The sequence below is a fragment of the Alligator mississippiensis genome, chromosome 3, assembly GCF_030867095.1.
Source record: "Alligator mississippiensis isolate rAllMis1 chromosome 3, rAllMis1, whole genome shotgun sequence".
Taxonomy (NCBI): Eukaryota; Metazoa; Chordata; order Crocodylia; family Alligatoridae; genus Alligator; species Alligator mississippiensis.
Window position 1 is genome coordinate 133,968,488 of NC_081826.1, and position 288,358 is coordinate 134,256,845.

The 288,358-nt window shown below is 42.5% G+C and overlaps 2 long non-coding RNA genes across 2 annotated transcripts; both read right to left on the reverse strand.

Annotated features, from left to right (window-relative positions):
- Positions 1-9,952: 9,952 nt before the first annotated feature.
- LOC109284047 (uncharacterized) lies at positions 9,953-143,363 on the reverse strand. Its single transcript, XR_009460871.1, has 4 exons — positions 143,277-143,363; positions 28,029-28,123; positions 18,513-18,579; positions 9,953-14,367 (listed from the first exon to the last, which is right to left on the reverse strand). It is a non-coding gene; the product is annotated as an uncharacterized LOC109284047 (long non-coding RNA).
- Positions 143,364-257,966: 114,603 nt separating this feature from the next.
- Positions 257,967-260,935, reverse strand: LOC109284031 (uncharacterized). The gene is made up of 3 exons (XR_002091340.2): positions 260,532-260,935; positions 259,044-259,228; positions 257,967-258,270 (listed from the first exon to the last, which is right to left on the reverse strand). It is a non-coding gene; the product is annotated as an uncharacterized LOC109284031 (long non-coding RNA).
- Positions 260,936-288,358: the final 27,423 nt, after the last annotated feature.

Below are 288,358 nucleotides of genomic sequence, written 5' to 3' on the forward strand. Positions count from 1 at the left end.
ACTAAGGAAATACAGACTAGATGAAAGTACTGTAAAGCAGCTACATAACTGGTTGGATCATCAAGCTCAATGAATAGTTATCAATGGCTCCATATCTAGTTGGCAGGAGATACCTAGTAGGGTTCTGCAGGGGTCTGGTATTGTTTAACATTTTCATGAATGGTTTGGAGCATGAAATTGAATGCACACTTAGCAAGTTTGCTGATTAAACCAGGTTGAGTGGAGTTGCAGGCACTCTGGAGGGTAAGACTAGAATCCAGAATAACCTAGACTACCTGGAGAAATTATTTACAAACAAGCTGATGAAATTCAACAAGGCCAATTTCAAAGTCATGAGCTTGGGATGGAATAATTGCATACACAAATGCAGATGGGAATGGCCCTGATGGTTTACACCCAAGGGTACTCGTGACCGTGACCACAAGCTGATCACCTTCACCATCCGCTGTAAAGTTGGCAAGTCAATCAGTAATACAAAAGTCTTTGACTTCAGGAAATCTGACTTTGACAAGCTAAGGAGGCTTGTCAGTGAGGCCCTAAAGGGCCACAACCTAAAGGGGAGGGGAGTTCAGGACGAGTGGTTGCTCCTCAAGGGAGCAATCCTGGATGCACAAGCAAAATCTATCCCGTCTTGAAGGAAAGGCAGCAAAAGGGCACAGCAGCCCTCTTGGCTCTCCAGGGAACTAGCGGACCTCCTGCATCTTAAAAGGAAGACCTACAAAGGATGGAGGACTGGAACCACCACCAAGGAGGAATAGTCTGCTCTGGTCTGGACTTGCAGAGAGAAAACCAGGAAAGCCAAGGCTGTGATGGAACTCCAGCTAGCTACAAATAACAAGAACAATAAAAAGTCCTTTCGTAGATATGTGGGGAGCTGGAGGAAAAGCAAGGGCAACATTGGACCCCTGCTAAACCAGATGGGACAACTGACAACTGATGCCCATGAAAAAGCAAACTTGCTAAATGAATACTTTGCGTCAGTTTTTCACCAGTGTCATGGGACGCCCCTGCCCACTGTGGGTCAGGGAGGCCCGGGTGAGAGAGATTCCTTACCCTACATCGAAGCTGACCTCATGAAGGAACACCTTGACAGGCTGGATACCTTCAAGTCAGCCGGCCCTGATGGTTTACACCCAAGGGTACTCAAGGAGCTGGCTAGCATCTAAGTCAGCCCCTGGCACGGATCTTTGAGAACTCCTGGTGCTCTAGTGAAGTATCCCAAGACTGGAAGAAGGCCAATGTGGTACTTATCTTCAAAAAAGGGAGGAAAGTAGATTCGGCAAACTACAGTCCCATCAGCCTGACCTCTATCCTGGGGAAGGTCTTGGAAAAGATTATGAAAGAGGCCATCCTTAACAGACTAGCTGACAGCAATATCCTGAGGGATACCCAGCATGGGTTTGTTGTGGGTAGGTCTTGCTTGACCAATCTCATTTCATTTTACTGTAGCAAAACCCCCAGTTTTTCTTTTTGTTTTTCTTTTAAAATGCATTCCCTCCCCTTCCCCAACCATTTCTGATGTTTTCTATCTATTCCCTATAGATAAGTATAAGTGAGATAAGACATAGAATAAGCTTCAGCATTTTATTTTGGTAGCAAGTTGTATTTGTTTGTTTTTTCTCCTTCTCTATATTGTATAATTATTATGTTTATATTGATTTTTACTGTTCTATATTACTGTTTTACTGGTACTATATGATTTAGGCCTACATATGTAAGTCAGCATAAGTCATGTCAAGTTTCCATTTTGTTTGTCAAGTCTCCATGCTGTCCACAGGCCCGGTTGTGTAACCCATGACTCACACCTACCTCTCCTATGTAACTTGGTTCCTGAATGAATGGGGATGAATGAGGGTGCTTGAGAGACAATGGCAATAGGTCTAAAAATAGCTCCCTCTGAATGACCAAACCATCAACACCAATACCTGGACCAACGACCCAGCCCTTGGAACCACCCTCAGCATTCAAGAAACAAAAGATGAGACAACCCATCATTGTGCCAAGGCTGCACATGCTCAGTAAGAACACCTGGAGCCCTCTGGGACAGGGCTGACATTGCTTGGACAGGCCCTCCCCATAGGAGATTAGAGGTAGTCTGCCCCATAAAAGGGGTAACGAAGACTGACTCCTTGGGATGCCCTCTCCATCTGGACCAGCACCATGCCACACCACCTATCCACCCAGAGGCCCTGCCGGCGACCCCCCTCTGGACAACACCTACTGGACAAGGACCCCTTTCCAGCCTGGATAGGTAGCTATCACCCCCCACCCCCTCTTCAACCAAGGACTTGGACTCTGCTTCTCTTCCCCACCTAGACTTCAACCCTTCTCCTGAGTCTCTTTCTCCTGCTGTCATTGTGCATGCTTGTGTGTGTGGGAACCAATAACTTCATGGGGTTGTGTAGTGTGTTGTCTGTTTAATAAACCTGTTATTTTGAAACCCCGAGCTGGGTTTTTGTCTGTTTCCTGACTGTTTCCTCCTTGCCACCACTTATCTGCTCCCTGAGTCTCTAAGCTGTCAGCCTGTTTCCAGCCCCAAGCTCCATCTCTCTCTCTCTCTCTCTCTTTCCTAGCTGTCTCCTCTTTGTCACCACTTATCTGCCCCCCACAATATCTCAGCTGTCTGCCTCAGTTTCCAACCCCAATCTACCTTAAGTAACCCCAAGCTTCAGTTCCTCAGCCTGCTTCTCTCTAGTCCACCGGTTCTGATCTCGTTCTAGCAACTTTCATTCCCTACACTTTAACTCTCTCTCACCTTAATCTTCCCCCAAGTATCCCAGGTACCCCAAGCACACACATATATATCATGCCATCCAAGTTAGGAACTTACCTATGTGTAAGTGGGTTGTATGTGTGTGAACTGGTGAGTGTGTGTGTATTTATGTGTATGTGTATATATGTATATATATATACACACACACACACACACACACTCACCAGATATATATCTATCATGGCATTGTGTATATGATATATGAATTAGTGATCTATGTATGTGTACTAAGTGTGCAGGTACGGACAATTGATTTGTCTAACTTTTGAGGTGTATAGTGTATGTGCTTGAATTGGTGTTAGGTATGCATGTGCCTAGACTAGTTTGGATGTGTATGTGCCTGAGTTGGTAGTGTGTGTGTGTGTGTGTGTGTGTGTGTGTGTATGCATCCAGTTGATTTGTGTGTTTGTATATGTGCAATTGTGTCACACCCTCCTGTCTAACAGCACAATATTGAGATCCTGAGATTTGGCCTGACCCCACAGGGCAACATTACAACCAGGTGACCTATCACCCGGACAAGGGGGAAGAGATTGATGTCGTATATCTTGACTTTAAAAAAGCCTTCAAGCTGGTATCCCATGATCACCTCTTGGCAAAACTGGCTAACTGTGGCCTCAACCTCACCATGATCCACTGGCTGGGGAACTGGCTCCACGGTAGGACCCAGAGGGTGGTGGTTGATGGAAGTCAATCATCGTTGTGCATGGTGACTAGTGGGGGTCCCTCACTGCTGTGTCCTAGGGCCTATATTTTTTAATATCTTCATCAGTGATGTAGACATTGGTGTCAGAAGTGGACTGGCCAAGTTCTCTGATGACACCAAACTCTGGGGTAAAGCATCCACACCTAAGGACAGGAAGGTGATCCAGGCACATCTTGACAGGCTCATGAAAAGGGTGGATGAGAACCTGATGGTGTTTAACACCGAAAAATGCAAGGTTCTCCACCTTGGGAAAAAAAACCTGCAGCATGCTTATAGGCTTGGCAGTGCTAAGCTGGTTAGCACTACAGATGAAAGGGACTTGGGGGTCATAATTGACCACAAGATGAACATGGGCCTTCAATGTGATGCTGCGGCTAGTAACGCAAGCAAAACGCTGGCTTGCATCCATACATGCTTCTCAAGCAAATCCTGGGACGTCATTCTCCCATTGTACTTGGCCTTGGTGAGGCCGCAGCTGGAGTACTGAATCCAGTTTTGGGCTCCAGAATTCAAAAAGGATGTGGAGAAGCTTGAGAGAGTGCAGAGGAGAGCCACATGCATGATCACAGGTTAGGAAAACAGACCTTATGATGAGAGGCTGAGAGCCATGGGACTCTTCAGCCTGGAAAAGCGCAGGCTTAGGGGTCATCTGGTGGCAACCTATAAGTTTATCCGGGGTTTTCACCAGGATCTGGGGGAACGTTTGTTCACCAGAGTGCCCCAAGGGATGACTAGATTGAATGATCACAAACTCTACCAAGACCGATTCAAGCTAGACATAAGGAAGAACTTCTTTACTGTCCGAGCCCCCAAGATTTGGAGTAGACTGCTTCTAGAGGTGGTTTAAGCACCCAGTTTGAACACCTTCAAGACACATTTGGATGTTTATCTTGCTGAGATCCTATGATCCCTGCTGACTTCCTGCCCCTGGGGCAGGGGGCTGGACTCAATGATCCTTCAGGGCCCTTCTAGCCTGAATGTCTATGAACTCTATGAAATCTATGAGTGGCTAGGTTTAAGTATTGCAGAGAGAGACCTACAGCAGACCCACCACAGTAGACCATAAGCTGAATGTGAGCCAACAGTATGCAAAAATGTCAACAATATACTGGATTTTAGTAACAGGAATGTCACTTGCAGATCAAGCGAAGTGATTCTTCTACTCGTTCAGTACTGATGAAGCCTTACCTGGAATACAGAATCCAATTTTGGGCTCCATGCTTCAAGAAGGATATGTACAGATTGGAAAGAGTCCATCAGAGAGCAACAAAAATAATTGGAGGGAAGCATGATGTATGAGGAAAGCTTGAAAGAACTAGGGCTATTTAGTCTGCAGAAAAGAAGCCTGGTGTGGGCAGGGGTGGTGGGAATCTAATAACAGTCTTCAGATACATGAAAGATGATCATAAAAAGGATGGAGATAGACTATTCTCTGTGGCCACAGAGAACAAGACTAGGAGCAATTGCCTCAGGCTGCAGCAAAAGAAATTTAGGTTGGAGATTAGGAGGAACTTTCTGACTATGAAAGCGGGTAAACATTGGAAAAGGCTACCTAGACAAGTTGTGGAATCTTTATCCCTGGAAGTTTTCAGGAGCAGGCTAGACAAACAGTTTCTTGGGATGATTTAGTCAGCAATAATTCTACCTGGAGCCAGGGGCTGGAGTAGATGACTTTATGAAGTCCCTTTCCAGCTTTGCTTTCCTATGATCTTATGACCACATGAACTACAATGACAACAAAGCATATACAAATAGTATGGCTAAACACCAAAAGGGAAAAAGTCTAAGTAACGTACTGTGAAATAAGAAAAGTCGCAAGGAAATTTAAGGAAATCTTGTTTCTGTTGGATAGGACCATGAAGATAAAAATTACCATAAAGAACAATCCAACACTGGGAAGATATGAACTATAGGTATTTTCTGTTACTAATTTGTATCATTCTCTGATGCTAATAAAGAATAATTAAAGGTTCCCACAATCTTCAAACTTTTGAAATGGAGAAACAAAGAGCCCACACAAGAGATCTAAGCACTCAGAATTATGAAAGGAAGGGCGGGATGGGAGTATCACACAAGCCTTTAGAAAGTAGCTCAGCGTGACTTGACTGGAATTGTGCTCACTGAGTGAAGGAACTGTATTACCTGCTTTTTATATCCTAATTGTGCTTTTGCTTCATTAGAAAAATACCATTTTCAAAAGTTAGAGTTGAAATTAATGGGAACGCTCCCACTGACTTGGTGATGCCAGGAATTCACCTTGAGTTAACTAGATGCAAATTGTGATATCGTCAGTATATATGTTGAAATTTGCTGACTTCTATACTTTTTGCTAATTTAAGATTAAATAATTGGGTTTTTGGAATTGGTTGTAATCAAGGGACTGGTTTTCTGTAGGTGTGATGGACTTTGGGTTTTATTGTGATATTTCTGTGTTAACTGTGTTCATGTTATACTATTTTGAGACTTACTTTATCTTATTAGCCTGTGCACAGAGAATGAAGGTTTAAGTGCCAGGGCAGCTAGTGCAGGAGAAGAGAGAGTCCTTTAGCATCACCAGAGACTTGAATGACTTTGTTGACATATCAACAGAAGTGAAAAACCCAACAGCCAAGAGTTTCCCAGAAAAGATAAAAATGACAATGGGAGACCAGACTGGAAAAAAGCAGCATGGCAGCTCCTGGCAAGAATATTTTTTCCATGCCAAATCACAAATATGTGTCTTCATCATTTTCAGATATTGTATAGGACTCAATATTCCATGGTTGTGGTCAATAGCAGCTTATTTTTATAATGTAAAATTCTAGCAGGGACAGGCAGATTTAATTTTTAAACACACTGGAGAACTGACTCTTCCACCAGGAATTCCTTCCAATAGCAGGTATTGTCATTACTTAAATGATAAAAGATTCACCTATTCTTGTTTTGGCAAGAAAAAGAAAGGAAGGAAAACAATTGGAAATTATTCCTTTTCTCTTCCCTCCAAAGGGAGTGATACATGAACATACAAAGCAGAGGAAATAAGAGGCTCTGTCTTCTCCTCCTCACTCAGATGAATAGTTCATTCATCTCAGTGCATTTATTTATGTCTATAAAGGCCACTTGTAGGAAAAAAATGGCTTGTCGGATGGTTCCAAAAGAAAGAAATCTAGTACATAACAAGAATGAAAGAAGCCCATATTCCCCTTGTAATAGTTGGAATTAGGAGCAAGGTAGCAGACTAATCAAGTACACTTTTCACCAGTTTTCATCTTAGAGATAAATTCACACCTCTATTACAGTAACATCAATCTGTCAAATACTCTAGAGACTCTGAATCCTTGACCTGACAGGAGGATTAGGGCAAGGATAATGTGCAAGAATGCTGCTAATGAAGGGCAGGGTCCAGGAGATGAGTTTCTTCACTGATAGAAAACAATGGTCTTATCTTGCAATTAGCTTTACATTAATTTAGAAATCCACATCCAGTCAGGATTCAGTCCTCTTTTTGTTAAGGTGGGCCTTTAATGGTAATTATATAGGAAATCTGTTGCTGTGCACACTCTTTCTTCAAACTTAGGTACACCTAGAGGAGGTAGCTTTTGGCAGAGCACAGTACGGGGGCAGAACTTCTTTGGCAGGTCATCACAGGTTGATCACAATGTCAATAAATCACCCTGATTGTAAAGGGGGCTTTGGGCATTAAGTCATCATAATGGAGCCACATATAGCACTTATGCTTGTTTCTCAAATTGAGCAATATCCCCAGCTTGTTGCCTACACCATCAAAAGAAGTGAACCCTTTCTAGAGTTTGAAGACTGCCTGGGGGACCATAGGTGACATGTGCCTCCTGAGGCTGGGGGGGCACCGCGACCACCCACAGGTGGCAAAGTGGGCATCAGCAGCAAAGGCAGGCTGAGTGGGGACTGTCTGCAGGCAGCTGCAGCAGTGTCAGTGGTGGTTGTGGGGGAGGCATGGCCAATTGCCAACTGGGGGGTTGAGGCCCCCCCCCCCCACCCCCCAGACATATACTGAGCCTGGAAATGCCAGAAGCACTTCTCGGGCAGGGAGGCACCAGTGCTCTGCCTGCCCCCCCCCCCCCCCGCCCATTGCCTAAGTCAAGACAACTTGCTCTCAGGGGGCAGTTAGAGAGTCAACCTCCTCCCAACCCCAACACACACAGCCCTGGTATTTGCCTTGTGAATTCAGGCCTTCCAAGTGGTATCAGGACAGCTCTAGGAAGGGTCTGGAGCTCAAAGGAGGTCAAGGGAGGGAATGCAGCAGACCATTGTGGACTTAACTGCTCAACAGTTAGGTGATAGGAAGCTGGCTGTGGGGTAGGACCCAGAGAGTTCTAATGAATGGATGTATGTCATCCTGGTGAGAAGTGGCCAGTGGTGTTCCTCAGGGTCCGTGCTTGGTCCAGTGCTTTTCAACATTTTTATATGAGATTTGAATGTGGGGGTGAAGAGCTCACTGGGCAAGTTCATGGATGACACCAAGTTATAGAGGAGCTTCTTCACAGTCACTGCGTCCAGACTGGAATAAACTCCTTCCAGAGGTGGTGCAATCACCTACTCTGGAAATCTTCAAGAGCACACTGCTTGGTCACCTCTCAGGGGTCACCTGACCCCAGTTGTCTTTCCTGCCTAGTGCAGCAGGGCTGGACCCAATGATCTTGCAAGGTCCCTTCCAGCCCCTTACAGTCTATGATTCCCATTGATGATCACTGGGACAAAGGCTGGAAACAAAGCCCTGGAGTTCAAGCTTCTCCACCTGCCTTGCTGGGGACCCATGGAGGAGCAGATCCCTGCCACAGGACCCTGGTCCTGATGCAGGGGTGCACTATAATCACAGGGGGATAAGCATCTGCTGGCCCTAGTCTCAGAGTGCAAGAAAGGACCTACGTGTTGCCAAGAGTCACAAGGTCACTGTCCCTGCAGGGTGAGACTAAAACCTATGGCACATAGGCAAGGAGGTCTGGGTCCCTTGAAGGAGTGCAAAAAAACTCATGACTCTGGGTGAAGGGGTACCTCTCAAACCATCCACACCCCCGCCTGAAAGCCTATAGCTGTCTCAGGGGGACAGTGAGTCAGGGATCACTCACTTGTCCACCTTCTACATGGAGAAGTCCCTGGTTTTCACTCCTGACCCTGGGACTGAGCATTCTGGGTTGAAAACCCCTCCTCCCCCAGGTTCTTGCTGAGGGTGCTGCCCCACCATCAATCCTCTCACCCCACAACCCCCATTCTCAATCTTATATGCCCTTCCAAGTTATTTTGCCCTTTTCTTCCCTTCCACTTTCCTGGTTTTTGTCAATGGACAGAGGGACCAATTTCTGACACAGTGAATGTTCAACTGGTTTTATTAAACTTATTTATGTTGTGGCAACTGCAAACATGTAAAGTGAGACCATTCTCTTCCTCATGCCTCATTCTTCTCACAAGGAAAATATCCCACCAGTCAGGGTTCTTGGTGACCCCAATTGCTTCATGGAGCCTGAGGAATCTGAGGCAGGAGCCGCATGGTAGACAGGTCCTTTCCTGATGTGGAGGTTCAGCCCCTTGGGTATTCTACCCCCCAAAACCTTCAGGCCTTACTCATTCGGGGAATGCCCCGAGGTCCCATGGGTTGAGAGGTAATCAGCCAGGGGGTTCCCAAATTTGGACTCCCTGTTGGTTCAGCTATCTGGAGTACACTTGTTGAGGTCAGAGGGCATTGTTGCTGGCCCTCGACCAATTTGAATGATGTATCCTTGGTGCACTGTGCCTGGTAAGCACACTATGTCTCCTCTGCCCAGGCTTTGTGAAATACCCCTTCCCCAGTCTCCAGATGTTGTGGAAGATGTGGCTGGCAGTGACGAGGTGTGGCAGATTCTCCTTCTGGGAGAATGGGCCCCCAGTGATGAGGGGTGGGACAAGAATGCTCAAAATTGATGCTGGGTGGTGGGGGGAGGAGTCCAGGGGTGTAGCAACTGTTCTCTATCATCTGGGGGAGGGTGGAGTTCTGGATGATGCTTGCATTGTGGGCACTACCCCACCCTAGCTGGCAAAGATGTGGGTGAAGAGGCCCTAGTGGTCAAAACTATAACAGTATAATTTAAGCAGGAGTACAAAAGTCACCCCGGCCCCTTACTCTTGCTTAATAGCGGTTTCTTTCAGCAGTGTCCTGTTTATTTCAGAGAGATTTCTAGAAGAAATAAAATGCTATCTCAGCACAATGTACAGAAGCTGGTTAAAAGTAAGAAACAAAAAATAGTCTGAAAAAAAGTAAAATTTGGGGGGTATTTTCCCCTCATTTTTAAAAAAATGATTAAAAATATAACAATTTAGAGGTGCAAAACTTTTGAAATGAAATCTTTTTCTAAATCTTAGTAAATATGGATGTTTTCAAAATTACAAATCCTTCTATTATCAGTCTTAAACAGGGAAATTTTCTTTAAAATTCTTCTGTTTTATTTTGAATTTCCAATTTCAAAGGACCAGTACTAGTGTTCAGAACGCAGCTGTTACTATATCAAGATGTTTATGAAGAGATTTCCTTTCAACTGAAGTATATCACTGAATAACACTCATGTTTGTTAAGTGCTGTACAAATACTATGTAATGCTTCATGCAAAAAATATATATATATATTTACAGAATCTGGGCAAACAGGACTGAAGTGAAAAACATTTTTTTTCAAACTGTGAAAAGGGATTGTTCTGCATAGCACAGGCCAATTCAAATGTGAGAAAAGAGTCCAAGAAGTTTTGAGAACTGAGTCATTTACTGATATAAATTTAAGCAACGTTGTTAAGACAGTAGAGTTGCATTCTCTTAAACCACTGCCGAATGGTTATCTACCACTAAACAAATATTTTCATAACTGGAATTTAATAACCCTTAAAGTTTTAAGAAGATGCTGGTAAATGGTATCGGATTAGCGAGACATTTTCAGAATAACTAGAAGCAGTACTAGTTTATCCACACCATTTTAAATTTTTCTTTACCTTGGGCCCATGGAGGTTTCATATTCTGTGGCCTACAACTTCATTCATTCTTGAGCATTTGTATTTGAGATTGCAAACATAGACATCTAATGCTGAGCCTCATGGAAGTTTCTATGATGTATCGTTTCTCAGTGTATCAATGATACTAGAACCACAAACCAATTTCAGAGAAGCTTAAAAATAAACTCTGGGGAACTTTACTTCTTGTAATTATCACCCTGAGTTGGTCAAAAACATGTAACCTAGCAGTGGAAGAGTCTACTCTACAGATGGTGGGCAAGTAGATGGGTGGGCAAGTAGGGCATGAACCCTGGGCGGTGTCTAAAGGGCACTACAATGGCTCTAAGGGGGCACTTCACCCTTCTATCCCCTGTCCTTCCCCCTCCGTGCCCTACACTTTCTCTGAAGCTGCTCTGGCCGTGGTAGCATGGAGGGCACTACTGTAGCAGTGGCACAAGGTCAAGTTTGCTACTGCAGAGGAAGATGTCAGATCTTTTTATTTATTTATTTTTTGCTGCCAAAAATTGATGTTTAAATGGCTTCTCAACACATGTGTCTGCAGCAAAAAGAGGAAGTGACATTCCCGTCCCCTCTCCCTACAGTAACAAATTTCTGGCCACTTCTGCCAAGGGTGCAGTACTGACCAGTTATGCCTCTGAAACTCTTATTAATTCTCTAGTACTTTACTGTATTTATAGAATAAAGTGAAGGGGCCAGATGTATTCTCTCTGGTGAGGTTACTGGGAGCTTTGCTAGAGATTTGTTTGAGGGCAGGATCAAACCCTATAATCTATGCAACCCTATTGAGATCAACACCTTGTGAGCGGTGAAGAAATCAAGTAGAGTTGTATGTTGTAACGTGTCAGCTATGACCTCATATCTGTGTCATGGTAATGTAGTTTGAAGCCAGTGTTCAAATCTATAATTTTGCATAGATTTCCGATTTCTATTCTCCGCTGTAATGGAGTGTGTGTGTGAGCTATCTTTGAGTATTGTACATTAGGATATAGGCTTACCTTTTCCATGTGGAAAGCTTCTGCATGGAATTGCAAACCATTTTTAAATATATGCAGTCAATCTTTGACTCTTCTTTTAAATTTTTTTCTTTTGTGCTCAACAGATTGTCCAGCCAGACTGGGGAGAACAGCAACGCTGCTGTCTCTTAGGTCACCTCGCTGTGAAGTAGTAACATAGCAAATGGCTAATGTATGCATACATGTGGGGACTGTTTTAACCCACGCTTCAAACCACAGCCATCAATTCATTGGTTTAAAAAAAAACAAAACAAAAAATAATAGCTCTTTTCTTGTCCAGCTGCAGCAGGCAAGAGCCGGAACATATGCCTATTTGAAAGAAGGGGTGGAGTAAGAGAACCCTCCCCAGAGCAACAAAACAAAGAAGACCCAATCTTCTTGGCAGAGCATGGAATGACTTAAATGCTCTATTGTATTAAATATGAATGAGTTGCCATTGTAGGACACAGTGTGGGGGGGGGATCCTCCGTGTCGTCGATTAGCCACATGATTAACCAGATTACATGGGGAAACGACTAAGGTAAATAAGGCAAGCCTTCTGTCACTTCCTCCCTGGGGCCTGCAGAACAAGGTGCCTAGGATCCTGCACTATTGTCTTGAACTGAAAGGAAAGGGCAGGGAGGGGCGGGAGGGAGTCATAAATTCTGTCGTTGCTGATAATAAGCATCTGAAAGGAAACAGTGTAAAAGTATCTTTCTGGTCAACTTATGTAACAGAATTATTGATCCTTGTTACCACACAGCCCTGAACCAAATTTCTTTGACTAAAGATGATTTCATACCCTCTCTTGCATTACAGACACAGACTACAGCAAACCAGTGAATTCTGGTCATTAAGAATAGGTACACACATTTGACTTCTGTAAATCTGCTTGCCCATTTTCTCTGCTACTGTCTCTGTGGATTTTTCCCTTCTCCATGATCTTATCCCTGTGGACAAATTTACTTCCCCAGTGAACTGGTTTATGGGTACACCAAACTTACAGTATCTTATCTTTGGAGGAAAGATCTGAAAAAGGATGATCATCTGGGAAAGCCTGGTGTAGCTCAACAGTCATAACAAGGAGAGATGCCTCTTCTTAGATCTCTGCCAGGGAAAGCAACAGCAGCTGGGATCTCGAATAAACATTAATATACGTTCAATATAGTTGAAAGGTGAAAATCTCAGATTTAAGAATGAAAACTCTAACACAATCTTAACACATTTAAGACTAAAACCTGGTAACAAACAAAAGAGAAATTCTGACATTTTTATTTTCTTTAATTTTTTGTAGTCATTTCCAAGAGGACTGTATCAAAAGCAATTGATATGTGTGTGTTCATTCTATAAAATATATTGAATATGCTAACATCATAGATTGTAATTTCTCTTTTAAAATGTCTATTCTTAGTTCCTCATCCTGCTCAGATTCATTTGTGTGTTTAATTTGATGTATTGTGAGTCATCCCATTGATAGCTTATGTGGTAGCAACTTGTGCTGTATAAGTCTTTGTGGGGTTGCAGCTTTATGTTGTAAACTCTTTGTGGTAGCAGCTGTCTTTTACTCTGCATCTAGAATGTCTAAAATAATGGTTCCCAATGCAGATGGGGAGCAATGTCTACATTTATCAAGGTATTTTGTTTCCTGAATTCGTATTAGGTACCTATGGGCATTTTCTAAATCATGTAACTACCTAATTCTCTTTGAAATCCACAATGTAATTTTGAACCAAAAAATAGAAATATGTTATTCTGAACATGTAAAAAAGTTTTTGCCTTTTTTGTTTTTTTTCCAATTTTTTAATTCCTTCCAAAAATTGTTACCAAATTTGTATGAATTTTCAAATATTACCCAAGCCATTGTTACTTCTGGATTCATTATGTATGAATATTCATAACTGTTTTAATTCATAGAAAAGCTTCAAAAACTTGGATATGTCTCATATTTGTCCCAGAGTATAATGGCTATTGCCCACTATTCTCCATAGTGGCTGTAACTCACTGGGTGTGACTACACAAGACACTTTACTGCACATTAGACTAATCTAATGCATAGTAAAGTGCTAGTGCCTACACGTGTAGGGGCCTTACTGTGCAGTAAACTAGGCTAATGAGCCATTTGCTAGTACCAACAAAAATAGGTGTAAATTAATGACATATTAGCTACTGAGCAGTAGTGAATGTGTAGATGTTGACTAGGAGCAAATTACTCCTGGTCAGCTTAGCTGGCAGGTTTCCACAAGGGGTGGGGAGAGATGTCTCAGCTCAGCAGGATGCTCTCTGCCAGCCACATGGGGATCAGGACCTTCCTGATCCCCACATGGCTGGGAGAGTTATTCCCACCTAGGCAGAGAGGCTCCCTGCCAGCCAGGTGGGGATCAGGAGGGGTAGACATGCAGCTGGCAGGCAGTATGGTAGATAGCATCCCCACTGAGGGAGACAGTTCTCCAGGCCATGTGGGGATAGGGAGCATCCTCTGTGCCCCTTGCCAGCCCTAGGATTGGTACCCGGGGGAGCTTGGAGCTCCCCCTGGCTGCTGCAGGAGGACAGAACAGGGCAGGAGCAGCCCTGGACTAAACTGCTCCTATCAGGTGCTATTTGCTTCTGATGGGTACATGTATGCCAGAACTTTTAACGAGCCTGAATTTTCTGAAAAGAATATGCAGGCACTTTAATTGCACAGGTAGATGAGCCCACTGCTTCCCATGCAATCAATATCTGCTAACCAATCAGAGACTAAGACATATGCCACAAATATCCAATCATAGCCACCTAGTGTGGTCATTTGACAGGTGAAGTCACCAAGTTCTGAAATGGTCTTCTTTTTCAACAGCCATATGTCATCTGATCTACAGCAAAAGATGATGAACATTCCCTCTCTCACCAGCCATGGCTTCTTGGGACTTCCTAGAAAAAAAAAGAGGGGAGGGTAGTATGTCTCTTGTCAAAGCTACCACCACTTACGGCATGTGTACTGTGTTCCTTGTCAAGCACTGTGTATATGAGATGACTATGCACTTAATCCTTGTTCTTCCCTCTATCAGAAACAAAGTAGGAGCCACTCTTGGCCCTGCTTCATTTGTGGGATGGGATGTGTGTGACGGCAGCACTGCATGCCTACTCTCAACTTGAGAGGAAGGCAAGGTTGGGTACTACTCTGCTCTTGCAGGCTTGCAGACTTGTGCATATGTGCAAATGAGCCTGTGTGTGGGTACTTCTATTGGCTATCTCTCTGCATGCTAGGAGAAGGGGACAAAAGTTCCTTGTGGTGCTCACGAACACATTTGGTGAGTCATTGCAGAGGAGGGAAGTTCTGTTAGAGGCTTTTTATATTGATTTGTTAGCTGCTAAAAGGCTGCTGAGGACAAGTATGTTGATTTGCTGGTTGAGAGGGAAGGTTGAATTGATCTGATGTCACAGTGGTAAATTTTGTACACGAGGGGTAAGTATTTCTGATGGAAAAAGAGCTTATTGAGTTATTGGCTAACTGAGGGGAAGAATTGATTGGAAGAGGGGGTAAGGATTTGATTAACTGCAAGAATACGTTGCTTTTCAAAATGTCTAGTACATTTTGAATATGTACTTCTTCCCCATGTGGCTCTCCTTTATGAAATAAGTAGGGAATGTGACTTGGTCCATTGTTGGCTCTCTCCTTGGAACCTCATTCTGCATTTCCTTGTACTTCTGAAAATAGTGAGGCCTGCTATCATGTGTGACTTTTTAATATTCCTTTTGTAAGCATTGATGGAAACATTCTCAGTTTAGTGTTTCTAAAGGGTTTGTTTGTTTGTTTGTTTATTTTCCCCTGAAGTTGTGATTTGTTCCATAGTTTAGTGAGTTTGCTGGTATGAGTTCCCTGTCATTCCCTTATGGTACCTAGGGCCAGATTGTTTAACCAAGTTAGATACCTAACTCCCTTTGTAGTCACAGAATTAGGTGTTTCCTTGCTCATTTAAGTGTTCTTGTCAAACCCAGTAGACACCTAATGACTTTTGTAAATCTGACCAGTGCATGGAACAGTGGCTGTCTTTTTGCTTTGTATTGGTTCAGTGCCCAACACAACATGGTCCTTGCTTAGGACTTGGGTTTCTAAGTGCTAAAACAATAAAAATACATTTTAATGATAAATGAGTTTAGTTGTATAAATATTGAATAACGATTATTTACTAAAGAAATGTTTAATTTCCATTGGGTTTCTATATAAGGTTTATATAAAAAAGAGGGACAGAAATATTGTTTTTTCCATTTTACAAATGAGTCACAGAAAAGCTGAAATAATTGGTCTCAAGGATCTGAGAACTGTAACTCATTAGGGTATGGACAAGTAAAGTACAGCAAGTCAAAAAGCTGGGAGGAACTTACCACAGAACAGCTGATACATGATAACTATCTGCATGCCCACTACTACCTTGCAGCAAGGGAAAGATAAGGGTGAGATTACACATTGCAGTTAGCATGTACTAACTCTAAGGAACATTAAAACTGTGCTAAACTTAGCACATTCTGTGAGCAGTTGCACATTAAGGGTTAATACCCTCTCATGCACTGCTCAGACCTGCTGCAAGAGGGTTGGTGAGTAGGATCATGGGTAGGAGCTACAAGTCTTCTCCATGCCTGCCCCACTTGCTGGCTCTCTAGCTGCTGTATAGGCTGGAGGAAGGGCCTGCCCATGCTGCTTAGCAGGGGGGAGGGGACATGGTGAGTAGGGTGGGGGGGGTGAGTAGATGCTTGGCAGAGGAGGGGCCAAGGGAGGCAGCTTGAGCCTGATCTAGGTGCATGGGGAACTGCCAGCTGGACAGCTGGACTGGACAGCTCCCTGCCCCATCCCTGCCATTCCCCTTTCCCAATGGGGAGCTTCTGGACAACTATGGGACCTAGTGGAGATAGCAAGGGGGCAGCATGGATTTAATCTGGGGTGTGGGGAGCTGCTGGTCCTACCCACCCCCTCCCATGGCAGCCCAGCAGCTCTCTACCCATCCACTTCCTCCTATTCCACCCTCTAATCCTACCTCCCTCTCCCTTACCAATGTCTTCCTCCCCTTTGAATCCCACTTCACCCTTTTCCCCTCCCACTCACCTGATGCCTGGCTCTACCTAGCTGTCAGCCCAGAATTGTAGAGTCCTAGATGATAGCTAGTCCACCTGGGAGCAGTGCCTCCTGGGGTAATGGGGGACTGCAAATTGGTGGTCAAATCTAACTTCAGTTGAACAGCAAAAAGTTAACTTAAATGGATCTGTGTAGCACATTCCAAAGATAACCCTCGTCCAAAGTGGCATAATCTTAAAATGCCTACAGGGCACTTAGCATGTATTAATGAGCTTCAATGTATGATTGCTTGCATTTTAAGCGCTCTTAATATAGGCTAATCATAACCTGTAATCTCATTCTAAGATGTGGGGGTCTTCATCTGGGTTTTCTTGAGAGGCAAACTACTGTACTACATTTGGCATGCTATAAGTGGGCATTTAGATAGTTCCCATATAGCAGCTGTTACATAGAAAGTCTTCTCCTTCTTTTAACTTGCTGTAATTTATTTGTTTGTCCATGTCTCTACAATGTCCTGCAGAATGCTTCTTCCCCTTGCCTGGGAAGTTGTTTTTCACTGGGGCTACCAAGGAAGCTTACCCAGTGAAATTTCTGTTTGTTGTAGGGCAGCAAGAAACAAGTCCCCAAAGGTCACTGCAGTTATTGGAGTCCAGTGTTCGAATGTTACAATAATCTCCCTGCTCCAGTGACATTACCTTAGGAAATATGACTAAACTAAATGTTACAGACTGCTTTGATTTGAGAAGAAGTATTGCTGTTCTTTTCCTTCCCCTAAACCTCTCCAGTACAGGAAGATAAAATGGGGATGACTTTACAGCAGGGATATTGGACCTGGTGCTGTCTGTAGCTGCACTGCCAAACTTTGGAAAGAAAATAAATGGTGAGTAGTTTTCAACTGCTGTAGAAATAAAGACTTTATTTCTCAAATAATAAGCCAGAAATATTTCTAGCCATTAACTACCTATAAAAAATAAGCCAGCCTACTTCACACAGGAAATTATTCAGAAAAAGGCCTCAAATAATTTACACTTTAAAAAAAAAATCCTCTTTTTAAAAGTATTAAGCCAATTGGAGCAACTTAGCTCAAATGCACCCATCCCAGACAATCCAGCTTCCACCAATATGTTACTGATCTGGCACCACTGAAGGAAAAAGGTATTTCAGGGATATTTGTGTAGCTGGGAAAGATTTTAAAATTTAAATTCTTAATGGGAAACTTATGAACACACTAGAGCTGAGCAAATATTTCATAATGAATAATTTATATGACAATAACAATAATAATACTATTAGGCTGCTGTAATTCATGCTGTGGCTAACAAAGATCAGTTCATATTATTAGGAAGGCGGAACCATCTTTTTGACAGCTCCTTGTTACTCCACTGCTTCCTTAAAAGAGAGCTGGTTCATTAAAAAAAGAAAAAAAAAAATCTGGCCCAATACATAGAAACCTAATTGTTTTGGTAAAATTTCATGGCAGCCAGGATTTTTCATTAAAAAATAGCCAAATAGAAATAATTTTCTCCTTATGAAGTTATAAGATGTTCACTGTGCAAAGTATCACTTTAGAAAGTTTCTTCCAAAAGATGGTTTGCCAGCTCACAGTTGGTTCCAAAAAAAAATTTGTATTGTACATTTGTCAGGGATGCTCTAAGGGGTACGGAAGCTGACAGATTACAAGCAGGAGTTGACAGCTTCACTCCAGTTACAGTTGATTAAAGACTGCAGAGGCCTGAGGGCCCAAATCTTTAAAAGAGGGCCACTAAAAATTCACCAAAGCACTTGCAGCCTGCATATTTTACATAAGCTGGAACTGAGAACTCTAAGGACTGAACTAGGTAATCAGCCACGTATGCACTCCTGGAAGTGTTTAATATAAGAAACAAATGATGCTTGCAAAACACAGCTGAAAACCACCAAGGAAAATCTTAGGTACGTGTTTGAATGGAAATGACAAGGCAATAGGTACAGTGATACAGTAGTAACAAATCACTTCAGGCCTTACTTTGTATCGTGATAATGTGGCCCAGTGTTGTTTTGTCATTTCTTCACAGTTCACAATTCAATTGATCCTATGAATGATAAAGCAATATGTTTCTGAATGGGTGTAGCACAGCAGAAAAACTAACTGAAGTAACACACACAGGATTTTTCTGCACTGTATAACTTGTAAACATAAGCAGGCTATAAAATAAAGATCGTATACATGGTAACCGTTGTCATCAGCATGCAAACGCCTAAATACAAAAAGAGTCACTGACAAAATACTGAACAGGTCAAAACTGGACAAACCCTGCAAAGAGAATATACCCAGAGCCAAGTCAGTGTACAGGAGAGTAGCATGTCATCATCATCAGGAGCAGGCTCTTGAAACTTGGGAAAATATCAGCAGTCACTGAATTCTTCAGTTTAAAAACAGCAATATGCTACCCTGTTGGCTAAGCCTTCTCCTGCAGATGTGTGCCTGAAGGTGTAGTAAGGTAAATTGTCCAATTATGTACAATAGGGCTATTTTTTTAAATAAGGATACTTCTGTGTATACTGTCTGCAGAACACTGCTTGAATAAGGGCTCCAGAACAGAGCATTATGATGACCTTAAAGCAGCATGTAGTCAATGCTATAACATTACTTGTTAGAAGAAATAATTCTGGCCGAGACTTTCAGGTGTGCCTGGTGACATAGGATACTTCCATTTTTAAGAGTCCAACTTGGAAGAGCCTGCTTAGGAGAGTGGGTGAGCAACACTTCTGAAGTTGCACTCAAGACAGGCACTCAAAATCACTTGGCAATCATAAGATTCTTGATCCCTTGCATTTTTAAGCAAGTAACTGAACATTTGCTTTGGACTGTTTCTCCAGAAACTCCTTGTCCAGTGGCTCGCAATGGGGGTGCCACAAGAACCAGCTTCACCCTATGGCAGTAGCAATGGTGACTGAAGTGACTATGCTGTGGTACCCTCTTAGCCTGTCTGCTACCCACCCTTTTGCCTGTTCCCTGCCCTTCCCAACCCTTTAGCACTCACCACATGCTTCATGTGCAACTTGGTGCCTCATCCCTGCTGGCTAGGTGGCCCTGGATTCTGTTCGTTAAGGACCAAGACTCAAAGTTTAGGAGATTGCCCTAGGGTAACTAAGGGAGGAACTTAATCCAGTGGTTCCCAGTCCCCTGTGACCTGGAGTCCCCATGTGTGGGGAGTCCACTGCTGTGCTTAGTGAACATGCCCTGGGCTAGACAGAACTAAGGAAGCACTCCCCCCCAGCATCCTGAATGGGTGAATATAATATGATTAGAATGATATAATCAAATAATAATATATTAATTAATATATAATTACAACGTGTATATTCAAATATTCACCATATGTTAATATTAGGTAATTTTAATGGTGTGCCATTGAAAAGTTTTGGAGGGGTGCCTTGAGTCTAAAAAGGTTGAGAATTACTGTTTTTCCTGTAGAAAATATGTGCGCACCCCTTTTTCTTATAGAGAAGTTCCCCATTTATAACACTCAAATGTACACAACTACACATCATGTGCTACCATGTCCACACTGAAAGTATATGTCAGAAAGTCTTACAATTGCTGAAGGTGATCATTTCATAGATAGCTAAAGTACCTTGAACTTGATCTCACATGCTAGGAGAGCTTATAATTGTGGAAATGTATTTCTCTAAATTCTCTCCCAGGTTGATTTTATGTGGTATGGAACTGTCTCACTACCATGAACAAAATGAGAATATCTAAGTATACATGCACATACCACCACACAAACAACTATAATAAAATACCACAATTATTTTTTTTTTAATTACTGAAATCATTAAAGAATTTTTCTTTTGTTGTTCTAAACAGGAGCTTTCCATTAACCAACACAACTGCTTTTCACTTCCCTTACCTAAATTTCAATCTTGGTTTATTAACACCAGAGGCTTGATTCTTTAAAATGCTGATTAAAAAAATCATGTGGTCTTTGGAATATTTTGACTATGTACTAATACTTAAAAATATATAATAAATTGTGACTGTGCCTTGAAAACAAGAGCAAGATACTGTATGTTAAAGGAAAGACGTTTGTGTTTGTTATGGCTTTTTATCAAGTAATGGAAAGCTAATGGTTTAAAGTTCCAAAATGAAAGCTTTGTTCAAAAGGCAGTTTCTTTGTATAATTAATCTTAAGTAATGCTTTTGCTATGTATTTTCATTTACCAAACTGGAAAGAAGAATTTAAAATGTAATCCACTTCTAGAGGAACATGCATAAGATATGTTATTAAAGAAAAGAAATTTAAAAGTGTCTTTTGCTCCCTGTGATGTGAAGATGCTTGTAATCCAATTCGCACAAACTTTCCAACAGGACCTTTTCATTAGTTTCATCCTTTAGATGGTTTTTAAAAAAACATCATTCAGTCTTAATTTTTTTAAACTGTACAAGTCAAGGAATTTGCTGATTTTTCCCCCTTGTGAGCAACAAGAGTCTCTTTGGACTAGTACTCTGTCTGGATATGTGTTTAAGTATGTAAATAGATGGAAATGTCTGCATATTATTATATATGCACTTCCAAGAGATCCCCCTTCCTGGGATAGTATCTTCAACATTCAGCTTAACTAAGTATATACTGGAATCATTACACTCTGCCTCAGGATTTCAGCTTTTCTTAAAATAGTCAATAAAAATGAATAATAAGAGGGTAACAGATACATTTGGCATCACTGAACTGATTTCTCTTTTTACATAAAATAATGCTTGAAATTCATCCAGCAGAAAATTTTATGGATGTAGTAGACATACCGGCATTTTGAGTAAACTCGGAACTTAAAAAAAAAAGAAATGGAATGATTTAGGGAGTGAGTTTAGGAGAGGCAAATGTGTTTAGTTTGCATCATTTATTTCAAAATATGCATTCCCTTTTTAAAACCCCCAGAAATTCCAATGCTGAATACATGCCAATATTCCAGTTTAAACAGGGTGTTTAACGGTGGCTCAGCACCTGTTTTCTTATCTACCTACTATCTACTAGTCTTGCTTGCTTGTAATCTAGATTTATGTTAAGTCTACCCTTTCCCTTCATCTACAAGGTCCTGGGACATTCAGGTAGCCAATCTGCCCTTAAATATGTCTCTTAGGAAATGGTGCTAATTAGAATTGGAATTTACAGCCTTCCATTTTATTGACTTGTCCTACTTTCTTCGATAATTAACTAATGAGTAAAGTAATGAGCTATGTTAGTCAGTCATGCTGTTCAATTAAACAGCAAATCAATTATTGAAAATAGTTTCGGACAGCTCTTATGTCGTCATGATATGTGTATGTGTGTGCGTGGGTGCATATTTAATATAAATGCAATTATGCAGTAGGTGTTACAATGTCAGTCTTTGTAAAGTACATCATTTATGAAGTCCTTTCTGATGGCAGCAAGAAGTGGTTCAGCAGCTTCCCTGAATGCACATAGTTTGTCCACACTGCTCTTTTTCTTAATAATTCTTGAGTGTTTGGCCTCCTTGGAGTGCATGCCAGATATTCCTACAAAGGAGGCTCAGATACCACCTTAAAAATAAAGGAAATGGAGGTGGGATTGATGTATTCACATGTCATTAGACTTGTTCCAGTTGTACGTGTTCTCTCTCTCTCTAAAAATGGTCCTTGAGCTCATTTGTATGACTACAGATGACCACTAGAGAGCAACAGACAAATATTACCATATTTACTTGCATATCACATATACCTTTCCCTACAAAAATTAGCCAACGAAAATTGGGGTTCATGTCTGTGCAGAAGCTGATTTCTGTGCCAGAATAGAAGCATAGAGATGCTGAAACAGCTGCTGGAGGCTATACTCCCCTCTGGCCACATGCAGCAGGGGTGGAGTTTACTCTTCAGTTTTACTTGCTCCCATGGCTGCTCAGGGTTTACTTCTCCCACAACCACTGCCAAATTGGCAGAAGATTTTGGCTGAGGAGCCATGACTCTGAAACAATAATTTTTATTTTATTTTGCCTTCCCAAAACAAGGTGAATGTCTTATTTGAAATTATGCAATATGTGAAAAATATGGTAATCTTAAAAGCTCTCTCTGTATCCTTCCCACAGCGTATTTCAAGGTCAGCAACGAGCAAAACAAACATGTTAAGAATTTTCTTCCACAAGGTCTTTTAATGCTCTCCCTCATTAGCTTTTTTTCCTTTCAACAGTCCTCTTGTATATGGCACTACTGTCATACTGGAGGTCTCCAGTATCCTCTCAATTTATATTAGTCAAGCTATGAAGAGGTATGGGGTTCAATGTGAGAGGATACACTCCATATGAACTCCTGTGAAGCCCTTGGCAGCTCATGCTCCCCAAAATAGCTATTTTGGACCTGACTCCTCTTCCAGGAACACAGCTGTTTTAGCTCAGAGAGGGTGGAGAGGTGGTATTGGTGGTGCAAACACAAAGATATTTCCCTCAGGATATGAAAGAAATGCATTATTTCAATGGTTCCCAAACTCTGACAGATTGCATATTACCAATTTAAAATAATACAGCCTTAGTACCACCGGCAAATTTTTCATATACATAGGTAACAGACTATGTATTAAAATGGAGGCAGGGGCAGGGGCAGGGATGAATGGGGCCCTGAGGCAAGTTGTGGGAAAGCTGGAGTCCTGGGCTTCTCCTCCAGGGACACCGCGGGGGGAGGAGGGGGGAGGGGGGCTTCTGCCACTACGCACAGGCCAGGGGATGCATGGGGGGCACATGCCCCCCAGATTTGTACATGGGGTGGAGGCAGGCATGTGCACTGGCCTCTGCACCCTATTGATATTGCCTCAGGAGCGACGCACAATGCCAGGTGCCTCCTGCACGCTGGCTGAGCTGTGTCACATGCCTGCCTGGTGGTGGAAGGCACATGTCGTTGCACGTAGCTCCCGAGGCAACAGCAGCAGGGTGCAGAGCCCAGTGTGAAGCAGGCACTCCACCTCCACCCTGTGTACAAATCTGGGGGGCACATGTCCTCCGTGACTCCCCTGGGGTATGTACAGTGGTAGGAGCCCACCCGCACCCCTGGACAAGCCACCCAGGGCTCTGACCATCCCACAACCTGCCCTGGGGCCCCATTCACCCCAGCCCCTGTCCCTCCCTCTGCCCTACTCGCTCCCTCACTGTGGGGGCCTTGATCTGCCTTTCTGTCCCTTCTCTCCCCCACACCCCTTCCCTCTCACACACTTACCTGCTGGGCGCTGCTCCACACACAGCTGGGCTGCATTCCTGGCAACCTGCAGCAGGCTGCAAGTGGGTGTTTGTGTCTGCATGCCCCCTCCTCCCCAGCCTTCTACTGCCTGTGCACATACCACTCACAGGTTGTCTGTGTACCACTGGAGGTATGCATACCACAGTTTGGGAACCGCTACACTATTTTATTAATTCCTTAATATGTAAAGTGAAGCTTTGCTTATGGATTATCAGGGGCACTTTCAGCTACAGCTTTCAGTCTAGGACATAGAAAATTACATCAACTTTTGATAACTCACCTGCTACTTTGTATAAATTACACTTTAATTGAAGTTCTACAGTCTTCCTGCCTCTTTGCTCCCCTTTGCTTCCTACCATTTATGTTGTCTGATGGTTACATGTGCAGTGATGTATATTTTGAATTTCTCTATTGCAATCCAAGACCGGAGAAGGAGGTTTCTGGCTTCTTTTTCTTTTTCTCTTTTGTTGGTGAGTGCTAAAGGAATTTGCTTTGGATTGAATTGATGCTTTTATAAGGTTCCTTTTCCAAACTCTGTTGAACAGTTACCAGATCAAGGCCAGTCTCTACTTGCCTATTTTTTATTCTGATAATGAGATTAAAGGTGAGATTTTACTTACCTATCAGAAAAGATTACTTTATGTTAGCTGGGCTAGAATCAGGAGCTTGTGGACCTTTACAAAAGACCTGGGCTGCTTACAGATGTAAGAAAAAGTCCCGGTGCTTTACCATAAACTCTGCCTGCCCCTGTGCTGAGCCCCATGCATGACCAGAAGAGGCACTATGATAACTGAACCTAGCTCACCCAATGTCTGTATAGATTGGGTGATTTAGTGGGGCTTTAGTAGGGCTTTTTTGGCACTTTTATCTAATAGCTGATTGAATCAGCTATTAGATAAAAGTGCCAAAAAGCCCTGCTGAAGCACCCAATCTATAGACGCTGCAGACCTGGGTCAAACTAATGTGCTTCTTCGGTATTTCCCCCCCACATCTGTCAGCACCCCTCATGCCTTGAGCAATATATGAGTGCAGAGAATAAAATGGGAGAACCAATGAGAGAAGGCATGTCAGGCAAATTTTGGGGAGTTGAAGCAGGGGATATCAGACCCAAGGCAGACCAAAGTAACAATGGGAAGATAAAATTAAAAATGATTTGGAAAAAGATAGGTGAAGATGTGGCAAGGTGGAAGGAGATTGAGCAAGATAGGAGGAAATGAACAGCTGTAGTTTAGTGGTTATAGGTCTCTGGTGCCTGAGAGACCAGAGAGAGCTTGGTTCAATTTTTTGTACAGAGCTACAGGTAGGGTTGTGAGGAGTGGTGTTGTAGGGAACATTTTCACAGTTTCAGAGAAAAAAAAGTTTGAAAGGTGGAAAAGGTATGAGATTGAAAATTAAAATTTCATTAAATTTTTTAGGCCAGTGTCTTGAAACTAAAGTAAGGCAAATACATCTGGGACCATAATTATCTTCTGTGCCACAGCTCTAGCTCAGTGGACTCCTGGTCCATGGCTGCAACATGTGAGTGCTATAGCAGTATGCATAATAATAACATATAGGAGCCTAAATGAAAGTGGCCTAATGGACAGAGAAGCAGGGTGCACTCAGGGGAAAAAACAAAACAAAAAAGACCCCTTATCAAGGTGCATAAATATAGAATTAAGCATATAAATTTAGGCACCGGAGTTTGAAAATATTGGCTTTAACCATTCAATCGAAACAAGATCTGTAAAAGAAACAACAAACCAAAACAAATCAAAGACAGTTTGAAAAAGGCAACGTAAAGTTTTCATTTCTAAACAGTTTCAATTCACTGTTTGTGCTCATTGCTGAGAATATTCAAGGAACACAAACATTCCCATATGAATTAGATTATAATTTACATATGAATTACATTAGAAACATGAGCTACACTAAAGAGATAATTAGTGCTGTCCTGGTTATGTGAAGGCAAACAAAATTAAGTTAGAACATTTTCAAAGCTAAGTTTTGCTTTGCCTTCTCAACTAAGCTGGTTTAATCAGTGATAATACCCGAAATAAATCTCCTAAATATAAAACAATCATACTGTGAGAAATGCCATTAGTAAGTCCTCTGTCTTTATAAATCATATGGTCAAATAGGACTACAATGTGATAGATACTATGCTATATGTGTTTTGCTTCTGCTGAATGCCAGTGATTGAAGGTGGTAGTTCCTGATATTTACAGGGAACAGATGTACTGTAGATCAGTGTCAAAATGCTGTTCCAGTGATGATCAACAGGGAGCCTCTGAGGACCTGTGTATTGTGGGCTGTTGGTGTTTTCTTGGTGGTGGTGGTGGTTTTAAACCTTTTAAATGAAGGAAAAAGACACAACTGTCACAGGAAAATGCCAGCGCTTATATAGAAAGAGAATGGAGTGGGGAGAGATCAAAAGGGAGAGAGAGATTAAAATACCAAACGGAAGCAGTCTACCTGTACGGCAGTGCCTCAGCTCCTAAACAGAGCTCCGGTTTATGAGTGCCTAGCCTAATGAGCTAAACTCTGGTGACCATAAAACTGAAATATAATTATGACATTAAAGATGCCTATATTTGAACTTAATTATTAATTAATTTAATGAGAGAATAGGAGGTTGTAAAATTGCTAATTAAACGGCTCTGTAAAACTGCAGACGGCAGAGGATTTACCAAATGATGAATCCCACAACAGTATTTGGGCTATATCAATATTCTATTAATATACAGTATGCCAGAGGTACTGGCTAGTATGCTACTCACAGTTAAGCCGATGTGACAGGCATACAGAGTGAAAGAAAATGAAGGACATAAAATTCCAAATGACAGCAACCTTGAAGACGTTCTCAGCCCCCACCTCCTTGGCAGTTATTGAAATCAGTTAAATAAACTCAGAAATTCAGGAGAAAAATCAATCTTACCATTGCAAATGTGAATAAATTGGCTTGAAGCGAATGACCCATCTAGGGTCTTATGCATTGTGATGTTGTGTAGATCTGTGTTCGCGTGCAGGAATGGTCAGAGCTACTCTGAACTTCGGTGCAATTGGAAGGGAGGGAGTGTGTATGTGTGTTGCATGTACATGAAAAAGATGCTGAGCAGGAAAAAATAACTGTCCCTTTCTGGTTGGTGAAATTAAACTGAAATGAACCTTCAGGGGCTCAGTTGGAACCTATGGGGAACAATTTTAGAGATTCCGACACTGCATTATGAACATATGAGGAATTTCATTGTAGCAGATGATGGCAGGGCCATTTTTGATGACACTCCTTAAAGAAAAGAGGGAAGCAGCATGAGAAGATGTTTTTCCTTCACTGTTTAACCTAATTCATATCTGATTGTCAAAAGATTTTTTGTAGCAATGTTGCACCCAGAATGTAGCTGAACATTATTGATGACAGAGATTTAAAAGAATGGGTATTGCTATATACAGTACTTTTATTTTGCATATGGGAAATATTAAAATAGGAAATGGGAAACAGTGCTATGTGATACGTTCTTAGGAAGATAACTCTAAGTACAGTACATGAAATGCTTTTAAACAGTTTTGTGAACCCTAAGAACTGTTGCTTTTGCACATCCCTTATGGCATAGCATTTTCTATATGACTTAATTTTTTATTTAAGAAAAGCATCCTGATCTAGAAGAAGAGAAGTGATTTGACAAGAAGTCTCAGAAGCAAGATATCAAGAAAATATAGATTACATCTCCTACTTCAAATGAAATAAATCTTATTAAAACAATAACATTTCTGTTCCCCACTTCTGCAGTGTGGATGGATGGTCTTTGTGTTAAAACAGATGTTGCAGAATTCAGGAAATCGAAGCTGAAATCCCGGTTCACTGAAGTTAATGGAAGTTTTCCTATTAACTTGAATGGGGCCAGCATTTCAGCACTGAGTTCTGCTTCCAGTTCTGCAGTAGACTTTCTGTGGGACATGGGCGAATTACTTAATTTATCTGTGTCTCTATTTCTGGTTTATAGAAAAATGGGATTTATACTTTCCTATCAATTACTATTGATGTTTGAGAACCTTAGGTAGAAAGTTCTGTGAAAGTATGAATTACTATTGTAATCTGTTTTCATGGTTGGGTAGAATTTTCAGAAGCACCTAAGTAACTTAGGGAAATAAATGTATTGACAACCTGCTTTATTTATTGGTTCAGGACAATGTTTTCAAAAGTGACTAGGGATTTTTGATTTCTGCCTTCTACAAACGCAATTTGGGGCACATTAAAGGCAATGTTTTTCATGTGTTGGGTACTCAGCACTAGATGAAAATCAAGTTCCTTTCACATACCTCAAGTGAGACACTCTTTCCATCACTGGTTACTAGGATCCCAGAGTAGTTGGCTTGGTCTAAGAACCTGAAGAGGACTTGTCACTTGTGCAAACCTTCACCAAAAATTAGAAACGACTTCAATCAATTTCTGTATCAGAGCATGCACAATTAATATATCATTAATATATCAATAGATAATATCTATTATTATTACATCATGCCCTGAAGATTAATGGGTTAAAGCCCCCAGACTATGCACCTTACTAAAAATAAAAGCAGGCAACTATTGAGAGCCCAGTGAGAGAGAAAAACAGTCAAGAACTCTGAGGACTTCACATTTGGCCAAAGTTGCATTGACACAGCCTTTCACATAATGGTCTCCAAAAAAATATAAAAGTTTGAAACGGCTAGTGCCTTGTCACCAAAAGTTAGCTTATTGAGGATATAATGATTGCTTTTTTAATAACTGCTGGCTATTAAATGTGGTATGAAATAAAAAAATGAACACCGTATCTTTCCTTTTAGATTTAACTGACCATGAGGGGATGAGTTCAGTCATAACATACTCTGAAGCTTACCAGCACTTTCATAAGTTCAGTGTGCAACATCTGTTTGCACTCAAGGCAAGAAAATAATTTTTAAAATCTCATTTTTGATCTTACATTACAGTTGTCAGAAAAGTTGCCAGTCTAATCTGAATATGATCTGTGTACTTAAGTGGATAAGGAAATTCCCTAGAAACTATGGGTGAAAGTTAAACCATCTCCCAGAACTAAATTATATAGAATGGACATCCATTAGGAATCTTTATATCTGGATTTTCACAATTACATTCTGATCTCAAATAAAGGGATGGAATAATAATTAACTGCTCTTACTTGTATGATGCTATTGAGTTGAGTCCCCATTATGCTAAGTGTATACAAACATGTAAGGTAGATTGATTTTGTCAGAGTTTTTACATTACTGATTTTAATTAGCAAGCATTGTTTAAAAACACCTTTTATTAATCTAGCTTTGACTTTGTACATATTAATTTTTATTACAGACAGTTACATTTTTTTAGTTGGTATCCAGTAAGTTGTTTTGTTGAAGATAGCCTTCACTAGAAAGTTAGTTATTACTTTTGCTACCCAGGCAGTTACACTGTACTCATATATTTGCTTCTAAAATTATATGGCTCAATACAAACATTTATAGTTTCCTTGTTTTTTTTTTTACATTTTTATGTTAGAAACTGATGAATGCTGCATTTCTCTTTTACTTTGATTATTAATTTTTCCTATGAAATGTATACAGTTTTAATTGATCTGATCTGAAATAAGAATTCAATTAAAAATATGTTCTTCAAGATTTTAGAACTAATAAATTTTTCCTTTCATGTTGAGTCAGACCATGCCAATTTGTTGAATGGTGGAGGGAGATAAAAGTTTGAAGAACTTAAGTATATATTTTGGCTTGTTTGATAGAAAGAAAAGGTAGTAGGGGCAGTGAAGCATAAGGCACTATTGGCGAAAGTTCAATTCTGATAAGTTTACAAATATAGACCTTTGTGAAGATAAGGCACCAACAATATATTTATTACGATGAAACCACGGAATTTTGATCAGTGTTTTATGTTTCTTTTTTTTTGCAGGGGGCGGGGGCAGGAGAGGGAGGGAGAGTTTTGGAGACTTTCAACAGCAATGACCCCAAATGAGGCAGAGTATAAATTCTATGGCCATGTCCAGATGAGCAGGGGTGTGCAGTTTGTGGCACCATAAACCTCTTTGTGGTGCCACCAACCAGACATGGGGAATGTTAAAACCTGCCCCGCAGTGTACATTTGCAGTACAGGGCCAAAATTTGCTACCAGGAAATCCCAGTAGCAAAAAAAAAAAAAGCACCAGGAAAAAATGTGGCATGGTGCATGTGGCAGAAGCATGTGCCTGAAGACATGGAGGCTTAGTCCTCTTAGGAGATGCTCTGGCTGCCATCTGGAGTGTCTCTGCTCCTTCAGTTGTGCCCCAGCTCCTCCAGCATGCCAGGAGCCAGGAGGAGCCAGACACAGGCAGTTCTCCCAAAGCAGGACAATATGTCCCTCCACAAAACACATGTACAGGGGCATGTGCTGTGGCAAAAAAGTAGCAGCACAAACTTGTGCCAATACTATTTTCGCTGCTGCAGGTGCATGTCCCTACACATCTGGACGTGGCCTATGGGTTCATCTGGTAGATTTTCTTTTTCTTTTTTCCCCCCCCCATAAAGATAATATGGACATCTTATGGAAGCTATTACATTTATCAGAGAATCAAGAAGTGATTTTCCTTGCTCATGGACAATCAACATCATGACAAATTCCACAGTTAACCATAACCACAAGATGCAAAAGAAATGAAACTACTATTCTGCAAAATAGCTATACTAGCTTTTCCAACACTAATAGAAATGTGTATGTGTGTGATAGAGAGAGGGAGAGAGGGAGTATGAGTATGTGTGTACACACACCCACCCACCCACACACACACACACACCAGCCAGAACTGTGGAGTATGACAATGCCTTTTCTTATAATTCTTTTCTGACCACAGGCAGGTTTTTTTTAAGCAGACTACAAGTCCCCATGGAAGAAAGAGGAAGAAAACAACACTGTGTTCTGTCACCCAAAGAAATCTCAGTCTTACATTTTACTTTGCATTTTACAGGCTCATTTTCATCATGATGGTGAGCCCATGTTGCTTGTTTATGAAGATTCCACTATTGGCTTGTGAACTTTTCCAACACTAAGAAAATTACAGTAAGCCCTCTTCCAAATACAGTGTATGTAGGACAGCAAATGGATTTCAGTTGCTTAAGCAAACTGCCATGACCTTTCTGGATATTTGCTGCAGGGAACATTGCAGAGTCATTCAGAATGATGTCACAGAGGAAGGTTTAAGTCTGGTATCCCTTCATGCTTGGCATGTGCCTGAAAAATCGAACTGGATGCTTTTCTTTTGTTCCAAATCAAAAATCAGGCAGGCATCATAAATAAGAGTGAATCAGTCTTTCTGCTCCCAAATCCAAATGTGTTAATCTTTTCCTTATTCTGTCAGCTTTGATTTAATTTGAAAGACAAGGAAGATAAGAAAACAACCTAACTGAGGTTGACTGTATTTTACTGCAAGCTACAGTACAAAGGTCTAACGCAGTGGTCTCCAACCTTTTTAAGGTGAAGATCACTTTTTGAAGGAAAGGGCAACCCAGAATCTACTGCCCCCCCCCAGCCCTGCCCACCCGCCCCCCTGGCCAGCAAGTTAGTAGGGAGGGAGCAGAGGTGGATTAAGGTGTACTGGGGCTCTAGGCAAGAACAAAATTGGAGGTCCCTCCCCCCATGGGAGCTGGGCTGCAGGGGGGAAGAGCGGCCCCTTCCCCTCCTAGTGCTGGCGAAGGAGGCTGGGTGGACACCACTGGGCTGGGGGGCACATGCCCTCCACTTCTCCCAGCTCCTGTCCCCACTATGGCTAAATGTGCACACACACATGCACACATATAGGCACACACAAACACAGGCGTGTGCACTCTACTCTCACTCTCTGTACATGGACACAAACACAGAGACAGCCACACACACACACACATACACTTTCCCTTCACAGGACTTTCCCCCTCCCCCACTCTCGACCACACAGAGGCAGCCCTCCCCCCCCCGCCCCCGCTGTGAGCCATGCACGGCTCAGTCTTGCCCCCCGCCTGGCCCCCATTACACTGACCTGCAGGGAGCTGCTGTCCGGCTGTCCCCTGCAGCCATGCAGGTGCAGAGAGCTGGGCTGGGCTGAAAGTGCCATGCTGTGTCTCTGTGGGCAGGTGGCAGCACTGAGAGGAGTGGCTACAGGGGGATAAGATAAATTTTGGAGGGCTATAGCCCTCAAGGTCCTCCCAGTGCCACCACCTGTAAAGGTGCAGTGCAATGCGATGCTCCTGGTCTGGTCTGGCCCCAACTACCCCCCCACTAGGTGGGTCATGGCTGTCCCAGCCTGGCTTGGCCCCCTCGCCCCAGACGTGGTGCCACCCGGCCCACCCCCCTTCCCCAGGTGCAGCACGGCATGGCTCTCCCAGCCTGACCCCAGCCCTGCCCCAGCTCCCCCAGACCCATTGGTGGAAGAGGGGTCCTGCTTCCAGCTCCCAGGAAAGCAAATGTGGAAGCAGCCACAGTTTTAAGCTTGGCACCAAAAATGGGCGCAAAGTTTAAAACTGTGGCTTTCACTTCCCTGCTGATGAGGATCCTGGGGCCTGCCTGTTCATTAATCTGACTATGGGGGTGGGGGCAGATCAAGGCTCCTGTGGTGAGGGAGGGAGTGGGGCAGGGGCAGGGGCAGGGGTAAGTGGAGACCCAGTTGGGCCAGGGGAAGGTCAGAGCCTGGGCAGCTTGTCCAGGTGTGCAGGGGGGCTTCTACCACTGCACACACCCTGGCAGAGGCCCAGGGAGCTGGAACAGTGGCCAGGAACCTTTTTGCAGCAGCAGTCTGGGATGACCTGACTTAGGTCTGAGGCAGGACAATGCTAGGACCTAGCTCCTGGGACTGCCAGCACCTCTGCTGTTTCTTCCTGCCACCCAGCTACTGCATGGTTGAAGCTCCCCACCACCTGGCTGCAGTGCAGCACTGGCAAAGCCCAGTCACAAAAGCCCTCCGCTACCACAACAGTTCTGGAGCCTTCAGGATTCACAGGACATATCCAGTGGCTCCATAGCCAGATCTGGGCTCATCAGCCATAGATTGTTGTCTCTTCTTCTTGAGAGCTGCTTCACAGAATTGTTCTATAGTTCTAGTTAGCTTGCCCTGACAAACACGTTTGGTCAGAGGAGTGCTGAAAAACTATTCCAAATATGATTCCTTGTCATAGATTTATTCTTATGCTTAAAGCTATTTTTAATACTGTGCTGGATCAAGGCTTCTGTGCATCTTAGTGTTGAACTCCATCTTCATTCCTCTCTTTTTTGGTTTGGAAAGTTACACCTCTTTTATTTTTGGTGAAGAGCACTTAGTTTGAAGCAATGGATTACAGAGAAAACCATAGTCACTTGTGACAAAATACATGAAGGAGAAAAAAACCCTAATTAAATAATAATGGAAGAACAACATAAAACCAATATAGAAAAATGTCAGTCTTCTCTAACGGACTTGATAATAAGAAAGTCCCCTACCTGTATGTGCCTGATTAATACTTACCTAGCCAAATATCCACATATCCAGTCCCAGAGTGTCGAACTCCACCAACCTCCAAGGTCAGGTCTAGACAACGGAGCTCCTTATGGACCAGATAGGGATGATGCTTCAGTAACAGGATGAGTGAGGGTGGTGATGGGGCAAGCCACATCAAGGGATTAATGCAGCTGCTGCTCATTCTGCTGCCACTGAAGCATATCCCCAGTGGGGCTGCATGCCCTGGATTTTGGTGGTGGCTCCTGCCTCCTGCTCGCCCTGAAATCCTGGCCCCTCCATGGGCCAGATGGCATGGCTCCACAGGCCATATCTTTGAAACCATTGATTTAGTCCAAATAAATAAAGAAAGGCTGAAAAATGGGCCTTGTAATCTCCTACCTTTTCAGCAGATGTTTACGAAAATGAGGATGAAAGAACGAAGTCAAAGGACAAGGGGTTAGTGACTAAATGCTTTTAAAGCAGCAAGCTTCTTGAGATATGGGTGTGATTAAACTTAGCAATTACCCTTTAAGAATAAAGGATTCTATATGGGGTGAGGAAATCCTATTTAATATACCCTTTTTTACTCCCAGGTGCAATTGTTTGGAAAGTGAATAGAATACCAGGAAAGGTTGAGGTAGACCCATAAGAGATTTCTGGTGTCTGGGATGTGGTAGAACTCTCTGTGTAATGTGTTTTGCAGATGTTTAAGAAGTGTTATCACCTGAGAGAGAGAGAGTTCTTGGTCTAGAAGAAAGAAAGAAAACATAAACATATTTAACACTTTCCAGTTTCCAAGGGTAGTGGAAACATAAATGAAATGGAAAGTCCCTTCATGTATGGTGCATCAGGTAGAAAGTAGCAACGTAATTGGTTAAACTATTAATCATCTAACTAATGAGCTCAGTGAAAACCAGTTCTAGTTTACCTGTTATCATTCAGCATGGGGTGTGACACAGTCCGCGAGAGAAGGTGGGGAAGAGAAGCCGTGCGGTGCCCCAGCAGGAACTGGAAGGTTGCAGGACAGAAGGGAGGAGCAAGGAGGAGGGGTGACTAGTACTTATAGCTAGGCTTCATGGACCCCAGTGCAGGTGCTTTCAGTCTCCCTGCTACCTGCCACTAGCAGCCTGGGCTCTGGGCAGGCCCCTGCCACCTGCCATGGAGCCCAAGCTGCTTGTGACAGTCAGCGGGAAGGCTGCAAGTGGCTGCACCGTGCGTTCTGCAGAGCCTAGCCATAGGTACTAGTCACTCCTCCCACTCCCCCTGCTATGCTGTCCACAAGGGCAGGGTTTCCTGTCATTCCCCCCTTCCCTCCCCCGCACTCCTAGTGCGGCTGCAGCTGGCTCCAGGAAGCCATGTGACAGTGGCTGCAGCAGGCTGGTTAAGCGTCTCACTCGCTGCTACCACCCACAGCTTCCAGGCTGTACTGCCTACCTAGTGGGGCCTGTCAATGCCTTGGACCCTGGCTCCCTGTGCTGCTCTGGGTGGGTGGGTACAGCCTCTCCTCTGTGGCAGGGTGGGGCAGAGCAAGCAGGCCCAGGGCTCAGCCCTCTTCTCCCCTCCCTGCCATGTCTGATTTTGCAGAGTCAGAGGCTGGACCCCAGCACTGCAGCACCCATCTCCATCCCTTCACCTGGCTGAATGCAGCACCCTATGTTGTTGCAGCTGCCACTGCTGGCAGTGCCCATGCACACCCCCAAACAGGCCTGCAGCAGGGGCATGGTGGAGGTAAGGGGGTATGGGGCAATTTCCCAAGGCCTGCAGCTTAGCCCCACGGTACATTCTGCTTGTCCATGCCTGGGCCCAGCCCTGGGCTCAGAGAGCACTCATCTGCCTGCCCAGTTTGTTGTGAGGGCACAGCACTAGAGAGTTGGGGTCCTGGGGAGCCACTGAGTCTCTGCCATGCATTGTGGACGGGGGGCTGGAAGCACCCTGCTGGTGCTGGGCTATGGAGGGGCACACCACAGGCTGAGCCACAGGAGCCAACCAGGACAGGGTGTGCCATACTGATTAATTGTTTAACCATTGTAAATATAACAGGTTAAACAGATTTTTTTTCCAGTTGGTATTTACATCCCTGGTAGAAAGGGTTAAGTAACAGTTTGGTCTTCACATTAATAAAAGTAAGTTTCCATCTGGTACTAGTTTTCTTCTTGTTTATAAAAGCCTTAGTTTGAATGAAGAAGGAAAAGGAGCTATAGCCATTCCCTAGGGCAAATGGAAAACAGCAGAATGCTAGTAGGCAGATCTTCCATTTTGGCTGAATCTGTATGATTCCATTTGTGGACAGAGGTAGTAATCACTAGAGATGTTCCCTAACATGTACATGATCAAGGCTACTTATTGACTGTCTCAATGCCCATTTCGGTCACAAACACCCTTCAAATCCACCTCTTCTCTTAGATCCATCCTATTCCTTTTGCTGCATCCTGTTACAGTAATGCAATCTACCCCCAATATGGCCAAATAACATGGAGATACATGACATCAGATGGTTGACCTTTGATCCAGTCTAACCATTGTTGATGATTTGGTGTATAAAATCATCTCCCTGAAAGGCTGGAAAATCTCTTAATCCCATATGCTGTATGCATGGCCAGATCTAGGATTTTGAAAAGCAGAGTGTGGATGCTGTGGTGCATCATGACATATAACAGAACATATTTTTATCCAGTTAAAAAAACACTAAAAGTTTTACTGATATGGTAGGAGGGTTAAGGATATATTATTCAGTTTAAGAGAGAAGCAAAAACAAAGTATATCTTTATTGGAATATGCATTAATTTGCTATGTGATATATAATGTATAAAACAATGCAACAAACTAGGCAAAAATAATCAAAAGGTGTCTTTTTCATTAGTCCTGTAGTCATTAGGATTAAATATACATCTCTTTTTCAGATTCATAAAAAAATCTACCCTTCTTGAGCATCTTGACAGTACATCTGATGATTCGCTGAAAGTTATTTTCATACCTGAGTTAATGTTCTTTACCTAGATTTAAAAACAGTATGCAGGGCTGTGAAATAGGAGTTACATTACCAGGCATAGCTAACAGACTGAAGAATTACAGAAGCTTGATTAGTGGAACATCAAGTCTATTAAAAAGGAAAGAAGGTTGTAGAGTTTTAAAGGAATCTGGTAGATAATAATGAGCCATGAAGACAAGTTATTTCCTCCCTGCTGTCTGAACAGAAATGCTGCTGTCATTTCCAGGTAGTTGTTGGTTTTAAACTTTGAGTGGACCACAAATCAAAGTCAGGGGCGGGGGGGGGGGGGGTGGTATGTACCATTGTACCCTGCCCTTGCTTTACCCCTGGCTTTATGTGAAATTAGAAACACCACATGCAGTAAACAGTTGGACAGTATAAATCCTTTATGTTCTGTTGCTCAAAGCATTTAAATTAAACTTTTGAAAATAAGTCTATTTCCTATCATCATATCCCCTAATTGCAAGACTTATTTTTTCATGCTTTCTTACCAGGAGGTCAAACTTTGAAATGTAATTCATGCACAAAACATGAAAGATAGTAATGGGTCAATTTAACATCCTTCATGCTGCAATCAAGGGGAAGGAAAGCTACATATGTACGTATGATGGGCAAATATAATTCCTATAATTCTAGGAAAGCATATACAGATTCTGCAGTTGCATATACATAAATGTGAACTCGTTGAAGTTCTGAATTTACAGAGGGCAGAGTTTGACCCTCAAAATGAGGAAATATCAAATAAGATCAATTTTATATCTGTGTCTTGTCTTATTAAAGCCACCACCATAAGCAGTTTGAAAACAGAAAGCTTGGTTGTCTTTTGCACTAATAACCGTCTCCAAAGTTGTAGTGATGGAAATTGGTTTGACAGTGGTGTAAATGAGAGTTACATTGCCAGAATGCTACACAGAGAATGTTGTGTAAATTCAAACCTGGCCCTGGATTCTCTCCTTGGGAATTGATAAATATACCAGTGTTTGCTGTGTTTGTCTCCCAAACAAAAATGAGCCAGTAATTTAATATTATGCTTTGTTTTAATAACAGATGCAGTTTTTACTTCAAAACAGAGAACAATAACATATCCATGTTTCTTTTGAATAAAAAGGTGTTTTCATTTTTTAAAAAGTACGCTCAGATTACAGCCAGAGAGGAAAAGAATAAAGTTATGTCCCGCCCTCCCTTATTTGATGTATTGTTGTTGTTGTTGGGTTTCTTTTTTTTCCCTTCCTGACACAGAAATGCGTTCGAGAGGCGGGTGCATCACAGTTGTGTGTTAAATTGCAAACAAAACCAATCTCCCTCCCTCTCCCTCTCCCTTTCTTGTTGTCTTGCCTTTTTTTTTTACTTAAACATAGATTCTAGGTTAATGAATCATTCTTCTAAAAGACTGCTGTGCCTACCAGATTATACTGTAAAATCTGTCATTCTGTTTATGCTTAAAGTACATGATTAAAGCAGTGGTCATGCTGGGGGAAATGATTCTCACACACAACAAGAAAGGATCAATCCATGTCTGCTGAACCTAGGCTGATTTAGTAGTGGCTGATGTTTTGGTGTGCTGCCAGACCCCTAAGAAATATGTGTGAGCTTTGAAACTCGGTAGCCATTCTTGCACTGAGCACAGCAAGGGTCTACCACTGGCTTTCTCAAACCCTAATACACCTTTTAAAGTTGCAGCAATGTCACTGTCTGCAGATTACAGAGAGAGCCTCTCAGAAGTAAAATCCTCCTTTCTAATGTAAAATGTGAGGGCTAATGTGGTTAGCTCTAAGCTGGCACCCTTAAATGCATATGGGGCTAAAATTCTAGTCATATTTTGGAAGTGACTTCTTAATCATATTTAGCCTAATTCTTAACTGCAATGATTGATGTGATAATTGATGTGATTAATTGCAGGAAGGGCCATAGTGTAAATAAGAATCAAGCCCACTATCTGTTTACTGCTGTCTGTCCCTACTTGACATATTAGCTAGATGGGAGTTGGTTAATCCAGAAAAGGCACTTGGGCATGTAATATCAACCAGATGTTACATTTAAGGCATGTCTACACTTGGAAATTTACTAAAATATCTACTCTGGGCATTATTGTTAATAATGTTTCTGGTTATTTTCGGGTTGTTCTCATTATTTGGGTACAAGCCCTCATGAGGACTCTTTTTGAGAATAAATGTGTCTTTTTTCCCTGATCTTAACCCACTATATGGTATGCTGGCTGAGGAGTGAATGAGTTGTGCTGAAATCCATTGCCACCTGGAACTGAGTGCCAGGTCATTCAGTCAGAAGCAGCCAGATACGATGCTGGCCGTGTCTTTTCTTTTTGTGCCATTAAAAACTGGCATGCCTTAACCCTGCTATTCTGATGGTGTAAGCTCAGGTGGATCTGTGACCATAACTAGGATGGGGCAACCAGGTGCCGACTTGGGGCAGGCAGCGAAGAAATAAATGGCTGTTGACATAGCAGCAGAGCGCCAATCAGAAGTCACCGCTGTCACTATGTGTGGTAGCTACCCCAGGAGCCTGGCCAGACCATTATGCCTCTGTTTGTGACTATCAGTTATGCAGAATCAGAGTGGGTAGTCATTTGGATAAGCATTTGCATGCTTGAACATTTGCTTGAACTGAACATAAACTTTCAGGGTGAAAGTTATTTGCACTGAATGTATGGTGGAAACCTTCCTTTAAAACTCACACTAAACCAAACTGAAATTGTTCCAAAAAGTTGTGTTAGTTTTTAATGTATTGCTTACTTCCTTGTCTAGCTCATGATCAGGGTGTGAAGAACCACAAAACTATATACAAGTCTCTTGGCATGGTCTTTCCAGACTAGTAGAAAACAGGAAGTATTGGTAATCTCCTGTAAGAACCTGTTCTGATGGAAATAGCGACCATTTTCCAGACCACACTGTTTTGGACAAGTTAATGGCACTTTTGTAGAATCATATGAAATTTTATTTGAGTAAGGAATTCAGAGGTTCATCCATTCTTGAAATGCAGTAACAAACATCAATATTCTGTTAACCATTTAGTCCTCTACAGCATTATGTACAATTTACTAGTATGTATGCATGAGTTGGCAAATGCCCATTACCTTCAGCTATATTAAATCTAAGAGGAAAGACTTCACTCACTTTCATGTGCTGTAACCATGGCACTGTGTAGTTAGAGAAAATGCTGAGTAAATATGGATAAAAAGCTATTCTATTATGTTTATTCTATATAATTTTATATCAGTGGGTCATGGATTACTAGCCAGGCAAGATTAAACCTTCTTTATTTACCTAATCTATAAGCAGAGGGCATAACAAATGAACAATATACCCTATGTCCTCTTTCTCAAAAGAATTGCTATCAACTGCATGCATAATGTTGTAATATGCTAGCTCTAGAAAGAACTATAATATCAATCAAACTAATCATCTTATTTATGGAAGCATTACAGTTATAAAATAAAGGCTTTTAATATAACAGGAATTCAGGAATATGGACTATTCTTAGCTGTGCTTACTCTCAATCAGTCCTCATTTATATTTCAATTTCTCCAAACCTTTTCCAGTGTTTATTTTTGTTAATGTTTTTGTGTCCTTTGTATCAAGCAGTATGGTACAGCATCCCATCAAGTGCACTGCAAAAGCACTAAAGAGCCATCCTAAGTATATTAATTGACCATAAAAATAAATAAGCTATATGAGAGTGCATTTCTATAGTCTTGAGTGTTAGTACTAGCAGCTGGAGCATGAGGCACTACGAATGTGTGCGCCAACTTTGAGAGTCATGCATGAGAGAGCTCTCTGTAGTATTTTTTCCTGAGATATTCTTTAGCTTTTTTGGCCTTATGCCAATCATAAGTTTGATAGTAGAAACTTCTCTTTGGTGAAGATCCTGTCACTTCCTCTTCCCTGAAGTAAATATACCTTTTGTAGAGAAACAGAAGTGCAGCACATGGGTCCATTTACGAGGATCTGAAAGCAATCAGGTCACGCAAGAGATATATCTTTCACAGTTGGGACTTTGCAAGTACAATACAGAAAAAACAACAGACATAAAAAATAAAGCCCCCTCTCTTTCTAACATTACATTCACACTGATGTATTTTCTGAAAGCCGCCCAAGTATAACTATTTATTTTAACTAAAGTAATCAAGATTAATGTCAGCAGTTATGACACACGCTGTTTGCTAAAGAACACATAGAACAATTGCTCAAGGCAAGCTTCATTAAGAAATCAGATAAAATTAGTAAAACTGATTATATTTCAAAACTCAGCAGCAGCAGCTCAAATTGCCATTCAGGAGTCTCCAATTAACACAATTGGTCTTGTTCACAATCAGCTTTTGTAATCTCATTAGCCTATTATATTTTAATCATTGGACAAACTGCACAACAAAACTTCTCTTTATTTTTGCACGGACTGCAGATAGCAAAAAGCGAACGTGCAACATACAGTTTTACAGGGAACAATGTCAACTCCTCAGAGCTTTAGGAGTTATCCTGGTTACAAATTATTACCATACTTTCTGTCAGTGCTATGGAACGCTGACAGCAGGCATCTAATTTGGCATTAATTGACAGGGGACTAATTGTATAACTGACATTGCTAGTGGAAATTTACAAAGTATGAGGTAGAAATATTACAAAGTATCAGAAAAAAGACAGAGAACTCTGTCTGTGGATACTTGCATGTAAGCACTTTGCCTCCTTGGAGAGCTGGCTTGTTTCATAAATATGTTTTGGAAATATTGGACCTTGTAAAAACACAAAGTCTTTTTGTCCTTTAGGTGCTGGCAGTCCACAAATATCTGCAATACAAGTGTTTCATTGATATTGGGTATGGCCCGCTGCAATGAGATTATGTTCTATTGATGGGAACTGGGCTGTAACATTGCCATCTACAGAAGCAATAGGTTGCCCTATTTTCTAGCTGAAAACACTATGTATATTATGAACTGCCTCTATCTTGCACACCAGGGATGTCTCTGTAGCTAAAGCCATAATAGGATTTTCCTAAATGATTCAGAAATACAAATATTCTGACTGAGCACCTTTCTGGGCTTCCCTTATTTACCAGCAAGCTTTGATACAGTATTTTGCTCCCATCTTTTAAAAGACATTTTCAATTTCCCATTTCCCTTATGAGCTCTTCCTGGAAAAGGTGTCAATAACCACTAATTGCATTCTGCTTGGCCAGTCTGCAAATCAAAACAGCAGAGGCAGCGAGCCAAAATGCATTCAAATCCCTTTACTTGGTTGCAGCATTCTCAACTGGAAAGATGCAAGTAGTCCAGTAGTCAAACCACTGTCTTCTGGGAAATTCAGAATTCCTTCTACAATCTCCAAAGATGCCTATGAAGATAGCACTTGCTTTCAGACTTAGTTCATGAAGAGGCATTGTTAAGGGTAATACAATGGTATTTCTTTTAGATTCAATCCAGGGAACTTTTTTTCTTTTGATAATACTGTGTGAAATTTTAAAAAGCCTACTAATTTAATTATTTTCTACTCTCGGTTCTGTTTGCAGGACTATTTTTTTAGGCATGCTGGTAAGAGAACACACCATTTCTGCTGCGCTGGTTGCCTAAACAGAAGACTTCTGTTCATGGGGATTTTGCAACCCTAGAGGCAGCAGAACAGGAAAAATACATGATGGGATTAATTTATCTGGGAGTAGATTGTGGTTATCTTGAAGTTATTAGCTATTCCAAAAGATAATAGATTCTGTTTGCAACTTCAGCCTATATAATTTGTTCATGAGCAATTTGTTGTGAGTATTTGATACTGCTGTTCAACCTCCTGTGATTTGATTAGATAAAATGGATACAGTTGGTATCCTGCTCTCTTGATTGGATGAACTAGATTTTTGTGAGGAATACTTACAAGTATGGATTTAAAAATGCCCTAATGAAGAGTCTCCCGCATTTACTTAAAGTCTACCATTTTTCAAAAATTCCTGCTAATGAATTAATTTAATAAAACATTCATAGAAAGTGAATTCAAGCCAATTTACTCTGAATGGCAAACTTACTGGCTATTTTCAGAACTTTTTGCTTGCCTTTGTATTGGCATGCTTGCTCCAGCAAATACTGCAAGGATGTGGACAATTCAGGTGCTTAGGTAGGGTAGCTGTGCCCAACAGTGATCTGTTATTAAATAGTTATTATAAAAAAGGAGAAGGAGGTTATATTGGCTGTTCCTCTTGTAATCAGAATAGTAGTCATAATTGGCCTAGCTTTATGGATACCAAGCCCTCCTACCTCCCATGATGCTTCTGCTGTCATTTCATAAAAATAGGGTCCATTCTTCAATTGCTTTTTGTTTAATCTAAAGTTACCCAACTGGTTTTGTTAAACAAAAGACACCCTGATAATTTCAGCTGGTCTTACTTGCAGAAGTAAACTGAATAGTATTTAACATATCAGGTTTTTTAAATTAGTCTTCATTCATTTGTCTTAGTCTGCTGATCTTCAAAAAAATACAGGGTGGCAACAGAAAGTCCAGTGATGCGTTATTCATTCATAGACAAGAAAACAGATGCAGGGGAAAAAACAAATGATTCATCCCTGCTGGAAATAATGGACATAACGTAGTCATATATCATTTATAGGTAAAGCATAAACGGCATTCTTCCTTCATTAAAACCTGGTTTAAAAAAATATCTCCGTGATTATGTTGCCACTGTACAGAAGAATAACCTGAAGTGCATGAATATATTTCTTTTACTGTTATCTCAGCTTTTGCCCAGTTTCACCACGCTTTCCACAGCAATTCCATGCAATGTGGGGGTGTATGAAAGTGCATTCATGAGACAATATCAGTCAGCTTTGTAGAGTTTGGCATTGCTAAGCTACCATTCCACATACTCTGTGTTATGTATTATCCCTTGATTTCAGAAGTCATTTTGTGAGGATTTCTGCTTTCCTGTAAATATTTGTTACAAGAAGAGTTGAGAAGAGCTTATCCGTGGTATCAAATTATGCTGTGCTATGTAGATATTGCAGAATATCCACCAAGCCATTAAGCTGATGATGCTTAATACTGTAAGTCACAGTTTATGACAGCTGCTACTTATTGGTGTATTTTGTCCATTACATTTATTCTGCATGAATTTTAAGGTAACAGCATCAGTAGTAAAACAGGATAGCACACCTGATTCAAAATCTACTGAAGTCAAGGAGAGTCATAAAACTGGTTTCAATGGGCTTTGGCTCAGGTCCCATTCAGGCAACTAGAGTCAATTCACTCAGGAGCTCGTAGGGCACAGACAGAAGAGCAGCTCCCCCTTGCAAATCGTACTGTTTTGCAGGAAGCACTCTCAGTTGCAACGATTCCCTGGACCCAACAGAAGTTTGCTGTTGGGTCCAGGAGTTAGGGATTCCAGCTACTTGCTGTGAACCTATAGCCCAGTCTCTGTAGCAAAGCCACTCTTCCCTCCTAGCCCGGATGCTGTTTTAAGAATTGGGGGTGGAAAGGGAACAGAGGGAACTTGTTCTTGGAGTTCCCCAGCTGGCACAGGAGGGTAGGCTGGGTGGATTGGGGCCTGTCCACCTTGCGGGGGGCCTCCAATCCAGCCACCCCGCCCTTCAGCACCAGCTGGAAAAACCCCCTAGACCAAACTTCCTCTACTCCCTTTCCTACTGCCTGTTCTGAAAACAGTGACAGGCTGGGAGGTTTGCAAATACAAGTTACAGAACACGCTCCATTGTGAAGCATATTCATCTGAACCCTCATACAATAAGGGTTCAAATTTTTGTGGGTTTGGGCCCTTTTAAAGTGACCTCAGCCATGTACTTCTGTTTGGTCATGGCTGTAGACTTCTTTCTGGGGCCAGATCAGGTGAACATTGCCACTTCTGTCTGCACCCATAGGATCTAGTTCCTCACTAGCATCCTTATGGAAACAAAGTTATTAGGCCTTCCTGTTTCTGTAGCAGCCTACAAAGTAGGCAAGACATAAACAGATGGTAAACTTAAGAAATGGTACAGTCCCTCTACTCCCCTTCTGTGTAATGATCCAGTTGGGAAGGATTATATCAGGGGTGTCACCGTATGGCCCATGGAGTCATGTCAATTGGCCTGTGGGGCTCCCAGAGGAGACAGGGATTTGGCTGTCACCATCTCTTACCCTGCCACTGCCATTATGTCAGGATCCAGCCCATGAAGAGCCCTGCAGTTTGGATCTGTCTCAGGGCTATGTGAACCTGACACCTCTTAAATATTATCATCCTAAGGCAGTTTGCATCCATAAATTCACCTTGAGTTGGTGAATTTATGCCAGGAGGTCAGGGGTAAAAGGTATTATCTGTTTGCTTTTTTTCATAATAAAATATCTGTGGTGATTTCTCAAGAAGAGTGCCATTTTTTCTCTCAACCAGTGATTTAGGAGAGTATAACAGGGAATGAATGGCTTCTTTTTTAATAATGAAGTTGATCTATTTGTTAATTTGGAAACCAATTCTTCAATCTGCTGATTTGTTTTTAGTTTTATTAATATATCAAGTGCCTTGCTAGATCAGCCATCCATCTTCAAAATCTGTGAACACAATTAGTATACTGCAGATGGTCAAATTGGCTCATAAGAGTATTTCCAAGCCCCGTTGGAATAATATTTCCACTCGCAGGGCAAAATTTTTCCCTCACATATGCATACTTACCCAGCTGAAAGGCAAAGGTGGAATATGGCAGGCAAGACAGCGATGCATAGCATATTATCTTGTACTCAATGAGAATCTCCTACTGTTGTCAAGCAGTGTGTGTTGCCCTCTGCATCCACCATGTTTTCCCTACCAGTTTAGGCACACAGTGACTCCAAAAAACCATAAATCAAAACAAATTAAAATAATGCGCCTCGAATTTTTCACTAGAGTCCTTCTGTTCAGCATCAGAAGTTCCTCGTTAGTCTTTCAATCTGATACCAACTTGCTCAGTGGCTCAGATAGCAGTAGCAGATGGGTGCAGGAGCTATATTTTTGAATGGCCGTGCCCCTCTGCGCTCTTGCTATCTGTCTGCATTCTCACATTTTGCTTTGTGAAATTACACAGCATGTATCCCCCAAAACAAGGGATTGGTAGCCCTGTAACCATGGGATTAAAAAAATACCTCACAATCCCAGGATCCTGGTTTCTGTGATTTGAGGTTGCATTCCCTAGTTAAGCGCCATCAATATCAATACTTAATGGTATTCTCTGAGCTCAGCCAGTAAAAAAAATAGGGTTGTTATCTATCAAAGCACATTTTAGTTTTTGACAAGTAAAAAGCAGCATGGGGAATGCAGTAAGTCTGAAATGAAAGCCTAAAAGAAAACTCATATAACATCTGGTGTCATTTATCCCCTGTTGGCCTTTCATAGTATGATATGATGAGCTTGTTCTGATTTAAGATCAGATGATTTGGTTTGAAAGAGTGGAGTGGGGGATGCAGCCAGTCTGGCAGCAAATTGGGATACAAAATCTGCTCAAATAATTGGAAACACGACAGATTTTCCTTAACTGATGCCAGTGGCATCTTAGTTTATCCATCTCTCTCAGCTGAATTTGTTAAGTGCATTATCTTATTGGTTTTAAAGTTTTCATCTCACTTATTTGCAGGGGAAAATGTGAGCAAATCAGTCATGATGGATTGCCTAATTTTCTGGGCTGAATAAACCAGTTTTATAAGACTGTTGATTCCTGGGTTATTAGTTAATAGAAACATTTATCAATTTCTTTATAGAAAAAAAAATCTTTAACCAATGATTGCATTTTTAAAACTTTCATTAATGTTTCCACATAAAGCCCAGTGATTGGACATGAATATGATAATCATAGAGTTAGGGGATGGCTTGAAACAGAAAACTTTTCTTCTTCATCATCTTCCTTCTTTTTCTTTTTTTTTCTTTTTTTTTTGTACAAATGTAAAAACTGGTCAAAATAAAAGGACATCATTAGATTAGTAATTATACTGAGTAGGCTTTGATCAAGAGAAGGGGAAGGGGAAGAGGAAGATCATTTCCTAACTAGTGAACGTAGTGTCTGTTTCTATTACTAATTTACTTTACAAAAATGGGGCCTGATTTAGAAGGTTGAACAGTACATGTCCCTCTCTAGTCAGAGAGGCATGTAAGCACCTCCTTAGCATTAAATTTGGCTTCAGTGTGACCTAAGCACATGCTTAAAGTCATGTAATATTGAATTAGTCACTTATGATTCTTTAGTTCTGGATAAATGGATGACCCATTTGGTGGTGTGTAATATAGATTCTTAACATTTCAACTTTGATAATACAGATTTAAGAGTAAGTCATTTATGTTATGCTTTAAAAAATGAATTGACCCCCTTGAGGAAGAGAGAACACAACAGGCACATTTACACGTGCCATTAATACGTAGCAATAAACTCTGGAGTTTATTGTTCCAGGGAAGCTCCTATTACATATGTGCCCAAAGCACAGCAGACTGAGCTGAGTTAGAGCAGCCCCAGGGGTCCGTCTACCATCCCAGGGCTGCTCTGACCAGGCTCAGTGTGCTGCATGGGGGCTGGCTGTCAGCCCCTGCACTGAAGCACCCTCATGCCCCAGTCAGTTGGGTCATTGTCTACATGTGCGCTGCTGTGCACCAGAAAATCTTCAGCAGGGTACATTCGTTTCCTGCACCCTGAGAGGGGTGCACGTGTAGACACTGAGATGTTTACTACCGAGCTAATTAAGCAGCTCCACAGTAACATCTTGCATAGATGCACCCAACATGTTGGATCTGATCTAATCAATGCCCACTGTTAATGTAACTGGATCCCTCATTCACTTTAAGGCCCCTGAAAGTAGACTGAGCAACATAATAGGCCTTGATGTAATTGAGAGTTATGTCCACTGCTCCTTTATTTTTTAATTGAGCCCAATAATCATTGGAGATGGTGTTAAATTCAAACCAAGAACAGGCTGCATATTGGCCGAAGAATAATTACCTCAAAATCCAAAAAACATTGACATGTCCATGTTAATATTTTTTCCTCCTACTTTTTCTTTCTCTGTCTCTCTTATAGGCTTTAGATATTTGTGTTAAGCCCTGGTTCCAGGAGTGCAGAAGACACTTCCTTCAGAATAAGAATGAGGGGAGTTAAAAAACTTTTATGCAAGTAGACTTTGCTGTGAAATGTTATCTTTTGTTAGTTCAAAGGTTTCCGAAGATATAAATTCTTCACAACTGCCCTGAGGTACTGAGAATGTAAATTGAATACTTTACAATTTGTAGACTGTTCCTGCAGTAATGTGTATCTCCTCTGTGAGTGAGTGTTTGGGGATTTTTCAATTACTGTAGTCTGAAAACTCTCTAAGATTCTTTAGGGCAGAAAAGGCTTCTTCTTAAAGTTGAGTCACTGATGTTCAAATTAGCTGCCAAAAGCACAGTAATGATCTGTGTTCCAGATTTTACTAAACAGGAAAAAAATTGGCCCATTTCACTAGGGAAAAAGAGGGGAAAAAAAACCTTTCACCAACACTAAGTATTCAAGGGTTAGGCGCTTTGCCAGGGTCAAGAGTGAGATGAATTGTTGACAATACATACACCTTGTACAATAGGTCAGGGTCATTATTAAGGGATTCAAGAGAACTTCTTTACATTTCCAATGCTGTACCATATGTGTGGCCTCCAGGCTCTTGGTGTTGTTTAATAGCTTTTGAGAAGCCATAAGTTAAATGATAAATTGGTTGAATATGCCTTTAAACTCAGTACATTTCAAAATTGCATGCGCACTGCACATTTTTCTATTCACTGCGACCAATTGCAGTTTACAAGGCATAGTGCAAATGGTCAGAAATATCCACATTGTGTCAAATGATTATGATTAAGAATGGTTACCATAGTCTACTCTTGCTACAGCTTATCGTTGCTAAGGTCAACAGCCAAAAATATTCAATAACTATTGAATTTCTAATAAGTAGGAGATTCCAGTAATACTCATAATGTGTGTGTGTGCATGTACATGCACAGTGCAGTTAAAAACATTGAAATAATAGAAAAATTAGAAAAAAAATGTTAAGGCTAAATAAATTGGTTAAAATTGGTTAACAGTATTATCTTCAGTGACCAGCAATATGGTTAACCATATTATTTATTTCAGCCCAATTCAAAATGCTGCTTGATACAAGTCAACTAATCTGTGAGAACTTTTAATCTGTCTGTTAGTTGCAGCACATGATATGGCAGATGACTGATTTGTTCATGAATGAGTTGATATGAATCATTTGAAATACTCTAAGCTATTTCTGCATATGCTGTTTCTCTAAAATGCTCTGGTACTTTTACTCACACTTTCTCTTAATTCAAGAAAAGGGCAGATTCAATGAAATTATAAGGCAAAAAATTAAAAACCTCTAACCTACAGAACTTGTTATTAGAAGATATTGTTGAGACTCAAAATTTAATGAAAAATTAATTGAGCTATGTAGATGGTGGTTAATAAGAATATCCATGAGTACATTAGCTGTGATTATAAAAGAATTTGTATCCCTATAAACTTTTAGACAGGATCCAAACTAAAATTTTCCTCTAATGGTGTCATAACTGTTCTTTTCAGTGAAAGTGTAGTGAGGACACTTCCAGAGAGAGGATAAAGTGATAAATGGAAATTTTATTTCTCCCTGATTTGAGCAGTGGGAAACGGGTGTTGCCAGTCAAAATGGCAATTGTTTTTGCCAGTGTTTTAGATCAGAAATGGATTAGTAAAACCTACCACTTGTATGGAAATTAATTTGAAATTTATCTTAATTGTTTAGGACTCCATGGGTGTGTTTACACACGCTGTTAATTTGAAGCAATGAACTCGGGCGCATATTGCGCTGGAGTTTATTGGTCCTAGGTGCACCATTTGAATGTGTCCCCTGGGACCACAGCATGTTGAGCCAGGTCGGAGAAGCCCCAGCTGGCAGGGGACCTGGGGGAATCAGCCTGCCAGCCTGGGGCTGCTCTGACCCAGCTCAAAATGCTGCAGAGGGATTGCCTGTGGCACAAGGGTGCTCCAGTGAGGGGCTACCCAGCAGGCAGCCCCTACACTGAAGCACCCTCATGCCTTAGTCAGCCACGTCAGTGGCTACATGTGGGTTGCTGTGCATGAAAAAATTCTGCAGCTGAATACTTGTATTTACAAGTACTAACCTGCTGCAGAGTTTATTAGTTTTCCTGCAGCCTAATAGGGCTGCATGTGTAGATATCAAGACGTTTACTGAGGAGCTAATTAGGCAACTCCGCAGTAAACGTCTCAGGTAGACACCCCCCCATAGAAAGCTTTCAGTTTATTTGACTTTCAATTTCTGGTCTCAGAACTAAGACTGACCATCCATAGGGATGATTTCATTTGCTTGAACATTATCTTGAAAATTACCTTGTTTAGTTGCCAGATTAGTTGCCCTCTCTGCTCTCCAAACTTTACTATATATTTGTTCTGAGCATTCTAGTTCGTTCATGTTTCCTCTTCTCTCTCTCTCTCTTTCTGTTCCCAAACCCCTTCACCTATGGCCAAACATTTTATGTTATTGAATGCAATTTACATGTAGTGCCTATGGGTAAATCCAGAGGGGATGCAGTGGTTCAGACCCCTGGCGGGGCCTGACTCCCTGTCCAGCCCATCTGGAGCAGGGCAGGAGTGGCTCTGGAGCTCCCTCACTCTGAGGACTGCTGGGGACAGTGGCAGTGGAGAGCAGAACAAGAAGGAACAGGAAAAGAGAGGACGGAAGGGAAGTTGCTGCTGGGCACAGAGGAAAGGGAGGAGAACCTGAGAGCAAGGTGATGGGGGATTTTTACCTGATTTGGGGACTTAAAAGTCCCTGGTTGCTACTCCTGCAGTGTAGTTTACCCATCCCAATGGGTGGGAGAAGCTGGGAGTGGAGGTACTGCCACCCTTGCAATGCCAGTCACTGCTCCCCCTCCCACCTTTACAAAATTCTGCAGCCATCCATGGTAGTGCTGCTGATACCATAGCAGTGCCCGAAGTATTTCACTGCCTGCTTACTTTTAGTGTGCACTATTATTTGCTTTGCCATTTACCATTTGTGCAATTTTCCAGTTGGCTAGAAAGACTTTAGAGGCTGCTTAAGTCATTCAGATGCCAACTATCAGTTTCAAAACAAAATATGTAGTCTGCTATTTTCCAGTTAATTTGTACCTTCATGTAGAGGAGCCTCAGAGCCTAAAATGTGCAAATTCAGTTTGCTGTTGTGTGTGCATCTTTACTCAGGCAATTGCCTCTGTTCTCCCCCTACTGCATGGACCTCTCCAATGGACCATTCTATTTCTGGGTGACTGCAGCTCCACCCAGGGGCATAATTATAGCATATGGTTCTTATGGACCCTTTCTCTCTCAGTTGAATTTCAAGTGCTCAACGCAGCATTAGGGAGATCAGACTCTCGAGGAATGGATGCATAATAAAAGTAAACGTTAATGCAAAGAAACATTGGAAACATTGCAGTTTCTGACCCTCACATAAAGATTTAAAATATTCTTGCTACTATATCCCTTTTGGTGACTTTCTCATTGGTCATGATTCAGTGGCCCCTCTGCAAATTAATTTGCATAATAATTCTCAATTCACAAAGCAGTCCTAAAACAAGGAAATAAGAATACCTACAAGTAGGCTGGCCAGGGCATTACATCCTGGGCAAGGAAGGAAAGATGGCATTGAAAATGGTACTATGCATGCACAAAATAGAAAGTTTCCAATGTCAATTCCTCTGTAAAATAACAGATTTGGCCACATATCCTTCTCTGATTTAGCCACAGAAATTATGAAGGTTAAACTGAGAGACCAGGCCAGATTATCCAGTTTCAGTATAATCCTTTTCAAATGCACAATCTCAAATTTTTGTTCACATTTACCAGCCAGATTACTGAAGTGCTGACTTGTCCTGTTTCCTGAATGTGTCAGTATTTCTGCCTGCTACTTCCTTGCCTGCAAAAATGACATAAGCAGTCATCAGTCCTGTTCCCTGGCAACCATCCCATTTCTTGGCTCCAGTTCCAGCTGAAAGCCAGTTCTAGTTGCCCTGCGCATTTTCAGTGTATCAAACAGACATAGGCTCAACTTAATCTTGTTAGCACAATGAGGCAGTTTTCAAACATTGCAGCAAATCAAATGATCCCTAAGGACTGCAAGTGAGCATGGCATGGGGTGAGGGAACAGGGTAAGGATAACCATCAAAGGTAGGATTAAAGTGGAATCAGGTTTTTACCTGACTGCTGTCAGCGAGCTCCTTGTTAGGCACTCTCTCTGCTTCTTCCTCTGCTCCATGCCACCTCCCTTTTTCCCCCACTGCCCGCCCGTTTCTGCTTCTGCACAGCGCTCAGAGTGAAGTCAGCAATGGGCAATGACAGTGAAAGAGCTCATCTATCTGTGAGGAAAGAAGCCGCTTTGATGGTTCCCCAGTGGATGTAATTGTGCTCATTACTGCCCATTTACATTTCATCACTCGATTATCACAAATGCCTCATTACTGTTGATAAGGGTTTGCTGTTGAACTACTTGCTAACTATTCATTCCTGAGCTTCACTGTCATCAGGCGTGCCCATTGGAGAGATGTGAAGGGGGGGAGAGAACAGAGAAGAAAGGATGGGGAGGAGGTGAAAAAGGTCTTCTATCAGATTTGATTAAAGGCTGTGATTTAAATCGATATTTAATAAAGTGGCTGCTGCCACATAAGGCGTGCAATTCCCCATGCAGGCAGAATCATGAATCCGAGGCCCTCACAGCCTGCTACATAACTCAATTGGGTTTTGTGCACCGGTCTGGCACCTGTGTCCCTGAGCACAGCGCCTCTGAGGTAATAGGTTTATGAGCCGATGAACAGAGCTGATAGGTTCTAAATGGATTAACTAGGTGTCTGCAGCCTAGTGATGAATACATCAGGCAAAAAAAAAATGCCTGCATAAGCAGAGAGTGATAGGATGTGTTGACAGACACTGTGCATGTTATGAGCCCCACAGGGTGAAACACTGCTCAGCTCCTGTCAGTCAAGCACTCTCAGAATAATGGGTGAAGATATCAGGCAGTGAGGCTTAACAAGCCTGCAGGTGCCAGGTAACAGAGGCCTGCTGCTGCCACTTCTGCTGTGAAAGGCGATAGTGGGGCTTCACTCACACCAACAGCTATGGCAAGCATGGGAATTCATATATAAGATATGCAGCTTCCATTTGTGAGCCCAACTTTGTCTATAGGACATATACATGGTCAATCTGATTTGCATCAACTTTTTGCTTCATGTTTTATGATTTGTGTTACAGCAGTGCCTAGAGCCCTCACCTGCGAAGTAGTCACACTGTGCAAGGGTCTGTATACACGCTTAACGAGAGGCAGTCTCTAAATGGACAAGATGGACAGAGAATGAGAATGAGAGGAACAAAGTTGTTTCATTTCCCCATTACAGAGATGGAGCATTGAAGAAGAGAGTGATGAAATATCTTGCCTGAGATCTCTCTCTCTCTCTCTCTCTCTCTCTCTCTCTCTATCTCTCTCACACACACACATGCACATGTACATGCACACACATATACACAGAAAAAAAAGCAGAAAATTGAACCCAGGCCTAGTACTTTGACCATAAGACTGTCCTTCCTCTTATGGATGGGACATGAAGTCTTGTATAACAGTATGATTGATGCACAAAATATGTGGTAAGTGAAAAATGAAATCAGGCCTCCTTTCATGATGACTCTGCTTATTAACATGGAACTGCAAACTGCACAGTACATTGATGATTCTTAATCTCTCCTGTGGTGTTATTGGCAAGATAACAATGAAAGCTCCTGTACGATGTGTGTATCTTTTGAAAAATTACAAGCATTGGTGTATACAGATATATCAAACTACATAGGCATTTGGATCTATCTTATAGATAGATAGGAATTAATTGAAATGTGTGTATAGCCCCTGGCAGACATTACCTTTACAACATGATTGATAATTTAATCACATCTTAAGTAGTAACCCAACCAGATAGTCATTAGGGCTGTGCGAAGCTTTGGTCCTTAATTTGATTTAGAGGAGATTCGGCCTGATTCAGTGGCCGAATCTCCAAATCCGAATCAAATCAGAGGACCCTTTAATCTCTTTGAATCAAATTGGAACCCTCTGAATCGATTCAGAGAGATTCGGAAAGATTCAGCGATTTGGACATAGACACAGCTTTAAATGTTTTTTCTACATACCTCTAGGTAGGAGGCAGCTCATGAGTGCTACAATGCTGGGGCACATGGAGCGACCCACAGAAGCGGGGGGGGGGGTGTCCTTAGCGCACTCAGCAGCAGACCCAGAAGTGGCCCAGAAGCACTTCTGGTCCATCCACTTCTGGGTTTGCTGGTGAGTGTGCAGAGCCCCTTCCCTGTACCCCGCAACTTGGCAATTGATGTTTCCTGGGTTTGAGGGCGGGGCACCCAGGATCCCCCCGTGGCTGATCACTGAGCCAGGGAGGTACGGGGGGTGGGGGCTGCATGCTCCCCGGAAGTACTTCTGGTCCACTTCTGGTTTCGCCGCCAAGCACGTGGAGGGTCCCCCCACACTCCTGTGGGACACTCCATCTGGCCCAGAATCACAGTAGTCACAAGCCACGCTGGTACCTACAGGTATGTAGAAAAAACATTTAAAGCTGTGTCTATGTCTGAATTGCTGATTTTCTGAATCAGCATTGAATCTTCAGATTCAGATTTGGCTGAATCAAATTAGGGACAGTCATTGGAATCAACTAATCGAATCACTCTCCCTGATTTGGGCCAAATCCAAATCAAATAGGGCCCACTTAGCACACCCCTAATGGTCAAGTATTTCATGGCATGATAAAATAGGGAATAAGTCACAAAGTTATTACACAAAACATGAGTAATAACTTTGTGGCTGGTTCCCATTGCACATTAAAATGAACATGTGACCAAGCTGATGAGGGCTCCCAGCTTCAGGAGCACATCAGAGCCTTTGATTCTTATATGCTCCTGAAGCTGGGAATGCCAGTTATCTGACTGGCTTGCTACTTGCCTGGTACAGGGAACCTGGGATCATATGGCATGACTGAATAGAATCTGATCCATGATCCCACAATTGGGCTTCGTGCCATGCATGTGAAACATGGCAGGGGGCGTGATTGTTGGAATCGTGGATCAGATCCCACTGTGCCTTTAACTGAGTGTCTGCCAGGGGCCTCAGATAGGGTGTTCCACAGAAAAGAAAAAACAAGTTTCTATTGAAAAATTGTTTAAAAGAAAATCTTCAGCCAATATGTGTATGTATGTGTGTCTGTGCACATGTTTGTACATGCAGGCATCCATATGTATAATATATGATACCAAGAGCTTATACTTGGAATATGCAGATCCCCTCCTCTGAAAAATCAGGCCCCTTTATGGAGTCTCTTTGTGCTCCCTAAAACTTGAGAAACTCAAAACCACTAGAGCTAGCTACAGACAGTCCAAAAGTTCGAGGCTGAATTGATTCAGTCTTTGCAGGTTAGTTTATAAACTGCACAAATTAAATTGAAACAGAAGTGAACAGACATTTACCTTGGATTCAGGAAATACAGCCACATGCCTGCAGTGGCTCAAACCAGAAGCTGGGGGGCACAAGAGCACAGGTCTCTGGCTGTGTGTTCACTTCCTGTTCCTGCTGCCCCCAAGGTCTCTGGGATTTGCAGTTCAAAATTACAGCAGCAGGACTCTACCGGGTTGCTCATCACTTCCTCTTCCTGGTCCTAGGTGCTTCTGGGATTTGTACTCCATAGTTGCAACCAGCAGTACGTTTGAGCAGGGGAAGGGGTATTTAATCTCTCTCCCTGGCCCCAGACCCCAGCCGGGGTTTGCTTGAGCGGGGGAGGGCAGTCCCCCTCACCCCTCTGTAGACTGGGCTGCATCCCCAGCTGGGCTTTCCTTCCTTCCCCCTCCCCCACCCCACTTGTCAGCCAGCCCTCACTGCTCCAGCTTTGGAGCAGAGAGGTGGGGTCAGCTGTGCTCTCTGGAACAGACAGTATGGCCCAGGGATGCAAAGCATGCTGGGATGCTAGGGGAGTGTGATTTAACTTGAACCAGGAAGGAGTGTGGGACAGAAGTTTCATAAACCAATTTTACCAAATCAATTATTAAGTCTGATACTACATTCTGTCCCTAGCTAGTTGTTTCTCAATATTCTGTCCAAATTTCTTTAATCATCTTCTGCCTAACACTCCAGTCCCAAAAAGGAACACACTTCAACAGCAAAGGTATTATCTTGTTTCTACAAATCAACTCTTGCAACAGATGGATCCATTATTAGACTGTGGCATTAAATGAGTTAACATTCTATATCAATCATTCAACAATGTTGGTTTAAGTCCCATCCCTATACACATCCATGGTAGAATGCTTTAGGAAGAATCAAAGAATGAAACGGTTTTTTTTTTTTCAAAATAGGCCTATATGTTCAGAGAAAGACAAAATGCTAAGGTTAAAATGAAATTATAATTAATCAGCAGTATGCTGTCAGACAGTGGTTGCCTCTGCTGGGATATGCAAGATGGTGCAAACAAGTCCTACTCTCTTTACTCAGTCACCTACATGATGAAAATCATAACCCTTGCCATAAAGTCCAAGATTATGAGGATACTATCCTCCAGCATTCTAGGCTGGTTGGTGAAATTCAGTCAGCAGAAAATCATGTATTCTGTATCTCACCCTCAGAAGCAATAGCTCTTTCCTCCATCATGTCTATCCCACTCTGGTCTGCACCACCACTACACCTGGATATTCTTGTCCTGAGTGTGCCAATGCTGGTGTGTGGTGAGCTGCTTTGGGTATGTCATTCTATCTTCAACATGTCTGAAGGAAGTAGTGGGGGATACCCTCTGAGCAGCTTTACCACCTCATTTCCAGCATTGGCACATACAGAGTGGAAGTAGGTTAGGTGGTGGATTGCATGGAAGCTGTGCTGCTTTGAGTGCTGTGGGAGCAGTAGAGACATACCCAAAAGCATCCCCTTGGCAACTCTTGAAGGACATGTATGTACCTATATTCTCTGCCATCAAAACACTTAGAATCATAGAATCATAGAAAATAAGGACTGGAAGGGACCTCAGGAGGTCATCTAGTCCAACCCCCTGCTCAAAGCAGGACCATCCCAGCCAAAGCTTTGTCTAGCCAGGTCTTGAAAACCTTCAAGGATGAAGATTCCACCACCTCTCTGGGCAACCTGTTCCAGTGTTTTACTACCCTCCTAGTGAGAAAATTCTTCCTAATATCTAACCTAAACTTCCCTTGCTGCAACTTGAGACCATTGCTCCTTGTTCTGTCATCTGCCACTATTGAGAACAGCCTAGCTCCATCCTCTTTTGAACCCCTCTTCAGGTGGTTGAAGGCTGCTATTAAATCCCCTCTCGGTCTTCTCTTCTCTAAACTAAATACAGGAAACCCTCATGGATTTGGCATTCATGGTTTCAAATATTCGCGAATGCTGAACCCACATTTTAAATACACTTTATACACTTACAGGAGCTCCTTGGGAGCTCTGCACTTGCTGCTGCTGGGCTCTTGCTGCTGTTGCTGCACTCCTACCATCACCACCAGATCCATGTCCCCCCCCAGCTGCCACAGGCACTGCGTTCATGAACACAGTGCCTTATTTGTGGATTTCGCCATTTGTGGGGCATACGAGAACATATCCCCTGTGAATGGCGAGGGTCACCTTTAATCCCAGTTCCCTCTTCTAGGTTTCTATTCCCTAGCTAAGCCATACCCTATGTCTGTGACTATTAAAAGGGCAATAGAATCCTCAACTGTATTGATGTAGCAGATACCTACATTAATAGACTCCAGTTAGTAATAGCTGAAGGCTGTGTTAGCTATTAATGGCCTTTGGGGAGTTCATTTTTATTGAACTCCCTGAAAACTCACCTGTTTGAAAAAAAATGGAATTTCCATTTCATCTGCCATTTTGTTGTCATTGAAAGTGAAACTAAACTTTGAAATATTGAAGATTTTAGAAAGTGAAATGAAATCTATTTGGAAATATGTGCAATAGTCTTGTGATACATCATAACGCCCTTGCTGCAAAAAAAAAAACAAAAAAAAAAACCAAAAAAAAACCCACCACCATTGGTACATCACATCACTACATCAGAGTAGTGAGTAATGTGTCCCATTGGGGAAATAACAGCACGAAATACCTATAAGTACTACTACAGTGAAACTCAGAAAGACATGGAGAGTAAATCTGACTTTAAAAAGACACCTTTTATTTAGAATTTTCTCATAGAAAATTCCTTTACAATTGGATATTTATGGAAAATTTCCATTAATGAAAACTTCCTTTGCTCTGTTCTGAAAAATTTTACCCCTCTGTTGTTCTGTTTTGCTGCTAGTCCACTTTATGCATGTGTAGATAGTGACGTCAGGAGTAGTTTACTCTGGCTCAAATTGTGCTGAAGTTTATTCAGTCTCATTAATTGCATGTGTAGACATGCCCAGTATGACCTTGCCCTGTGTTCTTACAGGGATAAATGTTGCCAACAATTAAGACATTAATTCCTCTGTGTATGACGTGAATTTCTATACTGCAGTTCAGATCACAACTGTATAGACTGTATATATTCAAAATATTCAGCATCAAAAAAAGGAAAAGGAAGCCTCACAGACTTGGGTAATTAGGAGATACTGAGGTAAAACCATAATGACCTGGTTTTTTTTTTTTTTAAAAAAAAGCCCTTTTGAGCTAAAGGAGCTCTCAGGAGTATTTATTAAAAGAGCTTTGTTGAGTTAAAGCAGGGTTGATTTTTTTTGAATCCCAAGTTTAAAAATATAATTATATTTTAATCACTCCATGCCATTTTTAAAAATGAGATTTCTGCTGTGGCCATCTAGCCTGAAGCAAAAACAGATGAGCCTTTTTGATGTAAATGCTACTTTATAGATAGGCCAACATACATTGCCTACTCATTCACCCTTTTTGGAGTCCATCTCACCTCCATGACTCACCTGGAGCCCCCTGCCTCTGAAGAAAGCATATGCTTAAACCCAGATCTTTTACCCAATAGCTGCAATTTTCAACTTAAATTTCCCAAATATGTATCTTTTTTATCTCATGGGCAATGTTGAAAATAGGCAGGAAAAAAAACTGTTAATGTTTTCATATAACAGTGATTCATTCCATAAAATATTTAAAACACCAGATTTCACCTCTTTTGAAAACTTTTTGAGGTAGCAGCCTCCAGACATCAGAGCATGGGCTTTTGTGTGCCCATCTGTGTAACAGAAAGTATATGCCTCGAGCCCTTGGTAAAGCAATGACCCTGAAATAGAGTGGGATCAACTTAGGAAGCTGACAAGACAGCTCTCGGATACTTTTTTTAAGCTACTACAAGTTCATCAGGGCTCAAATTCTATTTTTCCAGGTTCTCTTAAGGGGCTGAACTTTGGCCTGCAATAAATGAAGATACAAACTGACATGCAATATTGTAATATATACATGCAATATTGTACTCCTTAAACCTTCAGTTGTACTATAACCTCCTCTTACTTGCTACTAAACAAGCAGAAGGATCAGTCCCTGGTCACAGTCCATGGATAGATGATCCCAAAAACTCAACACTGTAGAGTTCCACTAGATGTACAAGCCAACACTAGTCTCCTTTACTCATCTCAGCTCTCAAGAAGAATTACTGTCATCATTCTCTTTAGGTCCTGTACATGTTCAGTTGTGCATGTGTGTTGAGGAAAATAAATGTTCCATGTGCCTCCTTTTACCCTTGAGCATTTGTCAGGACAAGATAGAATTTAGGCTTTGAAGACTGTTGGTGTTGTTGTTAAATATGCTGAGCTCTCATAATTCTTATTGAAGGCAGTTAAGTTGTGAATTTTCAGCTCCTCTGACAAATTGCTATGTGGTCCAAGTTACTAGATATTCACTGGTACTTTAGTGGAGAACATTTTAAAGATTCAGTTCAAAGAAGGATTTTGAAATGGAAAAGATAATTAAACCGGAACATGTATGAGATAAACACTCCTTATAGTCTAAAGAAGCTAATGCTTTTGGAGGCAAAGGAGCTTACAAGGTTGGAAGTTTGTAACCCATTGAGCAATTGTTTGCATCAACTATGCATTCATGCAAGTAAGGCAAATGGTTAGTATAAATATTTGGTACCTACTTGGTAATATTCATAAAATATATTTACTTATTTAGATTTTTTCCCAAATCTGCATATCTAAACTATAAGCACATGTGCAATCAAATACATCTAAATGTTACAAACAGAAATAGACCAATAGCGGGGGGAAATAGAATTTGCCCTTGAGTTAATTGAGCCACCCATGGAGATTCTCCATACACATGTGGACTATCTATTGTCAGGTCCATAGAACCCTATGTTTTTGCCATGACACATTAAAGCACCAGTTTTTAACTAAAAGGAGGTAATTTCAGATTTTTTGTGAAGACTTTTCAACACTTAATAACCTAATGCCTGTTTTTAATGGAATATTTTTAATCAAATAGTCTTCCAGTTGCGGAAGGCAAGATTTTTGGTCTCATTTCCTTAACTGATCTCATTGGGTTTATGCCAATAGAGCAGGGGTGGATAATTATTTCAGCTGGAGGGCCGCTTAATGAGTTTTGTTGAGCTGTCGAGGGCCACAAAGGTAGCCCTGCTCCTTGATGGGTGGCCCACCACTTGGCCGCCATCTTGGGACCAGAAGTCCTTCCCCTAACCCTTGACCTATGCTACTGGAAGTCCCTCCCCTTGCCCCAGAAGTACTCCTTTTGGGGGGGACTGCCATCTTGAAACTGGAAAAAAATCAAATCATATATTAAAAAAAACTCAAACATCTACTATAACTTATTTTAATTTTATTTTAAAATATATTTTCATCATGATTTATCTGTGTTTGCATAGTATATCAAGAGGCAATTGCATAATAGCTCAAAATATAGTCTTAATCTTGTATATTGTGTGTAGGGGAGTAAGGGGGTGTATGTGGGGGTTTGTGGTTGGGGAGTGGGGGGGTGTGATGGGGGGTGGGTGTGGAGATGTGTAGGTGTGGGGTGGGGGTAAAGTAGCCATCATACAGGACAGTCTGGTTGTCCTCTGTCCTCTATTGATATGACACTGGAAGCCTTTTTCTCTTGAAGAGAAAAATAGAAGACATAAAGTCACTGGGTTTCGCATCAATAGAGGACAGAGTAGCAGAAAACCGGAATGTACTCTATGATGGCCCTCTATGTGGGGGCTGTGGGAGGGTGTGGGTGTGTTTTGAGGGTAATGTGTGTGTGTTTGTGTGTGTGTGTGTGTGTGTGCAGGTGGTCCTCAGTGTCCCAAGGGCGTGTGAGTCCCTGGATCTGCATGTGGTGGTAGTGAGGAGGGCCAGCCCCATTTGGTCCCCCTCCCCCTGTGCTCCCACCCCAGTCTCTGGCTGCAGGTGGTGGTAGCGTACAGGGCCAGCTCCACCCAGCCCAGTAGCACTCCTACTTAAGTCCCTGGCTGCTCATGGTGGCGGGATGCAGGGCCAGCTCCACCAGGCCTCATAGCCTGCAGCTCCCAACCTAGTCCTTGGCTGCAGGTGGCAGCAATGTGTGGGACCAGCCCTACCCAGCCCTTTAACACACAGCTCCTGCCCAAGTCCCTGCCTTCCATGGCAGCAGGGTGCAGGGACAGCCCCACCTGGCCCCATAGTACACAGCTCCCACTCTTCCACCCCAGTCCCCACCCGCACGTGGTGGCAGCATGTGGGGCCAGCCCAACCCAGTCCCATAGTGCACATCTGTGCTCCTGCAGCCTGTGGGGACAGCCTAGCCTGGCCCCATAGAGCATGGCTTGTCATGCTCCCACCTTCTTTCCCCCAATGGGAGTCCTGTCCTCAGCCCGGTGGGGCCCTTACCTGAATTTCTACTCTCACCAGCAAGGAGGGCTGGAAACAGGCACAGGGTGGCCAGGCATAGGCCTCTATCAGGCAGAGGCTTCTTGTCGCTGGTGCCCCCTAGCTCAGTGCTAGGGGCGGGTCAGGCCAGGCTGGGGTGATGGGGTTGGTTGTTTAGCAACAAGAGCTGAACCTCCTGCCTGGAGGCGCCAACTTAAAGAGGGGCAGCTGATGGCCAGGGCTTACAGAAGGGACCCCGCAGGCCAGATGGAATTTCGTGGTGGGCCAGATTTGGCTCACGGGCTGTATTTTGCCTGCCTCTGCAATAAAGTTACTGAAGATATGCCCAGTTACACCAGATAAGAAGAATCACACCCCCCTGGCCCTGGTTTTTAAAAGGAAAGTATGTATGCATAAAAGCAAACTTCCTTTATTTTTGCCCTTTGGCACCAAATCTCTGTTGATATGACTCAAAGTAGTTAATATATATGTACTGAACTAGATGAACTTCTATACAATAATACAATTTAATATATGGGCTAAATGTGATATATGGGTATATAAAATCATATAATACCTGAAATAAACTGGATCACATATATACATACTTGTGCCTTTAATTATGGGAAACTGAGTGAAATGAACTAGTGTTGGCAAGTCAGTCAACTGACCAGTCAAATATTGTCAGTTGACCAGTCAATTAACTGCATATTTTTTGAAAGTCAAAGATTATAGCAATTTTACAAAAAGACTACTGTTTTTTTGTAGTTTTCTTGACAGCAATATGATTTTTTATTGTTTTTCTTAATGGAATGCATTTCTTAATGGACACATTTTTAATGGAAAATTTGTGCTTTTTCTGTGTATTATTTGGACCTATTGGCAATTTCTTTTTTTTATGATTTTTGACTGATATTTGACTGGTCAGTTGACTGAACTTTATTTGACTGGTCAAATACTCAATCCTACAATGAACTCTAAACTACTCAATAACAGTTCGTGAAGGCTGTCTGCCTTCTTGCATAATAGAAGCCAGTCCTTTTGGTACAAGACAATATGAATTCTATGTATTATTGCTGGGAAGTTCTGCATAGCCATGTTAGGCAGAATACTGATAACCCTGAAATCCAAGATAGCCTGGGATAGGTCAACCTATGAATACATTTGATGGGGGGATAATGAAAAACTGACATTAATAAAGAACTAGATGCATTCAAAGAGAGGAGAGGAGTAGTATGAAATGAGTCTATGCTGTGCATTACCATTTTATTAAAGTTAGCCAGGACAGGTAGGACTTTACAGAGTGTTTTCTTGCTCACTTTTACTCTGGGTAAAAGTGACTCATGACTTATCTTTGAATGCAATGCAATAAATAAAAGTTTGTCAGTTGCTTGCTAACTTTTTCCTTGCAGAGGTTGCATTTTTGGGAAGGACTGTATTAGCTAAAGCTAACAAAAAAAGTCATCAATGTTACATTTGCAAGATTCAAATTGAGCTAGATGCAATAGAATTAATCTAGTACAGCGGTTCCCAAACTCAGACAGATTGTGCGCCACCAGTTTAAAATGATACAACCTTAAGTACCACCTGCAAATTTTTGTTATATAAAGTAATTATAATAAATCTGTTAAGACGTACCACTGACATGTTGTCTGTGTACCACTGGTGGCATACATATCACAGATTGGGAACCGTTGATCTAGTACATGAAAATACCATTTATTTTACTCACAGTTACATTTTCATCATCTTATGAAGAGCCTTGTGCTACACAGTGGGTGCATTTACCTGAGACGCTTTACTCAAGATTAGAGCAAATTACTGCACAGTAAACATCACCGGCTACATGTGCACATACTTACTGCATAGAAATTTGCTCTAATCATGCGTAAATGTGCTACCTATAAATACAAGTAGCAAATTTACATGTGATTAGTTACTGTACTGTACAGCATGTGTAGACAGCCAACTGGGAGCAAACTTGCTGCCAGCTACCTGACAACCAGAGGCAGGAGCTTACTCCCTGTCCCTGGGAACTGCCTGCTGCTGGGGTGGGCTCCAGTGGTGAAGCCCAAGTGGGGACAATGTCCTTATGCTCTGGCAGCACAGTGCTTCCTGCCCCTGCTCTCCAATTGTAATCAGAGAGCAGGGGATGGAAAAAAGCTCCCTAACCTGTTCCTAACCCCTGCTCTGTGATTGCAATCACCCCACGATCGCGAAGCAGGAGCTAGGAACATTCCTGTTCAGGGGCAGGTCCCAGCCCCCTGCCCCAATCTGCCAGCGGGGCAGCTGGGAATCCTTGCCCAATGTGGGGCTCGCTGCTAGCTGCTCCACCAGCAGACCAGGGCAGGGGGCTGGGACCTGCTCCTCCCTCCCCTTCAGCTCTTTCCAAGACCCCTACCTCTGAATAAGGAGCCAAGGCCAGGAGCTCCCTGCTGCTGGGGCAGGGGGATATTGTCCCCACCTGGGGTCCAGTGGCAGGGCCCACCCCAGCAGCAGGCAGTTCCTCAGGGCAGGGAGCAATCTCCCAGCCCACAGCCTCATGCTCCCTGCCAGCCTCTGAGCTATCACCCAAGGGGAGCCTAGAGCTCCCCCTTGCTGCTGTAGGGAACCAGTGCAGGGCTGGAGGGGGCAGAAGCAGACTGCCGCTAGGAGCGGGAAATCTGCTCCCGCATCCCCGCACGTGTAGATGCCTGTCCAGCATCTAGAGTAAACCCACCCCACAGCACCCTAGAGTAAACACACCCCACAGTATTTGCATGTGTAGACACACCCAGATTAATTTATGGGCTGCAATGGGAGTTTTAACCTGAGTAAGGTGTTCCACATAGATGATGTTGTGGGTATCTATGGCTACAACAGGTGTCACATTTATCTGGAGAGAAACCATTTTATTCTGAGACAATGTGAACTTGATTAGACATCTGTGTCTGTTGTCCTGGGAAAAAGCCTAAAAAGGTTTGCAGGAAAAGAAATGCTAAAAGTTTGTCCCAGGACATTGTGAAAGTGCAGCTGAAGCATTGTTCTGGGATCTCATCATTGCATCAATGGCAGGAAAGTGGCTCTGGATTCAGTTGCTCACTAAACCCTGATTGGAAGGGTTATATATATATATATATATATATGCACCAATCCCAGGACAGTTCTGTTCCTGGATAAACACAGACACAGCTTGCCCTGGGTCAAATACAATGTCTGTTCTAGCCTATGGTACACAGAGATTGAGGTAGTATGGGAAGACCTTTAACCACTGTTACTTCCTTTCCAATATGTTTGAGGTGCAACGTGCTATAACATGCTGAAGAGGTAACAGTAAGGGTTTTTTTCTTCTGTTAATGCCATACAGTTTCTCTACTGAACAGTAGTTCAAGATGTATAGAGAAATTACATCAGATTTATTTACAGGGACCCATTTATGTTGAACTAGCAGTTTTCTATAGTGTCAGCAATTCTCTATTGCATTTATTTGCTACTATGACATTAGGCAAGAGTACAGTCCTATTAAACCTGTACATTACATTTCATAAAATTGTAAAGCTTTTCCATTGCACAGAATAAAAAGAAATATGAATTCTTCACTGCTGAAAAGTCCTGATACAGCATTTGAGAGAAATTGTCCAGTCACTGACAAAGTAAGAACTTTTATTTTTTCCCCACATTTTTTTACCTGAATGTCCTTTAATACTTTTGTTCTCCTTAAGATATTACTAGATTCTCTACTCTCCACTTTCCATTCACCTGGAGGATAGGGAAGTTCCTGGGATCCTGATTAATAAGAAAATGAGGACCAACGTTTGTCTTAGATATAATTTGCTTTAGAAACATTTGGCAATTTCTTTCCATGTTGTTCTCTGGCATTTCAAAAACTAAGAAAAGGTTTTGAAATCAGACTCTTCATATTAAATAAGGACTAATCACACCTTACCTGAACTTACGTGGCATAGCAAATTATCATCTGTGGGCATGTCTACATGAGACACTTACTGGTCATTGGCCTAATAACATTGCGCAGTAGCGTGTCATGGCAAAAACCCTGCTAATAGCCTACTGCACAGTGTTATTAGGCTAATGCGCAGTAAGCATCAATAAATCATGTGTTGGTGCTACTGCACAGTAATTTTAGGTTCTGAGCATTTAGTTAGTACTTTATTAAGGAAGTACTAAACTAAATGCTCAGTATCTAAGGCGCATTAATGAAAGTGTAGATGTGCCCCATATGAAGGGAAAAGTAAGCTAGGACCCTATCTTCCACTTGGGTGAATGAAGGGCAGCTGAAACTAGAAAATGGTGGCTAGGGGAGTCATGCCAGCACTGTGGTCCTGACTTTCATATCAGGGAAAAAACATCCTTCTGGAGCATCCATGGAGCTGAGGCTTGGGGTAGTGAACCAGAGAGATGGTTGGTCTCCTTTGCTTCATGCCTGTTTTAAGGCCATGGTAAGAGGAAGTCAGCATTAAGTTTGCACAGGTTTCCTCCCCAAACAAAGAGGGTTATGGAACACCAGAGTCTGTGGATATAAGCAGGGAGGGTAAGAAAACAGTGGAAAGGAAAAGGGCTAATGTACAAATGGCTTGTGGCCCTGCCTACTTTATAAACTTCATTGACACAAAGGATATTCGGAGAACAAGAAAGGAATGAAAGATTTTTTATAACTATAATGTACAAGGTCTGTTCTTATGGTTGGTCTTGGCTTTGCCACAGCTTCTGAAGCTTCCTTGGACAAATTGCCTAATCTCTCTGTGCCATGGGTTCATTGTTTGTAAAAAGGAGATAATGAATACCTCCTCATCTTAAAGGGGATTAGTGAAGGTAACATTTTTGTGGCTCAGATACAATGATGGGTGCCATTTAACTTCCTGGCATGAAAACCCTTTTTTCATAAGACTAACAGGCTGTTTGCTAGGTTGGTTCAAACTTCAAAGACTTACATGATGACCAGTTTATTCAAAGAGAGCTGTAGTATTTGTCAAGGAAATTATTGAGCAAATTCTTTTGTCCAGTATTCTACAATACCATTGATGGCAATGCTGTATGTACATTTTGGTTTAACAGCCAAACCTATAAAACTATTAAAGCTAGGAGAGGATTAGTTCTTAGCTCAGTATATTTTAAATAAAATAGTGGAAAATGAAGGTATGTATTAAAAACTGCATTTTGTACTTAAAGAATACTATCGGTACCAGTTACAAATACAAAGGATATAGTCTTGGTGATCACTTTTTAATTTAAATGATGAATGTATTTGTGCAATAACTACAAACATTTGTAATCACATTGAGTGCATATTATTTCTAGGTAAAAATGAGAGATGGGTATTTGGATGAATGATTCCAATACATGAAATTCTGGATTGACTTATCAATATGATAAATTCAATTCATATGACTATGGCTTAAAATAATTTATTTTACAGTAATCTAGGTTATGTCCAATCAGAGAAAGATTAAGCTTTAAGAAGCCCTGTTATTAAGACCCATGAATATAGTGTTCAAGTTGTGGACAATATTCAACTTCTGTTTTAAAGCAATGTACCTAAAATGTTTTGTTTCAGGAAAGAAATTAAATGTGTTCTTTTTTGGTTTATTTGTTGTTTGGTTGCTTGTTTATTCATGTATTTGTTCTGTATTGTTTTGTTTTGTTCTTGGTAGGCCAAATAAGATTCATAGATTCATAGATTGTAAGGCTGGAAGGGACCTTGGAAGATCATCGGGTCCAGCTCCCTGCACCAAGCAGGAAAGAAAACTGGGGTCAAGTGACCCTAGTAAAGTGATCATCCAGTATCCTCTTGAAGATTTACAGAGTAGGTGACTGCACCACCTCTGGAGGGAGCTTATTTTACTGTCTGGACACCCTGACTGTGAAGAAGTTTCTCCTAATGTTGAGTCTGAAATGGTGTTCCAGGAATTTGTGGCCATTACTCCTGGTTTTCCCCAAGGGTGCCCTGATGAACAGCTGTTCACCGAGCCCTTGATGTATTCCCCTAATACAGCAGTAAGCTGCTACCAAGTCCCCTCTTAGCCTTCTCTTTTTCAGACTGAAGCGTCCCAGGTCCTTCAGCCTTTCATAGTATGGCTCGCCGTGCAAGTCTCTGATCATACGGGTGGCTCTTTGCTGGACTCTCTCAAACTTGTCCATGTCCTTCTTGAAATGTGGCGCCCAGAACTGAATGCAGTACTCCAGCTGCAGTCTCACCAATGCCAAGCAGAGCAGAAGAATTACTTCCTAGGTTTTGCTGGAGATGCATCGATTGATGCATGTCAGTGTATTATTTGCCCTGCTGGCTACAGTGTCACACTGACAGTTCATATAAATGACTGAACATTATGGAGGTCTATAGCAGAGTTTATGCAAGACATATAGGATAGGTTTAGAAACTTAAAAAAGAAACTTAAGAAAGAAAAAGAAATAAGAACACTGTTGTTGAGCAATTTCTGCTGTGCCTACACTAATTCTATTTAAAGTTACATTAATTTAAAATATTAGCAACAAGTCTCTGTCCTGAAGCACATATCTCTCCGACAATACTAAACTTACCAATTTGAAAATTTGCATCTTTGCCTCAAGAGGCTTTACTTTGACAAAATAATGTTTTATACAGACCTGTTTACCTCTCTTTGGTTACATGACTTTTTTAGTGTGTGAAACATTATGGAAACTGAAAGAAGTGAACATGTGGTTTCCCTATTATTCATTTTAATCTTTTTCAAATGCTTAGACTGTTTGGAATTTTAAATCCCTTACGGAATAAATAGTTATGTCAACATACAGGCTATTTGCAAACATATATGCTGTGAATCATATGTGTTAACATGATAATTGCTTCCATATATATGAGCAGTTGAGCTATTAGAAGACCTGTGGAAAACCTGCCCAGTAAGGAGGATTTTTTTTCAAGACCTCTCAGCATCAGGGCAGGCTTATTAGAGTTCAGTGTGGGAGAGAGGGAAAGAGAGAAAACACTACCCTATTTTTGTATTCCCTGAAATGTTCACTATTTTTATTCTTTTGTATCGAGACCTACGTTTTCCCTCTTCTGAGATGAGATCCCTGCTCCAGCTTTTCAACACTGTGTAAAAAATGGCCAGAGGGATGGGAAAGGCTCCAAAAATCTTCATATCTAGCTGAGAGGGAATCAATTTGTGTGAAGAGTGGGGGAAATCCCCACTCCATGGTTAGTGTTGAATGCAGGTCAAAGGAAGGCTGGGGGCAGGGAGGGCACACCATAGACAAGTCAGCAACAGGCAATCCTGCTAATATTCAAAACATTGCTGTGGCCTATACAGCAACCTGTGGAGGCATCCCCAACTCAGGCAAGACCCAGGGGCTATCTAAGTTACACCACAGGATTTTCATGACCAAGAAGCAGCCGGGATTATTTGATTGACAAGGCTAGTTATAAAAATGTTCCTTTAGGCTGGAAGTGCATCTGTGCTACATTTCTTCGGGCATAACTGCACAATTAACTTATGGGCTCAAGGGTGTTATTCTTAAGCATGCTGTGTTGGCAGGCTGTTTCTAAGCTAAAAGCTGTGCAGCCATGTCTACATAGCAGTAGCGTAGCTGAGGCTAGGTACAGACGTTCAAAAGCCGAGGTGGAAGCACTCTAAGTTTCACACTTTACTCTAAGTGCCCTAGGTAAGATTGGGAGCAAACAGAATACACATTCATCCTTTGGGGGAGAGAGGTGGGGGGCATGCAGGCTACTTACACTGGCTGAGGCCAAAAGGTTGAGGGGGTGCTCTCGTGTGACTCCCAGCCAGCTACTGGAGAATGCCGAGGCCAGCTGAGCAGACAAGCAGTCAGGCCACCCCTGATTAAACAGCAAGGCCCCTCTCCCCAGCCCCACCTCCCTACCAGTGACCGGCTATTAGTGGCAGCTGGGTTGGGGGCTGCCCTTTCACCCCGCCCCAGCTGTGCTGGTTTGGGTTTTGGGGTGCCGGGGCCAGTCAGTGTGGCAGAAGGATCCTTAATATGGCTGGTCACTGAATTTGTACACTCTTCATCAGCCTCTGCAACGTCCAAATTCATCTATAGATAGTTCTCAAGGCACAGGTGGGGAGGGTCCACGTGGCAGGGGCCTCCACTCCCCCACTTCCTTACCACCAGGCTGCTACTGACAGAGGCAGGCAGGAGCCAGGCCTGCAGACAAAGGCTTTCTGGCTCATCTCTGTGATAGCCCAGGGACAGGGCTGGCCCACCACTCAGAGCAGACGAGCATGGGCCAAGGCTAATGCCTCACCCTGAGAGGAGGATTTAGCGGGGGTCCACAAAGAAGCCTGGGATACTAACAGACTGCGACCTAGCTTGGGTCAGAAGGGGATCTGGTACCGAAGTTCAATAGACCAGTCTAGCCTAAATCACTTAAATTTGATACTATATCTATCCAGGTCTTAGACCTGGTTCCACCATATTTAAAGCAGTCTATGTGCACTGAACTTCTGTTCAGTTACTGGTATAGACCAGTAGCTGAGCATTTGTACCAGTGCATGTATAACATCTGTACCTAGCCTGAAGGGGACAGTGAGGGGCAAGAGAGGAAAGGAGAGGGGGGCAGGAGAGCATAATCAGGTCAGGAGCACCAGGAGTAGCCTTTGTGGAGGGCTGCAAAAGCAGCCATTGCTGCAGCAGCAGTCAATCATACAGCCATCACTGGCATAGCAGGAGCCAGTGCTGCCTCAGGTGCCACATGGCTGCCCTTGGTATGAAGCTATGTTGCTACACCTCTGTGGCATAGGACTATAGGCAGGCTAATTATCATGGGGGCACTCTATCTGGCATTATTGCTCAGCACTGCTAAATAGTTTATCCAGAGTGCCGTGCAGGCACAGCTATGCTGCTTCCAATTTAGAAGACAGCTCACCTGGAGAAGTAAAGAGTATGGTTAGTTTATCATGTAGATGTGAGTTTAGTGGTATAACACAGAATCTCACCAGTTATTTTTAGTTCATCTAATTCAAACCTGTCAGACTGACCATAATATCTTGAGAATATCAAATATGAGAGAGGAAACCCAAAAGTCTAGATAAATAGGGATCTCAAAGTTTATATATATCTCAAGGCCCATTTATATATTTTAGTCCAGTGATTCACAACTAGGATGCCATGGCACCCTGGAGTCCCTAGAGATCTTTTCAAGGGTGCCACACGGTGCCATGCAATGTTAGCACTGTTAAGTGTGCAGACGTGATTCACAAGATAAACCCAGGGATTTCAAATAGGAATCCATAATATTAAAAACCTTTTGACTTCCTGTGTTCTGAGTTGTTTGCAACAGAAAAAATGCTCTATTAAATTTCTGTAGTCAAAAAACAAGAGAAAACTGAGAGCTTACATTTTCTGAGGAGGGCCTCGAGCCTACTGAGGGGTGCCTTGAGTCTATCAAGGCATAATTTAAATCTAAAAAGGTTGAGAACCACTGTTATAGATTATTTTTAGAAGTTAATAGGAATGGTTTATTGATTTATTGTAAACATATTTATTCTGAATTAAATGGCAAAGAGGATTCAACACAAATGGGAAATCCCAGCAAAATTATGAGCTTCTTACCATTAACTGGTTTCTGAAATAGAGGGAGAAATAGCATACAGTGTGTGATGGCTTTCTAGGAAGAGTCAGAGGGTGCGTCTACATGGGGGACTAATTGTGCAGTAGCCTAATTTTACTGTGCAGTAGCGTGCAGGGCAAAACCCATGCTAATATGTTACTGCGCAGTAGTATTAGGCTACGGCACAGTTAGCATCACTAAAAGGTCATTCATCAATGTTACTGCACAGTAGCACCAGTTACTACACATTGATTTAGTACTTGGTTATGCAAGTACTAAACATAATGTGCAGTAACTACAACACATTAATTAACATGTAGACGCACCCTGAGAGACAGAACTAGTAGGGGTGTACAAAGCTTCAGTCGCCGATTCGATTTGGAGAAGATTCAGCTATATTCAGAGGCTGAATCACCAAATCCAAACTGAATTGGGAGACAAAAAATCCCCTCCAAATCGATTCAGAAAAGATTCAGAAAAAGATTCAGAGATTTGGAAGGCAGTCTTTCAGGAAAACAGAAACTGAGAAGGGGAGGGGGAGCAGGGGGGGAAGACTGACATCTGTAGCTGGCCAGTGACTGTGATCTTTCTCTGAGTCCTCTTCCAATCACAGTACTTTAGGGGAGGGACGTAGAAACAGCTGCCATCCCTGCAATTTTCATCCCGCTGTGCTTTAACACACACAGAGTCACGCATCACGAGTTTTGCTTTGAACAGTTTGAGGTGCATTTTCCCAGAAACCCCTGCACCTATCTCCTTGAAAATTGGCAGGCCTCATGCCCTCAGAATGGGCTACCATTTCTGCTGTTTTCCTCTAAATCTGCCCCAAAATGACAAAGTTATAGGTATTTCACTGATTCCCCATTATAGTCTATGGCCAAATCACCGAATCTCTCTGAATCAGCACTGAATCTTCCAAAGCTGATTTGGCTGAATTGATTTGGGACAGTGATCTGAATCTCTGAATCAAATCACTGTCCTCCAAAATGGCCAAATCTGAATCCAAATCGAATACTTCCCTATTCACATAGGCCTAGTAACTAGCCATGTTAGTCTGAAGGTCAGACAGAAGACAGGGCAGGGTGGCACCTTAAGGTGCGTCCAAATGAACACACACATGCGCTTATCTGGGGACAAATAGCAGCAGTATATAGTTCTGCTGCTGCTGCTTGTCCCCAGGGAACACCTGTGCATACATGCTCTGGCTCACAGCAAGTTACCCCAGGTGAGGTAGGGGAGACTGAGGCCAGAACCTGGACTGGCCCAAGAAGCCTTGCTTGGGGTCCTGGCAGCCTCATGGAGCTCCAGTTGTGGCAATCTGGAGCCAGGGAAGGTGGCCAGCAGCAGAAGCATGTCTGTGGCCAGCCAGGATCTGGTTTCAAGCAGCGCACACTGCTGCCACATGCACCTTCCACTTTTTTATAGTGCGGTTTTTTTTTACACTGGCATCTCCTGGTATCAAAAAAATGCTGCTAATTTGAAGCATGGGGAATGCCTGCATGTGTGGCATGTGTGCCAGGGATAAATTTAGGGCCAGGGATAAATTTAGGGCCAGGTACATATCTAAAAATGACTGAAGTATCTTTGTTTTTTCATGGATTTCTTTGAAGTATGGAGTTGTCTGAATAGGTCTCATCATTCCTAATTATTAACTTCATTTTTTACATACCTGTAACACAAGTGGGGAGGTTCTTGGGTGGTAGGTAGAGATAGTTGTTTTGGGTGATATACATCTCTGCTTCATCTCTAAAATCAGGCTGTGATTTTGAGTGATTCTGGCTGCATCTACATGTGCAATTAGCATGTAGCAATAAACACCAATACAGTTCGGGGGGGTTAGAACCGGGCCCTGGGTGGTGGCTACTTTATGACCCTACAATATTTTGTAGGTGTCTAGCAAAATTTTAATTATTTAAGAAAATAGAATTTCCCAACAGTAACTGGCTAGTTTAAAATTGCATCATATACGAAAATTACATGTTCCCTAGAATGCTAGAAAAGCTAATTGTACAGACTATTTTATATGTATCTCTGGAACTCACAGAACTGGAGTTTATGGTGTGGAAATTGTTTTTTGAATTGAGGAGGTGTGCTTCAACTCATTGAGGAGATAGGGTGGCAGAACAAGGGAATACCATGGATTTAGATGAGATACCAGGGAAAAAACTTGGGTTTCATGTTGCACTGATATGCCTTGGGAAAAACAAGGCTTTTGTGAAGGGAAAGTAGGGAAGATTTGTGGACATTTATACACATGTTTCGGGGTGTGTGGGGATTGCACTTAAATTAGCCAGCTCTGAGAGCTGCACTAATTAGAAGTGCCTGAAATGTCACCTGTATCAGCACCCCCACACTGAAAAATGGTGGTGGGGCACTTCGAATTAAAGCTCATTGAATGAGCTTTAGTTTAAAACACCCCACCACCATTTTTCAGTGCAGAGATGCTGATACATTATATGTGATGCTGGAGGCTGCTGGAGCACATTTATTTCAACACTCCAACAGACTTGATTAATCGAGTCTGTTCTGATGTGCTGCAGTTGCAGCACATTGGAGCAGGCTTCCTGAACCTGTATAGGAGCCCTGTATGTTCAGAGGATGAGTATCTTTGGTTTTCCATATAGCTCAGCTTTTAGTAACAAGCAAGCAATTATTTACAAAATGAGTTATTCTGTAGATTTTCCTTCTTTAATTGGAACATGTATAAGATGAGATTTTCAAAAGCAGATGATATTGGCCTAAGTTTTCTCTCATTAGACATGTCCAGACAAGCCCACACGTGCCTCTTGCAGTTTCTCAGACCCCTGTGAGGCACTGCAAGAGGCACATGTGGGAACAAAAAACTGTTCCTCCCACTGCAAATTTGCAGTGGGGGAGCAAAATTAGACCTCTGGATATCCAGGGGTCAACCAAAACCCCGGGGGAAAAAAATGGGTCAGGACACCATCCCAGACCATGCCCTGAGGCAGCCAGAGGCTCAGTCCTCCACAGAGACACTCTTCAACCTGTCAGAGCATCTCTGTGATTGGCCCTTTCCCTGGTCCTGAAGCAAGCTGCAAGGACCTGGACCTGGCTTCTAATAGACAAGTAGGGGGCTGGGGGGTGGGCTGGAGGAGGGGGGAGGGGACCTTCCCCAACTCCCAGTTCATTCCCCCCACCGCCGTTTGTTCTCCCCACTCCCAGTTCATTCCCCAGCTCCTGGCTCACTCTCCCCACTCCCTGTTCATTCCCCCCACTCCCCCTTACCCCATTCCTCCTACCTCCTGGAAGCATTTGTTCCCCAGCTCCCCCCTGGCAGCCCCCACACACTCACTGGCAGTAGCAGAGAATGGGTAGGCGGCTGGAGACCAGCAGGAGGCTAAAGACAATCCCCTGCTGATAAGCTGGAGACTTCCCCTGCTCTCTCCAGCCTCCTGCTTATGCTCTGCTACTGCTGGTGAGTGTATGGGGGTGGGACTGGGAGAGCAAGCGGGGAGCTGGGGGAATGAACAGAGGGCAGGGGGAATGAGCATGGCGACACACCCCCTCAGAAAAGGCACCACCGACACTGCCTGCAGTGCCTGTGGTCAGTCGCTGCTTGCCACCACCCTCCCCCCCCCGTGCTGCCAGTGGCATCTGCAGGCAGTCAGCAATCACCACTGGCCACAACTATCACTGCCGGTGGTGTCTGCGGGTGGTCACCGCTCGCCACCCCTCCCCCCACTGCCGACAGTGGCGGCAGCATCTGTGGGAGCTCCCTGCTTACCACTGCCACCACGCTCCCATCACCACCAGCACTGCTATGTCCCGCCAGCCACTGGGGGCACACAGCATTCATGCAGGAGACCCACCCCTCCTAAGCAGCCCCCACACCCAAAGTCCCCCCATACCTGCTCACACAGCAACTCACATCTCCCAATATCCCTCCACACTTACCCACATACCCCTATCCCCCTTCCCACCTCCTCCTGCAAACCCCATGTCCCCCCATCACATACCCACCATGTGATAAGGAAACCCAAAGCAAACATTAAAACTTATAGCTATGTAGAATTTATTTTATTATGATGCTAGAGACACTGGCAGGCTTCCAAATTTCTTTAACATTGTAAATATAGCAATAATACATTGCTCATCTGATCAATCCCCCTTCTCTCTCTCTTTTGTTTTAATTGTGTAAGAATGTGAATTTTGGGGTATTTTAAAAAGTGAATTTGGGATGCTGCTTCAGCAGTCTAGCTGACACAAGGGGCTAGTGTCCCCAGATACCAATTGGCTGGGCCCCAGAAGCTCCTGAGGGCAAGTAACCCTGAGCTGCTGGCCAGGGCAGGTGCTGGCCCTGGGCTCTAGCTCCCCCTGGCTGCAGATCCAGGAGGAGTCAGGCAGGGTTATTTTGCCCCAAGTAGCACAATTTGCTCCGCAACAAAGTGCATGTCCGAGCACATGCACTGAGGCAAAAAGCCCCGGCTCAAATTTGCACTGCTTCTACTTGAGCTGCTGAAAGTTCATGTGCTTGCATGTGTGGATGCACCCATTAATGTTAATGGCAGCCTTGCTGTTGCTGAACTCCAGTTTGTTCTTTCCCTAAACCAGGAAAGCATCTGGATCCCCCTATCTGGGATTTTCTCTTGCATTGAAAAGTTTATGGCTCATGTAGTGATAGCCTAACTAGTTCCTGTAACTACCATTATCCATAATGCAGACTGCAGGGAATGACTACTGTAGGTATTGTTAGATTGTTCCTGTACTTTGCACCTACAGGTTGGTAGATTTGTTTCAATGACAATAATAGCTCTGTATATGTGGGCTTGAACAGCTCAATAGCCTGCCTCTTTTTCATAAAAACATAAATGGTATTTTGGACACTGTTAAGTCTCTGTTATAACCATAGCTAACAGAATACAACCTGTGGATGATTTCTTGGGGTGCAGACAGAAGTTACATTTATTGTGTGATACGTCACCTGAAAGTACTTTACAGCTATGTTGTCACACATGTACATGGATAGTTTCATAGTTCCATATTTGGTAGGGTTGGAAGGAACCTGAGCAGATCATCAAGTCTGACCCCCTGCCATGGGCAGGAAAGAATGCTGGGGTCAAATGACCCCATCTAGATGATTATTTAGCCTCCTTTTGAAGACCTGAAGGGTAGGAGCAAGCACCACTTCCCTTGGAAGTTGGTTCCGGATCCTAGCCACCCTGACTGTAAAGTAGTGCCTGCTGATGCCTAGCCTGAACCTACACTCAATCAACTTGTGGCCATTATTCCTAGTTACTCCTGGTAGTGCTCAGGAGAGCAGGGACTCTCCCATTCCTTGCTGGTCCCCCCCTGGTAAGTTTATAGATGGCCACCAGATCTCTCAGCCTTCTCTTGTGGAGGCCGAAGAGGTTCAGGTCCCATAGCCTCTCCTCGTAGAGCCTGCCCTGATGCCCCCTAACCATGCAAGTGGCTCTTCCCTGGACCCTCTCAATGCTGTCCACATCCCTCCTGAAGTGCGGCGCCCAGAACTGGATGCAGTACTCCAACTGCGGCCTGACCAATGTCGGACAGAGGGGAAGGATCACCTCCTTGGACCTGCTTGTGATACATATGTGGATGCATGACAAGGTGCAGTTAGCCTTACTGACTGCGTCCCCACATTGGTGGCCCGTGTTCTTCTTGGATCAGTAATGACTCCAAGATCCCTTTCTGCCTCTGTGCTGATGAGAAGGGAGTTCCTCAGCTTATAGGTATGCTGCTGGTTCTTTTTCCCTAGGTGCAGTACCCTGCACTTGTCAGTATTGAATCCCATCCTATTCTCATCCACCCACCCCTCTAACCTGTCCAGATCTAGTTGTAGCCTGTCCCCATATCTTAATGTCATCCATGAATTTGAACAAGCCCTGGGATGCAGAGCCCTTTAAAAGTGACTGATCTTGCAACAAATTAACCCTCATGAAATGAGGGATCAGATGAAGGTGCTCCACTTTGGAGTGCCTTAGGGAACTTCTGTTGTGTGATTGTGTGGTGTGATTCCACCCAGGGCTTTCTGCAGGAAGGGAAGAGGAGAGGTGAGAAAAGGGGATTCAAGGGGGAGTGAGCTGCCAGATGGAGGCTGAGGCATGGCACTGATTTGGGATAGTTCCCCAACATCAAGTACTCAGGCTGCAGGAGATGACATATCTTTTTCAACATGAAGGCAGGAATGTGCAAAAGGAGCCTCATGTGGTAGGGGGGTATCATAAGGATTCCCAGATTAGACGGCTCTGTCCCCAGTGGAGTGACCCAGGGTAATGAAGGGACAGAGCACCAGTGCACGGTGCCTCAGTGCTGCCCTGAGGATTCCTCTCTCTCTTTCCTGCCTTGGGTCCAGCAGCCATAGCCAAGCAGATTGCAGGGCGAGCCTGGAGTCAGTACCTTGGGGACGGCACTGTAGCTCACACAGCCCCTACTGCTGCTGCTGCTGCTGCTGCTATCTCTCAAGGCTCACTTCTCAAGGCTGGATGAAGCAAGAAGCCCACACTTCCCTATGAGACTCAAGCCCTTTTGCCAGTGCTGGGTGAGGTTTCAGAGCTGTAGTCACCTCTCTCTTTCTCTCTGTCTCTGTCTCTCTCTCTCTCTCTCATTGCCAGCCACAGCTTGTCTCCTAGTTTGAAGGTTCTTCTGGACCCTCTAGAAGAGTGAGAGACTGTATCAGGGAAAGGTGGGGAGAGGAGAGAAGAGGTGAAGGCAAAAGAAAGGGGGAGGGAAGTGAAGAGGGGAGAAAGGAGAAGGAAAGGAGGGAAGGATGAAGGGTAGGAAGAATAGATGGGTGAAAGGAAGGATGGTTGGAGAGAGGAGGGCAGAGGCAGAAGAGAGAGAAGCAGCCTGAAGGGGAAGAAAGCATGAGAGAGAAGATGTGTGTGCAAGGATGCCACTGACAACTTGGAGCAGGGAAGGATTAAGCACTTCCTGATTCAGGTGACATGTAAATAGAGAACAGCTGCTCCCTCCAGCTTGGGCTGGGAGGGGGGTTGGAGGGCTTGGAGAGAGAGGCAGCTCCTTTGGCTTCTGCAGGTAGGCTTGATCCCCCACCCCCACCCAACAGGTGAATATCTATTGGGTGGGGAAAGAGGAGGGTGCTCTAACTCATGGCACTTTATGTAAAGCACCATGAGTTAGAGCCAAGGCCTGCATGTCTGTCAGTAACCTTGTTCTGAAGTTTGGCATTCAAATCAGTTTTTAAAGATCGTTTTGTTTAAGGACAGCAACTCTGAGGTCAGTGATGGAATGTCCAGAGAAGTTAAAATGTTCTGCCCAGGTTTGTTATCTTTCTGGAACTGATCTCAGATTAATGTCCATTCATTCTTTCATGTAAGGATTGCCCCATCTGTCCAATGTAGATAGCAGAGGGGCACTGTAAGCAGGTGCTGGTGTATATAATGTTGGTAGAAAAGCAGATGAATGAATGAGTAGGTGAATGAGTCACAGGTGGACTCTGACAGACATCCTCAGGGATTGAGTTCCAAAGTGGAACCCTTGATATTAATAGGCTGAAGCACTGACTTAAGTAATTGATTTGTTATTTTTCCCCCTTAGATATCTATTCTGCCCTATCTAAAAGATTAAGAGTGGCTTACAGTAGACACAAGACAGGGCAGAGTGGGACCTTATAAATTAAGTAATTCAGAGACAGACAAACTTTCATGAGTAAACGTTTATTTCATCAGATAGCATGTCTATGAAAGCTCCAGCCTCTCTGAATCAGTTATACTATATAAAAGTGCAACTTTGCCCTCCCTTCTGCCTGACTTCAGATTAGCACATTTAACTACCTCTCTCTTTGCTTATGAATAAATAGAAAACAACCCACAGATAGGATTCCCCAAAAAACACCCCGAAACCTGAGAATTCCTTTCTCCCCTCCCTCCCAACTACCAATTCCATGCCTAAAAGCCCATACAAGCAAACACTTAGGGCAATCCCAACCATACTTCCCAACTGCCATTTAAATGCAAATATGAAATCTCTTCCTACTTCCCCCATCTCCTACCTCCCAACTCTAATGCCTCATCCCCAGGGGAGATCTTTCTACCCTCCCCCAATGTCCCTTCCAAGCCCATAGTCCCTCTCCTACATAAGGGCTGTAGCTGTCTCCTCCTGTATTGTTTTGGTCCTTCTTAGTTATATCTCAATAATTAACTGATCTCAGTTGCTTTGATTAGATATAAACATAAATAGGGAAAATGACTTGCCCTTAGATATTAATGACTTAAAATCTTAGTGATTATAGAAGAATATGCAGTTGACAAAGATGGTTGGTTTGACTGAAACATTACTTTCAATCAACAGGAAAGCAGGCATATTCTGTAACACTTGCATCTTTGGAACTAACTTCAAGGGAAGCCTAACTATGAACAAATTGCAATGACCTAGCCCAAAAACAATAACACATAAGTGATGGTAAGTTTTACGTACCATATCTTTCATGTTGGACACTGCCTGACTTTAAGAGGATTATATTCTCATTAAAGACATGCAGAAAAAGAGGCAAATACTTACAGCAGAAAACATCAAGAAACTATGTCATGTTTTACTGTTCAAGGGTTTCACTTATGTTTCATTTGGGTCAAGTTTCCTGCTAAAGCTAAAATTAAGAGTAGAGAAATTCTGGGGGGAATAGGAAAGTATAAATAACACTTTGCATGAATCAAGTCTTCATGAGAACTGGATACAAATTATGAAATGTTTGTTATATATTCTTATTTCATATCATGTAACTTAATAGGACCTCTCAGAACAGTCTCTCTGAAGCACTGCTTAACCATGGCAATAATAGAATTATGATGGAAAAGACAGAAGTAGAGGGGAAATGCTATGAATTTCCTGCTAAATGTTTTGAATGAAATGGAAACAAAATCCTTCAAACGTTTTTGCAGAATTATTTCAGTATCTGTTCTTCAATAATTTCATTTTCATGGGAAAATGAAAAATAAAAGGAGAAAAAATACTTAAAAAATGGAATGCCAAGACAATAGTTTCATTGAAAAACTGGACCAAAACAACAACATTTAAAATTTTCCTTGACAACTTTTGTTTTGCTTGAAAAGCTATATTTCATTAAAAAACAACTTTGATGAAAAATGTCATCCAACTTTATCCATAAGCAATGTGTAACTATTTATATCCTTTTATATAATCTGTTTAACAGAATTTCTACATCACCCAGTGCTGGTTGTATACTGAATGCTGTTCAAATTCCAATAATAGGCAATGTACTGGGAGGAGTGCTAAACTCAAATTTCTTGTTTTCTCAGTGGCTCTGTATAGATGGTGGAACTGTCTTTAAAGAGTCCATTCCTGGACCTGAGAGGGACTGCTCCTTGTGTGCTTGGCCCATAGATTGCTTTGGTTGTGTTAAAAAAACTATGCCCATTGTGGCTTTTGGTGAACTTTTGATTCTCTTTTGCTTTGTCCTTCTATCACTTGTATTTGCACTGTTGAATTCTACTCTGGGTCTCAGCCTTAATGTGGTGATAAATGTTTGCTTGTGTTTGCAGTTGATTCATTCTGCCAAGCTTTGAAGGCTCTATTTTTTCTGCCAATGAGAGATTAAATTTCCTTATCATTCTCATTGAACTAGTCCTGATGTTTCTTTATGGAGAAGCCTAGAGATTCTTCATACACCTCTTGGATGCCTTTCTTGAAGCTCTCCCAATTATCAGTGGTAACGGGTGTCAAGATCATCAATGAAGTTGGAGAGTTTCTCACTGAGGCACTGCTAGAGATGATCACTTTTACCAGAATCTTCTAAGCACTGAGTATTGAACCTCTTCCTTGCTTGCTTGTTTTGTTTATGAATAGACATGATGGAAGGTATCAAATGATGATCCATCCAGCAGTCATCTGTGCTGGACAATCTTCTGATAATATGGATATCACAGTGGTCCCAGGTATATACTATGACATCATCAATCAGGTGCCAGTCTTTTGAATGATGGAAGGATCACTTTCAAGAGCTCCTGCAGCAAGATTCTAATGTTAAAGACAATACCACCAGAGCCATTCCACAATATCCCATTAAGGACTGCCTTGTAGATCTACCAACGTGTCAAGGAGCCTTGAAAGCCATTAAGCAAATGGAAAACAACAAAGCATATGGTTGTGAATGAATACCACCTGAAATTTATAAGCAAGGTGGGAAAAAACTCTCTCTCCAAATATGTGTCAAAATTATGAAAATCTGGATATATGAACAGAGTTCCAGTGACTTGAGAGATGCCAGGATTATTACCATATTCAAGAAAGGACATCAGATTACAGCAATTATCATGGTATTGCACTTCTGTTCATAGGGAAGATTCTCACACACATTCTCAATAGACTGACTTTTACTCAATGAGAACATTTTACCCAAGTCCTAGTATGGTTTCAGACCACTTGGGTACAACAGATATGACTTTTGTTGCTAGACATCTGCAAGAGAAGTTCTGCAAGCAACACCAAAATGTTTTCTTGGCCATCATTAATCTGACAAAGGCCTTTGATTTAATCAACAGAGAGGCCTTTTGGAAGATCCTACTAAGATTTGGATTCCGGCTAAAATTTGTTACCATCATGAGACTTCTTCATTATGACACGAAAACAACCATCGTAAGCAGTGGCTTGGAAATGGACTCATTCACTATTAAAACTGGAGTCAAGTAAGGATGTGTGCTTGCACCAACATATTTTTCCACCTATATTGCAGCTATTCCATATCTCAGTGGTAACAGATTTTCATCTGGAGTCAGCATCCAGTATCACATGGATGGGAATCTCATTAACATCAATTGGTAATTTCCAAATCCAAGATAATCAACACCTCCATACTGATCTTCAATAGGCTGACAATTGTGTGGTGTGTACCTTCTCAGTTGGAGAGCTCCAGTTCACTCTTGGCTGTTTCTGTGAAGTGTTTGAAATGTTTGGGCTCACTGTCAACTTCAAAAAAGCCAAGAAACTTTACTAACCCCACTAAATTAACCAGATACTCCTCCACACATTACAAATAGAGGGTAATCCTTAGAGAATGTTAAGCATTCCTCCTACCTGGGTAACTACCTTTCCCAAAAAGTAAACATAGATGATGAAATTCAATACCAGATAAAATCTCCTTGTGCTGCCTTTGGACATCTCTGAAATTGTGTCTGTGATGATCATGACATAAAGACCCGTCTATCAGGCTGTTGTCATCTCTACCCTGTTGTATGGGTGTGAAACATAGACATACAAGGAACACCTTAAATCTTTGGAATGTTACCATCAGCAATGTCTTCAGAAAATTCTCCATATCTATTGGAAGGACAGAAGAATGAAGAAGCATTTTGGCTAAAAAAACCCCACCTCCATTGAAACTATGTTTATATGGTACCAGTTCCATTGGACAGAACATGTCCAAAAGATGCCTGACAATTGGCTCCCAAACAGGTCCTGTACTCCCAATTCACCAGTGGTCACCACTCTATAAGTGGGCAAAATAAGAGATTCAAGGACGCCTTGAAGGGAAATCTGAATGAATGCAATATTAACACTGACACCTGGGAGACTCCACCCAACTCAACCAAATTATCACCAGTGGTGCCATGATGTATGATAAGACATCAGTTATTTAGAGCAAGTTTACCTCACTATGGAGGTAGAGATGAAAGGGGACAAAGAGAAACAGCTGTGACCTGACATTACCAAAATCTACTCCTTCCATCTGGAACTATTTGCCATGTCTTCAGTTGAACATATACATCTTGGATCAACCTTTCCAGTCATCTATAGACACACTGACTTCCCTATTTACTGGAAGACTGTCATTCTTGTATTCACTGTCAGCCGCCACCAACAACATTGGCTATCTTGCTTTTCACTAGTCACTTAACATTTCAGCTTCCCCTGCAGCTCAGCTTCCCTCTGAAAGTAGGGAAAATAATGCTTAAAAGGTGACTACCAAATGTAACCTATTGGTTTTGTTAATTTGCAATATTAAGTAAATCCATAACTGGCTATTCTTTTTTTCATCCAGCAAACCCCTATTCAGATGGCATACAAACAGGAGAACCACAGGCTAAGGCAGCTGAAGAACAAAAACTCCCCAGATATATTGGAATATGTCTGCACCATGGTAGGAATCCTCATGAGCAAACCTCATTCACCTGCAACCACTTGCCTGTGAACACTAAACCTGGTAATACTGTGGTGAAGGTGCTATAGGGGTCTCTCTCAAGACCTTTATCTGCACTCCAGAGCAGCAGAGTTCAGTGCTGTTAGAGGGCTTCACCAGAACATTTCTAGGTTTGGTGCACATGAGCAGGAACAGGTAAGCAGGATGAATTTGAGGGTATCCCTCTCCAAGAGGAGGGATTCAAGCAAATCCCAGGACATCATTCTCCCGTTGTACTTGGTCAAGCAAATCCTGGGACATCATTCTCCTGTTGTACTCGCCCTTGGTGAGGCCGCAGCTGGAGTACTGTGTCCAGTTTTGAGCTCCACAATTCAAAAAGGATTTGGAGAAGCTTGAGAGAGTGCAGAGGAGAACCACGTGCATGATGAGAGGTCAGGATAACAGACCTTACTATGAGAGGCTGAGAGCCATGGGACTCTTCAGCCTGGAAAAGCATAGGCTCAGGGGTGATCTGGTGGCCACCTACAAGTTTATCAGGGGTGCGCATCAGGATCTGAGGGCATGTCTGTTCACCAGAGCGCCCCAAGGGATGACAAGATCGAACGGTCACAAACTCCGCTGCAACCGATTCAGGCTGGACATAAGAAAGAACTTCTTTACTGTTCGAGCCCCCAAGGCTTGGAATAGACTGCCACAGGAGGCAGTTCAAGCACCCACTTTGAATGCCTTCAAGATACACTTGGATGCTTATCTTGCTGGGATCCTATGATCCCTGCTGACTTCCTGCCCCTGGGGCAGGGGGCTGGACTCGATGATCCTTTGGGGTCCCTTACAGCCTGAATGTCTATGAAAACTATGAAATCTATGAAGAGTGATAGGGGTGCAGTCTAAATACATTTTAAAGGCTAGGATCCAGTTTATTCATGGGGAATCAAATATTTGTTGTAGTTTAAAAGTTTAAAGTTTTCAGTGATATTATTCTCTATATTTTTTCTTCCTTAAAATCAAAACAAAAGAATGCAATCCTAAACATATTTGATATATACATTCCAAACAAAATAAGGATAGGGTTTCAGATAAACCTTTATGGAAAAATCCTGTGGAAATAACTGATACTTGTTATACATGCATCCTATATAATGTAGTTATAGAAAAGTAAATTCCTGTAACAGGAGAGGTGGGTTTGATAGAAATTTAGGTGGATGTCTTTAAATTCTGTGGGCTTTTAGTATAATTTCTGTATGTCAACCACTTTAATCTTTATTAAACTATATATGACTTTTCCAGAAATATAAAATAGAAATACTGTTTTAAAAATGGAAAGGCAAATAAAAACATTTATGTGAAGTAGTAGTCTAAGCAGTTGTTCTAAAAGCTTCCCTTCCAGTTAGGATTAGCTTTCTGGTACATAGCCGGATTAAGACGATTAAAAAGAAAAGTCCATACATTGCAACTTGATTGGAGGTAAAATACTGAGACAGGACATAGTCCAGAGAACCTTAACTAAGCAAAATTCTGTTTGGGGTTCAGTATTAGGAATATACTGCAATTAAAGTTTTGCGTAAGTAAAGGGTAAAGGACTGAGCGCATAGTCTTGATTAATAAAATGAGGACTCCAAAGTTGTTTTTATTTCCACAGCTTACACAACTGAGACATCTTCTTTCTCACAGAATCCTATAGTCTAATGAAAAGTACTGTAGGTCTGCCCTCTCCTGGACATTGAGGTTCTAGTGTCAATTCTGACTTCAGTCATAATGCTCCTTCATCTGACTATGAACAACGTACACTGGGAAACCACTTAGTGGTAATTAAATAATTATGTTCATGGCCAATTAAACCACCTTGACCAGAGTCAGCCCTGCCTACAAAACAGTTTATTACCAGGTATCTTCTAGTCCAAAAATTCAGGATCTTAGAAGTTATCAATGAAAGATGTCTATGAGGTCATCAAATCTCATGTTTGACTATACAAGATTGTTCCTACCTCTCTGTCTGCCCATGTGCTGCTTGACATGCCCATCAGGAGATATGCTGTGATGTGAAACTTATAATGAATATGACTCTAATTAATAACTAATGAAATAGCTAAAAAAAAGTTCAAAATGTTAGCCTACTGTGCAGCCTACATAAATAAATCTGGCCTCCCGTACTATGATATAAAAGCAGGTAACATTATCCTCATTACTATTTTACAGACTTGTTAAATCTCACTACCAAAAGGAACAGTATGAAACCAGAAATACAAATTAAGAGATCCTTAGTTTCAGGGGATGCCCCCGGGACCCATGTGGCTTAATTTAAGCTGCATGATCATAGATTGGGTCTCACTTGTGCAGACTTCTGTTGGTTCTGGAAGCTGTGCTGGGAATGTGATCTGAGTAAGTTGGGGTGGGGGGGAGGGGCAGGTGGGATGGGGAGCTTGACAGGATCGGGGGGCATATACTTTTGTCTAATCAACATATATATCATGATAGGTTTTTTTGTGGACTTCCAACAAATACATCCTAAAACCTATAACCAGTTTTATTGTAGCCAATGGAAATGAACTGTTCCTGTATCACCCTGAACTTTAAAGCAATTAGCTGATCCATTATTTTGCATATTTTAGAGCACTTTATGCTATTTTATGTTATGATTCTGAATTGGAGTTCTTTGAATCTTGATATTTTTATAAGCCCAGAGATTCACGTGAACATTTTTTTTTTTACTTTTACCAACATGTTTGTGCCACTTAAATCTACCTAGTTTTTCATTCACACTGATTTAGAGAGAGATCTGTGCTAGAATATAAATTTAGATTTGCTCAATAATATGCCTGAGTTTGCTTTGAAGGTCAATGTATTTCATTGATCGTCATTGCTATACTGTTCATACATCCATCTATGTGGGACTTTTGACATTCCTACTCTTTGGCTGCAAATAGATGTTACATTTATCCCAGGATAAACCATTTAATCCTGGGACAAAGTGCAATTGCACAGATGTCCTTGTCCGTTGCCTTGGGATAAATCCTAAAAAAAAGTTTCCCAGACAAAAGGTAGTAACACTCTACCCCAGGATATTGCAAAGTATATCTGTACAGTTACCACTGAATCAGTGGCAGAAAAGTGGCACTGAATTCAGCCACCTGATTAGGAGGTGGATGTGCATACACACCAATCCAAGGATATTTTTGTTCCTGGACAGACACAGTCATAACTTATCCAGGGATAAATGGAATGTGTATTTCTAGCATTATTTAATAACAAAATCTTATTCTCAGACCTGTAGCTACTGGAAGTAAAAGGCATTTGCATTCCTCATTTGCCCTTATGAAGGTCAGCTTTCACAATCATTTTCCAAACCCATAATTTGCATAATTACCTGTGAATAGAAAGACTTTGAGATACCCAGTTGTTTGGTAAACTCCAGTAGACTGTACTTTATGAGTCTCATCCTTGTCTCATCATCATTTTAACCTGGCTTAAATCTATTTCATTTAATGGAATTGTTTCTGATTTATGCTTATGACAATGACAGGAAAATCTAATGACAGAATTTCCATTTTGTGCCATTTGAGGTCTGATTCACCACTATGTTATTCTAGCATGAACACTGGTTTAACATCATTAGAATTACTTCACTGGCATGCTACCAATGAAAGGAAGGCCCAAAATCCATATATTTCTCTTTGTACTTTTTTGTACAGATTTGTTTCCTCACATCAGGTTCAACATTACTGTATAGTTGGCAGTATTTCTATGCATGTGACCATGTAAGATAATATACCTTTAATTTAAAAGCTCAGTTCAAGATAAAATTGTTATTACAAATTGGAATTCCAACACAATAGCAAATCTTTCTGTTTGTGGATATGTCATTCGATTATCACAACAACTGTAAAAAATACCCTGGAAAATGTACAGGTATCTTTTGCCTGCACTATAATTACTGAATATTTTTTGCTGTAACATACATTTGGTAATGACATGAAAATGTTGTTCAGCCTGTCCTTTTATCATGAAAAAACAATGCAATACAGTGAAATAGCTGGTAACTGGTTGCTACAGTAGAGTTGCGATTACTGCTAACTGCAGAAAAAACTTATGGCTCTGTCAACATATCAGTGATTAACCTCTATGGTATTTAGTAAATGTAGAAATTTGCTGCAGGCCAATATGAGAATTGGCATGTAGAGTGACATTTCTACACATTTAAACATAAAATAAAAAGACAGTTGGATATTTTTAAGCCACCAAGTGAAATGTACATGTAAACTGGTCAGTTCCACATACAAATCAATGCAGGTGTATTTAGAGGATTTGAATTTTGGGCCTCTGTGCAGTGTTTGTATATAAGTTTTAAATAAAAAACTCTCTTCATGCAATGCTACTTGCACTTGGATTATTAAAAAAAAGAATTCTGGAGAAAAAAATTAAAAGTTTCTAAGTGACTAAAGCTCTTAATTTCCATTTTCTGTAATTACTTATTTGATTTGAAACATGCTACTACAAGGACTAAGATTTCTAAGTCACCTAAGCACTTTGAGAGTTTTACTATTAATCTATATTTGCAAAACACCACATGGTTGGGCCATAATCAGCTTTAAAATTCTAATCAGCTACTGCTTTGGGTGAAGAGCAGAGGATCAGGTTGGAAAATGTGAGTTGGCTCGAGGTGCTGATAATGGTATCATCAATGGTTTCACAAAGAGTGCAGATCTATGTGGTCACAAGTCTATATACAGAAGTAGCAGTAGGACTGTTTGCTGCTTCCCTACAAACACAAAACTGGGGATGGCTGCATGACGCAGATGCCTTGATCCTCGATACCAGTTTTGACAGAAGTCAAATTCATTAGGGCTGTGCGAAGCTTCGTGTGTTGATTTGATTCAGAGGAGATTCAGCCTGATTTGGCAGCCAAATCTCTGAATATGAATCAAATCAAGAGACCAATAAAAAGGTCTGAATTGATTCAAAGGTTCTGAATTAATTCAGAAAAGATTTGGAGAAAGATTTGGAGATTCGGCGATTTGGGCAGTCTTCGCTTGCCTCCGCAGGGAGCTGGACCCGGGCTCCATGCCGGTAAATAGGGGGCAGGGGGAGGAGACCATGGAGGGGACCCTCACCAGGCCCCATCTGTTGCCTGCTCCCCTAGGCCTCCTGAGTGCCCCCTGACCTTGTCTGCTCTCTCAGCCCCATCAATGGCTGCACTGCCTGGGCCCAGTGTCCCGGCTCTTCAAAAAAAAAAAAGCCGCACATTTACCGGCTGTTGTAGCATCATTGGGGCTTTCGGGGGAATGTGGCAGAGCCCCCACCCCATGCAGCACAGGCCAGTGGGGGGCAGTGGGGATTGCCCTCCCCCTCTGCCTGGCAGCATCCAGTGAGTGTGGGGCTTTTATTTTTTAATTGCGGGGATGCTGGGGCCAGGTAGGGTAGGCATTGACAGGGCTAGGAGAGTGGGCAGGGGATGGGGCCTCTTTGATTTGGCCGAATCGATATGGGACAGTGATTCAAATCACCAAATCGAATCACTGTTCCATGAATTGGCCAAATCTGAATCCGAAGCGAATACTAGCCACCTCGCACAGGCCTAATATTCATTATTTGAGGAAAGGATTGACTTTTTACTTGGGCATTAAAGCTTCCATATGAAATGCTTAAAAAAAGCTTTGGGAGCATAGCAAGACTAGCACACAAGAAAAAGCCATATCATTTATAAGGAAATTAGCAAAGCATCATGTCTATAGAATGTCAGTGTTAACAATACTGCAGTGGAAAATAATTAAATTAAAACTATGTTAAAATAAATATTAACAGCCTGACTAAACACCACCTAGTGAGTAACTAATGATAATTTTGCCAAGCATTTCTTTCACAGTCAAGTTCTATAAAACAGAGGTATTGAAAAATAGCTTGCTTTCAGATGTAAGGACATGTCTGCAAAAAGCCACCAAGTATATTTTGTAGGAATTGGCCATTCCAATTTTTCCATCATAAGTCATATGTCATACAGAGCAGCAAAAGAAAAAAAAATGTCATTCTTTGAAAATCATGCCACATTTCTAAGGGCCATTCTCAACATATGACCCCAGTTTTGCCCAGGTAATTCCTGTCATGCTATAAATTTGAACTTGTACATGCAATCATTTGTGCACTAATGTCCATAGTGGGACTATATTTCCCCAATTCCAAAACTGGAGACCCTACCCTTAGGCGTGCTTAGTAGGGGTGTGCAAAATGTATTCAATTCAGATTCAGCCTGAATCGGGGGACAGTGATTTGATTTGTTGATTCAGATCACTGTTCCCGTTTCGATTCAGCTGAATCTGAATCTGAAGATTTGATGCTGATTCAGAGCATCAGCAATTCGGCCATAGACACAGCTTTAAATGTTTTTTCTTCATACCTCGAGGTACCAGGCATGGCTTGTGAATACTGAGATGGTGGGGCAGATGGAGCATTCCACAGGAGTGCGAGGGACCACGTGCTCGACAGTGGACCCGGAGGTGGACCAGAAGTACAGTCATACTGGTCCACTTCCGGGTCCACCGCCAAGAGCACTGGGGACCCCCCTGTGATCCTGTGGGATGCTCCATCCTCGCTACTGTCTCAGCATTCATGAGCCATCTGTTACTTTGAGGTATGTAAAAAAATATTTAAAGCTATGTCTATGTCTGAATCATTAAATCTCTCTGAATCTTTCCAGATTTATTCGGAGGGTTCCAATTAGATTCAGAGAGATTAAAGGGTCTCCTGATTTGATTTGGATTTGGAGATTTGGCCACCAAATCGGGCCGAATTTTCGCCGAATCAAATAATTGACCGAAGCTTTGTATAGCCCTAATGCTTAGATGCCTCTGAGGTCTGGTCTCACTTGAGCAGAATGGAGATGAGGGGTAGGAGGGGGCAGAGTGTTGGAGAGTTGTGGGAGGACTGTCCAGTTTTCACTGGGACAGCTAGTCCTGGGCATCCTGCTTAAAACAGCACAAACTCATTTGACCAGACCAATGGGATACCCAGGACAGGCATTTGAAATGGGACTGTCCCAGCAAAAACAGAATGCCTGTTTCCCCTAGGTGTCTAGCTACCCAAGTAAATTATACAAATAATTTAAGAAAGATAAAATTCAAATGAAGAGTTAATCAACACACACACACAAAACTATCTTTGGGTGTTACAAATATGGACTGCCAGTTCCCTGTGCAGTAGAACTGCACATGGTCAATGACTGAACAACAAATTATATGCGCCCAAAAGGGAAAAGAGGGAAATACATTTTCAGCACAGGTTGGAGATGTCTTGGAAACCCTATCTTACGGTCTAATTCTGCAAGGTACTATGCAATGTGTTCATCTCTCAGTCTCTTCAGCAGGGCACTTATCTTACAGGATCAGGTTGTTAGTGAACATAGCAGATCAGTATGAAACAGTCCAGGAGAAATAAGATTGGCCTGGTGCCGGTTGTTATTGATTTAAAGAATGAGCTGTAGTGAGAATACAAAATACAATGTTGGAGCTGCATTGGGACAACATGGAAGGCTTGAGGGTCACTTATCTATTCCCTCTTTACTAACAGAACAAGTATTATAGATGTAGGGCATGTTTTTTACTTGGTCACTTTCTTCTTGATATATTTACTAGAAGGAATATCAAAAATATTGCCTCCTAAATTGTTCCTTATAGAATGCCTTGTGCTCCCTTGCTTCCAAGGCCAGTCATAATCAATCAGTCCACTGTATACAGACTTCTTTCAATACAGCATCCAAGTTTTTATAGCATACTTTACAGAATAGAAGCAATATGTACAAATAAACTTACAATAAATGATATTTACTATAATAAATAGGTAATAGCATAGAAACACAGTGATATAAATGAAATAGAAAGAGATATACATCCATACTCCCTTCTAAAAGTTCAGCTACTTTGAGGTTAAATTTTTGCACAGGTTATGATCCAAAATGGAGTTGGATAAATCTTGGAAAACACTGGTCACAAATGTTTCACAAATAGTTCAAAATAAAAAAAAAATTCACTCAGTGCTTTCTTTGCATTCATTGTCAGTGATAGTTGATAGTGTAACATTAATTTACTAATATTTAAACTGATCATTTGAAGGCCTTATTGCAAAATAGTCACAGAAAGCAAAATTGGTAATTGCAAATGTCTGCCCCAGAAACCTGGCTTTAATTTAAACTTCTCTAATAAGGGAAACAGAAATGTATTATTGGGCATAAGGAGTTAGTCAAAGGGACTTAAATTAATATTAAATATTTACAATAAACTGCTCATGAACAATTTACAGTCAAGGATTTAGACACAGAAATTGTTCAACAAATAACTTTCAAGAACAAATTGAAGAAAATTATTATTTGCTCCAGAGCAATGTGAAGACAGAAACAGGCAAAATTCATAGGGTAAATTATTTGTTGTACATTATCCTCATGAGAGGGAAAAGAGCATAGAGTGTGGCAAGAGGGCACAATCCAATCTACCAACATCCACAGCTGATATTTTGACTGTGTGCATTGTGTAGTATAATTTTTGCCTCATAAATCTAACATGCATAGCCACAGGAAAAAAACCCAGCAAAATATCATTTCACTTTCATTTACCTTAAGGGCTCATTTTAAAGTCCCTTTACATGATTATAGCAGCGTAATGTGGCCTGAGGGCTTTCTTCATTGCAGTGGTCAGTTTGAGTCAGTACAGTTGGGTTACCATACACAAGCACGCTTTGCTCATGAACCTGACCACACTGAAAACAACACGCAAGTGACACAGAGTGATTTGATTAGCAGCATTGAGTGATAAAGACAGTTGCTAAAGTGTTATTTTAACTCAGCCTGCTGCATCCTTGCTGCTTTTCTACCTCCAGCAACAGCAGCCTTAGAGCTTCAGTTGCAAAGATGACCCCACCCTAGAGGAATAGAAATGGCCAAAGCAGGCTATGCTGGGTGGGAAAAGGACTAAAAGGAAGCCCAATCAAAATCATCATTCCTCTGACATAAAGGTACAACCATGCAGAAAAGACCACATGGAGGCAGTAGGACCCACGTCTGTCTCCATGGTCATGGAGTCTTGGAAATGGACTGGGGGAGGAGCCAGAGAAGCTGCTGCCAAAGGAGTCAAGGCAAGATCCTTTCTATGGACAGAGAACTTCCTGCAATTTTGGATGGACGTCCTATGCCTTTGCTGTTTGGCTGTTCCAGGCTTTCCCCTCCTGCTTCTCTAGAGTCGCTTCACCTCAGCTTCATTTTTCACCTGCCCCTCTTGCCCTGTTGTTCTTTGTCCATTCCTTCTCTGCTCTTTCCTCTCAATATCCTCTCCCCATTCTTTTTTCCCATTTAACTGATTCCTTCATAACTAAATGATTCCTCTGCCCACAGTCTGTGCAGATTGACAGTTGTTTTGTGGCGTGATTACTTTTACTCACTGAGAGGACTGGAGAGAAGACAAGCCCAGTGGAAGGAGTTTCCTTTCAATGCCCCTGCCGGCATAAATTGCTTCACAAGGACCAGACTGGAGGTGAAAACATTTTCCCTTACACCTCTGCACTCATCCATGCAGCTGAAGAATGGTATTGCCTATGCTTTCCTCACTTGTATCTGAACTAGGGCCCTCAGAGAAGGATTGTGAGTTTCTCAGATCTCCCACTTGGAGAGTATGGCTCTCCATCATTCCCAAGCTTGTATAAGAGCTGAAGAAGAATGAGGCAATGATGTTCTAGTTCCCTTTGAAGTTGTTTTGTTCCTCTTGTCACTCTCCTGTTTTTAAATCATTCTGTTTTCTTATTGTAACATAAGAACATTTGAACATTTGTTGGGAAGGAGAGCATATAAATCAAATATATAAAAATAATGTTACACTTTTTTTTTCTTGTTCTTTATATTGAATACAGTGATACTTCTATCCTGGACTGAGTTTAAATCAGTGGTTTCAGGTTTCTAGTGTTGCCAACAAGGAGCTTTCATAAATCACAAGCCATGCCCAAGATAATTATGAATTTTTTTTTTTATTTGCCTTCAATTTTTTGTTGATTCATGGCCACAGAAGCCATGGCCCTAAGGAAAACACTACCAAATACAAGACAAATTTTTTTCTCCCAATCAGCATAGGAGGAATAGGCCCTTGTCTTATATTTGCATATAAGAAAACCTCGTTAAACACATTGTCTATTATTAAACTGCTGCCAAAAAATAGCACATGCTCAATAATGAAAACCAACTGTGAAGTTGAATAAATGTAGCCAACACTGAGCATGACTATAAAATACAAAGCCCATGTTGGGTAAACATAAGGATAGGTGAATGCATTGTATCTGAATAAAGTATATAGTAGTGTCAGTCATGCACAGTCCCCCTCAGCCCTAAGACTCTTCCCCAAGTCATGATGAGCCACTACATTAAATACATTTTTACTTCCTCTTCACTCCCACATCTAAGCTGCACCTTTCTTTCCCACTTCCAATGATTCCTGTTTCTTAACTAGCCTTAAATATCTTGCAAACAACACCCAACAGAGCCCCAAACAGTTCACCCTGAGCCCCTCTGTTGGGCCCCCTCTCAGCTTGTGGCATGTGATTAGAGTGGTCCCTCCCCCCATGAAGTGGAGCCAGACCAGGTTGCCCTGTGCCTTACCTGAATTTAAATTTTTGGAGGCTCCCAGGACTCCTGACAAGAATACCTTGTTTCAGTCATGTGTGGGTGGCTAATTAGCATGTGGATCATTTGTTTGGGGTATCTGGAGTACACACACATACTGAACGGTGCTAAATTATGGGCTGACCATAGCTTAAAACGCTGCTGACTCTGCTGGGGCCCAGCCCAATGACCTATGTAGTAAGTCATGAACCTTTTGGCTTTGGACTAACATCATGAAGCATTGTGACCATGTAGGCAGGTGTACCTGGCAGGGGACATACTTACCTGGCAGGGGAAACTCCATGTATTTGGTCCATGAAGGCAGTTTTCCTTAAGTGTTCATGGGGATAACTGTTCTTCAGGCGTGGTTTAGTACTCATTGAGGTGTTGGGGCTTAAAGCCCACTTTATGGACATGGGAGGCTCTTCCCTAGCTTGCTTCTGTGGCCATATGGCTGAGGGTAGGCGAAACTTGGGGGCATCTGAACCCCAAGCCTCTGGGCTTGGGCCTGCACGTAGGATGCCTACCAAAAGACTTTGGAAATATCTGAAGCCCCTGGTGGAGGTGGAGGATGTTTGCCAGTTGCAGGGGCACTTATGGTTCAGACTCATGGAGTTGAACTTGATTTGGCTGATTTGGCTTGGAGCATGAAAAATTTCTTAAAAAATAAAAAAGATTGTACAATCTATAAGTAGGTGCCAATATGCTATGTGCCTGTGCTAAAACTTAACATCAGTTTAAAAAAAGACAAAATGTATCAATTCCGGATGAATCAATTCTATGGGTACCTATAAAAATTTGCCTATATGCAAATTATTCAAGGTATGCTGACTTGAAGGTCAGTGGGCACATCTATACACATGGAATTAATGCAGCACAAAAGATTACAGCACATGTGGCACTGGAGTTTATTACTCCCAGGTGCAGTGGTTACACATGTGCCTCGTGCCTTGGACTGCAGTACATTGAGCCAGGGCACCACAGCCCCATCTGGCAGGGGGCCCTGCGTGTCAGCCTGCCAGTCCGGGGCTGCTCCAACCTGGCTCAATGTGTTGTGGAGAGGTTGGCTGGGGCACAAGGGTGCTATAGGGTAGGACTAGCTGGCAGGCATCCCACACTGTAGCACCTTCATGCCTCAACTAGTCCCAGTCAGTGTCTAAACGTGTGTTGTGGTGGAGTAAATAACTCCACCATAGGATAGTACTTATGTTTGGTGCTACTAACCTATGGTGGAGTTAATTTTTTTTCCTGTAGCCTAATAGGTCCTCACATGTAGAGGCTAATGATTATTGTGGAGCTAATTAGTCAGCTCCACAGTAAACACCTCATGTAGATGCACTCAGTGTTTTCAAATTTGCTCCTCACTTCCATGTGTTCAGGAAGTGCAGGATCTGACAGTAAGGAAGAGGAGAAGGGGCTGCAGGGAGAAGAAGTTGGGAAACAGAGGGTAAAGGGGCTAGCTGACCCTCCTCTCCAGATTTATTTTCCCTGCTGTAGCAGAGAGCAGGGGATAAATCCAATGCAAACTTTCTATAATTAAATTCTATACATGAAACATTGTAATAAATGTATACATTTTCCATATATAACATTTAATTATGGTGGGGGGCATCTTATATTTGAGTAAATACAGTAAAATCACAAGATTTACAACAATACTAAGGATCAGGAACACTGCTTTGCTTAAAATTAAAATAAGAGGGAACAATTCCACACTGGACCATTGGGGGCACTTTTCATTATGCCTCTTATCTGTCAGACCAGCAGCAACACTTTAGAGGGTCAAGGGGGGTTATAAGGAGTACAGAAGGCTGATCTGAGAAGAAATGAGAGGATAAGTAAAAGTGTGGTTGAGGGTCTTTCAGCGTGACTGAGGAACCTTCCCTTGTACTGGGAGAACTATTGGCCTCTCAGAGAAGTACAAAGAGGATTTGGAAAAGTATGGAAGAACTCTGTTCAGAAAGGAAAGCCCTTCCTTTAGATGCCACAGAAGTTATAGTAAGTGATTTCTTCAGTGCGGTTGCTAATAGTCAAGCATGTATATGTGTGCTTGGGTATTTCTGCTAACTCTGTCCTCCATTCAGAGTGCAGTGGTAGTCAGTGCTGCAAGGCCACAATCTGGTCCACGGAGGACTCTGATTCAAAAATATCATCTCAGAAATGAGATACATAGATGGGAAAAAAAAGGGAAAAAAAATCCAAGCAAGAGAACAGCGATCCAAGCTACTGATCATCCTTCTGATTCATGAATCAATGCCAGTTATCTCTAGGCAGTGAAATAGCCAAAGGATAATTTGAAAGGTATCCATCTCCCCACTCACTCATGCAATGGAAAAGAAACAGAAATAAAAAGCCCTACCCACTGTCAAAAGCATTTATAAAATATCTCCTAAAATAAAAGATATTTCAAGTTGAATTTCCATTCCCTCTACCAGAGTTATATTTGCAGACTAGGCGTGTAATCTACCCAATACAAGCTCACTGCGCTACAATAATTCTCCAAAATAATACTAGCCCAGGAGAGCTAATAAAGGTAACTAATAAAATCCCACCCAGAAGAACTGTGACAACAAACAGGTGGGCATGTTCCACAGGTGGGTAAGAGGGGATTGTATAAGTGGCCACTTTGTGTATTTGTACTTTTGGGGGATGGGAAGTTGCCACCCACATTTGCGGAGAAAAATAGAGCTTTCTGTGTCAACTGGCTCCTACATGACAAGAGCAGGACACAAGCCAGACATGTCACGCTTACTTTCTGCCTCTTTTATCTCTTGCCACAACTTGGGACTGGAAAGACGAGATTATTCTAGCTGGAAGCTGATGGACACAGGTGGCACCAGCAGCTGTAACCTCTTAGCTCTTGTTGGCTCCACTTATTAGAACACATATTGTGTGTTTAATACACTGCATCTCATTGTACAAGAACAAGAGTTTGAACTGTCAGAGTGGGGGGCTGCTGCCGTACTATGCTCTCTTGTATAACTGTGAATGAAAGAAAAGGTGAAGACTGCTTCTAGTTAGAGATAATTAGAAGCTGGGACTCCAGAAGAAAATTTGGTAGCACTGCAAAAAACAGCTGTCCTTGATTACAGTAATATTAGTCACTCAAAGGTAGCTGTGCCAATCTGCATTTTGTAACAGTGAGTAATGCAATGGACATTTTCAAGGTGCAATCATGAGAATTAACATTAGGCATGACTTCTACCTGGAAGGGGCTAGTGTGTCTCCAAGAAGTGGACTGTTTGGAGATCCCTTAGTTATCAGGCACTTCCCCATTCTCTGTCTTTTAGCCATAGACATTTCTATCTTTTTTTTGCCTGTACCACGTCTAAGGTGTATGCCATGTTACATAATGTTTTCTAACTATGACATTGAAAGGAGATGCTTCCAGGAAAAAATATGGGTTGATTGAATTTGATTCACTGCAGTTTGTAGTAACTATCATTATATGTGCAGCTGTTGACATCTACAGGTAAATCTTTCCACACCACTCAGAGGACAGCAGTCCTCTAACTGGAGCATGTTCTTTATTATTAGTGGTTTCTTTGTTTTAATGGCCTTTGTTTTAAAATACAATAGGCCTGATGGACACATGTATTTAACAAGGAGCAGGGGAGATGTGATCTGGGTAACTACAGGCCTGTTCATCTGACCTCAGTGGTATATACAGCCTTCCAATAAGAATAGTAGAGACAAAAAAAATATTAGGTTTTATATGGAGCTAGATTACTTTAGGAGATTGATTTTGGATGTGGAAGCCAGTGACAGTAGGGTTTGGTCTTGATAAAGCAGAAGGTGCCTTCCAACCCCAGGTTCCTGTGGTTATTTTACACTACCATATATTCACTGTATTATTTAGGTCATATTGAGAGAATTTCACCTACTCTTTTACAGTTTCTGGGAAGTTGGGTATTTGAAAATTCACAGTTCATAATAAACAACAAAGTGCATGCTCTGCCCTTCATTATAACACAAGAGCTGCAAAGCAGTGTATGTTCAGTAAGTACAGCGTAGTCTTTCTAAGTGACTTAAGTATACTATCAAATGTGCTCTGTCACACTGATACACTTCAAAATTCCTATATAAACTATATGCAAATTATTTGACTTGTTGTATATTTCTTTACTAAATACCATATCATGCTAATTTTAAAATTACCCAACTATTCACCAGGTTCTAAATTATCTCAAGCCACCCCCAAATGTGAAACAGTAATGCAGGGCTATAGAAAAAATGTGATGAACTGTGACTTTTCATCCAAGCCAATGGATCATACAATCTTTAGAACCAAGTTTTCCAGTGTGCAGGTTAACATTTCCTGAGACATTAAGTCAAGTCATTCTGAACACAGCTTGATTACTAGATGTAATCAAAGCCAGGCCTGCTGTTTTGGACCAGTTTTTTCCAGCTAGAGTAAGCACTATTATTACCCGTTCTTGCTTTTCCTGGTTTTCATCTCATTTACAGGCTGGAAAAGCAGAAATGCCATAAGCAACAGAGGGAAAAGTAGGCTAAGTAGAAACTTGCCGTGGATTTGCCCTCATTTCACTCACACCTTTTCCGCTATTTCAAATAGACTCCTGAGAGCAAGCACCGATGCCATGCAAATCTAATTGCAAAAGTAAAAAACAGAAACCTACATGGATTTTCTTGTTACTGATAACCCTGGAAGTCACTTAAAAATTGAATCTGTTTTCATTGAATCTCTTACAATGTATTTAAAATGGGAAGGATAGGGGTAAAAAATGTACTGTTCCCAATTCCCTGTGGCACAAGCAGTTTCTGTCACATGCAACAGTCATCAGAGAACATTAGCTAGTAATATCTGCATTTTTCTTAGGATTTGCCTACTGCCCCTTTATATTTAATCTATACAGTATTTTATTTCTGTAAAAATGAATAACATCAATATTAGCAGGGATTGTAGATCAAGTACTGTAATTATGAACAAGTTGATAAGCCAGTGAAGAAATTCCCATCTCAATGTTTTAAATTTTAACCATGTTATTATGCCTTAGAATAAGGTTGGGGAATAGGTGACACTATCATGGAATCTCTATAGCAAACAAAATAGTAGAGAGCACTGGACTCTCAAATACAGATCCATTTCACCACAAAACATTCATCAGTATGTCCTGAAAACAGAACTTGGAGATTCATGGTGGAATGCAAACAGGTTCAAATTTTGAACTTTTGGAAGTTCATTGTGAATTTTATTCCATTTCATACAGGAGCTTTAAAGACCACTGGTGGAGAAGATCTCACTTTTATTAAAAAATTAAGAGTCAGATTTTCTTTCTTTCTTTCCTTCTTTCTTTATCTTTCAGACTTGGCAGAAATACATTTACAGTGTGATACCTCTCTTCCATAATAAAGCTCTTCTATATGTTACTTGCCTTTTAGTTAACACGACTTCCCTAAGATGAAGGATTTTTACATAACACCCGTTAATTTACTGACACTAAGGCTCTAACTAATAGTTCATTGCTTCTTGTTGTAAAAATAAATTCTTTCTTATTGTATTTAGGACCATGGAACATGAAGAACTAAGAGCTAACGCAAGAGTTCACTGTAGAGCATTATAACTAAACCCCAGTTAAGCCAGATTGCTAAGTGTTGTGAAGGTCAAACCTCATATGCACAGTGAGCTACCTGCATAGAAATAATGCATTAAATCAAAGAAGCTGTCCCTGTCAAAAAGGGATATGAATTGGAAAAAAAAATGTAGGGAGCACAAAACAGGAGTCACGAACACCAGTCATAGCCTGAAAAGTATCAGGGACAGAACCAGTGAAGCAAATGATCTATCTTATAAATTAGACTTCAACTAGTGTAAAGCAGCTGAAGTGAGGGCCCAATTGTTTTTGTAGCCTGTCGGAAATAATTTCAAACCTGACAGGATACCAGGGCTCATAGTGTGATCTCACAGATTTCAGTGGTCATGCTGAGAGATAAGCAGAGAAACACAGTAAAAATCCTGATAGCAAAAGCACTGCTGCCAGCTCTGTTGTACTAAGAAATTATCATTCACTCCAAATAGCAGATAAGCTCTACATTGATTGACTCCCCCCCCTCCAACTGCCTCATTGCTACCACCCTTTCTTCCCCTCCCCCTCCCTTGGAGGATATGAAATGTTGTGTTTTATGGTATCAAAACCAGCTGATATATCCAGTAACAACATCAAAAGAAATTATACAATCATCAAACTATCTTATAATATCATTAGTGACCTAAATTAAAGTAAGATAATTGCCCCAGCAGACAGCAAACAACCATACAAGAATACTAATAACTCTGCAAATACGTTGTAGCATTCAACCAGTAGAGAAGGTGCTGTGCAATAGCTTTATAATTATGTAGAGAATCAACTGACAAAGCTGTTTCTTAAGAAAAACTAAAAGCAAACAGATTAATTATATTATGTGGGGGGGGTGGAGGAGAGGGAATAGGGAGGGGGCCTGGGGGTGGGGGGGGTGACAGCTGTATTTATAAAGGGCGTGTCTTCTCCCTCCAGTCTTCTCAGTGCCTTAGGTCCAGAGGGACCCTAGGAAAGATGTAGTTGTCCTGCCACATGGTGGGGAAAGCTTTAGAAATCACTGCAGGAATACACAGCTCCTGTGTGCTATCACATGGGGGAGTTAAGGACATGGTAAGACAAACTAAGTAATGGACTCATGGTTCAACAACTGCAGAAATCCAGTGGCCATTAGCCTAGTGGAATGGGAGGAAAACAAACATGGCACAGTTGCTGCCTGTGTCTTAAGGCAGGAATGGTGGCCAACAAAATGTTCTATTCAATTAAAAAAAATCATAAAGGACCACATTTTCAGGGGGCCAGTGGGTAACACAATGGTAAGGGGCAACCAGCATGGGTTTATAGCAAGCAGATCCTGCCTGACTAACCTGGTCTCTTTTTATGACCAGGTCACAAAGTGCTTAGATGCAGGGGAGGAAGTAGATATTATTTATTTGGATTTTAAAAAGGCCTTTGGTACAGTGTCACACCCAGTTCTTATGAGCAAACTGAGTAGCTGCTATGTGGATTTTTTCACAGGAAGGTGGGTGAAAAACTGACTTATGGGACACACCCAGAGAGTGGTGGTGGATGTGTCAGTGTCTCCCTGGAGGGATGTGGGCAGTGGTGTCTCCCAAGGCTCTGTCCTTAGACCAGTACTGTTTCATATCTTCATCAGCAATTTGGACAAATTTGTCCAAATTTGCAGATGACACTAAACTATGGGGCATAGTAAACACACTGAAAGGCAGGGAGTGAATTCAGGCAGATTTGGACAGATTGGGGAAGCAGGCAGATCAGAATAGGATGCAATTCAACAAGGATAAATACAAGGTGCTACACTTGGGGAGAAAGAATCTCCAACACACCTATAGACTGGGGGGTACCATTCTGAATACCACAACAGTGGAAAGAGATCTCAGATCCTGGTTGATGCAAAAATGAACTTGAGTCACCAGTGTGACGAGGTAATAAGAAAGACTAACCGCACTTTTTCTTGCATCAGCAGGTGCATCATGAGCAGGTCTAGGGAAGTGATAATTTCCCTCTATGTGTCATTGGTGAGGCCGCAGATGGAGTACTGCATCCAGTTTTGGGTGTCGCACTTCAAGGGAGATGTGGATAACCTTGAGAGGGTTCAGAGGAGGGCTACTTGTATGTTTGAGGGCCTGCAGGTAAGACCCTATGAAGACAGACTGAGGGATCTGAATCTCTTCAGCCTCTGCAAGAGAAGCCTGAGAGGCGACCTTGTGGCTGCCTACAAACTCATCAGGGGGGCCAGGAGGGAATAGGGGACACTCTGTTTAACAGGGTACCCCTCAGGGTTACCAGGAATAATGGCCACAAACTAAAGGAGAACAGATTTAGATTGGACATAAGGAAGAAATTCTTTACGGTGCAGGCTGCCAAAATATGGAATGGGCTTCCAAGGGAGGTGGTGCTTTTCCCTACCCTGGAGGTGTTCAAGAGGAGATTAGACAGGCATCTGGCTGGGGTCACCTGACCCCAGCGTTCTTTCCTGCCTGGAGCAGGGGATTGGACCCGATGATCTACCAGGTCCCTTCCAACTCTAGAAATCTATGAAATCTATGAATTACATGGCTTGTTTGGAAAGCTTGTTTCTGGGTATAACTGCTTGCTTGGACTATTTATTATTGCTGTTGTTATTATCATCATTCTTTATTTGCAGTATTGTACCACCAACGGAACTTTACCCAGGATCAGGATCCTATTGTTCCACATCTCTGTGGCAACTGCAGAATTGCTTAGACAGAAAAGTAGTATTAGGGAACTACCATTTAATGCACATAAACTACCTTTATGGTGATAAAGGGGAAACTTGGAGTTAAGGCACTAAGATGGGACCCTGGAAACTGGCAAGTTTAGTTCAGTTCCTAGACTTCCAGTGTGACCTTGAACAGATCACTTTGTTAGTATGTGCCTCAGTTTCCAATCTATAAAATGAAGCTGATTATCTTTCCTTTGTTAATTTACCTGGTTAGACTGTAGTTGTAGTAATCCCTACACAGCAGAATGTAGGTAAATGTGTGTTTATAGTAGGTACTGGCAACCTTTTGGGAGTGGCAGGCTGAATTAATGGAGATTGGTCTGAAAGTGGGCTGTTGCTTCCAAACTGGCCATTGCTACTTCCCCCACTGCTGCACTGCTGCCTTGACTCCACAGTTCAGCTTAAAAATGAAAACTTAAACACGTATGTTAATTGTGGAGGCATGTGGCTTTTTTTGCTGTGGTGTATAAAAGGGGGATATGACAGCAAAGTTTATTCATACTCTGAGAAATGACGAGGATAAATGTTGCTAAGGGGACTCTGTTTTTTCTCTCCCAATTCCTTTCACGTGAACTTTCCTCATTTTGCAGTTCAAAAGAAGGTGTGTGTGTATTTATAGATATATATCTATATCTCTATATATCTCTATCTCTGTCTAGCTCTCTATAGATAGATAGATAGATAGAAAGATAGATATTCACAAGGCAGACTTAGCCTAGGACTGAAAACACAAGATGTATTCTTTGACTCCCATATCATCAACAATCATATTTTCTAAAACATGTCAGAAATTGAAAACAAAACTCCAGTAAATGAAAATTCACAGGGATTTCTCTCCCCCTTTTTTTTTTTTTTTGGATCTCATATGATCCAAGATTGTCTTCCTTATTTATTTGAAACTCTTCGTGCAAATAAATGGATAGTCACCAGTAAATCCAATCCATCTAGCTTCCAGTTTGGAATTGTCTTATATGGTATATAAATATTAAAATAAATAATAATTAGTACTTGACATACTTCTTCATAGATCTCATAGTGCTTTACAAAGGTGGGCAAGCACAATTCATTATCCCTGTTTTATCCAAGGCAAGATATACAATTTAGTGCCTAGTCTCAGGTTTACTAATGACTTCAATGGAAAGCATTGTGACTTTAGGGTCTTTTTACTGTCATGTTTTAAAGTGTTAAATGACAGAGCTGGTTTCACTTCCTTAGGGACACAGGTCCATAGTTTAATACTTAAATCTTAAAACTTCCCTTTTTAATGTTATCTGTTTACTCCCAGTAGAACTATGACTATCTTAATCAAATGTTCACTTTTATTAATCCCAGTGTGGTAAGAAGGATTAAACAGGTATCAGGTATAAAATCTTGCCCCCACTGAAGTTAATGAGAGTATTGTCATTGATTTAATTGGACGAGTGTTTTTCCAACACACTATATTTTACTGACAGGCTGTAGCCCACTGGCTTTTATAAGAGGTCTAAAAGAGAAGAGACTTCTTCACTCTTCCTTTTCTTGTTTAACGTAAGAATCTTTGCTAATATCAAGTTACTGACTACAAATAGCAATGGCTTGTACTTCTACCTAAGGATAGATTGCACTATTAACATTTCTGGCCAAGAATAAGGTGGTATGTTAAGAAAAGACATTGTTTACAATAAAAATGTGTTTGCATGGGCAGCTTGCCTTACAATGCAAGCCCTTCCTGTCCTTTAGGAACTATGCACTACTTACATCCCACTTACACCTCATTTTGAGGTTGAAGTGTAACTTAAGTGGCATTCATGCTTTGTACCATACCAAATTTCACCCTAGGGAGTGTTTCTTCTGTAATATTATTGCCTCCATATTGCTACAAGCCTCCTTTTATTTTGAAAGAGCTGTTAATCTGCTTGTGCAAAATAAATGCTAAGAAGTCATAATAAGAACAGAATAAAAGGTAGGGAGGCAGAACAAAATGAAATAAAATAAAATAATGTAGTGATCTGTATTTATCTAGTACCTTTCAACAAAGATTCTCAAAAGGAAGCATTAATTAAGCCTTAATCCCATAAAGTAGGCAAGGGATCAGTGCATTCATTTTACAAATAAACAGAGAGACCTTAACGCATGACATAGTTTGGCCTACCACAGCCAGTAAGTCATGGAAAAATGAAAACCAGAAGAACTCTAGGGTGGTGATGGTGGTGGCAGCAGTAAATATCTATATTATGATAACATACAAACTCTCAATCTTTACCTCTACAAGTTACATCTCTTTCCTGATGCTGAATTTACACTCTATATGCTCCCACCTCCAAGTACCATGTTTGGAAATGTAGTGGTGAAAACAATCCAGGGCCAGCCCTCAAAGACTTGACGTGCTCCAGACACATGGATTGGCCACAGAGAATGTCCCCAGTTTCACCGCCACATTAGCAGATTAGTCACGTGCAAGTGGAAGCAAGTGGGTGGGGCATAACCTCGGAAGGTGTCAGCAGAATCGGGGACCTTGGTGATTATGTACCACAAACCCCACTTGAAAATTAATAAATTTTCAGTTGCCCTTTAGAAAGTTCATAGTTTGACAGACATACGCTGTAATGAAATGTCCACAGGCATTCTGCGGAGAGGAAAACCCAACCTCAATTAGGGATCAACTAGGGATCAACTTAGCACCTAGGGATCAACTTAAATATAGCGGAATCACTCTAATAACTAGACAAATTGAGTGAAAGTTTGTAAACAGACTGGCTAGACACCAACTCCTGGCTCCTCATGGGGGGAAATGTAAGAAATACGATTTTCCATAGCTTTTTTAAAGAGATATCACTGTGCGAAATCAGTACTTTTAACAATGAGGAGAACAGTGTGGAGTGTCTTGTATTTACAGATAATAATTTCATAAATCAAATTCAAATGGGCCAGAGCTTGAGCTCCTTACTCAATTATTATGCAGGTAAATTCCTACTTACTATGTGGCTTGGCAGGATTATCACGGTGAATGTCAATCCGTTCTGCATGTGAAGTTTACCCTGCTACCAGCTCACTGTGTTGTCTTGAGTAAGTCAGTTAATTTTTGTGTCTCAACATACCCCTCCTGTGAAACACAGCTAATCATACTTAACTGAGGATGCTTCAGGGAGTAAGTAGTTAGTATCTTTATGTTTCTTTCAAAACCCACAATATTGCAAAATATAAATGCTAGCATTACTATGAAAGGAGGCTTCCCTCAGTATGAAATACATGTAAACTGAGTAAGGATTTGGCCCATTATTGTTCTAAAGCATCCTTTTGCTATATATTCTTAGACATCATAGAGAAGAAAGGCTGAAAGAGACCTCCAAAAGTCAGCTAGTGAGTCCAAACCCCTGCCTGAGGCAGGATCATCCCTTTCCAAACCATCCTATACAATCCATAATCTAAACTTTTCATAAAACTGTCATGAACCTTGGCACAACACAAGACATAAGGCCCTTACCCCTGCCACAGGTAAAGCAAGGGAACCAGAGCATCCAATGTCCTGCTTCTATAAAAGGTTGTATTTGAAAAAAAAATTATTTGTGAAAATGCATAAAATGTCGTTTTTAATTGTTATTAAATTTTGACCAGCATAGAACTTCAAATAGTTGGAAGAAAACACCACAACAGGTAAAATAGCACCTCTTACTCAAAGTTTCTAAGGATTATAACCTTAATGCTACTGTAGTTTCCAAAAGAATAAACATGTTACTTTCAGCATCCTATCCAAAATCCAAGGAATTATATTCTGCATACCCCAGATCTTTCAAACTAGCTTTGCTAATGTAATCATCGTAGGTTCCAGTCCTGAAAACACTTAGGCACATGCTTAAGTGTTTAAAAACTCCCACTGACCTTGACCTCTATGTACTTAATTGTGTGCAGCATGGCCTATTTAAGAGGACTGGATTATGGCTCAAGAGACTTTGGTGCCCAAATGTTATTGATTTTGAATTCTTTGGAGGACCTGTGCTTTGATCTTTGTTTCTTACTTTCCTCCTGGGTGCAGTAATATTTAACTCTTTGGTAAAGTGCATTGAGATTTACTAATGAAAAGCACAATGTAACAGCTAAGAATTATTATTAAATGTTTGCAAGATCAGGACCATTATGTAGGTCCTCTGTGTGCAGAAAGCTCTGGATCAGTCTTGGTCCTAAAATCTGGATTTAAAATCAATGTGAATCCTCAGTAACTTGAATTTATCATGAGCTGAAGTCCTTTACCAAGTGACGGTTTGAGCATTCATGTTCTGGAAGGAGCAGCCCTCAATGAATATGGCAACTGGTATTTGCTGGTTTTGCAAGAGCAAAATTCAGATGTCTATCAATCAGACCATTCTGGTCACAAGTAGGAAAGTTCAGTAGGATCCACATGAAATTCTTATTTCTAGACCGCTCCCTCAATAATCTTTCAGAATGGTTCCAAGGTGACAGATGACTAGGTGGTGGAGCACTTGATAGATGACTTGATTATTTTAACAATTAAATATGTAATGAATATTTGGAAAGGTTCCACATAAGTCTCATTTTCAGCTTGGTTAAAGATGGTGTGCATAATTAATTTTCAAATATGAAAGGGCTGCAGCAAAATGAAATGGAGGAAAGTTGAAGAGATACTGAATATTTTATCAAATGTCACTCATTCAAAACTCATTAATATACAGTTGGGGTAATAATCTCATATAGATTTGAACAAGGAAGTAGTTATTTTCTTGTCAAATTGTCTGCCTTGCTGTAGAATGTAATAATTTAATAGGGTCTGTGGACCGAGTCCTAAGTTGTCATGCACTTTTTCAAAGAAGCCACCAGGACCTTAAAATCCATTCTCATTTTAAGCAGGGCTCAAAAGCAGTGGAAATTCACCTCTCACTCAGTAAGGCAGATATTTCTTAACAAATAAAACTAAAGTTTTCTCTTGATCTTTGTCCATTCTAAAACTCCTGCACATACAGCTGCACATTCTGGTACTCTGACAGGGTTTTACTTGCCTGCATAGTTCATGTGCACTGCTATTCATTATGGGGAAAAAAGATGTGATGGTACCCCCTTGTCATAAACTTTAAAACTTAACACATATGCCCAATAATTAGAATTTCCATCCTTCAGGAAATTCCAATATTCAGAACCCTTTTTTAGGTTGTATCTCCCAAAATATTTAGATTAAATTTTCCCAATTAAAAAAATTGCACAAGTTCACCAAAAAGAAAGAAAGAAAAAAGAAATTATGCAAAAAGACAAATCAATTGTATGGAAAAATGCATTTTCCATCAAAAGGCATTCTGAAGTGAAAAAAAAACCACCAAAAAACAAAAACCCACAATCAGTTCTAGAACTTAACTTGTAAGAAATCTTATTCATGTTTAAAGAATGCTTTGAAGATGTGTTGTGTTACATCAATTGGAAAGGATTATTATTATCATTAGAGTACTATTAACTATGGCAGGGAAGATTAAACAAGTGGGTCTCCTTACGAAACACATTTGAACAAACTGAGGCTTAAAACATTTTTCCTTGTGTATAGTGTCACTGCACTAGAAGAGGAAGCATCCTTGCTCATGCTTGTAACTTTCTGATTTCAGTGGGCCCGTCTACATGAGATGCTTAACTGCTCAGTAGCATAGTTTACTGCACAGTAAAAGTGTGCATGTCTACATCTGTGCATGCTTACTGCACAGTAAAAGATACTACTCCTGAATAAATTTGCTAACTGCAAATACAGGTAGCAAATTTACTTGAGAATAGTTACTGCATAGTAACGCATGTGTAGATGCCAACTGGGACCAGATCTGCTCCCAGTCAGCACTGCCACTAGAGGGCCTGCCTGAGGCTAGTCCTAGGGCTCTGGGCTGGGAGCCTTTCCTGCCCCATGGCTGGGTTGCCTCTCTGGCAGCCCCTGCCTTAGGCCCTTTAAAAGCTTGCAGGCATTTTGAGCCCTGGGGCACACAAGCAGGAAGGCTGAGGGCACTTCAGGCCCCTGTGCCCCCTAGGCAGGCTGCAGCACCTGCCTGCACCCCGGCTCCACTACCTGGCACCACAGTGCTGTGTGACTGCCAGGCCTACACCATCCAGGTCTAGATGGTGTTGCAGGCTGCTGCAAGCTGCTGCCAGGCCTACCAGCACCCAGGCTCAGCTGCAGGCAGCTTCTGGCTGCCAGGGCCAGTTCCAGCTGTCTGCAGCCCACCCCCAGCAGCCTGCCCTGAGTCTGCAGGTGCTGTGGAGCATTGCCTCAACTACATGGCTGTCAATTCCGTGCCATGCCCCTGCACTGGGCACTGCAGGCAGCTGCCCAGGCCCAGCAACATTAGAGAGTTGGCATGGGACCCCCAATGGGGTCATCCTTGCCCATGGCCATGCCCACCACCTGGGGCCCCAATTGGTCCATGGAGGAGACTGGCAACCTTGTAGTGCTGTGGGGTGAGGCAGAGGTGCAGCATCAGTTCATGCGGGGTGTCTCCATGTGGGGTGCACTCCAACACCCATGTCTATGAGGGACTGTCAGGCTGGATGTAGGAGTGCAGGCATGACTGGCCAGCATAGCAGTGCTGCATAAAAGTCTAGGCTTTGAGAGCACAGTGGGTCACTGTCACCGACCACAATCATCAGTCAGAGAGTCTCTGCAAGTCCATTCCCTTTATGTAGCAAATGACAGCCACCCTTGTGCTCTGGGACCCAGGGGCAGCCATGCTGTCTACAGCAGCACAAGTGGCCTGCCTGAGCCCCAACCCCAGCCTGGAACCCATGGTGACACATCAATGAGGGATGGCCCCTTGGGCCTGCAGCAGCCCCTCCCACTGAGCTCCATCTGCAACCTCCACCAGCAGCTTAGGGAGCCTGGGCCAGCACCTGCCTCACCAGCTCTGCAGCCTCAACCCTAGCCATGAGGCATGGCTGCATGTCACTGCCGGCCATCAGTAGTGCCAGCTCCTCCCTGGGGGGGGGCCCCAGCCGGGTGCCCACATCTTGCGTCCCACCATCTGAGGACACTGCCTGGAGCCACATGCCATCACTGCCAACTGGGACCAAGTAGAGCCATCAGCCATGTGAGCTCTGGCCATGTGGTAAGCCCTGAACTGGGGGGAGGGACATTCCCACCCTGGCCCCTGCCCCTGCCCCTGTCCTCCCTCCACAGACCACCTGCCCACACTCCCCTGGCCCCATGTTTCCCCACCAGAATGCAGGGAGGCAGGAGACACTGCAAAACTTTATTGAGCAGCCCCATGCCTCCCACAGCTGGGCAGCCACAGGCCTCTTACATGCTTAGTAATGCATTGATGCTGGCAGCAATGTCCTCCTCAGCTGCAGGGGGCAGGGATGTGTAGTACAGCCACAGGTAGGCCTCCAGACAGTGGCAGAGGCTGTGGGGCAGCCTGGGCTTGCACCCTGCACCATCAAAGCTCAGGGTCCCATGCCGGGTGTGCAGGTATGCCTGGGGCACCATGGCAATCAGCAGCAGCAGGGCTTAGTGGGTCAGGCACCCCAAAGTGAGGGGGGGAAATGTTTGATATGAGGGGAATAAAAACTTGTTATTGTGAGACATGTCTGCAGTGAACATGGTGCTGGAGGTGGGGGAGTGGATGCGGGGTCAGTGGGCGGTGGTCCAGGCTGGCTACAGTGGTGAGTACAGGAGGAGGTGGTCAGAAAGTGCCTCTCACACCTGATGCCCTGGCCCCTGCTGGCAGGTGTGCAGTTTGACTGGGACCTTGGCGGGGGAGGCAGGGGGTGCTGCTGTCACTGCTGCTACAGGTGGTAGTCCTACTGCTAGGCATCCTTCTGCCACTGTGCCTCCTCTTCCCAGGCTTTGTGGAGGAGCCTGGGCCTCACAGATATTATGCAGCATGCAGGCTATGATGATGACCTGTGGGAGGCTGTCCTTGTTGAAGTCAAGGTGGGTGGTGAGGGTGCATCAGCGTCCCTTGAGATGGCCAAAGGAATACTCCACCAGGGCATGGATCCAGCCCAGACACCAGTTAAAGAAGACCTGGCGGGGGCTCATCTGACTGGTACAGGGCCTCATGAGCCCAGGTAGGAGCGGGCAGGCCGTGTTTCCAATGAGGAGGGGTGGGACCACTATGGCACCCAGCTGCAGGTCCAGTATCCCAGTATGAAGCAGTCACTCTGCACCAGGACTGTCAGGGTGGAGTTTTCGAAGACACAGGCATCATGGGCATTGCCTACCCAGCCAGCACTCATAATTGTGAAGGCACTGCAGTGGTCAACAATGGCCTGGAGCACAATGAAGTGAAACCCTCTCCAGCTGCAGTAGGGGCAGTCCCCATGGGGCAAGCAGGTGATGGGGATGTGGGTCCTGTCCAGGGCCCCAGGGCCCTGTTAGAATCGTAGGGCACAGAACCCCACCACCTCCATCAGGGGGTCATTCACCCAGAGCACTGTGTGTCACAGCACGTCCTGGAGGGCACTGCATACCTCCACGATGCCTTCCCCAGCAGTGGCCTTGCCCACCCCAAAGAGATGGCTCACATAATGGAGGATGGCAGGCTTGGCCAGCTTGAGCATGGTGTGAGCCAACTGGATCTCTGCAGAGAGGGGAAGCTGCATGGCAATGTCCTGCTGCTCCAGACCTGGGCAGAGCTGCTGCAGGAAGTCCCAGAAGGTGGCCTGGATCTTCCTGATTTCCTCCAGCCACTGCTCATCATCCCAAGTCTGCTGGATGATGTGCAGCCAGCAGTCCTGGCTGGCCCAGTAGGCCCAGAGGTGGTGGGGCTGGAGACCTAGGAGGGCAAGGGCATCCTCATTGCTGGTGTCCAGCAGCACGTTGTCAGCATCCCTGCATCACCAGCCAGCTGGATGGGGTCTGGGCAGCAGCTGCGTGGTGGCTCTGGATGGCAGGCCAGCAGGGCCAGCACACTGACCAGAAGGAGCCTATGGCTCTGGTCGTTGCTGCCATGGGTCAGGGCTGGAGCAGCCATGGTGTGGGGAGGCAGAGGTGGTGAGGAGAGAGCTGCCACATACTGCCCCTGCACTGTGCATGCTGCTCCTGGCCAGGGAGCAGAGAGCAGGGCTGGCTTTTAAAGATGGCTGCTGGTTGATGGAGCTCTCCCTAGTGGCAGCAGGGGCCCATTACAGGGCTGCAGGAAATGGCACCGGTTTGTACTAAGAGCAGCAAATCTTCTGCCAAGTCCCTGCATGTGTAGATGCCTGCCTGAAAACATTTACTGATCTCGGATCAAATGCATGTGTAGGCACACTCGATATATGTTCTTCTCCTCTCAGAATTAATCCAAGATGAGCAATAAGCCTAACATTAGGCATGTCTATGTAAGACATTTATTGTGGAGCTGAGTAATTAGCTCTGCAGTAAAATATCATTGTCTAGACATGCAACACAGAAAACTAATAAGTGCCAGCTCAGGGGAGTCCAGCTAAATACAAATAGTACCCTGCAGTAGCATAGTTTCATGTGCTATAGCACATGTGTAGACAGTGATGGGGCTGGCTAGGGCACAAGGGTGTTTCAGCGTGGTGGCTGCCTGGCAGCCAACCCCAAACTGGAGCACCTTCATGCCCCAGCCAGCTGTCTTGTAGCCCATTGAGCCAGGTCATAGCAGCCCTGGGCTGGCGGGCTGCTCTGGAGGCTGCTGCAGAGCAATCCCAGATCCCCTGCCAACCCAGGGCTGCTCTGACCAGGCTCACTGTGCATTGTAGGGGCTGGCTGAGGCATAAGGGTGCTGTCTGCCTTGCACTGAAGCACCCTCATGCCTCAGTCAACCTTTCTCCTACTACCTCCCTCCCCTCCTGCAGCACATGGAGCCTAATTAGAGCAACTGTGGGCTGGAGGGGCTGGCTTGGGCATGAGGGTGCATCCCCGTAACTGAAGCACCTTCATGCCCCAGACAGCCCCCTTTCCACTCTGGCTGCACATGGAGCCCAGTTGGAGCAACCCTGGGCTGGAAGGTTGACCCCTTGGGTTCCCTGCCAACTTGGGCTCTACGTGCTGAACATGAATAAACTCTGGGGACATATCCTCTGGAATTTTTTTGCTCCTGGGTGCATGTTCGAACATCTCACCCAGGAGCAAAAATCCTTGGAACAAGAAGCTACAGGGTTTAGTCATGCACATTAATTGCATGTGTAGATGCAGCTATTGAGGAGAACTGAACATGTTAAAAGGACTACTATACTTCTACTACCCAAAGAGCCTTTTCTACTGGCAGTTAACTAGTCATAGATACTGGATACATTAATATATTGGATATATATGCCAACAGGTTGTGTGTTCTTCATTTTAACTAATAACAACACTGTAGTCCATCCAAAATATGTTTTTATACCTATAGACACACACCATATTACTCCTTTTATTATTACTTTCTTCATAAAACTGGGAAGATTAACTTTATTTCAAACATGGAAGACCACTCCCTGTAGGTTTTGAATGTTCAACCCTTTTAATGCACCATTGCAGAAGAAAAAATATGGGGCAAGGGGAAAAGTTAATGTAAAGATCATTCCAATATGTATAGTGAGTGTAATTATGAGTAAAATTGTGCCACTGCTGAAGTGAATGGGAGTTTTGCCTTTGACTTTAATGGGTCAGGATTTCATCACATAATTGTGACACATATTTCAGGTCCTGTACAATGGGTAGCTTTGCAGGTTGGGTGTGGTAAATCAAAAGAAATAAATCCAGTATGTGAAAATTGATTTGTTTGTGTCATAGCTGTTTTCTTTAATTAGCACCATTTAGTTTCATGGTGTATGGTTCTGTATGTCATGTTAGTAACTGCATCAAATAATGACACAACCAGAATGTATAGTTTTTTTGAGATCTGTTTGGTTGTTTAGACACCCACATTTTTGCACGCTGTTCCACCTTTTTCCTTAGGGTCTTCTCCAGCTCCCATTTAAGTCAATGCTGAAACTTCTACTAGCTAAAACAATACAAAAATATGTGATTCTCAGTCACCATAGTCAAATTGTACTAGCTAGCTAAGTAATGAATTCACTATTCTCTAATAACATCTTCCCAGCTAAATGATTTGCTTTATTGCTTTGTATCCCCCTCATGCTGATGAACCTTTAGTTTATAAAGAGTATTTATTTGGATTTTTTTGGTGCTTTTCCAATTTAAACAAAATCCCAGTTTATTGAAACACAGCAGATATTGGCTTGAAATTCTGGCTTTTATTACTTTGATACTTCTGTTGTCTATGGGGAAAAATTAGGTCCATTTCTTCCTTTACATGCATATAACTCCCATTGATTATTACTCTGAGTCAAATAAATATCCTGAACTTAAGTACATATTTAAGTTATGTCAGTAAGCTGAATTTAACTACTTGATCAATTGCTTTCCTGAATAAAAATGGACTTAAGCACATGCTGAACTGTTTTTTTGAATCTACATCTTACAGAATAAACGTTTGGCCTCACTGATCTATATCTGTCCCTGCTGTAACTCCATTGACTTCTGAGTAATGCTAATAAAAGTAATATATTTAAAATATCTGCTTTTGACTTATCCTTCCTGCTCCCGCCTCCCCCACCTTGAGATCAGGCTTCTTTTCATATATTTAAGTTTTTTAAAGGAACTCTAGCTGAATTTTCAAATTTGCCTTTGTGTACAATTAAGAACACAAGATAAGATTTGCTCTATTAATAAGGAACTGAAAAAGCATTCAAAGACATTTTAGGGCATGTAGGATTTACAAATCCAGTAAAAAGTTTGTGGCATAAGTTCCATCTGTAGCTACTATAGAAGTCAGTTGTCAACATTTGCTGATTTGAAAAATAACAGGAGATGGCCAAATGGTAATAATGAACTGTACTGTAACAGGGTAATGTATTCTGAAAATCTATTTTACACAACTTGTCTGAGGTGTACTAGTGATATTTATAACAAATGTTCTCCATTTAATCTTGAAACAATACTTGTCCTGTATACCAACTAAGCAAAATCAGTCCACTCAAACAAGGATCTTCCTGACTTGTGTATCATCACTTGTAATAAAGGGTACTTTGGGTCAACAGCATCCTCCCTAACAACCCTATAGCTTAATTGTCCTCAGATTACATCCTCAGTTGCATGCACGTGCATTCTTTTCCTTCCTAAGCACTGCAAAAGTGGTTCTGAAGATAACAGTTGAAGACAAAGGCACATCCCCACAAGCAGAAACATGGGTTTCCCTGGGGACAAACAGCAAGGGGCAAGGGGAAAAGTTAACGTAAAAGAAGCACATATTGTGGTTCTGCTACTTGTCCCCAGGGAATGATCATGGACATGTGCTCTGGAGTGCAGCACATTGCCCCAGCTGGGGGAGGAGAGGCTGTGGCCAACACCTGGGCTGGCCCCAGCATCCCTACCTGGGGTGCTGGGGGCCAGTAGGGACTGCAGTTGCAGCAATCTGGCAGCAGGAGCCTGGCCAGCAGCTGGAGCATGGTTCTAGCAGTCCAGGCTCCAGTTCTGAGCAGCACGCACTGCTGCCACATGTGCCGCCTCACTTTTTTAAGGCATGGGGGGATTTTTGGCAATGGGATCTCCCAGTTTCAACCCTGCCCTCCTCCCCCCCCCCCCCCCCCCAGCTGCAAATTAGCAGCACGGGGAATGCCTACATGTGTGGCTTGTGCAGTGAGCAGTGCTGCAGACCCACCTGCAGTGTCACATACCATACGTGTGTGCTCATTGAATGTGCCCAAACAACGTATCTAGATGACCCTAGAAAATATATATAAATATGTATGTGTGTGTACATATATTTATTTATTAAAAAAAACCCCCCAAATTATGTTTATTGCATTTGAACAAAAAAGAACCTAGTTTACTCTCCCTCCATGATGGCTGTTTTCAATATTTTATTGTTGTCAACAGATGTAAGGTGCCATTTCTAAGCAACTACTTTTCTGGCTAATATATGTATGAGCTTGTTCAGCCATCGGGTATTGATAGAATAGCATCAGTGGTTCCTCATGCCAAAGGCCCAGCAGCAGGGACAGAAGGCCTTAATGTCACATCAGTTTTTGTGACTTTCAACAGCAAAATAATTCTAATATTTAACTTTCTTTTCTGCCTTCAAGATCCTTTGAGGGTTAGAAGTCACTCAAATCATCATCTTAGTTTTAAACCATTGTAAGAAATACAAATTGCTTTCTAAAGGGGACCCCTCCTGAGCTTTGTTTGCATTTTAACAAATAATAATAAGGGTTTTTAAAAGTGCTTCACTTGGTGAAAGGACAGAGATCTCTTCAGTTCTCTTTGTAAAGGAACTTCTGAAAGAACGTGTGGTATCTCTCGAATATTAAAATGAAGGAGAGTCACTTACTCTTCTGGGATTCAGAAACTAAACTATGTATAGCTTAAGAATGTCTTTAAGAGAATTACCAAAGTAAGACCATTACAAAGTGTTTTACAGTTTTTGTATTGTCAGGGCAGGAAACTCACAGTACAGCATGTAGTTTCATTCTGATGATTAAATCCAGTTTCAGAATGTCTCTAGTTTGCTTTTTCACTGTAATTTTTAAAACCTTCATACTGGGCCTGGGCCTGGTCTTTGCAGTTAAACTCCCTATTGACTTCAAATGCGTTTTAACTTCTGTTGGTGTTTTGACTAAGGAAGTACTGTCAGATTGAGCCAATTAACAATAATCAAACATTTGGCCCAAGGAAGGAATACACATAGTGGTACTGTATATGGCATGTACTCTGGGTTTTTGGTTTTTTGAGGGTTTTTTTTTTAATAACTACTTGTTTAATCACAATGACAAAACCCCAGCTGTGTACTGCTTACGTTTCTTCTTAACTGAAACTGGCAGTTGAGGGATAGGATCCAATTAGCAAGAGTTTCCTTGTCTGATGAAACAACATAAAAATTCCAATAAAGAGTTTATTTTCCAGCAGCATTTTTACTAATCATTATAGACCTCTTCCAACTGTGTCCCAAAGACAGGATGAACTGCCAAGCAGATGGTGGAATGAAGAAGGGCTGGCCAGAAAACAATAATTCCCTTTCATGAAAAATTTCGAGGTTTTGAGATTTGTTTTCAGTCTAATGCGGGGGGCAGGGGGGGCGGCACAAGACTTACTAGAAAATTTTCACTGAAAAAATAAGAGAAAGATGGAGAGCACCCACTCCAGAATAATCAATAACATTCTCTTTAGGGCATTTGTCTGGCTTGTAGGAGCAATATAGGGTAGGCCTTTGTAAAGAAAATAAAAAAGGAAAGAAATTATTACAAACAAATAAAAAATAAATAAACTGGAGTGTCTTCAGTTATGATGGTACATTTCTAATGTGCCTCTCTCTCCTTGGCACCCAGATGCTCTGTGGAACTGGCTATTTACACTGTAACTTCTTAAAGGTAAACTCTTTTACTAGGCTGAAGTCACAATTTTATGATGATCTGAGCCTGTCAGTTGGTTTCCAGGACTTACATTCTTGAATGGATCTGAAGGGATGTGAGGGTCCCGCCCCCTGGATCTCATTTCTGGGGCTGGGTAGAAGGTACTACTTTAATGAAACTTTGCATCATGATTAATTCAGCATTTTATAATTAAAAAATGTTTTCACTTCCCTCCTACCACCTATCCATGGGAAATAAAAAATGCTTTTGAGAAAATGTTTTTTGCTGTGGTCTGTACCAAAAAGATAATTCATCCTAAAAATCCCTCTGAGGAAAAGAGTCAAACAATACTGTTGGTCTTTGATAAAACACTGTAACAAAAGAATATACAACAAAATTAAACATCCTTTGTTTAAAAAAATATTTCCTTTATTCCTTCTTCTTGTGATGAAGCCTTGGCTAGAATGATATTGTTAGGGATGTTCCTGCTTTGAGCAGGGGGAGGTTGGATTCAATTACTTTGTGAGGTCTCTTCCAACCCAAATTTTCAGTGATTTTGCATAATAGGACATGATTAATCATGCTACATATAACAACATAACACCATTATTGACCCTAAATCTGTGCATGTATTTACTACATGTGCTTATGCAACTAGTGGATTCTCCATGGGCATGGGGATAGATGTTTACTTATATTGGTGGCCCATACAGTAAGGTCACAAATTAAAGCACTCAAAATTATGAAACACCAGAAGGAAAGTTCAGCTGCAACATTACATCTGCCCACCTTGGTATATGCATGCAACATTATAATATAATCATCTGCTTTTTTCATGGTTAAAATACCCTTTGAGTACCCAGGGAAAAAAAGGTATTATTCCTGTATCTCTTAGCTGGAGTGAATAAGGGAAGTTGAGTTTCCAATAAAGTCATTTGCTCTCAAGCACATATAAACAAATTGGTAGAGCTCAAGGATCAGTCTGAATTTTGTGTTGCCTAAAAAAGGATCTTCTAAGGCAATCCAAAGGCTCCTTAGGGCCCAAAGTTTGGGCTGGGGTGTTGTTGTAGACATGATCATCCAGAAAATATGCAAAAAGAAAGGCTTTTCTGGTATTCTTTTTTTAGACCAACTATATAGTTGGGAGAGATGTTGGACATGCTCTTGGGCACAAAGTGCCCATAGGTCACCTGAGGAAGACCTAAGGAAGGGCAATTTGTGTATAAACCATACAGTTGGTGTAATAAAAGATATTATCCAAAAAAAAAAAATTGACAGGAGAGGACCCTTGACTTCTCACTGGGGAGGTTATATGGCAAGCATAACTTGACTGGACATTACCTTTACCCTGCAAAATTACAGATGGGTGAGGGCTACTGGTTTAGCAAAATTAAGAAAGGAAAAACATAAATGAATAACCTATTTGACCAGTTGCCTTCACAGCAGACCTGAGACCATCCTGGCTTTTGACAGCCCTGGTACAGTTAGGATATGGCACTGTTATGTAAACGGCTCCCTTATTTCAGCTTAAAAGGCTTCATTTCTTTATCACATCAAAGCAAACCATCTGCATATTTCAGTTGTGGGGCATCATGTGTCTGGCTCCCCTCTGGCTTTCTCTAATCCTCCAGATTATCACAGCTCTCTAAAGCTGCTCTTGAAAATCCTATGAAAATAGGACTCCAAGTGGGTGTGTGAGAAGAGGGGAGGGAGTAATAAGGTTGTCTGCATCATCTTGGCAGACATATCCATTAAAAGGTACAGAAAAATCCTGCTTTTTGAGCTATCCTGCTTTGCTTATGCATAGACTATCTTGGCTTCCAGGAAGAAAACATGTGTCCATTTTATTCATGCATGACTGTGTATTGGCCATATGTGTCTTGTGTTTACAATTTATTCTTAATATACTCATATTGTGTATATTTTTGTTTCAAACAATATTCTATCATTTAATTTGCCATTTTGATACAAAAAATGATCATTTAATAAGTGTTACAGCATTGGATGTGTTAGTGATTTGATATGAGAAAGAAACATACAAGTTTTAGAGGGTCCTTACACAAGTTACAAAAAAGAGGAAGATGGGGAAAGCCATGACCTAGGGCATGACATATGAGCAACTTCTTACTCTTGGAGGTTATTCTTTTTTATTTCTATTGACAGCAAAGTCTTATGTGGATTGTTTTATGAAGCTTCCAGTATTGCTGCCCAATCTCTACCTGTTCTCTGAATAAACAGAAGTCCTTAATATGCAGGAACGTCCATCTGGCACTTTCAGTGACTACTAAATCCACTGCAGAGGAAAAGAATGAACTTATGAAATCAGAGGGGAAAATCTTTAATATTTAAAGAAGGCAGTAAGTTCACACCAGGAAAACTGTTCTTCCTCTATCTCAGTTCTGCCTCCTGCTAGTTCAAGAGAAAAAAAAATCTTCAGTAAGGTCACAAATATTCAAAGCAGAATATCAGGCACATCAAAAATCTTCAGTAGTTCATGATTTTTCCCCTTTTCCTAATATTTTTAAAAGATTATGAGCGTCTGACATTAACAAGAGTTGAGGAGAACTGACCCGTAAAGTAATTAGAAAAGGAATTCGCCCTTTCCCCCACCCTCCCATCTCAAAGCCAGATCACATGAAAGGCCAGCTCTGTTTCCTTCCTGATCTGTCTAATTTCTGTAACAAGGACCATCCCCAACTCCATTTCCCTGCAGCTGCCAGAAGTGAAACTCAAGAGGCTGCCCGGGGCAGTGCAGCACCTTCTCAGAACTGTTCGACCTTAATGGATTAGCTTTTCCCTGAACAGGTGGCAATTTAACAAGAGAAGACCAAGCCTTTTACACTTATGAGACCTCTGGTGAATGGCTTCAAATATCAGAGGGCTGAAACAGAGCAAAAGAGTCTAGGGACCCCTCCCACCTTAACCTCTTCCCACATTAAACCCCCTCCTCTCATGCACCCAAAAGACACATAGGTCACACTTTTCCAGAGTGGATGCCTAAAGACAGGTTATTAAATCTATGGTTAAGAACCTAAATAAAAATGGCTTTCTTTTGCAAGATCCTGAATTGTCACAAATCCTATTGACATCAACGAGTGCTTTGAAAAATCAACCACTTTTACTTAATTGCCAAAATACAGATTTAGGAATATATTTTTATGTGCCCAGTTTTGAATATAATAAACATCAATTTTGAAAACAGTAATAAAATATATATTTTGTTTCCTCCCCCCCCCCCCACCATCAGTAATTCTACCAAGCAAGTAGTAATTTACAACAGTGATACCAAATACAAGACAGGATGCATGTTGAAATACACTAGTAGTGGTGATACAAAATCTTCCAATCGGTATCTAAGACAGTGATTCCCAAACTGTGGGTTGCAACCCCAAATGGGGTCACAACATCAGCGGATGGGGTCATGATAAATTGGAATCTGCGGCCCATTGGGTGGGACCTAGTGCAGGAGGGAGCGCTGCACCACCATGACTGCCAAGGTCAAGATGAGGTGAAGCAGCAGTGGCAGCATGCAGTTGTACTCCTGCTGCTGCTAGGCAGGCAGGGAGTGCCTCAATTTGGTGGCCATGGTGGCATGGTACCCCCTCCCACTCCAAGTCCAGCCTGCTGGGCTGCAGAGCCCCTGAGATGAGGGCAGCAGGACAGGGAGACCCAAGCCTGCAGCAGGCATCCCACATCCTCGCTCCCGACCCACAGGCTCTGCTCCAACTGTGCCACCCACAGGAAAGAGGTCAAGGGGAGGGGAGGAGCTGCGCTCTGTGCTCCACTCTGGCCACAGCAGCCAGGGCTTGACCACTAATGGGGGGGCAGGGGGCTGCAGGCCCTGGGGCACTTGGGGGTGTGGGGGGCTGTGGATGGGGAGTGAGGGGCACCTAGGGGGGGTGGAGGGCTGTGAGGTAGGAGGGAGGGGCCATGCTGAGAAAATGGGGTCATAAATGGGGTCATGCTGAAGAAAAGTTTGAGAAGCACTGATTTAAGATATGTGAGTTTAGTTTGACAACAGTAGAGGAAAACAGCCCAGGGGATTAGAGAGACCAGTTAAAACTTTACATCAAAATATCCTGTTCACCACACATCTGCTACCCTCTGAGATGTCAGTCTTTTTAGCTACCAGAATTGATTTACCAAACTATGAGCTACCAAGGTGGGGGATACACTAAGTTAGTAGTATGTAAGGCATTTATTTTGTAAGGATGTAGAGGCTGTAACAGTTTTGTCCCTCTTTATTTGACTATGCCTTACATACTTTAACGTTCCCATGCAAAAGTGTAGGCACAGATGTACTGCACCTATGGGTTCAGTGGGTGCCTGTGGTCACTGTGATGAATGGGATTTTTATAAGAAATAACATTCCTATAAAACATGGTTTACACAAACATCGATCAAAATTTGTTCCCAAACTCTTCTGAAGTAATCCATTGCATCCCATAATTTTATTTCAAGACCTATACCAAATTAATGAAGTATGATTCCATACTTCACAAGAACATTCTTGTCCACCTTTCTATATATTTGCATGCCGGTTATTTGATCTAAAATCATACCATCATGAATTATCAAGCAGTATTTCTCTTAAGGACTTCAGAACTATATGCTTAAGGTTATTTTGAAGTGGTATAGTGCATTTATTAGGTTTTATTAAAGATAAAATTCTCAGGTGCTTGGCAAAGCTGGAGTAAATGAGCTTGGTGAGAAGGAACCAATACAAAGATAAGACTTGGTTGTGGTTATATACTTTAGCTCAGCTAATCTGAGGCTCTGCTAATTTTGGGGTCCAATAGATTTGCAGTTTTCAATGGATGATGTGCCACTGTAAAATCCTTTCAGGTTGTGATTGGAGAGACCCACTGCAGAGCTTAACTGTAAAGCATTCAGATGTCTGTGATTTTCCCTGAGTATTATTTTTTGCCTTGCCTGCCTGTTGGAATATATATTTGGAGACTCTATGATGTCCGAGAAAAATATATTCTCAGTGAACAATGCAGTTAGCACCTCCACCTTCTGACTTCCTCCAAAACTTCTTCAGCATTATACAATAAACCCATATTCTAGATTATTCCAGATATTTTGCATTTTCTGAAAAGACAAACTTCATATCTCCAAGACAAACGGAAGTTCAAAATATCTTTTATGTGATCTTAGCCAGACTCATTTGCACTAAAACAGTGGGTTTATTGTAATTACAGAAGTTTTAGACAGTTAAGGGATATGCCATACTGAATAACAAAAACCAAGATTTACATACCCTTACTCACTTTGAGTAGTAATCAAGACCAATTCCAGTGGAAACAAAACTGGATGTGGTACTTTGCGAAGAGAGGAAGGGCATGTGATATCTATAACTATATCTATAACCATATCTATAACTATATCTATGGTATTATACATACTGGGCATGTGCAGATATGCCTGAGACCTGATCTATGACCACACAGCTTACTTTAAGGGTCCCACTTGTGCAGATGTTTGCCGGTGCTAGGAGCTATGCCAGAAATGCAGTCTAAGTGCAGGGAGGGGTGGGAGGGGAGGATTGGGAGGGGCTAGTGGGAGGTTTGGTGGATCCAGAGTGGGGAGGTTATCCATCCAAAGGTGGAGAGGTCAGGGAGCTCAAAAATAGCTAAGTCAGGTTAGGAGAGGTAGGAAAAATGCAGCTTCAGGGCTGGGGCGAGTGGCTAGACCTTTCTGAGCTCTGGGGTTGTGCTCTGAATGTGTACAGATGTTTGGTAGGTTGCACTAATCCATTTCCATTGTAACTTAGTTCACTTTCTTAGGTGAACTGAGTTAGATCAGGCCAGCCATTTTTTGCCCAAGCTAAACTTCCCAAGGTACAGATCTGCACTTAGATGGACCTAATCTTAAATAGAGTTAGGTCAACCCAATTGTAACATCTGCACATACTCGTTATTATATATAAGGCATTATATTATGCATACACCCTTTCTCTCTTTGGAATATAAAAGAATCTGGCCCCAAGGTATACATTTTACCATAAATTACTTCTGTATCTGTGAAACTGAATACACATTAATTATAATAGACTGAGAAGCAACATCAGTGCTTACCTTCTGATTTACCAGCCTGTAAACTACAAAGATTGACTAGTTCATATCTTACAAGTTTGTGATGGGAAGTTCCCAGAGAGGGCATGGTTTGAATAAATATGACTTGTATTGCTAAATTTTCAAGTTACATGCATCCACCTGAAACACTAGACCTGAAGTTTTTGCAGAGAGTCTAAATTACATTTAATCTATGCTCTTTTATGCATCCTTCAGCTAAATCAGAAATCTAAATATGTGATCTAACAGAGAAAGCATGAAATTTTGCAACACTTCCTGAGGAGTTGGGATCTATAAATTAATTAATGGCTTGCACTCAACCATGTGCTATATATAGGTTTTCCATTCATGACAGATATAATATTGATAGTATCATTCATTAACATTTAATAATAACCTTTATTTAATAACTAATCCAAGTATAATTTAATACAGTATAAATTAAAAATATTCTTCATCTTGCTTTGCTGTTTCAGAAAACCATGAAAGAACAAAACAGCAGAAATTGCTACCAAAAATATATTGTAATGCCTATTAGTTAGATTATGGAGAGACAATGGGTTTACCATTAAACAGGGTTCAATCCTCCAAACATTCACTATACGATTTGCTACTCAAAATTGTTCCATTCCAGATAATAAGAGAAATCAGTAAGGTTTTAGAATGGGTAACTGCAAAATTAGCTAAATGTGTCTGTTTGTGTTTCTCTTCATGCTGTACTTCATACTAAGCATAAGTCAAAAATTCACTTTTCAGATTTAAGTTGTCAGAATGGGCCCTTAAATTTAGTTCATCGTGGACTTTCCTATATAAAATGAAAAAAATCAGGTTTCACTACTCAGTTCTATCAAAGATTTTCTCCCAGAATAAGCAGTTTAGACTATTAGCACCCATTGTGTCTAGTAATATATCCTCTCATTCTAATGGGGAGGGGGACACATTAAAGCTGTCCCAAGAATGGCCCAATAATAGGCACAGGATTTTGGATACACCACTGAGGGAAACTAGTCCTGGTAATGTGAGACTTCTGCATATTTCAGAGGTCATCTCTTGGCCACAGCAACGTTCCCACTTTCATCCAATACCTCTAATTAAGCTAGACTTAAGGCAACATTCTATAACACAGGGAAGCTAATATGGAATTACCAGTTAATTGTGTCCACACCACTCTTTTACCAGGAATTGTTAGTCAGCCCTTGTCCTGACATCATTTTATTTTAAAGTTTCCACATTTGCCATGGTTTATAATTTTGGTAGCAGAAAAGTATCATTCCATAGGGCAAATCTTGGTGTAAGAAAAAAATGCTGATTAAATACAAGCACCAAACACTGGATTTCAGAAGCTGAAAGAAAAAAAATAAATAAATATGACCCCTTTTACAAGTTTTTATTTGTTTTGTCTTATAAAGTCTAACCTTAAGGTACATGAATATACATATAGTATCAGGATGGGTCTCTTGGTACAAGTGAATACTTGCCACCTTTAAAACAGCTAATTATTAGGATGCGTGGGCACTGAAATATTTATTTTTCTGAGTAACTATTGGAGATTGTTAGTTTAGATGCTTCCTACCCAAAGATAATACCTGGGTTTGGCCAGATTTTCAGATAGAAAACAAGATAGGAGTGGCAAAGAGCAATGATCTTTTTTTTAAAAAACAGCCTTTTCATCTTTCTTGCTCAACAGTTGCACAAGAACAAAACTTCAAAGAAATCTAAGAGAAGGAGGAAAGTCTAGCAAAAAAACACCCGCTTACCCAATTATTTTTTTTTATCTTGAAACTAGAAGTATGAAAGTTAGCCAGTGATGCATTGGTTTCTTACTGGAATAGAGGAACCCTGATGTAAGAATGTCTATTCTTTGAACAGTATCAATCTGTGTAGACTTCTGAAATATCCCCAGGGACCTGCCCTGCTGTCACAGGTTCTCAGAAGTCCTCTATCACATTTCTGCAAGCCTTGCTATTGGGAATGAAGATGAAAAATATAACTTATTCCAAAACACCAGTAAGCCCGTGATATAGAGAAGTCTATATTTTAAGAAAAGAAAAGAGATGACAGTCAGTATTTCTTTTCCAAGATCACCGATTGCATTGTGTACTTTATATGCTGTAAAAGAATTACATAAAATAAGGAGTATGTGGGAAAAGCCTGACTTGAGGCAGAAATTGCTAAGGTAGCAGGAACTCTGTTAAGAAAAGGATCTTTGCATTTCTTGGGAAAGATATTGTGACACAGGCTGCTATTTGCAACTCCCTGTAGGCTACACCCAATTCACACACTTGCCCTGCCTGACTTTGTAAGATTACAGTAACAAAAATGAGATCAACCTGATAATGCTAATGAGCTTGATTCAAAGAGTAATGACATCAGTGGAGAGGCACCCACTGGTTTCAACTGGTGTTGGGGCAGGGCTAATTAATGCACTACTGATTAAAAATACACTGGTATGTTTTGCTAGTTATTGGATTAAACTCTGGCCAGAACATTCCTACAAAGTAGAGAACAGAAAAATATCTTGGATAAAATCCTAAACAACTCCACTTTGTCTCCATGAGAAATGTATTATATACATAAAGGTCACCTGTTTCTTCAGCTGATTTAAATTGGGCTAGTTCATCGATTTTAGTGGAGCTTTGTGCCTTATAACAGCTGATGAGCTGGCATGTCTACAAAATTACAGCAAACATCAAAAGGGTTTTGTTACTTATGCACGTACAAGGCTTCAAAATGCTCCAGGTAAAAGTATTTTCTATTTTAAACCTCAGGACTTTATTTTTAAACACACTTACGGGGATGAACTACTGATGTTTGTTTTATTTCTTTATCTGGCCACTTTCCAAATCAGTTAATTACTTTCTGCCTACCTAAATTCCCCCTGCAGCTTCAGTTGGCTATGGGATTCTGCTTCACTTCCTGTCCTGAACTGTTGTGTAATGGTACCATGCTCTGTTAAACAACTGCTGCATTTGTCCTCAGAGACAGCTGTGCTTAAGTGGTAGGTTAAGTGATTACTGTATAAGATCTGATGCTGTCAGATGCTGTGTGTTTTCTGGAAGGTCTTCAGTATTCTTCTTTTCAGACCCCAGAATTGAGATCAGATTATTGGGAGCTTCTTTTTAGCTAGTTGCTTTATACTGGCCCTTAGATTTTTGCTGTATGTTTGTAAGGCCCTTTAGGAGACAATCTAGTATGCCCATCATCACGCTAACAAGACTGAATAAGCGCTTCAAGATTCCTCTCTTTGTTGTTTTTTCTTTAGCCTTCATTTTAAATTTGTCTGTTTGATTTTTAATTCAGTTTCTCCAAGGTGGATGATCTTACAGTGAAACTTTCTTAAGAGATTTGCTTGCTCTGGGATTGTTAAACTCTGACTCAGCTTTAATTCAATCCGTGTAGGAGCATATGCAAAATTCTCAGGCTCACCCACCCTGTTGACACCACTATTATTTCTCATGCTATTTTTATCTGTCTTCCAAGGCTCACAAGTCAAGTGCAGCATGTCAATTTCTAATCAATTGATCATTGATGTTGTGTATCTTGAAGGTTTTAGTGATATCTTTTAAAGCTGCTTTAGTTGACCTTTATATAGAAGCTTAAAAAATGGTGTTTCTTGCATTGGGATTGGTAAATCTAAATGATTGCTATTCCTTATTCACAGTCAGCAGGGTACTTTACAGAATCACAATTTATGCCTATAAACTACCCTATATCATTTATTTGTGGCATGTCTCTGACAGAGCCAAGATTCTATGCATAACGAATATAAAAATGGTGCCCACACTGGGGTGCCTGAAATGTGTAGGGAGCATAAGTTTGTGGTTGAGACACATATATAGGACCCCAGAAACTATGGTTTAATTTTGTTCTTTGATAGAGGTTTATTTTCTGACCTTGAGCAAATCACTTGGTCTTTCTCGGTCTCCATTGCTAGAATTGGGATTTGTAATATTTTCCTGACTCATGCGCATTTGTTTGTTTTTTAAATACATTCACTAACTTTTATGAGGTGCCCTTTATATAATTGGTAAAGGGGATAACAAGCATGCAGATGAAGCACAGAGAACAAAAAGACAGAGATGCGGAGAATGGTAGCAATCTCCTTTATATAGTACAAGTACTACTTTTAAACAGATGGTTAGCCATGTTAGTCTTAAGTCGAGTGGAAGGTAGGACAGGGTGGCACCTTAGAGACTAACCAGTTTAGAGAGAATCATGGGGCTGGAAGGGACCCCAAAAGATCATCAGGTCCAGCCCCCTGCATGAGCAGGAAAGACATATGGGGTCAGCTGACCCTAGCCATTTGACCGTCTAGTCTTTTCTTGAAAACCTCTAGGATAGATGATTGCACCACTTCTGCGGGGAGCTTGTTCCATAGTCTGGACACCCTAGTTGTGCACGTTTTTCCTAATGTTCAGCCTGAAACTATCTTCCAGGAGTTTGTGGCCGCTGTTTCTCGTTTTCCCCCAGGTACCCTGGTGAATAGTTGTTCACCCAGCCCCTTTTATAAGCCTCTGATATAGTGGTAACCCACAATCGGGTCCCCTCTCAGCCTTCTTTTCTTTAGGCTGAAGAGTCCAAGATCCCTCTACCTCTCCTCGTATGGCTTGCCATGCAAGTCCCTGATTATACGGGTGGCCCTTCTCTGGACCCTCTAGAGCTTTAGCACACCCTTGTTGAACTGTGGTGCCCAGAACTGGATGCAATACTCTAGCTGCAGCCACACCAATGAGCGAGAGGTATGAACTATCATGGGCAACAAGTTACTTTCTCAGATTCTAGGAATGACTTGGACTATAAGGAATGGTATCCTTTCCTAACTTCTGACCAAGCATATTTTTGCCTGCTCATGCCTCTCTTGACTCAGTTTGCCTGTAAGGGGCTACCCTGCACTACCTTCTATTGTATTTAATTAGCATTTTACACTTCAGCCAAGATGGCCCAAATCCAACTTTCACCCCTAGAAGCAGAGGTGGTCTACTGGTGGCATAACAAGTTTATTCTCTTCCATGAGGTGAGCAAACCTTAATGAGGAACGATGGTACCAAGGCGTGTGTGGATCTCTGCTATCTCTCTGCTTTCTACTCCTCCTCTGAACCCACCCCTGTCCATTTTGCAGTTGTTGTATAAGCAATAAGTATAACTACTATCTGATTTACAGATTAGATTGAAATGGCTTACCTATCACTTGTGAAATTCCTGCCTGGACAGCTGTTCTGTGTGGTCACATTGCCTCAATCATCTGCTGATTGCTACGTCAGATGAACTCTCCCCACCCACAACATGGAGGGAGGCCTTCTGGTTAAACAGTTTTATACACTTGGCACGAGAACCAAATGGTGGAGAAAAATCTCTCCCAACTGATCATACTACACTTAACAACTTCCGCTCCTTGATTACTGAGGAAATCATTAGAAGAAGAAAGTGTGTAGATCTTTCATCGTGCCTGCAAAAATTTAAGGGAGGTCAGGACTGGTAAGGGAAGGAGAGGTTTGATCATTCATTTAGTTTTCTTAAGAGCTATTATTCCACTATTTCCTCTATCTTGCTTATTGTCTGCCTCTTAATTACTTCCATATTAAGCTCTTTAACTCCAGAGTGCAATCTTCTGCAGGTTTTAAAGGCTTCCTATGAGTCTGTGTCTGGGAACCTCAGTTATGATCCCTTCCTTACTTGGATCTCTCACAAGTACTTAATATTTCCTTTAAAAAACAGATTCAATAATGGAAAAAAAAAAACTTTTCATTCATGCTTATATTTCAGCAGTCTAAGCAATCTCATTGATGTCAGTGAAGCTTCAGATTATGTATGTGAGGCACAGGGATAATTCTTTGCGGAATCTGGGTCATACTGTAGTATTCCATTGGATTCCCTAAAACACTAGAAGAACTACTGCAACAGAATAGTTTGGACCATTTCTGATTCTTCTGGTTCTGACTGCAGTAGTTTATAAAGTTCTGAAGTAAAGTCAGGTTTTCATAGAAAGTAAGAGTTGAAAGGGACCTCAGGAGTTTAAGAAATGTTGTATTTGGGATAGAATGAAAACAAGTCACTCCAGTGAATGAGCATGTATTTCTGATTCCTGTTATTTATTATGATTTCATCTTCCAAAAAGGAAGTGGTCTGGAGCACGGACAGTCTTTTTTTACTCTGTGCTTATACAGTAGAGTTATAATGAGGGTTTTTAGGCATTCCTAATACAAATAATACATCATTTAAAATTTTGTTTTGTCTTGACCAAACTTTCACAGTAGGCAGATAGAGTTTTCAATATATACAGTGAAGCACCACAAAATTCCATTTTGTCAGTGCCCACTTTATCTATGTGTCTAAATAGCATATGTAGATATCCAGCTACACTGCTTTTATATACAAAATTTGGTTTATGATTTCAAACCTAGATGCTTCAATGCTGAAGCCATAGATATTAGCTATGCAAAACAGAGTAACCATACATGTAAAAGTAAAAATCTACACTTCCAGTTTTGGAAACTGGGTTGAAGACATCTTAAAAATCTGGCCTCCTTGGAAATAAACTGAAATTCATTTGAGTCTAGGACTAAAATAGTAGAACTTGGATTTCATTGCTCGAGACAAAATCATCCAAATGTTAGGGGAAAAAAAAGTGTAGTATCTCTATTTGGGTGCTTTGTGGTGTTGTGGAAGACAGTATTGAGTTTTTAAACTAAATAAGGAGGATTTTTTTTTCTTTTCTTTTCTTTTTTTCTTTTTTTTTTTTTTTTACAACTTTGGCTCTTTGTAGTGTTTAATATAGAAGTACTTTAACTTTGACATTCAGACATCCTCATACTGGACCAGACAAACATTGTAATTAGCTGAAACTGGTGTCCACTTTCCATAATGAGTATAATTTTCAAGCAGAATCATTTATGGTGGCAAAGAATAGAACTTAGGACCATCTTTTAAAATATATTCCTGTGCAATCTTCAATGCTGTGATCACTGAGCTATGCATGGGCAAAACTCTCGCCACCTCAGAGCTCACTGGAGGAGGAAGTGCCTAATTTTGTGCAGACTGTTAAACTCTCACAGTTGGCTTAAAGTATAACTAATTATGCACCTAAATAAAAGCTATACTCCGCATGAATCTTAGGCACAGAATGAGGTTTAGAGTGAAGACCTTTTTCACCAACCCTGAGGATTTTAAATGAACCAGGCTGACTCTTGTAATTGGTGAGGAAAAGGTACATGTGATGCTTACCATAGATCTCCAAAGGAATAAAAGAAGGATTAAGTCTGAATGAGAAAAGCTGAGACAAAAAAGGGTGAACATGGTTCTTCACATCCCTTTCACATGGGCCAAACATACCTATTTGCCTCAGAAATAGGGGACCCCTGAGAATAGATTTTGGTGAGTTAACTCTGTTTCTTTTTTCTGTAACAAACTTCCTTATGGCACGGACCACTCGTTATTGATGAATTTTGCTGATGTTGTTTCTATATATTCTGCTCTTATGTTCATATTTCCTGTGCCATATATTTTGGGCCCTGCACCTAGTGCTAATACATGCAATAATTATAATTCCCCTTCACTGCATCATATTTAAAGGTGTAAGCTTCTCAATCTATCTCCTTAAGGCAGATTACCTAGGAGAGAACCTCACATTACAGATGGAGTTGCTGTGATCCCATTAACTGAACAGTAAGGAGAGCATCTGAATCACAGACTCCAGAGCATAGCTAAGCCCTTATCTCATTAAAAGAAAAGCTGACAAGTCTGTACCACATGGGTGTAACCTTGGATATACCTCTGGACATCAGGCTCTGTCAGGCTGTATGTGTGATTGCGGGATGGGGGTGGAATGGAGGCCTCATGGCAAGTTCTCTTGGGGGACCATATCCCCCCATGCATGTGCTTCCTTATATTCACAAACATTGTGGATACATCATGGCCTAACACATTCTGAAGATGCCATGTGGGACAAACAAATGAAATGTGGTACTGAAAGAAAGTAAGAGAGCAGGCAACTTAAAATGAAGTGGATTAATTAAATGATCTATGTATTTGCCAAGGGTAATTCTAACAGGAAGCCCTCAGGGTTACAATATCATATGGACTTTAACAAGGAAGGTTTTATTTCCTGAGATATTTTATTTCTTTTTATAAATGCTACTGTAGACTTCTCATAGTCCTGGCTTGGGTTTTGGCTGCCTGCTTTCAGTACCCAGCAGAAACAGACAGTAGGGTAGTGACATTGCATTCATGTCCCTTTTCAGTGTTACATCATTTGCTTTTATGTATGCAGGTTATAGATCAGAGGCTGGCAATGATCTGGGAATTAGTGACCTGGGTTTTATAGCTCTACTACAGATTCAGTTTGCTATCTTGGACCCCACCTCTCTCTGACTCACCTATCCATTTTCCAAAGTGGTGGACTGATGTAATTGTTACACTAGTATTAAATAATCCTGATACATGACAGTCTGATTTATAACTGGGCTACTGCTCCTATAGCAATTTAAGATCAGTGAAACTGTTAATTTTTAACCCTGAAATAAACAGGATTAAAATTACAACAGTTTTGCTCTTATCCCACTACCAGAGAAGCAATATCGGAGAAGCTGATGCATGCTCTGAATGGAGACTCTCCCTCCTTTTTCAAAAACAGTTGTAAATTATGTCTATTCACAGCAGTGGGTGACTTGACTTTGATTTTTAGCAAGGTTTTAATATGGTCTCCCACAACATTCTTGCAGGTAAGCTAAGGAATCATTAGCTATCCTGATGTCACAGATTAGCTGAGCTGTGACATTTTTTTCCACTAACTAGGTGACATCATAATAAAGCACAAACTGAAGTGCGCATATCCCATTCCTCGTTTAAGGGACAAGGGGAAGTTTATTCTTAAGCAGGGAAAATGTAGCAAGCCAACTCTTATAGCAGCTGTGTTTACTGTTCCAAATTCTGAAGACCATTTTTATATGTAGAAAATTGCCCCAAGGATTTTAAGTGCTAACAGCAGTTACCCAGCACTGGCGCTGCTGTAGCTCAGATGCAGCTCAGTCTGATGTCACCGTGATCTTCCACACGTAGCTAAACTTCCCCTGCAACAAAGGGGGAAATCTGAAACTGATATCTCTGAAATTCTTGATGTAGAAAAATCTGAAACATTTTTTTAAAAATCCCAAAAACTTAAAAAACAAAACAAAACAGACTTTATACAACATAAAGGGGAGTCAGGCACACCACCTTCTTTTTCAGTATAGGACACCTTTTGAAAGAAAGCAACAAAAGGGAACCAAACCATTGATATCAACAGAGTTAGACTTAAATCAAGAAGAAAGGGAATCCCAAACTATAAACAACATTGTCTCTAAGCAGTGATATGCCTCAGAGACTGCATTTTCCTCACCTTTAAAAAGACATTCAGTGTTGGGTTTGTGTTCTTGAGGACAGGAAGACTGATAAACTCACCAATCCCTTCATTTCTTTTTCAATTTAAGCAAAACCAATTTCATAACCAAGGTAAGAGCTGGCATTGTAGGCAAAGATGCCAGTATTGAGCTGAATTTTGCTAGAAACATTTAAACTTTGCTTCTGAAAAATGTAAAAAAAAAGACTAGGACTCTGAAGATGTTTCAGTGGGTCTAAGAGATATCCTTTCCCTGGCATGCTTTTAAAAATACTTGTCAGTGAGAGAAATCTGGTTCATTCCATGGGCAAAAAAAATATTTTTAAGGAGAAATATTTTGTAAACTTCAGGGATAATTTGTCAATTCCAGCATTCAATCATATCTGTTGTGGGGACAGGGATTCCTATCACAGGTAGATAATCATCTCAAGTAGCTTTATAAATTTGGCAAAATTTGCATAAGAGGTCACATAAAGCTACCTTTAGCATGGCAACAGCTTTACAGCTTGAATATCCGTATATTGGGATGTTGTTTTGTATCTTTCCCAGAAACCAGCTAGATCAATAGAGGGCACGTACAGACATCAGACTTAGACCAGTCTAAGTGAACATAGATCAATCGAAACCCATAACTGTTCAAAAGTTTGACGCACATAGACCACATGAGAGATACACTCAATTGAAATCAATTAATGTTAAACCAATGTATTGAACCTAAGTACTGTTTCCCTATCAGTTCAAGTTTAAATCAATGTTCACCAGCATCCTGGCCTGCTTTGCGTCCACCACCCCTTCCCTCATAGGGTAGTGCACTAGCACTCAGCCCATGGTTGGCTGCTCTAGCCAGGTGCTAAGCCAGCCCTACCCCAGGCTGTCTTAGTACTGAGAAAGCACAGCCCTTCTCCCCAGACCTGCCTCCAGCCACCTGTGAGCCATGGGGTGTGGCATCTGTGTCTCCCACCCAAGTCCCTGGGCCATGCCTGTGTACCCTCAACACCCTATCACGAAGCACCCCATGACATACACACAGATCGCAACACTGAGCCCAGGAGAACTCTAGTGCTTGGGCACAGCCCCACAGACACAAGCCCTAGCATCCACACACACAGCCAGGGACACCCATGCCCCATGCTTGGGCACATCCCCACAGTCCCAAGCCCTACCACGCGCACACACAGAGCCAGGGACACCTTTGCCTCATGCTTTGGAACAGCCCCACAGCCCCCAGCCTTGGCACTTGCATGTCGCATCCTAGAGGTCAGAGGTAGGCTAGAGGAGGCATCCTGGACCCTAGCATAGACACCCCCCCTCCCAAGCAGGAGCTGGTGTGAGCAGTGCACCTCTGGTAGAAAAGGGTGGTGGGGGCAGAACATCAGGACTGGGCCTGCACTGAGGTGACCTTGTGGCTTGGCCAGTGCTGGCAGGTACCCAGACCATGTGTATCTAGGGTGCTACAATAATTTTTGGGCCCACAGCTGCAGAGTTCCAGAGTACTAGGTACAGGGGATGGGGGAAACTGAACATCCAAGCTAGGGCAAGCAGGCAGATGCCCCTGGAAACTTCAGGAGCAGCTGGGGTGTGTCCAGCTACCTCAGTGTTGCAGGCAGAGGTCACTGGAAACTTCATGGCTGGGGTATGGGGTGTTGCCAGCCTCATGGGGCATCTGCTGGAAAGTTTGAGGTTGTAGGGGTGGTGTGACCAGTGAAGCCCCAGTCACTCTGGAGCAGGGCATGGACCTAGCTGGAGTGAGAGGGAGAGTCACATACTGAGACCCGCATCTACATGCGCCCACTGTTCCATCCATCCATCCATCCATCCATCCATCCATCCATCCATCCATCCATCCAATCAACCGTCCATCCATCTCCCCACAGCTGGACCCTTACCCATCTGTGGATACCAAGACCCCACGGACACCACCATGGAAGACCCTAACCTATCCTCCTCCAGTACCCAACCCTAGTTGCACAGTGAGATGAGGGATCTTGTCACCATCTGGGAAGAGCAGGAGACCTAGGACCAGTTCTGCAAAGGGCATTGTAACAGGGACACATTCAAGCACATTGCCTAACAGATGCAAGTACGGGGCCGCCACTGAGATTGTGTGCAGTGATGGACCAAGACAAAATAAATGAAGATCCAGTACAAGCATGTGCAAAATACTAATAAAATGTCCAGGAGCAGGAGGCACAGCATGGTCTTCTATAAGAAGCTGCCTCGCCTCCTCATCATAGACAGGGCCATTGACACCCTGCATATGTATACCACTACTGGAGAGCAGGAGTCAGCAGCAGGGAGACCACCATAGGAGGGTACGCAGGAAAGCCCTGGGGCACCAAACAACTGGGTGCCCAGGAGTAGGTCCCTGGGGGCCATAGGGTGCAAGGTTTTCTGATGGCACTGGTCCCTAGGACTCTGGCCCATTGGTGCTGGTCCCCACAAAATCACAGGATCTAGATGCTGAAGTGCACCTGCAGCTGGACCTTCACTAGCACCTGAACCCCCACCCACACATGCAGAGTGCTCCCCAGCCCTGACTGCCAGCACAGTGGCTGCTACCACAGCACCATCCACAGCACCCGTGCCCAGCCCTTCCCCTATGCCTAGTAAAGGCTCTGGCACTGAGCAAGGACACTCTCCTGCCTGGGATGGTACAGCTGTACCAGGCTCCACATGGCACCAGGGAAAAGCAAAGCCCCTGGGGGGAAGAGAGGGAAGAGAAGCAGGTGGGCAGTGCCTACATCTAGTGGGTGACTCTTCCCCACATCCCAGCACATGCCTCTTAGGGGAGTGCAGGCAGGGGAATGGTGTCCATACAGCCAGGGTTGTAGGTGGTGTCAGGACACTGAGTCAGAGGAACTGGGTCATGAGATTCATTGCCCAGTGCTAAGGCACAGGCACTCAGGGACTCAAAGTTCTGTGGCCATGCTCATCTGGGGAGTGCTCCCAGTCCCCATGGGCCAGGAGGTAGTTGGCCAGGGCTTTGCAGACACAGATTTCCTGCTTGTGTGCAGGGTCAGTGCTCCCAGCATTAGCCAGAGGCTTTACTTTTCCCAGCCTCCCTGTGCTGTACATTTCCAGCATGCCATGACTAGTCTGTGTGCTGTGCCTCCTTTGCCCAGGCTTCACAAAAGACCTCCCCCTCTGATCTCCCAGATGTCATGGATGACACATATGACAATGATGAGGTATGACAGGTGCTCCTTCACCACCATAAGACACAAGCTGAGAGCATGCCAGAGTGCCTTGAGGTGGCTGAAGGCACATTCCAGTCATGTGGCACCTGCTTAAGCAGTTGTTGAAGTGCTCCTTTTGGTGGTGCAGCTGGCTCATATAGGACTTTATGAGCCAGGGCAGGAGGGGATAAGATGGGTTCCTGATGATAAGGGGAGGGAATAGGATGGCACCAATAATGAGACTGGGAACCCCAGGATTATAGTACCCTCTGGGGGATGGGGGGAATTGCAGAAAATGTGGGCATCATGGATGCTGCTCATCAAGCAGTGAATATATAGGTGAAACAGATCTGGTGGTCAATAATGCCCTGCAGGATGACGGAGAAGTAGCCCTTCTGGTTGATGAATACCTGGGCACCTTGGGGCAGGCAGATGGTGGGGATGTGGGTGTCATCCACAGCTCCCATGCAGTTAAGAATGCCCATGCAGTGGAAGCCAGTGATCACATCCCTTGGGTTGATGAGGTGGATAAAGCAATTGGCAAGGAAATTTTGGATGTTCATCCCTGAATGTCTTCTCCAGCCTTGGACTTGCCCACACCAAACTGGCTGGCGACATAGTGGATACTGTAGGAAGTGGCCAGCTTCATAATGGCAATAACCACCTGCTTGTTTGGAGTGAGGGATAGCCACATGCTGATGTCCTGATGTGGGCAATGATGTCCATGAAGGTGGCTCAGTGCATGCAGAAGGTCTGGACCCACTGTTTGTCATCCCAGATGTCCAGGAGAATCTACTCTTTCCAGTTGCTGTTAGTGGCATGGGCACAGAACCAGTGCTTGATGCCAGTATGCATAGTGTCCTGGGTGGCCTCATCCTCATTGGTCACTTGGAAGTCAGTGGTCCAGTCCAAGATGCTTGGTGAGTGCAGGGTGTGGTAGCTGGCCCTGTGTGGGACAGCTGACTACTGGATCAGGGGCGGGAAGCTACATCCAATGGCAACCAGCTGCTGAATGATGTCCAGATGGCCATGCATGATGTCCCACAGCCTTCAGTGAGAGTCATACAGGGGGACAAACAGGACATGCCATAGCTTGGGTCTCCATGCTTGGGTGTGGGCAGTGGGCACCATGGTGGGATGCGGGCAGGCTGGGACATAGTCATGTGCAATTAACAAGGGAGGGCACTTGCTTTGGGGCAATTCTGGAAGCTTCTAGATAGAGCATGAGAGAGGGTCCATGATGAGGCAGCAGGGGGTTTTGGGGCATGGTTGCCCATGCCCAGCAGTCAATCAGAGTTGGTCTGGGTGCTCAGCTATGTTTGGCAGCCTCCAGCAGCCTGGGGAAGAGCACCTCCTGCCTGCAGGCCTTGGTTAATGCAGGCTGCCTGGATTACCCCCCCCCACCCCAGGTGAACATGTATATTATTTATTCCCAATTTAAACTAGGTCACTGAGAGAAAACTGTAATTTAGATTGATTCCTCCCCTGGCTTTTTGAATGTCTGTACACATGATGAGTATCTGCCCATACCACCTACACCTCATTAAGTGTCCCAGCTTAGAAGTGAAACCTCCACAGTGACCTCTGTGGGGTCTGAAAAAGCAGGTGGTACAGTGCTACCAGAGCAACTGAACCTTCCCCGTTTGTATGAATAGAAGGGTGGAGCTTATTTTGTAGAAGGTGATTTCTTTATGCATTGGGAGAAACAATCCAGGTTAAATAATAACCACGCATGTATCCTTTGTATTTCATAAAAGATTCTGCCCTACTGAGAGTATTTGTTTTTCTTTCTTCTTCATAGCTGTCAAATGCAGACGTCTCTCCATCCCCAGTTCCCACTCAACATGCTTTTGATGATGACACACACTCTGCTGAGCCCAGTTGGGGACTGGAAGTTCCCAGCATGAGACAAATAAACAGCTTTTTTCACCCTCCCCCCCCCCAACCCCTTTACTTGTTTTTCTGGTCTAATTTCCCAGTTTGGCATGCTGTATAATAAAAGAAATGAGAATTTCAAATTTAAGTTGATTAACAGTGGTGTGGCATGCATAAAATATTTTATGGAACAAACACTTTCAATTAGGACAAATATGAAAGTTTAGGACTGATTAATAGCGGTCACATTCAAGGACTTCTATGCTCCTTTTTTTGGTGGGGAGGGTGCTGTGGTCCTGGATGGAATTTCAAACATATTCATTAGCAATAGCGTGCTTATTTGTCACCAAACCAACAAGCAAAGGAAACTAAGCACTAAAAACAAGCTAAGAAAAATATTTTAGATACTTTGTCACAAGCAAATCAAGGCCAGGATGCCACAGTCAACCACTAAGTTGGTGTTGGCCTATGAAGTTAGATATGGAGGGGGGGAAAGGAAGGAAGGGCTGCAAGCCTGATGGATTCAATTACATTTGCTAGGAGTGATGTAAATACAGTCACTTACATTTGAACTAAAGATTGACAAAAGCTATATTCTCCCCTTCCCTGCTAAATTTCAAATACACACAAGCTTACAAAAAGTTTTCATATACACCAACTATAAGTAAATTAGATAAAGATCAACCCTTCCACCCCTGGATTGTTCCTCTGCCACTCCAACTTCCCCCTCTGGCCCCCATAGGCTCTTCCATTCCTTGATCATTGCCCTGCCACCCCATCACCCTGAGTGTGGCAGAGGTGCCAGTAGGAAGGATTCCCCTTCTGTGCCTGCTCCAGAAGTCTCTGCACCCAGCTCCACACTTCCACTGTGCACCCAGATCAGCTCCCATCAAGCCCCGCAACTGAAGGTGGGGGTGGGGGGCAAGGATCTGCCAAGCAGGGGGGTTGGAGGGAGCTTGGGAGCAGGCAAGGAGGGAGATCCTCTCCCTTCCCCCTACTACAGCTATTGCTTATAGGAGTGGCAGGACAAAGATCCAGAAGTGGGGGGATGCAATCAGGTGAGTGGAAGGGGGATTTAGGGTGTGATGGAGGGCACCAGGCTGATTTGAGGGGCTGAGGGAACAATCCAAATAGCATGGGTGGGGGGCCTTTCCCTTCCCCCCTCTCCCAACCTATACTGTGGTGAGAGCTGGCGAGAAGATCAGGTACAGAGCAGACTTGCAGCCCTGCACCACACACCTGCTTGCCAGCCTTCTAGCAGCAGGTCTGAGCAGTAGTGCACATTAGAGGAGGTATTAATCCTAAACATGTGACTGATCACTAGTACTAGTTAACCTTAACACAGACTCTCATTCTTCAGAATTAGCATTTGCTAATCTAACGTGTAATCTTGCCCTTAGGTTGTTTTACAGAGTTTTCCCTCATGCTTCTTTAGCAGTAGAAAATCTTCCTGTAAGAGTAGGCTGCCCTGGCATTATTAGCTGTAGGAAGTATCTACAGGACAGTTCTGATGAAGCTGCTTTGACTGGGAGCTGGAAATTCACCCCGTCCAAGAGAGATTGTTCTCCTTTGAATCCTTTAGGAACTCCTACCAAGATATTTTTCACAGCTCACAACACCTCTGAAATCCCACTTTGTACAGAAAGGTTTCCTATCATGAGAGGTTAAGGGGAAAAGTTGTAGGACCCTCAGCTTTTCCACAGAAGTTGTTTCAAAGGGACCGTGGAAAGCTAAAGCTCCTACAGGAACTTCCTGGAGTTTTTCCAACTCTCAGTATTTTACTGGACATCATAGGATATTTGATTTTTTTTTTCTTTATGAATAATCACATATCCTGGAGTCATGCAATCATACAAAAATCTCCATTTTCCTTTAAAAATGCTTGCATCCTTATGGTTACAGAGAAAAGTTTGAACATGTGAACAATAAAGGGTCAAACACAGAAGGCACATAAAAGACTCCAAATTTATTTTTAAAATGTTTTATTGTTTTGGGGGATCTGACACAGGAGTTTTTTAATCTTATGGTCTGTAGTACTAACAGCTTTCTGGGGACATCTCCCAAGGGTATGGAAGGGGACAAACAAGACCCAACCTTGATTTGGAGCATTTCTAACATTACCTTTAGAAAGTTTGGGCTCCCCCCACCCCACCGGTTATTTACACTATATGTTTCTGAGTAATTAGAAGCCTTAGGGATTTTTAGAAGTGAGTAGTGATGCAGAGTAGTCAAATGGAGATAGGAGTTAGGCTGTCAGAAAATACTGCAGAGTCCTCTTCCAAACCTGAGACATCCAAGTTTACTACTTGCTTTTGAAAATCCTGGCAGTATAGCATTTATGGGAACCATCAATCTAATTTTGTAATTTGGACCATCCTTTCCAGTTCTAATCCGAAGTATTAAGCAATTTGAATTGAAATAACATCACAGCTCACAGAAAATAAATTATTTTAATACTTAAACAATCATGAGGGCACCATCTACACATTACACTGAAGGTATGATTAACCAGTTAATCACACCTTAAGTGGTCACCTGGCCATGTGTTCAATCAATTAATGGTATGATAAAGAGGAATAAGCTACAAAATTATTCCACAAAATATGTGTAATAACTTTGTAGCTGCTTCCTATCACACCATTAACTGAACTTGTGGCCAGGGGCCCCTGTCACTGGGATCCTGGTCAGCTGATCAGAGCTCCCAGCTGGGAAGGGTCTATGTGCCCTCTGACCCTGGGAGTTCCCAGATAACTCAGGTCCCAGCCCTGAGGTATGTCTGCATAGCTGGGAGAGTGCAGCAGCTGTAGTCTCCCAGCAACCGGGGTGTGTGGAGCATCCCCACAACTGGGAGTCCTGGCAGCTGAGGGGGCTCCCAGCTGCAGGAGCTTGTTTCTTGCTGCTGCAGGGGGAGCCTGGGATTGGGTTCCCCCTGCACCAGCAATAAGGTGTGATGGGATCCAATTTGTAATCCCACGATTATGCCTCCTGCCATGTAGGTGTGGCATGGGAGAGGTGAAATTCTGTGGATCATGTATTAGATCCCATTACGCCTTTACCTCTATGTGTAGAGGAGCCCGAAGGGTCTTTATAATCTTGGTAAGTAAGGAGATCAAGTGATAACAAGATCAAAAGTAGCTTTTGAGGAAGTTACTATTTTATCCTACACCTTGAGGGCTTTCTTATTCTCTATTTTAATTGTTCTATAAATCTAGTTTTTGTTTTCTAATAAAAAAAATATATATATATATATATACTCTCTTTTTCTGAGGATAGGGCAGAGTGACACGGACAAGTTAGTCTCTAGGTGCCACCCTGTACTGCCTTCTGCCTGATTTCAAACAATACAGCTAAGTGTACCTCTTTCTTCCTGAAAAACATTTTTTGTGGACAGCAATTGTAACTACACATTGGAGTCTTTTGTGCTGTGAACCTTTGGGCTAGTACTACAATTACTAACTAGACTAATTTGTACAGTAACAATTTAGAACCAAGGTGCAAGAAATTACAGCTTCCCAATCACTCCCCCCCCCCCCACTACTTTTTAAACAGCATGCTTGCAACTTGGGTATTTTGCTTTCTAAGCTATAAATGCATTTTTAAAGTTCAAATTTACTTAATCCATAAAACTAATTTATAGCTGTGCAAAGAAGAGAAGCAAAGGTTACCAATTAATGGCCTGAGTTATTTAAAAATGACTGAGGTAGGCAGTTTTACTCACCATTTTTGATGACTTTTCATATGCAAATACTGGCCTACATTGTGCATGAGCTTACAAAAAATAGACTTATGCAGATGTAGAAATCCTTACACAATACTATATAGTAAAGATTAATATGAACTCTGACAAACTGTAATACAATGTTATTCTTAATAGTTACTTTGCTCAACCTTATTACACACATGTACAACTAAGCACAGAAAAAATGTAGTTCTGCAGTAGTCAATAGAACTATTTAAATGTGTTGAGTTTTTAAGCAAAAATAGAAGGGAATTTCTAACCTCCTTAGAGATAGTGACAAGTTACTGTAATTTAAACAACTTCAAGTATCTGAAGTAGAGTCACTGACTTTTAAAAATGGGTCTATTTTTTTCTCCCAGTAGTCCATTTAAAATGAATTGCTGGCTTCAGTTTAAAAGGCCCAAGTTTAGTAAAACACTTTATATTCTGTTGAAATCCTTCAGTGACTAGGGATGGATTTCAACATATGCTTAAGGACTTTGCTAAGTTGGGACCTTAAATACCTGCTTTTAGAGTTAAAGCAATCTCTTTCTTAGGAATGACTGTAAAGAGGCAAAGAAAGCAAAACAATGCTACAGAGGTTACCAAGGGTCAAGAGAGACAAATAGCCTCAAAATAATCTTCAAGTGAGTGCTGTGGTGGAAGAGCTTCCCTGCCAATGCCAAAGCTGTATCCATTTTATATTAAGACTGAGCACTTTGGCTTCCAGCACTGAATTTTCACTCTGGTCCAAATGTGGAAGGGAGGGAGAGGACAGATTTTTTTTGTAAAAGGATACTTCCACTGTACATCTGCTGTTTGCTGTGGCTGTTCTTGCTTATAATGATATATTTAGTTTGGAAAATACTGAGAACTTAAGGTCTGATCTTGCAAGCATTTTCAGCACAAGCTTCATATTACTTAAATAAATTCTTGTGTGTTTTAACTTCTAAATGATAATCCATGGAAGTACATAACAAAATAAACCTGCCATTTACTGGGTCAGACCATAGGTCCATCTTGCCTGGTATCTACCCCATGTCATTCAGTGGCAGAGATGGAATACGAAAAGGAAGAGTACCTACCAGTTATCTATGAAAGAGCTTTTCTGGAGTCTTTGTAGCTTGATATTACAGGAGGAGAGAAAGGAAGGGGGGAAACTCCCAAATGTTCATTGCAGTCCAGCTTGTTTTCTCCATTGATTAGTTAACCAGATGAGCATTTACCCTCATTTTTGCAATTTCTTCTTCCTTTTGTGCCATTCCAGGGGCATGTCTACATGTGCATATTAATGCGATGCAATAAACTGTGGTGTTTTACATGTAACATGCACATGGGACTGCAACACTTTGAGTCAGAGCAGAGCAGCCCTGGCTGGCAGGTGGTCTGGGAGGTCAGCCTGCCAGGCCAGGGTGGCTCCCTGCTGGTTCAATGTGCTGTGGAGGGGCTGGCTGGGGCACGAGGGTACTATAGTGCAAGGCTTGCCTGTAGGCAGCCCCCACATTGAAGCACCCTCATGCCCTAGCCAGCCCTTCCAGCATCTACACATGTGCTACTGTAGAGTTTTTTTACTGCTATGGAGTTTTTTTTTACACAGTAAATTAGTTTACTTCAGCCTAATAGGGGTGCATGTGTAGATGCACTATATTAACTGTGCAGCTAGTCTACTGCACAGTAAATGTCTCACGTAGCTGCATCCCAGAATCACAAAATGTTCTGTATCAAATGGAACTTTGTAAAGCAAACAGTAGGCCTAAGAACTGTATCATATGGTTAGAGAGGCAAGGAGGCAGGCTGTGGGTATATCTGTCGCGCTGTAGATACTATTCCATTTTTATTCAAGTGGAATTGCAAGAGTTGTGTAGACTGGCCCTCTGAAGATCTCTGAATCAAGCCAGTTTTAATTAAGCTGATCAATCATCTCAGAATAATCAAATTAATGAAAAAAATGTAGTTGACTGTTTGATTCCAGCAACAGCTACATTTTATCATATGAAAAAATGGCTTTTCCTTTGTATTTTAAATGACTGAAATTTGAAAAATAGATTTGTTAACTTCATAAAGGGCAGTAAATGTTATTGCAAAAATGGTTGGTTAACTTGTCACTGTTCTGTTCGGAAGCTTGGACTAACACCCTCAGTGGGATTATTGATATAAATAGTGTCTTTTTAAGAGGAGGCAAGCGACACTGTTCATTAGCAGAGGGTTCATTTATTAAAACCTCAAGTAATCGTCATTCTCAAAAGATCTGAGCTCACTGAAAGTAAATTGTGTATTAATGATGCAGCTATAGCTCAAAAATCGGAGATATTTTGTCATTCTTTATCATATAAATATGGATTTTTATGGAGTCAGGTGTGTTATGAAAAGCTTTGATAGCTGTACAATACTTTGCAAAATTATGGGAGTACATAGCCCATCTGCCACCCACATTTAATAGCTTTTTTCCTAACACATAGTTGACAAAAAAGTGACACCTTCTGTTTCTTCATATACCCAAGGGACTTGCAGTATTTATCAGTTCCATTTTATTTAGGCTGTAAACTCTTTGGGACAGGATGTCTTATTGTTCTGTATTTGTCCGTCTGTCTGATTTATATGCCACCCTTCCCAACAAAAGCTCAGGGCCGCTTACAGTAAGGGAACAGAGTAACTTATAAATCAGGAGAACAAACAAGAGTGCAAAACGGCTTAAAAGGGAATTGGAATATCAAAATAAATCAGAACAACCCTCCCCCCCCCCCCCCAACCAAAATCCCAACTTAGCTTTGTTTGCTAAATATCTACCTAAATAGGAAGGACTTACAGCACTTCCAAAAAAATGTCTAGGCTCAGGCTCTGGTGGGCCTCAAGAGGAAGGGAGTTCCTGAGCCCAGGAGTGACTGCTGAGAATGACATCCCATATGTTTTTACCAACCAGAGTTGACATATTGATGTAAACCTTGCAGGAGGTTGTTTTCAACTGACCTTAGAGATCACTGTGGGACATAAAGGAGCAGGCAGCTCACAAGTACTTAGGGCCCAAGCTGATTAGGGCTTTCTAAGTCAAAACCAGCATCTTGCATTTTATCCTGAAAGTGATTGGAAGTCAGTACAGACTCTGGAGCAGTGGTACCCCACCTCACCCCCATCTGGGGTCGTAGGATCCGTAGTAATTCAAATAATAATAGTAATAAGCGTGCAGTTTTGAAAACACTAATGCACACAACTTTGCTCACCTACAGGTTTGCAGGATCAGGTCGTTGTTCTGCTGCTTTTTCCTTCCTCACTTTTCAGGTGGGGCTTTGTTTCTGAAAAAGTGCCAAATAGTCTGTCTCAGTCTAGCAAAGCACTTAAGTATATAAGCATGTGATTAGCCCCAATGGTTTCACTGTAACTGCTCACATGCATAACTTTAAATATATTCTTAAATGTCCTGCTGTTGGAGGTCACAATGTAGCACCTTGAAGAATCAAGATCAATATAAGTTAATGCCTAGGTACAGAGTGCCATTTAAGAGACTAAAGTAAACTATCCATGTTACCATGTAAGTAAAAAGCTTGACTTTGCTCTCAGTAATTCGTATAGTATTGTCTTCTTTTATTTCCTGATGTCCGTTTCATCCAGAACTACTGTCCTCGATTTAACCAGGCACTTAAGCACATGACTAATTTTAAGGAAAATTATTTCCATTGACTTGAATAAGGCAACTCATATGTAAGTACTTCCCTGTATTGGAATCAACGAGAAGTTTCAGGCTTGGGAAGTAATGAATGTCCGAATCTTCTCTGTGCATCTGCCTTTTTTCACAGTGAATATAATGTTCATAAAAGAACTAGAACTGGCAGTCAGAAAGCTTGATTGACCTGTTCAGCAGAAAATACTGTATGTGAAGCATGGGAAAGAATGATTTGGCTTTAGTAACACCCCTCTGTTCTGTGTCTTTTAATGGTGGCAATATGTTTGTTGCCTGGGCATCCGCAAAAAGAAAGCATACCAGGAACACAGCTTACCTGAACTTTTGGATAACAAATTATTAAGAGTCACGTAAAGCAAAATCTGCTCTAGAAAATGATGTGTAGATGATTATTAGGTAGGTTTATGTAGACAACACACATAAGTGCATATAGTAGTCCTGGACTGTAGTTTATGGTAAGGTAAACTCCAGAAAAGTTTGAGTGCTCATAGCAAGAAATGTAGGTCAACACTGAGGGCCAAATTCTATCTAAGTATTTAATGCAGCACCACAGACCCAACAGGAAAGAGAATGTGAGTGTGAGGGGATTGTTCTTTTCCAGCTCTAAGGGATGACTAGCATGGTAGCTACAACAGGACGCAGAAACCCTGATCGCTGTCTAATGTCAAAGAGGAGATGTTCTGTTCGTGGACACAGAACAGTGTCCCCAGCAATGGAAAGGGCTTACCAGGTCTACTTTTTTGTGTAGAAGAACCAATCGGCTGAACTTTTTTCCTAATTTGTCAACCAAAGGGGCCACTTGTTCTCACACCCATGAAGAGTATGAGCATTGATGAAGAGGGAAGTAAAAAGGGAGGTAAACAGGAAAGTATTAAACAGATTTAAAGGGTTTTCTTTTCTTTGCGGATCAGGATAAAACCTTTCCGTCTTTGAGGCTGCCAAGGGAAACAGGTAATCTTATTTATCAGTCATATTTTGAAAAAAATATCTTGGGCCCAGATCCTCACAAATATTTACACCTGTCAGCCCCTTTGATTAATGCAAATGTAAATGAATGGAATAGGTGCCTAAATACCTTCTGGACCTAAATGGTATATGAGCTGAAGTCCTGTTCTCATAAGTGCTTGAAGAGTGAGTTAGGCACCTAACTCCAATTTGTTTCAATTGCTACATAGAAAATCCTGCTGTGGGCTTACGTCCAAAATCTGGCTCTTAAGACAATGGTGACCTCACTTTCTTTGAAAGTCAGATGTATTTAAGTTTATGAGTACCTAAATCACTGGAAAATTCCCTCAAATATGCTGCATTTCAATCCGTAGAAAGAAATTAGAAAATGAAGGAATGGAGGGCAGGACCCTCCAAGGTGACTACCGCATGCTGTCAGACCTATACATCCCTTTGATGTATGATAAAAGTATAAGAGTACCATATAGTACTCCACTATAAGGAGTAAAATCTTTGTTATCTCAGTGGAGTTTCTTTATTTTTTTTTCCTGTCCCAAAAAACTCTACTACAGCTTTTAAAGCCAATGTCACACAAATATCAAACATTGGCAAAGGAAATATTTTCACCATTTCCAATCATTCTAATTGGATGTGTAGTCTGTGTAGAGGACCGTAATTCTGTCCAGAGGCTGCTTGTCAAGCCATGTTTTTATTGTAATTACCTGATTTGTTCAGCTTTAATCATATTTACTTTTGAAGGTCAGCTGTCCTGCTCTGAAATGGTTAGTGGAGGCTGTAGCAATATGCAACACCCATAGGGAGAAAAACAAAGAGCATACACAGTTCCTTCATTTGGGCTTCACAAGAAAGTTTTTACCTTTTGATTATTTCTTGTACTTTGCCAATATTATTATTTGTGTCAGAGTTGGTCTTACAAGTTCGACCTGTAACCAGGGCCCCATTTTAAAAGGTACTATACACATTCATAGTAAAAGTCATACTAAGCCCCAAGGAGCTTCCAGTCTAAAGAAATAATACAAAGGGTGATAGGAACAAAGAGCTGTTACCCTCATATTACAGATGGGTAATTGAAGCATAGGAATTGAATCCAAATCTCCTGAGTCCCAGTTCAGTGCCACAACCATAGTATTCACCTTTCTGTCTAAGGTCACGCGTAGACTGTTTTGTTGTGGATAGTGAAGACAAAATAACTTTGAGCATGGTTAAATTGCATAAATTTTTTAAAAAACATATACACAGTATTTCATGGAGGTTATGCATATTTCAGTAGTGTCTAGGTGCTCTGATGAGAATCTAGCTCCTGGTGTCTTGACTGAGCTGCTCCCAATAATTTTTGCAATATGAAGACAAACAACAGCTGAAAGTTAGCTATGAGAGAAAGAGTGAATGTGAGAGAGCATCAAATATATATACAATATGTAGATCAATTTGTCCTATCCTTGCTCGTTTTGTTTGCTGGTCAGTATTAATCTCTAGGCAATACTAATTTGATCAACAATTAGTATTTGTTCTGGTGAGCTAAATCATTCCATTGTCCTAGGAAGAAAAGACATATTACCCTGGATCTTAATACTTGAAAATGCTGTGGTAGTTGAGCTTTAGGGTATGGGTACAGAAACACTTTGCTGACAGAAAAGATTGAGTTTGAACTCACTGTGCGTCTGCTATTTTACAGTGATAACCCATATGCATGCTCTTACCTCATGGCAAATTATAAGGCAATTAGCCATTTCATCAAAAGGTAATTTCCCTCACATGTACTGTGGAGAAGAATGTGCATATAGGTACTTCCTGTGAAGTAACTTATAATAAATAAGCTTATCTTCTGCTAACTTATTATGTGCCCCATACCATGCCCTTAGATCCAAATTTTGTCACTTGAAACTATCTACATTTAGATGTCCAGGTTCCCTAAGTAATATGAAATGTTCCCAAAACTACACTTTTTAAGTTTTTTTTATTTTTAATATGCTAATTAGCCATTCTCTTCTTCATATCCCCATGCCAGTGCCACTGGAGACTCTTATGGTAAGTTTTTTCTTAAACCCAGATCTGAATGCCAATCTCGTACCTTAACTACCAGACTACCTGAAGATTTAAAACCATTTCTATGACTATTCAGTTGTATCTCTAACATTCAGTTTGGGTAAAAGGTTTTCTTCCAGAAATGTTTGGACTGTTGTGGATAGTGAAGACAAAAGAAGTCTGCACATGGTCAAAGTGCACACATTTTATAAACCATATGCACAGTATTTTGTGAAGGGCTCAAAAATAGGCACCAGTAGTAGTAAGCACTGGTGAGCATTTACAGTAGAGGGCCTGGAAGCAAACAGTCCTCCAGCATATTCCAGACATGATGCAATGCCCATTGAAATAAATGGGGAAAAAACCCCAGTGTATTCAATAACCTTATTTAATGTACAAAAAGTTTTTTTCCCCATTGTTTTTTGCTTGATTATGTGATTCATGGGGAATCATTTGATAATTTTCTTTGTTCAGTTCAATTTAAGGTGACTGAGCTAAAGTTATTTAACAATGGACAATTCTGCTTGTTTAGAATGCCACTTTGGAGTTTTTCTGTGTACATTTTATATGAAACCTGTCCATAACTTAAGCTAAAATTTAAATCCTTCAGGAAACAAATATGTGTAAAAGAAGCAGTAGATTTTAAAACAATTCAGTTATTTCAAAAGTACTTATGTTCCATAAAATGTGAAAGAAACGGTAATATATTCATAAACACTAACCTGAAGTCAGTGGTGCATGCTTATGCATAAATAGCATTATCCTCAGGATCTACTGTAATTCTCAGAAGAAGGAAAGTTGTTAAGTAAAAACACTGTTAGCAGCTTGTGGTGCTCTACAGGAGGGATAGGCAACCTTTCTAGCTGCAGGCCAGAACAACCCACCCTGGGCCAGGGTGGATGGTCAGACAGGTGCCAGGACCAAGCCATAGCCAGTACTTGTCCCCATAGGGAGAGTGCCCGCAGACAAAGCTACCCACTGCTGAATGCCACTAAAGCCCCACATCCTCAGGCTGGTTCAAATGACTCTGCAGGATGAATGCAACCCATAGGCTATAGGTTGTCAACTCTTGGTCTAGTACTCCAAAACACAAGGAGATTCTTAGCATTTTCCTAGAGCACCCAAAAAGGAAAAGGATTTTCTAATTCTTTTCTCACTGTAAGTTTCAGCCTATCTTCTATAGTCAGAGTTAAATCACTTACTGTGTAACCAAATCTAAAAAAGTTGGATTGCTACTTAAAACTGAATGCAGTAAGACTCCCCGAGAAAATAACACATATTTCTTAATCCCCCCCCCCCCCCCCCCAATTCTTCAGGGTAGGACTACACTTTCAGCTGGGTCCTAGCTTTGTTCGGCTGGTGATTTGTTTTCCTTTAAGACTAGCATAATGTGAATTGAGTGTGGTGATCTCAAGCTTGTATAGCCTTGTATCCACCTTATGGATGTGCAATGGTTACCAGCTTAATTTATAGAGAAATTTAAGTTACTACAGTAGATGCTTTATATATTGTTGAGGGCCAGGGGCGGATCCGGAGGGGTACAGTGGCACACCAGTGCTCTGCTTTCTGAACATGCAGCAGAAGCAGCAGCTTGGAGTGTTTTTAAGTCCCCGAAGAAGGTAAAAATCCCACCCCCTTCCCCTCCATGTTCAGAGGCATGTGCCCTCCCCTTCCCTCCACTTTCCACCTTCCCCACATGCTGCTTCTGATGCTCCTGCTGTCCGGAGGGTAAGGGTAGCTACTGTCCCTCTCCAGCCAGGCTGCATGAGGATTGAGTTCAGCCTGGAACAGCAGTAGGGGCAGCATCAAGCAGGAAGTTTTCCCTTCCTTATCTGGTCACTCTCCTCCCCTCCTCTCCCTGGTCATTCTTCACCAGCCCAGAGGAGGTTCAACCCACCCACCTGCAGCTGCCTCTGTCCTGGGCTGAGCCCAACCCTTGCATAGTCCATATAAAGTGGCTCTGGATCACCCCTTGCCCATGGGACAGTGGGGATCTCAGCAGCAGCAGGTGGAGGAAGGAGAAGGGAAGGAATGTGCCTCTGAGCAGCAAGAGGAAGGAGGGAAATTCTTACCTGCTTGGGGATTTTAAAAAGCCCCTGGCTGCTTCATGGTCTGCCCACCCTAGTGGGAGAGAAACCTAGGAGTATGGATGCAGCCACATCTACCACACTATTTGCGGCTGTTGCACCCCACTTTGTAAAATCCTGGGATCTGCTTCTGCTAAGGGCATGTCTATATTGCCTTGATAGTACATTTCCGATTGCTGCTGAAAATCAAATCCTCCTCTGCTCTTCATGCTTCAAACCTGGAATTGGATTACTGAGGATGGTCTGGAGATCCCTCCTTCCACTTTCAAACACACAGATCTGCAGAGCAGCAGCTGGGGTATCCCTGAAGTACACTTGCTACCTCAGTTCTGGGTTTGGAGCAGATGGATTAGGCTTAATTTTTGGCAGCAATCTCAAGCTCACTGTAAACACGCCCCTAGTTGCATTAACAGAGTTGGGTGGGAAAGCTGGCACCACTCTCATCTACACACAATGTCTTTAACCCATGTAATGAAGTTTAATTTTGTGACTTAGAGGCACTATAAAAGAGAAGGAAAACTTTTTTTGACTTAGAGGCACTATAAAAGAGAAGGACAACAGTGAAAGTCAATTTTATTCTTGGGACATCTAGAAATCAAAACAGGTTCTACCTCGCTAGGGTCTTCTGCCACCACAAGGTCCCACAGAGGTGTGGTCAGTGCTGGATATAGGCATAAGATATGAAAGCTTCAGTTTAGGGCCTCACATTATGAGGGGCCTCTAAAACAATCCCTGGGCCGCGAAAGGTTGGCTGTTGGACCAGAAGTGACTGTGGACTAGTGAACTGCGGCCCTGCAGAGCTGGGCAGAGAGGCTGCAACTCCTCCTGCAGGGCCCGTGGCAGCCACAGTTGAGGTTTGGGCCCAACCCCCTCGCCCAGGGGATGGAGGTATCTTAACCTGTGCTCCGGCTGGAAATTTCAGCTATGGGGCTCCTCGTAGTGGTCCGCAGTTTGCCGGACTGTGGCATAGAAAAGTTGGGAACCCCTAGTTTAGGGTCCCAGCATGTCATAATCCTGCCCTGGGTGTGATTATTTCAGTATAAGGTTCCCCATCTCCCTTATATCACTGAGTTTGAAGGGACTAGAAAAACTACAGAAAAAGGCAGCATTAGTCAGGATATCCATGTCACTAAAACAGCCAGAGAACACAAAGAATCAGCTCATTATGAGGCCACCAGTTCCTAGGTGATAGACCACCTGTTAGAGTGCTGTTTTTCCAAGGCTGAAGCCATAGGTTTGAGATGAGTTTTCCACGTTCCTTAGTCGGGTGCTTTCCCTGGCTGATAGTCAGTGTTAAAAGTTATAGGTCATGATTTTAAAGAACAGGTAGACAAATTAGGTTTTTAAATAGAGAAGGAAAAACAATGGGTTTTTCAGTTCCCTGTCCAAATAAAAAAGGAAAAAAATAAGTAGGTGAGGTCAATCTAAAGCAAAAAATTTGCAGCTTTTTCTGTGAAACAAAAAATGGGGGGGGGGGGGGGGGGGATTTCCAGTCAATTGTAAACATTTCATGGAACCAGAAATGAAATATTCTCATTCATGGGTTATTTGACCTTTTAAATCCATTTTTCATGTCTACGTTGTAGTTGATTTTAAATGAAACATGCTGTTTTGAAATAACATCAAAGTTTTGTTTGAAAAATATCAAAACAAACTTTTTTTTACATTTCCAAAAAATGTTTTATTTCAAAAGTGTCCAAAATATAAATTTCAACTTTTTAAAAGTTTCCTCACAATTTTATTCAACCGAAGCAATTAATTGAATTTATCCTGAAATTGCAAATGGTTGCAGTCATCCCCTCCAAGCTCCATTCTTACTATTTACCAAAAAATTCCTTAAGTTCTACTTGTAAGTCCATATTTTTCCATCCAAATTAATGGTCTGGCTTCATTCATACTAATTATACAACAATTCCCACTGACATCAGTGAAAGTATAGGCTGTTTGGCCCTTTTGAAAATTAAGATACAGATTTAAGTGCACAACAAGAACAGAAGTGACAGAATAGGGAGCAATGGTCTTAAGTTGTGGGAAGGGAAGTTTAAGTTAGAGGTTAGGAAAACCCCCCTCATGAGTTGGGTAGTAAAGCACTGGAATAGATTACCCAGAGAGGCTGTGGAATGTCCTTGAAGGTTTTTAAGATCCAGCTAGATAAAGACTTGATTGGGATGATGTAGTTGGGACTGGTCCTGCTTTGAGCCAGGATTTTACTAAATGACCTCCTGAGGTCTCTTCCAACCCTAATTTTCTGATTCTATGAAATCTGAAATTATAGACCTACTTTAAACACCATCTTAGACATTTACAGGTTCCCATTAACCCTTCCCCCCGCTCCTGTGTGTCCCCCCACCTCCAGTGTATCTGAGTGCCCCATAGTCTTTCCTGAAAAAGCTTGGCTTTTTTCTGTTTTTGGACATGGGATTCCTGATTTACTTTCTCCTTTAAGCAGGAAGTATTTGTCCTTGCTTCATCACTATTTGCATGTAGAGACAGGTGATTTCAGTCTGTCTGTACACTACACTAATCATACTGTACTACTTAATATCACAAAGTCAGCAAAATTCTAGTAAACTATTTTCCACAGTGGGGGAGTATTGGGAGGGAGAAGAATTTTCTTTGTGACAACAGGATCTAATTGCTTAACAAAATTATTCCATATGATGAGTAAAGTTGGACATCTGTCTCCTTTCTCTGCTTTGTTGACTGTTAAGGATTCAGGTTCTAACATGAGCTATGAAAGCTTTCCCAACCTGTAAATCTAATAAGGAGGATGAATGAATGAATTGGTTAAGTATAAGAGTGGGGAAAAGCAAGACCTCAAACAACATGAAATTAAGGAAAATGTTTCAATAAAGGACAAATTAGGAGTGAATTTTTTTCCCCACTAAACCTACCATACTCTTATTTACTTCAGTAGGAACAAAATTGCTAGCACTTCCTGAATTGAGCATGGATTTTAAGAACTCTGTCATGCCATGTGTGTGCCTAGGAGAAAGAAAGGTGGAAATATCCTTTCAAAAAGCTTGAATAGAAAAGTGTGTTTCAATTTTAACTCTTGGCAAATATAGAAATCATTAATCTCATCTCCCCCTTTTTTTAAACACAAGTGCTTAGTTTTTAGAGCATCTTTTAATGTGAATAAGATACTTGTTTGCTTAAAATAATTACTTTCTAAACCTGTACACTTTATAGGGGGATCTGTGAAATCCTTCCCAACTTTATGATTCAATGAAAATTTTGAGAAGGTTTGCAAGAGCTGAAAATATTGGGGATTTTATGTATCATATACTCATGGAGTACAAGGCCAGACATGATTATTAGATCATTTATTCCATCCTCCTGTGTATCACAGACCATTAACATTTGCTTACATATCCCTGTATCCTACCCAATTACTTGTGCTTTTGGTCTTTCTCTTCCTTTCTCTTCTCTTTTCTATCCTAAGTAATTCCATGTGTCACATTTCTAAGCCTCTGTTATGTTTTTTTGCTTTCTTCTGAGAGACTACATATTTGGCTGTATTAAAATGATTTGGGCCTAATAGGCCCAGTTTACCAAGTGATGCAGGTGAATTTGTGGAACAAATTAGTCCATCTGCCAGTCTTGGTGGCACCTGGAACTTTTATGAGTGACTTTATTTTCTTCAAAATCTCTTTTACAAATCTTAGGCTAGGGACAGACATTCAAAAACCCTGAGCCTGAATTGATTCAATCTTTGCAGGTTGGTCTAACCTGCCTAAGTTGTACCAGTTTGCAACTGTACAAACATTCTCTTTGGACTGAGAAAATACAGGCACATGCCTGCAGTGGCTCAGGCTAGAAGCCGAGGGGTGCTAGAGCATCCCTCCCTTCCCTTCTACCATGCTGAGCTGAGGGGGGCATGGCCACATCCTAGCAGGACACTGATTAGGGAGGAGTATGAACCTTCACCCTGCCTGCACTGCCTCAAGCTTTTTCCCGCTAACTGCTCAAGGGGCGGAAGTGTTGCCAGCCCCCAGCCCTGGGCTAGCACTCTGAGGCAAAGCCGGGGTGTGGAGTGCATGCATCTGTTGATGATACTGAGCTTTTCAAATATCCCTCTCCCTGTTTATTCATACTGTCTGCAAACCTGACTGGCAAGGGAACTAACAGGGAGCTGATAACACAGCATGTATCAGCCCATCAGCAAATCAAAAGCCTCTCTCATTAGTTCAAGCTCTTCTTAAACAGCTTTTTTTAAGGAAGGAATGGAAGGACATTACCAGCTGACCTGTTGATTAGCTCCACAAAACCCTAAGCAGACACTGTTCCGTCTGCCTGTCCCAGTGAAATTGGAGGCATATACACACAGAGACACCTCTCAGCATTAGCTAGCATATCACATGCCTAGGGTCCATGGGGCTGGGGTCCATGCCATGGGAGACAGGAGGGAGGGAGGGCAAGGAGGATCCCTGCTTGAATAGCAAGTGGTGAGGTGGCGGTGGGACAGGGAGAAGCCAGGCAGACGCTGCTGTGTCTGCAGTCTTCGCCAGACCTCTGGCTAGGGAGCAGAGGTGCAGGGGCAGCCCTGCTCTCTGGAGCAGACAACATAGCCCAGCCCAGGGCTGCAAAGCATCCTGGGATGCTGGGGGACTATATTTTGAAACAGGTTTATGTGCACTGAGCTTCTATTCTGTTACAGGTTTAAACCAGTTTCTGATCACTTAAACCAGTTTATGTGTAACTTCTGTCCCTAGCCAAATAGTCCTGGCTCTGCTTCTGATCTCTGCTGAAGCCCACTAGAAATGTCCCACTTAATGCTGAATCCCCACTGATGATTATGTTTTGAGGTTGGTTAGTTAGCTAGTTCTTAATATTTAATATGTCAAGTGATGCAAAGTCTTTCCTTGTCTCATACCTGCAGGCCCAGGTCATATGAGTGTACTCTTCTCTGGATGCTGAACCATTTTTCCATTGCCTGTGCACTTCTTTTTTCTTTTTCAGAAGTTCCCTGATGTCCCTGTTGAGCCAGGCGGGTCTCATGGCTCCTTTCCCTCTTTTCAGCTATGTGAGGATGGCCTCTCTTTGAGCAGTGAGAATTGCTTCCTTAAGGAAGTGCCACGGTTCCTGAACTCCCAAGTCATCCAGTTGCTGATTGCAAAGGGCCTTTCCTACTAGACTGCTGAGTTTACCAAAATCTGCCTTTCTGAAGTCAAGGACTTCTTTTCTGCTGGTAGAATTCCCAGCCTTATGGTGAATGGTGAACCTAATCAACTTGTGATCACTGTTGCCCACAGTACCTCCAATCTTCAGGTTGCCTACCATGTCTACCTTTTTGGTCAGCACCAAGTACAGAGTGGCTTTACCCCTAGTCATCCTGCCATCCCCTCCCCCCAGCATGTGATAAGAACACGTCATCTAAAGTTGCCAAGAAGTTGGTTGACCTGCTGGAGCTCGCTGAATAGTCTTCCCAATAGATGTCAGGGTAATTGAAGTCACCCATGACAATGAAGTCTGTAGTGTTGGCTACGTTGATTAGTTCTCTGTAGAATGCCTGGTTGCCTCTTCTTGGTAGGGAGGCCTATAGTAGACTTCCACCATCAGGTCCCCTTCTCCTGAGCCCCCTTGTATCCTGACCCAGAGGGTCTTAAGGGACTTCCCTGTGCAATCAAATGTGACCTGCAGGGAGGGGTACCACTCTTTTACATAGAGGGCCACCCCTCCCCCTTCTTCCCAACCCAGTCTTTCCTGTAGCACCTATAGCCCTCAATATTCACTGCCCAATCATATGTATCATCCCACCAAGTCTCCATCAACCCAATGATGTCAAATTCCTCATCAGCCAGAAGGAGTGCCAATTCATCTTGTTTATTGCCCATGCTTCTGGCATTCCCATAAAGACAGCTGAGTTCACCTCTAGTCATCCCAGGTTCTGCCCCTCTGCAAGTGTCTTGGGGCGTTGGTGATCATCTGGATGTTCCCTACGTGAATACGCTCCACTGGGTCATCTTGGCCAGAGGATTTATGCCCAGTAGTGGAATCTACCTCCACTCCTCCAGGCTTGTCTAGTTTAAAGCCCTCCTCAGCAAGTCTGCAGTTCTCATAAAGAATATGGTCTCTCATGGATACCATCTCTTGCATACAGACCAGTGCCATTGAACTGCACACCAATGTCAAAGAATCCAAAACCAGCTTGGTGGCACCATCTCCTAAGCCTTTGGTTGACTTCATTGATGCATTCCTCCTTCTGACAGCCATGGCCTCTAACAGGGAGGACTGAGGGGAAGACCACTTGTGCTCCTAGTTCCTTGAGCTTCGGCCCCACAGTCTTATAGTTGTTCATGATTCTCCCAGGGTTGTTTCTCACTGTGTCATTTGTGCCCACAAGGACAAGGAGCATGGGGTAGTGGTCCATAGGGCAGACCAGCTTTAGGATCCTCTCCATTATGTCTCGGATCCTGGCTCCTGGAAGACAGCTGACCTTTTGAGCAAAGGGGTCTGGACAACAGATGGCACCTTCTGTTCCTCATAACTTAGACTTCAGGAAGGCCTTCAATACGGGATCCCACACCATACTGGTAAACAAATTAAGAGGCTGTGACTTGGATGACTACACAGTCCGGTGGGTGGTGAATTGGCTAGAGGGTTGCACCCAGAGAGTCGTAGTGGATGGGTCGGTATCGACCTGGAAGGGTGTGGGCAGTGGGGTCCCGCAGGGTTCGGTCCTTGGACCAATACTCTTCAATATCTTCATCAGTGACTTGGATGAGGGAGTGAAGTGTACTCTGTCCAAGTTTGCGGATGACACAAAACTGTGGGGAGAAGTGGACACGCCAGAGGGCAGGGAACAACTACAAGCAGACCTGGACAGGTTGGACATATGAGCGGAAAACAACAGAATGCAATTCAACAAGGAGAAATGCAAAGTGCTGCACCTAGGGAGGAAAAATGTCCAGCATACCTACTGCCTAGGAAATGACCTGCTTGGTGGAACGGAAGCGGAAAGAGATCTTGGAGTCCTAGCAGACTCCAAGATGAACATGAGTCGGCAGTGTGACGAAGCCATCAGAAAAGCCAATGGCACTTTATTGTGCATCAGCAGATGCATGACGAACAGATCCAAGGAGGTGATACTCCCCCTCTATCGGGCGCTGGTCAGACCGCAGTTGGAATACTGTGTGCAGTTTTGGGCACCACACTTCAAGAGGGATGTGGATAACCTGGAGACGGTCCAGAGAAGGGCCACTCGTATGGTTAAGGGCTTGCGGGCCAAGCCCTATGAGGAGAGACTGGGGCACCTGGACCTTTTCAGCCTCTGCAAGAGAAGGTTGAGAGGCGACCTTGTGGCTGCCTATAAGTTCATCATGGGAGCACAGAAGGGAATTGGTGAGGTTTTAGTCACCAAGCCGCCCCCGGGGGTTACAAGAAATAATAGCCACAAGCTAGCAGAGAGCAGATTTAGACTGGACATTAGGAAGAACTTCTTCACAGTTCGAGTGGCCAAGGTCTGGAATGGGCTCCCAAGGGACGTGGTGTTCTCCCCTACCCTGGGGGTCTTCAAGAGGAGGTTAGATAAGCATCTAGCTGGGGTCATCTGGACCCAGCACTCTTTCCTGCCTATGCAGGGGGTCAGACTCGATGATCTATTGAGGTCCCTTCTGACCCTAGCATCTAGCATCTATAACCAGATGTTGTAAAATGAGAATTGTTATACAATTAAGCAATATCGTTCCCAAGAATGGCCAAATCACCCCTGCAATCCTGGATCAATTCATCAATTTTGCTACTTCCCCAATGGTCCATTAAATGATATTTATGGTCAGAATCACTCTCCTATGGCTGCTGAATTACTCAGAGTCACCTTTATCAGGAATGAATAACAAGTATGAGGGTACTTCAGTTCAGGGGCTGCCTGCCAGCTAGCCCCAAACTTGAGCACCCTCTTGCCCCATCCAGACCCTCTGCCACATTAAGCTGAGTCACAGCAGCCCTGGGCTGGCAGGCTGACTCCTCAGACTCCCTGGACTCTCTGTGCCTGCTCTGACCTGGCTCAACATGCTGTGGTCCCAAGCACATGTGAAGACACAGAGCCAAGGAACAATTCAGTCTTATCCCTTTAAATCCCCAGGTTTGTGCCATGCTCAGTGCATCCCCTTTTACCGCACCCTCCTGGGCATGGTTCCCTTCTGGTGAGAAGACAGGACCCCTTCCTACTTGTCCTGGCATGTATGGGCAACAGCCTGGCACCTGTCTCCTGCTCACTTATTCTCTCAAGTGACATTTGGCTTTGTCCCCAAGCTCATCTCATGCCTCCACATGCATCTGAGGTATGTATCTCCTTGCTTCCCTTTTCAGACTGCTCGCCTGTTAAAGGGAGCCTAAACCAACAGCATCCTTGGGGCTGACTTCTGCAGCACTTGTCCAATGCACATCGAACTTAACTCTCCCAATGCCAGATGAAGTATTTCTGGCATTCCAGAATGTGATGGCATCCTGCTGAGTTCCTCTCGAGGAATGGAATGCAACAGGGCCCAGGACTGGCATCCTGTTACGGAGGTTTAAAATAGATACCACATGTTGGGTGCAGGGTAAAATTGGGGAACTGTGGCCTCAAAAACCTTATGCTCCAATGGCTGGGGAACTGGATCTGTGGTCAGACCCAGAGTGATAGTCAATGCAACTCAGTCAACTTGGTGCATGGTGACCAGTGGCATCCCCCAGGGCTCAGTACTTGGACCAGTACTCTTTAATATATTCATAAATGATCTGGATTCAGGTGTCAGAAGTGGACTGGCTAAGTTTGCAGATGACACAAATTATGGGGAAGTGTGGTCACACTAGAAGATAGGCTGGCAATTCAGGCAAGCCTGGACAGGCTTGCAGGGTGGGTGGATCAAAACCTCATGATATTCAACGCAGAGAAATGCAAAATCCTCCACCTAGGGAGAAAAACCCCACAACCCACAGGCTTGGCAGTGCTACACTCACTAGCACCACGGCCAAAAGAGACTTGGGGGTCATGACTGACCACAAGATGAACACGAGCCACCAATGTGATGCACAGCCAGCAAAGCAAATAAAACTCTTGAGATGCATTGGTAGATGCAAGCCAACAAGACCCAAGAAATCATCCTCTCACTTCAGAGGTCAAGAGAACAGGCCTTATGAGGAGAGGCTGAGAGTCAAAGAACTTTTCAGCCTGGAGAAGTGAAGGCTCAGGGGTGACTTGGTGGTAGCCTATTAGTACATAAGGGGTGTGCATCAGGAACTGGGAGAACATCTGTTCACCAGGGCACCCCAAGGGAAGACAAGGTCTAATGATCATGAACTGCTGGAAGACCATTTTAAACTGGACATAAGGAAAAACTCCTTTACCGTCCGAGTCTCCAGAGTCTGGAATAGACTCCCCCAGAAGTGGTGCAAACACCTACTCTGGACACTTTTAAGAAATGCTTGGATACTTATCTTGCTGGGGTGATCTGACCCCAGATGTTTTACTACTGTCTGCATGGACTAGACATCTCCAAAATTCCCTCCATTATAAATCAGTGTTGTTTTCCACATACTTAAGACGTGTACGGAAAAATAAATTCACATTGCACTCAAGTTAGATTTGGTGGTCTATAACAGATTCTTCCACATATACCAGCACTTCTTTCTGAAGTTGGTTGGTTAGCACATCAGTCTAGACCTATTAATGATAATGCAGTTCTGAGTTATTAAAACTCCAAAACAAGTAATGGTGCTTTTATAAGATTGTCCTCCTACCTCTTTTAATGTATCTCCTTTTCCTAAATATATTATAACCAGGTATCTTACTGGTTCCAATCAGGTGAATTGTCCAGTCGGGTTGCAGTAATACCAGCTCTATCAAATTTTGTCTCATCAAAGGAAACTTCCACTTTCTCTTGTTACCTAGATCCTGATCATCGGTATTAAAAATTGTTGGAAAATGTGATGTTGTTTTAATTTGTTCATCACCATCACTGAATTTGTACCTCATTTGCCTTTTGAGCATCCTCCTCTTGCATTGTGAGTTGAATATTTTCCTTGCTGCTCCAGGCAATATCCAAATGAGAAGATTATCTCCCAGTCTTCCTATAAGATGAATGGTACCCCATTTATACAGCTACACTGCTGTGAAACTTCCTTGCCGGCTGTATCTGTTTTCCCAAACTTCACTTTTTGCCCTTTTGCTTTTCTGCTCTTTCTCATTTTTCTATAGATTAGAAAGATATTACCATAATACAAAACATGATATCTGCATCACCATCATGTTTTCATATAAGTTTTAGCCAGATACAATTACTTGATGAGTACTTAGTGTTACCAAATTGGAAATACTGGCTCTTCTCTGTCTAGAGCCCCCAATTCTAATTTTAAGTAGACACCCAATCTAGATATACAATATTAAAGCTATCATATGGTATGTGAACTTATTGGTCTTTGAATCCTATAACTTCCAAGGTATCCTGGACTTCTAAAGCTGAGAGCTTCTTTTATGCATCTGTGTTGTAATATAAGCAAAGGTTCTATACTACTATACTACAGACTTTAAGAAATACTTTCACTGGACTTTCTTTGACTGCAGTGGGATCATGATTTATCTCTGAGAAATTTTGCCTGCTCTCTATTTAGAGGCTGAAAATCAGCTTGTCTATCAATAGCATCTAGAGATTTGCAGTCATTTATTAACTAGTTTTACCATGAACGTAGAATAAAATAAAAAGTAGTGACCAAAAATATCTGTAAACTAGAGGTCTAACACGGTGTCCATGCATGTCAATGGGAGAATATCTTCCTATTGACACCAATGGATTGACACCAAACTATTGACACCAGATCAGACTCTGACACACAAGAAATTAAAAACTACTACAGATATGGCTCTGTTCTTAGTAATATTAAATTACTATAGATCAGAGAAAAACCTGAATAGTGAGCATGGAGAAACAATAGGATCTTGCATTCTTAAAGAAAATGGAAAATAGTAATCATATTCAGGGGAAAAAAATGCAATAACGAAAACAATTTGACGTAATGTTCTGTTGGCAAAACAGATATCTCATTTTCAATTTAATATTAAAAAATTGCACACATTAATTCTCTTCAGTTTTCCAATATACATGTATGAGCTGCAGATCGAGCTATGCTATTCATCATAAGTATTATTTGCCAATATAATGTCCAGCATACTGACTCTGATGGGAAGAAACAGCTTACTCAATACTTTACATTTCTCATATTGCTAGTTTTCTACTTACTGTATATGTCATTGTATAGTCTTATTATTTAGTTACTTTTTTAAAAATTAAAAGATATACAGCGCTGTTGCCAGAACTAGTCAGGTTTCTCTATGTGCAGTAGTAGAGAGGAGGTATCTGAGGGAATACAGCAGACTTCAGGCTGTGTAAATTAGATGTTGCAATATTTACACTTACTAGTTTAGAAGTTGTATCACTTATTTGTTTTTAATCGGTTCAATGCATTTCTTTCTTTGCATAGCTGAGTTATTGCCATAGCACAGGTAAGTAGGAAAAACTGAAACATTTTAATTTTGAGATTACAGCAGAGGACTGGGATTAAGGGAAACTAAAGTCTATTCTGCCAGTAGCTTGCTGTAAAACCTGGGGAAAGTCTCTCAGGCCTGAATTTTTAAAGTGATTTTTGAAATATAAGGGCTTCTATATAAGGACTAGGTTTCCTCTGTGTACCTTTCTTTGTAGGATCAGGGTTCTGTATATTTCTGAGGTAGGGAATATCCCTCTATCTTTGTTTGTATTGTGGCCAGCATAATAGGTCCCCAATTAGTATCAGAACTTTTGAGTGGCGCCATAATCACCATAATACAAATTACTACTATGACCACTACCACTTCAATTAACAATAAGAGACTTGCACATTGACCAGAATGGGAAAAATAATTTTATTTGTATGCTGTTGGAGATCCATTACCCTAACATGAGAGAGAGAGTTGATATCTCTCTGGTTAAAGTAGTTATGAACAGAGCTGGCAATTCCATTTCATGGAAACAATGGAGGATTTGACACTTGTTTTTATTCTTCGTTTAAACAAAAACAGAATTGTTTGTATAACTTCATGAAAATTGGAGTAAGTATGTTGACAATTAGGTTTCTGACCTAACAGAGACACTATAAGTTCCTGCTCTGCCTGAATTAGAGCAATTTTTTAAATTCTGAATTACTCCAAATCAAGTGCACCAGAAACTTGAACCTCATTTATCTACATTCCTCACCCATTTGCCAGTCATTCAAACATACAGCATCTCATTGTTATGTCTGATCACCAGCATCATTTTAGCAAAAAAGTTCCAAACAGCTGTCAGAAAAAGCAAAACTTGACCAGTTCTGTAACTCTGATTTTGCCATTCTAAAATGTGCTATAAATAAATGGACATATAACCCTGGCTGCAATACAGGCACTCAGAATAACCATTTGGCTATTTTTTCTGAAAATAAATAAAAGGATAACTCATCTGTTTCTGTCTATCCCATATGTCAGTTTAACACAAAGCATTTCATTAGAAATTGAACTCATCCCAGTGTTTGTGGCTTTATTCTTGCTTAATGTAAAGAATGAAAGAAGTTAATTGCATTAAGTAGGAGTGCTATGTGTTTTGAGAATAGTTTAAAAAAGTAATCTATCAACAGCAGAAGTTACATTAGAACTCTGGAATTCTTGTCAAAAGACACACAATAAGAAAAGTCTTCTTTTTTATATATATCAAATTGTTTTTGAGCACTTCTTTGACAACTAACACCATGCAAAATGAATGCAAATCTTAAATCATAATAACAAAAATAGGGTCAATTTTCATATTACACAGCTAAATTGGAAAGGAAGGAAATAAAGACATCAGTGGATGAAATTAATGTAATTTTAGTGTACTGTAGTCAGAGTAGTTTGTTTGCTCTAATCTCATACGTGATATAAAATGTTTTTTTTAAATGGACCCCAGCTGCAAGTAATCACAAAGAAGCTAAGTGGCATCAACAATGATGGTCTAGTAGAGAAGTAAATGCCCTTCTATTTTTTCTGGATGAAAATGCAATAACCAAATGCTTCAAAATGTAAAGTAGCCAAGATTAATAAATAAAGCATACTTTTGTTGTATATTGTTAATGTACACAAAAATCAACTCCCAAATCTTTTAGCGCACATAATTGGTGAAAAATAAAACCACTGCAAATACTAAACATCCTAGAACTTTCTGGTTGGGAGAACAAGGAAGAGGGAGCATGATTTTGTAGTCCAGTGAAAAGGATATTTTCCAGGGAGTCTGGAGCCCTGGTTTTGCTCACTACTTCTAGTACTATTTATGCTTTTACATTAGACAGTCATTGGTTCAAAACAAAAATAACCTTGACAGTAGGAAAAGAACCATGGGGTGCATTTACACATGCACTTTGCTGTGGAGTAGACTACTGTGGAATAGGTTAATTTGCACAGTAAACTATTATGATCTACATGTGCAGCAATATTAGGCTACAATAAACTCAGTAACTCTGCCGTAAGATAGTACTTTTAGGGTGTATCTACACAAGCTATTAGTATGGAGCAATAAACTCTGGTGCATAGCATGACAGAGTTTATTGTTCCTGGGAACTTTGTTTTCACATGTGCTTGGGACCACACTATGCTGAACCAGGTCAAAGCAGGTCCTGCTGCCAGGGAGCCTGGGAAGTCAGCCTGCTAGCTCTGGGCTGCTCTGACTTGGCTTAACATGCAGCAGAGAGGCTGGCTGGGGCAAGAGGGTGCTCCAGTGCGGGGCTACCTGGCAGGCAGCCCCTGCACTGAAGTACCCTCTTGCCCCAGCCAACCCCATCAGTGTCTACACATGCGTTGCTGCAGACTAAATAGCACTGCCTCAGGATACTACTTGTATTTATAAGTACTAAGCTACAACAATGTTTATTAGTTTACTGTGACCTAATAGGGCTGCCCATGTAGACATGGAGACTTTACTACAGAGCTAATTAAGCAGCTCCACCACAATAAGCATCTCGTGTAGTTGCATCCTTGGGGATAGTACTATCTTATGGCAGAGTAAATAACCAAAATGAAACATACACATAGGGCGTGTGTAGATGAAATGTGGACCATAAATTAAAGTGGGGGGGTTTCAAAAACACCACTTCAATTTAGGGCTGATTAAACCCTTGTGTTGCGCGCACACCCTGCTGACTTACCTGCCTCTCCAGTGGTTGGGGGGGGAGGGTGAACTGTCAGTGGGTGGAGCGGTCCCTGGTCTGCGGGGGCCGGGGATTGTTCTTCTGTCCGCGGCAGTGGCAGCCTCCCCCACTCCCCCAGACAGCACCTGCCCACAGATACCTGGCTCAGGTGGTCCTGGGGGGGCACCGCAGCCACAGCAGGAAGCACCGGGCCCCAGCACAACTCAGGCAGGCAGGCAGGCAGGCTCTAGGGGGTGGTAATAGATCAGGCTTGCTGCTTTGCTTGGGCAGAGCCTGCTTTCCCAGGCTGCTGCCAGGCTGCTTGCAGGGCTTCCTGCAGAGCCATAGGGCTGCACAGAGCCCAGTGCTTTACTCCATGGCTGTAGGGGCAGCAAATTAAAACTCCTCAAAGGAGTTTTAGTTTGCTGTGCCCAAAGTCATTTAAGGCGCATTATGCCACCAAATTTCCTACAGTGGCTGGAATTAATGCAGAATACACTGCCAAGGCATGCAAACACCAACACCATTAAAGTGGTGCAAAAGAATTTAGCCTGCATTGAAGTGTTGTGCACAAACACATGGCCATAGACCCTGACTGGGCATAAATTGTGCCTGGTAAGCCCAGCCAGCCATGGGCCTAGCCACACAGCTCCACACTTGTGGCTCCCTCATGCCCCAGTCAGCCCCTCTACTACCTTCTACTGCCACTTGGAGTCTGGGATTGAACCCCTATGTCCCCTGCCAGCCTAGGCCTGCTCCACCCCAGTTCAGATTGCTGCTGTCCTGGGTGCACATAGACACTGCACCCAGGAGAAGTTTACTCTGGCTCAAACTGCTCCAGAGTTTATTGCTTCACATTAACTCCATGTGTAGATGCACCCACTGAGTTCTTCTTCCAAAGAAAAACTCTCTCCATCGGACAACAGAGTCACAGTCAGAATTTCTGCTAAGCTGCGTGGTATGCGCAGGCAAGCTCATACCACTCTGCCAGGCATACCTATGTGGCCACACATGGCATATAGTTTAGAGGAAAGGATGGCCATGGTCCCTCTTCCTTGCTCTCATTCTAATCTCATGAATCTTGCACTCTTTGGGTACATCTACATCAGCTGTTTACTGCAGAGTAGACTAGTAAGCTCCACAGTAAACTTCTCAGTGTTTACATGTGCATCCCTATTAGGCTGCAGGAAACTAATAAATTTCACAGCGGGGTAGTACTGCAGAGTTTTTTACTCCTCAGCACTGCATGTGCAGATGCTGATGTAGCTGGCTGGGGCACAAGGGTGGTTCAAAGGGGTGCTTCCTGCATGCTATCCCTGCACTGGAGCACCCTGGTAGCCCAGCCAGCCCCTCCGCAGCATGTTGAGGGCAGAGCTGCCCCAGGCTGGCAGAGTCACCCCTTAAGCCCCCTGCCAACTGTCTCTGCTCTGACCCACCTCAATGTGCTGCAGTCCTGAGTGCACACACAGTTGGCATGCCTGGGACCTATACAGTCTGGTGTGATAAGCACTGAAATTTATTGCTTCAAATTTATTGCATGTGTAGATGAGCTCTTTGTTTCCTACTGGCCTAATTTCAATAGGAAAGGGTGGTAGAAGTCTGAAGCTATAGGGTGCCTATACATGAGCAGGGAGGCTTCTCTGATCCACTGGAATTACAGTGTCTCATGTATTAGCACCCACAGTTTCAAAATGGCAGTGAGGGTGCTTTTCTAAAGCTTGTTTGAGCTACTCTAATTAAAGAACCCTTGCCCTACCCCCCCCCCAATCCTGGAGCTATAAACATCCTTAGTGCCTAACCCTGTCCACTTGGATCACCTACCTCAGGTATGCCACTTACAATTTAAGCATTGGGGTGCCTAGAGGCTAATCTAGATCTAGCCCTGTAGGAATAAAAAAACACTTACATTTAATGAGGCTAACTCACAAAAGGTTTTGGGTGTCTGCCATTTTAGGCATCCAAGTCCAAGCTTTGAATCCTCATAACCCCTATTCAGCTATTAAGAAAACCTGGAGGAATCTGAAGTCTCTAGGAAATTAATTTTCCACCAATAAAATTTCTGTTTGCTCCTGGGCATGCCCAGAGTTACCAAAGTTTTGCAGTGCTGAGCAACTAGGTGCCTTATTTATAGAGACCAAACACTAAGTGTTCTCCTACCTCTTACTTCTCTAGCACCTAATCTAGTAGAGATTCTCAAAGCATTCATACTGGGTTGAGCTTTGCATGAAACAGAGGAAGAAGTGACAGTCCCTTTTTGTCCAGTAACACAGAGATTAAAGTATTAATCCACCCAGGTTATAAGGAACTGAAGTTCAAATCCTTCTTCTGCTTGAGGGGGATTGAATTCCTTCCCCCACCTCAACCACCTTGAATCCACATCTTCCTTCATTGTGAGTCCCATAACCACTGCTCTATATTAGGCATTCTGTGGTGGTGCTCTCTCTGCTGGCAGCAGTTGTTCCAGTTTGCATTGACTAATTAAATAGCCATTGGACTATATATATATATATATGTATGTATATGTATGTATATGTACGCGTGTGTGTGTGTGTGTGTGTGTGTGTGTGTGTGTGTGTGTGTAGTCTCTCCTACACACACATACATACAACCAGGGAGGGAGGGTGGTGTGTCACAAGGAGTTAGCTGCAGAAATGCCTCCCTCTGGGATTTGCAGCTAATTAGGGGTGCAGTGAGATGCCTAAACCAGCCCTTTCATATAAATAAGAGGAGGAGGAGTGGACCCTCTATTCAACTAGATGAAGCCCTTAGGATGTCAGAGACCCAGTTTCAAGTCCCTCATCTCTCCAAGGGAACTTGAGCCATGTCTTTTACCCCCCAGAAAGAGTGTGCTAGCTACCAGTCTTCGTGTACAGCCCTCACAGCCCTTCCTGCTGAAACAGTATCACTTTACATAAAATAATAAAGGATTTCTTGGTTTGGGGAGAGAAAGAGAGAGAGAGAACATGACTCAACAGCCTGGTAGCAAGGCTGAAATTGGGAGTCCAGTCCTGTTCCAGTGAATATACCAAATGTTCATTGGAGCCTTTTGCCTGCTGGAATTTAAAGTCCTCAAATAGGTGCCTAGGCTCTTTATATGAAGCAGGTGGAGAGTTAGGTTCTTAATGCAACAGGGGCCACAGAAGTCAGCAAGCTGAGAAGGAAACTAGGCAAGCCCAGGGGAGTGGGGGTAGATTCCACTACTGGGCATAAATCCTCTGGCTGAGATGACCCGGAAGAGGATATTCAAGTAGGTGGCATCTGGAAGAGTACCAATGCCCTGAAACAACTGCAGAGGGATAGAAAACCTGAGATGACCAGAGGTGAACTCAGCTGTCTTTATGGGAATGCCCAAAGCATAGGCAATAAACAGGATGAACTGACTCTTGTTCTGGCAGATGAGGAATTTGACCTCATTGGGGTGATGGAGACCTGGTGGTACAATACATATGACTGGGCAGTAGATATTGAGGGCTATAGGCTCTACAAAAAGGATTGGATAGGTAAGAATGGTGGAGGTGTAGCTCTCTATGTGAAAGAGTGATACCCATCCCTGCACATTAGGTTTGATAGTATGGAGAGGCCCCTTGAGACCCTCTGGGTCAAGATACAAAGGTGCTCAGGACAAGGGAACCTGATGGTGGGAGTCTACTATAGGCCTCTCTACTAAGAAGAGGAAAGTGACTAGGCATTCTCCAGGGAACTGACCGAGGCAGCCGGCACTAAAGACTTGATAGTTATGGGTGACTTCAAATACCCTGACATCTGTTGGGAATACCGTTCAGCCAACTCCAGCAGATCAATAAATTTCTTGGCAGCTATAGATGACCTGTTCTTGACACAGGCTGTGGAGGGACTGACTAGGGGTAAAGCCACTCTCGACTTGGTGCTGACCAAAGGGGAAGACGTGGTAGGCGACCTGAAAATTGGAGGTACCTTGAGTGACAGTGATCATGATTTGATCAGACGTACCATCCACTGAAAGGTTGGGAATTCTGCCAGCAGAACTTAGAAAGGCCCTTTGCAACCAGTGACTAGATTATTTGGGAGTTGAGGAATGGTGGTCCTTCCTTAAGGAGGCAAATCTCACTGCCAAAAAAGAGGCCTTGACCACGTGGTCAAAAAGAGGGAAAGGGGCCAAGAGACCCATTTGGTTCAACAGGGACATTAGAGAACTTCTCAAAAAGAAAAAAGAAGCATTCATGAAATGGAAAAACGGTGCACCATCCAGAGGAATATACACATATGGCCAGGGTCTGCAAGTACAAGACAAGGAAAGCCAAGGCATGCATAGAAATCAAGCTGGCTAGCAACCAAATCAAAAGATATTAAAAAGTCCTTCTATAGGTACATAGGGATCAAGAAAAAAATCAACCTGCACTATCAGACCCTTACTGAATATGGAGGGGCAGTCCACAGTTGATCCCTGAGAAAAGGCAGAGCTCCTAAATACTTACTTTGCATCAGTATTCTTGATATCAGATGGGAACTTGTCACCTGTCTAGAGGCCCAGAAAATATGAGGAAGACAACAGTCCACATCAAATCAGTCCTGAACAAGTGAAAGTACTCTTAGAACATTTGGACATTTTTAAGTCTGCCAGTCCAGACGATCTGCATCCAAGAGTCCTGAAACAACTGGCCAACCTCATAGCGGTGCCTCTGGCAAGGCTATTTGAAGAGTTGTGGAACTCAGGAGTGGTCCCGAATGACTGGAAGAGAGCTAACATGGTACCCATCTTTAAGAAAGGGAAGAGGGATGACTCTACCAACTATAGACTTGTCAGTCTGACTTTGGTCCTGGGAAAAATCTTTGGAAAAATTGTCAAGAGGCCATCAACCACAAGCTTGTAACTGGTGGAATATTAAGAAACAACCAGCACAGCTTTGTCAAGGGGAAGTCATGCCTAACAAACCTGGTGTCCTTCTATGACCAGGTAACTAACCAGCTGGATATGGGATATGTGGTTGACATCATCTACCTAGACTTCAGCAAGGCCTTTGGCTTCAGCAAGGTCAGGGGATTCTCTCAATTATGTTGGAGGGTACGGAACTAGACTTGTCTACAGTGAGGTGGGTTGGCAACTGGCTTAGAAGCCAATCCCAGTGAGCTGTAACTGATGGGATGATCTCATCCTGGAGGCTAGATGCTTGGGCCCATGCTCTTTAACATCTTTATCAATGCCTTGGATGATGGAGTGGAAAGCATGATGATTAAGTTTGCAGATGACACCAAGCAGTGGGGAAATGTGAACACATCTGAGGACAGGGTAAGGATCCAAAATGACCTTTAACTAGCTGGTCCTATGGGCTCAATGCAATCAAATGAGGTTCAATAGGGACAAGTGCCAGGTCCTTCACCTGGATAGGAAGAACCCTCATTAGAACTATACAGTGAATGGTGATCAACTGGCTGACACTGCATCTGAAAGGGACCTGGGGGTGAAAATTGACCAGAGGATGGATATGAGCTATCAGTGCGATGAAGTCACCAGCAGGGCAAATAGAACTCTGGAGTGCATCAGCTGAAGCATTGCCAATAGATCCAGAGAGGTGCTCTTCCCCATCTCTTCAGCATTGGTGAGGCCACAGCTGGAGTACTGTGTCCAGTTCTGGGCACTGCATTTCAAGAAGGATGTGGATCAGCTTGAAAGGATACAGAGAAGGGCCATATGATCAGGGGCCTGGAGGATAGGCCCTATGAGGAGGGTTTCTGGGAACTGGGTTTGTTCAGTCTGAGTAAGAGAAGACTGAGAGGTGACTTGATAGCTGCAGACAAGTATGTCAAGGGAGAACAGCAAGATCTAGGGGAGTATCTCTTCAGAAAGGCATCTCTTGGGAGGACAATGGACTCATGCTAGTTGAGGGAAAATTTGAGGTGGACATGAGGAAAAACTTATTTTTCATGAGGGTATCTAGAATCTGGAACATGCTTCCAGCAGAGGTGGAGCAGTCACCATCCCTGGGGGTGTTTAAGAGGAGGCTGTGCAAAATGGGCCCTATTCAATTTGGATTTGGCTTGAATCAGGGACAGTGATTTGATTTGTGGATTCGGATCGCTGTCCCCCATTCGATTCGGTTGAATTTGAGTCTGAAGGTTTGATAGACACACTTATTAAAGGGACAACAATGAACCTCTACAAGAATATGTAGAGGCTTGCAAGTTGGGCAGACCAGAACCAGATGAAATTCAACATCGAGAAATGTAAAGTGCTTCACCTGGGGGCAGACAATCCCCTACACACCTACAGGCTTGGCAACCCCAACCTGACCAGGACTACGAAAGAAAGGGACCTGGGGGTAATAATAGACCACAATATGAATATGAGCTAGCAGTGCAATGCTGTAACCAGTAGGGCAAATAATACTCTGGCATGCATCAATCGATACATCTTCAATAAAACCAAGGAGGTGATTCTTCCACTCTACTCAGTGCTGGAGAGACTGCAGCTGGAGTACCGCATCCAGTTTTGGGCACCACACTTTAACAAGGTCATGGACAAGCTTGAGAAAGTCCAAAGAAGAGCCACCGGTATGATGAGTCTTAAATGGCAAGCTATATGAGGAAAGGCTGAGGGATCTGGGACACTTCAGCCTGAGGAAAAGAAAGCTGAGAGGGGACCTGGTGGCAGCTTACTGCTACACTAAGGGAGGGCTCAGTGAGCAACTGTTCACCAGGGCACCCAAGGGGACAACCAGGAGTCATGCCCACGAACTCCTGGAAGACCGATTCAGCCTCAACATTAGGAAAAACTTCTTCACAGTCAGGGTGTCCAAACTGTGCAATAAGCTCCCTCCAGAGGTGGTGCAATTGCCTATCCTGGAAATATTCAAGAGGAGACTAGACAGTCACCTTGCTGTGGTCACCTGGCCCCCAGTTATCTTTCCTGCTTGGTGCAGGAGGCTGGATCCGATGATCTTCCAAGGTCCCTTCTGGCCTTACAATCTATGAATCAAACCTCTTTCGAAACTGCTGCAACTTTTAGCAGAGGTGCTCCATAAACATACTTTTGAGCAGCACTTTTTTACCTATTTATATAAAGTACAAACTGGGTGCTTCTACACATGTAATTAATGTGTACAAATAAACTCTGGAGCTTATTGCTCAAGAGTTTATTTGTGCACAGCATGTGGAGCCATGTCAGAGCAGCTTGGGCTGGCAGGGGACCCAGGGGGTCAGCCTGCCAACCCAGGGCTGCTCCAGTGGGGCTCCACATGCTGGAGAGGGGCTGAGACAGGCAGATGGTTCAGCATGGGCTAGCCAGCAGGTAGCCCTTGTGCTGAAGCACTGTCATGCCCCAGCTAGCTGCTCCAAAGCATATGGAGCCCTGTTGGAGCAGCCGTGGGCTGCCTGTCAGCTAGCCCCACACTGAAGCACCCTGTGCCCCAGCCAGCTGAGGCAGTGTCCACGCATGTTGCTGTGCACAAAAAAACTCTGCAGCAGGTTAGGACTTGTATTTACATGCTGACTTTATGAAATTGGGAGACTCTTCCCTAGCTTGCTCCTGTGGCCACATGGCTGAGGGCAAGCCAAATTTGGGGGCATCCAAACCCCAAGCTTCCAGGCTAGGGCCTGCATGTAGGGTGCCCGCCAAAGGATTTGGAAGCATCTGAACCCTCAGGCAGGAGTGGGGGGGGGGGGGGGGAGAGAATATTTGCTGGTAGTAGGGCTACATTTGGTTCTTGAATGACTCATGGACTTGGAATTGATTTGGCTAATTTGACTTGGAACACAAAAAATTTTCCTTTAAAAAAAAAAAAAGTACCAGTACTATAGGAAGATGGTTGATGACAATGGGAAAGAGATTGAGGGCATATGGAAAAGAGGGGCCCGGCATAGATTGTCAGAGGCGAGTTACAGAGATGATGATGGAAACAGCGATGAATACAATGAGGAGTGAAAAAGACTGAGCAAACAGTCAGGGGAGTTGGGAAGGGAGAGGAGAAGGGGTAGGGGAGAGGGGACTGAAGTAGTCTTTTGTGTAATTGTGATGGTTTAAAGGTGACGGTGATGGGCGCGCAGGAATGCAAGTGCTCTGGTATATGGTACGGTCTTCGTAATGGGACTAAGAATAGTGTAACTGTAAAAGTGTTTTAGACAGTCAAGTGAAAAATAGCATCACAAGGCAGGTTGTTAGAGTGTGTGTATATATGTGTGTATATATGCACATACATATGCATGTATATGTGTGTATATATAATTTATACATATATCTTTGTATGTGTATGTACATATAGTTTTATACATATATACGCACATACATTGATATCTATAGATATTGATATATAGTTATCTATCTATCTATCTATCTATATAGATTGATAGATATATATATATAGAGAGAGAGAGAGAGATAAATAAATATTTTTGTAAAAAAGATATGTTTGCACAATATGGGCCATATGTTTTATAGTCATAGTCAGTGTTGGCTGCATTTAATCAGCTTCATAGCTGGTTTCCATTACTGGACACACGTTGCTTTTAGCAGCAGTTTAATGTTAGCCAATGTATTTAATGAGGTTTCCTTATATATGAATATAAGACGAGGGGCTTTTTTCCCTATGCTGATTGGTGGGGAGAAAATCTCATCTTTTTGTATTTGAGTAAATATGGTAGTATATCAGTAATATCATAAGTAATATAATTAATATATCATAATATATCTTATGAAGTTCAGCTCTTCATACAAATTATCCACAGACTGATTTTTCTTGAATGCACTGATAATTGGAAACAATTAACAAAATAAATCTGAGGCTTAGACTAAAGCTTGCTTGTGAATGGCTTGTTTATAGTATTTGATCTTTGAAAGTTAAGCTGATCTGATTGGATGTATAAATTCAGTAACTTTCTATACCATGAAAGGATGATCTTTAGATTTGAATCCCCAGTGTGAATCTCATTATTAGAAATCCAGACTACTTTCCACAAATGATCTGAAATATTAACTTATAATAAACAGAGTGAATGTGTATATGCATAAACATAGTTGAATTCATTTAAAAATTAGAGTTAATATTTGTGGACAAGTTTTTCTTGAGCAGGAACCCAACTTACTGAAATAACATAATTTTTAAACAAAACAAAATGCAATGTGATAAATGTGGAGTTGACAGCATACTGAAACAAACTTTGGAAGATATTTTTAGGACAGGAAGACTCTTCTTGGGAAAAAAAAAAAAACTTAAGAATTAATTAATCATTGTATATCCCATGAAGAAAATGTTTCAACTTGCCTGGGCAGAAGTAAACTTGTGTTTCAAAAAGATAGTTAAAATAAGAAGGAAAAAAGTGCATCCCATGGGAGTCGTCATAAATTCCAGTGTTACTAAATGAGGAGGTGTAGGTTTGACAGAATTTTGATTTGCTAGGTGTGTTCCAAAGCAAATTTATTCAGTCATTGATTCTTTGGGTTCCATAGCAGCAGCGATTTCACATTTAACTTGTTCCCACTTGCTTCAGCGAAGCTGTTCAGTTTATAAATCAGTTTACACATTTCTTTTTGAATTTATCATGTTCCTCTTCAGAGAAAGGATACTCAGTAATGTTATAGTCTTTTTAGTTATAAAGCACTTGATAAACATAACATAGCTAAATTCAACAACAACTCTTTGAGACAAGAAACTGCAGGGCACCCTTTATTTTCTCACTTGCTGGAAGAAGAAGCTGAGGGACAAAAGTTAAGGGAGTTAGTGAAAACCATGCAAAAAATGTAAGCAATGGGAGAAAAACTTCTGAGTTCTTATTTCTGTGATCCAAATCACTTTAGTTTATGAGAGGCTGAACAAGCTGAGGCAGAAGACAGTGTCATAAAATCTTATCCTTTATACCAATAGTCTTCCATTTAATCACTTTCTTTTTCCTCCCTGCTGAAAATATGGCTAAAGGTTAATTGGGAATTAAAGTTCTTAAAGCAGCTATTACACCAAATCAGCATTACAGTTTGTGTTCCTGTTTCATTTTGGTCAAGCCAGTTTCTTACTCTGGAAATTTAAAAAGGCTAAAGAATCCCATAGGGACTCAGAAAGAATGGAAAGTCAAAGTAATGATTCTATCAGAAGGGGTGGCCAACCTGCAGCTCTGGAGCCACATTTGGCTCTTCAGAAGTTAATATGTGTCACAACCAAATTAAGTAGTGCCCATGTCACAAACAAGTAAAACCATTCAAAACAGTTTTTTTCTGCACTAGGTTAACTAAGGGTTAACAATAATGATAGTAACCGCTTTTTTGCTGCACATGTCAAAAAGAAATTTATAACTGCGACACCAACATGAAATAGAACTTAGCCTTCTGTGCTGTACATAAATCATTGTAATTGGTCGGAATGACAGGGGAGTGTCCGGGAGTGTCCCTATGATAACACCCTAGCGAAGACCGCTAGATAATTGTCGATTCTAATTAAATTTATGACGTGGCGAAAAGCAATTGGCTATTACACAAATAAAACCCGTCTTCACTTCTGTGAAGAACAGGAGACCTCCGCACACACACCTGAAAAACCTCTGAACGTATGCGTGAGAATAACTGACAAATTAATCACTTGTCAGTCTCCCCCGTCTCGACCTAATCAGACGTAAATCAACGACCTGCAGGCCCGACTTTTTTCTCTATTTATCTGCCTGACCAACGAACTGTTATGCAGACTGACCTATGACCTACGAACCTTAAGCTGTAACTAACCAAGTATCTCTGACCTCTGCTATTCACCACCTTGACGGCGTGAGTAAATAATCTTGCTTTGCAACCGATAAGCGTCCGTCTAATTAATTCCACTCCAAGCGTCACAAGTACCCACCTGACGGCCTTCTAAGGCGACGGACCCTTAACTGCCCGGGTGGGAGTCAGGGACAGCTGTGGGCCGGCTGCCCTGGGTCCCGACAATATGCATCTCCTTGAATGTTTGCACAAGCACACAGTGACCAGCTTCCATAGCCATTATGTCATGTCATGTGCTTGTGCAAAGATTCATATTAACTTCTGAAGAGTCACATGTGGCTCCAGAGCTGCAGGTTGGCCACCCCTGTATCAAGAATGGAACTGATCAGTGACAGATAAGCATCAGTATGTGCATCTACATATGCAATTAGGGTGAGCAAATAAACTCCAGCACAGTTTGCACCAGAGTTTATTGCTCCTGGGTGCAGTGTTTATATGTGCACCCAGGACCACAGAACATTGAGCCAGGGTGAAGCAGCCCCAGGCTGGCAAGGAGCCTGGGGGGTCAGCCCCAGGTTCTGGGTGGCAGCATCAAGTGGCAGAGGGGCAGGCTGGGGCACAAAGGTGCTACAGTGTGGGGCTAGCCAACAGGCAGCCCCCTACACTGTTGTACCTTTATGCCCTAGCCAGTGCTGGTCACCGTCTACATGTGCGCTGTGGCAGTGTAAATTACTCTGCAATAGGATAGTACTTGTCCTGGACAGTATTGCCGTACAGTAGAGTTAATGAATCTGCAACGACCTAATATGGGTTCCCATGTAGATGGTGATGCTTTACTGCAGCACTAATTAGCCAACTCTGCAGCAAAACACATGTGTAGATGCACTTTCTTGCTTACTGTGGATGAATATATACAAACTCCTGGCTGTTATAGTTATGAGACAAACTTAAACACATGATCCCAGGACTTGCAGCAGTATATATTATTCTAGGATTCCATGGCTTCCAGGGAGGGAATGTTCCTAGCACAAAGAAATCGCTCTAAGCTTGAACACTGTCTAGATAAACCATTGACTACTCCTTGGAAATGTCTATCACTGAGGTGAAGTGCTATAGCATATGTAGAGCTATGCTAGCATATGTAGCTATAGCATATGTAGAGCTACACTAGCGACAGTTTCCATCTACAGAATTCCTGAGTAGTAGTGTAAAAGTGCCTTATTTCTTTATTTAGCACTTTATTAGAATTATAGGTAGAGCTGGTCAGAGTTTTTCACTCAAAAATTAGGCTGATGACAGATGTGGGGAAAAAACAAAATCAAAACAAAAAAACCCCACAAAACTCACTTTACCAGAAGAGGTAGTACGTTAGTTTGACCCAGCCCTTCAGCATCTGTATAGATTGCATGCTTTAGTAGGGTTTTTTGGCACTTTTATCCAAAAGTTGATTCAATCAGTTATTAGATAAAAGCACCAGAAAAGCCCTGCTGAAGCACCCAGTCTATTCAAACATTGGGTGAGCCAAGTCAAACTAACACAATGGCACTTCTGGGCATGTGCTGCTCTTGGCGCAGGGCCGCACCAAATTTAAAGTAAAGCACCATTTTTTTTAATGTCTGTGAACTGAAAATACTATATTCTGTGAGAAACGTTAGTTTTGTCAATTTTTCTTTTTTTTAGATGGTAAAATTTGAAATTAATAGATATGCCCTTGTTCTGTGTCTAATTAAATATTTAGTGCACTTTGGATTTCTAAAACAAGGTTTTTTTAATTAGAATTTTATTTTTTCTTCTTTTTTCCATCTTTATATCTTTTTGCTTCTCAGGACAACAAAATGAATAGCATCCAGAATATTTTTTAACTCTTCCAACCGCCCACCTTTTCCTCCTCTTTTATTTCCTTTTCTCAAACTTTCCAAAACTTCTGAACTCTTGAAAAAATTAGAGTCCAAAGGAAAAAAAGAAAACATTGTAAATATACTAGTTTAGCTCTTAAAAGTTGATGATACTTTAAAAAGCAGCAGAATGGAGGGAGGCCAAAAACCTGCCATATTTTAAAAAAATTCTGATTTGAAACAAAAGTACCTATTTAAATTAAATGGTAATTATTTTTTTTCAGTTCAAATTTAAATGAAGCAAACATTCTAGCGACCTTTGGTTTGATATTTTCCTTTCATGTGAAAAATTTTGTTTTGAACATTTCTGGTAGGGGGAAGGACATTTTGACCAGCTCTATTCATAAAAGAACCTAAGAATTCATTTGAATGAGTTTGGAATAGAAAAAGGGATTCTCTAAAGAAGAAAAGCTTCCTAGTACAGTTAAAGGCATCTTGTGTTTTGTTTTGTTTTCCCCCTAATCGCTTTCATTTTGGCTATTCAACTTGTCTATCTTGTTTATCTGGAGCAGTGCAGAAGATGGTAGCTGCCAAGAAAATACCTCCTTTTTTTCCATTTCTGAGCCCTTGTCTTTAAAGATACTCACCCTTAAAGACACAAGCTTGTTACATATCTTCCTCAATCCTTACAGTCAATTCTGAAATATCTATTTTGTTTAACTACAGCATTTTTTCATAAGAAGTTAATTCCGAAACTATAACAGGTAGCTGGAGAAAGATCGTATTCTTATAAACAGATGCATAATAAAAGGTGACATATGAACAATACTTTAAGATACTCATACTCCATGTTTCAGATTTAGCACTCAGATTCTGGAGAGCTTATCCCTTCACTTACAATAATATACATATCATTATAATCCATCTAATTTTTAGTTAGGTAAATGAGGCAGAGTTGGGCCCATTCATATATGTAAGAAAGGAAGCATTATATTTTTTTATAAAAGGCTGCATTCCCACAAGGAAAGTTGTAGACGCACATACACATTGTATCAAAATAATACATTTACTGGTGTTTTGTACGACAGCCATCTGTTCATGTTGCTTTTACCTACAGCAGCAGAATTCCAGGTGAGCTCTTTCTTTAGAAAGCAGTCTGCATCATAGACAAATTTACAGCCCTTTTCCAGGTGGAAGACAAAAAAGTGAAAATAAAATTAAATGGGAACAATACCATTGATCTAATCATTTCTGCAACTGGCAGGACCCTCAGCAGGATTTTCAAAACAGAGGGCCCTAGCTAGGGCAAAGTTAGTATTGACAGGGGAAAGGAATGGGGCATGAAAAGGCAGAATGGAATATTTTCTTCCATTTATTTATGGACACATTGGATAGAGTTAGAATACAAGTTGTTTGGAAAAGTGCCATAGAATAATATGTACCTTTTCTCCTCCAAGGGATATGAACGCTGTAAGCTTCTTGAGGCAGACACGAACTCTTTTTGTGTCAAAGTATGCTACTTAACATAGTGGTGTTCTGATCTACTCTACATGCCTTTCCTCCATCTACTCACCAGAGGTGCTCAGCAGTTGCCATATACCAGATAAACTTTTCCTACTTGACTAAATAAATTACAGCACTGGAGTGTTTCATAAGGACCCTACCAGCTTGGAAGGTGGGTAATATATTTTTCAGTACAGTTTTCTCCATGTAAATTAGAACTTCTGATATTTTTGGCCAAGGTACATGCTGTTCAGAGCAATGGCACAGCTGTTTCCCTGTATATAAAAATAATAATGTGTATGGGAGAAGAAGGACCAAGAACAGATAACAGCTATATGTGTGTTTCTGTGCTGCTCTGATTTTATTAACAGCATCACAAAACAAACTAGCAAACCAGTCTAAGTGGCTAGTGTGGGATTCTTCCCATACTGGAAAGCACTAGAGCTATGTATCTAAGACAGAGAGGTTGTCCTGACTCAGCCAAACATTCCCACCTGCTGGAATGCCATAGGAATAGATGGAGCCATAGGCAGGCAAGCACATATTAAAGCAGTACTTGGGGTGTTCTTATTTACACTGGTAATTGGGCCAGTCTCTAGTTTGCCTCAGTTCTGCATAAGAAATACGACATACCCAGTTTCCCTTTTCCCAACTTTTTCAAGGACATGGGATACAGTCTGTGATTGGAGTCAATACTTCTGCATGCAGGATATAAATATAGATATTTTATCAATAATTAAGAAAAAGCAATATTTACCAGGAAAGGTGCTTTAGTTTTGCACAAAATTCCATTCCATTTCACTTTGTTTCAAAATGATATTACCTGAGCATGTTATCATGGGAATAATTCAAATGGGGTAAACGCTTTTCGTACCTGATAGAGTTTCCCTGCCACATGACTCACAACAATATATTCTGAATAACAGCAAACTCCATTAAAAAGCAATCTCATTTAGATTATATCACCAACATAGTGTACACATACAGGAATCACTTGAAGCTCACAGGAAGCATTTGCTAATGCCTGTGTTGTTTTAATCCAAAAATGTAGCTTAATTTTAAAAAGTAAATTGGAACAATTTGTGATGTGTGCCTGAAAATACAGTTTGTTTCTGTCTGTACTTTGCCTGATACTGATAATATTAAGGGAAATGCATGAGAATATTAAGGGTGTGTGGCATGCTGTCCTATTGAAAACTTCTGCTAGCATCCAAGATGAGAGCACCACTAAGGAAAAGTATAGGATCCAGGGCTACAATTTTTCAAAGCACTTATGTTCCAGTGTTAAAAGAGAATTAGGTCTTGTTTACACCACTTCCATGCTGTGTCCATGAGCTCTACCCTGAATCAAGCCCCACGTTGTCCCTTTTACTCTGTTTCCACCAAATCTTGGAACTGATGCCATACAACTGCCTTAGAGCAATCCGTAAGCACTCCTTAGACCAGTGGTTTTCAACCTTGTTAGGTTCAAGGCACCCCTCAGAAAAGCTCTTAGCTTTCACTCCTTTTTTTGACTATGAAAATGTAACTGAACAATTTTTCTGTTGCAAAAAAACTCAGGAAGTTCACAACAGGTCAGAATAGTTTTAACACTGTGGATCCCTGTTTGAAATCTCTTGGTGCATCCAAATGAATGTACACGTGGTTTGCGGCACTGCAGGCCCATCTGTGGGCCTGCAAATCACACACGCTGCCATAGGGGGCAGGTGGCCGGGGCTAATAGGGCTTAGTCCCCCTAAACTCATTTCAAGGTGCCAGTGAAAGCAGCAGCACCACAGCATTGCCATCCCGCAATGCCCAGCGCAGCTCAGCATGCGGCCAGGCCAGTGCCCCGCACGCGCTCAGCTCCGTGCGGCTCCACTACTACAGCGCTACTGCCATGCCCCCCTGCAGCAGCACTGCACCCAATGCCCCCTCCACACACCCAGCTCCCCACCCCCAATAATATTTTCTCCTGCTGTCTATGCATGCTGCACATGCAGGGCATTTGCTAGCCTGCTAATTTGCAGCACGGCAAGTTTTTTTGAGTGGGGTGGCACATATGGCAGCAGCATGCTTGTCTGACCAGAGTCATGCTCTGGCTGCCACCAAGCTCCATGTGCCTGGATCACCACTGCTGCAACCCTGGGAGGCCCCTAAGACCCCAGGTAAGGCTGCTGGCGCCAGCCTAAGTGCTGGCCCCAGCCTCCCCTTCCTCACTTAAGGCAACTTGCTGCATGCCAGAGACTGCATGCACAAGCATTTCTCAGAGACAAGTAGCAGCACCACAACTATGTGCCACTGCTCTTTGTCCCCAGGATATGCATGGGCATGCTTGTCTGAATGTGCCCTCTGGATTTATCTTACGAATCATGTTTGTATACCTAAAAGTGCTGACATTATGTGGTGCCCTGCAGCACCCTTCAAGGAAGCTCAAGGCATCCCTGGGTGCTGTGGCACTCTGAGAAACACTTCCTTAGAGGACCTAAGCATGGTGCTAAACACACACAATACTGCTTTAAGTCTACTGTCTTGCCTCATTCCCAGGATTTGGTGCACACAAAGCAAGAGGGAGAGGTCACATCCTGGGAAGCAGACAAGCTTTGAGACACTTGGGGCTAGATCCTCAAAGGTGAATTAGATGATCTTTAAAATAGGTATGAACCTATCTACCTTCACAGAGGTTGTGACAGCCTCCAGTGTCCTATGGTGGAAAAGTGCTTTGAGAAGCTTTGATGGGATGTGCTACATAAGTACATGCTGCCATTGTCTGCTTGCCTGACAGTTACCAGAAAGATACGAGGTGCTTTACATGTCACATAGAAGACAACGGCCCCTGCTGAGAAGAGCTTGCAATTTATATGGAAGCACAACCTAAAATGAATAACAAGATAAAACATCAAGGGAAGGAAGACAAGGGTTGTAGCAATAGTTGTGTTTTTGTAATTTGAGTGGGCCAGATTATGCACTTTGTGCCCTTCCAGCAGTGAAAAGTACCTGAAAAGCCAAGTGAGCTTAGAACCTGGGAATTCCTCTGGCAAGGAGGATTCCCTGGGTGGCATAGAGTCCATATAGTGAATCTATGACACTTCCCCTCCAGGCCATTACAAATGGGGTGTGGTCAAGGTGCCTCTGTACTCAGCTTTTCCCATCTGCCAAAAGAGCCCTTGGGCAGGCAGGTGTAAATTTAAAACAGACTTTGGGCTTTCCTGACTTGCATCAGGCACTAAAACAGTCTTAAGTCAGCTCTTTACTGGGGGGAACCTGAAAAACAGCATAAAGCTGCATGTTACCACTTTTGAAATGTAGCTAGCATGTAAGACCGGTTTGTTTTAACTAATGCTTCAATTATATCATTAAAGCATTTTTATTTTGCTTGTTGCTGTGGTCTTATTTAGAGGGGAAGTAAGAAATTAAATGGGAAGGGAAGAAGGTGGGAAATGGAAAGTGGGGAGAGCAAAAGGAGATTGGATTACTGGAGAGGAAAACTTGTAGGTAGGAGGAAAGGGAAGAAAAGATGAGAGGTGGGTGAAAGGGGAGATGATTTTTGAAAAATAGATTGAACCCACCTATGTTTTTATTTACATGGTGATTCAGTGCCTGTAATTCAGATCATGTCTTAACAGCAAAGGATTTGTAGCAAGAAGCAAATCATAAAACCACCAGATGCAGAGAGCATGCCTGCTGCCAGGTTTGGAGAAAAACTACGGGCCAAATGGTAATTTGAGCTACAAAGGTAGAGAAGGAAGAAATTGCCACAAGTGAGAAATGATCACTCCTTTCTTCAGCAGGCTTTTTCAGTAGTTTCTATGAGGGGTACTTTCCACCAATGAACCGCGTCTGTTTATTTCTCTTGAAAATCTGCCTCTGCTTCTCCAAACTAATTTGTCCCCAGATTACCCAGTGAAAACAGCCTGGGATTGAAGGATACAATCTGGCTTCTTTTTCTCCTTATTACAAATTATAATTTGTGAGGTGCCCAGGGTTTTCTGGCTGAGGGTGCTCTATAAATAACAGATAATTATTATCATTATTATTATTTTATGATATTAAAAAAAAAAGAAAAGAAAAGAAAATGAATGCAGGACTTAAAAACACCAAATGCCTTTTTTTATTCAGAGGGGAAGGGAAGAGCTAGCAGTACTAGCAAATGAGTTTTAAGCTTTTGCTCCCCTGAATTGAGGAATAGTTTTCCGTCGGTTGTGCTGCACCAAAAAACCAACAAAAGCAATCGCCAGGTGCCAAAAAAAGAGCAAGCACTGAATTCCCTGGCCCTGCTCATCCCAACCCCCACACATGAAAGAGGCAGAGGTTTCTAAACCTAGCCTGCAAGCCAATTCCAGAGGTAAAGCTGCGATGGAAATCTCACAAGAGCTGCAGTTAGCCAACTGCCATATGCCCTGACAAAGCTACCAACAGCAGCATTGAGCCCAGGGAGTGCTTTTATCATTAGCCCCTCACCCAGCAGTGGAGGAAACTCATTTAGCCCCATGCTGGACTTTCATTAGGAGAGACTTGCATCAGATGGTCGCAGTGTTTTGGCACTGGTGTCATGTGGTCCTTTGTTGGGGACGTGGCCATATCTCACCTCAGCAGGGATCTCAGATTGGAGCTCTCTTCATTGACAGATGCCAAGACAGCAGCAGCAGCCGCAAAGGCAGCTTGATTTGGTGCTCTCTTTTATGTTGGCATTTTGCGGCCTTAAACCTTCAAGAGAAAGCTTTTAAAAAATTCTCCTATTATAAATAAGACAGGAGGTGGGAGGGGGAGAGGGGTGGCGAGTAGAAAGGAAGCAAGAAATGCCCAGAATTATCATTTGAAACTGCAGCAGAAAGCAAGGAAAACTGTCACTGACAATAATTATTTCTAACCTCGGGACTGTAATAAAAAGTCAATGAAGCAAGAGATGTCAATATATTCTAATAACAAAGATGTGATTTCCGCCCCCCCCCCCCTTCTTCTCATGTCTTCAGTTACTTATGTTTAAAATGTACAAAAGTGGAACAACGGGCACTGAAAGAGAAACAAATTCATCTTCCTTCAAAAAATCATTTCAGGATCACTGTTTGCATTATTCACCTTAGAGTATTTGGGAGAAGCAGCAGTGAAACTTCCATTAAAAAAAAAAAAAGCATTGAATTGAAGTTTCTTTAAATGATGCCATTGTCAAAAGTGACTGAAAAATATGTAGAAATAACAAAGACGGCAGAGTGCCTTGATTGTTTTCATTATCATTCCTCCCCAGAGAAAAAAAGATTGGTATTCAATATTGAAATTCCTGACCTTTTTACAAGCATGTATTATGTTATGTTGCAGATTTTTCATAAAATGAAATATGCTAACAAAGAAAAACCTTAGAATTTCAGAAATCTGCAGGCTGAATTAGCTAATTCTAATTAAATTCTGCATTAAATAAATAGGCAAACTCAGATTCATATAGATCTGACTGTCAGCTCCATAATTTCCATATTATTATATAGCTATATCGCTCCCATCACAGTATCTGAGTTCCTCAAAATCTTTAATGGCTTGGTCTTTACAACATCCTCTGGAGGATAGGAAATTACCCCCCTCCCCCTTTTATTTTTACAGAAACAGAGGCACTGAGAAACTAAAGGCTAAATCCATAAATAGACTTGGGTGTTGTGACAATGAGTAGGATTTACTGTTCTTAAACTAGACCGGGTAGATGCTTCTCCTGCCCTCATTGGAGGTTTTCAAGAAGAGAATGGATCTGCATCTGTCTGGGATGGTTTAGAAACAGCACAACCTGGATCTGTACAGGGGATTGGATTAAATGATCCTTGAAGTCTCTTACAATTTGATGATTCTTTAGTTTTACTAGATAGAAGGATTCTCTCATTAGTAATGACCAAATTTAGGGGTGGATCCTAATATACTGACCACTAACTATATGGAGCTGGATACTCCTTGACTTGCCTGTCTACTGGGGATCCGATTGCAACTGATTCTCTTTAAATGAGATCTGATATTCTCTTATAGCATTTTTATTTAAGAGGAAGCCTATCTTGGGAGGGAGGGAGGAAGGGAGGAAGGGAATGGCTATTTTACTATTTTTTTAAGGAAACAAATATTCAAAATGAATGTAAGCTGGCAGTGAATCAAATCAGGAATGTACAATAATTGAACAGAAATATTAAGGAGTAATTGCATATTTTTAGATACAGGGTGCCTTATTTGAGAAAACTAAAGCAAATGTAAATTAAATCAGATTAAAAAAATACTACTATCAAGAATCTGTGAATGGATTAATCCGTAACAGGTCAAGATGTCCCCATTTAAATAAGATGTAAACATATGACACAACCCCTTGACATGAAACAGCTCTCCCCTACCAGTGGCCAGTTTACCCAGGGATGAATCGGGGACAGTTTTGTCATGCACAGCCTGAATGCACCGCCTGCTTTTTTCTCATGCTTTCAAATGCACAGCCTGCTTGTTTGTGCACAGCTGCCACAGTACAATTTGCTCCAGGTTTATGCCTTGAGCTTCACCTCTCTGTTCATGTGTCCCTAACCTAATTCATTAAGTCAAGAAATGTAGTAGCAACCCTGGTTGCAAGGAATGGAGAATAACATCTTAGTGTTTCAGCCAGTAAGTGCCTGAGATAAAAATCTTGCTGTAATGTTACTGAACTAGGCCACCACAAGACTCTGAAAGCACGTCAGGTATTATGAGGTTTAACACACAATCAGAGCCCTTGTGCAGGTGAACTGTGTTGAAGCGCCACCTACTGAAATATTGCTACAACACCCCTCCCCCCTTAGTAAGTTTCTACATGTTTGAAACTGGCCTTCGCTATGCCGTTACAAAAATGATCAGATAGATAGATCAAACCTTACGTGAATCTTCTTTGAATCCTTCCCTTGCACATAGATGATACCACACTTACTAGTGTTTCCATGGCTTTTCATTTCTTAAACACAAAGAAGTAAAATCAGAGTGTGAACTGGCAAAGTTTGGAGTAGATTACAGAAGAGGCATCTCTGCATTAGTAGGGGAACTGGTCTTTACTCTTAATTGCTTCCATTTGTCCTCTGTCTTAATTTAGAATGAAGTATATTTAATTAAAGTATAGTTATATGGTCAGGAATGTGTCCTGACCATAGAAAGAAACAATGTGAAAAAAATGAATTATACGATATGGGGAATAAAATGAAGCAAAAGCAGAAAAATTCAAACCAAAAATAGAGAAGGGAATGTACATTTATGGAATGTTAACATAAAAATGTAACGTATCTGAGGTGAATCTGGTTTGTAAAAAAGGTGGGACCAGTTAGATCATCTGTTTAAAAAATGAGCAAAATCTAGTACTCAGCATTTTGTAGGTGACACAACTGTTATCAGTTTGCCCATGCTATTGCCACTGAAAGTACTGCCTGTGATTTGGAATTAACTTTAACCAAACGTATTTATGATATTGTGGGTTGGATTCTGTAGCTCTCCAATTCACAGGAATTTTGGATGCATAAGACATTCAATTCCAGGCTACTGATGCTCTGCTCATAGTTATGATGACAATATCCTACTGAACACTACCCAAAAACTATGCACCAGATAACAACCTTTTTGAATCGGTTTCCACTTGTCAGGTTAGCCTTTCTGCTGCATTTCTCTTGGCTGTTGATAATGTCTCTTATATCCAGTTTTTATTTACATGTAGAGTTTTGCACAGGCCATTGTTCTGTATGCTATTTAGTTCATGTGTCTGCTTCTTTTTTCAGAGACCTGAGGAAGACCCATTTACCCACCCCTAATTATGCTACTGCTCTTGGATTGAGTTCTCAGAGACCTGGTACACAAAAGCTTGTCTATATCCCTCCAAACTATACAGTTGGCCCAATAAAAGATATGATCCACACACATCTTTACCTCTCATTTTTTCCTAGATCCATTATGCCTACATCACCCCGAAACTACAGAATACCCCATCAGTTTGCATCATAAATCCAGATGTCAACTACAAATGTATCCTGTGGGTCTAAATATCACTTGAAAGGAAGGCATTTAGAAATGGCACCTCCATACTTCTATGTTCAGCTTTAAATGCATATACTTTGAGCATTAGCCACTACCACAGGCGTGTTTGAGAAAGTAATATCTTTTTTTTTTTCTGCATTAGGTAATATAAATTACACTTGTCAAGCCCACTATCTGGTTTGGTATTCTACATGTAAACAGGCAATTTAGAATATCTCTTTCATCTGCCATTGAGATGGGAGTGTTTTAAAAGTGTATGGGTGTGCTATGTGTGAACATTGGTGGTCAGAATGAGGCTTTTTGATGAGTTTGTCCACACGAGTCACAGTTTTTGTAACAATTGGTTTTCCTAAGAAAGCTTAATTTCATTCCAGGAATCATGACCGAGGTCATGAGGGTGTGCAGGACTGTTCATGACCCTTGAGGAAGTCTGGAGCAAACCAAAGCCTGTTTGTTACTTTAGGTAGAAACCAGCCAGACTTCTGAGGATATTTCCTGTCTCCCCCTTCCTAACCTGAAACTGGTCACTTTTAAATAAAGTTTAAGTGGGCACATCTATGTGATCATTAATGTGCCATAGTTACTGTGCATTAAGTTTAGTACTTGCATAATCAAGTACTAAATCAATGTGCAATGACTGGTATTTCTGCACAGTAGCACCGGTGCATGCCTTTTTAGTGACAGTGTTGCACAGTAGTACTGCACAGTATACTGCACAGTATATAATGGATCAATATACTATAATACTGCACAGTAGTGTATTAGCACTGTTTGTGTTGTGACACGCTACTGTCCAGTATTAGTAGGTTACTGTACAGTTAGCATCTTGTGTAGATGCGCCCACTTTATGTTTAAGGGTAATATTAAACTTGAAATAAAAAGTGAACTTGAAGAGTTTGAATCAGATGAAGTGCAATATCACCTGTCCACCTCAAATGCCAAGTTGTACACAGCTCAGTCCCAAAGCACTTTGTTTTGTTTTTTTAATTCTTCAGAGAACTGTATGTTAAGTCAGAAGGTACCATGCTATGTATTTACAACTTAATCCTGAGCCACTGAAGTCAATTGGGAGTTTTGCCATTGACCTGAATGGAAGCAAAAACAAGCCCTTAGACAAAAATTAGCATTTACCTAGGTCCTTAGATAAATACACAATTTTTTAGGAATCTGCATAAACCACAATCCACTTTAAATTGTAACAAGCCCAAAGTATGTAAGCATTGAGGCCATTTAATAATTTATGGGTTTTATTGTTGTTCTTTTTATTCACCTAAGTAAATATTCATAGTATGTGCTATATAGTCATGTAGAGTATTAGCTTTCAGCAGTAGTTCAAAAAGCTGCTACTATTAAAACCTCAAAAAATAATATCCATGTAACTTTACAGAGCCAGCCTCTAAACTACATGGTGGTGTCCACATCTGGTTGGGCAGAAGTCCACTGGGAGTTAGTAGACTCTCCTTAGTTAACCCCACCTTAAAACTGTTGTGGCAGCATAACATTAGATGGGCCCAAGCAGAAGCCTATGCTTAGAAATGCTTTTGAGATGCCTGACCTATATTTAAATTTGGCATAGTTGTATATATATCAAATGAGTTCAAACAACCAACCTCCATCCTTAGCTCAAAAAAGAAAATAGCCAAATTTAAGTATCACTAAACTTACCCAGCTTCAAAAAGCTAGATGCAGATGTAGCTGTCTGAGCCTCTCTCTCAATATTATCATCCAAATTCATTATGTCTGGGTATGGGAGGAATCTTTAAACAGAGGAGCATTGCTTTCATTAAATTCTTTGTGTCTGATATTGTGTAGTTTATTGCATCATAAATACCTGCACTGTATAACATTCAATGTAAAACTTAATAAAACTAAATTAAAAGTTAGCCATCAATCAGGCAAATAAGAGTGAATACAGATGGCTAGATCTTTTGGTTTGTACTGGAAATCTAATTCAACAAAATTAACACATTATCACTGAAACCTTCCATTTTCTGGCTTAGGTAGCATCATCTCAATGCATCTGCAGGCCCTTAAGGAAATGAGGCTAATATTCAGCTCCATGTCCAGCTAAATTTACCTTTCAATTAGTTTCAGGGGTAAGTGTGAATAAAATTATTTTTTACAATTTTATCAAGAAAGTGGCTTACAATGAAATGCAAATAGATTCTCCAAGGGCCCTGAAATCCCCCTTCTACAAGCAAGAACACAAAACCAAAAGAAAACCCCAAACCCTTACACCTGTGACCTCCACCACAAAAAACTCTAACTCTGCTTTAAAGTCTGATGACCAAAGGAGGCCATTACATTTTGACTTTAGCTCTCCGCTGTGTTTTGTCTTTTGCTTTGGAATACAGCACCCTTCAGTGCCCATATGCTGCCACCGAGCCCAATCAGACCTGGTGGTGGCATAACTGTTGAAGAGCTATTGTGCAGGGATTACTACTACCTGCCCCAGGGACTCAAAGTCTGTGGCTGCTGCTGCCATGGTATGATCTTCCTGCTCCTATAGTGTTCTTGAACCCTGCCCTGCAACAGAGGCAATGCAGGACTTCTACTACTGTTGTGTCACAAACACTTTGGGTATCCCATTTACCCACCTCTAGTTATGCTACTGCTCTTGGATAGGGACATGTTAGCCAATGTATCAGGAAAAAATCTGTGGTCCCACATCAACGTGAGCAGCAAGCACCTGACAAGGTGCTTTAAAATGAGTGGTGCATTTACTCCCCACCCTCACTGAGAGGTCACTCTGTGGAAGTGCAAAGAAGAGTCAGGAAACAGAAGTACATGTGGAGGACCTAGGCAGCTATATAACAATAGCCCTCTTTTGGTAACAACCAGCATGGCTACCATGGGTGTGTCCAGACAACTGCGCACATGCCTCTCGCCCTGTCTCAAACCCCTTTGAGACAGGGCAAGAGGCACACGTGGGAATGAAAAGATGTTCCCTGTGCTGCAAGTTTGCAGCGTGGGGAGAAAATTAGACCCCTGGATATCCAGGGGTCTAAAAACCCCAACATTTAAAAAAGCAGGGCAGGGCACAGCCTTGGACCATGCCCTGAGGCAACTGGAGGCTGGGTCCTCCACAGAAATGCTCTGGCTGCCAGAGTGACTCTATGGTTGGCCCCTTGCCCTGGTGTTGAATGTGTGGCCTGCCGGCAGCACAGCACCAGGGCTCCAGTGCTGGTAAGTAAGGGATCAGGGGGGCTGGAGCAGGGGGAAGGGGACCATGGGGGGGACTCCTGCTGGCTCTGCCCACTCCCCCAGCCCCCCGATCCCTGCTCTGCCCAGCTCCACCCCTACCTGCCCCCCGAGCCCCCCTGACCCCTGCCCTCCACCCCAACATCGCCATACCAAAAAAAACAAACAAACCCCAAACCCCTGGCACTTACCAGCAGTTCCAGCTGCCGTCTTGGTCACTGGGGCCCCACCCACGCAGTGTGGGGCAGAGGGACAACACCAGCGGCCCCAGCCCAGGTCCTCCTGCCTCCTGCTGTCCTGTGCTGCCTGGGAGGGGTGCTCTGCCAGGAGGCGTTGGAGCCCCCCAGCTCCTGCTTCTAGGGTTAGTAGAGGCTTTTTTTTCTTTTTTTTTCTTTTTTTCTTTTAAAGTGATGGTGCCTGGGGTTGGCAGGGCAGCCATGGGGGCCTGGGGGTGCAAGTGGGTGATGGGGCTTGGCAGGGCAGCCATTGGGGGGTTTGGGGCCAGGTGGGGCAGCAATTGAGCACGTGGAATGGGGCATGCGGGCCTTGCAGGGGGGGGTAGCCTCTGTGGGGGCCATTTGGCCCCTGTTGGGGGGCTGTAGCCCCTGTTGGGAGGCCATAGCCCCTGTGTGGGGACTGTAGCCCCTGTTGGGGGGCTGTCACCCGTGTGTGGGGCCATAGCCCTTGTGTGGGAGGCCATAGCCCCAGCATAGAGCCATAGCCCCTGTTGTTGGGCCGTAGCCCTTGTGTGGGTGCTGTAGCCCCTGTGGGAGCGCAGCAAAATATATATTCATATTTCATTAATTTATGAAACATGTATTTAGAGTTCACTTGATTATTATGATAGAGACACTGATAGCCTTCCACGTTGCTTTAACACTGTAGATATATCAATAAAACATTGCCCAACTGATCACTGTCTCTGTCTCACTCTCTCTCTCTCTCTTTATAGTGGTCTTTTGTTTTACTTGTGGAGGAACATGGATTTGGGGGTATTTTACAGAGTGACTTTGGATTTTTTTTATCAGGGATTTTTCAGTTTTCCAATAGGGAACACCAGAATTCCTGTTAGGGAGGCCAGTGGCAGGGACCTGCCTGCTCAAAGCTGGCACCTTGGACCCATCTGGCTGTGGCTGACCTTCTAGCCAAATGGGGCCAGGAGGACATGCTTTGAAAGTTCAAAGCAGGCCACCACACCCAGAACATCTTCCGGGCAATAGGTGTCCAGATGGCTGGGCAGGGGGCACACGTGGCAGTAGTGCCACACAGAGGCCAACTCTGCAGCCACAGCCCACTGGCAGCTGGCCCAGAGGGGCAGATGCCTCTACTGGTTGTGCAGTCCCCATCCGAGTCTGGCAGGTGCACAGCAGTTCACAGACAGGTAGCAGCCCCCACTGCCAGACTGCTGCAGTGGGTAAAGGGTACAGGGAACTCTCAGAGCTGCTTTAGCAGTTCAGTTAACACAAGGGGTAGTGTTCCCCGGTACCAACTGGCTTGGCTCCAGAAGTTCCTGAGAGCGAGTAGCCCTGAGCTACTTGCCAGGGCAGCTTTTTGTGCTGCTGGGGACAGCAGAGGTGCTGGCCTTGGGCTCTAGCTCCCCCTGTCTCCAGATCTGGGAGGAGCCAGGCAGGGTTATTTTGCCCCAAGTAGCACAATTTGCTACTCAACAAAGTGCATGCCCAAGTACGTGAACTGAGGCAAAAAGCCCCGGCTCAAATTTGCACCGCTGCTATTTGAGCTGCTGCAAGCGCATGTGCTTGCATGTTTGAATGCACCCCATAGATGCATCCACGCAAGTGCACGCTTGCCTCTTGCCCCGCATCAAACCCCTTTGAGGCAGGGCAACAGGCATGTGTAGGAACAAAAAAATGTTCCCCGTGCTGCAAACTTGCAGAGCAGGGAGAAAATTAGCTCCCTGGTCTAAAAAAAAATCGATGTTTAAAAAAACGGGGCAGGGCATGGTCCTCCATGGAGATGCTCTAGCCGCCAGAGCATCTCTATGGTTGGCCCCTTGCCCTGGTGCTGAAACACACAGCTGGCCAGGTCACATGTTTCATCACCAGGGCTCTGGTGCCAGTGAGTAAGGGGCCAGGGGGCTGGAGGGGGGGGGACCATTAGGGGAACCCTCGATGGCCCCGCCACTTTCCCAGCCACTCTGACTCTCACCAGCCCCCCCAAGGCTCCCGACCCCTGCTGGGGCTGGCCCCTCCCCCCACCAGCCCCCCTGATGACCTCTCCCCCTGCCATGACTGGCCTCTCCCCCTGCTAGACCCCTGAGGCCCCCTCCCCCTGCCCAGGCTGGCCCCTCCCCCCACCAGGCCCCCCGAGACCCCTGACCCCTGCCAGGGATGGCCCCTCCCCCCATCAGCCCCCCTGAGGCCCCTGACTCCTGCTGCAGCCAGCCCCTCCCCCCACCCGACTCCCCCCCCGAGACCCCTGACCCAATGCTCTGGTTGTCCCATTCCCCCAAGCACCCCTGATCCCTGCCTCCCACCCCCCTGGTTTAAAAAAACCACAAAAAGAAAAAACCCTAGCACTTACCTGCAGTCTGGCTGCCTGTGTCTGACTGGGGCCCCGCCCACACAGTGCAGGGCAGGGTGACAGCCCCAGCAGCCCCAGTCAGGGCCCTGCTGCACTCCCACTGTCCTGTACTGCTTGGGGGCGCTCTGCCAGGAGCCCCTGGAGCCCTCCCACCTCTGCTTCTAAGATAAGCAGAGGCTTTTTTCCTCCATTTTTTCTGTTTTGTTTTCTCATTTTTTTTAAAGTTATGGTGCCTGGGGTAGTGGGGGTAGCCTTGGGGGCCTGGGGGTGCAAGTTGGGGGGTGAGGCTGGGTGGGACACCCATTGAGGGGATTGGGGGAGTGGGGGTGGGGCTGGGTGGGGCAGTCATGGGGGGGAGCTGCAGCAACTGGGGGCCAGGTGGGGCAGCAATTGGGGGGCTGGGGTGGGGCATGTGGGCCTTGCAAGGTGGGTGGTAGCCCCTGTGGGGGCCATTTGGCTCCCACTGGGAGGCCGTACCCCTTTTGTGTGGGGTGATGAGGGCCTGTACCTCTTGTTTGGGGGTTGAACCCCTTGTGTGGGGGCTGAATCCCCTGTTGGGGGCCCGTATCCCTTTGTCTGGGGGTTGAACCCCCTGTTGGGTGGCCGTACCCCTTGTGAGAGGGCTGAACCCCCTGTTGGGGGTCCAAATAACTTGTTGCAAGGGCTGAACCCCTTGTGTGGGGGCCATCACCCTGTGGGAGGGCAGCAGAACATGTATTCATTAATTCATGAAACGTGTATTTAGAGTTCACTGTATTATTATGATAAGAGACTTGCTTTAACACTGTAAGATATATCAATACAACATTGTTCAACTGATCGCTGTTTCTGTCTTGCTCTCTGTCTTTATAGTGGTTTTTTGTTTTACTTGTGGAAGAACATGGATTTGGGGGTATTTTACAGAGTGACTTTGGGATCTTTTTTATCAGGGATTTTTCAGTTTTCCAATAGGGAACACCAGAATTCCTGCTAAGGAGGCCCTGCTTGCTCAGAGCTGGCATCTTGGACCCATCTGGCTGTGGCTGACTCTCTAGCCAAATGGGGCCAGGAGTACATCCTTTGACAGTTCAAAGCAGGCCATCACACCCAGAATATCTTCCAGGTGATAGCTGCCCAGATGGCCAGGCAGGGGCACCCATGGCAGTAGTGCCTCACAAAGGCTAACCCTGCAACCACAGTCTACTAGCAGCTGGTCCAGAGGGGCAGATGCCTCTACTGGCTGTACAGTCCCCATCTGAGTCTGGCAGGTGAACAGCAGGTCACAGCCAGGCAGCAGCCCCCACTGCCAGACTGCTGCAGTGGGTAAAGGGCGCAGGGAACTCTCAGGGCTGCTTCAGCAGTCCAGCTGGCACAAGGGGTAGTGTCCCCAGGTACCAATTGGCTTGGTTCCAGAAGCTCCTGAGAGCGAGTAACCCTGAGCTACTTGCCAGGGTGGCTTTTTATACTGCTGGGGCCAGGACAGGTGCTGGCCCCAGGCTCTATATACCCCTGTCTGCAGATCTGGGAGGAGCCAGGCAGGGTTATTTTGCCCCAAGTGGCACAATTTGCTCCACAACGAAGTCCATGTCCGAGCATGTGCGCTAAAGCAAAAAGCCCTGGCTCAAATTTGCACCACTTCTATTTGAGCTGCTGCAAGTGCACATGCTTGCATGTGTGGATGCGCCCCATGTGGCTTATGCTTCACAGGAGATGGGAATAAAGCAATGTAGCAAAGGGAACATATTCTGTATGTTCCCCATTCCCCTCCAATAACAGAACATAAGCAGGAAAAAGGTACTCAGAGTTACTGCCTGACCTTGGAGGAGCAATAAGGAAGCCATTAAGTGAGCAAGAACTAACCAAGCAGTGCTACCATAATAGCTCTGGAGTTTGTAAGAGGTGAGGAGACAATGGAGATCTCTTTGTTCAGGCAAGGATTGAAAAGTTTTCTCTTTGTCCAGTAGGCTGTGCCTTCCTTCTCTATCTGCAAGATCTGCCTTTCCAAACTGATCATATGTGGTGAATTAGCAATACACAAAAGAAATCACAAAGATTTGCAAGTAGGTTTGTTCTTCGCAGAACTTTAAATGTAGGAAGAAAATATATGGGTCTTTTGTAAGGCTGACATTTTATTGTTAATATTATTATTTATAAAGCATTATATTCCTTTTCAGGAAGGGAACACAGGCATGAGTAATATACACATAATAGATTCACTTTAAATGGAGCCTTCAAGGGCCCTGAAAGAGTTAAGTATGGCATTAAATCCCAAATCACTAATGGATCACCACAAATATAGTTTACTACCTTTTTAAAAAAAATGCATTAAAACCAGTGTTACCATTAATCATCCCCCTTTTTTTTTTACAATTTCCTAATAAAAGTAGTTTAATTTGTGTACTTTACAGGAAGATCAAGATGTAATGAGGACCTGCCCTGAACGGTTCCAATTTAATGTTTTCTGGAGTTCATTTATGAAAATCTGGAAGGGTTTTGAAAGCAATGTGGCTTTGTCAGACTGAATAAAGGTACATCTTAAATGATATTTGGCAGCTAACATCACCCTAACTTGCTTGCAATTCATGATTTACAGTAACTGGATAGGGGCCCTCTAGGGATTTTTCCCCGGCACAGACAACCCATGCTAATGTAGGCCTGCAGATAACTTCTTCTGAAAGCTGTAGAAAGACCCCCATTGTTTTCAATGGTAGCTGAATATAACAATTTGAATTCAGGGCAGATATATGGTGAAAAGCAGGTGTATTAGGAAAAATCTCTTTCTGGTATTAAAAAAAAAGAGATATTCATGATGTTGCCATTTCATTTCAGAGGCTCAGAATGGTTTGTCTTCTGCTGGGAAGGTACACACATTTGTTCACAATGGGGGGGTTGTTCTGTGAAACTCCCTAGTGCTATAAAGGCCAGGCCTGCCCAGAACTGAGCTAAAGAGCTGGCAATATATCCTTTCCCTACTTCATGCTGCCAGCTCTCCTTTGAGTACTGGTTACCTTGACATTCAAAGATACTTTTGGGATTGGGCTAGTGGAACCAGAGCTGAGGGCTGGGGAACAGGCCTGCACTGTAGCCAGTGTCTGGGTCCTTAAAAAGCCTGCACTGCATGGAAGAATGAGCTGCTGCCTTGAAGAGAAGACATGCCTTACTTCAGGGCTAAGAAGCGAAAGCTGGAGGGACAGTCATTACTGATAACTCATCTTGGATTTTTGCCAGGTTCCTACTGACTGAACCATATTTTTCAGTGACAGTGGGGTTCTGCACATGCTAATAAAGAGGCAGGCAGCAGAGTGACTCCTCAATGAATTTCCTGTCTCCCCAAATGGCATAAGAGTTTGGAGCAACCTCGCACAATTATTTCATAAAACACTGATTTTCAGTTTGAAGATTGAAAACTGGAACCCCCCCACCCAGACCCTGCTGGGAGGAGTCATACATCTTTGAGGCACTGTACCCTCACTTTTGTGTGAAAAAAAGCAGTGAAATATGTGAAATCTGAGGTTTTTTCATGCTTCAGCATATAAATGGTGATGATGTGGAAACAGCATGAAAAACAAGATTTATAGGTCACAAGCTGGTTCAGGACATAACAAGGAAAGTGCCTCTGAAAATTTTTACATGGTTCTAATGAAACACTATCTTTAATAAAACATGACTGTTTATGATATAACACTTACTGGTCTTATCCTGCAAACACTACTGAAGTCAAACTCCCACCAAGGTCAATGGGAATTTGGCCAAGGTAAGAGGGTCAGAAACAAGTTCATACGATGCAGAAGGCAAGTTGTATGGGAGGAACTGGTAGAGATTGGATCATTCTCTTTGCCAACTAATGCTTACAGAAAGCTCACAGCTCTTATTTCAAGGGGATAAGGATCCTGACTCTTTTTTGTATGAGAGGGTTGGGGGTAACATAAAACTATCAGTTTTTGTATCATTAGTAAAACCGCAGATTTTTGACATGGGAGACTTCAGAACTCAATCTACAATTAAAAAAAACAAACAAATTTTTCCCTTTCCCAGGAAACCAAGGTTTGGGTATGAACATGGTGGCAGTTCTTAAAAAATGAAAACTGTTAATTATCTCAGATTCATTTTTTGTCTTTATTTTTTATTTTATTTATTTATTACAGTGAGCAGGATTTTTCACCTGCAAAAATCAGCCTATTCCCCAGTTTCACACTACTAAAATCTTTATGGAGTTTATACACATGCTCTGGGGTGGGGGAGGCACTTTAATTAGAGGGGCTCTGAGAGCCGCTCTAATTAAAGCACCCACAGCATCAAGTATATTCAGTGTCCCATGCTCCAAAATGATGGCGGGGGTGCTTTAACTAAAGCTCATTCAATGTTAATTAGCACGCTCCAGCAGACTCAATTAATCAAATCTGTTCCAACAAAGATTGTCACATGTATAGGTGCCCTATGATAATACTCTACTGACATAAATTGGAGTAAGATGGTGCCAAACTTTTTCTGGATAAATCTGGGCATGAATACATGAGAGGCAGCCTGGCCTGACCTGATGGAGAAGGCAGTAGACTAGGGACTGAGGGACCTGAGTTTTATTTCTGGTTCAACCTCAGCCCTAGAGTGTAAATTCAGGAAAGTTTCTAGGTCTCATTTTTCCTCTTGCCTTCACTTGTCTAACCTACTTAGATTAAAAACTGTTTGTGATAGATGTTATTTCTTACTATCTGTTTGCACATTGTCCAAAACAGTGATCTGTCTTGGAGCCCCTACAATTGTTATAATAATTCTAATAAAATAAACACAATTATTTTAACTTCAGAGAATTCCTTTACAATAGGTCTGGAGCTCAGCCTTGCTAAGCTCTGTCCATGCCTTTAGTAGGTGTAACCAGGTACATATTAAATGTTTACATAGAAATGTAGGACATTGCTGAAAACATTGAGTCACTGAGCTAGTCTAGGTAACTGTGGGCACATACGTACAATGCACTTATCCCAGTCTAAGTTAACACAGATCAATCTAAATCCATAACCATACAGAAGTTCAGTGCATGCAGACCAGTTTAAAAATGCTGCAAGCAGTTTAAGATATGCCTGGTGTCAGGTACACTCCATTCACATCAACTTAGGTTAGACTGATGCACTGAACTTCTGAATTGTTTCAATTCAGGTTAGATCACTGTGCTTGGGCACCCCAGATTTCTTTGCAGCTCCCCTTATACCTCTCTTATAGGTAGGTATGCTAGCATTCAGTCTGCACTTGGCTGCTCCAGCCAAGCACACAGCAGGGCCTGTCCCTGGGTTGTCCCAGCACCGAGCAAGCACAGCATGTCTCCCCAGCCCTGCCTCCTGTCTCTGGTCATCTGTCAGCCACAAGCAGGCAGCAGAGGGAAGGGAGGAATTTGTGTTCCATGCACAAGCCCTGCGAGCTGTGCCCATACACCTCCAATACCCCGTTACAAAACACCCCCTGACATACATGCAGACCCCAGCGCTGAGCCCATGATAACTACCATGCTTGGGCACAGCCTATGTACCCTTATCCTGGCACCTGCACACCCAGATAGAGACCCCCATGCCCCAGTGCTTGGGCACAGTCCCAAAGACCTGGACCCTGGTACCCATGCACCCAGCCAGGGACCTACATGCTCCCATGCTCAAACACAGCTTCACAGACCACCCACAACCCTGACACCTGCACACCACATCTCAGAGGCCAGAGACAGGCACCCTGAGACCCAGACCCCAGCATAAGCACCCTCTTACTCCCGAGCAAGAGCCAGTGCAAGTGACATGGTTTTAGGGCTGAGGGAAAGGGAAGGGCACTGAGCATCTAAGCTGGGACAAACAGGTAGATGCCTCTGGAAACGAGTAGGTGGGGAGTAGCCAGCTTCCTTGGTGTTGCAAGTAGCAGTTACTGGACATTTCCAGGCTAGGTTATGGGGTGTTGCCAGTATCCTAGGGGTATCTGCTGGAAAACTCTGAAAAGTTCAAGATTGTGGGATTGGCCTGGCCAGTGGAGCCCCAGTCACTCTGGAGCAGGGACTGTACCTAGCTTCAGTGAGAGGGAGAGCCATGCACTGGGACCTGCACCTATGTGCACCCACCATTTGTTATTTCCATCCATCCATCCATCCATCCATCCATCCCCTCACAACTGGACACTGACATAGCCATGGATGCTGAGACCCCACAGGCACCACAATGGACCATGGAAGAACCTGTCTGGACCTTCTCCACTATGGAGATGAGGGATCTCATTGCCATCTGGGACAAGAAGGACACCCACCACAAGCTCTGCAAAGGGCACCGCAACAGGGATGTGTTTAAGCACATTACCCAACAGATTTAATAGATTTAATAGATTTCATAAACATTAGCAATGGAAGGTACCTCACAAGATCATCGGGTCCAGCCCCTGCCCAAGGGCACAGGGAATCAATAGGGGTCAAATGATCCCAGCAAGATAGGCATCCAAGTATTTTTTGAAAGTATCCAGAATAGGTGTTTGCTCCACCTCTGGGGGGAGTCTCTTCCAGGCCCTGGGGCCTCAGACAGTAAATATGTTTTTTTCTTATTCATAGATTCATAGATGTTAGGGTCGGAAGGGACCTCAATAGATCATCGAGTCCGACTCCCTGCATAGGCAAGAAAGAGTGCTGGGTCTAGATGACCCCAGCTAGATGCTTATCTAACCTCCTCTTGAAGACCCCCAGGGTAGGGGAGAGCACCACCTCCCTTGGGAGCCCATTCCAGACCTTGGCCACTCTAACTGTGAAGAAGTTCTTCTTAATGTCCAGTCTAAATCTGCTCTCTGCTAGCTTGTGGCCATTATTTCTTGTAACCCCCGGGGGCACCATGGTGAATAAAACCTCACCAAATCCCTTCTGTGCCCCCGTGATGAACTTATAGGCAGCCACAAGGTCGCCTCTCAACCTTCTCTTGTGGAGGCTGAAAAGGTCCAGGTTCTCTAGTCTCTCCTCGTAGGGCTTGGTCTGCAGGCCCTTAACCATACGAGTGGCCCTTCTCTGCACCATCTCAGGGTCTACGCCTGGTAGTCTGGCGTCCTGCTGCTGCCTCTCTACAACCCCAGTGAGAGACTTGTCGTGCCCCTCGCTTAGGAACACTGAGGCAAAGAACTGTCCAGCCTAAAACAGTCTTCCAGGAGTTTGTGACCATTGGACCTTGTCTTTCCATGGGGTCCCTAGTGAACAGACATTCTTCCAGTTCCTGATGCACACCCCTTATGTACTTATAGGCTGCCACCAATTCACTTCTGAACCTACACTTTTCCAGGCTGAAGAGCCCCATGTCTCTCAGCCTGTCCTCATAAGGCCTGCTCTCTTGTTCTCTAATCATTCATGTGGCCCTCCTCTGGACTCTCTCAAGCTTCTCCAGATGTGAGTGTGGGGCCATGACAGGCTCCATGCTCCAGAGATGGGGACCCCTCTAGGGGAAGAAAAGGAGGGACACAGGTAGTGACCTGTGTTACTCTGAAGTTTCTGCTTTTGTATCCTCTGTCCCTCCTGATGACTCTTGACCCATGGCTATCTCTGCCTGGTTTTCTCTCTGTGGTCACACATCCACGTCAACACATTCCAAGCCCATCACATGCACACCCACTAATTTGCTCTTTCTGGGTGTAACAAGTGGGTGTCCTGGGGCTGCTCCGATCATTGGCCCACTCAGTTGCTTCTGGGCAAACCGCCCACCTACCTTTCCTGCCACACCTTCATAATAACGATTGAAAGATGTCAATAAGGCAAGAGGCTGCCCATTTATCTGCCCTGATGCCAAGCACCCATATACATGGCTTTGACCTTCCCTGTACCATGTCCCATTCCTCACAGATGGTCTCCATATTCCTCCAGTGCTTCACATTCAAACATGTGCTCCAGAGTCTCAAATGGGACTTTCACTCCCCGCTGGAGTTCGTAGTCCCTGTGCCCTAACACTGGGCTCTCCTTCAGTCCATTGCTCAGGGCCCCCAGCCCCTACCCATTTAGCCCCATCCCAACTCTTGGCTCAAAGCCCCATTCCCACTCAAGGCTCCAAGCCATCCCCTGACCTACACTGGACCTCATCCCCTGCCCCACAGTGGGCTATAATCCCCATATCTCTTTACCCCAGGAGCTTCATATATAGCCCCCTGTAGGCTCAGGGCCCCACACTCCTGGAGCCTCACTCCCAGCTCCCTTAATGCCATCTCAGAGCTTGCAGTGAGTCTTGGCACTGCCCTAGATCCCTTCCTGACCTGGGGCCCTGTCTCAGAACTCATTGTGAGTCTGGGCTCCTGCTTTGTCCTTTGCGGTGTGCTCCCCTAGCCTTTCCCCTCCACAGGGTCACCCATAAGGCAGCAGAGGCTGAGGGTTTCTGGCACCCCATATTTGCCCTTCACTGGGGAGGCCTGAGGTGTGGCATTTCCTGGAGACTGTCCCACCACTGGCAGTCCCACCATACCATCCAGCCCAAGCAGGGTGCAGTTTTAGGTCATTCCCCAGGACCGGAGCCTCCAGCCATCCCCATCCTGCCATTACCTCCAAGATGTCATGAGCAGCAGCTCCAACTGGGTGTTCTCCCAGCTGCTAGCAGCAGACTGCTAGCCTTGCTGTTCAGAGCCCTGTGCTTATAGGGAACAGCTGGGCCCTGTTCCCCAATCAGGCAGCTGTGCCTAATTGGGATAGCAACCAGCTGCAGGCTGCCTTGCTGTAGCTGTGCCCCTGGAAGTTACAGAGCACATCCTGTGCTCTGTTACATCGGGACTTCTCCTAATTTGGTCTGTTCCCCCAAAACCGGGACTCAGGCCCCCTGTTCTCGGGTCTTGTTGCTGGTGTAACTTTATCTCATGTTATGGGACAGTATGCTCCCAGTTCCCAGACTGTTTTCTAGACTATGTGTCCTTGTTGTGTTAAACAGCCTGTCTGCCTTGAAGGCTATTATCTCATGGTATGGCATGCCCCCCTCAATTCTCAGGCTGTGTGTCCACCCATTACCCTTGTTGTGTTAGACAGCCTGTCTGCGTCCAAGGCTGGAGAAACTATATGTGTGAGACCCAGGCTTCTTAGAAATCAGTAAAACCCAGGTGCCCATCCTGAACCATTATAATGTGTATATTTATACCTATAAGCCAATTCCCAAAAAATAAACCTTTAAAAGACTATTTCTAAGCCAACAGCTTGCATTAGGGGCTCAGTTTTCAGGACTGTCTGAACAAAACAACTCTGCTTTTTATGTTAAACATTATCTTTGCAAAAGAATGGTAAAACCCTATTTTTTTATTTAATTAAAGCTTGTGCTTCTGGAGATATCTGTATTTTGTGGCTATGAGTGCTGAAATGGACACAGTTTGAAAGGTACTGTAATAGCCTCAATCAGCAAAGACATACAAGGGCCTATTCTCTGACTGCTTCTTTGTCACATTTCCATTCTTGTAGAATCATACTGGAATTTGTGCCCTATTTTAAAGATACCTGTATGGGAGAGTATGAAAGAAAGAATATTATCAATGTTTTTTCCCCCCTCAATTACACTTCTTTTAGGAACATGTGAATTACCATACCCAGGATCCTCCCCATGCCCCATTCTGTCTCAGGAGTCTGGGACAGACATTGCCTAAACCGGTTTGAGCCAAATCAGTTAAGTCTAATACTATATTCAACCAGGTTTATCTCAAACCAGTTTCAGCCATTCTCAAGCTGGTTTGTGTGCAATGACCATCTGTTCTGTTACAGGTTTAAACCAGTTTCTGATCACTTAAACCGGTTTATATGTAATGTCTGTCCCTAGCCCAATAGAGGCCAAGAAATAGATACTTCAGAGGAACAGAGAAGCAGGAAGATAAATGATATCTGCCACTTCCCCTCACATAGGTGTTCTGCTTAGCATGCTGATCTCTTCAAAGGAGCCTAGTAGCTCTGAATAGTCAATGGGTTACTCATAGAAACATGAAATCACGTTTTGAATCTTGCTGTATTTGGGGTTATCTATTTTAATATAGGTTATACCTGCTTCTTTCCCTGATTTGAAGAAGAGGACTTTGTGCATGCAACTATGTCCAAAATCTCCCTCAATTACATAGTTGGTCCAATAAAAGATACCACAAAAAGGCCTTGCCTCTCTAACCCTACCTACTGCGGTTTAACTGTGCATTGTATTTTCTTTCATCATGTGAAATGTACCACCTTTTCACTTAATTGAATATCCTCATTCTTTTGAGAGAGGGAATAAAGAAGTTCCAACTCTATCTTCCCTACACACAGGGAGATGGTTAGTGATGTTAATCTGAATTCAGGCAGCAGTCAAGGACCTGCCCTACCTTCTGCCTGTCTTTTTTACACCATTCATTGTCTTGTGTTTTATCATATACCCTTTTACTCTTCACTACTTGCACTTCTGACACTTAGGGTTAGCACAGAATCTGTTCCTAGAGTTATAAATCACCCTCCTTCCACAAGGGAACACAGAGCTAGCTGACAAATTATAAAGTAACGAGTCACACCAAATCAAGGGAAGAAGTAGACTGTACAGACACCTGAGCTTGCTCGAATTCAGGGTGCCCTGCAGCTCAGTAACTCAATACTACAATCTTGGCATGAGTTAGCAATGCAAAGCCTTTCAAGAGGCTCATAAACCTGCCAAACATGCCACAGGTTATCCCACCTGTCCTGATTGGTCTCCTTGGATTCACTTGAGTGCCATAAGTCTTCCTGATCTACTTTGTTTTGAGAGTATCGTACCTTTAAGTAAACCACCACTATAATTTGTCACCCCTTGAAAACCATTGCTTCATAAACTTTTTGATCTGAATCACAATAGATGAGTTCAACTACCCCTCTACACTACCTCTCTGCATTATACATTTCTTTTGTCCCTTCTCATAATTAGGACAGTTACTTTCAACTGTAATTGTTGCTATCTCCTGTTCATTCCCGCATAGATTTTAAGACACAATATTATTGTGGGTTTTTTCGGCCTTTTTAGGAGGCAAAAGAATTTCACCTAGTTACACTTACATTGGTCAAATAATGCATTGATATTGGTCAGAAAGAACTAAAATCACTGACTTCTTAGCAGGTTGCAAAAGGAGGAAGGCAATATTAAGATCTAAGGGTAACTTGCCAAACTGTGATTCCATTTTGAACAAATATGAAAAAAAAATTTAAGTATTAAAAAAGAGAGGAAAAAAATGCATCCTTGCTCTATTTTTCATCAGCATGAGATAATTTTGTCTTTTCTCACAATGGTTAAAACTAAACATCTTGGAGAGCCTAATGAAGTGAATAATCATACTCTGGGAATGGGAGGTGCTTGGCCCAGGTCCCATGCAGGAAAATGCCTTCTTGAATTTACCACAGAAAGACATGCTTACAACTGTCAAAAGTTCAGGATTAGGCCCACAATATTCTGACAATCAATATTTACTTAGATTAATTGTACACCCTTTTTTTGCTTGCTTGCTTTTGGTGATAGGAGCAAACAGGAGCAAATCAAAAGTGAGGGCTAAAGCCTGCTGCCATTTTGAATCACCTTTTGCTGTCCCTGTATCCTGCCAGGGGTTGATAGCCCCCTGGACTTATTTCTGTAATTTGCCAAGCATTTTCTGTGAGGTACTAACTTACTGAAGAGTCAGCCCAACTCATAGAGGTACTCAGCATCACTCAGGATCAAGTTCCCTATCTGAATCTAGACAGACTGGATTTACAACTTGTCAGTAATAATCCACCATGAACAAGGTGACAGGGTGCCAAAGATCAGCATGGCTGGATGGTTAGCATATTTGTCCCATACAGCTGAGAGCCTTTCATTAATACACTATGACTTAGTCTTAAAGTAATAAAAAAACAGCCTTATTCAGTGCACCTATTGTGGCTGGATGCCTGGAATTTCCTTGAGACAATAGCAATATAGCTTGTTGAGAGTAGAAATCTATTTAGTGTCCTGTATAGTCAAACAGAATTATGAACGTAATTTTAGTAAGAGAATCTTATAAAAGTGTTCAATTGGGTGAGCCCCATTGGCACCCAACTCCAGTTTGACCTGGGTTATTGGTGATAACATGTATAAGGTGATGTAATGGACTGCAATGGTAGCTGGACTTCATTTCCCAGCAGCTTACTGGGGAAAGGGGAAGGAAGCCAAAGGGAAGCTGGGGTTTGCACGTGCAAATCAACAGCTGGAGGAGAGATTGTGGGAGCAGTGGGCTGCAGTCAGCAAATCATGCAGCAGAGACATAGAGGCTGCAGCAGATTCATAGATTCATAGATGTTAGGGTCGGAAGGGACCTCAATAGATCATCAAGTCCGACCCCCTGCATAAGCAGGAAAGAGTGCTGGGTCTAGATGACCCCAGCTAGATACTCATCTAACCTCCTCTTGAAGACCCGCAGGGTAGGGGAGAGCACCACCTCCCTTGGGAGCCCGTTCCAGACCTTGGCCACTCGAACTGTGAAGAAGTTCTTCCTAATGTCCAATCTAAATCTGCTCTCTGCTAGCTTGTGGCCATTGTTTCTTGTAACCCCCGGGGGCGCCTTGGTGAATAAATCCTCACCAATTCCCTTCTGTGCCCCCGTGATGAACTTATAGGCAGCCACAAGGTCGCCTCTCAACCTTCTCTTGCGGAGGCTGAAAAGGTCCAGTTTCTCTAGTCTCTCCTCATAGGGCTTGGTCTGATCCTGTATGGCTGCAGCTGGTGAAACAAGCAGCAGAGACTTAGGAACTGCAGTGACACTATTCCTGCTAGGCTGCAGCTGGCAAGACATGTAGGAGAAATCCTGGAGCTGTGAGGGGCTGACACAGTGAGCCAGAGCCGTGGAGCGTGAGTGGGGAACCCACATGTGCAGCAGAGCTGATCTGGCGGGTCACAGCAGCAGGGTCTCAGGCATAGAGCCAGGTGCATGATAACCAGGTGTTCAGGGGAGAATCTGAAGGTGGTTTGAGAGCTCCACCAGAGTTGTAGGAGAGCCAAAGGATCCCTCAGTGTAAATATCTAATTGTTAGTGCCACTACTTGTTATTTTGTTATCTACTTCTGAAGAATTTTTATCACTGGGCAACTGTTTACTAGCTGTTATCCTTATTCTAAGTGTATGTACCTTAATGCCTATCTACCTGGTATGTACCTTAATGTTTATCTGCCTGTTCTCTTTATCTTAAGTGTATGTATCCTAATGTACTCACTTGTGTCTTTCCCATCTCTTAAACCCATTGGCCTGTAACCTTCCAATATCCCACACATAAATCTTGAGAATTCTTCATTGGCTCCCATGTGGTTTCTGGGGTACGCTACACTGGAAACAGCCTGGTTTGACTCTCAGATTTCCAGGAATTATGACAAATAAATGGCAAATGCATTAAGTTGTCAGCTCTGTATATTTCCTATGGATATTCTACATTACACATGGAATACTACAATGCTATTTTAATGCAATCACTTTTCAGAGTAGAAATTCTTTATACTAGTTAATATTAGAAAAAATAGTCCTAAATTAAATCCCTGGATTCGGCACCCTCAACATTTGTGGGAAGCATTTGAGACAAATCTGGATTTTGCTGTTGGAATGAAATTCAGCTTCATAAAGAGCCAAACAAAAACACCAAATAAAATGTAAAAAATTTCAAGGGTAGGAAATCCAGATTTGGTACCAAGCTATCAGCTCTGGAGTACTGATTAATCTTTATTCACTCCATCTTATGCTATCAGAGATATTTCAGGTTATGATCCTACAGGCTGGCATTCTGTTCACAGATATGCATACATAATTTGGCATCAACAGGAGATATGTGGACATATCTGAAAATAGAATAGAGCCCCAAATTATAATTTTTCTTATTGAATTATTTATGTGTGGTGCTCATTGTGCAGCTGCTCATTTCTAGTGTTTTCTTTTCAGCAGCTATTATTTCTCTGAAGTTGTAAGAGTGTTATTTTACATATGAATTTGTTGTTGAACATACCAGATTGTGCCATAAGTTTAGATCTTTTTTTAAACAATTTTGCTTTAGCTTTCAATACTTTCCTTATCAATCAAAAGATATAAAAATGGTTGATTGAAGAATTTTTTTGTGTTTTATTATTTATTTAATTCTAGGTGCTTACTGGTTTAAGAAAATTAATTTCAGGTTTGTTGAAAATTCTTGTCTTTCTTTTCTAAATAACAGTAGTAATCAAATATATTTTTGTCCAAATTCCTGCTGAACACTCATGATGTAAAACACAAACTTTTAACACATCTTTTTATGCTCTTTCATATACATTTAAGAAAAGGGCCAAAATAACAATTTTTCCCTCTAAAAATAAATAAACTAGACATATTTATGACACTGAATCGTGTAGAGCAGTATTAAATTTGTATTATGTATTTTCCCCTTGTGTGCAAATAAAAGTATTAGTCTTATTGGTATGTTTCATTTAAAGTAAAAAAAAAAAAGTGTGTGTGCATGTGCGTGCGTGCGTACGTGTGTGTACTTTTTTATATGCCCAGCCCTAGGATTTTAAGCCACTGTAACTGATGTATGTGTTAGGGAAAATGGGGCCTATTTCTTCAATGATTCTACAATCCTTTACTCAAATGCTAATAAATCATGGCGTCATAGGTGAAAAGGGCCCAGGAGTCCAAGTCCAAGGAAGTATCATCTTTTTTTGAACCATCTCAATCATCTATACCATGTCACCTGTAATATATTTATCTAACTCAGTGGTTTTCAGCCTTTTTCAAGTCAGGGTACCCCTCCACAATGTTTTTGAATTTGGAAGCATCCCTGGTTGAGAAACTCTGTTGTGGTTACTCTGCTTATTCAGTGCTTCTCAACCACGGTCCTGATTATTCCAGTGCTTAACCACCCTCACAGTTAGAAAGTTTTTCTTAATATCCAACTTAAATTTCCCCTTTTTCAGTTTAAGATCGACCTTTACTCCTTGTTTGTTCCCTGCGGACACAGAAAATAGTCTATTACCATCCTCTTTAGAACCATCTGCAAATTCTGGGGACACATCTGTGACTCACCTCAAGACTCATCAATGAGCCATAGCAGACATCATCCTTGAATTATCAACAACAGTATAAAACTGGATAGCCATCCTAAATTCAACCCTCATTATACTTTAGATGTACCCAATTTCTATTGTTAGGGGAGATTTCTGTCTTTGCAGAAAGGGGGGCAAAATTAACTCTAATCTTCAGCTTCCCAAATCAGAGAAGATAGAACTTTCCTTACATTCAGCACTAGCTGCAGTCAATTTTGGACAATGATAAAAAGGATCCTATGTTACTTGTTGTCAGAGATTTGTTTAAACACATTACACATGTCAAAAACTGAGGTCTTATCCTGTTCCCATTAGAGGCAGTGAAAGTTTTACTATGAATTTCAATTGCCATAGGATTGGCTACTTGTCTTGTCTTATCCTTCATTTTTGCATGCACAGCTATTCTCATCAAATACTAAACAATGCCAACAGGATTTAAAATTGAAATCAGAATTATTTTAATTACCTTAAATGTTTTACTTTTTTACAAAATAAATGCATAAATAGGATCTGCTCAAACATGCCTAGCAGGATTCATTTAAACGCTTCATGCAAATAAACTATTCTCTGCTTCCTTGTTTGGTTTGTTTTCCCCTTTCTGATTCAGAAACCTAATAGTAAATGAATGAAACATAATTATGCAAATATGTTAAATCCCATTGATGGGCTGGATGGAGGCAATGCTAGAGCAAAGCTGGAAAGCTGATGGCAGCATTTATGCTTCGTGGTTTATTTGGTACCGAAACACTTTTGTATTTAAGTACCAAAAGACCAGATAGGCCCCTAGTGAGATTTACAAAGACTCCTAAGTCCATGAGGTGCATAGTTCTCATTGAATTTTGCTGATACCTATGCAAACGCTGTGCTAACGTGGGAAGACAGAATTGCATTTCATATGTTTCTATGTCTTATTAAACTAGTATGTGGTTTAGCAATGTTTCATGATGTCCTTAAAGCAAATAAAAAATTAAAAACAAGTGTGATACATTCACATATACATTCACACACACGTACACGCTGTAAAATTACTGTGAGAAGAATACTTTGTACAGTACCTGGAATCTCTAGCAGTAATATTTGAGCTGTTTGTAATGAAATGTTATAGGAAATTATAGATTACTAGCCATAACTTTACTGGAAAAAAAAAAGTTATTTCCAAGCCTGTCTGGAAAGGTGTATCATAAATCAGGGCAAAAAGTATATGACAAAGGACTTTTGTAGTTAACATTTCCCTACTGGCAAGAACTGAGGAAAAACCTAAGAAAAAAGGAGTGACATTACTGATTTTATATGCAATTTATGGAGGAAAATAATGCTTTTGATATTAAGGACAGATCCAAAAAGGCATTTAAGCACTTACAAAAGACTTCAAAGTGGTCGCTTAGGTATTTAAATAGGACTTAGGTGACATTCAAGCACCTATGTTCCAAAAAGCAATTCAACGTGGTCTTGTACAAGCAGTTGCAGGTGCCTGGATTTTTTCCTCCATTTTGAACAGCCAAGTTCTTTAAGCACTAGGCACTAAGTAGTCCAGCAGGGCTTCTACACATGTTCAGAAGACCCTAACACAAACCTTAAGCTCTATTATATTTCAAATTGTTTCTAGAAGGTTTTTAACCTCCACCTAAGTCCCTCAAAAGGCCTTTGCTGCTAGGAGGGGGAGCAGAAAAACATACTGTTGACAGCACTGAACTCAGCTCTAAGACAATGATGGTAAAATGCACGATTTTCCCAACAGCATCTAGATTAGAACTCTTAGCTGGGAAGTATGGAAACTCGCCAATAGACTATGCTTTGGGATGTCCTAGGGCCTACATTTAGGCATCTCAAGGCTCTCTGGATTATTCCGGATAGGTGCCTATCCATATTCCCTGTGAAGGGGCCTGGGCAACTGATTCAGAATTGTTTTTAGCCCCCTCTGAAATCTCTCCATTATAAGAATCCTAGGCTCTCAGTTTGGTCACTCTGAATTGTCCCCCAGAGCAAGAATCCAGTATAAGTGATTGGAAGCCCCTCTATACCTGTAACAGAACAGAAGTTCAGCATATACAGACTGGTTTAAAAATGGAAAAACCTGGACTAAGATTTTCCTTTTCCCTTCTCCCCCACCAAAGGGAGAATTTACTACTGATCTAAACTACACCACCTACATAAACCTGTGTAACTTAGATTGATTCCACCTTACACTCTTTGAATGTCTGCACATAGCCACAGTCTTATTGACCTGCCTAACTTTAAATGACCAATCTAAAGAAAACCAACCTAATTGTTCAGATCTTTGAGAGTCTGTAGATGCCTAAGTTTTAGCCAGGAAAATTACTTAAGCACCTAAAGTTCTGCTATTGCACATGTGCAGAATTGCCACTATCTTGGCTGAGCTGAGCTTCCTGGTACCTATCTAATGCATAAGACTTTTGGGGATTTATAAACTAGGTATCTCTGAATCTTGGTTGCCTGAGAAGCCAGATCTATTAGATGTACTCAGAATATGCCCAATACACATCACCAGCATTGAGTTTCACATAAAAGCCTCCAGCCATGGCCACTTTCATTCAAGAAAATAGCTGCAGGAGAATGAGGTGGCACCACTCCCCTTTTATATAACTTAGTGATTATAACGTTTGTGCAGGAAGAGGCAAATCTAATTCAATATCCTCCTCTGAGAACTCTGAGGACAGTACTCCAAGTAGCAGGTTATAGGCTAGTCTGAATACAGGTACGGGGACACTTCCCACTTTACCTGTTGAAGTGAAACCATAATGCAGAAAAGAACTGAAGTTTCATGTCACCAAAAGGGAACAAATGAGAAGTAGCATAACCTTATAGCATAGCTTAGACAACAAGAGACATTAGTTCTGGTGCCTGCTCTAGAAGTTGCCTATATAACTTGAATTAAGGAATCACTGGGCAAAATAAATAAACATTTGCTTTCATAGGTACTACTGCTTCTATCTTATCTACTCAACCAATTTTCCTCAGATAGAATGAGTTGAAATGATGTGTTCTCGACAAATCCACGTTGACTGCTCCTTACATTATGTAGGTGGTCACAAATAGATTAATTTAGAAGTAAGGGTGGACCTTTGATATTGTAGAGCAGTGCCTGGCAGTTTTCCAGCAGTGGACCAGAATGACCCAGGCCAGGTCCAAGGTAGGCTAGTGTTAAGACCTAGATCCTACTAGGGCTGTGCGAAGCTTCGGTCCCTGATTCGATTTGGCAGAGATTTGGCCTAATTCGGTGGCTGAATCTCTGAATCCAAATTGAATCAGAGGACCCTTTAATCTCTCCAAATCGAATTGGAACCCTCCAAATTGATTTGGAGAGATTCGGAAACATTTGGAGATTTGGACATAGAGACAGCTTTAAATGTTTTTTCTACACACCTCTAGGTAGCAGGGGTTCATGAATGGTGAGATGCTGGGGTGCATGGAGTGTCCCACAGAAGTGTGGGGGGCTCCCCAGAGCATTCAGCAGCAGACCTGGAAGTGGACCTCCAGGGAGCACATAGGGGGGCCCTCCCATACCCCTCTGGCTCAGTGACTGGTGCCATCCTGGATTGGGGGGGGCATCCAGGGTCCCCTGTGGCCAATTGCCAATCTGGGAGGTCACAGGGGGGCCCCCCAGCATGTTCCCCGGCAGACCCAGAAGTGGACCGGAAGTACTTTTGGTCCACTTCTGGGCTCACCGCTGAGCACATGGAGGGCACCCATGCACTCCTGTAGGACGCTCCATGTGCCCCAGCATCGCAGCGATCATGAGCCATGCCTGGTACCTCAAGATATGTAGAAAAAACTTCTAAAGCTGTGTTTATGGCCAAATCACTGATTCTCTGAATCAGCATTGAATATTCGGATTCAGATTCAGCTGAATTGAATCAGGGACAGTAATCCAAATCAATGAATCAAATCACTGCCCCTGATTCAAATCACTGTCCCAATTTGATTCGGCCAAATCTGATTCAGAGATTCGGCTGCTGCCAAATCTTTGAATCTCTGAGTCAGCCAGGCCAGGCTCATCCCCCGCCCCTCTCCCAGCCTGGCAATGGCTGCCCCAGCTCCCAGCACTTGTTAAAAAAAAGCCTCACTCACCCGGTGCTGCCAGGCAGGGGGCAATCCCTGCTTTCCCTCACTGCCTCACACTGCATGGGGGAGCTCTGCATGAGCCCCCTGACCCCTTCTCACTCCCCCAGCCCTCCTACAGGTGCCCCACCCAGGCCAGCTCTGGCCCTTTAAGAAAAAAAATAAAAAATTCACCGCTCTTGCTGGCGGGGGGTGATCCATGCCATATGGTGGGGCTCTGCATGAGCTCCCGAATCTCAGAGGCCACTGCAGGAGCAGTGAGTCCTGGGATTTTTCTCCATTTTTTTTTCCTTAAAGAGTTGGAGCTGGCCCAGGCAAGGCACCCATGGAGGGGAGGGGGGTGGTGTCAGGGGGCTCGTGATTCTGAGATTTGGCAGAGAGTCAGAGCTTTGAATCACTGTCTCCCGAATCAGCTGAATCTAAAGCAAATACTAGCTCCCCTAGTACTTACCAGCTTGGAGACAGCTGTAGCTCCCTGCTGCAGCCAGCAGGGACTGCCTGAATCATAGTTTCATAGATGATAGGGTTGGAAGGGACCTAAGCAGGTCATCAAGTCTGACCCCCTGCCATGGGCAGGAAAGAATGCTGGGGTCAAAGGACCCCGGCTAGGTGATTGTCTAGCCTCCTTTTGAAGATCCCCAGGGTAGGGGTGAGCACCACTTCCCTAGGAAGTTGGTTCCAGCTCCTAGCCACCCTGACTGTGAAGTAGCGCCTCTTGATGTCTAGCCTGAACCTACTCTCAGTCAGGTTATGGCCTTTATTCCTTGTAACTCCCGGTAGTGCTCGGGGGAACAGGGACTCTCCCATTGCCTGCTGGTCCCCCTTGGCAAGTTTGTAGGTGGCCACCAGATCCCCTCTCAGCCTTCTTTTGTGTAGGCTGAACAGGTTCAGGTCCCATAGTCTCCCCTCATAGGGCCTACCCTGCTGCCCCCTGATCATGCAAGTGTCCCTCCTCTGGATCCTCTCGTTGCTGTCCACATCCCTCCTGAAGTGCAGTGCCCAGAACTGGACGCAGTACTCCAACTGCAGCCTGACCAGTGTCGCATAGAGGGGAGGATCACCTCCTTGGACCTGCTCGTGATGCATCTATGCATGCATGACAAGGTGTGGTTAGCCTTCCTGACTGCAGCCCCACATTGGCAGCCCATGTTCATCTTGGAATCAATAGTGACTCCAAGATCCTTTTCTGCCTCTGTGCTGACAAGAAGGGAGTTCCCCAGTCTATAGGTATGTTGCTGGTTTTTCCTCCCCAGGTGCATTACCTTTCACTTGTCCATATTGAAACCCATCCTGTTCTCATCCGCCCACCTCTGTAACCTGTCCAGATCTAGTTGTAGCCTGTCCCTCTCTTCTAGCATGCTCACTTCTCCCCACATCTTAGTGTCATCTGCGAGCTTGAACAAGGTGCTTTTCACCCCCTCGTCCAAGTTGCCAATGAAAATATTGAACAGTGGGGGCCTGAGGACCGAGTCCTGGGGAACCCCACTGCCCACGTCCCTACAGGTCAAAAAAGACCTGTCCACCACCACTCTCTGGGAGCAGCCCTCCAGCCAATTTGCAACCCATCTGACCTGTGTAAGCATTGACACCACAGTCGCCTAATTTTTTAATGAGGATGGGGTGAGAGACATTGTCGAAGGCCTTCCTAAAGTCCAGAAAGACTACATCCACCATGACACCTGCATCCAGGGCTTTTGTGACCTGGTCATAGAAGGCAACCAGGTTGGTCTGACAGGCCCTGCCTCTAATGAACCCATGTTGATTGCCTCTAAGCATAATCTCCCCTGCTGGTCCCTTGCAGATGTGCTCCTGGATAATTTTCTCAAAGACCTTCCCCAGGACTAAGGTAAGACTAATGGGCCTATAGTTTCCTGGGTCCTCTTTCCTCCCTTTTTTGAAGATGGGGACCACATTGGCCCTTTTCCAGTCCTCTAGCACCTCACCAGAGCACCATGAGTGCTCGTAAATCTGTGCCAGGGGTCCCTCAATGACCTCTGCCAGTTCCTTCAGCACTCTGGGGTGGAGATCACTGGGACCTGCTGATTTGAACACATCAAATCCCTCCAGAAGTTCCCTGACTAGGTCCTCACTGACCCTGGGCCTGGCCGTGCCTCCCCTGGGTCCATCCAGATTCCCAGTGGGGAGGATTTCCCTGTCCCTGCTCAGAAAAATGGAAGAAAAGAGACTAGCTTTGTCACCTGGTGCTACCACCAGATTACCAAGCATGTCCTGCAGAAGCCCTACATTACTTGGTACCTTCTTTTTACCTCCTATGTATTTAAAAAAGGATTTCTTATTATCCTTGATCTGGGTCGCTAATCCCAGTTCCATCTCTGCCTTAGCCTTCCTAACAGTCCCCCTACAATCTCGAGCAATGGAGGTATAATCCTCCTTGGTGAGGGCCCCTCCCTTCCATTGGGTGTACACCTCCTTTTTGGCTTTGAGACATTCCTGGATGTTTGGTGAGCCATGGGGGCTTTTGAGCACTCTTGCCCCCTTTGATCCATGTGGGGATTGTCACCCTTTGGGCTTGGAGGATTGTCTCCTTAAGGAATGACCATTCCTGTTGGACTCCCAACTCCCCTCCCCTCCAGGACCTCAGTGCCTTGCTGACTAGTCTCCTTACCTCATTGAAATCCACCCTCCTGAAGTCCAGGGCTGCTGCCTTGCTGCAGGCTTTTGCCACCTTGCACTGGATGGTGAATTCCAGCAGGCGATGATCACTGTTGCCCAGGTGGACGAGCACCTGCAGCTCCCTCACGAGGTTGTCACCTGTGGCCAGCACCAGGTCTAACAAGGTGTCTCCCCTGGTGGGACTATGCACCTCCTGGGTTAGATGGAGGTCCTGTAATCTTCTTCCAAAGACTCAGAGAGCTTTTAATCAATTTGGGCCTTTAAATTGGTCCCCCAATTTGATTCAGATTTGGAGATTCAGCCACCAAATCAGGCCCAGTCTCCTCCAAACTGAATCACCACTCAAAGCTTCCCATAGGCCTAGTGCTCAGGTAGCTACATCCGATTTTAAAGAAAATATCAAGCCTAAGCTAGTGGGATATGGCTTAGGGAGACATGTCAAATTACATTTACTTTTACAAGCTATCCTTCACATCTCTGATGTTATGCATTCATTTCCACATGGAATTTTTCGGGTATTATAGAATTAATCAGTTTATGAATTTAAACAAATTGATGTAGCTATCTTAGGTATTTCTAAAATACCTATGACTTTGTTGTCAAAGCATTAAATCCTGTAAAATTCATGCATTTAAATAATGTTTTCAGCTAAGGAGATTCTGTTGCATTTTCTATAATAGCAGTCCTGTTTTTTGGTGCCAGTGCCAAAAATCCTGTTACAAGAAAGAGCTACAGCCAAGCGCTTTGCCATGATAGACACATTATAAAAGCTGGCATACCTGCAATCTGTAAGCAAACAGTTCAACTTGAAAAGAATAGCACTTACATAACAAAACTTTCCCTGAATGACAGCATGCTTTAAATGACATTAGCAGCAAACATGTTGCAAATGTTACAATTACACACATTTCAAAGGGAGACAAATACCTTTTCATTTTAACACTCAGCCAAATTAATTCTTTATAAAAAACAAAGACAATTTTTTTTGCCTACTCTTCAAACATCAAAATGATCTATAGTGTAGATATCAATATGAAACCTGGAAATGGATAATAATACTCTCCCCCCCCCCCCCCCCCCGCAGATTTCTGGCAGGAGATACAGTAGCCTGTTAAAAATTACCTTTTATGTTTATGGCTTTTACATATCAAGAGCTCATCTCTCACTTTCCCTTTCTCCCAGTCTGCCCCTTTTCATAGTTACTGCAGTTAGATCGCTTTTACAATAATGATGTTCTCCTTGTGTGCATGTATTTGAAACCTTACTTACATCTTATAGGCTAATGATTGGTTTTGCCCCTCTGAACACTGAGATGTCAGTAGGTATTAATAATACTGTAAAAGAGATAACAGTATTTCCATAAATTGACCTTCTCTGCTGATAGCTTTGGCCCATTTTCTTCAGTTCAGTTTAATGATTTGAAGAGTGCTCAGTGATGAAACCATTCCAGGGCATAAATTATTCACTGCAGGGCAAAAAAAAAAGTTCCATTTCGTAATTTTCCCTCAGTGACTGAGTCTCTACAGGTGACGTGTCTCTATAAGTAGAACAATCATTCTGACTCTTGTCAATTTGCTCAAATATTTAAGAAAATCAGCTGACAAAACGGAAAAAATCACCATGCAGAATGAATTCCTCTCCACAAATAAATCTGGTCTGAACCACTTTTGCAGTAAAAAAATATTGCTGATTGTCTAATGGTATATAAAAACAAGAAAAATCCATTTTTATAAATGCTTTTACTATGTCATGTTAAGAAGGGGTTTAATTTAAAACATACAAATAAGAGAGATCAAGAAGAAAGATCAAAGGGCTAGACTAAAACTAACATGACTGACTGTAAATATTTTAAGGGTTTGAGACTGCCCATCACAGACAAATAAGCACAAAGTCAAATTAGGCCTTCTATTTTAAAGATCAAAACAGAGCCAATCTGTAGATGGACCTTTTCATCTAAGTTGCATCTTTAAGATCAAGGTCCTGAGTTATACACTTCAGCACAATACCAACTTCTACTGAAATCTGGTGCAGAGAAATAATGCCATAGCTTACCCCAGGATTTTTTTTTTCCATTCTTGGCATGGGAGTGTCTGTTGCTCATCCCTGGTTTCTCTTTCCTGATCACTTCCTTGAATTCACAGATCTGCCTGAGGTGCTGGGAGGGGGCCAACCTTCTGCTGAACTGCATTGTCTCCCATAGAGCCATTTTTCTTGAATTGTGAAAAATTTACTTTAAATACTGTATTATGAGCCATACATTGTCAACGAAATGGATGTGCCCTATGTAGAAATGCTTGATTGTGCTGTTCAAGTAGAAATGCTAATCTAAATATGTGTACAATTCGGTCATACAGATGTCCAAACTTTAGCCATGGAAATAGCTACCAGTGTGCATCTTAATGGTACACTAAGTTTTCTTTAAGAATCACATTCACTGCCATGCAAGGAAACCGTGCATTAAATAATATCTGTGCAATCAGAGGCAGACAGCAGAGTCTTATTTGTCCCTGCATAATAAGCTCACTGAAAAGGTTTTTTTTGTGTGTGATAACAAAATGTCAATGAGAAATTAAACTAAATTTTCACAAAAGATTTTTGCAATATTGCTTCCATTGGCTGGACAGCTTTTTAAAAAATAGCCTGTTAAGGTATAAATCTTTATAGATATCTCCTTCCTCTAGTGCGGCTGAGACACCCAAATGCTAAGCCACAAGTCACCAATGAGGTCTTGAATAAAATGGCAAATATAGTATATGCATCATAATCTAGTGTGGCCCAAGATTCAGGAAAATGTAATCTGATATAGGGAACAACCTAGCTGTTCTAAGAGGTCTGTTTCCCAAATTATGTGAGATCTAAATCAAATTCATGTAGACCATCATTTTTTAGCAATTTGATGGATTTCCTTTCTCCTTTACCCTTATTACTGTGTAACCGAACAGAAGTTGTAATTCCTGAAGAGTCCCAGAATGGTTAATGCAGTTCAGGTATGGGCACTTGCTGGTTTCTGCACTTTGAAAGGTAATTGAATAGGAACAAGTACAAGTGCAATTGAATATGTAGGCTAGAGGCACTAAGTTGCAGCCTCAAAGAGGTCATGCTGAAATGAATTTTTAAAAAGGACTATAAAATTGCATCTAAGATAGATGGGGTGCAAAAGCAATATTTAAATGAAATTGTTATGGATATAAGTCACTTGCCAGGCATTCTAACTATTTCCAACATAAAATATGTTTTCACTTCATATATAAAACATTGTTATTATTCACATCTTATGTCATGTTAACATATTAAAACTTAAATGTTTAATGCATATATTAAAATTTTGTGTCATCATTAACGCAGCTGATGAATACCCTTTAACAAAAATAATGGAAAAGATATGTCAAGGCAGATAATTTTTACAATTAGAATAAAAATATGTAACTTAAAGTGTGATAAGATAAAAACGTTTAATTCAGAGTTTCCTGATCCCTTTCTGTGCTCATGGGAATCCAACTGCCATTTGTTTTCCTTTTAAATGACATTTCAAATACTTTATTATAAACATAAATCACATCTCCTTTCGAGAAAGCGAATGACAAACTAAATTTGAGGTCTGACTTGCATTTCTATGCCCTACCCAAGACCAAATAGATGAGCAGTTTCTTTATAGATCGTATTTGAAGGATAAACAAAGAGAGGCAGTGGGTTATGGAAAACATGTCACTTGAAACTGACATCTGCCCTCATAATTCATGAGTGTCATACCCTGCCATGTCACCTCTGCAGACATCAGTTACACATCCTGGTTCACAAGTTCCAGAGTAACAGATTGGTATTATTTAAATAAGATTACGCCTCTAGCTTGTAAAATACATACCTTTCCCTTATCTGTATATTCTGTTTCAAATAGTAAAATGTACAGTAAGTCTTCCAAATCAGATGGGACAGGCAGAATGGAGTATAACTGAGTGTGGACACGTGTGTACCTATGAATATGAACTGCCAAGGATCTTTTGACACTGACCTTTCTCACAGTGAGGAGGACCATGAATGAGACTACTCATGTAAGTAAAGTACTACTCGGGATAGGTAGAAATGGCGAAATTAGGCCCTTTGTGAGTTATCATGGACTGAATGATCTTTGTCAATCATATGGGCAGCCCTTTGTCATACTGTTTTACACACCAGGGTACAGTTTTCAGGAATAGGTGATACACACCAAGCATTTAGATCCTATAGCATGTGCCAATTCCTTATTGCTGGCAATCTTTAGCTTCTGGAATGGTGTGTGTTTTCATATCACCAGACAGAGATGTATTTTTTTTTCCTTTTCTCCATAAGGAATGAATTCCTCAGTGCCTCAGATTAAATCTGACCAACACACTGGATAGACAAGATTCAGTTCTGCTCCAGTAACTGTACATACAAATGTCATAAATTCAAAGTCTATTATATCACCCCGGTAGAGTTAGAAATTAGGTTAGAAACCAATGTTAAAGTTGTGATATTTTTAAGTTTGCTTAGGCAATGTTCAGACATTATTTTTTACAGTCCCCTCTGAACACTGTACAGTTGGATTCATAATCTTTATAGGTGGAGGAATAATATTTATTTTATAAATAAAAAGCCCTATTAAATATTGAAAATTCTGCAAACAGAATATTTTCCCCTGTAATATATGTCTTTCCATAGCACCTGAAGAAGAGCTATGATAGCTCTTGCCTCTCTGAATGAGTGAGCTAATAAGGTGCCACCCGGCCCTACCTTCTGTCTGATTTCAGACTAACACACTTAATATATGTGCATGCAATTAATATATATCTGTGATCCAGAGTTTCCAATTCTGGGGATTTAGTAAAAAATTCTTGTGTTGTTTGGTGTTTTTCCTAAAGTCTCAGCTCCTGGAGTCAAGGTATTAAAGGAAAATCTTAACTTTAAAAAATAAGAGAAGTTTCTATCCCACCTGGTTCCAGGAAAACTTTGAAAATATGAGGCTTAAATAGTCACAAAGCAACTGATTATCATTTTATACGTTTCTCAATTTTTTAGACAGGGTCGTTACTTGTGAGGCCTGACTCATGCATGAAGTTGGCAGTACTCCGATCATGTGGTGGAAAGATTTTGCCAGCACTTGTTCGGAGTGATCTGTTTATTTCACCCATGCTTTTGCCACTTCTGAATAATGGATTCATCCTAAATTCATACCGACAGTCTTTTTTAACACACACATTCCATAGTTTACTTATGTGATGAATTTTTATAATATATTATGGAGAGACACTGGCTTTTTTATAGTTGCAGCATACTAAAATCCTGTCCTATTTCCCATATAAACATTGGGTAAGAAAATTAGTTAAGCCTGATAATTTGCCAGTTTTAATCAGAAGGCAGAATATATTATTTCTGCGAAGCCTGAAAAAATGAATTCTACAGTTTTGGAACAGCAAATAATGACATAATTTCAAATGTTTGCCTACTATGTCTTCATCTCACTCTAGCACAAAAGGCCTTAGAGATGGATTTTTAAAATGTATTAAAAGGTGTTTAAAGGTGGATATACATATCTACTGGGATTTCTACAGATGCCACTAATTCCCACCTTTAGGTGCCTCAATTAATTAAAAAATCTACCCCTCAATATCCTTCCATTTGTCTTATATAAAAGACCTTCAATGCTGCATATCCCTGAAAAAATGCACCTGCAATATTTGAAAAAAAATTTGATTATAATTAAGTAAAACGAATAGCAACATTAGTTAGGCATAGCTTTGATCCACATCCTGTAATGTTAACTATTTCAAAGGAGGGGGGCTTTGTTAATAACAGTAATGACAGACTTTTAACTTCCCCCCTAATAAGAACAGGAGGGGACAGCAGCCATTTTGAAAGAGGATTGTAGTTCAGGGAATTCCATAATGGATTACATTTTATGTCAGTCTGCACCAAATGAAAAAAAGCAGGCAGTTGCATGAATAATGGCTAAACATGACCACTAATCCCAAAATTGTCTCCACATGTAACCAATCCACAAGATTTCAGTAAATTTTGAATACATGGGTCATTTAATCTATCTGTATTATTTGTTGTTGGGATCATTTAGGATAAAATATGGTTTGCAATAGGGAGCTAAATTTCTTCAAGGGCTCATTATTAAATTAGCTTTTACTCATAAGCTAATTAACCATTTTTTTCTTGTAAATGCTCAGAAAATTTTTGTCCACTGACAGAGTAATTGTCAGGAGCATTCAGATATAACAAAGTATTCTTTATATGAAACACTATTATATACAAATTGCAAAGTTTTCTCATCCTTAACTACATAATTGAAAGAGCTGCTTCCACAAGAAGCCCCTGAAGTTCATAATTATGTTTGGTAGCGAGGTTTTGTAGTTGTAGTTGTTTCATACTATGAGTTGCACCTGCAGAAATGTGCTGCTGAAAAAAAAGAAACATTAGAGAATCTGATTTGTGATTGAATAATTGAAATACCTATTTTAGAAGGAGGAGAACATGCATCAAAATGTCATATTAACATTGCATAACCACTTCTGATCATGAATAAAATAATAAATAAATACATATTATTATAATAAAATTAATACATTATGAAACAATAATACTGAAAAAAAATTTGTGACCAAAAATAAATATTACAAGATTCTACATATTCCTATCTATGGATTTGGGGAGTGGGGGGAGAGAGTATGAAATAAGCTATTTTAAAAAGTATATAAAGATCAAAATTGTGCATGCAATTTCAACTTTATAATTTCCTAAGTTGTATTAATAGTGCAGCCTTTAAAAACTTGTTAACCTATTTTTTGTATGAAGTATATTTTAAATTACGTAATAGACTAACCCTAGGATTTTTAGAAGTCACCTGTGGGAGATACAGGCACTGAAATCTCACTGCATCTGTGTCCCTAAACTCATTTGAAAAATTCCAACTTAAATGATTGATATAAATTAAATGAAGTGTTGTACCATCTCATTTATTGTTTTAATCTGTCTTGCTACAAAAAAGTAACCAGATACATACAGTTAGTAGTATACTATTACAGTAGTTTCTAATACTAATACAGTTAGTATTAAAATGTCACTTGACAACCTATCACACAAAGATGTCTTATATATCATAGTTATATCCTTTTCTTAGTGCACAAATTTATAGTATTTCAAATGCTGCTGTGTGGTAACTATTACATACTATTGGGTTTAAATACTATCTGCTGTATGTAAGTAGATAGATACATACATACATATACACACACACACACACACACACACACAGAGTAAATAGTATTTAAACCCAATAGTATGTAACAGTTACCACACATCAGCATTTGAAATGCTATACACACTCACATATCTATCTATCTATCTATCTATCTATCTATCTATCTATCTATCTATCTATCTAAAGACACCCATAGTCCAAATGAATTCCCAAAAATGCACTCCTAAAGTTAGGTTTCTAAAGTTAAGCCCAAGTATGAACTAAAGAACTTCAGGTCTCTATTTTTTAAATATTTGAGCCATCCTTTTTCATCAAGAAATCCTGGGAAAAACATGCTAAATTTTTTTTCAGGTAGAATTGAAAAAAAAGGAACCTATTTCCTTTATAGAAAATAATGGAAGTTTGTAACATTTCAGGGGGGTGGAACATCTTTCCTGGACATATATTTTACCAAGCATTCCAATATTACCACAGCAAAGCTCAAGCCAAACATTAGGATTTCATCTGGGAATAAAAATATTTACTTAAAAACTATCAAACGTATCCTGGTTTATGTTTATTTTACAGAAATGTTTGTTCAGTTAATGCACTGCAAATCAAATAAAATGTGTTTAATGATGGAAACATCAAACAAAGTGCTTCATGCAATCAAAAATATAATAATGGAAACAGACATATAAAACTCTGCTTCCAAGGAGAGACTAAGCCAGAACCTATAAGGTGCTCTCAACTCTCCTTGGCACCCGGGGTAGATACAACTGAAGTGTTCTCCACACAGAACTGGATTGGGAAGGAAGACTATGTTCAGGTTTCCTGCCCCTCAAATCCAGTTTTGGGGCTGGTGCTATTTTAAGTTGTGTCTCTGTGGGAATGCTTGTTTTGTTGGATGTTGGGCAGTGTGCTAACGTGTAATTTTACCGTCTCGTGAGGCTTATGCGTTTCTTATGTTTTTACAGTCTGAGCTCAAATTACTGACTTCAAAGTTTATGAAATTTCCCTTATTCAAAACATCAATCATTGTTCATTACTTTCACTGGGGCTGAAGCCAAACTACCATCAGCCAAGGTAGCTGTCATCTGCTACAGTCTTTGTAAGTAAAAAGTTGGACTGACCCTAATAAAGATGACTGCCACTTCTGACAGCTTTGTATGAGTGTAAAGCTATCCTGGTGTCAAGAAAGATGGTCTCTTCAGTTTTGTATTGTGAAAATTATTTATGAGTGGAACAAAGAGATTAGGGAACACATTGAAGAGCTGGCAAATGGCACAGAGAAAATGAAAGGAAGGTGAGGTTCAGGAGAGAGTCTGAGGGAACTGGGAAAGAAAGAATAGAGTGTAGGGGTCTGTACAAGACCCGGGGTTGCAAGGAAGCAGACTTTGGGCATGCAAATGTCTGGGGAACAGGAGACTGAAGAATGCAAAACAACGTGTAATGCATGCACTGTTGCTAAACCAAAGCAGAAGAGTAGGACATTGAAGGAATGCAATGGAATAGCAAGAGCCAAGGGGATAATGTTTGGAGTGGCCTAAGGACAGGGGTGTACAAGGGGTATACTGCACTATAATATGATTTGGAAGAGAACTGGATGTGCTAATGAGATAAGTGGGATGGGAAAGTGTTTGGGAGGGCAGTAGAAAGACAAAGCATGATAGCTCCTCATTCTAGGGTCTAGGACACAGTGGGCACATCTACACGAAATGTTTACTGAGGACCTGAGTAATTAGCTCCACAGTAAAGCATCAGCATCTAAATGTGCAGTGCTGTTAAGCTGCAGTAAACTAATTAATGGTACCATAAGATAGTACTGCCCAACAGAAGTACTATCCTATGGCGGCATTATTTAGTATGCCGAAACGCATGTATAGACAGTGTTGGGGCTGACTGGGGCATGAGAATACTTCAGTGCAGGGGCTGCCTGCTGGCTAGCCCCACACTGTAGTACTTACGTGCCACAGTCAGCCTTTCTGCAGTGTGTTGCGTTGGGTTGGAGCAGCCCTGATAGGCTTACCTCCAGGGCCTCATTCCAGCCAGTGCTGTTCCACCCTGGCTCAATGTGCTGCAATCCCAGGTGCACGTGCAAACGTGGCACCCAGGAGCAATAAATTCTGGTGCAAATTATGCCAAAGCTAATTGCATTGTATTAATTGCACATGTAAGATGTGCCCAGTAAGAGAAGACTGTCTGCAAAGACTCAAGAAGTAGGTGAATGTAAACCTCCCAAAATAGATTATATTTTTAAAAAGCTTATGATTTTGCAGAGGGGGTGGCTTGATTCATAGGTTTTGAAGGTTTATATAGGTTGTTGGGGCAATACAGTTGTTCCAATAACTCTTCATTTCACACTTAACACAGGAACTCCTCAAGAAATTGGTTCATCCAGCCTTGCTTCCCCTGTTCACTGCCAGCGCAGCCTAAAATACGCTGATATGTGGCAAAGGACCACAAACCAAAAGTCAAATGCAACATAAAAGTTTTCAGCTTGAAGCTGAGTGCCCTCCAAGGAGGAACCTAGGACTCTGCAAGATAATAATGAATGGTTCAAGGTGCTTAGAATCTTTGAAAGATGCCAGCCCCTGAGGCTGTGCAGTCATCTCTTCCCCAAATTAGACTCTCTGCTGTTATTAATGTAACAGGCTACATTTTCAAACATGTATGTCTAATTAGCTTGGATGGGCAGGGCAAAAAATGCACACTTCAGCTGGTAACCATTTTGCATATGTGCTTGTACCTTTTGTCCTGCCCCCAGTTTGCATATACGAGTGTCACTTTGAAAATCTAGACCAGTGTATACCAGTCTTTTGAATACATAAAAATACATTTGGTGGTTAGAACTGTAATCATTGACTGACTTTTCTACTTTTTACCTTTTAACAACTATAAATGCTATTTGTTCATTAAATGTCAGAAAATATAATATATGTGGTGTTAATGAGTCTCAACCATCTTTTATAAAACTGCTTTGTGAATGTTGTAAATAGAGCGCGATATTGGGCTGTTCTAAACAGCAAAATCTTGAGAAGGATTTTTTCCCCCCCATTTCAGTTCAGTTCACTTCATTTTATTTTACTTTGCTGGAAAGTATGTCTTTGTAACTCACTGTGCTGGGCAATGTGCCCTGCTGTGACATGAGACGTCGGGTTCTGTCAGTCACGTCAACTTATGTGATGTGACGGAGCCTAATGTGATGTGACCAATGCCCTGCTGAATGTGTACTGTGTCACTGTGGTATACATGTGCTGGGTTGTATGTGAAGAAATGCAGTTAAAGAAACCAGGCTTCTCAGGGCAAGAAAATCTATCAATTTTTGTAACTGAAAGTGTAATCAGATGCTTGCCAGATACACATGAAAATTCATATTAGTCCAACAAGGGAATGACTACTAAAGCACTAGGTTTGTTTGCTTGCTTGTTATTTTGCGTGTATATAATGGCTTCTCTTATCTGAAGATGAAATTCATTCATGAACAATGGATCAACAGAAGGTTTGTGTGCACTATGTTAAATTTCACTTGAATTCTGATTTGAGAGCAGGATTTTATGGTGCAAAAGCTTTTGAAGGCCTGGATGCTTGGATAAATTTTACTACTGATAATATCCCTTCTGAGTAATTAGCTGCACCACTAAAAAGAGATATGCTCGTGCAATATGTCTGTCCATGGAATTCCCAGCAAAGTCAATGGCAGTTCCATTGCTAAGTGCTTTGAGATTCAGATCTAAATTTTGTTCACTGATACTTGAATAAGTTTTCCTGAAATATTTCATATTAAGCTTAGCTCTTTTTTAAATGTCAAACTAGATGACAGATCTCTGATTTGCATTGTGAACCTTCATTACATACTCTGCCCATCAATGGAACACCTGTTAATGGGGTTTCCTTATGTGAAAAAAGTTCAAGATTTGTTAATTTCAAACAGGAAGTACTATTTTATTTCAAGTCCTTATGCTGCCCTCATCATCATAGCTGATCATCCTCCCCTTCCAGAAGTTCATTTGGTACCATGATTAACATAGGTCACATGATTTTCTTAATGTTTCGTCCAAGAGGAAAATGATGTAAGATAGGTCTATCATCATTATCATTATCATCATCATTGTCGTCGTTGTTTTATTTACACTTCTTGTGAAAGGGCAGGTCCCTTCTGCACCTTGTGAGAAGGGAATATTTTTGATGTTGCTTAGTTCCTATGGAAGTTCATTCCACAGCTTTGTGCTGGCCCACCTTTATGGTCAGTGTGGCGGAGCACAATCGGGGTGCTCATGACTTAGGGTGCTGCTGCAGGCTACAGAGTAGCCTGCATGATGAGCAGCAAAGAGACACCGTCCATGGTAGCCATTGGAAGGGATAAGGTGTGTGACAGAGCACCTTTGATGTGCTGTCACTTTCAGGGCTGGCAGCAGGCAGCCAGCAGGTGCAGGCCAGGCCTGATGAGGTGGCCATTTTAAATCCTAGCTCTCAGGGCTGAGGCAGCAGTTTGCTGCCAGCCACTGAAGGAGCAACAACACCTGGTTGAGCTGCTGCTCACGCAACATTGTGGAGGTAAGGGAGGAACTATGTGGATGGCAGGAGGTTCCTATGGACCCAGGGCAGTCCCAACCCCCAGGAAGAAGGCTGGGGCCTAGTGATAACAAGGCCCAGTCTAGCAAGGGGGCTAACTGCTGGTAAGCCTACTAGGGGGCCAGGCAAGCCTCAGAATAGAAGCAGGCTCTCTGATGGGACCCAGGAGGGACCCCTCTGGAGTATGCTAGGCTGGCTTTCTGATCCCTTGCACTGGTCAATACAAGAGGGCCAGGGCCAGAAGGCCAAAGGACTGTTATGCCCAATGCAAGGGGCAGGCCAGGGCCAAAGCAAGCTATCTGGCACCCCAACTGGCCTGGAGGTGTGGCCAGAGCCCATATGGGCTGAAAGTCCCTCTGATGGGGGGGGAGGACATCACAGCTGAAGAGGGTAGGGGTCAGCCAGCATGCAGGCTATTATAATATTGGAATGGGGCCAGACTGAGAGCTGAGCCCAGTGAGAGAGAGAACCAAAGGACATAATCCAGGAGCCCTAATAAGGAAACTAGACTATGGCAGGTAGGCCTGCATGGTCCTGGGTATGACCAAAAACTGCACCCTGCTAGGAAGGGTGGTCTGGTAGGGCTGCCCATGGCAGGACAGCCCCCCAGAAATACCAGGCCAGTTACCTTCCTGATAAAAGGTGGGTAGGGGCACTTGATAACCCCAGCCCTCACCATCCAGTGTATCATGAAGACCGGAGGATAGTGCGGCCAGGCACACCTAGGCAGAGGTACCTGAACCCGTGAGGGCATAAGACCCTGAGTAGTGGGACCAGGCACACCTAGGCATAGGCACCTGAGCCCATGAGGGTGTAAGACCCTGGGGCCCCAGTATAGGGGCAGAATATGGGCCCCAGTGAGGGGGGCAGAATAGTTACCCCAATGAAGGGGTGGAGTGTGTGGGGTTAGAAGCCCAAGATTGGCAGAGTACCCAGAGGGTAAATGAGTTGAGGCCCCACAGAGGGGACATGTGTAGAGGCCCTAGAGAAGGGGCAGTTAGGCCCAGGTAAGTCCTAGGATGCCGGAGGCTGCAAGTGGGTCTGAGGCCAAGTGGGAAAATAATCTGCTCTAATAAAGGAGCGACAGTTATGAGTTATCTAGTGAGGGGCCTGGGTCAGAGCTCCACCAGGGCCCTGTGAATTGCCTGCTCCCCGTGCAGATGAGGGTTGCGGGAGAGGCCCAAAAGGTATGAATGAGGCCCATTGGGGTGGAAATGAGAGGATGAATGTATGCAGCCTGGCAAAGGGTTGAGTTTGGCCTGACCACGATCTTGTTTAAAGAACTACTCAAGGATGCCATCTGCAAGGCATGGGACATGATAGGTCAGAGTCGTGTGTTTGAACCCCCCTGGCATTGAGGTGTTAATGGGCAGCCTCCAGGTTATTGTAACATCCTTCTTTTTTACAATAAAGGCATGGCAGAAGAGACCAGGCAGTCTGCCCAAGACTGGTGAGGGGGCAGGTACTGTGACCAGACCCAGGACGTGCCCCCTGTCACAGACAGTCTCTTGCAAAATGTAACTGTGATAGATAGCTATGGAACACAGTTGTCCTCATCCCAGAGTTTCTGGCAATCACCTCTCCTCAACCTCCTATATGATTTTGGGCAACTAACTTAATCTCTCTGGGTTTCAATTCCTTGTCTATAAATGGACTAAAACTCTTTTTTTAACCCACCCTCGACTTTGGAAGAGTTTTAGGAGGGCTGAGGATTATGAGTTTTAGGGACCTGAGGAGGGTTGTCTCAATTTATTTATACAGTATTCATGCAAAATGGGGCCTTGGACTAGTTGGGCTCTTTAGCCAATGTTGTAATACAAACACAAGTACTCTTATGAATAACATATGCATTGTGGTGATTCGTGAAACTTATTATAAATTATTTTATTGTCTAATAATAACATAGATTGGATAAGGCCATTTTGCAGGAAAGTACATGTAAGGGGGTTTTTATTTTAACCTTTCTAAAATTTTTCTGGTTTCCCAATAGAAAAATGAATGAATACCGAACATCATGGTAAAATATCAATGTTGTAAGAAGGGGAAAAAATATATGAATGGGAGAGTGAAATCCTTTGTATTCTATAGTCCAATATATACATGCCTTAACAAGGATGAGCACTAGCAAGCAAGGTGAGAGCACAACAGTCTCAGCTACCTCTTGCCCACACTCACCATCATTTTCCTCTTACATTTAGTTTTTAATTGGAAATAGTTATGTAAACATTCACAGAGTGATCAGTAAAATTCACTGTCCGTTACAATGGCAACTGCATTTAATTCCCTATTTATAGAGGTACAACTAAGATCAGAGTTTATTTCACTGAACACTGTCAACTTATTGCAGTTTATTGGGTTGTCTTTGTGTTGCGGCTACTTCGCCATGTTCTTTTGCTCCCTGTAAAGTGCTTATGAAACTAAAGATTATTCATTTTATTTTAGTCATATGCTCCACATGTGCAGTTGTTTCATCATGATGAGTTTATGAATGGAGATAAATCAGCACATACATTAGAATTCAAAGCCCAAACTCGCATGAAAGCACAATCAGTCAAATTGACTTTGATCTTAAGAACTAGTTCAACTTTCATCAGAGGGCCTTCCAAAGAATTAATCTTTCCAACCTACATTCATTAAACTTATAAATTTTGGCTGCTGAGGGCTCCCCTCCTTTGCTAGCATTGGTCCCTTAAAAACAAATAACCAAATAAATAAAGATAGTAATGAAGTCTGGAAAAGACAAAAGGAGGAAGGAAACTGGTCTTGCCCCAAAATTTGAGGTTATTTTTATTTCCAATGCATAGGTAGTGAGAGTAGAGGTTGGGCTTTTTTGTTGTTGTTGTTGTTTTGTTTGTTTGTTTGTTTTTTTAAGATAAAGCAAGTAGCATCATACTTTCTCACCTATAACGTGCACCTTTTACTCAAAAAAATCTGGGGAAAATTGGGGTGCATTCCCCCAGGTATGCAAACAAAAGGGATGCCCTTAGGTCCAGAAATTTGGTGGGAGGTAGGGGAAGGGCAGAGCAGTGGCAGCATTAAATGTCATATGCTGATTCTAGGACTGCACACCCTGCATGCAGCATCAGACTTAATATGCCATTCACATTGCCATATGCGTACTCAGCACATTCAGCCAGAATTCAGGGTCAGATCTGGCATGTGGCCCCAGACTTGGTACATGGGGTCAAACCCAGCACATGGCTCTGCAACCAACAAGCAGCCCCAGACCAAGTATGTGGCTCCAGAGCTAGTGCACAAGGTGAGACTCAGCATGTAGCTCCAGGCCTGGCACTGTGAGTCGGTCTGAGGGCTTCATCTGGCATACTAGGCTGCCAGCAGGCCCAGGAACAAGCTTGGCTCCCTAGCTGCTTCTATTTACTTAAGTCAATCAAAGATCTTTTTTTTTTCTCCCTCAGACTCCCCTTCAAAATCAAGGTGTGTACTCATATATATATATATATATATATATATATATATATATATATATATATGGGAGCAAGCTATATGTCTGAAATTATGGTATTTTTCTAACCTCTGACTACAGAAGCAATGTGAACTCTCTTTATATTAACAAAATTGGATCCTGGTGGTTTGCAGCTGTAGCTCTGTTTAGGATTAAATTAATTTTAGCACAATCTTGCATGAGCACTGTTTATAAGCAGAAAGGTTATTTGCTACATGTTCAAATTAAAGCTGGACAGAAACCACCTATAGAGTTGTTACACATTTTCAAGCACTTATTTTGTAGCCAGTTGGTTCTTTTTATAGCTGGATAGTCATTTTTGTGGTGTGATAATTACTTTGCATGTGTAGCTGGTCTAAATTTATTGCATGATTAACCAGTTAATTGAATAATGTATGTAATGTGTAGCAGAGGCCTGAGACATAGTAACAGGTTAGTTCTTCCATTTATAACAAAAAAAACCCTTGTAACACATTTTTCATTGATGGGGGAAAAAATGAATCAGTACTTACTATGTCAGACCATCTGATGGAGTATTTGGTAAATAATGTCCAGAAAAAAAACCTGGAAAAAAGTAACCTCACTGTATTTTAGTATGTGATTTCAGTGTAAATGGGAATTATAATGGGAGCTTTATGAGCTCTCTAAGTTGGAAGAAAGAAGGAAAGATAAATGAGTTGATTTTACATTTCAAAATAAAAAAGGCAAATCCTGTTAACCAAGTTCCATCAAGAGCCAAACCCTGGTCCCCTTGAAGCTGAGAGCTTAGCAAATGATTTCAATATGGCAAAATTTGGTCTTGTGTTACAAAAGAATGGTTAATTATCCTTCTTTTGTTACATCTGCAGCCTCTGTTTTTCATCTTTTGCCAAAATTCATCCATTCTTCCTTCCATTGTTCAAACTATGAGCCATATCAACCTTACCAATTTCTTTACTAGTAAAGTATAACACCTTACTCTGCAAGCAGCCTTACAAAGTTCAGTTAGGCTATACTTAAGGGATAATGGCACAGGGGCAGGGAAGTTAAGGTATCTCACCACAGACTTGAGATTCAGATTTGATCTTTCTGCTGCAGGCTGAAAGTCAGGCTCCAGCTGACCCGGTCTGTAAATAGGTATCTGATCATTTCATAAGGGCGTCAAACATCTGGATGTGGTAGGCTGCTGATGACAGAATCCATTGGGTGTAACTACATGAGATGCTTTACTGTGTAGAACAGCAAATTACTGCATAATAAGCATCACTGTCTACTCGTGAAGACCCTTACTATACAGTACCTTGCTCTACTCAGCAGTTAATTTGCTGCCTGCAAATGCAAGTAGCAAATTAACTGCCAAGTAATCAGTGCACAATAAAGCACGTGTAGATGGCCAACTGGGAGCAAATTTGCTTGTGGTTAGCTGGGCAGCAGAGGTGGGAGATGGCTCTCTGTCCCCAGGAGCTACCTGATGCAGGGGTAGACTCTGCCACCAGAGCCTTGGTGGGGACAATGTCCCCCTGCACCACCCGTAGGAAACTCCTGGCCCTGGGTCCATGACTGGGGCTCCACACTGCTAGCTGCCCCACTGGTAGATTGAGGCAGGGGGCTGGGACCTGCCCCTACCCTGAAGCTCTTTCCAATCCCCCCACCCCTGATTGGGAAGCCAGGGCCAGGAGCTGGGGGAGGGGGACACTGTCCCTGCCTGGGCTCTGCCACCAGAGCCCACCCCAGCAACAGGCAGCTCCTGGGGGCAGGGAGCAGTATCCCAGTCCTGGCCAGCAGTCAGCTATCTCCTGTCCCAGTGCTCCCTGCCAGCCCTTTGGCTAGCACCCAGGTGGAGCCTAGAGCTCCCCTTAGTGGCAGCAGGGGCCCATTGCAGGGCATCAGGATTTGGGAGCAATTTGCTGCCATTGGCAGAAAACCTTCTCCCACTTCCCTGCATGTGTAGGTGCCTACATGGGAGCATTTCTTCATGAATAGTTTACTCACAAGTAAACTGATACTATATTAAATGCATGTATAGATGCACCCAGTATGCCTTAAACATATTAGTCCAATGGACAGTTAAGTTCAGGTGAACAGATGATCTTGACTCGTGAAGCATTCAGCCAGAGTAAGGGAATGAAAATTGCATTCTAAATTAATTAAGCCAATCCAGTCATTTATCTTAATTCACATGGAACAATTAGCTCAAGCCCCAAAGGTTATTTATAACCAAAACATGAATAAAGTCAGATGAATCAGGAACAAGGCTAATGCTGTGGTAATAGCTGCAAAAAGTAATCTCTGGATGGCCTCAGATGTACTTTTAATCACAATTTATCTAAAGAACATTGTGATTTGAAAACAATACTATTTTTTGAAAGTATTTAGCCCTCATGATGGATAGGTCCATCCTCCTTTAAATATTTAATTTGACTGAATACACATGGTTTATGTGTAAAGTTTCTACAATTTACACACACTGTGGATCCAATATAGCAAGTGTGTACAATTAATCACTTGACTTGTCAGGTGCTTAAATTTGTGCATGTGCTTTGACAGCTGTGCTGATTCTGTCACCATAGGCATAACCTGTATATTTCATGTCCTACACAGCAAATTATATATGGTCCACCTAAATGAAGCAGAGTGGAATGTAGGACTCAGAAAGCTGTATGAGGTTCTCTCTGTGGATCTTCTCAAAATTGTTCATTTCATGTAGGAGAAGTGTGGTGAATTGTGAAGGAGGTAGAAGGCTGATCCTCAGGCTTCCTGATCTTGAGATGACTGTTCTAAAAAACGGCTGCTTCTTAACCAGATTATTTTTGACCAGTGATCTTGATGTTGTCTTGTGGATTTCTGAAGACTCTGAGGTATTGAGAATCATGGTCTAATAATTCAATTTCACATGTTGTTACAGCCAAACTGTTCTACCATTCCATCTACATTTTATGTTCTATGCCTCATGTCATGTATAACACAAGTGAAAAAAGAGTCTATAGGCATGTCTCTAGGGCTTGGTTATTGCACAGTCTATAATGCTGTTTGGTAGTATAAAAGAACAGTGGGCACGTCTACATATGCATTTGCTCTGGGAGCAGTTTACTCTTGAGTAAACTACTGGAGAGTTAATGCTCCTGGGCATGTCTACATGTGCAGAGAAGTAGGAGAAGATTTGCTTCTACCAGCAAACTGCTCCTGCTTCCTGCAGTCCTGCAATGGGCCCCTGTCATTACCAGGTGAGCTGGAAGCTCCAGCTGCAGTCATCTTTAAAAGGCAGGCTCGTTCTGCGTTCCCTGGCCAGCCTCTTTCCTGGTCAGGAGCAGTGTGCATGGCACAGGGACAGCACATGATGGCTCTCTCACCGCAGCCTCTGCCTCCCTGTTTCATGGCTGCTCCAGCCCCTGTCTCTGACAGTGACATCCAGCACCCTGGGCTCCTGCTGGACATGGTGCTGGCCCTGCTGGCCCACTTCAGTGACTGCCATCTGTCCCAGGGCAATCTGGACCCTGCTGGGTCCCTCACATGCAGTGACTGCCTGGCTGGCCTCACTGTGCCATCCCAGGATCCTCACTGCTATGTAGCTGCTGCCCAGACCCCAACCTGCTGGCCAGACCCTGCAGGGATGGCAATGACATGCTCCTGGATCCCACAACTGGGGCCATCCATGCCCTCCTGGCTCTGGCCCTGTTGCCTGTGGGCCCACCTGGCCAGCCAGGATTGGTGGCTACACATTGTCCAGACCACCTGGGATGACGAGCAGTGGCTGGAGATATTATGCATGACCTGGGCCACCTTCTGGGACCTCCTGGAGCAGCTCTGCCTGCACCTGGAGCAGCAGGACACAGCCATGTGGCAGCCTCTCCCTGTGGACACCTGGCTGTCCATTGCCCTGCTGAAGCTGACCATGCCTACCAGCCTCCACTGTCAGCCACTTCTTTGGCAGGGGTCAGACCATGAGGAAGGCCATCCTGGAGGTGTGCAGCACCCTCCAGGATGTGCTGAGGCACACGGTGCTATGCATCCATGCCCCCCGGTGGTGGTGGAGGGCATGCACTCTACATTGGGGCCCTGGATGGAACCCAGATCCCCACCACCTGCCCACCCCAGGGCAACCTCCCCTACTACAGATGGTGGGGCTTCTACTCCATTGTGCACCAAGCCATCATTGACCACTGTGGACCCTCACAAATGTGAGTGTCAGCTGGGCAGGCAGTGCCCATGATGCCCACATCTTCAGGAACTCCACCCTTCCAGCCCTGGTGCAGAGCAGGTGCTTTGCTCCAGGGGTGCTGGACCCCCAGCTGGGCATGGTGGTGGTTCCGCTCCTCCTCATCAGGGACATGGCCCACCTGCTGCTGCCCACCTGCTTCTCCCCTGGCTCATGTGGCCATACACTGGCCAGCTTGCCTCCCACCAGGCACACTTTAAACAGTGCCTGGGCTAGACGCAGACCTAGAGAGTGGAACTCAGGAACAGGTACCCAGCATCCCAGCCTCTGGCCATTGCCCCATGAATACACACACTGCAGCAAGTCCAGAGGGTGAGGGGTTCACACAGGGGTGACAGTGGCTACTGGTTTCCCAGCACACCCATCTCCCCTTCCTGCTGCCAGTAGCCAAGTCCAGCAGGGCCTGCTTGTGGGACTGGCCCTGCTGCAGGCAGGTCCTGCTCTAAGTCTGTGTGGAGCCCTGGTGAGTAGCATGGCTGGGCCCAGGTGAGGGGCTGGGTGGTGAGGACTGGGACCAGGGCAAGGACCAAGGCCAGGGTTCCTGGTGGGTGGAGGTCACACTGGACCTCTTCCCAGGCCCATGGAGGGACCTGAAGCTTGGTAGGGGGTGGCTTCCAGGAGGCAGGTGGGGCACCAGCTGGGGCCCCTGCAGATGGTGGCATGAAAGCAGCTGCCAAGGCCACGATGGTGCCCAGCACCTGGCAGTCGTCCTACATGACCTCCACTGTCCTGGCCATGAGCACAGCCTGCTGCTCCAGGGCCTCAATGTGGGCTCCTTCAGAACCTCCTGAACTCCTAATCCACTCAGTCCTGCACCTCCTCATGGGCCACATCCTCTGCCTGCCAAGCCTCCTTCTGGGTGACATCCTCTGCCCACCATGCCCACATGTCCACCAGCTGCTCCTCAGACGCCCTCACAAGCTAGTCCAGCAGGAGGGTACAGTTCTGGATCCTCCTCTGGCAGAGCCAGCACATCTGCAGGCCCTAGACAAGGCTGCTGGTGACCCTGAGCTGCCATCCTACCTGCCAACTGCTGCTTCTCTCTTGTGTGCACCTGCTAGACCTGCAAAGCCATGAGAAAGAAGCTGTTTGTGAGAGTTTGCAACATTTCTGGAATCAGATGCTCTGTAGCACAGGGCTGTGTGCTACCCAGCCTCAGATCAAGGGTTATGAGTGCACAGGTGTCCACTGACCATGGTATGGCTGGACAGGCTGCCAGCCAAGCCGCCGGCCACTAACTGATTTCCCCCCCCCCCCCCAATCCCCACTCACTCCCCGGGCACCAGTGTGTTTCTGGGTGCTGGTCACAGACAGCATGCCTCCTCCACCCTGCTGGGCAGGCCAGGCTCCTGGCAGACCTGCTGCTGTGCTGCCAGACCCACTCCTCCCTGTTCTCCTCCTGCAGACCAGCCTGTCTCCTGTGCTTCTGCCAAACCCATGGCACCCAGGCTCAGGAGGCATGGGGCTGCTAGATGACTGTAACATGGAGCTGCCAGCACCCCCACCCACCCCTCAGGAGGCCTCTCTAGGGAGGCACCCTGGGGCTAACCCCCCGCCACACAGCAGTGCTGCACTCCGAGTATGCCTCTGATGTGTGTCCTGGGTCAGCCTGAGGACCTGTTTGCACAGACCAAGAGGTGCCCAACCCAATATGCTCTGCTGATGATGATGGCCACAATGCCCTGGGCACACCTGCACACCTGGCACAGGACTCTGAGCTTCAGTGTTGTGGTGGGCAAGCCTGCCCTGCCCAGCAATCTACGCTGCCATTTGAGGGCTAGCTGTGGCTGCATTATACATCCCTTCCCCCAGCAGCAAAGGAGGACATCACTGCTGGCATTGACATATCCCTCTGCATGTGAGAGGCCTGTGCCCACCTAGTTGCAGGAGCACAGGCTGCTCAATGAAGTTTTGCACTATCTCCCACTTCCCTGAATGCTGACCTGGGGGGAGGGTGGGCCAGCGGTCTGGGAACCTGGAGAAGCACAGGCAGTCCAGGTAGGGAGGAGGAGCCAGGCCTGGGACAGAGGCTGGGGCCAGAGCAGGAGCCAGGACAGGGAACCCTCCCCACAGTGTGAGGCTTACCAGGTGAGCAGGCCTAGTGTGCCTGGTGGCTTGGGTCTGTCCCCACTGGCAGACATGGTGTGAGGTTCCTGGTGGTGTCCTGGGCCATAGGGGTGCAACATCTGGCTTCCCAGCAGGAACCCACTCTGGGGAGGTACTGGAAATGCCATGGCTGGCTTGGCCTTGTGGGGGCCAGCTGAGGCCACATGGCTGGTGGGGCAGGTGCTGACCTGGGCTCCCCAAGCTGCTGGATGATGCTGGGAGTGAGATGCTTGGTGGTATGAGCTGCTGCTTGTCCAAGGGGCCCTCTTCTAGTGATGCATCATCAAGGGTGCCAGGCCATAGTGGAGGTTCCAGTAGGCTGTCCATGCTTGAGTATGTGGCACAGCTGCAGTCAGGGTCCTGGGGCACAAGATTGTTGTCCAGGTGCCACATAAAGGGCCTGGACTGGCGGCAGTCCCCAGCCAGTAGTTGTGGTCTGTGATGGTGACCCACTGTACATGCAAGGTCTTGACGTTTATTTGGTGCTGGCTCACTGACCAGCCATTCCTGTGCTCTCAGAAACAGTCTGGCTGCCCCTCATAAATGTGATCATTTGAGTTCCCACCCCATGCAAAATGGCTGAGCACCTCAGCCTTGCCCCACAACTTTATCAGGTCCACAGTCTCCTCCTGGGTCCAGCTGGAGCCCAAGGAGTTGTTGTGTGGTATTGGGGAGGATTCTAGCATATCTCCCTTGATGGCTCACTGGGCCTCCATGTAACTGTCTCATTGCTGCCAGGCCTACAGTGTTGCTGCCTGGAGTGTACAGTGCAGGGGCACAGCATGGGCCAGCCCAACTTTGGGGCAGGACACACTCCCAGCCCTGGGACCCTGGGGCTAGCATGAGGCTGACACCCTGCTGGTGGGGCTGACCACAAGCAAATTTGCTCCCAGTCAGCATCTACACATGTGCTACTGTGCAGTTACTACTCATGTGTAAATTTGCTACTTGCATTTGCAGGTAGCAAATTTACTTGTGAGTAGAGCAGTTTACTGTGCACTAAGCATCTGCACATGTAGATGCACACGCTTACTGTGCAGTAAACTGCTCTACTGCACATCTCATGTAGACGTGGTCAGTATAGATAAAAAAATGCTAGAGAATTTTTTTTTATATAAGACTCATAAGAAAGATATATATTCTAAAGGAACAGCATTTAATTTTATGCCCAACGTCATGAAGTACTTTGTGTATGGTTCCTTGTTAAAGGGTCTTGTTCTTCCACTTAGAGTCACACCAATTGTCAAATATTGAGTAAAGAAGGATATTTTCCTCCAGGTCAGATTGACATGAGTTTTTTTGCCACCTCCTGTAGTGTGGGGCATGGCCCTCTTCCCACATATGGCCCCACATAGTACTCTGAACATATATTAACTAATTGCTTTTCTATTATTTCATTGGTAGGCAATTAAGAGTCACCCCCTCACTTCCCTCCCCCATCCCCCCACCAGTTTTTAAATGCAACATGTTGTAAGGGTTCTTGGTGTTTCTGGTTTGGGGCTTTGTAGCTATGGTTTGTGGGTATTTGGAAAGGACAATTTTTAGGGCCTCCTGCATAAATGTTTGTCTGTAACTGTAGGGGCCAGGATTCAATGGCCCTGCAGTGCACAATGGTATCACACAGAATTGAGAAATGAAAGGAATTAGGGATGAAAAAACCTATTAGGTAACTCAGCCTATCCCTCAACCCATGTAATTTAAAGTGTTTTGCTTGGTGTTCCATTAAATATGGTGCAAGCCAAGCGAGAGACTTTTCTTCCTTGCCATAATTCTTTTCATGGCATTAGGGAAGACAGCTGCATGAAGCACCTTTATACATATACCACTTATGTAGTACATGTCTGCTCAGGGATTGAGAACAGTGCAATGCAGTACATTCACACCCTAACCTTACTGCTCCCTTAACACTGAATATAATGAAGGTTAAAATTCTGTTCACTTTATTCATGCTCTGTGCAACATTACCTTAACTAGCATGGCTCTGTAATAGTAGAAAAACTAAATAAAATGCCATAGAACTTTGAATTTTGATAGTCACAATCCTTAAAATTAATCTCTCCAGAGTATGCCAGGAATATTAAACTCTAATATCACAATCCAGTACAAATACATAAGTAAGATGGCAAATGTCTACAAGCATAATTACTCTGGGCTATGGCAGGTTTATTGCTATTATAAAAAGGCTCATTTACAAAAAAATTATCATTTTTTTTATCTAAACAATCAAAATAATTTATGTTCCTGCTCACCACTGAAACCCACACTGGTACTGTAAATTGTGGCATTACACTTCAGAAGTTTTGACCTATTGTAAGAATTAATATTTTTATTTTGATGACCATCATCTTAGCACAAACTAAGATCAAATATTTCTATTGAGATATGGGGAAAGTTACTCCACACATCTAGTTTCCAGAGAAGAACACTTGGACAATATCTACTATCTTGGCAGAATACATTCTTTAAAACAAGAAGGAGGGAGAGAGAGAGATTAAGGCATAAAACTTGATCTTTTGGAAATTCAGGAGAAAGTTTTCTCTTCAGTCTGAAGGCAAAGGAGAGCAATTTATATTGAGTCATAAATTGCAATTCAGGATGTAAAAGGTATGGGCCAAATTCTGCCTGTAGGTGTGTCGATAAGGAGATGTGTGGAGATAACCATGGATAGAGTTTGGCCCTAAAAGTTTTGGAAATAAAATCTGCCAATTAGAAATAGGCTAAAATCAAAATCCTTTCCTTGAGCACTCTCAACCACTGAAAAAGTACAGATACTGAACTGAACTATCCTCTGTTAACATGCTGGTTGCCCTCTCCTAAAATGTTTTAAACAGGTTACTGTGAATCATTCAGGCAAGGGCCAGACAGGATTTTTTTCAGTGCAATCTGGGTGCTCTGGTGGAAAAAAGAGAGATGAAGTAGAGCCATATCCCAAACACTTTTTCACATTGCTCTATAGCCAGGGACAAACGCTATGGATACAGACATCATCTTGGTGGCTGGATCAGCCCTGCTGGTATGTGTCCCAGTACAGCTGATCTGATAGATGGGCAGAGCTAGATGTCACCCAGGTCAGATGTCTTGCAGGATCAGGCTGTTGCTGCTCATAGGGTTTCAAAGATCTAATCCTGTGGGACAATGGCCTTGGTGCCTGGGCCCAACCTGGGTGTGGGTCCATAGGTGTGAAGTGGGGGACGCAGATGCATGCCCTGTATTGAAGCCAGGAACTCGGGCTTTGTCCTACAGGTTCAGGCTTCTGAAGCCCTAGGAGTGCCTGTCTGGGGCAGCAGAAGAGTTCAGGCAAATTCAGGCTGGTTGTACTCTAGTAACATCAACAAACATATGCCTGTCATAGAAAAGCAGAACAAACTATTTTTAGGAATTGTTGCACTCACAATTTTGCATATTGGTGGTATGACAAAGGGTGAGAATGTCTGTTTGGGCTCAGCACTGCCATAAAAAAGGATGCCTGTTCGCAGGCTTTGAGAAATAAGCTGTACCCAATAAAGAGATGCATCTCCCAGCAATGATCCCCCTGTGCATTTTTAGGTTTATACTAATGCTGCTGCTTCTCTTTGACTATTTCTTTTGTCTGGCTCCAAGAAAAGAGATCATTATGGTAGGCAGGACACATAGGCATACGTTGGAGTACTATGAGGACATTTTAAAAGAGGGAATATTAAACTTGACTTCCAAGAAGAACAAAAGCTTCCAGGCTGTGGGATACTCTCGAATGAGATTCAGGTGAAATTCCATTACTTTAAAATGAGTTTAGAGAAAGTAATAATAGGATGAGTCTAGTAAGGAACAGAGCAATCTTACAATAATGGTGAAATGATAAGCATGACCTAATAGGTGTTTCCCACCATCTCTGATTATTAAGAATGAGTGAGACAGGGGAAGACAAGGATTAGCAGATTAGATTATCATGCTGCTTAGTTTTCATTACATGTGTCTTCAGTTGGGAATTGAGGACTTTCTAACCATCCACGTAAAAGTTGCCCATTAGACCATCCATTGGGAATTCTATAAAAGTTACTGTGTTTAGACAGAAGCCAGCCTTTCTCACATTTTCTGAACGTGATAGTTAAATAATGCTATTATGTTTATATCTGGCAGTTAGGTGATTACATTCCATTTATGTCTAGTGATCAGTAGCCTCACTGTGGTAGGCTCTACTGCAGGGAACAGTAAAAATGTTTCCCTGTTTGTCGCTTGACTAGTCTTTGTTCACAGCAGGATAGCAATTATAACCATAACATGTGAGGGAAAATATAAAATGTAATAGGTCACTTAAATTTTGGTAACAAGAAAAAAAGAAAATCCATAGCTTGATGAGTTTCAGTGTCCTGTCTGAATAAAAATGATCTTATTATTATTTCTAAGATGCAGCTGCCTGGAACAATGACTGAAGGTACTGTTATTCTGAGCAGATATTTGAGTGTGCTTTTGCCCCTTTTTCTTCCTGTGTGACACTACTCCAATAGTTTATATTTGACATAGAATAGAATAACACTATATACCATTATATATGTAGGGATAGACAACCCCCAAATACTGTGAGACAAAGAACAACTTAATTGTTATGTTATTCAAACAGGCAAGAAAAAATGCAATAAATAAAATCCAATTTCTGATACTTCGGGCACATCTACACAAGATGCTTTACTCAAACTTAGAGTGAATTACTGTGCAGTAAGCATCACCATCTACATGTTCAGAGGCATACCGCATAGTAATTTGCTCTAATACTGCATAAATTTGCTACCTGTAAATACAAAGATTAAATTTACTCGGGAGTAATTACTGCACAGCACAGCATGTGTAGACAGCCAACCAAGAGCAAATGTGCCCCCAGTCAGTTGGGTAGCAGGGGGCAGGAGATTGTCCCCACCCGGGCTCCAATGGTGGGGCCTGCCCTGGCAGCAGGTGGCTCCTGGGAGCAGGGAGCAATGTCCCCCTGCCCCCAACAGCAGGAAGATCCCAGCCCCTGCTCCTCAATCATGAGGATTCTTATCTCCCAGCCTCAGCACCATGACTGTGGAGCCACCTCCGGCCACAGAGGTGAGGCTTGGAGATAAGAATCTCCCAGCTCTGGCTCCATGGTTGTAATCATGGAGCAGGGACTAGGCACTCCCTGCTGCTAGGGCAGGGGGACGTTGTCCACACACGGGCTCTGGTGGCAGAGCCCGTGCCAGCAGTAGGCAGATCCCTGGGGCAGGGAGCAATAACCCAGCCCCTGCCAGGACAGAGATGTCTCCTGGCCCCACGCTCCCTGCCAGCCCCTAGGATAGCACCCAGGAGGAGCCTAGAGCTTCCCCTGGCTGCTGCAGGGGATGGTGCAAGGCTGGAGGGGTCAGGAGCAGACTGTTTCCATGAGCAGCAAATCTGCTCCCACTTCCCCATATGCGTTGACACCTGCCGAGGGTGGGTTTACTCTAGCATAAATTACTCCAGAGTAAATGCACCCTGGAGCATTTTCACATGTAAATGTGCCCTTCCTGTCAGAAAAAAAAAATCACTATGATAAAAGTAGTATGTAGGAGGCCAGATTTACAAAAGAAGCTCAGAACCCACAATCGGGACCAAATTTCTAGAAGACCTCGGCTCTGATTTTGCCATAAAAAATAAATAGCCAGATATCTGCATATTGGATTCTGAGTATTTAAGTGCACCGATGGGAGCTTAATGCTCCCAGACAACCTGGCCCTAATTCCAGGTTCTCAGCTGCTTTGAAAAGATTTGGAGCTAAGTGTTTTGTTTTGTCTTCTTTCATTCTGGTTTGGTTTTGTTTAAGAAATCTGGTCTCTCATGTTAATGGATTCTTCATTAGATCCATGGAGCTTTTCATTCCTAAGCAGATGCTTACTATGTGGCACGTGACTATTATGATTGAATTTAAGTATTTTTATTGGACTGAACTCCAGCATGTCATTAAGTATTTTAGTTGACAAGTGTGTTAAGTCATCATTTTGAATTGGTCCCAATTCAGTTGTCAAAATGTGCAGTATTTCCAACAATAGGCCACAAACTGAAACCACTCTGGAAGGATATTTTTGTGAATGATGGGCAAAAATTAAAAGTGTGAGTTGGTTGAAATTTTATCTCAGCTCCTTCATCTTTCTGAAAAATAGGAATGTCTTCAGAGTAGCTGTGCTGGAAAACTTTCTGGTGTTTCACTTCAGTCAGAAATAGCATGAGAAAATTTTCTCTGCACTGGCATAGAACAGGAAGTGCAGGGTGGTTTAATAATGAAAAACAAAATTAAGCGTGTTTTGTTTTGTTTTTTTCAAACCCACAGAAAAGATTTGTTTAATTTTGGGGGTGAACATGCAAGTTGGAATTTCAGGTTTCCTGAGATGAGATCAAAGAATCATTGCACTGCTGGACTGGAATGGACCTCATCGGTCATTTATTCCAGTCCCCTGCAGAGATGCATAATTCATTAAACCATCTTAAACAGATAACTATCCAGCAACTTTTGGAAACCTCCAGTGAAGAAGATCCCACAATTCTTCTGTAAGGCGTACTTCACTGTTGTATTGCTTCCAGAGTTAGGAATTTTTTCCTAAGGAAGTTTTTTTCCTGGAAAAGGGGAGCTGGATTCTTCACAATCCAAGGCAGGTAAATGGTATACCAACCCTAGCACAGTTGTGTTGAAGAAAATGTTAGGATGAATCAAAGAAGAGAGCGTTAGGCAATAAGGAGATTGGTAATAGGGATACAGAGGGCAGGAGCGCTCTTGAAGAAGCTGTAGTGGATTTAACCTGTGAAAATCACCAGCCAGGATACCTACATCTAACCTGACTATTTGGTCTTCATGCAGGATTGCTCTCAGGGAACACATAGGCAGCCCCTTTTATTGTGCTGTATAATTGCTACAGATGTACAAGAGAGAACTAGCTATAAGATATAAAATGAAGTGGTTATCTTACATTTTTATGTATTGGTCAGCAATTATCTTAAAACATTAGGAATTAATGTCAAGTTTCAAGTTATAAAAATTGTATTGATTATCTGTTTGTTTTGTGGATGTCAGCTGATATTGGTGATAGATCCAAACAAACAGTAGTTGGGAGCACTCTGACCTTTGAGAAAGTTCAGATTTGGATCCAGATATGGAGCACGTCCTCTCTCTGCAATGAGATGATTTACAAAAGTGAGTCCAAATGTCTCCGCAGTGTGGGAATCTGGATTCATTTTTGCCTCTAAACTTTGCAAATTGGACCCTCTTCCTTCAAAACCTGTTTAAGTCAATGTACTGGACAAACTTTTTCTTGCTTGCTCATGATTTACAGAAACTGAAGTCAAATTGTCTTCAGTCCTACGATTCCCAAGCTGTCTCCTCCCAAAGATGGATCTACACCAAAATAATTTAGTCATACTTGAGAAAATTATTATTCAGGCACTGAAGCTTTTCCAGACAATTGTTCACATGAACACTAAAATGGGCAGCCTTCCTTGCCTTGGAAGTGTTGGTCAGAGCACTGAAGGGTAAAGTAGTATATCTTCCATTTCCTTTAGAGGAATATATGTCTACTTTAGGTATCAATTCAGCTCACGAGAATAATGTAGTCATTCTTGTAAATGGCATTCCAACAAAAAGTCATCAGATCTGACAGCACTTTGCTGACCTTTGGAAAGCTACAGCAGACTTTGCTGGTGGTAAAAATGTTAACCTTTTTCCAGGAAAATTGAGAATATTTGCACCAAGAATCTTCCACAGCTTGCTGAGGTGGAAAGTTTACATAAAAGGGGAAAGATACCAAAATGTCTACCAGTTATTTCCCCTGACAGAACTTCAGGGTGAAAATGAAGTTGGTTATTCCACCATCTCTATATGTACAAAACTCCCAAGAGGTGGGCTGTGCAACTCTCAGAGCATCATGCTGAAGTGCCCTCAGTTTTAATTGATTTCAGTGGGATTGGATGGATTGGATGCCAATTTTATGAATAGTATTCTTATCCATTTCAGGATCCCTCATTATTGTTTTCACATAGGCTGAGGTCTAGATGAATTCAGAAGAACTACAGGCCAACAATGTTCATGGCCCCAGATCCTGAAACCACATGATGAATTCACCATGTATGTGTTAATTTAAAATAAATTATATTTCTAGTAAAGAAAAATGGGATCAAATGAACCAAGTATAATTCATGTCTGCCTCAGTTGGCAAAGAGCCTGGAAGAATAGCTCTGAGAAGTGCAAACTGCCTCATTTAGCTTTACTGTGCAACCTACTGCCGCCTCATAGAGCAGTAGAACCATGGCTCAAGAGTAGGGGCAGGACTTGCAGTTTCCAGCAGATTGTAAGACTCCCACATTCTTTAATTTAACACAGCACAGACCCCAGCCATGGCGCTCATATCTTTTTCAGAGAGTTCCTGTTTTTTCCCCATTCATTTATTAAAGTTCCAAGAACTGCTAGAGAGGACCCATGCATAAAGACAGTTTTTGTGATGGAACACTTCTGTGTATGGAATTGTTCAAACATTTTAACATGCTTCCATCTCAGTGAAAAACAGACCGGCCTAGAATCATTCTTTGCTTCTGTATTCTCCCCGCCCCCCACCCCCGGCTTTGGAAGGTGGGAAGGTTTTCCTACAAAAATAAGTTGCTGCGCTTTCTGTAAATCTTGAACCTGTATCACCCAATGGAACAGGAGAAGTATAATGCTATCAAGCTGCCAGATCATGCAGCTATCACAAAAGCACTTCTTGGAACTCCACCAAGAAGAGTTCCAGCAGAGAGCTTATTCATTTCTGCTGAAGTTCTCTGCACTGAACCAGCACGGCAGGCTTCTGCCAGAACTTTTACTTATTTATTTATTTAGTAATTTATATAATGCCTATAGTCATAGCCTGTACAGATGCTATGCAAATTCAGACACTGTTGTTTTCAAACACATTGTTAATTATTAATGGTGTTGTCTGTCTTAGGTGCAGATGGAATGGTCTCAACAGAAAGCAAATGCAAAAAATTAACCCAACACAGTATTTGGTACTAATCACCCAAATCATCGAACATGCAAGCCACTGAGCAGGTACAGACAGAACTGTAGAACAACTGGGGGCAAAGGATCTTTTTCACTCTGTGCAGTATGAAGGATGTGTCCAAGATGACTTTTAATGGGCAGCAAGGAAGAAACTGTATGGATGGTACAGGGAAGGGGGGCTGTAAGATGTACTTGTGTGTGAATCAAATAGGCCCAACTTCCTGTGCAGAGGAATAAAAGGGGCAGAAGCTAATGTTTGAGCTTATACACTGAAATAGCACCCACTGCAGCAGTGTATCTGCAGCCCAAGAGCTTGCCAAAAGATAGGAGAAAGGCTCCAGACTTTCCTACTCTCCTTGCTTGCCCAAAGACTAGTTCATATATTCATAGACTGTAAGGTTGGAAGGAACCTCGGAAGATCATTGGGTCCAGCCCCCTGCACCAAGCAGGAAAGACAACTGGGGTCAGGTGACCCCAGCAAAGTGACTGTCCAGTCTCCTCTTGAAGATTTCCAGGGTAGGCGATTGCATCACCTCTGAAGGGAGCTTATTCCACAGTCTGAACACCCTGACTGTGAAGAAGTTTTTCCTAATGTTAAGTCTGAAATGTTCTTCTAGGAGTTTGTGACCATTACTCCAAGTTTTCCCCAAAGGGTGCTCTGGTGAACAGTTGTTCATGGAGCCCTGATGTAGCAGTAAGCTGCTACCAAGTATCCTCTCAGCTTTCTCTTTTTCGGGCTGAAAAGTCCCAGGTCCCTCGGCCTTTCCTCGTATGGCTTGCTGTGCAAGTCTATGATCATACAGGTGACTCTTCTCTGGACCCTCTCAAGCTTTTCCATGTCCTTGTTGAAGTGTCGTGCCCAGAACTAGGCGCAGTACTCCAGCTGCGGTCTCACCAATGCTGAGTAGAGTGGGCAAATCACTTTCTTGGCTTTGCTGGAGATGCATCAATTGATGCATGCCAGAGTATTGTAAGCCCTGCTGACTACAGAATCACACTGCCAGCTAAAGTTCATACTGTAGTCTATCATTGCCCTGAGGTCTCTTTCATTTGTAGTGTTGGTCAGATCAGTGTTGTGAAGCCTGTAGGTGTGTAGGGGATCGTTTGTCCCGAGATGGAGCACTTTACATTTCTTGATGTTGAACTTCATCTGGTTCCAATCTGTCCAACTTGCCAGCCTGTCTAGGTCCGCCTGTATCTGCAGCCTAACTTTAAGCGTAACCATGCTTCCCCATAACTTGGTGTTGTCCACAAACTTGGGCAGTGTGCTCTTCACCCCCACATCCAAATAATTGATGAAGATGTTAAAAAGTACTGGACCAAGCACTGACCCCTAAGGAACACCACTGGCCACTTCTCACCAAGACAACACAGATCCATTCAGTAGAACTCTCTGGGTCCTAACCCACAGCCAGATTCCTACCCACCTAACTGTCTTGCAGTTAAGTCCACAATCTTCCAATTTTCTCATAAGAACATCATGGGATATCAGATCAAAAGGTTTTTGGAAGTCAAGGTATACAATGTCAACCTCCTCTCTCTAATCCAGGTGGCAAGTTACCTGATCATAAAAGGAAGTGAGGTTATTAAGACAAGACCTTCCTGTGATGAAACCATGCTGGCTGCTGTTCAGAATCTTACCTTCTGCAACCCTACTGCATATATACTTGATGAATTTTTTCAGGATTTTTCCTGGGATAGAAGTTAGGCTAACTGGCCTATAGTTACCCAGGTCCTTCCTTTTCCTCTTCTTGAAGATGGGCATAACATTGGCCCTCTTCCAGTCCTCAGGGACCTCTCCGGAACATCACAAGTTTTGGACAAGTTTCACCAGGGGTTCTACAATGACTTCAGCCAGCTTCTTTAGCACTCTCAGATGAAGTTCATCCAAGTCTGCTGACCTATATATGTTTATTTTTTTAATTGATCACACACCAGTTCTATGACAATAGTAGGAATACCATCATTTCTACCTTGCTCCTTCTGTACCCTATCTGGCATGTTTTTCCCCTGGGCCCAGTGAAAGACTGAAGCAAAGTAGTCATTCAGGAGTTCAGTTTTCTCCTGAGTGCCAGTAACCAGCTGTCCTGAGTTGCTGAGCAGTGCCCCCACACTCCCATTTGTTTTCCTCCTGTTCCCTACAAACCTACAGAAGGACTTCTTGTTGTCCTTGATCCCTGTTGCTAATTTTAGTTCAGTTGCTGCCTTAGCCCTTCTAATCTGTTCCCTACAAGTGTGGGCCATTGTTGACTAGTCTGCCTTGCAGCGGGCCCCAAGCTTCCATTCTTTTTATGCCTCTTTCTTGTTTCTTAAGGGGACCATGATTTCCCGGTTTAGCCAAGAGGGCTTCCCAGTCCTTTTGCTACCTTTCCTCCTTGTGAGAATAGATTTCCTTTGTGCTTCAAGGATCATGTCCTTAAGGAATGACCACTTTTCTTGCACTCCTTCAGTCCCTGGTCCCACAGCACTTTCCCTACTAGTGACCTGAAATTGTTGAAATTTGCATTTTTGAAGTCCAAAACTTCAGTCCTGCAGTCTAGTTTGTCTGCCTTGCAATGGACAGTAAATGTAATGGTTTCATGGTCACTGTCACCCAGGCTACCCTCTATGTTTAAGTCAGTCACCAGGTTGTCTCCTTTGGCCAGGACCAACTCTAGAAGAGCGTTATCTGTTGTTGGCCCTTGCACCTCCTGAGTCCAAAAAAATCTCTGTGATGTAAGTCAGGAAGGAATGTGACCAAACCGACTTAGCTGAGTGTTCCTCCCAAGAGATGTCTGGGTAATTGAAGTCACCCATAATGACCATGTCCCAGTTACTATGGGTAGAGTACATTACAATCTCAGTGCTTGTACCAGACCAAAATTGCTGAATCTTCCCTTCTTGAAAAATTCAAAACTTAAGGTTTCAATCCTGTAAAGACTCCCTGGGCCCATCTACATGAGACTTTTACTGTGGAGCTCATAGGCACTGAGCATGTTGGAGCACAAGAGCCCTGACCCCTCTTGGAAAGAATCTGACCACCTGTCCCTAATTGGGTGGGACAGTTCCAAAATGGGAACATCAAGTCCCAGTTCTGGGCTGCGTGACTCTAGGGCATCATTAGTCCTGGATTCCGAGTATCATACAGGGATCCAGGTTTTCTGTTCACCATGGGAAGACATGAGAAATGGTAGATTTCTCCTTGCAGACTGGAACAGTTCCAGCTTGCAAGGGGCTGCAGGGAGCAGGACACAGGGGTGCCATGTGCATGTATGCAAACAGACACCTGCACATGGCCAGGAATACAGCCAGGCCGTGGTGGAGAGCAGCTCCCCCAAATGCCTGCAGGAAAATTGGGGGGGGGGGGGGCAGACTAAAGTCCCCATGGTGAGGGAGAGAGTGGGACAGGGGCTTGGTCTGGGGGCACTGCCCACCTGGGGTGGTGCATGGGGCCTGGGGCCAAGCCAGGAAGTAGGACAGAGCCATGGGCAGCTTGTCCATGGGATGGAGAAGGGGGAAGCTCCTTGCCACTGTGCACACTCCTGAGAAGAGGGTCACGGGGAGCCAAATGCCCCCCCAGATTTGTGCATGGGGCAGGGGCAGATGCAGGCTGCCCACTGTGACCTCAGGGCTCAGCACCCTGCTGCCTTCCCTCTGGGAGCCCTGCACTGCCATGTCAAGGTGCCCTCTGCCCAACCGGCAGCAGTGGGGGCAGTGGCCTGGAGTTGCATCCCTACCTGCTCCTTCCATATGAGTAGGAGGCACCTTGCCCTGGTGGCATGGGGCTCTTGCAGGGAGGGGCAGCAGGGAAGGGAGCCCCAAGCCTGCAGCAGGCAGCTCGGGGGTGGGGGGCAGGGGTGACAATCCACCCCTGTCCTGTCTCCCCCAACAGGCTCCACTGGGCTCTGCTCCAGCTGTGCTGCCGAGGGGGCAGCAGCATCTTAGGCCCCCCCCACCCAGTCAAAAATAAAAGCTGGTGCCTGTGGTGGGGCTGACTAATTAGCTTTACAGTACATAACTCATGTACACCCACATTAGGGTGCAGGAAACTAATAAACTCCAAAGAAGGGTTGTATTTGTAAATAGAAGTACTACCCTGCGGTGGAGTTTTTTCATGTGCAGCAGCACACATGTAGATGCTGACCTAGCTGGCTGGGGCACAAGGTTGCTTCAGTGCGGGGGCTGCCTACTAGCTAGCCCCACACTAAGGCACCCTTGTGTCCCAGTCATCCCCTCCACAGTATACTGAACCCAGTCAGAGCAGCCCCAGGCTGGCAGGCTGACTCCTCCGGGCCCTCTGCCAACTGGGGCTGCTCCAACTCGGTTCAGTGTGCTGCAGCCCAGGCACAAATGTAAATGGCATGTCTGGGAGCTTCCCTGGAGCAATAAACTACACAGCAATAAGCTCTACAGTTTATGCACGCACCATAATGGCACATGTAGATGTGCCCCATGAATAATAGCTCTGGTCAAAATTTTTCTAACTAAACACTTTTCCATCAGAAAAAGGTGATCCAGTGAGATTGAAATCTTCACAGAGATAATTGTAATATAACATAACATAGCATAGCATAGCATAGCATAACATATTCAGATCATGACACTAATGAGGACCTAATTGACTTGAAGTGTTTGCTTTGATAAAGTCATTGATGATAAAGTCATTGATGAGCAAAACAGCTCATTTTTCATGAAATGTTGACACTTCAACTTTTCAATTTGGGATGAAAGGAAATATGAAATCTCAGAATTCCCCTTGAAATGAAAATTCTGTGTGCAGACCAGCTCTGGTGAATACAAATCAGGTATGTAGATACTCACTCACTTGCATAACTCCTTTCAGGATTGACATTGTGGTTTCAGTTCCATAAAGATATTTGGGAGAAAATATTTTAAATAAATTGGGCCCAATGGTTTAACTATCTTTGTGGTCTGGGCCTTAGGTTAAATTAGGTTCTCTACATTTTTTTTTTTTTCCCATGTACAAGGTGACGATGCTTGTTAAATGACTCTTGGAGTCTCTTTTGTGGTCATTCAATGCACTGTCTAGCTATGTCTACACAATATATCCCCTTCCCCTTCAGGCACATCACACTGCTCCATGCACGCTGCCTCCTAAACTAAAAGCAAGGTAGTCATATATGCATGGCATTCTGGGCAGGCTAATCAGTCTTGGTGTGGGCTAATTGTCCCTATAGTAACTCAGCAGTGTTAATTAGCCTGCATACAGCATCACACAGAAGCAGCTACACTCTTTCTAGGTTAGAAGGCAGCCTGGAGCACCATAGCACACCTGAAGGACCCACTGTTGGGGGCTATAAGTTTACTATGTAGACATGACCTATAAATGTTCATTGAGTGGGTGCAAGTTATACACTTCATAGCTATAGATGCCTGTCCTGAGCATCAGCGTTCCCTTCCCAACTCAGATCCCCATAATGGGATGGATTAACAGTTGTAAAAATGACAGTTCTAACTGGATCAACACTTCCATTAGAAACAAACATTTCAACTTAAAATTACTAATATAAGGAACAGAATTTCTTATACTTTCCCCCTCCCCACTAAGGATGAAAACAAATGAACAAGATTTATCTCTTTGACAAGTCATGTGGGTATGAATCTTTAATTAGCATATAACAGGTTTAGACTCTAAGTCCCCATTGGGCGTGGGAATCACTTAAAGAAAAAAATCCCAGTTGGTAATCTCTTGCTCAAAAAGCCAAGAATGTTATTTTAAGAGATACCTGTAAAGATGCAGATAGCAATCTTCATGCGTGTCAAGGTAAAAAGCAAGCTATTTCATCTCCCAGAAACTCGGTGACCATGCTTTGATGACAAGCCAGATGGCAGCTGTTCCCCAAGCCCTGTGCCAAGAAAGATGATTGGAGCTGCAATTTACCTTCCATGGTGAAGCTCGATGCTGGAGCATACCACAGCTGCGAATTTGGCTTCTGCCAGTAGGTGTGTGCACAGTTGGTTTCCTCCCAATTTGGATTCAGCAGGTAAGAGGCTGTATCAGTACCCAGCAATTATGAAATTGGCATGCACTGGATTGTTTACTCACAGTAATATTCCTACTGGACTTTATTAAAACACCATCTGTTGTCAGTGCAGACAAAGAATCAAACCAGAAATATCCACAGAGTGAGAGAGAGAGAGAGAGAGAGAAAGAGAGAGTGAGTGAGTGTATGTTCAGCCATATTATAAGATTAGGTCACATTTCTGAGAGAATGTATTTTTTTTTCTTTAAAGGTAGATTTTAATAATATGCTTATATTCCTAATTCTTTTTCCCCCTAATCCAAAGAAGACAAAAATAAACTAAAGGAAGAATTGTGGCCAAAATGAAGTTGTCTTTCTCTGTGAGTCACTCTGGAATGGAAGCAAATGCGTACTTGCATATGGGTGGAACTCAACAATATTAGCTTTACTACAAATTAAAGCTGAAATAATTGAGGGCAAAGTCATATGATGAAATGATGCTCAGTTAGAGCAAACTTCTGAGTTACTGTTTAGTATATAGGGTGAGTAATAAAGGATATCTGCCAATAATAATATCTTCAGGGCTTGAGAAAAAAGGGACTAGGTTTTATAATCAGCTGCTTTCTCTTGCTTTCTTTTTAATCCTTCTGATGGGGATCAGATATTCCTAATACACAGCTGGTCTCCACAAATGGCCAAGTGTAATTTTTCATACACCAGCGTATAATACCAGGTGAAATTAATTAGCCAGACTTCTTCATCAGGTAACATACTAATAAAATGCGATGCAAGTAACTAAATATGCAAATACAGGGAAGAGAGCACTAAAATTCAGATATGTCATTTCAGTTCTACAAAAAGGCATCTGTCAATTTAGAACTTTAATGCACATACTCACACAAACAAAAAAGCTTTTAAAAATAAAAATGTAAACAAGTCCCAGTTTGCATTGTAAGATTAAAGCTGTAATAAAGGGAGAGAACACAAGCCAAGAACACCCTCTGGAAGAAGAATCAAAGTGCATTAAAATGCCTGGATTGTTTAAGAACTAAGTGTTTGGAGATCTCTCATTCCTGAATGAGGAATTGGAGGTATTTTAGCGGACCCAGAGGGAAGGTGTACACCTGGACAAGGAATCACAACAATCTATTTTGCATGGTATTTCCAGACACCAGAAGGACAATATAGCCCTGGTGTAAATGCCTAAAACTCCACTGACTTCAATGCATGTGCCCCTATTTCAAATAGAGATGATTTGGCCCTTTCTTTTTGCCAAGCTCTGTTCTGCTATTTTATTGTATCTGTAAAATAGATATAGATCTTAATTCTGCTCTCAGTTAAAAAGCCATGGAGCTTTAGGATGCAAAAGTGCAACCCAGGGCACCACCATCAATTACTTAGCTCTAAATTCCTTTGTTCCCTTTCTACCAAATAACTTAATCACAGGCTATCCAACACGCATGTGGATTCTTGTACTCAAATGTCTCAGTTGAGATTGATTCATTGTTTTAAAGAAATGGATATTCCAAGGTGCACTTCCAAATACAGAATATCCTGCCAAAATCCAACTACCAAACCCTTGCAAACCACTTGATAAAATCTAAAGTTAATATCTATGAGGCTTAAAGGAAAAGGTTATGGTTCCTTTTAACCCTGATTTTCTTTATTATGGGATGAAAATAACAGAACAATTTTCTACCCTGATGTATATCCTACACAAAACCACTGTAGTCATTTTGTCCATTGTTTTCTTTGGCACAGCTAAGGTCCAGATTCACCTCCTGTGCTGTTCAAAGTTCCACTGGTACAAATAGGATGTGAGCCCTCAGGGAGATGGTAATCCTGGCAGAAATACAGGACCACTAGCCACCTGCAAAAACCATTCTGCCATGCGGCCTGGAGCTGTGTAATGCAGCAGACAAAATGGGCAGGGCCAGCTCTACAGGAGATTGGACAGGGCTGGCCAGTGGATATGCAGATACAATTTAACTCTTAGGCCCCTTCCACTGTAAAAATCAAACCACCCTCTCCTGGCAGAACCCCACTGAGAAGAACAGACAGGATGAGTATGTGCTTGCATGCCTGCTAACCAAACCACAGACAGCAGCTCTAATTTAGGTCTCCCAGCCCCGAGAGTACTCCCTCCAGTAGCTTTTATCATACTTCCTTACATGCTTATACAGAGGATAAAGACCCATACTGATACTCTCCCAACTTCCCTCTGCTTTTTAGCCCTAAGACATATAAGACTTAATTAAATGACAACACCTATAAGAAATACTTATATCACAATTCTAATGAGCAGACTATTTGGCTTCTGACCTCCTCACCACACCTCAAAATTTAAATATCTGGCTGTTTAACATATCGGATAATGTTGCTTTGGATGTAGTCCTCACAGATATATCCAAGTGACTTTCTAACCCTGATAATCATTCATGTTTGTCTAGCATTAACAGAACTCGAAGCAAATTTCAAAATGGTTTGGAGCCTCTCTAATGCACCAAACATTACAGTCTTCCTGCTAATGTCAGCGTCCTGGAAAGAGGTGAAACAAAGATCCCACTGAGAAATAAGCTTTTGTTCCCTATAGCTATCAAGTCTCTCAGTCTCTGTTAAAGAAGAAAAAAAAAAAGCCTAAACTGCCAACTGTTCCACAGTGGAATGGTTTTTATGATCCACAAGTCCCTTAGAAATTCAGCAGAGGCAACTAATTGCAATCCCAAGCAATACTCTCCCCAAAACTACAGCATGCAGAAATGACCTGTTAAGAAGATGAATGCCAAATATTTTCACCATCATCAGGGCCAGTGCCTGCCCTGTGTTGTATCTTTGTAGGCACTGCTGGCACGTGTGCCACTTCACTCTCTACCTGTGCATCGACACATTTAGAATAGTCTCTCACGCTGTGCAATGCAAACATGCTGAGGCTGTATAACATCTGTGCCAGCACTTCTGCATCCTTATAAATCATTTCCCAGCTCTTGCTGGGGCAACAAGAAAGAAAATGCTTGCATATAAATGTAAATCATTGTATGTCCTCTGGAATAGAATAATAATTGAGTTGATTTACCAGCCATGCACCGTTCCCAGGGAAGGGTGAAAGTATTGGCAAAGAAAGGTCTTACTTTCAACAAAAGAAAGGATTTGCTGAACTACACAAAAGTGATTGGAATCATCAGCCAGGCTTCTGCCTGCAGTATTTGTTCCTATTACTCTGAGGATGGGGGCTTCACTTCACTGCAAGTTTCAGTGTAATTACTTTACCTCTGATCATATCTAAAATAAAAATGTACAGAAAGTATTGAATCAGATACATCACAAGCTTATAGGAGCAAAATATGCCCTCATATGGATATGCCAAGATTCCCCTGAGGTCAATGGCAGCCAGTCACATCTACCCAAGGACCAAAGTTATACTCTCTGCAACATTTGGCAAAATAATATCTGCCAATTCAAAAACTGAGAGAATTTAACTGATTTGATATAGAGTCACTGGACAGAAAAAGGAATTCACCAAAAGGTGATTGGTTTGGTTAATGAATAGAAGCTTGCTTAAGTTCTCTGATCTGTAACCAAATGGTGACATCTTATAGTGTAGTTACATGTTACACTTAGATCATACTAAGAGCACTAAAAACATGATATGTGCACTTTAGAACTCATTAACTCATGCTAAATGCCTCTGAGCATCTCAAAGGTAAGCCACTTCAGGTAAGGGTTAACTCTAAGCCATGTTGCCTAGTTCATGTTAGCGTAGCTTCAATCTGTTCCATGTAAATAAAATGAACAGTTTGCAGCCCTCCAGCATCCCAGAGTACATTATTCTGAGTCCCCTCCCTTCACCCAGGTGTCCTGGCTCCTAGCCATACCCCTGCTCACCAGCCCTCTAATGGCAAGCCAGAGCTATGCAGGCAAGAAATGGTATTAACCCTTAGTGTGTGAACACTCACAGCATGTTCTAACCTCAACACTGCTTAATATTCCACAGATCTAGTATGGTCTAGGTATAATATATAACTTCACCCTTACCTCTCTTGAGGTCAATGGCAAAATACATTGAATTCAATGGGGACAGGATTTCATCTCAGATTGCACCATTAGGATGCATGGAAATTTCTGATTGTTTTAGCAAATTGCCCATCAAGAATGATGTGGGGGGGGGCAGGGACAGAGCCCCACATCCAGACCGACCCCCCACCCTGCCACTCGGGGACTGGGCCCGCTCCCCCCTCCCCCACCGCTGCTCTGGGTCAGGACCTGCTCCCCTGCCAGTCTGGGCCTGGACCCACTCCCCCTGCCGCACTGGGCCCACCCCTCTCTCCTACCACACCGGTCCAGGCCCCACCACCACCACCACGCCGGGCCCAGGCTCGCTCCCCCCCTGGTGCTGCTCCCCGTTGCCCGCTGCTCTGACCTCCACCTCACTACCCGCCTCTGCCACTTCAGGCTCCACCCCCCCCTCCTCCCACAGCTGCCCCTTCTCCCCCCCACTGCTACAGGTCCAGCCCCACTCCCCCCCACCCCCTGCTGCACTGCATCCCACACTGTGCACCCCCACATCCCCTTCTGCTCCACCCTGTGCCACTACCACCTCCTAGGAACGAGGCGGGAGGGAAGCTTGCAAATGGTGGCTGTAGCTGCCACCCAGTGCCCTACACTGCCACTGCTCTGCATCTGGCCACATGCAACCCCCCCCCGCCACTGCTCCCTGTCTCCCAAAGGTGGCAGAAGTGGGGGATAATGGGGCTCAGCCCCCCCCCCCAAACACAGGGCAGCCTGGCCACTGCATGCTGCAGCAGTGGGGAAAGGGCAGGAATAGTGAGATACCCTGAGCATCCAGGATTGCAGCTGACCCAACAGGCAGGTAAGTTTCTTTAAATATAGTTTCTTTTTGACTGGGCAGGGGCAGATTGAGGCCAAAGCAGCGGCAGCAAAGCAGGGAGCAGAGGCTGAGCCCAGCCCACAGCTGCAGCCTGCTCTTGCCCCAAGCACAGACCAGGGGGCCACGTGTCCCCCACTTGGCTACCCAGCACCGCACCTCTGGAGAAGCCACCAGGTTCCAATTGTCCCATGACCCGGCCCAGCTGGGGCCCCATTCACAGTGAATGAGGCCCCGGCTGGGCCGGGCTGGGCCAGGCCAGGTCGGGTCATGGGGCAATCAGAGCCCAGCGGGTCATCCAGAGGCGTGGTGCAGGGGAGACAAGTGGAAGGAACGTGCCCACCTTCCCCCAGCTCCCCCATGGTGTGTGCAGTGGTGGAAGACACCCACCCATGCTCCTGCAGGTGCCGCTAGGCTCTGATTTACCCACAAGATGGCCTGGCCTGAGTGCAGCCTGCCCCCTCAACAGAAACAGCCCAGCATAGCCCCAGCCCCACTACCCCCACTCCATGGCCCTTCCCCCAGTGGCGGTGGCAGCAGGCCACTGTGATGCCCCCCTTCCTGCTCCCCTCTCTGCCAGCTGTTGTCAAGGCGGGGTGCAGCATGGTGGCTCCCTCACCCCCAACTGCCTCTGCCTCCTCCCCTGAGCCCCAGTGCAAAGTTGTGCCTTCAGCCACCTGGGTCAGCCAATTGCTTCCTGCCTTCTTGGTGGCACATGTGTTATTGGCCCAAAGCATTACAGATAGACAGATAGATGGACTAAGCATTTTATTGTATTAGAATATTAATGTATATGATGTACTATAGATTCTTGTTCATTTTCTCTCCTTTGTGTTTGAATAAAATAAGTTAGCTATCTCACACAGCATGTAAAAGGTATGAATTCCTAATAAAAGAACACCATATTACAAAGCAATGAGCTAAATTACTTTCAGGAAAAGACATGAGCATGAACATAAAGCACACATGTGGAAAATAATGTGTATCAATCTACTCAGGACTCCTCATTGTCTTTCACCATGCAATCCTCCAACTTAATTTCCCATGCAATATGGACACCAATAAAAGATGTAAAGGTAGAAATATCTTCTACAGATGTTTTGTGGTCTTATAAGGGATTCTCAGCCACTCTCTCACATATGCATAGCTATCACTTGTTATTGAAATAGCATATTTCAGAAACCAAGCAATATTCTCTTTATGTTTCCTGAGTCTTTCCACCATTATTCTTTATTTCCACATGTCTATAATGTATGTACATATAAACACACAAAATGCCATTTGAGAGTCTCACCATAGCTGAAGTTGAAAATGTTAGGTGACCATAGGCCTGTGGTGGAATTTAACTGCCAATCTACACAGAATACATACATCTACAGAACCATAAGAAGAATCAGAGGAAACTGGAATTTAATTCTGGAGTCTCTAGACACATCCATAATGCAAATAAATAACATAAAGCATCTGGGAAAGGACAAATTTTGTTCTAAAATAATACTATAGTAAGTGTCCTTTTGTGGTTTTGCACAATGCTTAGGAGTCAAGTTCAGAAAGCTTTATTCTACACACATACACATTGATGAATTGCATTGGCCTGAGTAGTTGATCTACAAGCCACTGACAAAGGAAGGAAAATTAGGCCTATATACAAGTATTTTGTAACTCTAATGTTATGCACAAAAGTATACAGGTCCCTGATTTTGACTCATCTGAAAGATGCTACAGAACAGACTGTATTACCTACACTTGACTGGCCTCAGTAGGAAATGCACTTAAATCAGTTTTTCTGGAAGTTAAACTTTTGGGTCCAAGAAATTTAATTATTCCATAACTGAGTTTCACTTCCACAAACTCTTAAGGAGTGTTTACATTGTGTCAGAGTATGAGGAAGCACTGCTGTGAAAAATGGCTGCATTTTCCAAGCCCTGGGGCTGTGCTACAAGCATGTACAGTTGTTCATTAATCTAGGTTAACCCATTTTAGATTAGGCTAACTCAGACCAATCTAAAGTTAGTTCACCTCTGAGTTGTCAACCCAAAATCCATACCTGCGTGAAGTGTAACTGTTTAAAGCAACTCTCTCTCTCTCTTTCTCTCTCTCTCTCATACACACATGCACACATGCACACACATTCAGACATAAAGCCCTATAAACTAATCATACAACTATTGCAAAACTTCTGTAAAGAAGCAATGAAAGAAAGAAAAGTTTATTTTATTGTAGTTTTGTTTCTGTTTTAAAACCCTCCAGAGAAACACAGGCAATAGGATGATGGGGGACCAACTGAAAATAAAGATTGATAAAGTTCCACCTTATTGGAGAATGAGAGCTACTTTATTGAAGAAATAAAAGATTTAGTGTGTAAAATTAAATTGTAATCACTGCAGTTTGTCCAAAAGATCTGCCCATAGAACCTGAATAATTTATGCCAACATAACTTTGTGTTTCTCTTGTTCTTTCTATTGTTTCTTTGTTCACTTGTCCTTCCATTGTCAAGGCACAAAAGAAAAAAGATTCTACAACCAGTTGTGGATAATAGGTAAGGAGTAAGGTTGTATTTCTTTTACAATTTATTTATTTTTTTCCTGAGGAGCAAGGAATCTCACACCAAATCTAACCCTTTGATGAACTACCTACTAAACTGGTATAAATTAACTGAGTTGTATTGACTCATTAAAACTAGGCCAATTTGCATCAGTAGAAGAGCTGGTCCAAAAGCCTTATATTCAGACCTGGTACATTTTCCACATTGTGTTATGTTGCATCCATTGGATAAAGGTTCTCGTTGCCATGCACTTTTAGTTCTAGGAGCATAACGTGGTACATAGTAGTACCCAGCAGTAAGCAGAAAATCTGCTTTAACAGTAAGCATATTATTTTCGTTGTTGTTGTTTTCGCCTGTTTAAACCTTTGATTAATTCTCAATAAGTGGTAAACCTGCAATAACATTACAGTTAAATGAAGACTTTTTTTCCTGCAGAACTGTCCAGTTATCTCATCTTCCTACTGACCTTTGCCTATCAGTAGTATCCTGCCACACACACATTCTCTCTGCGACTAGGAAAGTCTTATCCATTATATATCTGTAAAGTGCCTAGTGCAATGGGATTCTGCTCCTTGAATGGCATTTCTAGTACATAAATAATAACAGATGTAACAAGTATGGTTAAACAGTATAACTTAACAAATATTTCAGTTAAATAAGGAAGAAAATAGGATAAATGTAATTGGATTATATTATATATTCATTTATTGGTGATATGTAGAATGTTTTTATGGAACTAAAATTAGACTGGAAGAAAAATGTGTTTAACTCCAGTGACGAGGGCCTTAAGTATTTCCATTATTTAAAAAAAAATCTTTTAACATGGGGGAAATCCTGGTCAGCAATCAAAAATTGCTGTTTTCCAGATGATTTATCTGACCTTCACCTCCCAGCCATCACTTTTAATTTTAAAATGCAATTGAGTTTAGCAGTACTACCAGGATTCATTATTTTCTTTGAGGACAACAAGCCACACTGAACAGAAACACAGCTACCCTACATTGCTGTTTCACATCAGGTACCCAAAATAGGCAACATAGGGTGTTTAAGTAGCATTTACCTTTACTGTTGATACAGTGCATCAATACAGAAGTAGATTTTCACCAATCTCCAGTTAAGCGAGGACACAGGAATGAATCAAAATGGACACTGGCTGAGGTAATAGCAGGGCTGCCTGGATGCTGATGTTTAATGATATGTAGGCTGCTTTGAATAATTACCAGTCTTATATGGGTGACATCTCTTAATTCATTTGATCCTAGTGTATATAATTGGATAGAAGTGTGAACTTGATTACACTAGTGAACTTGCTTGCCAGGGGAAAAAAAAGTGATAACAGGCTTCTTTGTCATCAAAGGGTAAAGAAATGTGACAATCTGGGAACCAGTTTTAGGACCCCATCTGCTAAACCAGAGAGAAATCAAGATTTTACAGTTCTATAAATATTTTAGTGTATGCCATCATTTATGAACTCTGGCAGCTATCATAAAATCTCTCTGACTTTTGTTACAACTGCATATAAGGCCAGAAAATTGCATCTCATGGTAAACCATAAAAACCTAAGTAAAAGCACCATTCCTTTCAGTATATTCTAAAAATATACAACCTCCTTGTCAGTACATGGCAGGGTAGTTACCATCCCAAGATGCCTGTTTCTCTCGCATTTTTTTTTTATCTGATCTTACCCTGGTCTTTTCAAACCCTTTTGTATTTCAGTATCCTTTTATGTTCCATAAATAACAGCCATCACAATATAAGAGCTGAAATAGCTTTTACTTTGTCACAACATACTGTAAGCAAGAGACACTTGGGTGATGATAATGCTCTGGATACAGGAGGAATTTATGCTGACCTTTTGTCTAATTGCTCCTGATATGATTTTCATTCTATGGCGAGTTTCTTTAGAGCACTGAAAGATGGCTAGCCTCAGAGCAGATCCCGGGGCTTTAATCACCGATGGAAAACCCAAGACACCTGTGTAGAATAATATAAATAAAAAGAAAGTTACCCCAAGATTAACAATGCCCTGTTTAAACTTAAACCTTCTATCCAGTCCTACATTATACAGTATCTTGAAAACACCTGGGCTTTACACATCATTGGGGCCTGTAATATATTGATATTACCATTAGCATTTGCCTACAGCATGAATAATACTGATATGACAGACCAGCATAAGTAAGGTCTCATAATAATTAATAACTTACATCACAAAAGTTCCTACACTGCCTGTCTGCTTTTGTGTTTTTCTTTGCTTGGTTTTTTTTGGGGGGGGGGTTGTTTTTTGAAACATAGGATGGGGCTAGAATAAAGTCAACTAAAGTAATTTTGTTTTTTGGCTCAAAGAAAATAACATTATAGAGAACAAGTAAAAATCAAATATTTAAAAGAAGGGACACACCCATTCCACCTAATCTGCATAAAGGAAATAGAATATTGTAGAGAAAAAACCCATATATGCATCTAATTTCTAAGCATATGCAAAAGACTGGCGGTCATGCAAATCAACCATTTCATTAACATACTGGATGCACAATAGAGCTGAGCAAATACTTTAAAACATTCACTCTGCTAAAAAAAAAAGCATTTATTTTGGTTATATTCCCATCCCTTTTTTATGTTTTAAGATTTTCTGTAATGCCTATATGCATTTTATAAATATCTTAGTTATTGAGTTTCTTGACTAGAAGTGATTACAGTAAGAGGTATGTTTAAAGCACAACAGATTATAGAAAGCAAATTTTTACCCAGCAAGTGTGAGAACTGGAAAGCTGGTTCTGCAGAGGTAGCCAGCAAACAGAAAAGGTAACGTTTGGTTTCCTACCAAAACTAACCAAATACAGCTTTAGTTTTGAATATTTGCAGTAAATTTCTTCTGAACAATCTTGAGATGAAGAATTTATCACAAAATCAGTCATCAAGTAATTGCGGCCTGTTTGGATAATAATACATTTAAGGCAATCTTAAAATAGTTGGAGACAATTTATGAACAGGAAAAAAAAATCACTGCAAACATTTTTAACATGTTCTTTCATTCTGTTCTAGTATACATAAAATATTGTGACTCATATCCCCCCTTGAAAAAATATTAACTGGGAAATAAATGAAAAACTGTACCTTGACAGACAAATTCATCTTCGATATAAGAGCTCCATTTATCACAACTAATTTACCCCAGAAATTAAATTAGCTCTTGTGTCTGGTACCCAAGTGCCTATAAGAATGACACTTACATTCAAAGAAGAATTTCAATATTTAAAAAAAGGCATTTTGATTGACTCATATGGCAGTTACTCCTTTACATGTTCAACATCCTGGTGGTTTTTATCATGGCAGGCTAGATCATCTTACTGAAATATACATTTTAAACAAATGAAATGCTGGTGCGAATTGGAAATTGTATATGGTAATTCTGGACTTTTAAGTGTCTATTATTTCCTCAAATTTGTTCATTTTTTACTTTAGGTTGGTAGAACTTAAATGAAGAGATCAAATGAAATCCACATTTGCCAAATAGCACACAGTATTCAAGTGTTATTTAGTATTGCCACATGCCATTCAACACTTGTGTCTCAGTCCAGAGTCAACTACTTTGCTGCGATGGGCCTACTGGTTTCAATAAATTATTTGTCAAATCAGGTCCTAAAGCTTTTTAAATGTGTTGGTATTCAATCTGAATAAAAGATTATATGCTGCAGAACCATAAGGATGTTTTTTTTCTTTTGTATGCTAGATTTGGCACATATGTTGGTCTAACATGGCAGCATATATGCAATTACACTAGTCCCTTGTCCTCCAGGACTTTATCCCAGAACCACCACATCCCATTCATTCATGTATTTTCTAGAGCAACTGAATTGGATTAAAGGAGAATTGTCCTGAGCCACATTTTAAACCTCTAATCAAGTTTAGTCCTTTGGCTGGTTTTGATCAGTGCATTTAATTCTAAAACTATTTAAATAACCATCAGTTAATTCCCGTTTTCTTCAAAATTAATTATTTTCCATGGCAGTTAATAGTAATCCCAGGACATATTGCTCCATGCCAACCCTTGGTATCAATACTTTCAACATTTTGAAAACATCTTTGAAAAAATACAGTATACATTTTTGCCAGAATCTTAATTCTCCTTGCACACCCTAACATACTGGCCCGATTAGCAAGCTGAACTCCTTTACAATAAAACAGTTGGCCCTTAAACATAGTCCACATGGGATAAGTAACCAAAGTCTTACTTGTATTATGGTCTTCCAGATGTTGCATCTTCAAACAAGTATACTCTCTTTCTTCCACTTGCAGCTTCAAGGTTGTTTTGTCTGAAAAACACCACTTTCTTAGATTCAGTCAAACTGGTTTTCCTACCAGTTTACCTCCATGCTTTTTTTCTCATGGCTCCCCCTCAGAAAAAAAAAATCTATGACCCAATTCTCTTATTTCCCTAAATGCACCCTCACTGATGATAATGATCCAGTTCCTGATTTATAGTAAGAGGCTAATCAAGACAAGATTATGAGAGGATAATCAAGATTCCTTATTAGTCCTCACAAAAAATAATGAGGATTTAACTGATGGTGGAGAACCAACAACAGCTAGTAAGATGAAGGAGAGGCTTGTCATCAATGTGGAAGAAACAGCTTGGTGTATGGATGCCTTGGATTTGCTCAGATAAATGCAGTAGGCAAAAACCTAGCTTTAGTGAATTCAACAGCAGAACTTTCCTTGAAGCCATCCACAAATACACAGCCTAAAATTAATTTACCACAAACATTTGTATAAATAAAATTCAGCCACTCAAATGTACACATAAAACAAATATAAGAATGTCCAAAGTACAGTTCATTTTAAATTTTCTAAGTAAATAAGTGTAGTATTTGTTTTTAAATATCCTTCAACTATACGTGTTACTAAAAGGGAAAAATTTAACAAGGGATTATGTGGAACAAACTAAAAGTAAAGAGGTGAGCCTAGAGAACTGCTAGCATCCATGTTTTATATATAAGCCAGAGCTATCTAACTGGCAGCTCTGAAGGGTTAAGATGCCGCTCCTGGGCTCCTGCCTGGGTGTCACTACTCCCACTGGACCAGCTGCAACACCAGCCAGAGTCCCCAGGCTCCCCCTCCCACCTCTGGCTTTCTCTGTCTGCCTCTGCCCAATGGGGTGAGGAAGTGCAGTATGGCATAGCTGTGGAAGAAGAGGGTGAGCCTGGGGCCTTGCTGGCATGCAGTGGGATGACTGGGAAGGTGGCCATGCATGTGAGCACACAGTGCAGCAGCCAGAAGTGGGGCATAGGCATGTGGTGCAGGAGAGATGTGAATGCATGGTGCAAGGGTTAGGAGGGCTTCTGTGTAGTGCAGTGATAGAAGACATCCACATGGTATGGGGCACTGAGGGGATCATGGTTTGTTCTGTTGTGGCCTGTGGGCACTCTGCTCCTGGCCACTTATAGGTTGGGCAGCCCTGATTAAGTCATGTAGCTGTAAGGGGTACAGGTTATAGCCATATTGGTCTACAGACAAAAGGAATCAGAACTCATAGTAGAGATACTCTCTTTTATTAGACCAACTAGATATTTGCAAAAAAAAAAAAAAAAAATCTTTATTTGCAAGCTTTCAGGTACACTCATCCTTCTTCAGGCATAGGAGAATGCAAAGATTGTAAAATTTCTCCTAGGTAGAAATGTAAATAGTAACATTTCTCCTAGAAATGAAAAATCATATTTCTCTCCTGTGAAATATAAATTTTCATTTCCACCTAGGAGAAATTTTACAATTTTTGCATTCTCCTATGCCTGAAGAAGGGTGAGTGCACCCAAACGCTTGCAAATAAAGAATTTTTTTTGGCAAATATCTAGTTGGTCTAATAAAAGATATCACCACTACCACGAGTTCTGATTCCATGTAGCTGTAAGGACTTCCATCCTGCAGGAACCCCACTCACTTTCCCCAGCAAAATGGAGTCCCCTCTATAGGGAAATGCCACAACCATAATGTACCAGTAAGAGCAATGATGCTGAGAACGGTGATGATAATGATTAATTTATTTTTTTTTCCTTTTTATTTTCAAAACCTTTTAGTTATATCAATTAAGAAATATCAACATCATATGTTTAAATTGAATAATTTATAGAAAAAAAACCCTGCAAGCCAACAGATTTTTTTTTCTACTAGTGGAAATTTTAAAATCAAAATTAGAGGTTTCTGGTAATATTCAAACAAACATTAATATAAAAATTCATCTAACCTGCATTATATAAGAAACTAGATGAGATGGTTCATTTTAAGTTTATGGACTTTCTGATAGAATGGTTTCAGACTGTATGTCATGCTTGTTTTTAATCCTCTCAAAAGATTTTTTTCCTGCTCCTCCAGAGTTGCTCGCAAAAGTTTGAAGTTTTAAAATAAGGAAGCCATATATGGTTAGCCTGCCCTGTATACCTTTGCCATGTATGCTCATTGCTTCTTTAGTTTTAGTTACTGTTTTTTCGTCCTGCAGCTAGTGTATTGACTGCTTGGCCTATGGAATAGTGTATATATGAATTCCTTCAGCAGTCCATATGGGATAGTGTCCTCAGCAGTTATATGAGACAGGAAGTCTAACTGCTAGTCAACAGTGAAACTCTTGGTGCAAAAACTCTTTCAAATGCATAATGGAAAAGAGCAAGACAATAAAAAAGAGCGGGACAATACCAAACATATCTCTAATATTATTCAGTTGGAGAAGCCTTTGCAACAAAAATGGTATGAAGTTTTCAGTTGGAAACAAACTTCATAAGGTTGTGGTATCCCTGTGACTTAATACTTATACCTTTTAAAGCATGTTTAGAAGTTAAAATGAAAGAGTAGAATGTCTCATAATGTGCTTCAAGCTGGATTTTATTTTTGCCTATTTGTTGATTTTTCAATGATTGGGAATGGTTAAAGAGTTGGTTGCGTGAGTATTCTGGGGGAAAACAATCATGGGAGCTTCCTAATACTCTGAGGTATTTGTTCATCTCCAACTGAGAAGGAAGGACAATTACTAACACTATTTCCTACAGTATCTGAAGATCTATGATCTATCCACAGCACACGTTCAATCTCAGTTTATAGCAACCGGTATAATTTCTAAGGCTTATATGTGTATTTAAATGTGTCAGAGCCTGTTTACAGGTTGGCAAAGTACTTTCTTTTGTCTCTGACCATTTCAGGAAAGCATCTTTATTCAGAACAGCACTGAAACAGGCTTAACTTTTAGCATGTGCTTAATTCTCGATAGAGTCACTTAAGCAAGGGTTTAAAATTAAGCAAATGCTTAAGTGCTTTTCTGAATTCAGTCCTTCTTCATTGGCATAAAATTATATTATTTAAGTGTGGGAGCAAGCTTGTCTATTATATTTTGAAAGTTGTTGGCAGTCAGGAGGGAATAGTATAATGGAAGGTGCGCCCCTGTCTGCAGGTTTCAGACAGGTTCACTGTACCCATATTTATCAAACCACAGATTTCCCACTCTAACTTCTCATTTCAACAGGTAGCAATGTGATTAATAAAGGAAACAAGCACTATAGAAGTTAATCCCCAAGCAGGAACTGCAACTTGGAGGAATCATACCAAAGCTGAGGGATGCTGTCAAAAATACATGCACAACTGTATTTAATAAAAGAGTTCTTGTGAGTCATAAGCCATGAGAGCATAGCTCACACAACACTGGTAATCAGCAGCAGAATCCCACATCAAAATCTAGCTTCAGCTTTTGACTTCCTGTGGTCTATTTTTATGTAGACATTCAGAAACAAATGGAGGACTCGACTGCATTACATATTTTATAAATTTACTACTCAACTAAAAGATATGAAAGTATATCTTACAAAAAGATATATGATGATATTATACACTATAATATATATGTAACACTTGTATATTATTAAGAGGATAAGATGATAAAAGGGACGACAGTCTTATTATTCAGGCATGGGTCTGGAACTCAGATGATCATGCTCCTCTACCTGGTCTACCTGGTTCTAGAAATTTCCTAAATCATCCTAGACATAAATCCAAATCCTAAAGGTGTATAGATTCTAACACTCATTGAAGCCATTGAGGATGTGAATCTTAGTCCTGCTCCTTAGAGGATTGCCAGGATACATGTAACACTTACAAAAATGGTCAGAATCCCTCCCTGTGCCTGCTTTCCTCTAAAAGAAGGTCATATGTGTGTAGACGAAATGGGGGCCCTAAACTGAAGGGGGGGGGTTAAAAAACACTGCTTCAATTTAGGGCTGATTAAACCCCTGTGTCATGCACATACCCCACTGACTTACCTGCCTCTCTGGTGGGGAGGGGAGGGCAAGCTGCCTGCAGATGGAGCGGTCCCTGGGCTCAGGAAGTGGGGTCCTGGTGCTTCCCTCCACGGCAGCTGTGGTGCTCCTCCAGGTGGTACCCACCCATAGGCACCCGGCTTGGGCAGTCCTGGGGGGCACCACAGCCATGGAGGGAAGCACCGGACCCCTGCACAACTCAGGCAGGCAAGCAGGCTCCAGATGGGGATGAGAGATCAGGCTCATCACTTTTCTTAGGCAGAGCCTGCTCCGTGGCTGTAGGGCAGCAAACTAAAACTCCTTCCAGGAGGAATCCTTAGCAAGGATTCCAGGAGGAATCCTTGCTGAGCCTCAAGTCATTTAAGGTGCATTACGCTGCTGAATTTCCTACAGCAGCTGGAATTAATGCATAATACACCACTGATGTGTGCAAACACCAACACCATTGAAGCGGTGCAAAAGCATTTAGGCTGCTTTAAAGTGTTGTGCGCACACACCTCTCATTTCATCTATACACGGCCGAAGATAAAAGTATATTGCACTCTGCAAATTGCACTTAATCAGATATTGGGATCAGGATTCCTTGAGAGGTTGACCGTAGGTACCTGCAGGACCCAAAACTGATAAGTGTAGTAATATACATCTTATTACTGATACCAATGTCATGCTGAGAGTGGGTATCTCAGAATACCAAGTGCATTGGGTACAAGTTTATTGGTATTGAATGGAACATGGTGTCCATGATGGATTAGTCTTCTAGATATTCTGATATTCAGTCTGATATTCATTGCCTTTAGCTATGTATTTCAGATGTCAGCCCAATGGCTAGGATGACAGTGGCAGTTGCTAATCCAGCAGCAGTGGCAGCTGTCATTCTTGCACCCTCTCTAAATTAGTACCTAGGAGTGTTGCCCTGGTCACCCACCCTTAGTTATGCTACTGTTGCATGGATTTTGATTTACTGTCAGTTCCAATGCATACATTTTTACATTTGTTGGTGCAGCTCATTACCTGGCATAAACTATAAAACTGAGGATCTGCCCCATTAAGGTTTGACTTGATTAAACTTCAGGTTTATATTAAGCCTCTTGATAGTGAAAAAGCATATGTTCAGCCTCTGTACTGTATGTGCAATATGAACCCAAGGAAGAACTCAGATGGTTATCACAAATTTTGTTACATGAGGAAATGCAATCACAACTTTAGTGAGTAAAATTAGAAGAATGTATGCCTTTTACTGCTGAGCAAAGAGGGGAATTTTAAAATCAATTTACTTTACCCATAAACAAACATGTTTCCATTCACTTTTAGCAACTCTACATGTGACTTTTTTCTAGTAGGAATAGTACAGAAAGTTATTTCAGGTTAAATATGTATCAAAATATTAAATTAATGGAAACATGCAAAAAATCTTAGCTACTGTAAATAAATCATTTGTAGACTATAAAAATACTGTACTCCTAATATCTATGGATAGGGAAATAAATGGAATATATCAACCCACAAACTATAACAGCTTAAATTTCCTGGCAGATACCCAACAAGAAGGTGAGCATTCCACAGTTCATCATTGCAAAAACATAGCTTAAAAAGATGAATCCTTGCTCTAATGTTCAGGAAGAGCTTCAAATAAAACATCAAATCTGGATGAAAAGCAAGGAAATGTTACTTTTAATATCATTATTCCTTACAGTCCACACAATGAGATACACCTTTCCCTAGATAACTGTTTTTTAAGAAAAGTGGTTTTCAAGCCTGACCAACCCAATGAAAGCAGGGTAGATTTTAGGGCTGTGCGTAATTTCACCGCCAGTTTTGTTTCAATGCTGTTTCGACTCATTTTGAGGTCGAAACAGCAAAATTTGAATGAAACAGAGATAGTCAAAACAGCCTTGAAACAAAATGAGGCAAGTCAAAACATTTTGCCATTTCAACACTGTCTCAACATTTTGCCCATAGGCTATAATGGGGAAGGTTGAAACAGACTACAACATTGTCATTTCTGGCCTGATTTGGATGAAACTTGCAGGAATGGTGGAACCTTCTGAGGGCATGAAGTCTGCTCAGGTTCAGGGAGATAGGTGCAGGGGGTTCTGGGAAAATTCAACCTAAAGTCTTGAATGCAAAACTCATGTCACATGTATGTGTTAAGCCACAGCAGGGTCAAAACTGCAGGCCTGCTAGCCCCGGCTGAGGCCACAAAGCCTGCCAGCTGTCAAGGATATAGGTGCAGGGGGGTTCTGGGGCCCTGCACCTCTAGCTGCTGACAGGCAAAACTCATGACATGGGTGCTTGTGCAACTGCTGCCTCTCATCAGGCCACCAGAATGAAGATCCCCCATCACTTGCCACCACAGACCTGGGGGTAATAATTGACCACAGTGTGAACACGAGCCAGCAATGCGATGCTTTAGCCAGAAGGTCCAACAATATGCTGGCATGCATCAATTAATGCATCTCCAGCAAAACCATTGCAAAGATGTGATTCTCTTGCTCTACTCAGCTCTACTTGGCATTGGTAAGATCGCAGCTGGAGTACTGCATCCAGTTCTGGGCTCCGCACTTTAACAAGACATGGTAAAGCTTGAGAGAGTCCGGAGAAGGGCCACTCATATGATCAGAGACTTGCATGGCAAGCCATATGAGGAAAGGCTGAGGGACCGGGGACTCTTCAGCCTGAAAAGGAGAAGGCTGAGAGGGGACTTGGTAGCAGCTTACTGTTACATCAGAAGTGTACATCTAGGGCTTGGTGAACAACTCTTCACCAGGGCACCCTTGGGGAAAACTAGGAGTAATGGTCATGAAATCCTGGAATATTGTTTCAGGCTCAACATTAGGAAAAAGTACTTCACAAGTAGGTGTGACCATTTCCTTAACAGCTGGCAGGCTTTGTGGCTGCAGCAGGGCCTAGCAGCCAGGCCTGCAGTAGTTCCCCACCCCAGTGCCCCAACACAGACACAGCTGTACAAGCACCCAAGTCATGAGTTTTGCCTGGCAGCAGCTAGGGATGCAGGGTCCCAGAACCCAGAAGCCCTGCACCCATCTCCTTGACAGCTGGTAGGCTCCGTGGCCTCAGCAGGGGCTACCATCCCTGCAGCTTTCAACCCACTGCGCCTTAACACACAAAGTGTCACCCATGTCACAAATTTTGCCTGTCTGCTGCTTGAGGTGCAGTTTCCCCCAAACCCTTGCACCTATCTCCTTGAAACTTGGCAGCCTTTGTGGCCTCAGCAGGGGCTAGCATACCTGCAGTTTTGACCTCACTGTGGCTTAACACATACAGGTAACATGAGGTTTTTGCTTTCAATATTTTGGGGTGCAGGTTCCCAGAACCTCCTGTACTTATCTCCCTGAAACTTGGCAGGCTTCATGCCCTCAGAAGGGGCTACCATTACTGCAAGTTTCATCAAAATCAGGCCAGAAATTACAAAGTTATAGGCTGTTTTGACCTTCCCCATTATATCCTATGGGCGAAACATCAAAACAGTTTCGTCGTTTGGACCCTGTTTCACCGGAAAGGAATGGAACAGCTGTTTTGAATCAAAACAAAAAAATTTGAAATGAAATGCTGTTCCATTGAAATGTAGAAATGCTGCTTGAAATGGAATGCTGCCATTTCACACAGCCCTAGTAGATTTGTATCTTATAGATGAACCAAAGTGCATGCACACGCGTGTGGACGTATGTGAACACACACACACATACAGTTGTCATAGCACCTGACGAAGTGAGCATCAGCTTACAAAAGCTATATATATATATAGCACAAAAATGTTATATATACACACACAGTTTGGTTAGTCTATAAGATGCAAATCTACCCTGCCTTCTAGTAGACTTCAGACTAACACATCCAAATACATCTTTCAATCCATAGTTTCAGTTTCTTAGTTGGTAGGGTCAGAAGGGACCTGAGCAGATCATCAAGTCCAACCCCCTGCCATAGCAGGAAAAAGTACTGGGGTCAAACGACCCAAGCAAGGTGTTCCTCTAACCTCCTCTTAAAGACCCCCAGGATAGGACCCAGCACCACTTCGCTTCGAAGTTGGTTCCAGATCCTAGCCGCCCTGACAGTGAAGTAACGCCTCCTGATGTCTAGTCTGAATCTACCCTCTGCCACCTTGTGACCGTTATTTCTAGTCAATCCTGGGAGTGCTCGGGAAAACAGGGACTCCCCCAATGCCTGCTGGTCCCCTCTGACTAGTTTGTAACAGGCCACTAGATCCCCCCCTCAGCCGTCTCTTGTGGAGGCTGAACAGGTTCAGGTCCCTCAGCCTCTCCTCGTAGGGCCTGCCTTGCTGCCCCCAATCATGCGGGTGGCCCTCCTCTGGACCCTCTCCATGCTGTCCACATCCCTCGTGAAGTGCAGCGCCCAGAACTGGACACAGTACTCCAACTGTGGCCTGACCAGTGCCGCATAGAGGGGGAGGATCACCTCCTTGGGCCTGCTTGAGATGCATCTGTGGATGCACGACAAGGTGTGGTTGGCCTTCCTGACCGCGGCCCCACACTGTCGGCCCATGTTCATTTTGGCATCAGTAATGATTCCAAGAACCTTTTCTGCCTCTGCACTGACAAGAAGGGAGTTCCCCAGCCTGTAGGTATGCTGCTGGTTCTTCCTCCCCAGGAAGATTGATCTTACTTCAGATCTTACCCCATCAGTGTCTACATGTGCACTGATGCACAGTAAATAACTCTGAAGTAAGATCAATCAATCCAATGAAGACAAATTCAACCCAAATACTTCTTTCAATCCAATCACATTCCCATTGATTTCAGTGGGCATTTGATTAGTCTCTTACTTAATCCAGTTTATCCCCTGATCTGCATTTGCAAAGTTCCTTAGCAGTTAATCAATGGCAGAGATATTATTATGAATATTACTGAGAACTCTGCTTTATTTCTGGAATATATGCCTAGATACATATCCTTCCAACTGTATTTAAATGTGTGTACATTTGTGTTTCTATACATAAAGTAGGGAAAATCATAGAAAAATAAACATAAAGGTAATCAAAGTAAAGTCTTTTTTATATTGAAAGACTGTAAATACCATTGACCAATAAAAAACAAGATACGTGATAAAAACTGAACATGTTCAATAATTAGATAACTGTCCCCACCCTCATCAGTTTAACGGCTTTGACATAGCAGTTATTAACATACTAAACATAGCTAGAAAACATCATTCAGAGCAATATCCGGGATTAGGACAGTTATAGATTCTAAATAAGCGGTATCATCCAATCAAGGATGGAGATCCAGCTGAGTCAAGGAGGAGCACGTTTTATTATCTACAATACCTACTTCTAATGTAACATTCTGTTTTTCATAAGGGAAAAATGTGACACAATACAGTACCAGTGAAATATTCACTTGTATTTTTCCAAACTGTCTGTCTCTTTTTTAATCTTCTTTTTTACATTTCTAACCATTCTTGATTCTGTGGGACTTTGCAATCTGAATGCCAGTACCTCTCCATTTAGTAACATCAGCAAATTGAATTAACATACTGTTTAGTCATTCTTGCAGATCACTAGTAAATAATGTTAAATAAAGCTAGGACTGATGCTGATCTTTCCTCACTTCTGAAACACATTGTCATTTATTATTCTTCCCTTACAAACTTTTAGTCACCTTTAATCCAGGTAATAGGACTTACATCGAAGCCAATTTGAAGTAAGTTTAAGTTTTTTAAATGCCAGTTGTAAGGCAGTGTATCAAATGTTTCTAATGTCCAGAAATATTACGTTCACTGCACATTCTCACTGACTCATTTTGTAATTATGCGCCCCCCCCCCCCCAAGCTGTAGTATCAAGGACACCTGGAATGGCCTGTTATAAAGCCATACTGCTTCATGAGTGGGAAACCAACCTTCTCAAGAAATTTACAGATTTTTCATCTTCCTTATATTACCATTATTTTACTAGAAAATTGGTTTACGTTTACTGGAGAGCAATTGACAGGGTTTCTCTTTCTTGCATTTTCCACCCTTTCCCTCTACTTTCCTTTTAGATGTTGTATTCCAATATTCAGTGCCCAGAGCTTTGACTTTTCAAAAATAATAGCCTATGATGCAGTACGTTTAAAAGCTAATTCCCTTAAGGCAGTGGAATTTATATCACTACATGCTGCTGCTTTGGGTATCTAATTTTTTCAAGTACTTACTTACCTGTATTTCATCAACAATCATATGGACTAAGATCTCTACTGCTTTCTAATTGTCCATACCCTTTTATTTTCTTTGTAAATGACAGACTGAAAAAAGCAGCTTAGTAGTTCATATTAAAATCATAATTGATTTTGCCTCACTCCTCATTTATTAATGGACCTACAGTACCTTGCCACTAATAAACCTCCCTATAATGAGTTTAGTCCACAGAGGATAAGTTTCCACCTCAGCAAACCACCAAGCAATTTAGGACAGTTGGTAGTCTCTGCTTAAGGGAGTCCAGGAACTGGAATAGAAATTTATGCAGGCCATAATTAAAGTACTTTTACAGAGCTGTGTGGGGAGTTTACACAGACACTCTTTGCACTGTGCCCATCTGTGGTCAGTGTAATTAATCCTTCACTCTCAAACTGGTGAAACCTAATTTTCATTGATAGTTTTGGAAAAGAAGCTGCTGCAAAAGCTGGTGCTGTGATCAGAAATTGTATTTTACATATGCAGAATACATTTGGGGTTATTTTATTCTGTTTAGATCTACTCCATGCTGGAGAAAGTGGGTGACTATAGAAAAGCCATTTGAGCCTGCAATTATTAAACCAGGTGTGCAGAAACATCAGAACATGACCAGAAAAATTAGCAGGATGAAGTTACTGTACACTGTAAAAAGAAAGATCAAGTCGTTGAGATCATATATAACCCGATATATTTTTTTTTTTAATTTGAATGATTCAATTGGAGGATTGGTTATGTTTTGGCAAGGCAGGAAGCAGAGTTATCACAACTTATATAAATGTTTAGATTCCTTGCTCCTTGGGACAGATTTCGTCATTTTGCTCTGTTTGTACAGAGCCTAGCACAGCAGGACCTTGGTACAGGACTAGACTCCTAAGGTAACATCACAGTATTAAAACAATATCATTTGTTTCTTAAAATGAAGCAAAACCCAAATGTGAGAACACGAGGGAGTGTTCTCAGTGGGTGTGTCTACACAAGATGCTTTACTGCACAGTAGACTAAGGTACTGCACAGTAAAGCGTAACTGTCTAGACATGTGCACATTTACTGCACAGTAAATTCGTCTACGGGGTAGTTAGTTACTAACCATAAATACAGGTAGTAAACTAACTACACAGTAGATACTGAGCAGTAGTATCTTTGGTTAGGGCCTCAGTATTTTCAGTGAGATCTGGGATGGGTAAACTGTATTTCTTTTCATTCCCCTACTTGAAAGTAACCTACAAGGTTTTCTATCATGCTGATTTGCCATTAATAAGTAATTAACTGAAATACAGTTCACCCTCCTGTGGGTTTTCATTTATTACATTAATGCAGCATGGCCATAAGAAGTACCCACATCTACAACAGTAACAATCTGTATGCACTTTGCCCAGGTGTAAGCCCTTTCATAAGGCACAGGACAACAACAAATCTAGTACTGCAATGCTGTTAAATGCAGAGGAAACAAAGAAAATCTCAAAAAGATTTGCTTTCCTAATAGCATTTTTAGTTGTCATTACACACAGCTAGGGTTTTGAATGATAAAATACATGTTCACACATTCCAAAACACTTCTATTAAAATATTTTTTCAGTCTTTCAGTACGGTAAATGATGCAAAGCCTAAATTCCCCAGACAATGTACAGAACATTAGAGAATTAGTTTAACATTGTGACAACCCTGCAATTGTATTTAAACAAGTTCTTCCCTACCAGTTCCCCACAGAGAAGTATTGTGCCCTTTTGTTGATTATAGTGGACATATTGCAGAGCTCCAATTACCTTCCCAGTGGACCACCCACTACAAGAAGTTTTTGTGTTGCTGGTGCTACTTAGATCTTTCCTTTCTGTTGCCTCCTTTTTTCTTTCTTTTCTTTTTTTCCTGGTGTTCTCAGATGCTGCAGATGAGCTCACACACTAGCCAACCATCTGTTCTTTCATGACACGGCACAACCTAATCAATTATCCCCAAACCACTTCGGAGTAAATAAAATGTCTACAATAATAATAATTAGGCCGTTAAAAAGAAAACAACATAATGCAACTCCTGATGGGAATAAGACAGATTTAAGAATGAAGCAGAGGTAGAACATTTATTAACTGGAAGATTATTTGCCTTCAGAAAGCCAAATGGATGAATTATTGAGAAAACACAGTATGCCTTTGGCTATTTATTCTGGGAAGGAAGGAAGGAAGAAAGAAAGAGAGGAAGGAAGGAATGCAGGCAGAAGGCAGGCCCAAATTTCAGACTTTGTGACCAATTACCTCAAAGGATTGTATTGATAAGAATGACAATATTTTTGAGAATTTATAATTTCAGTGCTTATGATTACAACTGTTGAGATATTGAGCAACTATTGAGTTGCTATTAAGCACAGAAGTTAGGGGTACAACCTCTAAGCATGGGAGTTAGGGCTGCAGCTGCAAGTGGGAGAGGAACAGTGGAAAAATCATGGTCATACCATGTTCCTTTTCCCTTTCTGCATCCACTTTCTGCTACTGTGTGACACAGGATACTGGACAAGATGGATGTATGGTGTGACCCAGTAAATGGCAGTTCTTATGTTCTTATGTGTATTATATAATAATAATTATTACTGTTATAAAAAAGCTGTGGTAAACTCCACTTACAAATCCTGTACCAAGGTACAATCCCTTCACTGCACATATATGAGGCCTGGTACTTCTTTACAAAAACACCTGTATACATTACTCTGACAGTGTAAAGGGGCCTGAAAGTAGAATACATTAAATTGCAAAACAAAGTTATGCTTCCAGAGTAGTGTGAAGAAATCTTAGTGTAAACAGGAATCAGACTTGCCATTTCTATTAATATTGAAGTGGCACCCAAAGTTACATGCTCCATTTGATTATGATGTCCACTGTATGCAAGACCAAAAATCATTTGTTTACAGTTCAAATTTTCAAATCCTGTTGAAATTCTAAAGCTCGATTCAGTCCATATGTGGCCACGCAAGTAAAAGTGCCACTTTATTTAATATAATAGACTGCCTATACACGTACTCAGGGGTGGGTGGGGCCATTTCAATTAGAGTGGTTCCCTGACAATCGCTCTGATTAAAACAGCTCACCATCCCATGTATTAAGCCCCCCTGCATTTTAAAACGGCTGTGGGGATGCTTTAACTAAAACATTTTGACAAGCTTTAGTTCAAGCACCCGCCCCCACGGCCATTTTAAAATGTAGGAGGCAGGGGCTTAATACACGTGACAGTGAGGCAATGCTGGATTCATTGAGTCTGCTCTGACACATTCTAATTAGCACCCGGATCAGTACATTTATAGGCATCCATAGATCCCTGCATATTGGATCAGGGCCGTCCAACGTCTAATTTATATTGTAAATCAGGGCTGTGCAACATCTAAGTGGACAAGGGCCACAGCCCATGTGGGCCACACCAACAGGGGCTACACACCACAAGGGCCATAACAGTGAAAGCTGCATGGGCTGGCCCTCCCTGGCTACACCCTGCATGCAGCTGATTCCCTTCTACAACTGTACCACGCACACAGGTGGCTTCCGTCTGGCTCCTCCCCACTGCTGCACCACATATGTGGGTTCCCTGCTAGCTCCTTAGCTGCAGTGTCCTCTGGTGCACCGTGCAGTGGGCTCCCCCAGCACTGTAGGCTGCACCATGCTATGCTGGCCCCTGGGGCAGGTGCAAGAAGTGGAAACTGAAGGGGAAGAATGGAGACCCTGGCTACTGGGATAAGAGCTGGGTGAGAGCCTCAGGGTCACAGATTAGTCCTTTGTGGGGGCCATGAGGCCTGTAGACCACCAGTAGGATGGCCTTGCTCTAAATCATACCTGCGCATTTGCATGACATTTTTGAATATTGGTAAAAGGCAAGGTACAGATGCACCTTATAGATTAACTGAAACCAGAGATGCATAAGCTTTCTGAGGCAAGAATACTACATCAGATGCTATGACAGGACATGCACAGAGCAGGCAATCAAACAGTGATTTTTAACTATTTTTACCCCTTTTGAGTCAGTGAAGCAAAGAATAAATCAAGTAGGTTTTCTGCTCTGGTTAGATCATCTGCTGAATTGCTTGATAAAATTCCAGTCAGTGACACTTGCACAACCTCACAGCATAGATTACAGAGATAGAACAGAGGGTAGAATTTTCACTTTGATATTTTTTGTTACTACTATATAAAAAGGAATATCCTGTACACCCAGTAGATGATATCTTGAAAGGGAAGGAAATAGCTTATAGCTTTGCAATAAGGTGCTATATTTTAAGATATTCCCAGTAGTCTTATATAAAAAATACCCCCCCCAAACCTTCCTTTCTGCATATTTCTAAATATATAGAACATTTTAATAAATATTGTAAACTGATGTGGCTGCCATTCTTATCTCTCAGCCCTGGCTCTGCGATTGTGGAGCAAAGACTAGGAGCTCCTTGCTGCCAGGCCAAGGGAACATTGTCCTGCCCAGGCTCTGGTGGCGGAGCCCACCCCAGCAACAGGCAGCTCCTGGAGGTAGGGAGCAACCTCCCACCCCCTGTTGTCTGGCTGACCGGGAGCACATTTGCTCCTGGTCAGCCATCTACATGTGCTGTGTTGCACAGTAATTACTCCCGAGTAAATTTGCTACTTATATTTACAGGTAGCAAATTGTCTCAGGATTAGAGCAAATTACTGTGCAGAAAGCATCCTCATGTCTAGACAATGATGTTTTCTTCACAGTAATTTGCTCTAATCTTGAGTAAAGATCTCATGTAGATGCACCCTCTGAGTATACAGGTTTTCTCTGTTTCCAATCCTATTTCCCCTTCTCTCTGAGAAGAGGAGGCTCCAATCCCTGTGTTGGATCAATAAGATGTATCTGTCCCCATATTCGTGTGTAACTTCTTTATACCTTTTTGTATGGTTTTAACACTCCAGTATAGCACTATCAGAAAGAGGACACCTGAATTCTTAATGCAGGGTTTCCCACAGCCCTGAACAATTCAGTTGGCTTTGTCTGTTTCATTACTGCAAGGAGAACAAAACAATTATCTTTGAAGTGTTTTGCTCACTTTGAGTTGCCATTTTAATGAAAAGTGCCATAAATACATTGCAGGAATAAATGAGGTATTTTGTGATGCTGCTAATTTAGGGCCAGACTGTGCCTGTTCCTAATGCAACCATGACAAGTCATTAGACAAACTAAAACTTATTCCCCAGTGGCCTCGCATCAAATTTTCTGAAGAATACAAGAAAGCCATTTATGCACATGCTACACTTTTCTGGATATGTAAAGATTGAACAAAGACAAATTACTCCTCCCAACATGCTGGTCAGTGAAGATAAGCTAGGACAGGATAGGTTCATAACCGACCCCTACATGCTCTTTTTGCCCACATACACAAGGATTTCCATTATATGTTTATTTTTTCTACCATACCCATCACTATAATACTGACATGCTGATAATATGCTTGCGTAACAATTATCCAGGTGCTTCAGAGGAAACAGTCACCTTCCCATCTGAGTCCTTCACCTCTAGCTTTTCCATTTATTAGAACCCTAGTCAAGAAAAGGCTAGCCAATTATTTTCTTGTATACTTCCATAATTTTGACCACCTTGAAATCTGATTTTGTGATTTTTGTTGAAAAGTAGGACATGGATCCCTTGCAGGCTTTTACAAACAAGAGAGTTCCCATGTGCCAATGACACTGATGAATTACTAGAACACTGCAGAAGTACTTGGAAATGGCAACACTGTTGGCTCCACTGGAGTTAACTTGTGCTCCTGAGAGGGACCAGAGGGGCTTTAGCTGCTTTTTCTTACATGATATCAATTAAGCATTTAATAAGTTACAATGGAAGGCAACTTTCCAATGGAATTTTTAACACAGTGGAAACAAATTACCTTTGAGATGCTTATCATTTGGAATCTGGACTATAATGAAAACAAAGCAAAAGCCAACATGTATTTATTCAGAGCACTGACCACCACTAGAAACACATTGCTAGGCATCCCTGTTTTGAATCAAATGAGTCTGTGTGGCTTTTTCTTTGACAGCAATATGAAACCTCATATGAAAAGCATTGTGTGACAGAACTGAAGTAGAATGCAAGCAGAAGACATCACATCAAGCAGCTGTTGTTTGAACTGGGTACCTCTATTCTGTGATTATTTCAAAGAAACAAACACACACCAGATACTAACTCAGAAAATAGTACCAGATTTATGCATAACATTTTCACAACAGTTTTTTTTTTTTTTACAGTTCTGGCATGGCACAGGTATTGTATTTGCATCACCAAGTTGATGTGAAATTCTAGATAGGGTGTGATGGATGGAGCAGATCGAAAGGAAATAGGTGAACATGTTGAACAGTCAGTAGAGCAAATATATATTTTTTGCTATTTGCTTGTTATGTAACTATTGTGAATAAATATAAATACAAATATAATGCTCTGTGTACTGCCTAGCCAAAGGTATTTCATACAGTTACATCATTTAAGGTTATGGACCAGATCATCAGTGCATTGACCCTGTTATATTAAAGTCAGTACATCAGTTTGCACTTGGCTGAGGATCTGGCCTATATTGTCTCCATATGACCAAGGGAGAAGAACTGATGTTGCACAGATGACCTTGGTGCCAGCATTTCCTGACTTCTGAGCACTTCATTTTGTAATAAAGACCTAAACTTGTGACTACCTTTTGTACAGTTGCTATGAGGGAAGAATGGTAGCCCTCTCTCATGTAGCCACTTCCTCGAGTGTGTCATGCAAAAGCCAGTTAAAAACACAACCCCAGAATTTTGAGGTGTGTCAGGTCTGTTCCTTCCCCACGTGCATGAGGCACATGGTAGACAAAAGATGGACATAATCACCCCAAGGAACAGTGCATGTTTAACAGGCCACCTGCACAGAGGGGAGCTATTAGGGCTGTGCAAAGCTTCGGTCCCTGATTCAATTCAGTGGACATTTGGCCCAATTCGGTGACCGAATCTTCAAATATGAAGTAAATCAGGAGACCCTTTAATCTCTCTGAATCGAATCAGAACCTTCCAAATTGATTCATGGAGATTTAGAAAGATTCGGCAATTCAGACGTAGACACAGCTTAAATGTTTTTTCTACATGCCTCAAGGTACCAGGCAGTTCGTGAATGCTGTGATGGTGGGGCAGGTGGAGCGTCCTACAGGAGCATGGGGGGCTCCCCACACCCCCCTGGCTCAGTGACTGGTGCCTCCTGGGTCTGGGGGGTGCACCCAGGGGCCAATCGCCGAGCCAGGGGGGCAAAGTAGGGGGGTCCCTGTGCGCTCCCTGGCAGACCCAGAGGTAGACCAGAAATACTTCTGGTCCACTTCCAGGTTCCCCACCAATCACAGCTCCCCCCCCCCCCGCTCCTGTGGGATGCTCCATCTGCCCCACCATAACAGCATTCACAAGCTGCACCTGTTACCTCAAGGTATGTAAAGAAAACATTTAAAGCTGTGTCAATGGCCGAATCACTGATTCTCTGTATCAGCATCAAGTCTTCAGATTCAGCCAGATTGAATCAGGGACAGTGATCTCAATCAACGAACTGAATCACTGTCCCCGATTCAGGCTGAATCTGAATCCGAATCAAATACAGCCTGTTTCGCTTACCCCTAGGAGCTAGTGTTTTTCTGCAAGCCCCTTCATAGATAGAGGCATCATCCCTTGCTCACCTATTTTGAGTGATGTAACTTATTTTTCTGTGTCTGGCATGCATTTTCTCATCAAGGCATAGACCAGCTGCTCAGAAATGATAGTAACATTTTTATCTAAACAGAAGTAAGGGAGCTAATTGATTTTACAGCTTATTATAATCTACATGATTGTTTCGAAACTCTTCATTCCATGGGTATTAACAGCCCCCTCTGTCCTTTATATTGGCCTTGATATTGTACTAATTGATTTTCTACTGCAATTCTTCTGTAAGTTAGTTGCTCCTGGTAATGTAGCTCCTATTTCACAGCCCTGTATACTGTTTTTAATTCTAGCTAAAAACATTGACTCAGATACGGAAAAGTTAACTCAGGTGAACATTTACTCAGGCATGGAAACCTCTTTTATTTGTTTCCTAGTTTGTTGTGGTTTTTTATACATGATATATGATATAGGAAATTAATGCAGATTCCAATAATGATATATTTGTTTTTGCTTTGATCGTAAACTGAATAATACCGGCCTAGACCCCTAGCATATTAATAAAGCTTCTACTTTCTTTCTAACTGGAGAAAGATATGTGTTGTGTGATGATGGAGCATGCCATCTCCTCCCCTTCCCACAATCCTAGATCTGCGTATGGGCACAGATATGGGGTGGGGAGCAAAACATAATTCTTCTAGGCCACCGTTCGCTCAGGAGGCCCTAACACAACCACAAGAGTCATTCCACAGGGCACATCACAACCTGTAAGAGCCCACCAAAGGGCACACATACCTCCATAGCTCCTAGAAGGTCCCTCAAGAGGGCCTATCTCTACCCTATCTCCAACATTCCCTAAGCCATGATGCCTATGACACTCCAACCATACTATCAATACCCTGGCAATTCATCCTCCAAAACTTTTACTATATTTAAAAAATTTTACGGTATTCCCATCCCACCCCCACAAGATTCACCTCTGAATTCACTAAAGCATTTGTTATAGTCATGTACTGAGTCACTTATTCCTCACCTGATTTTCAATCAGCGTGTGGGTTTTGGGTGGTTTTTTTTTGCAATAGAGCCTTGGGAACAGCAACTTCAGCAATCTAGTGGCAAGAGCCATCTAAATATTAGGAACTTTGTCATTTACCCAGTACCTAATTTGCTCCCCTGTTTCTTTAGTTTTATCCTAGGAACTGAAAGCAGACTTGAATACTTAGTTTACAACTTTCAAATTAAAAAAGAAAAACTAAACTGCGATTTTCCCCAAACTATAACAGTTCAAACATTCCCCTGATATTTTGATGTTACAAAGTATTTTAGAATCTCCACAAAAGACACAAAAATCTCATGATGCTGCACAGTGGTTTCTCTCTCTCTCTATATATATATGTATGTATGTGTGTGTGTATAGCTAGATATCGATATCTACATCTATCTACATCTATATATAGATTATATAGATATAGATATGGATATATAGCTATATATATCCATGAAATTTCCCTTGAATCTTACCCAACCTCAATTTTATTCTCTTTAGCCTTCGATCCTCTGTAATAAGAAGAGGGAAGTCAGCTGGGGAAGGAGGATATAAGCTTCCTTTCATGCTTATTCCATTTGTTGGCTCCAATAACTAGGACAGCACAAGGATATTTGAGGAATTACTTGTATGATAATCAAAGAAATGGCTGTAGGGTCTGAACCCTGCAGGCTTCCTTGAGCTTTGCTAGTAATGTATGCTTCTAAGTCTTAAAGGAGGTGGGTTTATCTGTTAACTTGGTTTAAAGTCTTCCCTCTCCCCCCCCTTCCCAACACCAATTCATTCATATCCTTTTTAGCTTTTTCATCCTACAGAGTAAGCTCATCGATTACAAGGGCTAACACAAAGCAACCTAATGATGGGTCAGTCTTAATGAGAAATGCGGCTGCTCTTGAAGTGGTGTTGCTCAGGCCTGCACCCCATGGAGCCCTGGCATGTACTGCTTAGCCTCCTTTTAGAGAGCAGAGCCATGGAAAATCAACAGTGAACAGCCTGGTGCCTCTGAATAGAATGGACCATGTGCATGGCTATTTAGTGCTGTAAAAGAGAGAGCATTTGCACAAATGGGAGTGAACATAAGGAGTCCTTCAGAGAAGAATGGGGCCTTGGCAAATTTATAGACTCCCCTGAAAGAAAGTGATTACAGATCATTATCCAATTGAGGCAGATTGATGGGTTAGGGTCAAAGTAATATTGCAGAGCTCGCTAAAGGGACAATGCCTGCTTGTCAGTTTTGTCCAAGAAAAGAAAGAGAAGAGAAACTGCCACACAGAGAGGAAAAAAGACTTAAACTTTTCCAGCCTCTACCAGAAAGATTGCTCCTTATCTTTAGCTCTCATGTTTCAAAACATGAATTCAAAAGTAGAATTATAGAAACAGTAATTCACGCTGGGCAATCAACATTCTAAAGCAACTCCATATTGTACAAATATTACAGGCAAGCAGCCATGGCCGTTATTATAAAAAATTCAGATGAGTTATATTATTGGTAATTAATTTATGTATTAAATTTATCTTTCACAAAAAAAACCCGGAAAATCAAAGCCTTCTTGTAAATAATATAAGCTTCTTTGTCTTCTTTTTTTTTTCTGGTGAAAAAAGAACGGTTTTGCTAATAGAGATGGCTGAACAGATTTGAAATTCTGCAACATCTGGTCAAGCAAAGCTCAGCAACACTGACATTGAATAATACAAGAATAAATGTGCTTCCATTGTTTCTTCTGTATTGATTTTGGGAATGTTTAAAAGTGCTTTGTATTCATGTACTTTTCAAGCAGTGATAGGATCCATAACAGCATGGCCTGAAAAGTAGCCCACAGCATTACTGTGCATTTGCTTTCCATGCTACAATATCATTTTGGAATTTAAAGAGTTTGAGACAATAGAGAAGATGTTTTATTTAGTCATGAGAGACAGAAATTGTTTTTAAATGTAATTTATTAATTGCCTTTTGTGTATCACCCATCACCTTATTATAGCAGCACTGTATGCACTTGAGAGAGAGTGCATACAATCAAGAGCAGCATTGTATGCCTTGTGGATAGGAGATTAGCATGATCTCTTTACTATAGAGAAAGTATTGAAAGGTGGAGGGATAAGTAGCTGGATCCAAAACCCATTAAAATCAATAATGCAAATGAGTCTAATAGACTTTGTATATGACCTAAGTGTCTAGCCTAAAGTCACATTGGAAGTCTGTTGAAGATGGTCCATCGGTCTGATGCCATAGTGAAAAAACTTTTCTGCACTGCCTTGATCACCAACATTAAGGTCTCAGTTCTGCAAGTAATTATTGCATATTCTTCACACTACTTCTGTGTGTATTTCTATTAAATACAGTTTGTTATTTAATAGATGGAGTCTTTTCAAATAGCAGTATTAGCAAAGGAAGTATAAATGTCCTAGCTTCACAGAACTGTACTCATCTCCAATTTCAGAAGGCATTTAGAGTATGAGTAGAGAATCCAGAATGCTCTTTGTCAGATACCTGTTCTGCTCAGCACATAAATTCTACTACTTTTCATTTTGTAACCTTCAGGCAACAGAATTATGATATGCACTATGCAGCATAGTTCAGAGACAACTATAAAAAATATATCTGATAAACTCTGCTGGAGGGAGAGAAATGGACTTTTGGGGACCTATACTCTTTTCAGTCACCACAGTCTTCAAATTCTTCTTTTTTTAATTATATATATTTTTTCCAATTCTCAGTACCTTTTAGAATCTTAATAGACAGACTGTCAGTCTAACCTATCATTTAAAAGCAACTCAGTTTTGGGTATCACTGATAAAGTCTCTTTCCTCTTTTTACTACTGTAAGGTTGTCACATTGGTCCCCCTGCGCTTCATGGAAAGGACCAAAACTACATGAATCCCTTGGAAATGATTTGAGTGAACTATGCATAAAGGCTGGATACTCATTCCACACAATGCATCTACCAACCTCACAGGATCTGATGAAATGAAGGACATAAATCTTGGCAAAGGGAGGGGAGTCGCTGACAGTCTATTTACATGTTTCTCTTTGCAGCATAGGGGTTTTAATTTATACATATCTTAATTTCACTCTACCCACCTGGCACTCTGCATCTTTCCATCAGTGAATGTGGCATGGACTCTTTATATGCCTCAGCCTTTCCTGGATCTTATAGCAAATACAATTGTCTACCTTGACTGAAAAACAGTCACAGAGTTTGCACAAATGCACTACAATGGGATTCTTACTTTCTGCCTGTTCCTTGCCTTGACCTAATTCCATTCTTTTGTATTATTCTGAAATGGCTAGAATTAGACCTGACTCTTAGGCCCCCTCTACACGTGCAGGTAAAGGTGCGATTGGATGTAATGCGTGATCCATACAATCGCTTCTTCTGCTATGCCACAGGTGCATGACAGGAGGCACGACTATGGGATCATGCATTAGATCCAAATTCACGTTATTGGCAGTGTATGGGCAGCCCAGTCCTGAGCTCCCCCTCCGTCAGCAAGAAGCCGTTTCCCACTTTGCTGAGGGGGCTTCCAGCCATGGAGACAATGTGCCATGGGGATCACTGAAGACTCTCAGTCCTGTTGTGAATATAGGCCTGGGGGTTTCATGTACCCTTGAGCCTTGGGAATCATGGCAGGTATGATCCCTGGGTCTCAGGGGTTTCAGACACCCCTGAGCCTTGGGGATTACACCAGCCACAATCCCCCAGGCTTGGGGATTTCACACACCCCTGAACCTTGGGGGTCATGACAGCCATGATCCCCCGGGCCTGGAGGTTTCACACTAGGCATGGTGCACCCCTAGGAGCCCCATCAGCTGACAGGCCTCCTAGCTGAAAAGGAGACCCTGCTATATATACAAATTAAAGCTCAAAAGCAACCAGCTGTAAGTTAGTACACACTTTTGAGATCTAACTTCATAGCTTGTTAGAGCTTTGTATTGTGTGATAAGCACTTTGCACATGTAGCTGGTCTTAAGGTAATTGTACAATTAACCAGTTAATTGCACAACACCTGTAATGTGTAGAAGGGGCCTTAGTTTCTCTTTTGCTGGACTACTCTTTGCACGTTCACCACTTGCCAATCCTGCAGATGTGCATGTGTGCAACACTCCATATGCTTTCAAAGTTGATCTGCATTTTACTACCAGTAAGGATAAGCTTGAATACATAGTGCACTGTCACAACATATTTTTTATATGAATCAGAAAGTAAAACTGGTGTACTGAAAAAAAAATTGCACATATTTTTACTAAGCAAATTCATAAACCATGTCTTTATGAACAAAGCACTTTGGGCAGGTGATGGGAAAACAGATGTATGATTATGTTCCAGACTTTGCTCCAGCATCATCATATTATGCCTGGTCATTCGACAGAAAGCAGTCCCTCTAAAAGGGGTAGAGTTGATGGGCCAAATGCTGCATCGACTAATAACCCATATTATCCTAGTGAAGTCAGTATGATTGTTTAAAATGGAAATCATCAAGTAATTTAGGTCCAGTGAATACCCTACTTTTTTTCTGAAGGGAAGGAAAGAAGGGCTGTCATGGGTATGTAGCAAATTAGGTATCTAAAATTCTAAAAGAATACAAACTTAATAGAAAAAGCCCCCAGCTGGGAACATGGGAAGATGAGAATACTACTATTTGGGACTAGCCCGGTGCTTCCTTCAGTGATTGCTGAATGGTTTTAGGAGTTGCTCAGAGGGTTCAAAGGCAGTCTGGTATGTAAATAGACATATTTTAGGAATTATGTATTCAAATGAGCAAAATACAAAAGAGATACAGAACATGTTTACACAAGACGCTAACTGAGCAGTAGCCTAATAACACTGCACAGTAGCGCATTGCAACATGGGTAGTGCTAATATGCTACTACGCAGTAGCATTACTAAAAAGGCATTCACTAGCACTACTGCACAGTAACTCTGGTTACTGAGCATTTATTTAGTACTTGATTATACAAGTACTAAATTAAATGTGCGGTAACCACTGCATATTAATGAACATGTAGACACACCCACAGAGTACTAGAAGCCTTCTTGATTCAAGGGACAAATGCCAAATCTTTACTTAGCCTATATTCTGGCAGATAGTGAATTTCAGTCATGCCTTTGCTTGAGTAAAAACTGGGGGGGGGGAAGTCTTGGTGTCATGGACTTCAAGGAAGCCAGGATTTCACCCTGAGGAAGCTCTAGGTTAGAGGGCAGGGGGTTACTTCCATTTTAAGAACTATGGCAAAATACTGACAACTTTTCTTGTAGCTGAATTCTGTTCTCACATACTTTCACGTATACCATGCCCAACTAGAGCAGTGAAAAACCTCTTTTAGGTACATACTGGACTATAGAATTGTCTGGAAGTCCTGAGGTCCTGGAGGATTTTAGCTTCCTCTAGTTTTTTTACCAAAAGGAGAGAAACTTCTTTCTTCTTGCTATTTAATTCAATATTTTTTAAGCAACCTTTTCTTAAAAAGATGGAGGAACTTTTGACTACCTAGATCACTGGGGGCCAATCTTTGTGGTAGGTATGTCATGGATCACACTGCTTTCATGGGAGCTCTGCCTCAGGACTCCCCAAGAAGAGGCCATATTCAGTCTTTCTCTCTTGATGGATCCTCTGAAGCCAGTCCTGGTCTGGATACACAAAGGGAAAGCATCTGGCTTTGAGACCTTGCTTCTTCTCTGTCCCTGGTTTCCCAAGCATTCTTGTATCTCAGAGAGCACCTTTTTTGGAGTCAACTGCCAAACTGGTGTCTTCTTCTTCAGAGGTACGGGGGAAGGAGGGGTGGAGGTCAGAGGGCTGAGGTCTCAAACAACACAGCATACTTCTTTGCTCTAAACAGTTTTTACCATGCCAATGCAGTTCCCTTGGTTCTTCTTCAGACTCTACTCTGTCCTCCTTTGGACTAATCCCTTCTCTGTTCTGCTCACTCAGAGCCTCCCTCTCTCTCCTCCAACATGGCCAGCCACATTCACAACAAAACTGTTGCAGATCTATAGTATTAACCCAGGCACTAATACTCACCCAGGCAAAGTAGCAATCAGGTCATGGGGAACCAATCAGGGAGCAGTTTTTGTGGCCTGCTGCCATGCCCAGACTCCCATCTCTCCTTGGGTTGAACAGGAGGTGTAGATGTCCTACTTGTGAAACTATTTACTATTTCTGTCAACGTGTAATCACACCGAGCCCCCTAAAATGTTTCCCACCAGAATGGCAAGCTAGAACTCAGCCCACTTAGCCTCCTTCATCACAGCATACCATGTGGGAAGTCCCATGCCCTCCATGAATGCCACTTTGATCCCCTTCCCCAGCCTTCTCCAGCCTAATCTGTTGCTCTGCTTTCTGCTTCCTGCTCTGTGCTCCTTGCCTGCTCCTGGGTTTTTCACATGCCATACACACAAGCTACAAATGCCTTTTGTGGCACCTATGCTGCAGGTTGTCCATTCCCTGCTCCCCACCACAGATTAATTCCTCCTATTAAAACACATATTTGCTTGTTACACCTTATCTTCATAATAAGAGGTGTTTGCTGCCTCAATACAACATCTATTGTTCACAGAGCTGGCAGAGTAATGAAAACAAATTCAGATATGATTTAATTAATGAAAATATGCCAACATTGGTTGTGAATATTATTTATAATATTTTTTTCAGTTCTGTCTGTAAACACCTTGAGTGTCTGCATGCTATTTTCTGCCATATCTCTATTCAATGAGTTTTTATAGGAGGGAGTCTATGTCCCTGCCTATACCTCTGGACCAGGGGTGGGCAAAATGTGGTCCGCGGGCCAGATGTGGCCCCCCAGGCCATTCTATCTGGCCTACAGGGCCCCTAAAAAATTTAGAAAATTATTATTTATCTGCCCCTGGCTGCCTGTCATGTGGTCCTGGATGGCTTGCCAAAACTCAGTAAGTGGCCTTCCACCCAAAATAATTGCCCACCCCTGCTCTAAGCCAACACGGCTACAACCAATATCTCTGAAACATGGAAGATATCATAGTTAACCATTTTGAAATGAAAGCTTCCAAATGTAAGAAGAAAAAAGCAAAATTAAGCATCCTGAGTGCCATAGGTCACCTTGAGATAAACAACCAGCTCCAGCCTTTGTTTGAGCCTAGTTTGCATACTCACAGAGCAGCTTTTTTGCAAATGAACTTTACTACACAGGAGAACCATACCATCTTCTAGTTCTCCTGTAGAGCAAGAACAACTTAACAAAAAAGATGCAAAATTCAGCAATCTTCATGTCATTGGACACCCAAGGTAAATAAAAGGGTGTGCTTTGTTACTTCTAGGGGCATGGGGTAGCAGGAAAGCAGTGTGCAGCTAGCTATTCTCCCAATCAGGCCCAATTACCTGATTGGGAACAGGGCCCATCTGTTCACTTAAAGAGCAGGGCCCTGAGCAGCAAAGCCAGCAGTCTGCTGCTAGCAGCTGGGAGTATACCACCTGCCTGGAGCTGCTGCTCACAACATCTTGGAGGTAAGGGCAGGAGGTATGGGGATGGCTGGAGGTTCCTGGTCCTGGGGCACAACCTAGAATGACACCCTGCTGGGGCTGGTTGGTGTGGTGGGACTGCCAGTGGCAGGGCAGTCTCTAGGAAATGACATACCTGGGGTCTCCACAATGAAGGGTGAGTATGGGATGCCAGAAAGCCTCAGCCCCTTCTGCCTTGGTGGGTGACTCTGTGGAGGAGAAAGGCTAGGGGAGCACACCCCAAAGAACAAAGCAAGGGCCTAGGCTCACTGTGAGCTCTGAGGCAGGGTCCTGGCCAAGTGAAGGGGCCTGAGACAGCACTGAGACGCACTGTGTGTTTTGAGGCTGCATTAAGGAGCTGAGTGTGTGGCTCCAGTTGGGTGGGACCCTGAGCCTGTGAGCACCTATGCATGAAGCTCCTGGGGAGAGGGGATAAGGGAACTGTAGCCCAGTGTGGGGCAGGGGATGAGGCCCAGTGTGGGGCAGGGGATGAGGCTTGGAGCCCTAAGTTGGGTGGGGGCTTGGAGCCCTGAGCAATGGACAGGAGGAGAGCCTAGTGTGAGGCACTGAAGGAATATGGATGCCATCTGCGAGGCATGGGACATGGTATAGGGAAGGGTGGAGCCATGTCTATAAAAGCCCCTGGCATCAGGGCAAGTAAATGGATAGTCTCCCACCTTACTGACATCTTCTAATTGTATCATCTAAGGTGTGGCAGGTGAAGTAGGCAGAAAGTTTACCCAGAAACAAGTGGGTGGGCCAATGATTGGACTGGCCCCGGGATGCCCACTTGTTACACCTGCTCCAGACTTTGTTTGAGCCTAATTTACATAATCACAGATCAGCTTTTTTACAAATGAATTTTCCTACCCAGCAGAACCACACTATCTTTTAATTTTTCCTGTGCAATATGAAGTTTTGTTTCTACCTGGGAGAAATTTTACAATCTTTGAATTTTCCATGGCTGATGAAGAGTGTTTGGGCCTCAAATCTTGCAAACAAAAAATATATATATATTTTTGCAACTATCTAGTTGGTCTAATAAAAGATATCGTCTCTACCCCAAGAGTTTTGTCTGCTTATAGGAGGGAGCAGCACTTGAATAGATGTGATTCTTTATGTGCCCGTTGTTTGCTGTGGGGGAGAACATAGCAGAACTGGTTATGCCTTCTGATTCTGTGGCTCATTCTATGTAAATCTGCATCTGCTTTCAACATATGATACAGCCGAATAGGCTTCCCTTTTATCTGCAGCACCTTCTCCCATTGTCAGCATGGCCTTTACTCAGGAATTTCAAGGGAGGTTAATATAGCAGCTAAATATTTTGGTTCTGTATAAGCTTGGGACCTATGTCTTCTGACAAAAGTCCTAAATATATAATTCAGCCCTGCTTTTTCCTATGTCCAGCTATGCTATTTTGGTCACATCAGGTGGCCTC